Here is a 288,358-nt window from a genome sequence, read left to right as displayed (position 1 = left end):
AAGAATGTTAGAACTGAACTTCCATCTGGCAGGGGACTGGGATGGATGCACTTTATAAAAACGTGAAACCCAAAAATTACTTATTCTCCTCTCAATAGCTGTCAAAAACAAATAAAAGTATAACCATTAAAAGTAGTTACACCAGAATCCGAATTATAACATTAATCTTGCATACTAACAAAGGGCTCCTAAATTCAACTACTTTGAAAAAAAAGTCTGCTTTTTTTTTCAAATATGATACCAATATAATGACCACTTTTTTCTCATAATTCAGATACCTATGTTTCTAAACAGTTCTCAAATTTATGTTTTCATTTTTAAAAATCCAAATATGGAAGTTAATTTACAAGATTGTCAACCCCAATAATACAGAAATAACCATATGCTGAAAAGTGTAGGTGTTTCTTTGGCTCTGTGCAACAAAACAAAGGCATGAAAAGAAAAGATGCACCATTTCAAAGTAATCAACTTTCCTCAGTACATAGATCAGGGGTCTCCATCCTTGGCAATTTTAAGCCTTTAAGCCTGGCGGACTTCAACTCAATGGAGTTGAAATCCGCCAGGCTTAAAGTTGCCAATGTTGGAGACCCCTGACATAGATGATACAACCAAATGCAACAGAGAGTCTCCCTGCAATTCACCATGAAGATTTTGGCATATTTTGTGTCCCCGAAAATGTACCTTTTCCCCCAGCTGTGAGATTTTTTGGCCAGTTCTCCCTCACCAATTTATGCACTCATTAAACCATCATCCTGTCTGGCATAATCTTCCAACTCTGCTGCAGGTCTTGCCATAAGACAGAAGTGAACAGGATCTTAAAGTTCTTTATTTCTTACCTGGCTCTGTGCAGTTCTTTTTGTGTGACTCATTATGGGATGCCATCAATTTTCTATTCCTCCATAATTCTGACAGAACACTTTGGTTGACAACAGCTGACTCTTGTCCTGCACAAAGACAGACACTGTATTTGTAAGGGCAAAAAGGACTTTGGGTTATCCATATATATACATAATTCTTTTCGTTAGAAAACGAAAATAATTTGAGACTAAAATGGAAATTGCCTCCTACTGAATCAAACCATTAACATATCTATCACCATGAATTTTCCACCATATTAGCTGGAAAGGAGTCTCTGATAATTTTTTTGACGCATATAAATTATATCTGGACTGATACATAATAGAGAAAAATCCCAGACAAGAGGAGGGAATGGGAGGGTGATAAGGAAGAAAGACAAAAAGTGTTACAGTGGTTACAGTATTAGCTACAGAAATCAGGATGTGCAATGGAGGGTTTTTTTGTGACCTTGTACTAATAGAATGTAGAATATTCTTTATTGGCCAAGTGTGATCAGACACACAAGGAATTGTCTCCGGTGCATAAACTCTCTTTATACATACATAAGATACAAAGCCCTCTTATAGAGTTGTGAAAAAGTAAGATATGGCCATTAATACTAATAATATGCAGAAAGTTCCATCCTGATCATGTGAGTGCTCAACATGTGAGTAATCATGTAGCTATGATGAGCAATAATGCAACATGGTAGGCAAACATGGAACTATCTACGGCAAGACATGCAGGCATAGAATCATAGAATCTCAGGATTAGATTCTATTCTAACCTCCTGCTCGGAGCAGGAATCCAACTGACAAATGGCTGTTCAACTTTTGATTGAAAACCTCAGTGATGAAACACCCACAACAGCAGTGGCTGTTCCACTGCTCAACAGCTTTCACAGACAGGAGATTCCTCCTTATTTAGAGTTTGTATCTTTGTGTAACACTTCCACACCTATTGGTTTTTGTCCTACTTTGTCAGGCATTAAGAAGAATAATTTCACACCCTTCTTCTGGGAACACAGTCCTCCATGTTTTGGAAGGTCACTCCAGTGCACCCCTTAGGCTTCTTTTCTTTAGGCTAAATACAGCCGCTTTCTTTAACTGTTGTTTACAGATACAGCTTCCAAAGACCGTACCATCTTTGTTGCTACTCTTTGTATTCTTTCTGGTTCTTCGGCTTTCTTTTTCTATTATAGCAACCAGTAGTGGGTTTCACTTACCTTTGCTACCGGTTCAAAACTGTGAGCGTGCGTGCCTGTGTGCTTGCTTTGCTTGTGCACGGCACTTCTGTGCATGCGCAGAACCTTCTGTGCATGCGCAGAGCATCCGTGATGATGTCTGGGAGGGTGGGTGGAGCCTCCCACCGTCACCGCTTCCAGTTCACCTGAACCGGGGTGAACCGGTAGAAACACCACTAATAGCAACCAAACCTGGATACAACATAGGCAGTCCTCATTTATTGACAGTAATTGAGACTAGGAACTTCATCACTACACGATGTGATCATAAGGCATGATGTCATTTGGTCATGCTGACTTACAATGCCAGTTGTGTGATTGCCATTTGTGATCCCCTGCCACTTTCCCCATTGATTTTGCTTGTCAGAAGGCAGCAACGATGGTTGCAAAGGGCAATCACATGACCATGGGGCGCTTCAATGCCACCATTGCAAGCTGGTCATTCAGCGGCCAAATCATGATCATATGACAATGGAGATCCTGCAACAGCCACAAATATAAGGAGTCATCATAAATAAACCTCATCTGGGCCACAATTTTAAACAGTCGCTGAATGAGTGACCATTAAGCAAGGACCAGATTACCTGTATTGCAGGTATAGTCTGATTAGTACAGGGTAAAACTGTTTTATGCTTAATCTGTGGTCTAAAGTCCCAGCTCCCTCTTCGAATACTATTGCTAAAACAGGTACATAGTACCTGTGCACCTGATTTTTCCTACCTAAATGCAGAACCTCACATTTCTCAACCTCACAGTTTTTGGGATGATGTTCAAGACTATTGAGATCCTTTTGAACCTTGAGCCTTCTTCTGAGGTAACAGCAATCCCACCTTTCTTTGTGTCATCTGCAAATTTGTTGAGCATCCTTTTATTCCCTCATCTACAACATTTACTGTATACAAATGTTGAAGAGCCTTTAATAGCATTCCAAAAAAATCAGATATATAGTCCTCAATGATAGTGCCCAGGGCAAACAAATTGGCAGAAAATAAGAACAATAACAACAAAAATAAAAGAATTTAAGAAATGGGAGGAAAATGAACATTTGCTTCACTATTCTCCTTCAGTTCAACAGCCGGGCCATACAGAAGTAGCAATAGCACTTAGTCTTATAAAAAGCCTTGATAGTGCTTTTACAGCCCTCTCTAAGCGGTTTACAGAGTCAGCATATTGCCCCCAACAATCTGGGTCCTCATTTTACCCACCTCGGAAGGATGGAAGGCTGAGTTAACCTTGAGCCTGATGAGATTTGAATTGCTGAACTGCAACTAGCAGTCAGCTGAAGTAGCCTGCAGTACTGCACTCTAACCACTGTGCCACCTTGGCTCTTGGCAATAAAACAATCTATACAAAACTTGTATTGTTTTCAGTTAATAGGTGGTTACTTCAAGAATCTCTTTCAAGTGTACTATGCAGAGACAATTTCAAATAAGCCTTTATTCTAAAGATGCCCAGTAGGAGCCTGCCATTTAAATTCGCATTGAAATGCTAGCTTTAGAAACAGAGTAATATAGGCCCTCTGGGCTCATTCATACAGGTCAGGCTTAGAAAATAAAATGGGAAAAGTTCATGAGGTGGGCTTAATATCTTGTAACTTAGAAAGCCTACAGTTATATAACTGAAAAAGCAAAAGATAAAAAAAAAATACCTGTAATACAATGCATTTATCATGGAATCAGATACAGTATTAGAATCCATGTCATTAGAGATTTTGTAGGGGTTAACGAGAAGTGAGTTTCAGCAGGTTCTAACCAGTTCTGGAGAACCAGTAGTGGAAATTTTGAGTAGTTTGGAGAACCAGTAGTAAAAATTCTGACTGGCCCCACCCCCATCTATTCTCTGCCTCCCAAGTCCCAGCTGATCAGGAAGAAATGGGGATTTTGCAGTAACCTTCCCATGGAGTGGGGAGGGAATGGAGATTTTAAGGTATCCTTCCCCTGCCACACCCACCAAGCCACGCCCACAAGCTATGCCATGCCCACCAACCCATACCCACCAGTAGTAAAAAAATTTGAAACCCACCACTGGGGTTAACTATATTTTTATTTCCATGACCTAAAACATTGCATAGAAATGCAAGCATTGCAAGGATTCTGTTAAGATATATGAGTGGAGGATTAGATTTTTCCCTACACACTGGTATCCAGTAACCTCTAAAACAATTTTTAAAGCTTGCTTCTCTACAGGTATTTCCCCATGGCCTGTAAAGAGTTGGTTGGAATGAGCCCCTAGGAAACATTGGCTTATGAATAGGGAGATCTATCCATATGTATCCACATTAAATAAGACCAACAGGACATTAAATAAGACCAACAGGGTTGATTACAAGAACAAAAATACTCACTTTTTTTTTAAAAGGTGGGGATGGAATATCTGTATGCCGTTTCTAACACACTAATTTAGAATCAGTGGCTGAATTTAAAAAATTCTCTCATAAAAAGGATTTTATGCTTTAAAATTTGAGGCATGCTGGATGCTTATAATACCGTAGTTTTGATCAGCTTTCTCCAGGATCCTCTACTAGGAACAATTCATATCTTTATACCTTGAATTACTACACTAGGTAGTCCTCAACTTACAACAGTTCATTTAGTAACCGTTCGAAGTTACAACGGCGCTGAAACAAGATGACTTAGGTCCATTTTTCACAGTTACGACCTCTGCAGCATCCCCATCATCAGAATTCAGATGCTCGGTAGTCGGTTCATATTTGCGACCATTGCTGCGTCCCAAAGTCATGCGATTCCCTTCTCACCAGCAAAGTCAATGGGGAAACCAGATTGACTTAACCACCCAGTTACAAACTTATCAATGGCAGTGCACTTAACAACTGCATCAAGGAAAGTCGTAAAATGGGGCAAAATTCGCTTAACAAATATTTCACTTAACAACAGAAATTTTGGGCTTAATTGTGGTCGTAAGTTGAGGACTATCTATACGGGTCTCCAATGTTGGCAACTTTACGCCTGGAGGACTTCAACTCCCAGAAGTTGATTTCTGGGAATTCTGGGAGTTGAAGTCCACCAGCCTTAAAGTTGCCAAGGTTGGGGACCCCTGATCTATATTATTCCCTGCTCACTGGGGATAGTAAATTTTACAGTCTAACACATCACATTGGAAAAAGCAAATAAGTTGCCAATGTTTACATGACACTGCTGGCCAAGTGAGCGACCTCAACAACTGACAGCCTCATCTTGTGTGCTGGTAAAGCACAATCTCTGGTGACTTAGTCAGTTGGGAGCATCCATTTTCTAAATTCTCCCAGGATCTAACCAAGGGGGGTTGAGTGACTGCCATTTCTTTTGTTGTTGTTTTAATCAGAGCAATTTTTAAAAATCTACAGTGGTCTGGTGCATAGAGAGCCAGAGAGATGACCTTGAAGAAAGACGGTTGAGAAGCACCAGATGCAAATAAAACAGGTGTTAAGTCCATAAAGGTAGGAGAGCATTACAAAATGACTCAAGCTAGCTCCCCCTTCTTGCTTTCCAGGCTCCTTGGTATAAGAGGGAAAGGAGGGAAGATACAAGCAACTTGCAAGATTCTTTACTACATAGTAGCTTATCTCAGTAGCTTAGTTCTAGTCTTCTGGTAGAGTCTATTTATTTTGATGTGGACCATCTTCAAGGACTGACAAGTTTTTGTTTTGTTTTGTTTTGTTCAAAATTGGTGAGACATTTATTTTATTCCATTTTTTTACCCCATGCATGCTGTGGAAAAGTAAAAAAAATAAGACAATGACAGACATCTAATTCCTAGAAAAGTCTCCTTTTCATAGATCTATCTAGGATTTGGACTCAGATGGGACAGATGATCCCTTGAGCTAAAATCATGGGTTGTGGGAACAAGGCCAGTATGGCTTTTTAAAAACATTCTTCTTTACTCTTAACATCTTTTTCATACAGTATGTGAGAGGGTAGAAATATGTCCCTAAGACTGAAATTAAAAATTGATTATTAAAACATCAGGAAACAATTATAGAATCCCAGCATCTATCAAACAAAAAAGAAAAAGGAAGGAAGGAAGGAAGGAAGGAAGGAAGGAAGGAAGGAAGGTCTTCACAAATATTAATAAAATTCACAATAGGTGAATCTAAATTCTGTAAGGCAGTCATATTTGTATTTAAGTCCTCCGCTTTCCTTTATATGGAAAGGAAAGTTTCAGCATCAATATTTCTTAAATCCAGTGAAAATAACCAAGTAAACAGATAATGATGGGATGGTCAACTTCATTGAAACTCGGGACTACTCTTTGTCTTTGTGCCTTAACTAAACATATCCATTTTGTCCTTTAACACCAAATGAGGGGGGGGGAGGAAACAGCCCAGTTTGATTGGACTCAGTGTTTTAAGGTGTGAAATGTTGCCTCATGTTTTTTTGCAAGGATTAAAGCATCCATTTCATTGTAGGCCTTACTCATAATGCAAAAAAAAAAAGTTGAAAATTTAGGCCTTCCCTACCTCAGGAGGGCTACAGAGGGTACAAATCAAACAATGGCATACGGCCTGGTTTTACTTGAGGGACAGTCGATCTCCCAATTCAGTCTGACAGGGTTGGTGTATTCCAGGTTCCTTCAATTAAACCAGGGGTCTGCAAACTTGGCTCTTTTAAGACTTGTGGACTTCAACTCCCAGAGTTCCTCAGCCAGCTTTGCTTGCTGAGGGAGTCTGGGAATTGAAGTCCACAAGTCTTAAAAGAGCCAAGTTTGCAGACCCCTGAATTAAACAATGTCATCTATCGGGATTCCAAAAGCACATCCTCTTTAGAACAGCACCTACCCTCTGGAATGTGATTCTTCTGAGATCTATACAGCTCCCACTCTGCTGTTGTTTAGACGAGCATGACGACTTGACTCTTCAGCCAGATTTTACAGATTAATAGAGTTGGAAGGGACCTTGTAGGTCATCTAGTCCAACCCCCCTCCAAGTAGGAGACATACACCATTTCTGACAAATGGCAGTCCAAACTCTTCTTGAAAGTCTCAAGTGATGAAGCTCCCACAACTTCCAAAGGCAAGCTGTTCCATTGGTTGATTGTTCTCACTGTCAGAAAGTTCCTCCTTATTTCTAGGCTGAATCTCTCCTTGGTCAGTTTCCACCCATTATTCCTTGTCTGGCCTTTAGGTGCTTTGGAAAATAGCTTGACTCCCTCCTTTCTGTGGCAGCCCCTCAAATATTGGAAGACTGCTATCATGTCATCTTAGTCCTTCTCTTCACTAGCCTAGACATGCCCAGTTCCTGTAACCGTTCTTCATGTTTTAGTCTGCAGTCCCCTAATCATCCTGGTTGCTCTCCTCTGCACTTTTTCTAGAGTCTCAACAAACCAAAACCTTATGCAGTACTCTAAGTGAAGCTTTACTAAGGTCTTACAGAGTGGTATTACTATCTCACTTGATCTTGATTGTATCCCTCTGTTAATGCAATTTAGGATTACATTGACTTTTTTGGCTGCCATTGCACACTGCTGGCTCATATTTAGCTGGTTGTCCACTAAGACCCCAAGATCCCTCTCACAGTCACAGTCTTTGGCAAGGGACAGGGAGACCACCTTTATCTTTTACTTTTAGCCTTTTATTGATTGCTGTGAGCCACCCAGAGCTGCTGGGATTTGGGCAGCATATACATTTAATAAATTATTATTTACACAACAATGTGAAGTCACAGCTTTCAGTTCTTTAGCTGGTGTTGAACTAGTATTGGAACTGCCAAAAAAAATCCAACACAATCCTAGGCTCCATTAACAAAGGAATAGAATCAAGATCATGTGAAGTGTTAATACTGCTTTATAATGCCTAGATAAAACCACAGTTGGAATACTGCCTCTAGTTTTGGTTGCCACGATGTAAAAAAGATGTTGAAACTGTGGAAAGAGTGCAAAGAGCAACGAAGATGATTAAAGGACTGGAGGCTAAAACATATGCAGAACGGTTGCAGGAACTGGGTATGTCTAGTTTAATGAAAAGAAAGACTAGGGGTGACATGATAGCAGTGTTCCAATATCTCAGGGGCTGCCAAAAAGAAGAGGGAGTCAAGCTATTCTCCAAAGCACCTGAAGGCAGGACAAGAAGCAATGGGTGGAAACTAATCAAGGAGAGAAGCAACTTAGAACTAAGGAGACATTTCCTGACAGAACAATTAAACAGTGGAACGCTTTGCCTCCAGAAGTCGTGGATGCTCCAACACTGTTAAGAAGAGATTGGACAACCATTTGTCTGAAATGGTATAGGGTTTCCTGCCTGAACAGGGGTTGGGCTAGAAGACCTCCAAGGTCCCTTCCAACTCTGTTATTCTAGTTTGTTCTGTTAATCTGTCATATACAGAGTATATATGTGTGGCTTTTGTAATTGACAGATGGAAATTTGGCTAATGTAGATTTTCTAAATGCCATCCAAGAGCTTTTGGAATAGCACCCAGTGTGCTGATAATAACTATTAATAATATTATTATTTATGTGAGGCCATACTCCAGTGCAATATAGCATATAGAAGATCTTTTCCTGATAACCTGGAAAAATGTCTAGACACTACCAATAAGCTGTTCATTTTCCTCAGTCTTAAAACCTTTTCTTCTCTAGCAAAGGTCTGATATGAAGAGAAGCGGTGTGGCATTTAAGTTATACCACTGAGAACTGAGTAGTGAGTAACAGTAACAGTAACAGAATTGGAAGGGACCTTGGAGGTCATCTAGTCCAACCCCCTGCTCACGCAGGAGACCTGTACTAGAGATTCAAACCGCCAAACTGCCGACCTTTCTGATCGACAAGCTCAGTGTCTTAGCCACTGAGTCAGCTAGTCAGGCTGAGCCTTGAATGATGCTTTCCAAAGAGAACTGGATCCATAGAATTGGTTGATCCACTTAATTTCCTTGTGAAAGGGCTTTGGGGTTCTTGTTCGATCATGTGCCTAAGAGATGAGAATGTTGCATTATTTCTAGTTCAACCTTGTGTAATATAAGCCAACACATCTTTACTGGGAAGCCAGTTTTACTAGGTTTGACCAAGCATATTCCCTGGGATTGCAACCTCAGCCTGCTCTGAATGAGAGAAACCACAAAAAGTAGTTTATATTATTCAGTGACTACATATACCACATTTTTTTCCCCAAGGCAGCTTTTGATGCTGTATTTTTCCCCCCTCAGTTATTATTAGTGAAATGATAATGGGAGCCCTGGCTAGCCCAAGATAAGAAAAACTGTTAGTCTCAGCTGTACAGGTCATTCCTTTAATAGCCACCTGGCAGCATAACAGTTGAGCAAAATAGTATTTACTACTTCTTATTAGAGTGAAACCACTGTACCTGCCAATTCTCTTTAAAAAAAAAAGTCATTCCATTTGGTGTGTCCTCTTAACAGCCTCTTTTAATTTTGAGGGTTGGCCACAGTGCAGGGATATAACATATCCTTTAGAACAGAGGTCTCCAACCTTGGCAACTTTAAGCCTGGCGGACTTCAACTCCCAGAATTCCCCAGTCCGCCAGGCTTAAAGTTGCCAAGGTTGGAGACCCCTGCTTTAGAACATGACAGTTCATCCTAGCTTCTGATCTCGTAAACTCTCATCAAACTCCATAGATGAGACATCAAAAGCTGGTCATTTCTAAACACTGAATGGCAACCTTACTTCCAACTTGCCCATTGTGGAAGGTGTCCTAAGTGAGCAGCATAAAAAAAAACAGAAAACACTGTTTGGAGTGGTGCAATTTCTGTTCACCAGCTTTATGTAACTCAGTTGGCAAGGGACTCTCCTAAAGGGGGGGATGGAGTGTGTTAATACAATCATCGTTTTCCAGAAAACATCTCCCCCGTTGAGAGCACACTTAAAGGGACTGTAGGCTTTCCTGTACAATGTATCAAGACATGGGACAGTCACCAAATAGCTACCTGCCATAGCATACAACATTATACCACAGATACGTCTTTTCCTCTGCTCTTCCTCTAATTCCTTAATCATTATTAATTCAATTCATTATTATGCAATCATGAAAATCACTCCACAGTGACATCCTAACCCATACCACTTGGGAAAATGTGGTTCCATTACTAAGTATCTCCAGTTTTGATTCACCTTGGTTTAGACATTGCATGCGTAAGTCACACGAATACATGTTAATATGGGGTTTTTTTCCTAGGAAAAAAAATACACAAAATCTTGGTATTACAGACTGCTACTTGTTAAAACAAGTTCTGCAGTATCTGCTTAACAATAAGGAATCCCTTATTTATTGGTTCTCCTTGAGATCAAATGACCCTCCCCCTCCCCAGTTCTTGCCTAAAATATAATACACAGCTCTACACTGTAGATCAAGAAGTAGGACACATCCTTTCAATAAGTGATACTGTAACCCTGAAAATACTTATTTATGAAAATATCAGAAACTTCAAAATCAATGGAAGGATCTTAAGGACTGGCTAGAACACTGCTACCGTATTGACAATAGCTCAAGCACCAAAACCAAACCATAAGGAAGCACTTATTGTGCATAGATAATTTATAAAATTGTTGTGGGTCACTTGCACATTATTCAAATAGATTGCACAAACGTATCGGGCATGGCTACTATTATGACGGCTGCACTGAACTTTCACGGGCCACAACAGGTGAAACCTTTTGCTTGTATGTTTCCCAGAGAGTCCCCCACTGAACAGGAACAGGGAAACAGGCCATTGGATGCGGTTCTCACATCCTCATGCACTGAAATTCAGGCCCCAAGAACCATTCCCTGCTGAATTAAATGACAAAAATCACTGTTACCTGGGCAGATTGGCAAGGATGACATACAAGAGGCAGAGATGCCCTATTTATACCACGTTAGCCGTTTCTCCCAGCTTCCCTCTTCCACAGCCATGGGAATATGTGTGCAACCCACCTGGATATCCTATAGGTCACTGCACGCAAACACACACACACAGAGGACCACCCGCCCACCTACCTAGCTTGGCCATGCACCAAACAAAAAAGAGGATCGCGCAGACGAAGCCCAGCTGTTGCAGCAGCATCTCCCGCCTCTTGCGAACTTTTCTCAGTTTGGCGAGCGGAGGCTTCGAAGGGACGCTCGACGGCGGGACCTCCAGCCCCATGGCGAGCCGGGGCGGCTGAGGACGCTCTCGGTGGGGGGAAGACAGTGCGGTGCTGCGGGGAGGCGGGAAGGAGGCGAGGCGGGTCCTCGCGGCTTGGCCGGAGGGGCTCACTCGGAGGGGATCCCCGCGGCGGGTTTCATAACCAAGACCAAGGACGACGCGCACCTCCGAGAAAGGGAGGGAATCCCGCGAGAGGGGACCGGCAGCCGCAGCCAAAGCCTCCTTGGCGGCGGGGGCGACTTTCTCCGGCCGCGATCTCCGCTCGGGCCGAGCCCTCTCAACCTCGCCGCCACCGGGCAGCGCGAGTGAACGGCCGCGCCCCTGCAGGCGGAGGGCAAAGCCGAGCCAACACTCCCCGCCGGCGGCAGAGAGGTAGCTGGAAAGGCGGCATCCGAAGGCGCCGAGCTCCGGTAGCGGAACAGGCTCCAGGCGCGCCCGGGGCGACTGAGGAAGAAAGCGAGCGATGCAGGAGGTTAAGGCGGCGGCGGGGGGAGCATCCCACTGGAAAGTTTCAGATCCCCTTCCCGTTCTTCCCTCCGCCGTTGCCGCGGGCAGCCAAAGCGGCGGAACCCGCGATCCTGGTCGCTGGAAGCGGCGGCGGAGGCAGCATCTCCCCTTCCACGAATCGGACGCTCAAGTGCACCGTCCGCCCACGCCGCGTCTGCCTTCGATCGGCGTTCCCGGGAAGGCTGCGGAGCGAATTCCTGTGCGGCGCTTTCCTGCGTGGAAATTGCCCCGGCGCAACCTTCGTCCGCCGTTCGATTCCCGGGCAACTTTCCCAACCGAGCACCTGAGTCCTCCTCCCCCCCCCACCCCGCCGCCAATACGCATGCGCGCCTTCCTCCACCCCCCTCTCTCTGCCACCCCACATACACACACACACACACACACACACACACACACACACACACACACACACACACACACACACACACACACACACACAAACCCCCGGGGGCCGTTATCTCCTTGATTACTACACTCTATGATCTGTGTGGTTTTCCCGCGGTGGCCAGGCGGCGGCATAGAGATTAACTGGCTAAATTAATCTTTTCCCCTAAATAGCGCAGGCATTATCCCTTCTTCGTTTAGCGCCAGGCAGGGCTCTGCATGCGCTGATGAAGCGTGCAAAGAGCATGTGCTGGTGAGACAGCGCCGGAGTTATATTCAGAATCACGCGCAGACTACTTGACTCCATCCAAGCCAAAGAACGGGAGTCAGGATTGTACAGTGCTCGGAAACGGTCAGAGACATTGCTTTACCTCGGGAATGGTTACAGATTTTCCAGACGAATCTGCAAATAATAAGACATAATAAAAGTAAAGCCAGGAAGGGGTGAGAATTGTGTGAAGTTGCTGGAGAAAAGGACATGTAATTGAAACATAATTGGAATCTAATTGTTGTGTTCATTAATAATTAGGAGCACTAATGGTGCTATTCCTATGATCCATTTCCTGATTTGTTTTATATATATATATGGCCCGGACTGAACATAATGTTGGCTGAAAGAATGCAAAGGAAATCATAGCAAATTTAATTTTAATATTTCAGGAATGCGGTAAACCTTCACAAAGGATATACTGTAATCATTAGAAAGCATGCTATGAAAATATTAAAAACCTGACTGCCTTGATACTAAAGTTATGTTTATCATTTACAAGTGTATGTTAAATCCGATATAGAATTTTAAAGAAGGTTTCTGCTGTCACCAAGTTTAAAAAAAAACAAACCCTGCCAAAAGGAAGACTAACATTATTATCCTTGCTTGGATGAAAACTCTAAATGGCTAATCAAAGTTTTGTTGTTCAATGCTAGATATAACAAATTCTTTAATAAAAATATCAAAACTGAAATAATTTGTTATCACTAACTGCAAGATAAGAGGCGACCCAGGAGCAACCTTCCCCAGTCCTGCAGATTTATAAAGCTGAGATGCTTTAGAGTTCAAGTTTGAATCCAGACCCAGGTTGTGGAACTGATTCTAGCAATTAGTTAAAGACATTTTGCATATGCTGACTGCCACTTCATTTTTCCTGAGCTGAGTTCTGGCATTGAAAACTGATTCTGAAACTGACCTTTGGCTCTTAATCAGCATTGCTTTTTATGGAGAGAATAGCCCCAGTGTTAGTGCCATTTAGCAGCTTAAGATGATGCCAGTGTGGTGACATATTTTTGCTGTACCCTTTTGAATGCCTTTGAAGAAGCATTACCCAGATGCAAGCTTTTAAGCGCATGGGCACATTTAAGTAGGGCATCTCAGAGTGCCTGTGCCAGGGAATGATACCTACCATCAGCCTATCCTTGGGTGGAAGTCTGACCTTATTTGGTCTGAGTGGGTTAATAAACCCATATGTGAAAGTTTAATAAAGAATTAAGTGTTTTAAGAATTTTGAGGAGTGTTTTCTAGTCACTTGTAAATAACTTTAGCAAGTTATTGTACCCCTAATTGTTTCAGATGCCCACTTTTAATGAGCTTCTATGAGCAAGGGATTAGGAGAAAGAACAAAAATGCCTCCAATTGAAAGATGCCCTAGTATTTGCTGACATAGAGAAGAGAGTCATATTAGTCTACGATAGCCCCAAATCATCCCCTTTTCATACTAACATATGAAAAGGCATAAACATCTGAGGAGCAGCTATAGCTCACAAAAGCTTATCTCTTTTCATACTGTGTATTAGTCTGAAAAGATGCTTTTAAACCCATTTTGCTTTCCAGTAGTTATTGAAGAACCTGGAGCGCTGTAGAAATGATCACCATCTAAAACTACAGGAGACAATATAAATCAACAATAGGGATGCTTAGTTTGACCAAACAGGTCAGGAGTTTGAAGAACCTTGAAAATGCCACAGATGCATTTTGTTCAGCCCCAGCACTTTAAGCAGAATACATTCTCAGAAAGATGGCTTTGACACCTGATTGTGTGCCAAATGAACTCTAAGGCCTGATTGAATCATGTTGATATCCATTTTGCTTAATGTAAAAATATCTGCAATAAGCTGCTTTGCAGTATCCAAATAATGCGGTGCTCAAACATCCTGGTTGACATCAGTTATTCCCTGCACCAACAAGAGAAAGCAAAATGATGGACCACAGTGCACTCTTGAATAAGAAAAACAGTCAGATGTCCTGGGGCTGAGGAGAAGTAGGTTCCCTGCCCTGTTGGCTGGCTCTCTTTCTTGTTGGTTGTGTCATTTAAATACTGAAAGCCCTAAATATTGAGGAACAGATGGCTTTATATTTCACCTTTCTCAGAAATGTTTGAGCCATGTCACCATGGAAACTCGAATGAGGCAGAAGAGCATGAAAGCACCATATTCCATGTGAAACTACCTAGAGGTGCTCTGGACTAACATCAACTGGGAAATAAATTATTATGTAATTGTGCTGTCAATTATTTTATTTTTGTCACATAAAACTTCTCTATGAATCAGTTGCTCAGTATAGAAAAAAATGTATTCAACAGAAGAGACTGTACTGCTCCTGAGGAATAAAGTACAGTAACAAAAATCTACTATTTTGGAAAGATGTGGTTATATTAAAAATACATTTCCATCCTTCTGTTTGTCAATCTGCAGGAATTTGAAGGCAAGTTTTCCATAACAGCTGGAGAATGAGAAAGCATGGTTCCATGAGAAATTATCTTGATTCTGGTTTGATATTTTAGAGCAGGGGTTTCCAACCTTGGCAGCTTTAAGACTTGTGGACTTTAACTCCCAGAGTTCCTCAGCCAGCTTTGCTGGTTGAAGAACTCTGGGAGTTGAAGTCCACAAGTCTTAAAGTTGACAAGGTTGGAGACCCCTGTTTTAGAGCATAATTGGAAATTCAGAAAGCAAGACTACAAAAAGATAGTAATACACTGGATGTATTCACACATCATACAAAGTGGTTTTTTTAAAAATATTTTTTATTAAACAGATTTTTTTAAAAAAACCAAAAAAGAAATATTAACACTTCCTTCTTTTCAACAGTTTCACGTCGGTGATCAATACTTACACATTTTCTCTCTCTTATCCTAATATATATTTTATACATATATTTCTAATATATCATATGTATATAACTATAATATATTATTCTATTATTCTATATATATTCTATATATATTCTTACATATATACTTAGATATACAGGTGTACCCAATTTCCTTTCCACAATTTCTGTTTCTTCCTATTTGTTCTTCTATTTCTACTCCTAGTTTATCCATTATTTAATACATCATCATACAAAGTTAATGATGGCTTTTACTTTTTTTTTTAACATTTTATTTTTTATTTTCAAATTAAATAACAATAAACATTTTTCAACAGTACTGTGTCATGTTTATACCACTTATCAAACACCTCATAAAATTCTGCTTCTTCCTTGCCTTTCATTTCTAATGTGAGCCTATCCATCTCAGCACATTCTAGTATCTTGAATATAATCATCTCATTGACTGGTATATTTTCTAATTTCCAACATTGCGCATAGACAATTCTCGCTGCTGTTACTATGTGTAGAATAATGTATTGGAGTTGCTTCTTGACCTTTCGGTTAATCATTCCTAATAAAAATAATTCAGCTTTGAATTCAATTTGTTATCCTGTTATTTCCTGCAGCCATCCCCTTATCTGTTCCCAATATTTTTTTCCTTTGGGACATTGTCACCACATGTGATAAAGTGTTCTATCTTTGTACTTACACTTCCAGCACTCCGGTTTCATATTTGCATACATTTTAGCCAATCTCACTGGTATTAAATGCCACCTGTAAAACATTTTGTACTGATTTTCTTTGTATGCAGTTGACAATGTTAATTTATAATTTTTGCTCCATAATTTTTCCCATTCCTCTAATTTTATATTACGGCCTCTATTTTGTGCTCATGCTATCATTGGACCTTTCACTATTTCTTCTCCCATTTCTACCTCTAACAAGTAGTTATATGCTTTTGTTATAAATTTTTCTTCTTTGACTGTCAAAATTCGATCCAATTGTTGTGGTGCCCCTTGAATTCCATATTCTTCCATATCCTTTTTGTATCTCAACTATGACTGCAGGTATGGCCACCAATCTATAATTATACCCTGTTCTTTTAATTCTTCATTTGGTTTAAGATTCCCCTGGCTGTCTAATAATTCTTTATATCTTATCATAATTTTTTTATCCAAAGTGTTTGGGTAAATCATTGCCTCCATGGGCAAAACCCATCTTGGCAGTTTCATATATTTTAGTCTTTTCTCTATTGATTTTTAGTCCTGCCACTGTCCCATATTTTTCTATTTCATTCATTAGGTTGTTTTCTGTCTCTAGCGGTTCTTCTATGAAGAACACTAGGTCGTCGGCGAATGCCTGTGTCTTATATTCTTCTTTTTTAATCTTTAATCCTTTTATCTCTCCATTGCGTCTAATCTGGGTTAGCAGCACTTCTAATGTCAAGATAAAAAGCAGAGGTGACATTGGACATCCCTGTCTTATCTCTTTGTTTATCTTGAATTTCTCTGGGTTATCTCCATTAATTATCATTAATAATGGCTTTTACAATGGTCTGTCAAATAACTCCTGATGATTGGGTTCATACATTGTATTTAGCTGTAAATCTTAGTTAACAAATTGCAAGTACCCTGTTTTCCCCAAAATAAGACAACCCCTGATAATAAGCCCAATCGGGCTTTTGAGCACATGGCAATAAGGCCAAGCACTTATTTCAGGGTTCAAAAAAATATAAGACAGGGTCTTATTTTCAGGGAAACATGGTAGCTAGGCATATACAGTCAAAAAACCCCAAAATAAAACAGAACCAATAAAGCAAACCCACTGCATAATTTGATTTAGGAATTTAATCATTAAGTTCCAGAGGGGGGAAAGCAGTGGTGGATTTCAAAATTTTTTACTACCGGTTCTGTGGGTGTGGCTTGGGCGTGGCAGGGGAAGGATACTGTAAAATCTCCATTCCCTTCCCAATCCATGGGAAGGATATTGTAAAATCTCCATTTCCTCTCCAATCCAGGGAAGGTTACTGCAAAATCCCCATTTTCTTCCAATCAGCTGGGACTTGGGAGGCAGAGAATAGATGGGGGTGGGGCCAGTCAGAATTTTTACTACCGGTTCTCTGAACTACTCAAAATTTCCACTACCGGTTCTCCAGAACTGGTCAGAACCTGCTGAAACCCACCTCTGGGGGAAAGAGGGTATATTTTCTTTGTGTATGGATTTTGATAGTTTCTGTTAATATAGTAGAAGCCAGAGGCCTCTTACAAGCTAGGAGGCTCGAGAGGAAAGTAGAGAAAGAGGCCTGAGAGGAAAGCAGAGAAAGAGACCTGACAGGTCGCAGCCGTAGACAAGCAATGAAGCCAGGGAGAGTAGGGAGTGAGCCGGGAGTCCCCACAACGCGAAAATAAGCTGCAAGATTAACCAAGAGCTGCAGCGAAGCTGGGGAGAGCAGGGAGCGAGTCGGGCTAGCTACCATGAAGGGAGGTCAATCTCCCGAAGAGCAACAAGGTGAACTAGCAGAGAGCGAAGCTCCCACCAGCTGCACACACACATGAGCCCACGAGACAAACTGGGAGGAAGGGAAATTGACCATCTGACCACCCAGTGAAGCAAGCAAGAAGTGCTCCTTTGCAAAGTTAAACATGCAAGAAACACTGTGCAAACCCACCATGCCAGGCAAACACTCTAATGCCAAACCTCCACCCAGAAAGAAGGAGATCGTTACCAATAAGCCATGTGACTCCTGCATGTGCTTCATCTGTACAGAAGCATTAGAGAAGGATGAGAGTACCATGAAGTGCTCCCTATGTGATATGTGTACTCACCACAAGTGCTTGGGGTTCCTGCAATCGGCTTCACTTAAAACCTCCCAGTTTACATTTCCACTAGTCTGCCCATCATGTAAGCCCAGACTGAACAAATTTAGTGTTCTACTTGAACAGTTGGACACCATAGAAGCGCGATTAGCATCCTTTGAAGAAAAAGAAAAAACACAGAAAAGCGAAGCACCAATATCCCATAATCTTATCCCAACCCAACTACCACAGGTAACTAGTAATCCTGCGAGTAACATCTCCATCCTTGTTAAAGACGTGAATGAATGTGAACAGAAGCGTCCCAACACAATCTTATTTGGACTGGATGATACCAATGAATCTGATTGTCAGGGTTCCAAGTAACACCCCCAATGAAAGAAGACTCCGAGGCTTGAAGTTCCTCAAAGTTCCATTTTATTAGAGATGTCATATTGGTATATCTGGGAAAACCTGAATCTAAAAGTTTCCAGATTTTCCCCACCCAAAGGAAAGTCCAAGTCCCTGCCCAGCACCCACATGTCCATCACATGGTCCAATCAAAGCACTGGAGATGCCTCGCAGTCATACCCCTCCAGATGCAGGGGCAAGATGTCCTTGACTCTCTAAGAAAGGAATGTTATGACTATATATCACCCCTGCTCCATACAATCCCCCCTCCCAGTTTCTCACAGTAGTAAATGTGGCAGGCCTGAAGGTACAATGCAAAAAAGGGCTTTCAGGCCTGACATCAACGACATCACAAAGATTTGTGAAATCATCAACAATTTCCAGGCATCAATCATCACACCCGATGAAATCATTGATATTTCCCACAATGGCCCTGAGTTCAAAAACACCAATGGTTTGGTGGCCCCACGTTTCTGCAGAATCGTTTGCAAGAGTGAAACTAGCAAACACAAATTCATCTCCACAATAAATTAACTTGCTAAAAGCTGCACAAATCATAAGAAACTTCGTTCACAGCCCGACCTGTCCATACTACAATGTGCCTGCACCTGTGAGCTATGCTCAGAGCTCAAGAGACACCAGGATCAAGGGGAAACTGACCCAGGGGTGAAATGCTCCCGGATCGGACAAGATTGCGTGATCTGGTAGCGATCGTGGCCGGTAGTTCGGCGATCCAGTAGTGATGGCAGAACAAAGCTCCACCCGCCCGGATGTCATTACTTCCTGGTTTTAACTAGGAAGTAATGTGTTTTTTACCTTCTGCGCATGCACAGAAGGTTTTGCACATACGCAGAAGATCTATTTTCATTTATTTCATTCATTTCATTTATTAAATTTTTATACCGCCCTTCTCCCGAAGGACTCAGGGCGGTGTACAGGCAAATAAAAACAAACAAGACACTATATATAAAATATAAAATTAAAAAACTTATTATAATTTGCCTAAAAATTTAAAAATCTATAAAAACTAAAACCCCGTTTAAAATTAATAAAAACTATAAAATCCATAAAATTAAGCCAGCCCGCGAATAAAAGATGTGTCTTCAGTTCGGCGAAAGGTCGAAGGTCAGGTATTTGGCGTAAACCCGGGGGAAGCTCGTTCCAGAGTGTGGGAGCCCCCACAGAGAAGGACCTTCCCCTGGGGGCCGCCAGCCGACATTGCTTGGCGGACGGCACCCTGAGAAGTCCCTCTCTGTGAGAGCGTACGGGTCGGTGGGAGGCATATGGTAACAGTAGGCGGTCCCGTAAGTACCCAGGCCCTAAGCCATGGAGCGCTTTAAAGGTCATAACCAAAACCTTAAAGTGCACCCGAAAAGCCACAGGAAGCCAGTGCAGTCTGCGCAGGAGAGGTGTTACATGGGAGGTGCGACACTCCCTCTATCACCAGCGCAGCTGCATTCTGGACTAGCTGAAGCCTTGAGTGCACCTCAAGGGAGCCCCATGTAGAGAGCATTACAATAATCCAAGCGAGAGGTAACGAGTGCGTGAGTGACTGTGCACAAGGCATCCCGATCAAGGAAGGCGCAACTGCCGAACCAGGCGAACCTGGTGGAAGGCCCCCTGGAGACGGACGTCAGATGATCTTCAAACGACAGCTGCTCATCCAGGAGGACACCTAAGTTGCGCACCCTATCCTTAGGGGCCAATAACTCGCCTCCAACAGTCAGCTGCAGCTGCAGGTGACTGAATCGAGATGCCGGCACCCACAGCCACTCCGTCTTGGAGGGATTGAGCTTGAGCCTGTTTCTCCCCATCCAGACCCGTCCGGCTTCCAAACACCGGGACAGCACATCAACAACTTCATTGGGGTGACCTGGGGTGGAGAAGTACAGCTGAGTGTCATCAGCGTACTGATGGTACTTCACCCCAAAGCCACTGATGATCTCACCCAGCGGCTTCATGTAGATGTTGAACAGAAGGCGAGAGAATCGACCCCTGCGGCACCCCACAAGTGAGGGCCCTCGCGGTCGACCTCTGCCCCCCTGTCAACACCGTCTGCGACCGGTCGGAGAGATAGGAGGAGAACCACCGATAAACGGTGCCTCCCACTCCCAATCCCCCCAGCCGGCGCAGCAAGATACCATGGTCGATGGTATCAAAAGCCGCTGAGAGGTCTAATAGGACCAGGGCAGAGGAATAACCCCTGTCCCTGGCCCTCCAGAGATCATCCACCAATGCGACCAAAGCTGTCTCCGTGCTGTAACCGGGTCGGAAGCCGGACTGGAACGGGTCTAGATAGACGGATTCTTCCAGGTATTGGGGTAGCTGACGCGCCACAGCACTCTCTACAACCTTCGCAACGAAGCGAAGGTTGGAGACTAACGATAATTTCCCAAAATAGCCGGGTCCAAAGAGGGCTTCTTAAGGAGGGGTCTCACCACCGCCTCTTTCAAGGCGGCAGGGAAAACCCCTTCCAACAAAGAAGCATTTATAATCCTCTGGAGCCAGCCTCGTGTCACCTCCTGAGTGGCCAGCACCAGCCAGGAAGGACACGGATCCAATAAACATGTAGTGGCGCGGAGCCTCCCCAACAACCTGTCCACGTCCTCGGGAGCCACAGGGTCAAATTCATCCCAAACAGACTCAACAAGACGTGCCTCCTCTCCCTCGCTTGGATCATCCCAATTTCGGTCCAGACCATCCCGGAGCTGAGCGATTTTGTCATATAGATAACCACTAAACTCCTCGGCACGTCCCTGTAACGGGTCATCCCGCACCTCCTGATGAAGGAGGGAACGGGTCACCCGAAACAGGGCGGCCGGGCGGTTATCTGCCGACGCAATGAGGGTGGAGGCGTAGGAACGCCTCGCCTCCCTCATTGCCACTAGGTAGGTCCTAGAATAGGACCTAACTAGTGTCCGATCAACCGGAATGACTGGACCTCCAAGTGCTCTCTAGGCGTCTTCTCCGGCGTTTCATCTCTCTCAGCCCCTCGGAGAACCAAGGGGCCAGACGAGATCTGCGCCGGGTCAGAGGCCGCAAAGGCACGACACGGTCCAAGGCCCCAGCCGCGGCCTGTTCCCAGGCCGCAACTAGTTCCTCAGTCGTGCCGTGGGCCAGATCCTCAGGGAATGGCCCAAGCTCCGTCAGGAACCTCTCAGGGTCCATCAGGCGCCTGGGACGGAACCAGCGTGTAGGTTCCGTCTCCCTGCGATGGTGGGTGGCGGTTCGGAAGTCCAGACGAAGGAGAAAATGATCTGTCCATGACATTGGTTCTGTTACTAAATCGTCTAGTATCAGATCATTTAACCACTGACCAGAGATATAAATCAGATCCAGCGTGCCTCCCCCCATGTGCGTAGGGCCATCATTTACTCGAATCAGGTCCAAGGCCGTCATGGAAGCCTGGAACTCCCGAGCTGCAGTCGATGATAAGCCAGCTGATGGCAAGTTGAAATCCCCACAAGTGCTTGGGGTTCCTGCAATCGGCTTCACTTAAAACCTCCCAGTTTGCGTTTCCACTATTCTGCCCATCATATAAGCCCACACTGGACAAATTTATTGCTCTACTTGAAAGGATGGACACCTTAGAAGTGTGATTAGCATCCCTTGAAAAAAAAGAAAAAACACAGAAAAGCAAATCACTAATATCCCGAAATCCTATCCCAACCCGACTACCCCAGCCGCAGGTAACTACTAATCCTGCGAGTAACATCTCCATCCTTGTCAAAGAGGCGATTGAATGCAAACAGAAGCATCCCAACACAATCTTACTTGGACTGGATGATACCAATGAATCTGATTGTCAGGGTTCCAAGTAACACCCCCAATGAAAGAAGACTCCGAGGCTTGAAGTTCCTCAAAGTTCCATTTTATTAGAGATGTCATATTGGTATATCTGGGAAAACCTGAATCTAGAAGTTTCCAGATTTGCCCCACCCAAAGGAAAGTCCAAGTCCCTGCCCAGCACCCACATGTCCATCACATGGTCCAATCAAAGCACTGGAGATGCCTCACAGTCATACCCCTCCAGGTGCAGGGGCAAGATGTCCTTGACTCTCTAAGAAAGGAATGTTATGACTATATATCACCCCTGCTCCATACAATCCCCCCTCCCAGTTTCTCACAGTAGTAAATGTGGCAGGCCTGAAGGTCCAATGCAAAAAAGGGCTTCCAGGCCTGACATCAATGACTTCACAAAGATTTGTGAAATCATCAACAATTTCCAGGCATCAATCATCACACCCGATGAAATCATTGATATTTCCCACAATGGCCCTGAGTTCAAGAACACTGATGGTTTGGCGGCCCCACGTTTCTGCAGAATTGTTTGCAAGTGTGAAACTAGCAAACACAAATTCATCTCCGCAATAAACTCACTCGCTAAAAACTGCACAAATCATAAGAAACTTAATTCACAACCCAACCTGTCCATAGTACAACGTGTCTGCGCCCGTGAGCTTCACTCAGAGCTCCAGAGACACCAGGATCAAGGGGAAACTGACCCAGGGGTGAAATGCTCCCGGATCGGACCAGATTGCGTGATCTGGTAGTGATCGTGGCCGGTAGTTCGGCGATCCAGTAGTGATGGCGGAACAAAGCTCCACCCGCCCGGATGTCATTACTTCCTGGTTTTAACTAGGAAGTAATATGTTTTTTACCTTCTGCGCATGCACAGAAGGTTTTGCACATACGCGGAAGATCTATGCATGCATGTGATGCGCATGCACAAGTGAGCGAAGCGCATGTACTTCCAGACCTGTAAGGAAGTAAGTAGATTTCACCCCTGGACTGACCTGTACATATACTACTGCACTGACTGTATTAAATGCAGAACCAGTGGCCTGCGTCTCAACAACTGCCCTGCCCCCAATAATTTAAATTAGGTAAGCATGCCTCCAACTTCTTCCAGGTCCACCCGTACGGGTCTAAAATGCAAGTTACTTAACGCAAGAAGCCTCATAAACAAGATGCCCGAATTCCTTCTGCTCTTAAATGCAGCCCTATTTGACCTTATTTTTGTCTGCAAGACGTGGCTGAAGGTATCCTTTCCAGATTCCCTTATTACAGTAAGTGACTATCACATTTTCCGGTCTGACTGTGAAAACCGTAGAGGGGGTGGTGTTGCTATCTTCTATAAAAAGTCCCTTGGTCTGAAAAAGATTTATGTTACACAGGAGTTTGCGCTTCCTGAGACCGCTGTCTGTGAACTATCTTTAAAACACTACAGATAATTTCTTGCTATGTTATAGAGCCCCTTGGTCATACAAACAAGTTATTTGCACAATTAATGTGGGCAGTTTCCTGACCACATCCCTTTATCTTTCTTGGTGACCTCAATTTGCCTCTTATTAATTGGACCTTAAATCAGTGGTGAAATGTAAAATTTGTTACTACTGGTTCAGTGGGCGTGGCTTGGTAGGGAGTTAATGTGATTGGGTGGGCATTGCCAACTTTTTTTTTTACTTTTAAAATCATTTTTTCTACAACCTCTTTGGCCAAAGAGGTTGTAAGAAATGCTTTTAAAAGGCTCTGACAATCAAGCAACTCAGCTGGGATCATCAGAGCCTTTTAAAAACATTTTTTCTACCAAAGGTTCTGACGATCAGTCAACTCAGCTGGCATCATCAGAGCCTTTTAAAAGCATTTTCTTCGGCATTTTAAATTAATTTTTTTTAAAAAAAACTCCTCTGATGATCGCGCAACTCAGCTGGGCATTGGGGGGAGCAGGGATTTTTGCTACTGGTTCTCCGAACCACCCACCACCATCGCTACTGGATCGGGCAATCCGGTCCGAACTGGGAGCATTTCACCCCTGCCTTAAACAAATGTACAACTGAACATATACATGCAACCCTGTACAATGCCGTTACGCCCCTGCAGCTGGAGTAGTTGGTAACAAACAACACTAGGGTCAACAATTGCTTAGATCTCATCTTCTGCAATAGCTTTATGGCCTACAAGTCAAGAACCTTTTTCCAACAGTGATCACAGTATGATTGATTTTTGTCTCAACTTGTGTCCTTGCAAATAGGGTCATAATGGTAATTATCCAAATTATAATTTTAAAAAAGCAAATTATGATTTCATAGATGCCAACCTCTCATCTCTTGATTGGCACCTCTTGTTCACAGGTTGTAATACTGCAGAAGACCATTATAACATTTTTTTGCTTGGAGTCTATAGAGTCATTAACCTATATGTACCAAAAATAACCCCAAAAGTAAAAAAAAAATTACCCATAACAATAAGAAAGCTACAATCATTAAAAAAAATCGCGAGAAAGCAAAACAGGTTATGTAGCTAACTTTAAAAACTGCTACAAAGCCTTATGATGCCAGAAAAAGGCAGAATGTACCAATTACCATTGCAAATAGGAGGAAGAATTGTTAATCTCTAAATCCACCTGACTTGTCTATAATTTCGTAAATGCCAAACTTAAAGACTAAAAAACTAGCCAACCCCTAAAAGGGCCTAAAGGGGAAGACTGTAATGATGACACTGTTAAGTCCAATATTTTTAATACGTTCTTCAGCTCAGTCTTTGTTGACAGCAACAGCTGCTGTCCCCCATTTCCTATTCGTATAATAACAAATTGTAATGATTTACTACATATTGATTTTACAGTAGATATTATTGAAAAGGCACTACATACCCTAAAGCCATCTCTATCAATTGGCCCTGATGGATTATGTACCTACTTATTGAAAAAGTTCGCCACTCCCCTAGCCGAACCTCTATATACAATCTATGAGGTATCTTTCAGAATCATCTACTTGTCCGATTTATGGTCATTAGCCATGGTCATACCTATTTTTAAAACGGGAGACCCTAGTCTAGTAGAAAATTACAGACCAATCTCACTGTCTTACATCACCTGTAAAGTCATGGAACCAATTATAAACCAATCCATTACCCTCCACTTAGAAATAAACAACCTGCTTTCCAATAAGCAGTTTGGTTTCAGGAAAACTTTGTCCTGCAATCTGCAACTTCTTCACTGCAGAAACATTTGACCACACATCTTGACCAGGGTAAAGGAATTGATGCAATTTACATAGATTTTTGTAAAGCCTTTGATTCAGTGGTGCATGACAAACTACTGTTGAAATAAAGTTCTTATGGCACCTCCGGATCCCTGCACAAGTGGATAGCTGCGTTCCTGTCAAACAGGCAACAGATAGTCAAAATAGGGAGGGCTCTATCAAATCCAGCACCAGTTAAAGCGGAGTCCCCAAAGGCAGCGTTTTAGGACCCACACTCTTTCTGCTTTACAACAACGACCTATGCAATCATATTATAAGCAGCTGCGTCCTTTTCGCAGCTGACATGAAATTATTTAACACCACTGACAATACTGTTGTCCTACAAAGCGACCTTGACTATATATCTACATGGTTGCATAATTGGCAACTCCAAATTTCAACTAATAAATGTTCTGTCCTGTACATTGGCAATAAAAATCAGAACACCAAATACACGTTGGGCGGAAATTATCTTGTAGATGACCCTCACTCTTTCAAGGATTTAGGAGTACTCATCTCAAATGATCTAAGCCCCAGTGCTCATTTTAACAGCATTGCCAAAAAGGCACTAAGAGTTGTTAACCTAATTTTGCAAAGTTTCTTCTCCGGTAATATTGTATTGCTAACTAAGATATACAAAAACTTTTTGAATACAGCTTGCTTGTCCACCTGGAACCCACACTGTATTTCGGACATTTACATGATTGAGCTGGTTCAGAGGTATTTCACAAGAAGAGTACTCCAGTCCTCTACTCACAATAGAATTCCCTATGCCACCAGGCTTAAAATTTTGGGCTTGGACAATCTGGAATTGCACTACCTGTGGTCTGATTTAAACATAGTACACAAAATTGTCTGCTACAACATCTTGCCCATCAATTACTTCTTCAGTTTTAACCACAATAGTACACGGGCAAACAATCGATACAAACTCAATACAAACAGGTAAACTGCTTCAAACTCGATTGCAGGAAATACGATTTCAACAACAGAGTGGTCAATACCTGGAATGCTATACCCGACTCCATTGTTACAGCCTCAAACCCTCACAGTTTCAACTTCAAACTGTTTATTGTGAACCTCACTCCTTTCTTAAGAGGTCTGTAAAGGGGGTGTGCAATATGTACAAGCATACCAGCGTGCCTACCGTGCCTGTCTTACTGTCCCCATTTATTTGTATTTACTTCCTTTGTTTATGTTTATACTTGTTATCTTGTACAAGTTTGACAAACAAATAAATAAATAGATATAAATAAATAAATAGTAGATTTAAATAAGCTAAATTCAGGGTCATATTTGAGAGAATGATCAGCTCTCTAAATTGCTTAAAATGTTTGTTTGTTTACGCCATATGTGTGGATGCATAGCTTTGCTCATCAACAAAATATTGTATGATTTCAACATATTATGAAATGCCAAAATAGAAATAGGTGTTAACGTGCTTAAAGGTATTTTAACTGAGTAAACATAAAAAAAAATCACATTTCTGGATTTATATCATTCTCCTTAAAGAAGTTGCTTTCTACTTATCTCCCATATTACAGTGCATACATTATTATATTATATAAAATTTAGGAAGAAAAGAAAGCCTGTTTAGCTAACATCTAAGCAGTGTGCAATTCCCTGTGAGAATTTGAACATGTGCTGAAATTCAAGCTCTATATTGATTTCCTATAGAAAATTGGGTAATTTTTGCCCTTGCTTTTCTTCCATGTATTCCCCATTTCCCAACATCCTTTCTTTTTATACTTACAGGATTGTGTGAATAAAGGTATTTCTCATTAAAACTTCTCTTTCATTGTTACACAATTTCTCTGAATTTGTTTGTTTGTTTGTTGTTGTTGTTACTTCTGGGTTTTGAATAACAAGATCCAAGGTATCCATCTTTCCATTTTTTTTCTCGGTCCTGGGCTGAAGGGAGAAGTCTTTGGGAGAAGGATCCCTTAGTTAGATAGACAAGTTGAAACTCCTAAGATGTGTCCAGGGATTCAACCTGACCGATGGCAGCCTATCATAATTGCATTTTACTTGAGCATCCTTGGATAAAAGGAATGCTTTTCACCCCACAGCAACAAGATAAGTACAAGCAATATCATACTGTAACTTCTTCATGAAAATCACAACACACGTTCAAATATGAAAGAAACCCAGTTTTTAGAGAGGAAAACCCATATTGCAAATAAATAGGAAGATCAGGTAGGAACTTGACAACGAAGATGGAAGAATAGGTAAAGAATCTTCTGAGGCTCTCATCAGCTGGCACCCATATTTATGTAAGCCAGGGGTGTAAAACTCAAGATCCGAGAGCTGGATCTGGCCCATGAGGTACTTAGATCTGGCCTGTGGGGCTGCCCTAGAAACAGCAAAGAACCGGTCCACAGTGTCTCTGCCAGTAAAAACAGAGCTAGGTAGGTTCTGTTTTTGGCTGCAATGGCCTCCTGCTGCCTCTGCCACTGAAAACGGAGCTCCATTTTCACTGGCACTGGGCAGCAAGAGGCTGTTGTGGCTGAAAACAGAGCTCGGGAGCCCATTTTCACTGGCAGAGCACTCGGGCCACCACAGATGTCCCTGACACAAGTGATGTCAAGCTGGCCATACCCACCCTGGCCACGCTCCTGGGTGTGGCCAGCTTGACATCACTTGTGTTGGGGATATCTGTGGTGGCTCGAGCGCTCTGCCAGTGAAAATGGGCTCCTGAGCACGGCCCCTGAAGTCAAACACAACCCTGATGTGGCCTCAATGAAATCAAGTTTGACACCCCAATTTAAACATTTTAATTGTATCTGTATAATATTCTCAGCAACAGTTTTCTTGCCTTCTTCCTTGAAATGGGTTTGCTTCAGAAGTGGGTTTCTGCAGGTTCTGACCAGTTCCAGAGAACTGGTAGTGGAAATTTTGAGTAATTTGAAGAACCGGTAGTAAAATTCTGACTGGCCCCACCCCAATCTATTCTTTGCCTCCCAAGTCCCAGCTGATTGGGAGGAAATGGGGATTTTTGCAGCAAGCTTCCCCTGGAGTGGGGTGGGAATGGAGATTTTACAGTATCCTTCCCCTGCCACGCCCACCAAGCCACACCCACAGAACCGGTAGTAAAAAAATTTGAAACCCACCACTGGTTTCCTTCCCTTGCGCTTGTAGAGTTCCTCTTATCATTATTCCTATTTGAATGACTCAAAGGTTCACCCTTTATCTTTTGATGTTAACAACAAACATAGCTCTCCCAAGGGCTCACATTCCCACTGGAATCATTCTCAAAGACACTGAAGCTGCTATGTAAAGTTTGCAGTCACTTGCATTTTTAAAATTGTTGCTCCTGTGGTGTCTTAACACCACCTGTAGATCTCATCAAAATACTGCCAGATTCTAAAGAAATGTAAACACTAACCTGGAAATGCTTAAATGTTGCTTTTTATTTATTAGAATTCTAAGGTCCACTGGCTCTGTCCAGTTGCTGGGTGATTTACATAAAGCACTGAATAATTGCTACTATGGCATTTCTTTAAACTCTAAGAACTAATGAAGCTCTTATTTTACAGCTTTCTGACTGATTGATTCCTTTTTCTTAATATTCCAAGCATGGCAACTCTACTTGCTCAAACTAGGTCAACCTGGGGAACTATATTACAGATAGTTTCGTTGTAGGAGCTCCTACATCCTGGACAACATTCATTCTTATTTTGCCTAATGATATACCTGAATGTGTGTGTGTGTGTGTGTGTGTGTTTTCTGAGGTTTTCGCGGGTGTTTGTATGTAGGTCTTTGGTTTTTCGGGTTTTGTCCAGCGTAAAATTGGAAGTGTCTTGCCGACGTTTCGACGAAGTCTCATTCGTCATTTTCAGGCTGGTGTTTACAGTTTCATGCTTCTAGGAGCAATGTGTGATCACAGCTGTTTCTTCCTTTTAACTGCTAGTGGGGGTTTGAACTGATTGGTTGGGAGCTTGGCTGTGTTCTGATTGGGTGGAGGTGTGCTAATGATACTTTAACAACTTTAACAACAGAATAATCAGAGAAGCCATCGAGATAGAAAAACGCCCACACAGCATGAATAAACGAGATGATACCTCCCGCCTACCAGCCATCTGGAAACCCACCCTTATCGACAAACGAGTCCCCAACATGAGGAATGACGCCAGACCCACACTCACGAGGGCCACACAGGATATCACCACATCCACGTGGTAAGCAGACTCAAACCCACACCGATGATGAAGCACGGACCAGAAGCCAGACCGCTGCTGCATCATTAGCCATTTCAAACCCCTCCAATCCATAAATGCAGCAGACTGACACCCACCATGAAGATGTGGCATGACTACGAACGCGAAGCCAAACAACAGCAACGCAAATCCCCCTGCAACTCAGACTAACCTGTACACAAGCAAACCCCCACCCAAACAGAACACCCCCCCATCCAATCAGAGCACAGCCAACCTCACCATCCAATCAGAGCACAGCCAAGCCCCCAACCAATCAGAACACACCTCCACCCAATCAGAACACAGCCAAACTCCCAACCAATCAGTTCAAACCCCCACTAGCAGTTAAAAGGAAGAAACAGCTGTGATCACACATTGCTCCTAGAAGCACGAAGCTGAAAAAACACCAGCCTGAAGATGACGAATGAGACTTCATTGAAATGCCGCCAAGACACTTTCAATTTTATGCAGGAGAAAACGCGAATAACCAAAGACCTACATGTTTGTATGTATGTATGTATGTATGTATGTATGTATGTATGTATGTATGTATAGTGATATACTTGAAAATCAAGACAGGAACTATAAAACATGCCTACATAGGACAAACACATATATTTACCCAAATCAAAAAACTGGTTTATGTAACTAGCATTATCAGATCTTTAATATAGTTTTAATTAATGGAGCATAAATGGATTCATTTATCACAAATGAATATTATTTGCCCTGCACACTATCCATAATGCACTTCAAAAATGGCTTGCACAAAAATGAACAAGCAGTTTCCCCTTGCTGAAGGAAATACCTCATAACACAAAGAGTATTGTTACTGATTATCGCACAGTGAACCAGATATTCAGACTGGATTTGGTATTTTTGTCTATCTATTGAGTCCTTACCAAGGACTTGAGTTAGGCAGATCTGGATGTTTGATGGTGTACAGATATCGTTGCAGGATGGTGCCTGTCTGTTTGAATTCTAAAGTCCCAGAGCAATTTAACTTCTTCATTTTCTATGACTTTTTCTATTTTATGGTCCTACCAGTTCTTGCTTGCAAATGATATCTCTTGCAGATCTTCCAATGCACTAATGTTGCTACTTTGTCATGCCGTTGTTTGTAGTCAGTTTGGGCAGTCTTCTTGCGGCAGCTTACCAGGTGGTCCACTGTTTCTTCAGTTTCTTTGTATAGGCAGTACTTACTGTCTGTTCCTATCTTCTCAATTCTGGCTTTGTATGCATTTGTCCTTAAGGCTTGATCTTGTGCTGCCAGAATTAGTCCCTTGGTCCCTTTCTTCAAATTTCCTGCTCTTAGCCATTGCCAGGTCTTGTTATTTTCTGCTGTCCCTGTTATTTTTTTAATGTACAGGTCATGTAGTGCTTTCTCTTCCCTTGCCTCCATTCTGGTCTGCATTTGGTCTTTCTTGTAGACCAGTTTGGTCCCTCCAGTAGTCAGTAACACTTCTTGACATACTAACTTCAGTGCATTTTCTTCATTGTCCTTCAGATATTCTTCGAAAGCCCTTTTTTCTTCTTCAACCATCTGATGTACTTGCAACATTCCACGCCTACCTGTTTGCCTTGGTTGATAGAGTCTGTCAATGTCACCGCGAGGATGAAGAGCATGATTCATCGTCATTATTTTTCTGGTCTTCCTATCCATTGCTTTTAGTTCTGTTTGAGTCCAGTCCACTATTCCAGCTGTGTATCTTATGACTGGAATTGTCTAAGTGTTGATTGCCTTGATGGTATTTCCTCCATTGAGTTTGGACTTTAAGATCTTCTTTACTCTCTTGATGTATTCACCTCTAATCTTTTCAGCTTGAAGATATTTGTAGTAATCATCTTCATCAAGACTCTTAATGTTATTTTCATGGGGCATCTTGATTCCTTCAGTTTTCACAATTTTTCCTTGTTTGATGTGGTGGTATTATTATTATTATTTACTTTATTCATTAAAGATGAAACTCAGTCAACTGAACATTCAAAAAGGTATCCGAAACACCATTGACTGGTACTAATAGTTGATATGGATTGCTGCCAGTGTCCTAGGTATCAACCAAGTACCTTCTTAGGATGTACAATGTTCCAAGTAGCGCAGTTTTTTGTAGTTCTGCTGGTGTTATTGCAGGAAGCTGTAATTTGTTGATGTATCTTATAAAATTCTTGGACATGGTACCAGTGCCATGATGACAGTGGGTATCACTGTTACATATTTCATCCATAGCCGTGTAATTTCGATGGCCAGGTGGTGATATTTCATGATTTTTTCCAGTTCTTTTTCTTTGACTCTGGCATCTCCTGGTACCGCGATGTCAATAAATTGTACATTTTGGTTTTTTGACAACTGTGATTTATTATTATTATTATTATTATTATTATTATTATTATTATTATTATTATTATTATTATTATTATTATAATAATAATACTTTTGTTGCTATTATTATAGTTGATTGTCAACCAAGTGTTTAGACTGGATTCAGCATTTTTATCCACCTATCATGTCCTTCTCAAGGACCTGAAATAGACAGATGTTGTTGTTTGATTGGTGGTACAGATATCATAAAAATAATAATATTTTTTTAAAAATTTTTTAAATGTCTCTGATACACTGTGCAAATCTTCTGAATTGTGAAACATAGTTTATTGTTCTTGGTTTGGATGGTTGCCACTACATTAAAGAATGAGCTGGTCCCCAGGCAGAAGACTTAACACCTGCATCCCTATCAGTTACTCTACTATTACCTAAGTGGTTGCATAGCAAAATGCCCAATGGGAGTTGAAATTCTTGTCTAAAGAAGGCAGGGAAAGAAAGGATCTGAGTTTTTTTCCTCTCTCTTAGGTTCCAATTAATGCGATTCATTAACATGGTAGACATTTTCCATAGATCTATTCTTGTTCTGTCATTATTCTGTGGTATCCGCCATCTATCTTGCCCAATTATAGTGTGTGCTTTGTAGCTACAGTATAGTTTAGGGCATCAAACTCAGTTTCATTGAGGGCTGCATCAGGGTTTGAGCTTGGAGGGGGGCATGTGGGCATGGTCAGGGTGGGTGTGGTCATATTGACGTCGTTTGTGTCGGGGGCACTCCTTCCAGACTCGGTTTTCGGCTGTGATGGCCTCCTGCAGTGCTTTACCAGTGAAAACTGGCCCTCCCAAGGTCCACTTTCGCTGGCAAAGGCACCGTAGGCCAATCCTTCACTGTTTCCAGACTGGACCCATGGGACAGAGCTAAACACCCGTGGGCCACATCTGGCCCATGGGCCTTGAGTTTGACACTCCCAATATAGTTAGTCATCACTTAACAACAGTAATTGGAATAGGCAACTTTGTTGCTAAGAAATTCTGTTGTAAAACACATCATGTGACTGCCCCAATGGCAATTCAGGCAGTTCCAGTTGTAGTCATTAAGTAAATCACACATGGTGGCTAAGTGTAATATTACACGACCACAACTTGCAACTTTCCTGCTGACTTCCTCACTGACTTTCCTTGTTGGAAGCTGGCAAGGAAGATCACAAATGGTGATGTAATGACAGTAGGATTTTGCAGCCTTCATAATTGTGTGCTGGTTGCCAAATACCCAAATCACATCACCATAAGGATATTGCAATGGCTTCAACTCTGAATAAATTTCCTCATTCAGCATCATCCTAACTTTGAAAGCTCACTGAGTGAGTGGTTCCTAAGCAAGGATTACCTGTAATATCTACATGGAATTCCAGTTCATCACCTCTTCAAAGGACCACTGGATTTACTAAGATAACATGCCTAGCTGAAGCATTATAAAGCTGACAAAAAAGGACATGAATGACAAGAACTGAACAAGTTCAAGAGGAATGGAGTAAAAGAGACATTATAACTGTTAAGCACACATAGCTAAAAATCTCATTCTACATTTTTTTAAAAAGGTGACCATTTAAGGGATCTTGTTAATTGGATAAACCAGTTGTTGTTGTTGTTAGTTGTGAAGTCGTGTCCGACTCATCGCGACCCCATGGACAACATTCCTCCAGGCCTTCCTGTCCTCTACCATCCTCCGGAAGGACATTTAAACTCATGCCTACTGCTTCAGTGACTCCATCTAGCCATCTCGTTCTCTGTCATCCCCTTCTTCTTTTGCCCTCAATCTTTCCCAGCATTAGGCTCTTCTCCAGTGAATCCTTCCTTCTCATTAGGTGGCCACAGTATTTGCCATAGCATGATGGCAAGGGAGAAGGGCGGTATAAAAATTGAAATAAATAAATAAATAAAATAAATAAATAGCTTTCCTCCCCAGGAGCAAGGGTCTTTTAATTTCTTGGCTGCAGTCCCCATCTGCGGTGATCTTGGAGCCCAGGAAAGATCTATTAATGTGGGAAGTAGGCACACTAGAATAGGAGCAAATGGAAAGTGGTCAGTTCAATCAAGCAGGGATGTCTTTATGAAAATAAGTTGCTCTCAGCTTGCTCCATCTGGAATAGGTACTGTCAGCTCAAAGCGGTGATGTTACTCTTGCCTTTCTAATTTCCATACTTCATTTACAGGGTTTTCTTTGGACTGTGGATCCTCAATCACGGAAGAGGTTTTGTGACAGGTAGGGCAATCCTTATTGCGCTCTAAACTGCCTGTCCTCCCATGCTTCTCCTAACCATTTCTAAGCCAATCCAGAAAATCCAGTCTGGATTTCAATGGGTGACAACAGGGCTGGATGATACAATGACCATCACAAGAACTGAATGATTTGTCCTCTGGTTTTTTTATCTTTCCATTCCCTGAAGGAAAGGAAGACTGATCTCCTAATGACTGCCTTTTTCTTTCATGGATTCTTTCCTGTTCCTTCGTCTATGTCCCTTTCTTTTTCTTTCCCACGTGTTGGCAGATGTAATGTCTTCAGAGAGCTCTTTCCACATCATCTCCTTTGACTTGACACAGATCCTTCCCTTTTTTATCTTTTCCCCTTACGGTATAGTCATAGCTCCAATGTTCTAATAATCAGAGAAATAGGGAACAGCTGTTACTTCATGCATAAAGTTCAGTGGTGGGTTTCAAATAATTTCAACACCGGCTTGCCAAAAATATGAGTGCGTGCCAATCGGTGGTGCGATTTGCCGGTTGTCTGAAGTACTCAAAATTTCCGCTACCAGTTCGAACTGGCTGAATACCACTTCTGCTAAAGTCCATGAAAACTTTAAGGAAAAACTGATAGTTCAGCTTCACTGAAATTATGTTCTCAAGGTCTTAATAGGACTTGAGTCAGAAAACAACAGCTTTTAAGGAAGCTGGAAAACAACCCTAGCTTTTAACTTTAAAAGACAATTAGTCATATCTAAAAGGATCCGTTCTTTAATTTCAAATTAATTTCCTTCTACTGGATTTAAAGGAGGAGGGTAGAAAATAGCCAAATACGTAACTTCTGGAGGTTGGGCCATAATAAAATTTACGAATGAATAAATGAATTGATAAATAAATAATTTGATGCAATCAATTATGTCCTACCTCCACCTAGGTCTTATGCGTAGATTCTCACACTTTATGCTAAAATTCATGACTAATCAGATGGAAAGTAGCAGTTCTTCTTCTGCAATATATAGACTTCTGCCTTGCAAAACTGGAAGAGCAACTAAGGTTTCATTGAGGTTCATGACTAGGGAGTCATTTGAATCCAGGCCTATCAACCCCAATTAATCATTCTAATTCTGCCTTCCTCTGTTTGGGTACACTTTTGAGGTGTGGATTTCAACCAGGGGTGGAATCGACTTATCTTCCTTACCGGTTTGGAAGTGACCCCCCCACCACGTGTGCTCACTTTGCTTGCGCAGATCTTCTGCGCATGCGCCCAGGCAGGTGAGTGGAGCTTCATTCTACCATTGCTACCGGATCGCCAAACCACCGGCCATGATCGCTACCAGATCGCGAGATCTGGTCAGAACTGGGAGCATTTCACCCCTGATTTCGACTCATAGAATGCTCTAACCCCTACCATATTGAGAGTTTTGAAAACTGAAATCCAGATGTGTATGTGTGCTTGTGTACATCTATGTGTACAAAACGGAGTGCCTCCAACACAACATAACGCACTAAGAGATCAGATGGCGTACAAAACTAGGGTGTCTACGTTTATAGGCAATTAATTTGAATAAGCAATGCATTATATTCATTTTAATTTAATAAAAATAAAAATTTAATGTTATGACTTGGTCCTAACCAGAGTCAGACCTATCTTGCTTTGCAGGACTCTCTAGAATTAGTTTCAGTATGACTTGGTGTTCCTAGCCAAAAAAGTAGAGAAACTGGGTGTACAGGATTTTTATGTCGGCTCATTTCCTTTTTCTGGTTAATCTTTATTTGTGGGGAAGGGAATCTCATCATAAATGCAGGGCCTTTGAGATAAAATGCAGTGCCTATAGTTCTAGCAAACTTCTATCCACACTGAAAATAATTGTCATAATATATCAATTATGGCGGTGGCGCAGTGGTTAGAGTGCAGTACTGCAGGTTACTTCTGCTGCCTGCCAGCTGCCTGCAATTTGGCAGTTCAAATCTCACCAGGCCAGGGGTGAAATGCTCCCGGATCGGACCAGATCGCTCAATCCAGTAGCGATGGTGGTGGGTGGTTCAGAGAACCGGTAGCAAAAATCCCTGCCCACCCCCCCACCCCGGCTGAGCCATGCGATCATCAGGTTGTTGTTTTTTTTTACTTTTAAAAGCATTTTTTCTTCGGCCGAAAAAAAGCTTTTAAAATGTTAAAAAAAAACTCTGATGATCACGCGGCTCAGCCGGGTGCTAGGCAAAAAATGTGGGGGGGAGAGTCCATTTTTCCTCCCAGCAGGCTTCCCTGAAGCCTGAAGCCTGCTGGGAGGAAAAACAGACTCCCCCTCCTGCTTTTTGGAGTAGCTAGCAGGCTTCAGGTAGGCTGGGAGGAAAAATGGGGTGTGGGGGGGTCATTTTTGAGAGAGAGAGAGAGAGAGAGAGAGAGAGAGAGAGAGAGGGAAAGGAGGGAGGGAGGCAGGGAGGCAAGGAAGGAAGGAAGGAAGGAGTACAAACCTGGCACTAGATGCAGCTTCAGAGGATAATCCATGGCTGGAAGGGACCTGGAGGTCATCTAGTCCAGGGGTCTCCAACCTTGGTCACTTTAAGAGTTGAAGTCCACAAGTCTTAAAGTGGGCAAGGTTGGAGACCTCTGATCTATCCAACCCTGCTCCAGCAGGACATTGTTAGTGAGTTTCTGTCTTTTGATCCCCCAGTCACACAGCCACGCCCACCTAGTCACATGACCCCGCCACAAGCTACACCCACCAAGTCACGCCCACAGAACCGGTAGCAAAAAAATTTAGATTTCACCTCTGCACCAGGCTCAAGGTTGACTCAGCCTTCCATCCTTCCGAGATGGGTAAAATGAGGATCCAGATAGTTGGGGGCAATAGGCTGACTCTTTAAACCGCTTAGAGAGGGCTGTAAAGCACTGTGAAGCAGTATATGAGTCTAAGTGCTATTGCTATTAACCCAATTGAATTCATAGGTTTTTTTAGATGATGAATCCTTCCCACTCTGTAGAATAAAACAATATAAGCAATAAATAACGAAAGCAATGTCAATGTGGTCAGTAAATGAACATATAGTACTTGCGCAGGTTGGTAAATTTAATTTTCCCCATTTTTCAGCTTCCTTTTGAAAAGGCACTCAAAACTGAAATGGAGAAAGAAAGACACAGCTGAGACATTTCCAACATGAACTTCAGCCTCAGAGGGAGCAATGCGGATACCCAGGTAAACTGCTTCTCCTTTATATAGCAGTTGGCTAATTAGCACAGAGCCTGCAGTTTCACCAAAGGAGCTTTAGGCACATCCATTGATGTGCACAGACAAACAAGCACCTAGAGAGGAAGAGAGCTGTTTTACGTGGGGTTTTTTCCTCCAGCTCAACAACCGTTCCAAATGGTAAAGAATTTTAGGAAAATAAAAATAGGAAGGTAAACCAAAACATTTCTAGGCCTTTCTTTAACTGTAATGTGTGATGCAAAAATTCAGTCCTGCCTTGACTGTTTTTTTTTTAAATCATTGATGTTATAAGGGCTTATACCTGTTGAATTTCTTTGTGTCATTGTATACTTGAGGAACCATCTCACCTCACTGGGATTGGCCTGTACCACTCATGCTGGCAGAGGAGGTATGCTGCAGGTCCCACCAGCCTGATTATTCTGGAGAGGCTCCCACCAGAAGTTGGCAAACAGGCTGTTTCTGGCATCCGGAGGACCTCTGGGGGGGATGGGGAAGGCCATTTTCGCCCTTCCCAGACTCCTAGAGAGGCCCTGGAGGCTGGAGACCGTTTTTGGCCTCTGGAGAACCTCCGGGGGGAAGGGGGGAAGGGCATTTTCACCACCACCCCCAGACTCCTAGAAAGGCTCTTGAGCCAGGTAAGAGAGAAAAACTGGCCTTCTGGGCCATCGCATGCCAGGAGTGGGGGAAGCAGGGGGGGTCCCACATATATGTGCAGGGGCAGGGCACATAGAATTATGGGTGTGGGCACACGTGTACAAACCCCCACCCCTTCTGGCACGTGATGGCAAAAAGGTTAGCCATCACTGCCCTAAACTCTCTTAGGATAGATCTATTAGGGTTTTTCTCCCTCATTTATATAAAATTATTTTCTGTGCCAAGCTCAAGAAGTAGACTGTATTGTTAGGGGTCTTCAGAGACTTCACTTAAATGCATATTTTTTCACAAAATGTATTCAATCCAAAATGTCTGTCAATAATGAATTGACAATAAAAAATATATACTGCGGACTACAGGAACCATTAGCACTACTCAGGTGACCCTGAGGACACGGAAAAAACCTCCAAGTGCTTCAACAACCCTCTAAAAGGATGCAAATGACAGCTGTCCGCAAGGAAAGTAAATCCTTCCAGTCCCCATCATCCAGTCAGAGCTGAAGAAGCTTCTTGGATGAGAAGTGAAACATCTTCAAAAGAAAAAATAAGAAAGTCCAGTTGCCTTCTGAAAAAACACCATGCTGCATGCGGTCCTCCCGAGTTCCATTTTCACTAGCAGAAGGTTGCAGGAGGTTGTGACAGCTGATATTGGAACTTGGGAGCCTGTTTTCGCTGGCAGAAGCACCGCAGGCCAGTCCTTCGCTATTTCCAGGGCAGCCCCATGGGCCAGATCTAAGCACCCCGTGGGCCAAATCTGGCCCCCGGGCCTTGAGTTTGACACCCCTGTTGTAGAATAACATGTGCTTTATGCCTATTGTTGCGATGTTTAATAAATTCAACCACTTAGTCAGGAAGCTGCCAGTTTGTTTTTTCTTCCTCTGTACCTTTAGACCTCCTTTGACTATTTTTTTTTTTAATACAGATCATTCAAGTGGGAGAAGATGCCATTTTTCACACTATATTTTGTGTCCGAATATTTTAAGTCATTGTTTAAATGGCCTAACAGTGCTTTGGTTGGTCTTGCAGTGGCAACAGAAACTCTTGTCAAACAATATGCCTAGGAAAGTTTCTGACTGTATTCCCATACTGACCTGATCATGTTGAAACCTCACGGTCATAAAAGACTGCGGATGGTTAGCGCTGACCAAACAGGAATGGGCACTTGATAAAGGAAATAATTTTGCAGATAAGATTTCGAGGAAATGGGGATGTTGTTCTAGCGTCGATTATGTCTATATTGCTGTAGGCACTGCTTGCTTGGATATCACCTCTAGTAAAATGTCTCTCCAGCTCATTAAAGGTTGTTTCAGAAATCAATTAGTGGGATTATCAGCAAGCTTAGAAAACCAAGAGAAGGTATTTGAATGTGGCAGCAAGCAAGGTAACAGGCTGAGATTATAGAGTCAATTGGCAATTGAGAATAAAATATTTCAGTGAATTTTTTTGCTTATTAACACATTTAAGAAAAGCAATTGAATGGGGAAAGGGAATAATGTGCAGTAATAAGAAACTGTGCTGGGCTTCATTTGCCTAGGGCTTGGGTACTCTTCTAAAACTAGTGAGACTTTTTTCCCCTTATCTCTGCCAATGCGTTAAATCTATAGCTGTGGGCTGTTCTCTGAGTGCCCCTTTCTCTGAAGTTAGGTTACTGCTGACTGGGGAACTGCAGTTTCATTAGAAGCACAAAACAGTGGGAAAGTCACAGAAGGTTTAATTAGCACTTAAAAAGTTCTTTTACATTGCTTGCAATTTACTGGTGTTCCTCTCTTCCCTGTTAAGGACATCTTTGTTTGCAATACTCCAGCTTGAGTGTCCCCTCCTCATCAAATGCAAATATTTCATAACCTTCTTTGTATGCCCAATCGAAGTTGGCCAGTAAAGAATTCTGTTAGATTCGGGCAATAACGAGGCAGGAGACTAGGATAGTGACAACAGCTCTTTACTTTATGGTGAACACAGCAGCCAGTGCTGGGAAAAACCTCTCCTTATATACAGTTTAACCGGGAGCTTCAACCAATCAGCAACGTGCTATTTTCCCGCCAAAACTTTTAAAGATACATTACACTCCTTCCCTCCCAGAAAACACTTTACCACTATTTACATAAAAATTTACATATTATTTTTCAACGTAATCACGCAAGTAGACTGGGCGTCTCCTGACTCTTTCGGACCTGCGCAATTCATTCTCTGGGAGTGAGTCGAGCTGACCGGAGGGACTGTCTGTTCCTCTCAGCTCCTCCTCTAGGCCATCCGGCCCTGGATTATTTGCAGAGTCGTCCCTGCTGTTTTCTGACGGGACCTGTTGGCGTCGCTGGACCTCCTGGAAGTCAGATAAGTCCCGCGTTTGCCCCGGGTTTGAGTCAGCTGTGGATTCAAACATTGTATAGTCAGGGCCTGTTTCGTCTAATTCGGGTTGTTCGGTTATGCGTTTTCTTATTTGGTCTATGTGGCGCTTCCATACCCGGCCATCCTTTATCTCCACTAAGTATGATTTGGGACCTGTTATTTCTAGGATTTTTCCTGCTAACCAGGTCGGGCCTTCGCTATAGTTGTGTGCCCACACTCGGTCGCCTATTTCCATCCCCCTTGTTTTATCGAGTGCCCCCTTGTAACCATCTGGTGTGTAGTTCGGGTTTAAACGGTCTAGGGGGCACCTGAGCTTCCGACCCATTAATAACTCTGCTGGGCTTCTGCCAGTTGTGACACAGGGGGTTCTGTGTTGGACGGCCAGGAAGGTATCGATTTTTGTTTGCCAGTCACCTGGCTTGATTCTGGACAATGCCTCTTTTGCGCTCCGGACGGAACGTTCTGCAAGGCCATTCGTCGCAGGGTGGAAAGGCGCCGAGAGGACATGCCGGATGCCCTCTTCTGCCAAGTACCCCTCAAACTGGGTTGCCGTGAATTGCGGGCCGTTATCGGATACTAGCGTGTCGGGCAACCCATGGGTTACAAATAGGTGCCGTAGGACTGAGATCACTGCCTCGGCTGTCATGGATCTCATGAGAATGATTTCCAGCCATTTGGAGTAGGCATCGACTACCAGAAAGGTTTGGCCGTGGAAGGGGCCGGCAAAATCGATGTGGATCCTAGACCAGGGCCCTTGGGGTCTCTCCCATTCCCGAACCGGGGCCGTTGGGGGTAGCGGTCTGGACTCCTGGCAGGCCTGGCATTTCCCTACCCTCTCAGCAATTTCTGAGTCCATTAAGGGCCACCACACATAGCTTCTCGCTAGACCCTTCATCCTTACGATCCCTGGGTGCCCTTCGTGAAGGAGATCCAACACCCTTTTCCTTAATTTCTCTGGGATCACCACTCGATCCCCCCATAGCAGGCACCCCCCTTGAGCCGAAAGTTCCCCTCGTTTCTTTACAAACTCTTTAAAACGCTCGCCCGGCGCAGCGGCCCCCCCTCTCTGTACCCACCCAAGTACAGTTCTTATTGTAATGTCCTTATCTGAGCCGAGCCACCTCTTTGGATGTGACTGGGCCAGAGTCCAAAGAGTCAATAAGTAGAACTGGTATTCCTGGAGTGGGGTCTTCAATAGTCTCTGGTAACGGGCATCTGCTCAGTGCGTCTGCGTGCCCTAAATCCTTTCCTGGCCGGTGTAGCAATTTGTAAGAGTACGCTGCCAGGAAGATAGTCCATCGGGTCAGTCTTGGCGAAAGTGCCACGGGTGTTGGGCGGTCGCCTGCTAGCAGACCTAGCAAGGGTCTATGGTCCGTGATGATTTCAAAATCACGACCAAATATATACTCATGGAATTTCTTTACCCCTGCGACTATAGCCAAGGCTTCCTTATCAAGCTGGCTATAATTCCTTTCCATTGACGACATGGTTCGGGAGTAGTATGCAATAGGGGCTTCTGTGCCATTTGGTAACCTGTGGCTGAGCACAGCCCCACCCCATAGGGAGATGCATCGCAGCTTAACACTAATGGCAGCGTGCCATTGTATTGGATAAGGAGGCTATCACTCGTTAGGAGATTTTTACCCCTTGAATGCCCTAGCTTCTGCCTTTCCCCAAGACCATGCAGCTGTCTTAGCTAATAATTTATGCAGCGGCTCTGCTACTGTTGCCTTATTCCTTAGGAATACTGCGTAGAAGTTGACCAGACCCAAAAATGCCTGTAACTCCGTTTTGTTCTTGGGCACCGGGGCCTTCCTGATGGCCCGTACCTTGCTCTCAGTGGGGTGAATCCTTCCTGTCTATCCGTAGCCCAGGAATTCCACAGACTCAACCCCGATCTGGCATTTGTTTAGTTTAACCGTGAGACCGGCAGACCGGAAAATGCCCAAAACTTTTCGCAGCCTCGCCCCTAATTCCTCTAGGTTTTCAGCGGATACCAGTACATCGTCAAAGTATGGTACCACCCCTGGTAGGCCCTGCAATAGCCGCTCCATCAGGTTCTGAAATAACCCTGGAGCCACACTAACCCCAAACTGTAATCGGGTACACTTAAAAGCCCCTCTGTGAGTCACAATTGTCTGCGCTTCGGCTGTGCTGCTGTCTACGGGCAGCTGTTGATAGGCTTGGGCCAGGTCTAGCTTGGCAAAAACTTGCCCTTGCCCCATTGAGTGCAGTAAGTGCTGTACCACCGGAACGGGGTAAGCACTCTTTTGCAACGCTTTGTTAAGCGTTGCCTTGTAGTCAGCGCAAATCCGGACCGATCCGTCCGGTTTGACTGGGGTGACTATAGGGGTCTCCCACTTAGCATGGTCAACTGGCACTAGAATTCCCTGGTTTACTAGCTTGTCCAGTTCCCGGTCAATCCTGGGCTTTAGGGCGAACGGGACCCTCCTAGCCTTTAGGCGGATAGGGGCAACTTGGGGGTCTAAGTTAAAGGATATAGGGGTCCCCTTGTACTTGCCCAGGCAGTCTTTGAAAACGTCCCCAAACTCCTTCGTGAGTGCGTCTTTGAGGTCGACTTCGTTTCTGAAGATTCCGGTCACTCCCATGCCCAATGCTCGGAACCAGTCCAGTCCCAACAAGCTTGGCAGGGTCCCATCGACGATGGTGATGGGCAGAGTTTTCTTGTAGTGTCCATATTCGACGTGGACGGACGTTACCCCTCGAACAGGGATGCGATTCCCCTGGTAGTCCTGTACTTTTAGTCTTTGTGGTTGCAGTTTGCGCTTTGCGATGGCGGGTAAGGCTCTCACGAGATTGTCCCAGGACATGATCGTGATCGATGAGCCGGTGTCCACCTCCAGTCGGCACGGCACCCCCTCAATTTTTGCTTTTGTGAAGATTTTCTTTTCTAGGCGTGTTGATGCGTGGCCCACTCTCACGACAGTTTGGTTTAATTTCGCGCCTTTTTTAAACTGACCACTCGCGGGCCGCTTCGTCGTTCCCGCGCTCTGATTGGCTGGTTTGAATTTTTGGCGGGAAGGTTGGGGAGCTCGACAGACCTGTGCTAGGTGCCCCTTCCTTTCGCATCGCCGACATGTTGCATCTTTAAATCTGCATTGTTGTCGTTGGTGTTGCCCTCCGCAACTCGCGCAGTCGCCCCGGTCGTCTTTCTCCGGCCTCCCGGTGTGGAAAACTCCTTCCTCGTCCTCCCCCTCCGATTCGGCCTGGACCTCTTCACTGTGGACCGGGGTTGATTTCGCACCAGCCGTTGGTGTGACCTGCTTTTGTAAGGTCTCTGCCGCTTGGTTGGACATCTCGTGAGCCCTGGCTTCGTCCAGGGCGTTTGCCAGCGTTAGGTTGCTTTTAGCCAGCAGCCGCCTCCGCAAACGGATGTCCCTCACCCCGCGGATGAGTTGCTCCAGCAATGCCTCGTCCAAGTCTCGATACTCGCAATGTTTTGAGGCTTTTCTTAGGGCGGCCATGTATGCACTAATGGACTCGCCTTCTTGCTGTCTGCGCTCCCCGAATTCAAACCGTTGCACATACTTGGATGGCATCGGTGCGAAATGCGCTTTCAGCAGAGTTTGTAGAGTTTGCCACGGTACCGACTGTACCGGCGTTGGCTCAGCCAGGGATTCTGCGGTGTCGAAAACTTCTGGACCGCAGTGGCTCAGAAAATAGGCTCGTTTCCTGTTGTTGGAAACCCCTTGAAGTTCGTTTGCTTCGAGGAAACACTCGAAGCGAGCCATGTATGACCCCCATTTCTCCTTGGCTGGGTCGAATGGCGCTGGCGGTGTGTAGCCGGACATCGCTGCTTTCCGCCCTTGTTTTGCTGGGTTCGTGTCTTCCTGGTGAGTTCAGCTCTTTTCCTGGCGCTCTTAGCCTCGAGATCCCACCTTCGTCGCCAGTGTTAGATTCGGGCAATAACAAGGCAGGAGACCAGGATAGTGACAACAGCTCTTTACTATATGGTGAACCCAGCAGCCAGTGCTGGGAAAAACCTCTCCTTATATACAGTTTAACCGGGAGCTTCAACCAATCAGCAACGTGCTATTTTCCCGCCAAAACTTTTAAAGATACATAACAAATTCTATTCTATTCTGGTGCAGATCAAAAAGCCATTTTCGAGCATTGAAGAAAGGTGAGCAGGTTTGGCTTTATGATTTTGCCAAATTTGAGAGAATCTCAAAAGCCACTTAGCCCAGTTCATTGCCATCAATGAAAATCATTATTGAAGTATCCTTGGGAAGGAGTCGTCCAGCTCTGTTAAATCCCCTTTACAATCTATAACTTTTCAAGACAATCCCTTCTAATTTCAGATTGCTTGTTTTATCAAGAAGTTCTTACTAATATTTAGTCAAAGAGCTTCTCCACACAGTAGTTAAAGCTGAATCTACTTTTTCCTGCTACTGGCTTCTCAGGAGAAAACTGACAATTCTGTGATAAATCAAATCAGATGACTATAAATGAAATAGCCTATGTTGCCAAAGGAATTTGGGAAAATCAGGAAAACATTGTGCACAAGATTTAGGCAAATAACATGTTTCCACTCAGAAAGCTGTTGCCTTAATACTTTCTTAAACCACAAAAGATTCACAAATATTTTTTACCTTATGTATACCTTAGAGATGCTAGAAGGATCTAAAATGTTCCAGAACCTAATTCCTGGATCATATTGGTGAGTAGTAAAACCTATTGCAATATGCACAAGGTGACAAGATAATCAAGAAATGACAGCATTTTTTTTTGTTATTAAAAGTGTCTGTTGTCTCTAATTATAATTTTGATGGGATTTTCGCCATCCCCATCAAGAAACAGAACGCACGTGCCACAACCAAAACTGGGAAGCCAATCAATTCCCTTCTTCATTTGAGAAAAATAATCCTAAAGATGAACAGCTAAAGACAATATTGACCTTTGATTCCTGGGATAAGAATTTCTATTTAGAGCCCGTTGATTAAAACTTAGATCTTAGCTGCTGCATTCTAATAAATGTGTTCTAACTTACACCATGTTTCTCAACCTTGGCTTCTTGAAGAGGTGTGGACTTCAACTCCCATGCTGGCTGAGGAATTCTGGGAGTTGAAGTCCAAACCACTTCTAGCTGCAAAGGTTGAGAAACATTGGCTTACACCTTAAAATAGCTATCTTTTTAGTCTTTCAGAAAACTGTAAAATCTTGCCTTTTCCCACAACTGGTGGGCTAGGCTGGGGTGTGAGCTGGAGGCTGTACGGTCTAGTGCCCAAGAAGAAAGGTGCTCTTGGTTTTTTGCCCCTATTTTTAATTAATTCTTATCATTATATAAGAAGAATGGCCTTATGAGTTCATCAGTTATATGTACATACAAATATAAAACACGACCATGCACCTGCCAATAGAATTACATTTTATTCCATGATCCTTTCTCATATTTCCAATAATATATTTTTTTCTGGCTCTTTCAGCCTGGACTTTTTTGTTGCCTAATAATAAAGTTCACATTTAAAACCAGGAAAAACAATTTAGATCAGAAAAAAAATCCAAATAATTATATTTCAAGCAATACCACATAACTTGTCTCTCCAGATAGCAATGTATCTCTATATTTAGGTCAGAATACCTAATCCCTTTTTGTTAACAAATAGGCAAGTTTCAGAAAAGGGAGAGAGACATGAGATCAGATAACTGGTATAGGGCAGATAATAGAGAAAGCAAGAGAAAACAAGAGATTATCTTTCTTCCCTTGACTTTGTGTAGAACACACCATAATGTGAAACATATAAAGACTTATGGGCTATTGTACTGAGGAATCTTTGCCAGGAATAGAAGCTACTGGAAGAATTTAACTTGAAGGAGCAGAATGGTTTGGAGTGAAAAAGAGGGTGAGATAAGATTGCATATTGCCTCATCGCTGTTCAACCTATATAAGAAGTAAATTATAAAAATGGCAAGATTGAAAAACCCGATACAGTACCTCAGAAGTAAAATAGCAGTCAAAATGGTATCAGTCTGAGATATACGATATATGAGCAGGATCATTTTGTTAGCTAAAAGTAAAGATGTGGAAAAGCGTATTATGAAAGTAAAAATACAAACTGAAAAATACAGGCATGATGTTAAATACTAAGAAGACAGAGTAAGGTCATCTTGCATGCTTAGTGTATCTATAGTGAAGCTCATTGGTAGAAATGAAGATGGCAGATAAATCACTGGAAAGACTTTTGAAATGCCATGAAAAGTGTAAGTTAGGATGGTGTTTGTTTATATAGTCACCATGAGGTTTTAAAATGTACCTGTCTATTTCTAGATTTATATTCCATCTTTTGTTCAGAAGCTCAAGGCGTTGTATGTACTATTTCCCTCCTCACATTTTCCCCATAATAATGGTGTGTAGTAGATTGGGCCGAGAGAGACCGAAAGGCTCAAACTTTAATCACTATGCCTTTCGCTAACCGTGTTTCCTAAGCCACATTGACTTCTGTCAATCTTAGCTTTATGAAATACCCAAAATAATTGTAGCCTTAAAGCTGTTTAATAACTTCAAATTGCCATTTGTTTCTAGAATAGATTAGTACACTGGACTTCCATAATTTATAGAAATCTAATAGATGTCTGCAATACTATATACATATTTTTGTTTCCCCAGAAATTGCTAGACTCATAAATGTTCAGCGATGTCTTCTGAGAATGTAGGCAAGTGAACTAAGTAAAACACTGATGCATAGCATTCAATTTTCTTTTCTTTTAAATGTACAGAGAAAATACAAAATATTGTGGTGACCACAACATTTTTGATATTATTTGTGTCTCTCCAGACTACTGTCTGTTCTCAACATTGCCTAGTAAGAGGAAAGGAAACAATTGGATAAAGGGAACTAACAGATTTCATTTTTTAGCCTTCTGAATACAGCTTTTATTCTGGGGGAGGGGGTGAGGAGGACAGGACAGAATTTTTACAAAACAATCAAAAGCTTTGGGTAAAAGGCAATGGTGGGTTTCTACTGGTTTACTCTGGTTCGGGCGAACTAGTAGTGGCGACGGTTGGGGGTTCCGCCCACCCACCTGGACGTCATCATGGACGCTCGCTTTGCTCATGCACGCAAACACACACTCACAGTTCCGAATGGGTAGCAAAGGTAAGTGGAACCCACTATTAGAATCAGGTACTGAAAAATATCTTCTTTTCCAGAACCTCCTCAGATTTAGTAATTTCACAAGGCATTTTGTTATCAGGATGGTGAATAAAAGATATTGAGCTGTTCGGTAACACACCTGAGGAAAAATTATTTGTTTAACATGTCTGTATAATTTCCTTTACAGTCACATGCGGAAACACATTACAATAAAGTATAGCAATAGCAATAGCACTTAGACTTATATACTGCTTTACAGCTCTCTCTAAGTGTTTTTACAGAGTCAGCACATTGCCCCCAAACAATCTGGGTCCTCATTTTACCCACTTCGGAAGGATGGAAAGCTGAGTCAACCTTGAGCCTGGTGAGATTTGAACTGCCAAATTGCAGGCAACCGGCAATCAGCAGAAGTAGCCTGCAGTACTGCATTCTAACCACTGCGCCACCACGGCTCAAAGTATATAAGAATATATGGTGGAAACACTTGTTTATGTACATGCAGGGAGAGGGTGCTCAGGGTCCTGTTCCAATAAGGACTAACTGTATAATTATGCCCAATGTTGCAATAATTCTTATTGGGCTTCTAGGTGCAATTCAAGGTGATGGTTATCATCTTCAAAGCCCCTTCTGACACAGGACCAGGTTATTTGTAGGGCTGCCTGTCTCCAGTTATTTCTATCCTTCCTCCATGCCCTCTAAGGATGGGTATGATCCACGACTCTCTTTGAGGCAACATCATCTGATGGGATCTAGGAATGATGCTTCTTCTGTTAGGAATGGTTAGCCTTGCATACAGTTTTAAAAACTTATTTATTTATTTATTTATTATTCAAATTTATATACCGCCCTATCTCCCGAAGGACTCAGGGCGGTTCACAGGCAGATAAAAAACATATATATACAAATTAAGAAAACCATTAAGAAACATATTCAGAAAGCCTAATTATTAAAAATAATATAAATATTAAAACCAATTAAAACCCCTATAAAATTTAAAAAATTTAAAATTTAAAAAATTTAAAAACTAGTCCAGTCCCGCGCAGATAAATAGGTGTGTTTTAAGCTCGCGACGGAAGGTTCGGAGGTCTGGAAGTTGACGGAGTCCTGGGGGGAGTTCGTTCCAGAGGTGGAGCCCCACAGAGAAGGCCCTTCCCCTGGGCGTCGCCAGACGACACTGTCTAGCTGACGGCACCCTGAGGAGTCCCTCTCTGTGAGAGCGCACGGGCCGGTGAGAGGTATCCGGTAGCAGTAGACGGTCCCGTAAGAACGAGAAACTTGACTTTCTCCGAAGCATTGGGCTAAGCAAGTGGTTGCTTACAATTTTACAACCTTTTTCCCCACAGTTGTTAGGCGAATCATTAGAGTTGTTAAGAGACTTGTGACCATTAAGCCGATCCAGCTTCCCCTGCTGACTTTGCTTGTCAAAAGCCTCCTGGGAAGGTCAGAAATGGTGATCACGTGACTAGGGATGGTGAACTTCACAAATACATGCCAGTTGCCAGGCAACTGAATGTTCATCATGTGATCATGGGGATGCTGCAATGGTTGCTAAGTGTGAAGATTTATTGTAAGTCACTTTTTTCAGTGACTTTGAATGGTCACTAAATGAATGCTTTTAAGTGGAGGACTACCTATAGATGTTCCTGAACTATTGTTAAGCTCCAGATTTATGTTGTTGATATATTGGCCTATGGATCATATTATATGGTTTTATTGCCATATTATTTTGGAGGGAGGGAGAAAGAGGTTATTTGATGTATGTGGCTGAATTGCAGTTATATGCTATGGGTGTACTATAAATCTTTAATCAAACAACTCATCAAGCCTTGTGTGAATGGTCATTTGGGTGCTGATGTTATGGAATTGCTTGATAATTGTGCTGCCAGACATATTCTGTGTACTTTTTCTTGCTAGTTGGTTTTAATCTATTTGTAATCTGTTTTTATTTTAACCCTTGAAAAGTTTCAGAAATAATTTTTAGTTGGACAGTATAAAGCTACATAAATAAATAAAACAAAGTCTGCTACAATATAAAACCAGATTCTTTCAAAATCTGGGGAAAGGGGAAGGAAAGCAAAACCAAAGCAGAACCATTCATCCTGCAGACATGCAGGGGAGAACACACTTCAAGTGGCAACTGAAAGATACCATAGTACTATATATACACCTCATTAATTTCTGGGAGAAGAGGAATTCAAAAAGCAGATGGAGATACAAAAAAAAAACAACCTCATCCTGCAACAATGATAAAGGTAGTGCAGTCCACTTCTTGGAATATATAGCAATATTTTGTCTTCTTTTTACCAGAAGACTTTGTCAGCTTTGCCTTTCAAACAAAGAGTTATGCATCAGTGATAATACAGTAAGAAACTACATATAGTGATTAAAATAAAATAAACATAAGGGAGGAGGGGGAAGAAAAGAGATTTAGGGAAAATTTAAAAAGAAGGTTGATATTAAATTCTGTAATACAGGCTGCAAGAGGAGGCTGTCAGACCGAAGCCCAAACATCCAACTGAGTCTTCTCCTTTATTGCTTAAACCTAATAGACAGAATCTCACCTGACTATAGGTATAATCTTCTAACCTAATTAATATAACCTGGGAGATTCTAGGATGAAACTTATTCTTTCTCTCCGATCCAATTGAAGACTACACAATCTACTTTGAAATATGCTGTCTCCTCTCCAAGAAGCCTATCCTAACACTTTCCCGAAGTGCTGGGATGGTAGTTCTCAGTTCTCCCAGCTGACATAGTTAGTGAAGATTATGTTAGGGCTTGGATTATCAACTGATAATGGTGTGCTGTGAGTCTAGCACTGTTACTGAATGTGTGACCTATTTATTTAACAACCCTCCCCCAAATACACACACCTGTCAGTGTTCTCTTATGGGGCTTCTGTCTCGTATCCCTTTGAGTATATGGGAGCACGTTATAATTTTATTTTATAATCTATCTTTGGTTGGCAGGGCCACATATTCTGTGGTAAATGCTCATTAGGTGTGCTCCAAACACTGTGTTATTTACTTGAGAGACTGTGTCTTGGGTCAATGTGTAATCAGGCATGCTGCTTGCCCAGGAGACCAAGTGGTTCCGGCTTCTTCATTAAAGCTGTAATGAGGCTGTTTCTGAAGACTGTGTATCCTGTGTGTTATCTTCAGTAGAAGGAAGAGGCATTTTTATGCACATCCCATTATCTCTTCATTGGGCAACCGGAAGCTCTGAAAATTATCCCCACCAAATAATGTCAGGGAATTAGGCAATCTTTCCAAATACGTAACATTGATATTCCAGATTGGAAAATGCATCCTCTGGGGTAGGTATAAATCCATGGGTTAGAAACTGAATATTAATTAATACACAATATTTCAGATTTCACACTCTTTTAAGTTAAAATTTAGGAATTGATCTGTCAGGGACAGCTGCTATACAACACCCATATGTTGTATAGCAGCTGTCATCATATCATATATGATTCATGTATTTAAAAGAGAGTATCTTTGTGCACATAGAGAACAATTTTGCCATATTATGGGGTAACTCCACAAACCTTACCATGGTAGATGTTCCAGCTGGGAAATATTTATTGGGCAACATGGTCCCTCAGCCCTCTTAATTCACATATTTATTTAATCAATTTTATATGGCTGCCCATATCATCAGGAGCAACTGGGTGGCGTACAACAGTCAAATAACATACAGTATAAACCCCCTCATGATAAAAAATACAAAACAAAGTTTTAAAATACTATTAAAAATTAAAATTAAAATGTCTATTAGGTTTAAGCAATAAAGGAGAAGACTCAGTTGGACGTTTGGGCTTCGGCCTGACAGCCTCCTCTTGCAGCCTGTATTACAGAATTTAATATCAACCTTCTTTTTAAATTTTCCCTAAGTCTCTTTTCTTCCCCCTCTCACCTTATGTTTATTTTATTTTAATCACTATATGTAGTTTCTTAAATTTGTTATCCTGTGTGCCTTGCACTCTAGCAAAGAGAGAAGAGATTCATGTATGCGCATCTCTTTAGATAGATACATATCTTCCCTTTATCATTTTTGTCTCATAGTTAAATTTACTAATTCAGTTTCCAAACTGCTGATAATCCTTGTTGTGTTTTATTTATTTGCAATTTTGTTGAATGATTTGTATGGCTGCCCATCTCCCCACAGTGTTATCACTGAATTCTAAAGTCCAGAGCACTTCAGCTTCTTCATTTTCTATTACCGTACTTTGCTTTGTGGTCCCACCAGTTCTTGCTTTCAGGAAAGTGGTATTTCTTGCAGATATTCCAAGGCACTATTGTTGCTACTTTGTCATGCCATTGTTTGTAATCAATCTGTGCAATCTTCTTGCAGCAGATAACTATATGGTCCACTGTTTTTTTAGCTTCTTCACAGAGGGAGCATTTGCTGTCTGTTGCTGTCTTCTCAAGTCTGGCTTTATATGCATTTATTCTTAAGGCTTGGTCTTGTGCAGCCAGAATTATCCTCTGTCTCTTTATTCAACTTCCCTGCTCTTAGAATGGAATAGAATCATACGAATAGAAGGAACCTTGGAGATCTTTTAGTCCAACCTCCTGCCCATGACAGGAGACCTTATATTATTATAATAATATAATTTTTATAGATAGGTATAGATAAAATATTTATTAATATTATATATGTGAATATATACACACACACACACACGTGTGTGTGTGTATATATATTTTCAATTTTCAATTTTCAAAAATTTTCAAAAATTTTCAAAAAATATATATTTTCAACTTTCAATTCCTGGCAGATAGATGGTGAAGAAATGGAGGTAGTGACAGATTTTATTTTCCTGGGCTCCAAGATCACCGCAGATGGGGACTGCAGCCAAGAAATTAAAAGACGCTTGCTCCTGGGGAGGAAAGCTATGGCAAATCTAGACAGCGTACTAAAAAGCAGAGACATCACCCTGCCAACCAAAGTGCGTATAGTCAAAGCTATGGTTTTCCCAGTTGCAATGTATGGCTGTGAAGGTTGGACCATAAGAAAGGCTGAGCGCCAAAGAATTGAGGCCTTTGAACTCTGGTGCTGGAGAAGACTCCTGCGAGTCCCTTGGACTGCAAGGCGAACAAACAAGTCAGTTCTAGAGGAGATCAACCCTGACTGCTCTTTAGAAGGCCAGATCATGAAGATGAAACTGAAATACTTTGGCTACCTAATGAGAAAGAAGGACTCACCGGAGAAGAGCCTAATGCTGGGAAAGATTGAGGGCAAAAGAAGAAGGGGACGACAGAGAATGAGATGGCTGGATGGAGTCACTGAAGCAGTAGGCATGAGTTTAAATGGACTCCAGAGGATGGTAGAGGACAGGAGGGCCTGGAGGAATGTTGTCCATGGGGTTGCGATGGGTCGGACACGACTTTGCAACTAACAACAACAAAATAACGATATAATCTTAGCCATTGCCAGGTCGTTGCTTCAATTGCCCATATAGGCCTTACCAGCCACCTGAGAACACACCAGGGACAGCCCACAACCTGTTAGATGTCAAGGTCCTCTTCGAACACGATGGACGAACATCATCATCATCACTTGCAACATTCCATGCCCACTTATGCTCCTTGGTAAGTAAAGCCTCTCAACATTGCTGTGTAGCAACATTAGTTAGTATGATAGTTAGAAGATAGATACCATGTTTTCCCGAAAATAAGACCCAAACTTATTTTATTTATTTTTTTGCTCCAAAACATGCATTATGGCTTATTTTCAGGGAAACACACTATCAGGGTAATGGCAAGGGACTGGCCCCTGCTGCCCTGGCCCTGGCTCAGACCAGCCTGGCGCTCCACCCCACCTCCCCAGCATACAAGAGGCGACGAGCGCACAGGGGCTGATGGCGTCCGGCAGCAGCTGCAGCCTGCCAGCTCCTTGGACAGCACACTCTGGGGCTGAGCAGCCTATGCAGCACAGGTGAGTCCAAGCACTGCGACTGGCAAACTGGCCCTCCATGTAGTAGGCAGAGGTAGATGCACAGGGGATGCATGCAATCCAGCCTGTTGGACGTGCCGCACAACCTCCCACCGACTCCATCCCACCATCTGTCTTTGCTTGCCCATGGCTGTGATGGGGTAGGTGGCTGCTATGTATGTCCGTCGGGCGAGATTGCATGCTTCCCCCTGCATGTCTACCTCTGCCTGCTACTTGGAGGGCCAGGCCAGCAGTCGCAGCGCTTGGACTCACCTGTGCTGCGTTGGCTGCACAGCCCCAGAGTGTGCTGGCCAAGCAGTTGGTGGTCTGCAGCTGCTGCTGAAGACCATTGGCTCCCTCGTGCTCGCCATCTCCTGTGCTGGCCACATCGCTCCTCTCCCCTCCAAGGGCTGACATGTTAACTGGGACTTATTTTTGGGGTAGGGCTTATATTACAAGCATCCTGAAAAATCATGCTAGGGCTTATTTTCTGCTTGGGTCTTATTTTGGGGAAAACATGGTAGATAGACAGACTGACAGATGGACGGACGGACAGACAATTTGATCAACTCAAGGTGGTTGCACATAAATTCCATTTTTCAGAATTCTTCTTAAAACTTAATGCTAAGAACTGGGCACAATACTAGTGTAGGGACCAATCCATCCTTTATAAGGTAGGTAAAATGAGGACCCAGATTGTTGTGGGGGGCAATACAAGTTGACTTTGTATATAATATACAAATGGATGAGACTATTGCCTTACACAATGTAAGCCGCCCTGAGTCTTCGGAGAAAGGCGGGATATAAATTCAAAAAAAAAAATCAATACAGAATAATATGGGGCAGCTCTTTTTTCTGATCCTGTTCATTTTGTTTATAATAAGATTTTAGTGGTAAGAGAATATACTTTTCTATCTCTGTTATGCCTGTAGTCCAGTTTTTCCACTCTTACACCTTTAAATTTTTTTAATTACAGCTCCACTCAGAATGGTCATTAGATGATTAAAGTGGTCAAAATCTGGTTGGCATCAGGTTAGGAAGAAGCCAGCCATGACTCTCAGGGATATTAAAACTAGATGTTCTACATGTTTAAAACACAACATCGATCAAACTTTAGCCAGATAAAAAATCTAGCTTTATCACTTAAGCAAGGCATTCATCCACTCATTAAGGCATCTATGAGAAAGAGAATCAATCAACACAGAACCCCATCTTAATGTACCAACTAATAAATTAAGAATAGGATATGCTTCCCTACATTCTAAAATACAATAACCTCACCATTGTTTTCTCCCAGACATGAAACTTAATTAATGAAACTTTGTGATTCTACGTTCCTTGGTCATGCTTACAAGTTGCCATTACATACAGTTGGCAGTCTCAATAGTAATTTATAACATCTCCAGAGCATCCACCCAGTATTAGTGAAGTGATATAAAATCTGTCTCATTATTTTTATTTTGTGAAAACAACAGTTGAATGACTCTAGAAGACACTATAAATTACTTGCGGGAAAATTACTTCTGACCATGAAAAGTTATTCCCAAATAAATCTTCCTCAAATTCAAACCTTGCTATGGTAAGGAGGTAAGGTTTTTTTCCAATAACTGAATCATTCCAATCTCTTTGCCTATGAGGATGAAAAGTTTTGAGAAACATCTTGCACACAGTTTTAGACCAAGCATATCCCAAGCCAAGGGGGGTAATATGTCATCTTCCACTGTTGTTGTACTGTAACTTCCTTTATTTCTCACCACTGACTAGGCATGCCAGGGGTTTTGCCAAAGTTCAAAAACATCTAAAAGATCATCCATTGCTCATCTCTCACGTAGGGCATATTTGGACATTTGTCCAGCTAAAGTATTCAGATGGTTTCTGAATGACATGTCAGATGAACCTTGTTTACATTTTTAATAGACTGTTTTGCCTCTCAAATTAAAATTTTGAATTGGCCACAGATTATGACAACTGCAGTCTGCATTGCAGTTAGAAATGTAGCACGGTGATTAAGAGACTTAGATCCTTAGTCCATTTTCGACTTCCTTCTTTCCATTATGCAAAGACCAACTCCATGGAGAATGCTGAAAAAAATAGCAGAAAAGAGAAGAGGCATGATCAACAGCCAGGATAATGGATTTATGTATCCCAGTGGCAATATCTGGGACCACTGGAAGACCTGAAAAAAACAGGTTAGGGATACATTATCATGGGGAAAATCTATATAGCTGCTATGAGGTGAAAATCATTTGATGGCATATAATCAATCAATCAACCAATCCTTCAATGAGATTTTTCTCCCTGTGTGAAAACTTCCTGTGTGATTGTTTTCCCAGACTTATCACCCCAAACTACAGTTTATATATCTGGAAGGTCATGTGACAGAATGCCAGGTGGCAGGATTTTAATAATCCTGACTTAGCATTATAAATAAACAGAACCAATAACAGTGATCTCAGCTGCTGTTTTGAATTTATGCTTGATTAATAATTCTCATGCTGAAGTTCATCTGGTAGGCACAGTACTGGGGTATGCTGGTTTAAAGGAACAGATGGACGTAAACGTCCAGTAGCATTTACAAGAATAGTAAGGATTGAAATGAAAACATCATACATATAATCTCATGTAGAATGTGACAAAGAATGTATACATGGGACTATAGGTCATAAAAACCCAAAGGAAATTCCCTTGATACCTGCTGAGCTCATTGCCCCACCTGAATTTACGCTTCTGAGATTAATTTATGAAAAATTAGATGGGAAGCTAGCATGCCAGAAAGCAAAGCATTCTTGATAAACCAGTGCTGACACCTGTCAGGTACTGCATTATTTTCTAAATATTGAAATCCCATGCCTAAGCTTCAGTACTACACCTGGATAGATTTATATAAAATTAGATTCACTTATCTGAGAAAATGGCACATGTTCAGAATGCACATAGAGGCAGAAGCTGTTGAATAGAGGGCATTGCCTTGATAAATTAATCTGGTACAGGGGTGAAATCCAGTAGGTTCTGACAGGTTCTGGAGAACCGGTAGCGGAAATTTTGAGTAGTTTGGAGAACCGGCAAATACCACCTCTGGCTGGCCCCAGAGTGGGGTGGGAATGGAGATTTTGAAGTATCCTTCCCTGGAGTGGGGAGGGAATGGGGATTTTGCAGTATCCTTCCCCTGCCATGCCCTCCAAGCCACGCCCACAGAACTGGTAGTAAAAAAATTTGGATTTCACCATCACTGATCTGGTATCTAGGTAGGGTGTAGTTGTAAATTTAGAATAGGTATGATGATAAGCCTGCAATGACTACATTCCAAAGGAAACCAACTACATAAACATCTTGGATGCTCAGGACATTTTGCTTAACAAAAGATGTGACTGGGCCCATCTTCAAAACATGTGAATGTATATTCATATGCTTAGCAAATGATTTGAAACATTTGCCAACTGAAATATAGTTCTGTCGCAAAGTCTGAAGATAGATTTGAATTTATGAGTTATTGCTCTATATTCAAAAAGCTTCTAACATGACTCTGTTTTAGCTGTCAATTTATCAGTTATCAGATATGATTAGAGAAGGAGAGGTAGACCAAGAAAATCACGGTTGGATGGAGCTGATGACAGCTTTAAAAACAGAGAGATGAGAAATTTAAAAAACAAATGGATTTGATGGAAGCCAAGATAAACAACAGAAAGATATAGTGGGTTATATTGGAGAAAATTAGACATATTTCTTTTCTTTTTTCTTATCACCTACCTTTCAATTATTCTGTTTACTACTTCTGCCCCTTTGTCTGTGTTTTGGATAATATTGCTTTAATGAAATGGCTCCATGTGTCTCCTGAGATCTTAGATGCACAGTATTTTTCTTTAAATAATTCTCTGAAGCAAAATACCTTTCTTTTATTAAAAAAAGAAATTATAAATCTATTTTAAGTTAAAACAGGCTAAAATAGCACTTGAACATCACTAAAGCAGATTAGCGTAGAATACCATTCACATAACCCAATCACTAATTAATTTCTACATCACAGCATATAAAAATAGCTGCTTAGCACATTAAGACATAAACAAGAGGAAATGTGCTTTCTTTTTCAGATAGTTGAAATGGCTCATGCATTAATTCCTTGTTACACTTGTTAATTTAATTCCTTATTTCATATTAATGTCTCAGGATTGACAGATAGTGTTTTTTAGTTAGTTGTCCATGAGTCTGTTTCTCCAAATGCTAAAATATTCCTAAAATAATCAAACATCTAACAATGCATGTTTTATTGAGATAGCATATTCATTATACTTGGGATCTATTCATTACTTTCTGTCACCTTCTTTTACATTTCTGTCACTTCTGGAAGTCTGATAAGAACCACATATTTCATTAAAGATTTTGACATTTTACATTTTCAGAGATCTTATAATCCTTAGATTTTTAAGTGATATGGCATCACTAGATGTTAGCTAAAGGAACATAGGATATGGTTTATCATATTCGTAGTTATTCTTTTGCTATTTCTTTGAAGATATTCACACACACACACACACACGACCCTGGGTGCAGACTAGGCAGAGAGGCCTCAGAGAAAGTTTGACACATAATGGCAGAATACAAGATGCAGACAGGAACAGCAGTCGCTGAACGGTACAACCAAGGAGCTGACATTATGAAAAGGAACAACTGCAAAGTGTATAGGATAGATCCTGCCATGTCCAGATAGAAGATTCCATAGAAGGTTGCGGAGAATAATAGGACTAAGATTCTGAGGAACTTTCAGATTCAGATAGACAGGTAGATACTAGTAGTCAACTACACATCATGATAATAGACAAGAAGCAGAAAACTATGGTGATCATAAACGTAAAGGTACAAAGTGATAGCAACAGCATGAGAAGCTGGAGAAATACCAGGAGCTGAAGGAGGAACTGGAGAGGAAGCGGAAAATAAAAGCTAAAGTAATCCCACTAGTGGCAGGAATACTCGGGGTTCCTAAACTGGGAGAGTGGCTCCAATAGATCCCAGGAACAACATCCTAGCTCTCACTGAAGAACAATGTTAGGAACAACTAAGATACTGTGTCAGCACCTTCAAGCTCCCAGGCCAAAGTTAAGGAAGACATATACTACTCATGGGGGTGAGAAGAGAATTATAAAGTGTGTGTGTGTGTATTTGATTCACTAAACTCATTACAAAACCAGATGGTGTTTTTTTCCCCAAATTAATTCAATATTTTTATCTTCCTACTATCTGTGTATCTCAGCGACTGTCCCCTTGGTTACTGAAAAATTGGGGGAAATGGTTTCTTACCCCTAATGTAACCGTGTCGTGACTTTTGGAATCCCTCAAGATATGTATGTACTGGAGAATACACTAGCAATGCATCTTCATATATTTAAAGATCCAAAATGTATAAATTTGGACCTTATAAAATATTGTGAACGTTTATTATATCTCTATGGCAGGAGAAGGGACACAGGTGTGTGGCCTTTGTATGCCATTCTTTGAAGCTTAGAGCTCTCCATTAGAGCTGGTAAGATCAGCAGCTCATTTTCTCACCAGTTTAAGTAGAAAACACACAGAAACTATAGGGTAAGTTATCACACCTATCACATTGCTCCCAGAAGCACGAAGCTGAAGCCTGAAGATGACGAATGAGACTTCGTCGAAACGTCGCCAAGACATTTCCAATTTTACACGGGAGAAAACCCGAACAACCAAAGACCTATATATATATATCGCATATTTCCAAGTCAAATTTTGCAGTCTTTGGCTTAAAGAAGTCACCTCTACCTTCATAGGTTTTGTGTGCTTTTAATAATACACAATCATTTCAAGGGGGCTTATAAATGTGAGCTCCCATTCTCTTCTCAATATATCCAAACGTTTTCTTGAAATTGAAGTCATATGGAAGGTAACATAGTAGCTACTACTGTTACCTTCCATATCATGGAATATGACCATATGATTCCAGGATATTGTTATACTGGAGAGTTTAAGATTATATTACTTAGATTTTTCTCTCTTTTTTTAGGTTTTTTAAATCTTCTGAAGATGAAGGACCTTTGCATTTTGAAACATTATAGAAAAAGCTTCCTAAAAAAAATAGAGCATGTGATTATTAAGTTTTTCCCATGATTTGGAAAGCAGCTATAGGTATTCTCCTTGCTAGCTATAGGTATTCTCCTTGCTAGTATAGTAAATCAGGCCTGTAGTGTTGAAAAAAGGGGAAAATTCTAAGTGCTAAATTTGGCTTTCAAGGTAAAGTGTGAATCTTTGTTGTTTTGAGCATTTGATGAGGGGCAGAACATTCAGTTCCTCACATACCTCCTGATAATTCAGATCTTCCCACAGTCAATTTGAAACAAAGAATAATTACCAGCTGGCTTTATCATGTTTAGTGCTTGGTAGAGAGTAAATTACATAACTGTTCTTTTATTAATGTTTTATAGCAGCATAATATCAAGTACCATGCAACATTTATTTCAAAAGTGTCTGAATTCTTTAATGGCAACCGTGGAGTTTTCTAGTAATTAATATTCTGTCATTATTTGGATACTTGAAAAAAGTATGAGCTGTTTCTTGGATCAATTATTTGATAATATCAACCACTGAAGATTGATCACAGTTAAAAGATGAATCAGAACTAAAAGATGGCTGAAAGAAACATTATACAATTAGAAAATTCCAATTCAATTGTTTTGCTTCTCCCTCCCCCACAAAGTTATAGTTTGGCTCTGGCTTACTTGCAGAGCTAGTATAGATATGATATCAGCCAAGACCACCACATCTCACCAACCAACCAACAACCTGTCCGGAAATACTTTATTCAAGTCCTCCTCAAATTTAGGAGCTAGCCTTGGTCATTGCAAATTAAATTTGCAGAAAGAAATTACTTACTTGAAGTATGTATTTACAATGTAACACAGCACAGGATGCCCTGAAACATAATTACTATGTTTTGGTTTGGTAAGCTACCTCATTAGAGGAACCAAGAGATTCAACTGTAAGGTACCAATTCCTTGGGTGGCCTCATAAAAGCATATATTTCTTATCTGAAAAGATCCTGAGAAGTCCAGGTCTAAAAGAAATATGTAGCAATTGCCAAATTTTCAGTGATTCTAGTACTTATTTCAAATAAAGGATGCCCCAATATTGCTCACCTCAAACATAAATGCTAAGAACTCAAGAGAAAGATCAAGGAAATAAGGCCAATTGGCACAAAAGTGCCTTTATGATGCCTCCTAGTGCAACAAGTTAGACTTTCTTCTTAGCAAACTTTCAGTTTTAATATTTCATTCTATGTTTTTAGTGATACAAATCATATATTTACATTCCATTTATACATCTGAATGTCTAACAGCCCCATGATACCACGAAGGCCCTACTCATATTTAACTGAAATCCCCTTTCTCAGATAGGAGTCACACATATTTATCATGCCCTTCTGGCCTCCAAATGGATACAGCTGACAATTATGGAAAGACGCTACTAGATTACCCATCCCTTGAGGTGGTAGTGGAAATGCAAGACCCAAACAAGATGGCAGAATAGACTTTTTTTTTATTGGCCAAGTGTGATTGGACACAAAAGGAATTTGTCTTGGTGCATATGCTCTCAGTGTACATAAAAGAAAAGATACCTTCATCAAGGTAGAACACTTACAACACTTAGTGATGGTCATAGGGTACAAATTTAACACTTAATGATACAACACTTAATGATAATCATAGGGTACAAATAAGCAATCAGGAAACAATCAATATCGATATAAATCATAAGGATTACAAGCAACAAAGTTACAGTCATACAGTCATAGTGGAAGGAGATGGGTGATGGGAACAATGAGAAGATTAATAGTGCAGATTTAGTAAATAGTTTGTCAGTGTTGAGGGAATTATTTGTTTAGCAGAGTGATGGCGTTCAGGAAAAAACTGTTCTTGTGTCTAGTTGTTCTGGTGTGCAGTGCTCTATAGCGTCGTTTTGAGGGTAGGAGTTGAAACAGTTTATGTCCAGGATGTGAGGGATCTGTAAATATTTTCATGGCCCTCTTCTTGATTCGTGCAGTATACAGGTCCTCAATGGAAGGCAGGTTGGTAGCAATTATTTTTTCTGCAGTTCTAATTATCCTCTGAAGTCTGTGTCTGTCTTGTTGGGTTGCAGAACCAAACCAGACAGTTATAGAGGTGCAAATGACAGACTCAATAATTCCTCTGTAGAACTGGATCAGCAACTCCTTGCGCAGTTTGAGCTTTCTGAGTTGGCGCAGAAAGAACATTCTTTGTTGTCCTTTTTTAATGATGTTTTTGATGTTAGCTGTCCATTTTAGATCTTGTGATATGGTAGAACCTAGAAATTTAAAGATTTCTACTGTTGATACTGTGTTGTCTAGTATTGTGACAGGTGGAAGTATGGAAGGGTTTCTCCTAAAGTCTACCACCATTTCTATGGTTTTGAGTGTTCAGTTCCAGATTGTTTCGGTCACACCATGAGGCTAGTCGTTTGACCTCCCGTCTGTATGCAGATTCATCATTGTCTCGAATGAGACCGATCACTGTTGTGTCATCTGCGAACTTCAGTAGTTTAACAGATGGATCGTTGGAGATGCAGTCATTAGTATACAGAGAGAAGTGGGGAGAGCACACAGCCTTGGGGGGCCCCTGTGCTAATTGTACAGGTATTTGATGTGATCTTGCTTAGCTTCACCTGCTGCTTCCTGTTTGTTAGGAAGCTTGTGATGCACTTACAAGTCTGTTCCGGTACCTGTAGCTGGTTTAGCTTAGTTAGAAGAGTGTCTGGAATGATGGTATTGAATGCTGAACTAAAGTCTACAAAGAGGACCCTTGCATAGGTCTTTAGAAATTCAAGATGTTGTAGGATGTAGTGCAGAGCCATATTAACAGCATCATCTGTTGATCTATTTGCTCGGTATGCAAATTGCAAGGGGTCTAACAGCGGATCTGTGATGGTTTTCAAGTGAGACAGCACTAGCCTTTCAAAGGTTTTCATGACTACAGATGTTAAAGCAACTGGTCTATAGTCATTCAGTTCCTTGATGGTGGGCTTCTTCAGCACTGGGATGATGGTAGAGCGTTTGAAGCAAGAAGGAACATAGCACATCTCTAGTGATTTATTGAAGATATGGGTGAAGATGGGGGCCAATTAGTCAGCACAGACTTTTAAGCAAGAAGGAGTTATCTTGTCTGGCCCTGGAGCTTTTCCTGGCTTTTGTCTGTGAAATAGGTCCTGCACTTCCTTTTCAATGATCACTAGGGGTTGTGAACCCAATGGGATGGTGTCAGTTGTAGGAGGCTTGGCTGTTGTTGGTGTGTCTGAGATGGGGGTTGTGGAGATAGGTGGCTGTAGTTTCCTTTCAAATCTGCAGTAACTCATTCAGGTCATCTGCCAGTTGTTGATTTCCTTCAGCCTGGGAAGGAGGTTTGCCATAGCCGGTGATATTTTTAAGACTTTTCCACGTTTGCTGGTTCATTTGTTGAGAACTGATTCTTTAGCTTTTCAGAGTAGCTTCTTTTTGCTGCTCTGATCTCCCTTGTTAGTACATTTCTGTTAGTACATTTCAGCATTTTATCACCTTTTCTGTAGGCTTCCTCTTTGAAATGATGTAGCTGCTTAAATTTAGGTGTGAACCAAGGTTTGTTGTTATTGTATATTCGCAAGTTCCTTGTTGGTACACATAGGTCTTCACAGAAGCTGACATATGATGTTACAGTATCTGTAAGTTCATCCAGGTCTGCAGAGGTATCTTCAAAAATATTCCAATCAGTGCAGTCAAAGCAAGCCTGTAGCTTTAATTTTGCCTCCTCAGTCCAGGTCTTCACTGATTTAATTGTTGGTTTTGTGGTTTTAAGTCTTTGCCTGTAAGCAGGTACAAGGTGAATCATGCAATGATCAGAGTGTCCATCCTACAGCTGCTCGTGGTAAAGACCGATAAGCATCTTTTAGTGTTGTGTAGCAATGGTCTAAAGTATTTTTTTTATTTTTGTCACAACATTATATACAAGCACATACAGTGAAAGGAAACAATAGGACAGGAACGGTAGGCACTTTTGTGCACTTATGCACGCTCCTTATAGTCCTCTTAGGAATGGGGTGAGGTCAATGGTAGACAGATTTTGGTTAAAGCTTTTGGGAGTTTGAGAAGAGACCACAGAGTCAGGTAGTGTATTCCAAGCATTAACAACTGTTACAAAAGTCATATTTTCTGCATTCAAGATTGAAGCGGTTAACATTAAGTTTGAATCTATTGTTTGCTCTTGTATTATTGTGATTGAAGCTGAAGCAGTCTTTAACAGGAAGGACATTGCAATAGATGATTCTGTGTGTTAAACAGACAGACGGCGGAGTTCTAAGTTTTCTAATCTCAGGATTTCAAGTCTGGTGGTATAAGGTATTTTGTTGTTTACAGAGGAGCGGAGAACTCTTCTTGTAAAATATTTCTGGACTCGTTCAATTGTATTAATGTCAGAGATGTGGTATGGGTTCCAGACAGGTGAGCTGTATTCAAGAATAGGTCTAGCAAATGTTTTGTATGCTCTGGTTAGTAGTGTAGTTTTTGGAAAAGAAGCTACGCAAAATTAGGTTTACAACTCTTAGAGCCTTTTTTGCGATGTAGTTGCAGTGGGCTTTGGCACTTAGATCATTTGATATGAAAACTCCAAGGTCTTTAACAGGGTGGGGGTCATCTGTAAGGTAATGTCCATTAAGCCTGTACTTAATGTTTGGGTTCTTTTTTCCAATATGTAAGACTGAACATTTGCTGGTTGAGATTTGGAGTTGCCAAGTTTTGGACCAATCGGCTACAAAGTCAAGGTCTTTTTGAAGGGTAGTAGTATTGTTGGTGGTGTTAAATAGTTTGACATTGTCAGCAAAGAGAACACAATAACTTGAGATATGGTCACAGAGATCATTTATGTATAGTATGAAGAGCGTTGGTCCAAGTATTCTTGCCTCTAGTGGGACAATTGACATGCTGAAAGTATTTTGGTAGCTCTTCCTTTAAGTTTGCCTTGTTTAGATCTCCCAGAATAAGGGCCAGTGAATTGGGGTATTTGGCTTCAGCCTGCATGATTTGGTCAGCTAGAGTTCATAATGCCTTGTTTACACAGGTTTGTGGTGGGACATAAACAGCAATTAGAAGAAATGAGAATACACGATGCAAATAGTATGGTTTGCAATTGATAATTAAAGTCTCTAAATTGTCATCACAGAATTTGTATATTACAGTTAAATCCTGACACCAGCTGCTATTAATATATAGGCATAAGCCTCCTCCCTTCTTTTTACCAGATGTTTCTGTAATTCTGTCTGATCGTTCAATCTGAAACCCTGGGATATGCAGGCTACTATCTTAAATTGATTCATTTAACCAGGTTTCAGAGAAACATAGGACTGCTGAATTGTGAAAATCAGAATTGTATTTGTTTAAGAGGAGTATTTCATCCATCTTATTAGCAAGTGAATGTACATTGGTTAGGAAAATTGAAGGCAGAGGAGTTTTATTTCTCTTATTTCTTAGCTTGATTAGAATCCTCGCCCGTTTACCTCTCCTTTGCCGCTTCCGCTGTTTGGTTTTTTTGGTAATCCATGACTCCACGGAAATTGCCTCTTTCTGCGTTAGAATCTCCTCCACGTTTGTAAAGGGGTGTGTGTGTGAGATCACAGAAAGCTGCTCCTTAAAGAAATGTTGCTTCATTTTTAGCAGATGGTCTCATGAGTAGGAAATCCGTAGTGAGTCGCAGAGAATAATTAGAAATAAAGAAACCATTAGAGAGCATTTCACCGAGGCAGCCTTCATTGGCACCATCTTGGAAGGAAGTATGTGTATGAATTGTATGAAGCTGTGAAATGCTAATCTAATTACATCCAAGATTAAATTTACCTGGCAAAGGATTTTATTTATTTATCATATTTAAGAACCACCAATCTCTCTCACAGAGGGAGTCCGGGCAGTGTACATTAAAATATTAAAAGCATAAAAACAACATATGGTTTGCCTCAACACAGTACAGTATCTACAATCAATGAAACATATAACATAAAAACAGAAAATGTTGATACTAGTGTGCATGTTTGACTGCAGTCTGACCCTATTTCTTCTGTATCATCACAAGTTGTTTTGTTTTTTAAGCAGCTGATATGGAGAAGAAATTGCTAACCAAGGTGAAGCTAATTATAAGCTGTTCTGGATGATGACTGTTTCATGCTTGCTTAATCATGCATTAGTATGATTAAAACAAAGATGAACATATGCCAAGAAATTTCACACTCCATATACATTACCAGTCCAATGGAGAAAATCATATTCTATAACTTTTCCAACAAAGTTTACATAATCATTATTGACTGTCACCAGGATACTAGCTAATTAGTTAATTAATTTGCTAATTGCTGATTACACATTCTGAGATTGCAGTCTGAGGTAGGAAGAACCATTTTCAAATACAGATGTGTTTTCTAGAGATTCTGTATTTAGTTTATATCTTATTATCAAATTTCTGTAACCTCATATATTCATTGCCTTTTTGATCTGTGCCCCTGGACATTTAAACCTGGTTACTCTACAAGAAAATCAGTGGCAAAAGAACTCCAAAATGAAGTTTGATAACAGATGTTACAGTGCCTTCAGAAACCTAAATTAAACCTAGCCCTGTTCTCCCCAAATTGTTGGTAAGCAGATAATTGCTGCCTAGTGCTGCCCCTTTTTTGTTGGATCCTTATCAGATATGTTTTGCCCAAGATTAACCAATCTTTAATTTCACCTCCTTGTAGTATGCTTGGCAATGCAGTGTAGATCAGTCAGATGTTTCAGCCAAAACCATGCAGTTCATCTTTAACTGGTGATGACCAATTCTGGGTCTGTGCCATTTTCTCCACATTTCTGCCGTTATTGCCAGTTCTTTTTTTCTTCTCCACCTTTGTATTCGTTATATTTCTATGCCCAGAACTGCAGTTTCTCTCTTCATTGACAAATTGTAGTAACATTTCTGACTGAACTGAACTTGCTTGTAGTGTGCAATTCACCTTTGTATCTGTTAATTTTCTTGGATATGGCTGTCATTTTCTGCTTTATTATTTCCAGTGCTTCCTTTATCTTAGGTGATATTTTTTAATCAAGTATTTTTGGTCTTGTTCTTTAGCTTCTTTTCCTTCATCTGTTCTAGCTTTCTTGCTCCGATCTTAGCATGCTGATCTTATTTTCCAACCTGATCTTCCATTCTGGTGATGCACTGTTTGGTTTTTTGTTTATTTTCTTATTTGTTGATTTTGCATCCAAGATCTTCAGTGGTAACTACAGCTGTGGTGCACATCAGTTGGTTGGTTTTTTGCAGTGAACTAGTTCTTATTTTTGCTATTATTGTATTAGAATCTTTTAAGACTTGTGCTGTTTTTTTTGTAACCGAGTTCAATATCGACCATCTTATTCTATCATTTGTGTGCCCTTCTAAATGCTCAGTTATTCTTTGTTTCAATTCCTCTTATTTTTCAGTTAGAGGACTTTGTTCTTTCTGAGTAGGTAGAAGAGAGGGTGCCTGGTTTGGGAAGGAGATTGGTTCAGCAGCTATGCTGGCTTCCTCCATTGCTGATTCTCCTGGTTTGCCACTACTCTGAGCTACTTCTGGCAAGGCTTTGAATTCTTTGCCTTGGGTAGCAATTTGTTTGAAACAATGAACATTGAAACAATGTTCATTACTAACATTGCTGGGATATAGAGGAAGAACCATCTCTTTGAGGTTAATAAATTTCTGTTTTAAAAATATAAAGTATCTGTAGCTCTATACAAGCTGGTCAAAATAATTTATATATTCAGGATTCTGCAATTTACCTCTAAAGTTGCAAAACAAAAGAATCTGACTCCACAAGATGGAACTCATTGGAAAATGTTTGCTTGATGCAAGAAGATTTGGTGAATTAGGTACATTTTTTTCCTAAATGTATTTTATCTAAATAAATTTTATCTTTATTTAGATAAAATACATTTAGGAAAAAAATGTACCATGCACCTAAATGTCAGGTGCAACATAATGGAAATTATTTAATTCTAAAGACTGGTTGGTACTGGTAACATTTGTCTTACTGGACTGTTTTCACTTTTAAACTGAAAAAGGAACTTATACAAATACCCTTAAAATCTTAGAAAAACCAATCTCCTAGGCCAGAGGTGTCAAACTCATGTTGTCACGGCAGCGTCACATGACGTATCGGGACTTTTTCCCCTTCACCAAACTGGGCGTGGGCAGCGCATGACGCATCCAGCCCGTGGGCCAGGAGTTTGACAGCCCTGTCCTAGGCCATTAACCCTGTTAAAACTGCAATGTTTAATTTAGATTTGCATTCTCAGCCATTTCATCAAAGTAATAGGGAATCTCATGCGAAGGGGCTCCAATGGTGGTGAATTCTTCTTTAAGTGAAAGGGTTTCTCCTTTATCTCTTAAGGAGACCTTAGTTTCCTTCCTCCTAAAGAAGTTGTTGATTGATCCCAAAGTATTGAACAACGATTGGGTAAAGCAGATTATCTGGACACTTTTTAGTCTCCTACGTATATTTCTAATGTGAAAATAAATTATACAGGCAATAACACAAAGAAGCCTTTAATATGATATTGCTTCACAATAGAAATACAATATTCAGATGTTCTTCTTTTAGAAGCCAGGCACCTAGGAAATTAAGAGGATTAACAGACAGACAGAAGTGCTTTAAGAAAAAATATCCCTTCAAGTATTTAGTAAGGATGAATGTAGCCTTGTATTGTTATCCTTAAAAAGTGGGCATCATTATAATATATGGTCTCTATTGAGAATGTTACATGAACAAGAGGACTTAAGTATTTCAATGTATTATAACTCAAATCTGAATTGCCAGTACAGGGCAGTTGCTAAAGAGGTTAATGGTACGTTAGGCTATATTAGTGCTTCAATTATAAGAAGCAATACTTCCACTTTTTTCTGTTAGTCAAACCATATCCCAGGAGACATATTTTAAAGTCACTGAGAAATGAGACTTCATAATCATAAGGCTAAGAATGTAAAGGATCTGAAATGGCAAAAAGCTAAATAAGATTTTGATGTTAGAAAATTATAAATGGACTAAGCATCCAGATAAATTTGAAATACTGAAACTTCTGAAATACGATTTTGGAAATAGTTATAAACAACTTCTCATGGGAAATAGATTTTGTTTGTTTGTTTGTTTTTTAACACAAAACAAAGATATGCAAATTCAAAAACTGGACACTAGAGGGGACCAAAGATTTTAGATAGAGGAAAAATTTACAAGCTTGTAAAGTATTGCAAAACATAACTATGAAAATTCTGGAGACTTTTGAAAAAGGGAATAAGAAAATAGCAGCCACAATATCAACAGTGATAGATATCAAAATCATCTGCAGAATTGAATGATTTTCACATTCTGACATTAATTCTAAACTATTCTCAGTAATAGGCAGTGCTAAATGCAGAGGAAAGGTAACGGCAGGTATAAATTAATTTATTAAATTTATATGCCACATATTTTACTTTGCAAAGCAACTCTGGTTGGGAAGAAGATAGGAAGAAGAAATCTTTTTACACAAGTCTAGTGAGAAGCTGGAATAAAAGATTTTAAATATTTTGGTGGATTTTCAAGAATTAAGCTTAAATTAGTATGTTTTTCTGAAATTCAGCTTTTCATCTCTTGCAAGTGTAAGAGCTCTATGCTATTTAAAATCCTCACAGTTCACAAAAAGCTGCAGTTAAACTTAGTTGTATGAATTTAATTTCTATACATTGCCCCAAAGAAAACTAGTTGACTTTGTCAACAGAATATAGAAAAAAACCTTTCTCCATAAAATATCAAAGATTAAATGAACTAGAAATAGCTGTCATAGAACAGCTTCCTATACTATACTTACTTAAGCTGATGGAATCTCTCTGTCCAAGTTTTTTTGCTCAAGCCAAACTAGGACAGTCTACAATAATTAACTTTTTCTATAAAACAGATGGCATCCTGTATCTCCAGTGTTAATTATATTTTGTTTAAATTAGAGTTCTGATAAATTCTAAATCTGAATATTATAAATCTAATCTGAAATAATCATATTCATTACTTCTCTAGTTTCTCCTCACACAAATTTGTAGCATTATGAGGAAACAACAGCATAATCAATCACAGGCCTAAAACAAGATGTCTTACACCAGAAGTCCTGAACTCCCAGTCTGTGAACCGGCACCGGTCTGCAGCATGCTAGAAACTGGCCGCACAAACAAGCAAAACCCCATTGGCAGGATGCAGGCAGCATGTGAAACCACACCCCCTCTGGTCCGCAGGAAAATCAATCTCCATGGAACCAGTCCCTGGTGCCCAAAAGCTTGGGGGCTACTGCCTTACAATATATAGGCATTGTACAAGTACCTATGAAGTAAAATGTACTGGTAGTCTTGGGGAGAATTTTAGTAATTCCTTGGCTCTTTATAGCAGTATGAGCAATAATTTATGTAAAGATTGGTAACTTTTTCCAGACCGAGGCGACTTTTAACTATTGAGTGGATTCCAGGGACAATGTCATCGTTCCAGAAAATCCCCTCCCCAAGTAAAAACTCTGAAGCAGGCATCTTTCAAAGTTCTTTTACTAGGATAGGTAAACTGGCACATCTGGGAAAATCTGAATCTGAGAGATCTGGGTTTTCCCTCACTAAATCAAAACTCCAAAACCAACCCCTAATTCCTCTGCCAATCACATGCTCCAATCGCCAACCGTCCCACCTCGATACATCACTCCAACCACTCCTTCTCCAGCTGCAGGACCGGCCTGACCTTGACCGGCAGGAAGGTTATTGTGTCTAATGGGCCCCTCTACTAAATCCCCCCTCCTACTTTCCCACATATGAGAAAGTGGCAGCACGGAAGCTTCCGGCCTAGTATGGCTTCCAAAACTGACAGACTATAGTCCAAAAAATGATTGAAATTAAAAAGTAAATTGATTTACATTTATATTTAATTAAAATTTAAATTTTGCTGGTAAGATGACTCTCATCTCACATATTTAATTTTCCCCTTCTATCGTTTTAAAAATTATAATTTGTATAAATTTTGGAGAGAATCATTCCAAAGCTTTTAGAGGCATATATCATACTGGAGTCTCAGGCTTATACTCTTTGTATAAGGGATATAGAAAGAATTTCATGTGTTCATGTTCTGTCTATTACTTGCATTAAGCTACTTCCAACATCAATGTTAAAATTACATGAAAAATCTGTGTACTGGAAATTGATTGCAGGATATCTTCCTTTCAGTCAAAAAAGATTTCTTCCTTCTGCAACCGCAACTGTGAAAGTAGCTCAAGCTAATAACATTTCTTAACCTGCATAAGTAGCTGATTAAACCTGGGATCAGGATATCTACTTAGTACTCACAGAGATTAAAGCAAGAGTCACCCTAGCAAGAAGCACAGAATTCTGTCTTGAACTGTGACACCAAGCACAGCTTTACCAATACCAGAAGAGATGGTCTGAAGAACTAAATTTTGTTTCACAATTATTCAAAGGAGCAACATTGTATCAGTTTATTTGTGGACTTTTATACAAATAACTGAAGGTGGGATTGCAGCATTATTACATATTTTGCTGTCTAGAGTCACTTTTCAATTGTCAGAAAATCCTTGAAGCAAACTTCCAAATTTAATTGAAATTCAGTACTAAATGTAATCATTTCCCAATCTATATTTAACAACTTATCATATATTTAAAAACTTCTTTACAACTGAAAATAAAGCAACATGTAGTATCTCTGGAGAACATATTTTATCAGTGTGTGCCTGTGAATGTATGCATGCTTCAATTTAGCTGTCAGAAACTATGTTCCTATAATGTTCAGATTATATTAATTCAGCATTTAATTTTATTCAGGATTTAATTCTAATTTTAAAGAACAAAGTATTTTAAGGGATGCGATAGAAACAGTGAGAAAGACTGCAGGGGTATCCAATACTACAATATAACTGAACTTGAATTATTTTCAGATGGATCCTGATAAAGATACTATACCAGATTTGACAGCCGAGTTAAATACTACCCAAAAAAAGGGAAATAAATTTAAGAGCCAAGCATGTGCTATAAAGGTATAATTTTTATTGATGTATATTCTATTAATATAACTAAATAAGCCATTATACTCTTGAAGCATTTTGAAATGCAATCTGATCAGAATCAAGAAATTTGACAAATAGCATTATAAAAAGACTGTCAGTCCTGGAAGCCATGTTTTACTTTGGATCTTCAGGGATGCCACATTTAGTGCTGTGAGAAATTGGGAGGGGGGATTGTATGGAGTTGGGAGGATATGTAACCATAATAACATTCTTTTTTCTGAGAGTCAAGGACATCTTGCCCTGCACCTGGAGTGGTATGACTGGGAAGAATCTCCAGTTGGGACGGTGCATTGATTGGACCATGTGATTGAAATGTGGGTGCTGGAGTAGGACTTTCTTTTGGGTAGGGGGTGTTACTTGGAATCATGACAAAGAATTTTGCATGAAATGTTTAAACATTCAGCATTTTTAAATCTGGCAATTTTATGTCACAAATGGCTAAAATGATATGAATACCTTTGAAAAATTGAATTCTATGACATGGATTCCAAAAACTACAAGAAGACAAAGCTACATTAGTTGTTCAGTGAAGTCTCATTCTAAGATTAGAAAAGGGTTTCTCACAAACTTCCAAGCAAATATAAAAACCTTGTTGGATTTGTAATTATTCCCCCCTATATTGGAAGCTGTTCTTCTGCTAATTGAAGCAGCTATCTGTTAACATAGGTACCTTCTAAAAATATGTCATTTTACCAAGTTCCAGTATATATTTTGGAAACAGTAATAGCTGTATTTTAAAGTCATTGTACTAGCTTTTTTACTGTAGTAATAAGACCGCTTTAGAGACCATTCATTATATAGCTGTAGGAATTTTGCTCCATTAGGAACTTTTTGCCTTTTTTTCTGCTTCCTTTATATTGTTCTAAATAGACAAATTATTAAGAAAAATCAGTTAAAAGAGTAGAGCTTTAGAGGATGGTGAGAGAGGAACTACTCTGAAGAAACAGATTGATTCTCAATGAATATTCACTTTGCTTTTATCAAAACAAAAATGTACAATTTGCTACAAAAATCAAAGGATGGACATAAACAATTTAGTTGCAAATCAGACATTTTTAACATATAATTATTTTATATTTTTTAAACATAACCTTAATAGGTTACATTCATGCTAACTTAATTACCTTTACTTCCCACTGAAATTAATGGAAATGTTAATCATGCCAAATCCCATTGCTTTCAAGAGACTAAATGCAAATTTGTCAAGATCAGATCTCAAAAAGTTCTGTAAAACGATCTATATGCAAGTTGAAAAGCTACACCGTGAAAAGTTGTATTATTATGAAAAATATAACCAGCAAAATATACAGGATATTTATATAAAGTAAACTTTCTTGGACTGTATCAACACTGGGTCATTAACTAGAAAGGTTTAGTAATGGCGAATTATTCTTATGCATTCTGTAAAAGAATCTGATAAAAATAAAACAAGTCCATATATATATTTACACTTCTCCTTAGACAATAGCATACTGTTCGTATAAAAGGTCTCTAATTTTATAGAAATCTTCACAGAGACAACCTTCCAATCCAATACGTCCAGTTTCAGTCTGTAACAAAAACATATCCAGTTATTTACTTTTTTGAAGATTTCCTACAATTGATACATTAAATGTACACACACATACATTCCCTATATACTTACCCTGCGAACAGCGACCAGGTTATTACACACTAGAACTCCTCCCACAAATTCAGCTTGAACTCCTTCTCGCAACAGAACTTGCTTAAAATCAGACAATCTTGGCTCATTCATGAAGACTGACTGATGTCCAGGAACCTTTTGTCAAGAGGATACAAGCCAAAATAAAATTTCAATATATTTCAAATACCTGAAGCATCCCATCAGTAAAGTTATTCTGGTTTTATATTACAAAATTTATACACATTTTCATAGGAAAAAAATTATATATATTGTACATCATGGTAGAATTTATTAAAAGCCTCAATTCTGGTCAGGGCTATATAGCATAAGCAATTTCAAAATCTTTAACAAACATGCTCCTAGAAGTGGCATTGATAAAGTCATTATTTATTTATTTGCTGCCCTTCTCGTATCAAAATAACTCATTTCATTTGATTCAGAGATCTGACACATTTGAGGCTTAGTGATTTTTTTTTAAAAAAGCTCAGCTTTCATTTAGAAAAGAAAAAAAATCCTGACACAGGAAAAATGCTACTTTTTAGTATTTTATAGTATGTACATGACCGACAGTAGCGCTTCATTTTTTATTACACAAGAAGCTGCTTTTATTTTAACGGTAACAGGTATACAACTAAAAAAAGCAACTAAAAATTTGGGTTCCTGTCATGAAATGTATTTTAATAATTTCTTTATATACAAGACCATGTTCCCAAAGCAATAAAAGCTCACTTTTAAATCTTACCTCATTGGGTGGTAAGGGTTCCAAAGTAGGAATAATTTCACTCTCTTCACAGATTTCTTTGTCATCATCACCGAAGAGACTTTTAATGGCCTTTTGCTGTGCCACAGCACTGGAATCTGAAGAGGGTGCATCTACTTGCATTTCAGTGTCCTCACCATCATCTCTCAGTTCCCCTTCTTCCAAAATTACCCCTGTGTCTACTTTTGATACTCGCATGTCCAGAACTCCATCTATCCATGCAAGTTCTGCATCTTTAGCTTTACAAAACTGAAGGGAACTTACTAGGGAGTCTTTTAACCTAACCTAAAACAGAATTTAAAAAAAAACCTGAAATAAACAAATGAGAAAAATGTACATTCTCAGTAGCACTGCTTGCAATACATCAATAGCCAAAGAAGACAGTGTGAAAGACAATGAAATCACACTATCAAGACATTGTTTTTATTTTTGCCATTTATTGTTAAGGAGTACAGTGGTTTAGCAAATAACCATTCAGTGACTGGAACCAGAGAGCCATTTATGTCCCATAGCAGGCCAAGCTTACTAACTACATACAGCACTAAGCAATGATTTGGCAAATAATATAATTTATTGAAAGAGCACAATTGCCTGAGTCTTTATAGTTCAGAAAGCCAGAAATCACTCTATCAATCACAATTAATTCCTATAATACTCCAAGTTAAAATCAAAGAAATGATGCAATGACTCAGTGCAAGGCTAAACAATAGGAAGACCTTGTAGGGAATTATCTTATTGGAGTTTCAAACAGGAAAGTACCAGCCTTGGGGAAAGAGCACACTTAACAAAAGCAATCAAAAAGGAAATATTGGCTAATTATAAAATTAACCTTGCTATGGATGGACAAATGTTTATCACCTTATAAACCAACTTAAAAGTATTTATAAACCTTTCTTTTATAATAAAAATATATCCAAAAGATGTTCTGTAAATTATATTAGACGACTGAAGTACATGATATAAATAACAATTGCTAATAAGTACAAAAAAAATTCTATAATATTAATATAATGACAAATACATGCAGCAAAAATCATAGCTTACTATTGGAATATAAAAGCTCTACCAACCCATCACAGTCATTTTTAAGGAAACACCTAAACAAGCCTTTCAAGGATCTTTTTAAAAGGAGCCAGTGAGGAGGTCTGACATTTCCTATCAGGCCAAAATATAGATATGGTACCATTCTCTGCTCTGCCCCCCTCCCCAAATATCTTCCTGTGGTTTGTCACACAAATTCTTTTCATGGATGACCATGTAACGAGACTTCAAATGCAAATCTCAAAGTAGGGCAGGCTGACAGAATGACTGCAGTCTCTCAAGAAATGAGCCCACAGATCCTTCAAAACTTAATACCAGAACTTTAAAATGCCCTAGAAATGCATCTTGAGGCAGCTCAACAATAAAATTTCATGATCAGGCTACTGGGCTTACTTTACTTTCTCTTGCATACAAATCCTTTGAAATAGGTTCTTTGTAACATGCAGGAGCATGTCCAAATCACCTTTTTAATCATTAAAAACAGTGGCATATTGTTCCAGGCTTATATATAGTATAGTAGTTCTGGAAGGTGTTGCTAGGTGCCTCCACATGCATATCCACCAGAGCCACTGGATACAGCTGGGAGTAACTATGTGCCTCCATGCACATGGAAAGAGTCAGGAGCAAGCTCTAAAGCAGATCTACAAGCCTGGAAAAAGATGTGGCTGCTTTAACAATTCAAAAAAGTGGTTTGTATATACTGTTGCATGTTCTAAAGTACATCTTGCAAGTGTTAGTCCTTTTATAAATACTTGGAAGTGGCTGAATTGCGCTAAGTATACCTTGTCATACAAACATGCAAGTCTTACTTGATATATGTGAGTCTCACTAGTTGCATCTACGGTTTCATGCAGTTTGGGCATGTAAACTTTAATGTCTTTCCCCCCAAAAGCTCTACAAGATTCAGTGAGATCTTGACTGGCCTCAGGAGGTCCATGGACAATAATCAATTGCCGTGGCTTCATTTGATTAATAATTTTTTTAATGGAGTCTCCATCAGAGCGGCCTTCATAATCTATGTATGTAACTCGAGCTCTAAAAATAAGATAAAGGAGAAAAAAAAAATAGAGATGAAGAAAAACAAAATCTAATCTTTACTGGCTGAGCTGAATATATACATGTCACGATGTAGCTGTCATTCAAGCGTACTAAACTGTAATCTTACATTTTGTAACTATAATGTCATTATGATTTGCAAATGTTTTAATAATAATGCAACCTTTAACTATTAAACCAGATGGTGTAATTTAAGAACTTTGCAAAATGCTGAACGTTTATATTTAATAACAAAAGACAGCAGTTCCAGTTTTTAAAATGTGCATATTCTGCATTAACAATGTTTTTTGCGATGTAAAAACTTGAATCGTTAACTAATTAGAAATTAAAGGGTTGCAATCAAGATGAAGTGATGGAAGTGATCTACATATTTAAAAATATATACTTAGGCCTGTGAAAATTAGTCATCAAGAAATAAAAGGTCAACTACTTTTATAGAGCAACACTACCTTAGAAACAGTGTGGAAACAGAAAGTAGAGTTTTTACACTGTAAGAAATTGAATTCTTCTGTATCAAATATTTTTATCAATTATTTAGTTATGAAGATCAGCAATTTAAGTATTGTGTATACTCATTAACTGTCATACAGAAGAGCTTCAAAAGGATATTTTCAAACTAGCAATGGAGGTTCAAGGTAGATATGTCATAAAAGGGAATGTGACTCCCAATAACTGCATAGATGCATCCATTAAGTTTCCTTGGCAACAGCACAGAAGAGGTTTATCACTGCCACCTTCTGGAATTTTTGTTTTGTTTTTATCCAATTTATGGCCATAGAATTCCCTGATACTTACACTCATTATGTGATCGTGTGTCTGCAATGTTCTCATGTTAATACAGCTTATTGGTTAGCATTAAAGCGAAGACATATTATTCTCCTGTACATTTTTATACACACCGCAGTAGAAAATTATCAGCAAAACAAAACAGTAATTCTGTAGAAAAATTATTCTCAGCTGTTTGTCTCCCAACAGATTTCTGATGCCAACAGATTTCACGTGTCTCTCATTACTACAATTTCATGCTTCTTTGAAAGTTTTGCAATATACTTTTATTATCTGTACATCATTCTCCTTGGTTACACAAGTTATAGACACACAAATATTGTTTTGGTGTATTCTTACTATAAACCAGCATACTCTTTACAATACTGGCAAATTTATTCATTTGTATTTGGGTGCAGGGATACTTTTAACGTATTGTGAACTCTTCTCTACATACAAATTGGCCCATTCTCATCTACTCTTTTAAAAATTTAATATCATGTTCCATTGTATCTTTATCTTAGCTGAAGGGGGAAACGGGGTTGCAAGTTTGAAAACCTGTTTTTAACTCCAGCAACACAGATCACGTTTTACAACCCCCATTTTTGGTCGTTACTTTTATCCACTGGGCTTGTTCCTGTGATATTTTAAATTTACTGTACTCAGCATTAATTTACTTGCAATTAAGCAAACTTATAAATCAAATGAAATAAATGAACTTTTCCCCTATTATCTAATCAATCTAATGCAATACTCATTGCAATTCATTTGCTCAGTGTACATGTTGGTGTCTTTATTTTCCAATATTCTCCTCCAAGAAGCTTACTTCTAATGTTTTGTGTTCTGCTTTGTATTCTATACATTGTCAGTTAGAATTTTATTTTTTACAATATCACACAATCCATCTCACAGTATTTAGTTAGAAGAAAAAACTATTTTGAATCTGCTGAACAACTTTTTTCTTCACAAATTGTGAAGAATGTTTCATTTAACAACTGCATCGTTCAACAATTAATTTTCCAGTCTCTATTGTGATCATAACCTCAGAATACGCTAGATATAGGTTATAAAAAAATGAACAGTAAATGCAGAAGTGAAAAATTTCACAATATTAAAAACTAAGGATCATTTTAATACACCCATAAGAGATATGAGGCAGGCTCAAATAGGGTGAAAGAGATTGCAATAGATTAATACACATCACACACTATGCTAATACCACCTTCAACAAATCTATATGCACTCACTTAATTTCCATTGATTCCATTGCTGAAATGCATTTAGTAGGAACATCTGATAAATCTTGATCCATAGGTTCTTCTCCATTTGTAAGGCCAGATTCTAATTTGTTCTTTTCTTCTTCTGTGGCCTGAAGTTCTGGAACGAGGAAATCCTCAGGTCTAAATACAGGAACATTATTAATTTTATATTCAGACAGATTGCCAAGAAAACCTGTGGCACTTTTGGAAATGAAAGTATTATATATACTCTTCATTTACTATATATAACATAGATTAATAATACATTACTAGCATAAATAACTGAAAAGGTATTCATCCAAATGTGGGCATCTCAATACATCCAGATTTCAACGTGCAAAATGGCATTTCCCCTCAGAGCTGCTTGCTTCCTCTCCTCCAAATCTGCTTTAGACAGCTTCCCTGTCCTCTGGCAGCATAAAGAATTGTAAAAGAGCCGAACAATGTGTTCCATCGAAAGTTTTTCATTATTTGGTGAATTATCAAGGTTCGATACATTTAAATATAGCATTTTTTTTAGAGAACTATTAATTTCATTTGAGATAAAACTGTATTTGGAAAAATGTGCATTCTACATGAAGATAGTAAGTCAGTATATACTAAAATGTAAGAATATTAGAATAATAACCATTCCCTCATCTCCCACTTACTTGATAATTTCTCCATATTCATCCCATTTAATTCTTTCCTCTGGAGCAGGAAACATAGGATAAGATTTTTTGGCTTGTTTGAAGAAGCTTCCTTTTCGATTCCCTTCACCTTTCATCATGAGATCATGTTTGGTCTTATGAACAGATGGTTGATCAATATCTTCTTCAGCATCACTCTCATCACTGGAATCTATATCTGCTCTAAAGCAAGAGTCCAGAATAATTATACTTATGAAGCAAATCAAAAAATATTTATATTCTGATTAATTCATTGGCACCTCAATTCTTTGCTATAAAGGTAAAATAAAATTGCAAAATATATTCTACATAGCTATTAATTTTGAAGTTAACAAAACACAAATTACTATATTTCTAAGGGGGGGTATTTACTTTTAAATTGCAGATCATAAACCATATTTAAAGGTAAATTTCATTAAAGTCAAAGTAAAGTAAAGCTGAAATCAGTTCCTGATGACTTTCATGGAAGTATCTGTCCAGTTTCCTTGGCAATGTTATGGAAATTACCTTCATGCAGAAACTTTTTTTCAGCTTCCCAATCAAGTTCACAAACATGGAATTCCTAAGTGGTTCCCCTGTGAATTCTAACCAAGGCTAATCTGGTTTAGCTGTCTAAACCATCCAAGACTGTCTACATGATGCTCTCTTCTGGGGCAGTCAATAAAGCCATTTCAAATATGTTTCCAACTGGGCTATTTACATTGTAATTCAAATTGCTTTATTGGAATACTGGGAGTTCTAGTCCTACCTTATGCAAAGGCCAACTGTGTGATCTTGGGTCAATCATTCTAGCTCAGAACTAGGAAGGCAATTGCAAACCACTTCTGAAAATCTTCCAAGAAAGTTGCAAGGACTAGTCCAGGCAATCGCCAGGAGTTAACATTGACTTGAAGTCAGAAAAACACAAGAAAACCTTAAGTAATCTTGAGACAAGTATTCTAAACTGGATGTATTAGAGGATCCATTAAGAATGTGCATTAATGAACAAGGGTCTATGTTAATGTATAGGAATATTGAAGGCAGATAGATACTCACTCTTTTGACTGCTCTAACTTTTTTGCTGCCTCTTTTTTAATTTTTTCTTTTTCCAGGTATTCCTCAAGTTCTTTTCCTTCAAGTTTTACACGTTTCCTGAGCTAAAGGAAAATTATACATTAGTAACTCTTACATTCACCTACCTTACACGTTCACATTTTACAATGAATCCTTAAATAACGACAGTGATAAGCAATGGCAATATTCAATAGTACCTATTGGATAAAAGTTCGATCTGCAATAAAGTATGCAATGACTTCTAAAATTATTTTGGTATTATTTTGCTTTGCGCGAAACAGACCACTTAACATCAATGGAAAATTCTTCAAGAAACTCAGGTATTTTTATGTGTATATGTGACTATTGTTCTACATTTTAAATTTCAAGCAAATACATATACATTATATAGCTACAGTTAGTATGGAACGCTTATGCCTCTTCACAGCTAACTGATCAGCAATTTTATCATTTTTGTTTTCTTCAAAGTGTGAGCATAATTTATATAGTTCACCAAAAAACCCTGCACAAAGGTTTGCATTGTATATGCATTGGCCCAAATGTGCATATTTTTTGAAATTAATTTTTCACTAACGAAGTTCAAAATACTGTAATGCATGCATGGATTTAGGGGTGACTATCTAGCAGATTTTATTGCTTTGCTCTGCTCTACTTTGAGTCGAGGCAAACCCTTGCGCAAGATCGTTGTGTTGTTATTCTTACACTAGCTTAAAGGTGTAATATTTTTATTAAAAAGTACTGCATTTACTTACCTCTATGTCTATAACTTTTTCAGAAGCATTATCTATTAAAAACCGTGCTAGTGTTCCAGGAGTTGTTCTGTATGTCAAAATAATAGAGTTTTTGGGATCCTGACACCATTGTATAAAGAGATCTCTTGAAAATCCGCAGTCCAGATCTGGCTGGCTAGCAAGAACAACTTTGGGACTAGGAACACGAGCCAAATCTGAAAGTCCATGACAAAGAGACAGATGACGAAACTGGAAAGGATTGTTTCTCTTATCTTCAAAGCACCTCATTAGCTTGTCACTCATCCATTCCACCTGTATATTGAGAGAGAAGTACAGATCAGTTATCCTTTTTAATACTAAGTGACAACAAATTTCCACCAACATTTTAGACAGTGATTTGGAAGGACAACTGGGTCATTTTGCAAAGCATGCTTTGTATGGTCCATACCTTATAATATCTAATATCTTATTAGATGTTATGTTACTTGATACATAAGGTTAAAATAACTGCTTTACAACAGTGAGTTTCATTATAAATAACCTGACAAAACAAACCTGAGATTTTGAAAACTCCACAACGTTGTAGCTGACATTGTTTAAAAGTGCCAAGGAATAAACTCCTAAACCAGCGTCTTTTGTTCTCCATATTTGATCAAGCAATTGGGCAAGTTCCAAAACTCTCCCTGCAGTGTCCACAGCTATTAGGACATTTCCATCACCCCTCAACGTTTCCAAAATATTTGCTAGAGATAAAAAGATAACAAGTAAATTACAATACTGAAATCCTTATATATACAGAACTTTCATGTTAATAATTAGAGGAAAAACCAAACAGCATCAAGGGTAACTTCTAAGCAACATGTGATAAGTAGCAAATTGATAACTTAATGTAAATGACCCATCTACAAAACCTTTTAAAATAATGTATGGGAAAAAATCATGCAGCAGAGAGTGTCTAAGTAAAAATCACTAACCATACAACCCATGTTAATGAAATGATAACTGAGGTTACCATTTAGTACTTTACCTCAAGCCAAATTACTAAAAAAACTCTCTTTTTTTGGTTCTGGAGAAAGAGTCTTAAGAATTTTTTTTTAATGCCAAGAAAAGAATGGCTTTTCATAGCTAAAGTAATATTCATGTGAGAAGAGGCAACTTTTCAAGTAACAACATCCCAAAAAACAAAAATATATTCTGAGTATCCATCAGAAATATTTCCATTAAAATTAATTTATGAAATAAAATCAGTCATGTTTCACTTAAAATATGCATAGAGTCCCTTTTTAAATTAAAACTGAAATTATTTTCTAGGTCATTACTGATCTTATCCAAAGATCGTCCTGTACATTCATGAACATTATATAAGTGAGAGGATGAAATCCTTGTCAAGAACAAAAACCATTCCATCCTGAATCCCATACTAAATTGTTATTTCATTTGTGTCACAAAATACATACTTAGCAGTTGCTCATCTCTTTGTTTCCGCCTTGGCTGTACATAAGTAGCATTGAACGAATCAGTGATGAGCAAAGACGGTCTACTTAACATTTCCAAGGAACATCCATTTAAATGACTGAAAAAGAAGTTATATCAATTTCAGTGTATAATTACACAAATAAGACAATTAAAACTTGCTGAAAATAAGAGATTCTCTTATTTTCAAAAACATCAGTTTTTATTAGAACACACAATTTAATTGCAATCATGAATTTAAATGTATTTATAAATGTAAATACATTTATATACAAAAGTACACGGTGCTATAAAAATTAGATATAGAAAACTCAAATTTCTCTGCTGCAATTTACTAATAAATAGTGGAAGAAAATGGAAAAAACAGGTAAGGTAGATTGGTAAAAGGAAATACAGTTACTAAAAAGTCACTAGTAGGCTAAAGTTCTTGTCACTTTAGTTTGGTTGGTGTATTATTTACCATATCCTGTGCTGCAAATAAAACTAATGGTATTCTATATGCTGCAAATATCTGAGCTCCTGGGTATTTCCTTAACAATGAGAATATAATGTAAAAAACAAAGCAAAGAAGGAAAAGCCTATAGAACAGGGGTGTCCAAACTAGGCCAGCGGGCCAACTGCGGCCCGCGGGTCAGTTTTTATTGGCCCGCAGCAAATTCTGAAAGTATAATTGAATATGGCCCTTTTCGGCCGCCTCCCGGTGCTTGCCCGGTGGTTCGCTGCGAGGCTCGCGGCTCCTCCCCATGGGCGGGGAATAATGAAGGGAGGGGGCGGAGGAGGCGGCGAGCGGGAAAGAGGCTGCTGGCCATGCCTGACCCCAGCAGTTCTACCCTCGCCTTCCTCGGGCCGCCTGGCGAGGCTCCTCGCGCCTCCCCATGTCGGACACGCGTGGCGGCAGTGACAGCCATCGAGAAACAGGTGAGGAGGCGGCGAGCGGGAAAGAGGCTGCTGGCCGTGCCCGACCCCAGCAGTTCTACCCTCGCCTTCCTCGGGCCGCCTGGCGAGGCTCCTCGCGCCTCCACCCCTTGGGCAGGGAATAACGAAGGGAGGGGGCGGAGGAGGCGGCGGCGAGCGGGAAAGAGGCTGCTGGCCGTGCCCGACCCCAGCAGTTCTACCCTCGCCTTCCTCGGGCCGCCTGGCGAGGCTCCTCGCGCCTCCACCCCTTGGGCAGGGAATAATGAAGGGAGTTTCAAGTTCATACCAAATACAAAACAAAAGCCAAGATCAGGGGTGTCCAAACTTGGTCTCTTTAAGACTTGTGGACTTCAATTCCCAGAGTTCCTCAGCCACACCCCAAAATAAGCCACGCCCACAGAACTGGTACGAAAAAAAATTTGCCCCCCCCCCTTTCAATGGTGTGGCCCGGGCCTTTGCTTATTTTACTGTATTTGGCCCTCACCAAAAAAACTTTGGACACCCCTGCTATAGAAGAACCAATTTATCTGGAAAAATGTTTTAAAGTTCATTCTTAAAAAAGGAACAAATGTTATAAACAGATTTCAACAGATTCTTCATAATTAAGAAGAATTTATATTTAGCATTTTTTCCATGTTAGATTTCAAATTAGTTTCACTTTTGTAATATTTGTCAATTCTCAAAATAAAGGTGTAATGACATCCTAAAGAAATGAATATAAAACAATGCATTATCCTATAAATAAAATCTGATCTACCACTGTTGACATTATAGACAGCTCCGTAGGTAAAATATGGAATCTACTTCTATAATTAAAGCAGAGACAGCACTTCTATAATTAGAACATGGATGACGCTATAACACATTTCTAAATTTATTGCCTTTTTAAAAATTAAAATTAAACATTAGGACACTTATTTTCCCTCTGCCAATTAGATAGCAAATTGTAAAAGGAGAGTTAAAGAACCATCTTTAATTACTTAGTAGAGCTGTGTAGCACTTCTGTTTCAGAAGGAAAAACCACATATAAAACTTGATAAACCACGTTTCTTTTCATGGAATCATACTGGAAGTAAGGGTTCACTGCACAATGCTAGGAAAAGACTTTGGTGATTTATGAATTTGTTGACAGGTCCTGCGGGAGAATCCTCATGTGAAGCATCTTTTTTCCTTCAGATCACGATTTATTTTGAAACTGACAACTGAACAATGGCATTGCAGAATGTAGGAGGATATCTTTGATTGAGGAATATTATGCATTTCTTAATGCATTTTAAACATTGTCTAGTAATTTTAAAAACAGGAATTATTAGAGATTTCCTCACCCTCAAATTTAATTTCTGCATGTGCAAACCCCTGTCACATATACAGGATTCTTAAGATTATGAAGTATGGAAGAATAAGTAAATAAGGTTCCTCTGTAGTACTGATTTCAACTCATTGATTTTTCCACTTGCAACAAAGTTCCAAAAATATCAGAGCCACAACTAACATGGGAAGTTCTCCCCAAGTTATGCCAACTATTTTCATACTCCTGCCAAGACAATTTTATTTGCATGTTCACTAAATCACCAGAAATACAATCTTGATTTTAAAAGACTACTTTCACTCACAAAACCATCCATGACCGAGTGTCTTTAAACATCAGAAATGTTAAGAAGCTGTAGTAGGAAAGTAGCAACATCTGTGTACATACATCTCCCTCTTGTGGTTGAAATCAACTGCATAAACTATTTCCTCTTCTCCATCTTTAACTATTTTCCATATTGTACCTCCTATCATGTGGCCTGCTGGTAGTGGAGTGATGGACAAACCATGCCCTTTACCTAAAGAAAAAACGTAATTTTATACACACCCTAATTACATAATAGATAATGCAACATTCACTCCCATCACCACATAACTTGGCTTCAATTCTTCCTACTAATACAATGTATTAAAGTATTATTTTTTCTATTATTTTTTTTGCTAATGCAATTAATAACAGAACCTACTTCTAAAGAAAAATGGAAAGGGAAACCTTTCAAACAAGTATTATGAAACTAATGAACAAGCTCATGGAACAATCTGTCTCCTGATATTAAGAAAAAAAATCTGCAATAAAATGTTGCCATATTGGGTACTTCTGATCAGGATTCTAGCAATTCTTCAATCCTTACTCCCGTATGTTTTCTCTTACCCATCACTGATTCACCTCATGGTGTCCACTGACCAATGATTCTAAGGCCTCACACAGCCTTATATCAAGAGTTGTTATAGCTACTCCTTCTTCCATCTTGTTATTAATTGATCTTCCATGCATTCACGGAACATGATTTTGGACTGCACCTCTTATGGCCTTTCCCCTTGATTTTTTTAATATATCTAAACATTTCAGGGTTTTAGCATTTTTAGATTAAGTAGTGGTTTGGACTATGTAGTCACAAATCAATATTACATCTGGGATCAGAGACAAGGAAAGGATAAATTAAAAAAAAATAGAATATTATGTACTTCACTTAGCTTGACAACATGCAATTGTATAAACATTTGCTAAGTTTAAAACTGGAAGATTTAGATTTCAGAAAAAAGAAACAGAAATCCCAAACAACAGGACATAACACTGACTTTAAGAGTGTTTTTTTTTCACCTTTCAAATTGACAATCTGAGAAAATTTTAGTTGTTGTATTTTATCAAAAGCTGCATCCACATCATCCAAAGTGAACAAGGTGAAGTCTTCGGTATTATGGCGTGACTAGTCAAAAGGAAAGAAAAAGAAAATATTCTCGTTAAAATTAGCCGCATTGGGGAAAAGTTTAAAATCATACCTCTCAAAAAACTGAGACATGAGCTTTACCTGGTAAAGGTCATACATGAACATCTGACCCATTTTGTATACAGGAATAGTTGCATAAATAGCACAGTTCAACCCCATCTTTCCTACTGCATATGGGAGAGCACCTAAGTGCAGAGGATCAGGATGTGAAAGAAGTACTGCATCAACCTGGTGAACATGTCTACAAAACAACAACAAGGGGATAAAAGATTCAATTTCACTATTTAAAAAACAACTATATCAATGATAGTATAGTGTACATCATTTGAGAACTTTTACTTTTAGTCTAAAATAAAATTTGGGTCTAGAGTTCTATTTTTAAGGAGGAATTTCCAATGAAAAAAGCTCTTCTCAGATGGGAAAATGTTTCTTTCAATAAAAAGATTTTATCTTGGTAGTTATTAATGTCCTGCTCTCCCAATATATTATAGAGAACAATATATTCAAACAAAAGGGAATATCAGCAAAATTGCACTAGCTGTCTATAAACAGGATATTCAACTGCACTAAAAGCATTCATGAATTGAAGAAATTGGCCAACATAGAAAAACACTTAGAAATCAAGCTTTTGCTTCCATGTTTCACTTAAAAGGACTACTGCAAAAAACTTCAAGTAGTAGTTCTAATGATGAAATTGAATTTGGAGAATAATGTTCAAAACACTATCTTTTAATAAATGTTGCTCATTCTGTCATCCAAGACTAAAGATTATGCAAAGAAATGCAAAGTCTACATGTATTAGATTATTACAGTGTACATTAAGAAACCAAAGCTAATGAAAATCTTACTCTGTAGATCTACTCTTATCAATTGGCATTGTTTCTGTATTTGAGTACAATAAACTGTTCCATCATCACAAGACTTTTCTTGCAATTTTAAGAAAATAAATTGTAATTCCAACCTAAAAAGTAGCGCAAACTATTCTTTGTAGTTTGATTCTGCAATCGTTGTCCCTGTCTTCATGAACATTTTAAATGTTATTAAGTAAAGCAATTCAAAAGTCAATATAAAGTAGAACTGTTCTACCTGTGCTTAGCAAATATATAGTAAGAAAAAAAATCTTGATACAAATAATTTTGTACCAAAACTTTAATAATTTAAACAAAAGTGCTTTATGTTATATAAATATGCTATAACAAAAAAGCATTTTTCAAGGGTTCAGCACTTTAACTGAGTCAGATTCTACTTACTTCCTCAGGGAATCAATGATGTCCATAGAAAAATTCTCATCCCAGCCACAATCCAACAAAAAGCGAAACTCATCTACCTGGAGTAAGTAGCAGAGAGCAGATTCTTCCTGAACCCCTGAGAGGGTTGTTAGCTTGATAATTGATGTCATTTTTTCTTCCCAAAATGTTATCACCAAAAATAGTTACTATAAGGAATAAATTTTGTTTTAAAATCCTTTTTGTTACAGTTTTCATATACAATTGTGAATATTTAGAGATACTTAATATTATATTATTTTAGCATGTTTCATAGATACAGACTAGAATAGAATTTTTTAATTGACCAAGTGTGATTGGACACACCAGAAATTTGTCTTGGTGCATATGCTCTCAATGTACATAAAAGAAAAGATACGTTCATCAAGAATCATAAGGTAGAATACTTAATGATAGTCATATGATCAACCCAAGCAAACTGAAAATTTCCCCAAATCAATGCATCAATCTATGATAATCAAGACTTCAATGTAATTGGTTTAAATTGTGAGGTTAGAGATAAAACCAAAGGCTTTCTTTCTTAGAACAACTGTATCACTTTTCTTCAACATGACAGTTACCAGAATGGCAAGGCACCCCGCCCCCCATACATACATATTTTCAGTGTTTTAACATAACCCTACCTCAGGGGTGTCAAGTTTGTGTGGTATGGTGACTTTTTCCCCCTTTGCTAAACTGGGTGTGGGCATGGCCAGTCGTGACACATCCAGGCTACAAGTTTGACAGCCCTGCCCTACCTATTACTATATGTGTTTCTCTATTCTTATATAATTTTGTTAAACATATTTTTACTTAATTCTGACATTTATGGTAGCTATCTACATTTTTATTTATTAATGGCTAACTGCTAACCTTATTAGATTTTTTAATCTCATCTTTATTTTTTTTAAGTACAGTAACTCAAGGCAGCAAATATACACAGTACTCCTTCCTCCTATTCCCCCTCCTCCCAACAACCATCCTACAAGGTGGGTTAGGTTGGACTGAGTGTATGTGACTGGCCCAAAATCATCCATTCTATTTTTGTATCAGAAGATAAAGTTCATCCAAAGCATGTAGCTGATACTTTGGAGCTATGTCTAATTTTACAAAATCAAGTTGGCTTTCATCCATTAGAGAAGTCAGCCAAAGATACGCAAAATAACCAACCAAAAGTTAAAAATGAAATTATATTGAAGCCATTCCATCCCAAGGAGTAAAAAAAGAAACTAACAAACTCATTCATTGAAACCCGGGTGATTCGAGGAAAATTACATTAAACTGAGCTTGTACACAAAGCAGAAACTACTCCATTTATTCAGGATAGGTTCTCGTTTGACAAATACAGCCTTTTATTAAAAGACACTCTTGTTCAGTCTTTGGAGCGGAGGCCTAAAGCTAAATCTAAAGATTTAGATTTCTAAATCCTGATTCACCGATCCTGCCTAACAGCCCGAAATTCTCGATGTCTTAAATTACAGGGAAGTCTTCCTTTCACAAGCTCGAGTCCAGCTGTTGTACCCTTAATTCTCCTTAATTCTTCTTCGGAGGGAAAGCGGGGTGTCATGAGCCGTGTTCCTTGAGGACAGAGCCGCACTAGGGGAAAGCCAAGTATTTCTTAAGCTGCTGCCCTCCGATACACTTACCTGTTTAGCACCCCTGGTTACCTCCGGGCACCCACATTTATTGGGAAAGGGAAATGAGAAACGAAAAACTCGCACGTGCCCATTCAGTCACCCCCAGCCCTGCCTCCGACTGCCGCCGCCGCCGCCATTTTGGGGGTAAGAAACCGGCAAATTCGTTGGAAGAGGTGGAGCCGCCGGGAGGAAAGAGAAATCTGGATTGTACTACCTACGCAGTTAAGAGGGGGGGGAGCACTGTCAATGGTATCGTGATACATACCTATATCATCCACCAGAATTGGGTTTCTAACCATGCTTTAAGGAAACAAAAAAAAATACATTGACTCGCGAGGGGATGCGTGAAATAAAATAGCTTTATACGCCCTTCCTTTCCCGCTCGTCTTAATGGTTCGTCCCGGATAGCTAGCTTTCCGAAGCCTCATCGGTAAACTGAGAGGTCGTTTTGGGTTTAGTTGACCCTGGATGAGGCCTAGGTCGTTTGGACCGGTAAGAGTAGTGTTGTGGTGAATGCAGGGAGAGAGTCAGAGGGGGACTGATGAGGGTGCGTCTGATGTCTTCAGGAGACTGGAGGCGACATTGGTTTGCCTATAGTGGATACACACTATGCACACTGTGGAAGATCTCGGGCTTCCATCATATTAATTTTTCAACTACTAATTCAGACTGAATGCATGTGTAGCTTAGTATCACCTATGCCCAAAATAAGGTGTATTCCTGGGTTAGTTGCTCAGGGCGTACAATCATATTTTGGGCAAAATGCATTGGGGAAGAGGACTTCTTCCTATTATAAGCTTCTCCCGTTAGAAAGGAGCTAGACATTTTGCTTGCATCTGGAGCAGACTGGGAATTAAATACCCATTACAGAATGCTACAGCTCTGCAATAGAAAAGGAATTCCCATAATAAATCAGATGTATTGGCCTGTCCTGGCCAATGTCACACTTTCAAGCAAAGCATTAGGCTGGCAAGCCATCCTTTAAAAAAAAACTTTCTAAGAATACATGTGGAGCCTGTAGATTCTTAGAAATAAAGCTGATTGATTCGATTTATATACCCACCCATCACAAACCCCACCCCCAATATAACTACAATTCTGGGTGAATTAGTTAAAACATAATACCAAAACACGGGATAAAACTGATGGAAAGTGGCCTTTTGTTTTTGTAGCGCCCAGATTTTTTAAAAGTTTTTTTAAATTGGACGAGGCAAGTTGTTAAGAGAAATGTTTGCAGTTCTGTTTGAAGGGCAGGTTGGCAATTCTTTTTAATGACACAACAAAGTGCGAGTCATAAGTGCCAGGATTTAACAGTTATCATTATCATCATCATCCGTTTTGGGCTTTTCATTAACCTATATTATATTATAGTAAATGACAGTAAATTTACAAAATTGAATATAGTAAATAACATCAAAATACATATGTATTTGGGATTACAAAGTTTTGGGATTTGTGTACAGGATTTGCACATTTCAGTTACATTGATTTTTATCAAGTGCAATTCCTTTGATTTGTTCCACGATTACAAGTCTGTCTCTATGGGGTAAGCCTGGCAAATGATTTGATACAAATTTGGCTCCTTGTGTATTTGTATCATAAGTAAGGGAAAAGCTTTCATTGTGACATCCCCATACATGTTTCATAATTTTACAAATGCCAGCATTTGTGGATACTTCTATACCACAATCTATGCTACACGCAAAATTTAAGTTACAATAAAATATTGTCCACATAAAATGTTTGTTTTCTCCATAATTCACATCAAACCAATGGGATTTGTTTTACAATAACAATGAACTTGCGGCCAAATAGGTATCATCCAGGAGTGAAATGCCCCGGTTCAGACCAGATCGCCCAATCTGGTAGCGATGGGTGGTTTGGAGAACCGGTAGCAAAAATCGCTGCCTCTAATGATCGCGCGGCTCAGCTGGGATTGTCAGAACCTTTTCAAAGCATTTTTTCTACAACCTCTTTGGCCGAAGAGGCTGTAAAAAAAAAGCTTTTAAAGGCTTCTGGCAATCAGGCAACTCATCTGGGATCATCAAAACCATTTAAAAACATTTTTGCAACCTCTTCAGCCGAAGAGGTTGAAGAAAAAATGCTTTTAAAAGTAAAAAAAAAAAAAAAGAAGTTGGCCATGCCCACCCAGTCACATTATACCCCCCCCCAACCAAGCCACACTCACAGAAACGGTAGTAACAAATTTTACATTTCACCCCGGTATCATCTTTTATTATAAGCAATGATGCTCATGTGGAAATATGCTATTACTTGTAATCCTTCCTTTGTCCTTTTTCTTCATAGTAACTACCATGCCTATTATTCAATTGGTGCGAGATCTCTGGCCTCTTACATTGTGTCCCCTAGGATTCTTGGTGGGATGGTACTTTGACAAGAAGAATGATGAGAAACTGGCAATATTCAGAAACAAGAGCAAATTATATCAAAGGTTAATTATTTTAATTGATTTCTTACAAGCACCTTATTCTTTCTGGATGGTGAAATTGCTTCTGAAAAGTATACTTGAGAAAAGTATTGGTAAATATAGCTGCTACTGCATTTTTACTGAAGTGTGTAAAATATCACAATTATTAAATTCTTCCTTTAAATGATTTATATTGTAATATGTTATGTATAGTATTGCTCCAAATATGGTTTGAAGCTCTACATACCGGTAATGGCGAATATGGTTATTGTGTTCCTAGACATACTTGACTGATACTTATCCTTACTTATTTATACCAAGGCAGATAAAAAAGTTCATAATAGAAACAGCAGTTACATGCATAATATATAATTAAAAGAATAAAAAATAGTACTAAATTAAAATACATGTAGAAAGATGGGAAAAACTTATTTCCAACCTTTACAAAGAAGTTTGTTATCAATAGGTTGCAGTAAGACACCCTTGGAATTTGGAAGAGTAGTATTTCTGAGCATGGATACCATGATTATGAAAATGAATCTCTGCCTCATGACTTTATTTCTAAGCCTAATAATATTTACCTTCATACTATTAATCTTCTCATTGATCCCATCACCCATCTCCTTCCATTTATGACTGTATGACTGTAACTTTTTTGCTTGTATCCTTACGATTTATATTTATATTGTTTCCTGATTGCTTATTTGTATGACTATCATCAATCATTACCTTATGATTCTTGATGAAAGTATCTTTTATGTACAGACAGCACATGCACCAAGACAAATTCCTTGTGTGTCCAATCACATGTGGCCAATAAAAAATTCTATATCCTATCCTATCCTATCCTATCCTATCCTAGCCTATTTCTATTCATCCTAAAACATTTAGAACCAAATACAAGATTCTGAAAATGTCATGTTCCTATATAGTATTTTTTCTTTGTTATATTTTGTTATTTTATGCTACTTTAGCTCCAAAAGAATGCCTCTCTCATTCCTTTTGTTTTACTCATGGCTACCTTGGGCTTTAGAAAATGACAAATTTATTGTACTTGACTTTCCTTCCTTTCTTTTCCACTGTTACTAGCTTTTGTTGAGTACCCATATTTCAATAAGTATTGTGGATATCTGTGTTTAGTAGACTTAATTATTTCACCTCTTGATTACTGTGCTAAAGCTTATTAGGATGTTCCCTTTGCCATTGCTTCTGTAACTTCCTTTGCTTGTATTATCCTGTTGACTTTAAGTTTATCTGTAAAGAAAGATTTGCCTGCTATTTTTTCACCAACTCTAGAATTTAAGATAAAGTATCATTGCCTCTTGCCCTATTTGTAAATGTTGCAGATTTCCTTAATAGTTTCAATTTTTATATCAGATTGTTTAGTGCTTTAAACATTTTTCTCCCTCTTAACCTTCAAATCTTGCTTAGCCTTGGAATATGTTTACAGAACACCCTTCAGTTAATAAAAATAATAAGTGACTTAACTTGCACTCTCTGTTACACAGTTGAGAGAATCAGCTGCTCAATTATATCAGCAGTAGCATCTTGGACAACATTGCAGTCCATCTTTTTGGTGGCTATCTAAATGCTATTCCTATTGCTATATAATTTGGGGGGAAATGTGAGCCAGCTGAAAGCAAAGCACTATACGACATAGCTTTCCCTATCCATTTATATCTTCATTTTGTTTCACATATGTGCAGCTGTGGATAGAAGGGGTGAAATAAGTTTTGCAGCTGGAAAATTCAAAAATCATTTTTTGGATGTATACATCCATTTTTCTGGATGTATACAACATGGGGAACTCAGGCTAGAAACTGAGAGACTGAGTTCTAGTCCTGTCTTTAGGCATGAAAACTGGCTAGATGACTTTGGGCCAATCAGTGTCTCAGCTCAACCCACCTCAAAGGTTTTTGTTATGGAAAATAGGAGGAAGAGGGTGTGTTGAGTATGTTTGCTGCCTTACAAAAATAATTAAAAGAATAAATACCAAACGGGAGAAACTATTCACAAATATTTGCAAGAACAAGCTAATTTTATTATTTATTTATTTATTTATTTAATCGCATTTTTATACCGCCCTATCTCCCAAGGGACTCAGGGCGGTTTACAGCCTAATAAAACATACATATAAATACAAAATAAAACACCAATTTAAAAAACTTATTAAATAAGGCCGAATATTAAAACTACAATAAGATAATAAAACCCCGTTAACACCAAATTTAAAATTTAAAATTCTAGTCCAGTCCTGCGCAGATAAATAGATGTGTCTTAAGCTCGCGGCGAAAGGTTCGAAGGTCAGGAAGTTGATGAAGTCCTGGGGGAAGTTCGTTCCAGAGGGTGGGAGCCCCCACAAAAAAGGCCCTTTCCCTGGGTGTCGCCAGCCGGCACTGCCTGGCTGACGGCACCCTGAGGAGTCCCTCCCTGTGAGAGCGCACAGGTCGGTGGGAGGCAATCGGTGGCAGCAGACAGTCCCGTAAGTAACCCGGCCCTATGCTATGGAGCGCTTTGAAGATAGTTACCAAAACCTTGAAGCGCACCCGAAAGGCCACAGGTAGCCAGTGCAGTCTGCGCAGGAGAGGTGTCACATGGGAGCCACGAGGGGCTCCCTCTATCACCCGCGCAGCCGCATTCTGGACCAACTGGAGCCTCGGGGTGCTCTCCCCTTGAATTATGCATATAATTGTATATAATTATAGAGAATACCTGTACATTCTAGCTTTGCTTTCCATTTTTAAAGCTAATTATTTAAGCCTACTTTAAAATGTATAATGTACCAATCTGTCATAATTTATTTTTAAAATTGTAATATTTTCTTCTCTTTTTATAGGGAATTAAAACCTGGTGAAGATGCTATATGGAAATAATGCGTCAAATGAGAGTTGATTCTCCTACAGTTTGAATAAGTGATTGTTCCATAATGAAAATAGAATCTAGTATTACCTTTGTTCAAAAAGTATGTAGCCCCAACTATATAATGTCATTCAAACATATAATTTGAAAGGTTATTAAGAAGGTTGTTACAGTGTGTTCCTGAGAAACTGTCTCTCTGAACTTGAACCTTTCAGTCAGCTTCAGAGGATATAGTTACATTCTGTAAACTATAGGATTGTAGTTGGTAGGGATCAGATACAATTATGTATATATTCTTCATAAATTTTTCTGGAATGTCTTCCTTGACAATTGATCTTTTTGTGCATTTAAATAAAAGTACCCTGAAATAGAATTAAAACATGTATTATTATTTTTTTACAAAATATTATTGATACTACCTTTGGGGGGGGGTTATATTTTATGGTGACTGTAATATTTAGTTCTTTAAAATATTTGGTTTCTGTTACTTACATACTATATTGAATATGTGTTTATAGAAAACTTAATTTGCTAGGTTTTGGCACATTATAAATCCAACCAATTGTAATTACTGAAAAAGCCTCAGCTAAACAAATCACAGCTTAAGTGTGTTTTGGATGTCAGACAAACTGACATATTACTCCATTCATTGTCACAGTTGATTTGGCTGACTAGGCAGATGTCCTTTTCTTCCAAAAGTAACCTGTTCGTTTGCCTCTAAACTGTTCTTTTAAAGTCTTCCAAAGGTGCACACATCACACTCTGAGCACCATCTTACAAAATGATTATTTTAATCTTTAAATTTAGGGCTACTATATCTTAGCTGCCAAAGTTCTGGTGACCGGTAAACTGAAAGAGAATGATAGCAACCATTTGGCAATCCAGATTTGGTAGGCCTGCACATCAAAACGAAAAAGCGATAATACAAAATCGCAGTGATAGCAAACCATTGCCACCGGTTGTTGACGGTTCCAACAATGGAACAGCTTGCCTTCAGAAGCTGTGGGTGCTTCATCACTGGAGACTTTCAAGAAGAGACCGGACAGCCACTTGTCAGAAATGGTATAGGATCTCCTGCTTGAGCAGGGGGTTGGACTGGATGACCTCCAAAGTCCCTTCCAACTCTTATTACATTCAGTTATTATTCCGACCCAAATGCAGTAGGCAAATAAGAGTTGCGTTCTTTTCCTATTGTTGCCCTTCCTGCCCTTCCTGTCCTTGAAAATGCCCCGCTGTTGGTACGACGCGAGCCCGCCCCAGCCAGGTCTCCCAGCCCCGGCGCTGTCCTCTGTCCGTCTCCCACCCAGGCAACGCCGGAGCACGACAGCAAGAGGCGCGCATAGCGTCGCGACGGACTCCTACGGAGCGTTTGTTGCGCTCATCGAGGCGGGTCAAGGGGAGCTCGGCGGAACGCAGAGGTAGCCTCGGCGATTGGCTGCAGCGGGTCACGGAGCAGAGCGTGGCTTGATTGGCTGGGTCGGATCATGTGGTGTGGAAGCCGATGGTGGCGGTGGGAGACACATAAACATGGAGGCCATCTTTCACGAGAGGGTGAGTGAGCCTCTTGGCTTCCCTTACGGAAGGTGGGGTGTGAGGTTAAAAAAGACGGCGAAGCGAGCGGAGAGAAAAGCGGCTCGCGAGGAGCTTGGCCGGCAAGCGAAACTTTGCCTTTTCGGTTCCTTGGGTCGTTCAAAGGCTACTAAAATCTCTTTTTAGTCTTTTATACTTTTATATTCAAGCTGCCGAGGGGAAGAATAGGAAGAAAGCCCAGTTTCTTGTGATTCGGAGGTACTGAGAAAGGCAAGGCGGGTGAAGGGTTTCCAATAGGTAGGAGAGGATGGTGGTGGTTGCGGTAGAGCTTTGAAACATTGTTTCCTTTCCCGTAGCCTGTCTCGGGAGGCGAAGCGGTCACGTTTCTTGAAAAGGGTCGCCTACTCTTTAAGGTGATGCTTTTAAAGTATATTCCTGTAGCTGGGTGGTGCAAGGAAGCGTTTTCTCTCCCGTGCTTACTAGTGAATCTTTTCGGAGCATCATCGCCCCTAACCATGCTGGCAGGTTCATTGAGCAGAAAACAAGGAAGTGGGAGCTGAACATGGAGGACAAGAATAGAATAGAATAGAATAGAATAGAATAGAATAGAATAGAATAGAATAGAATAGAATAGAATAGAATAGAATTTTTTATTGGCCAAGTGTGATTGGACACACAAGGAATTTGTCTTGGTGCATATGCTCTCAGTGTACATAAAAGAAAAGATACGTTCATCAAGGTACAACATTTACAACACAATTGATGATCAATATATCAATATAAATCATAAGGATTGCCAGCAACAAGTTATAGTCATACAGTCATAAGTGGAAAGAGATTGGTGATGGGAACTATGAAACGATTAATAGTAGTGCAGATTCAGTAAATAGTCTGACAGTGTTGAGGGAATTATTTGTTTAGCAGAGTGATGGCCTTCGGGGAAAAACTGTTCTTGTGTCTAGTTGTTCTGGTGTGCAGTGCTCTATAGCGTCGTTTTGAGGGTAGGAGTTGAAACAGTTTATGTCCAGGATGCGAGGGATCTGCAAATATTTTCACGGCCCTCTTCTTGATTCATGCAGTATACAGGTCCTCAATGGAAGGCAGGTTGGTAGCAATTATTTTTTCTGCAGTTCTAATTATCCTCTGAAGTCTGTGTTTTTCTTGTTGGGTTGCAGAACCGAACCAGACAGTTATAGAGGTGCAAATGACAGACTCAATAATTCCTCTGTAGAACTGGATCAGCAGCTCCTTGGGCAGTTTGAGCTTACTGAGTTGGCGCAGAAAGAACATTCTTTGTTGTCCTTTTTTAATGATGTTTTTGATGTTAGCTGTCCATTTGAGATCTTGCGATATGATAGAACCCAGAAATTTGAAGGTTTCTACTGTTGATACTGTGTTGTCAAGTATTGTGAGAGGTGGAAGTATGGAAGGGTTTTTCCTAAAGTCTACCACCATTTCTACGGTTTTGAGTGTGTTCAGTTCCAGATTGTTTTGGTTGCACCACAAGGCTAGTCGTTTGACCTCTCGTCTATATGCGGATTCGTCATTGTCTCGAATGAGACCAATCACTGTTGTGTCATCTGCGAACTTCAGTAGCTTAACTGATGGATCATTGGAGATGCAGTCATTGGTACATATGAACATATGTACCATGGAACATATGAATTGGTGTTTCCAAACACTAACGTTTTATATGAGGTGCTGCATATATATATATATATATATATATATATATATATATGTATGTATGTATGTATGTATGTATGTATGTATGTATGTATGTATACACTCCATTTTCCTTTCAGCTATTTGTGTTTATACATGTATGTTATACGTCCTGCATGTGTTTATACCTTACTGACGGAACTGGTTGTTTTGAAACTCTGTGCCCCATGCATCCCTGCCATTAATATGATCCCTTTTACCTTGACATCAACATTATGTATAACCTGAATAATTGTTGCTGGGAGAAGAGAATGGTTTGGGTTTCTTTTCAATCTTTGTTTTGTTTAGTATTGAAATCTAGATGTAAATTTTTTGGGAAGATAAAATGTTACATTTCAGATTGATTCTGAAGCCAATGATATGTTGTCATTTTCCTATCAAATAGCTTTTCTCTGAGGTTTTGGAAAGAGGGCAGAGATTTAATAGCATTAAGTAATTGTATCCAACTAATCTAGCTATTAAGGAAGAACATTTTTAAGCATAACACAAATTTGCTAATTGCCTCCCCCTCCCAAGAGTTGCATGTCCCTAAAAACATCCCAGAGGGTTTTTCTGGCGAGAAGAAAAAAAGTTAGCTACCCTGGAATGTATAGAAATGCTTTTCTTCAGGCATGTTTACGTCAGAGAAGAGAGAAAGAGCTGTATTAAGAAGCTAGTCCCATTTCTTCAATGGTCTACCAAATGCCTTCAAGCAGGATGTGAGTGTAATAGCACTTTGCCATCTATGTTGTTTAGCAACTGATACTGAGAGGTATTTAATGCTGGAGAAATTTGATCTAAGTCGTATTGATTTAAACCAGTTAGGAAGACTCTAATAATTTAAATCATAGTCAATAATATTCTGTTGTTGATCATGATTTCTACTAAAGTTCTGCTTTGTTACAACCTTCATACCTATACTTCAGTCCTCATGGAGAGATGCAACTTTTATGTTTAGAAACAGATATATGTTATATATTGGAAATTCATAGTTCTGATTTTCTTCTGATTAATTTTACATTAAAATTGGTATTTAGTACTAAACCAGATATATATCAGACAGCTGACTGATGTGCATATTTTCTCTTGACAATAGGTAATAAAAATAGGTTATAGTCAGTATTATGTATGACTAATGTGCTGGAACAATAAAAAAGCTATGTTGGAAAACTAAAGATGTGATTTAGGAAACTTAAATGATAAAGATTATGAATGCGTTTCTGCAATTGCATGCTGAACTAGTTGGACTTGTTTGGGTACATACTTATATATAAATACTGTACATGCATATAAGTACAAATGCATGCATAGGCATAATTTTAGCTGAATAGTTTAATGGAAACAATGAACTTTATTTAAAACACTTTCATGTTCAGTGTATTCATTTAATAGTTCAAATTGATATAAATGCATTAAAATGTAGTGCAAAATATAAGGTAATCACAAACGAAGCTATCACAATGTGTTTGTTTTACTTTGTTTCTGGCTAAACACAGAAGCAGGGTAACTTCAAGGATTAGATTCACCTGATAGCAAGATGTATAACTATTAAGGAAGTTAATTACTATAAACTGATGCAACAGTTTAAAAAAGATCTGGAGAAATGGAAAAATCTGCAATTATCATTAATAGGAAGAATAGCTACAATAAAAATGAATATATTACCGAGATTACTATATCTATTTCAAACAATTCTAATAAAAGTGGGGAAAAATACTTTGAGGAACTCAATAAAGTAATAAGATATATCTGGCAATAGAAAAAAGCAAGAATAAGTTTAAAAATGCTGCAAGATGCAAGGAATAGAGGAGGCTTTGGGCTACTGAATTGGGAATCGTATTAACAGGCTGCAGTACTTATATGGGTGAAAGAATAGATTGTATTGAGGAATACAAGACAAGACTATTGACTCTGGAGGGGCACGATTTGCAATTGGGCTGGCATGCCTTGGCTGGCGTGTATGGGAAAAATAAAATACATGGTTACTTCCAAAGACATTACATTAGGAATGCATTATTGTTAGTGTGGCAAAAAATTAGAGAACAACATTATTTGAGGATACCAGTTTGGCTTTCAACAATGGAAGAACTGATTCACCCAAATGTTATTAACATGGAAAATATTGTTAGGTACAATGATACGTTGAATGAAAAGGGGGAACTCAAAACTAAACAAGAACTGAGCGATCAAGGGATTGATATGGCATGGTACTCACAAGTGTAGTTACATTCTAGATATGAGAAAGATGTTAAACTACATGGATTTTATAAAGAACTAACAGAATTAGATAAGATATTAACAGGGCAGAGGAAAAATTGATAAAGAAAACATACCGCTAATTATTGGACATTAAATTGGAAAGTGAACAAGTGAAGGAGACAATGATAATATGGGCAAAAAATTTTGGTTATACAATAGAGTTAGATAAATGGCAGAAACTGTGGGACAGGAACTATAAATTAACTGTCAACTGCATATAAAGAAAATTTGTATAATAAGATGTTTTATAGATGGCATTTTGCGCCATCGAGGTTGGCAAACATGTTTAAAGATAAGTCGGCTAAATGCTGGAAGTGCCACCAGATACCTGGGTCATATTATCATATGCGGTGGACATGCTCAAAGGCAAAAAAGTATTGAACAAAAATACATATGTGGTTGGAAAAAATGATAAAGCAGCACATTGACTTAAAGACAGAAATATTCTTTTTGGGAATTTTACCCGAAAAATATAATAAGTGGAATGCATATCTAATCATTCATATATTAACTGCAGCTAGAATCGTATTTACACAAAATTGGAAAAGTGAAGAGATCACAACAGATGAGAATGTGATCAGGAAAATATTAGGATGTGCAGAAATGAATAGACTAACGCTAGCAATCAAGGAAAAAGAACAAACTGAATATTACATGACATCAGACTTATTTTATCAGTGGTTAGATAATAAAAAATAAAAATTCAAAAGAAAAAGATTAGTGAAAGAAGATATGTTAAGAGAGAGAAACAAATATTATGAATATTATGTTTAATATCATTTTAATATTATAGAATTAATGTTAAAGTAATGAATATTGCTGTAAATTTTGATTATTACTTTACAAAGATATCTGTACCCGGACAACACACTGTTTAATTGAAGATGGAATCATTATATTGAAAAAATAAAAAATTAAATTAAAAAAAGGATTATATTTGCTCTGGTTTTTGAACAATAAACATGAAAAGATCATACAATGTTGTATTTCCTTTTTTCCCCATAATTTAGCAAGAAGCTTCTCTGTGTGCCCAGCATTGTTTGAATAACTTACTGCAAGGGGAGTATTTCAGTCCTGTGGAACTGTCTTCTATTGCACAGCAGTTAGATGAAGAAGAGAGAATAAGAATGGCAGAGGGTGGAGTTTCTAGTGAAGAATATAGAACATTTTTACAGGTAATAGCTCTTCAGGTGGTTTTACATTTATTTGACAGTTTTTGTTCTGCATATTTTCTTACTGAAAGAGCTTATATTGAAGCTGAATTTCAGAATGATGAAATGTAAAGTTATCTATTCTCCTTCCTTAGAATAGCATCTCCACATATACAGGTAGCCCTTGACTTATGACCACAATGAAGTTCAAAATTTCTGTTGCTAAATAAAACATTTGTTAAGTAAGTTTTGTCCCATTTTATGACCTTTCTTGCCACTATTGCTAAGTGAATCATTACAGTTGTTAAATTAGTAACATCTGGCTTCCCCATTGACTTTGTCAGAAGATCGCAAAAGTGGATCAAATGACTCCAGGATACTGCAACAATCAAGCATCTGAATTTTGATCACGTGACTATTGAGATGGTGCAATGGTTATAAGTGTGAAAAACTGTCAAAAGTCACTTTTTTCAGTGTCTTTGTAACTTTGATCACTAAATGAACTGTTGTAAAATGAGAATTACCTGTATTACAATTACAGTCAACTTCTTAATGAAGTTTCTGTTTAACATTTTTAAAGACTTCTTTTTAGAAACTGGAGAACTTCAGGTACAGAATTTATTTTGTCCCAAGCTGCTTTTATATTGATGTCCACAAATGAGTATACAAAGAGCAAAATGAAAAAGGCTACTGTACTAATCACTAGGTTCTTGTATTTGCTTGGTGTTTATCTGCATAGTTTATCTGCTGTTTCTCATTGACGTAACCTATAAATCCCAGAAAGTTACGTTTGTTCTCATGCCTTCAGAATGGTTCATTAAAAGTATTTTTAGAGCGAATGAAGTTTAAGATTTACTGAGATTAAGTGAATTTATTCTCTACATATGATTTTTCAAAAGCTTTTGTAGCACATAAATTAATCTTCTTTCCTTTGCATTTTTTGTTGAACAGCAACCTTCAGGAAACATGGATGATAGTGGTTTCTTCTCAATTCAAGTAAGCAGTTTCTAAGCAGTTGCTCTATAATTTGTGAAAACTTTGTTAGAATACAGCATTTAAAAATGCTTATTGAAATACCCTGGGCTCCTATTTTAGAGCTGTTTAGGAAACAGCTGTGCTCAGTGAATACATTTCTTAAAGTAAATGCTTGCCTCCCAAAATGTACAAAGAGCAAATCCATGGTTACAGAGAGTTATTTATGTTTCAAACCTCCATTGTGATTGGAATTCTGTAAATAGCTTCCATGCTTTTGCATCCCACTGATTTTCAGTAGAATATTAGCATTCTAATAATTTATATAATTTTTCTATATAAGTTAGGATGGGACAGATTTCCCCAGGGCAAACTGATAAGGTAATACATTTGGGATTTAAAAAAAGTTTGCATTAAGTTTTTTTCTGGACAAACAGATTAGCTTATTTATGATGTAATTACTAAAAATCTTCCTTTGTATTGTACATCAATGATGGTGGAAATGTACTTTTTATAAGATATATGTGTATAGTATTTCTATTTTCCAAATAAATCATTACAAAGTGAAAAGTTTGCATGCATAAGCATGTGGGAATGACTTCAGGAGATGGAGAGAAAAGATGCAGCCTAGGGAATGATCAAATAAGAGAGGGCATGGCTTGCAGCTGCATAATAGGCAGAGAGAGAGAGAAAGGAACTCACCAATTTCTCAAGCTGTAAAAGAGACAGTGGGAGATTGATATTGAATTTTTTTATCCTGCCTTTATGACTTTTATTAAAAAAACTCAAAGCAACAAACATACTTAATACTCCTCCCTTCTCCTAGTTTCCTCATAACAACCTTATAAAGTGAGTTTAGCTGAGAGAGAATGATTGGCCCAAAGTCACTCAGCCAGCTTTCAAGCCTACGGTGGGATCAGAACTTAGTCTTCTGGTTTCTAACCTGGTGGCTTAATAACTACAGCAAACTTGCTTCCTAGGTAAAAGTGGCTCCCTCTGTGTGCAAATATGTGCTCTCTCACACACTCGCACAGTTTCTACTCAAAATTGATGTCAGCATTTCCAGATAAACAGGACAGGAAACATGACCAGATGAGCTAATTCTACTTGATTGTAAGGTTACATTAACAGAATCTTGTAAGTCTAATAGTACAAACCTTCCACTTTCTCTTTGGTAGCATCTCTTCCCCTCCCATAACTAAGCTTATCCTCACATACTGTTACAACATCCCTGTATAATTAATTACAGGTTGTCCTTAACGTACAGTCACAATTGGGACAATTGCTAAGCAAGGCAGTTGTTAAGTGAGTCATGCCCAATTTTACCTTGTTAAAGAAATCTCTGCAGTTGTTAAGTGACTCATTAAGCAAATCTGGCTTCCCCCATTGAGTTTGCTTGTCAGAAATTGACTGGAAAGGTTACATATGATGATCACATAACCTCAGGGCACTGCAACCATTCTATATGCCAGTTGCCAGCTATCCAAATTTTGATCATGTGACATGAGGATACTACATCAGTTGTAAGTGTGAGCACTAATTATAAGACACTTTTTTCACTGCCATTATAATTTTGAATGGTCACTAAACAAATAGTTATAATTTAAGGAGTATCTGTATTTATCTTGTCCTTATAGTAGGCTGCTTTGGGATAATTGTTGTATGTAATAACTAGGCTAAGTAAATAATAAGTAAACTAGGAACAAAGACTTCAGAGCCATGCAAGCTACAAAGTATATATGCTCTGAAAAGTATAGTAGTTTGTAACAACAAAGTAAACTTTATCCAGCCTTGACTATATTTGTATCAAGTTTGAAATCACTGAAGGTGGCAGACTTAATCTGCAATTTATCATTATACTTTTCTATATATTGCTTTTATTTTCTCCTCTTCTACAAAATGTGAAGCAAGGTGAATTTCTTTCTTTAATATCCCAATAATTGGCAAACAATTTTTATACTAATAATGTATTTCAAACAAGAAATTTAAGAACAAATGGATTACTTTGTCCAAAATATGCAGAATATACTGAGTTTTTGTAGGACTCAGTGATGTCTAGAAATATACCTCTCGTGAAAATAGTCACTCAATATGTCTCTGGAGATTCTCAGTCATCTGGGTCATGGTTATCCTAAAGGTGCTTTTTAAAAAGGCAGCTGGATTTTTTTGTTTTTCCTTGAAAACATTTCACTTATCATCCAAGAAGCTTCTTCAGTGCTAAGTGAATGGTGGAGAATGGAAGGATTTATATTCGTTGCAGTCATCTGGTTGTTAGCACTTTCTTTAGGAGTTGTTGAGACTACCTGGAGGTTTATCTGTGTCTTTAGGATCACCTTAATAGTGCAAATGGATGTGGAACCTTCTTGGAATTGCTGATAGAACTATCTTGTAAACAGGAACTCAGTGGTGTCATACAAGAATATTTATAGGAATATAAATCCATTCTCCACCATTCAGTCAGAACTTGAAGAGGCTTCTTGGATGAGAAGTGAAATGTCTTTAAGAAAGAACAAAGAAAGTTCAGTTGCCTTTTGAAAAAACACCCTTGGGATAGTTACTCAACATTTAATTATTTTATTGGCATTTTAAAATGGTGGTTAACATCTTGTCCTTGAAAAAAATGAATGTATTTTAGAATATAAAGTAAAACTATAGTTTATAGATCTCATTACAGCAGACTCATTCACAAAGAACGAAATTTCTGCAGTGATTTACAGCATTTGCATCATGTAATTTGGGTAAAGATATAAATCATGCATTCACACAAATGGCACCTATCAGTATAATAATGTATTATGTGTTTAACAGATATTCCTGAATTAGGGACACTTCGTCCCTAAAATAGTCAGCTGAAATGGGACTTCACTATATAACGAATTAGATCAATAGATCAATAGATTTTAAATATCATATCAGAATAAAATTGATGCTTCCAGAGCAAATTGTATATAGCTGCTGATAATAACAACTCAAGTGTATAATGTGACTTTTGTGGGGGGGAAATGAAATTGTTTCTTTTTTCTTCCTATCATTTCCCCTGCAAATGCAATTGGTCTTCTGAAAGACCAAATTAGTTTTCAAATTGTATATTTGTTATCCTCCCTTAAATGTATTTTATATGTGGCCTGCTCAATGTAGATTCATGAAGGTTAATTCTTAATTAACTTAGCCCAGTGATTTTCTTTTAATGAAATATGGTTGTTCCCCCACTCTCAAGTTTAGTGGAAACAATAGGATGGGTCCAGATTTAATCAGAGCAAACCGATTAAAATCAATGTGATTTTAGTCCTGACTACTGGAGTTCCATTGATTTCAGTGGTCTGTTCTGAATACAACTGTGTCTGAATTTAGTTAATATATTTGTCTTTATAGTTCTAAAATGGTTGCATTGCTTAAATTTTATAACTGACTGATTTATCTCATGAAAAGTGCTGTTTTTTGACAGGTTATAAGCAATGCCTTGAAAGTTTGGGGTTTAGAACTAATCCTCTTCAACAGCCCAGAGTATCAGAGGCTCGGGATCGAACCTATGTAAGATTTTATTTTTTAGCACCCTGCTTCCATTTAAATATAGTAACAGTTATGCAAGAAAAAGAAAACTCTTATCCTTTCCTTCAGTTCTTCAAGTTCTGGTTTTATCCACACAGCATTTTCTGTTTCATATTATTGAGGCTTTACATATTCATTTGTCCCCTGAGCCTTCATGACATCTCAGTATCTGTAGCATTATAGAATGCTGCTTTTGAATGATATCTGCTTAATGACATCATCAGTATGTCTGTATTTATCAAGCATATATAATGATAAATATATCTCTAAAACAATATTATTAAATATTCTGAACTATCTGTGGATGAAAAGTTCACATAATCTGAATCGTAGCTTTAATACTAAAGTATGGTGTTTCTAAATGCAAAAATGGTTACACTGATTAATATTTCTGTGCTCAAATATTTAATTCTCTGAATACTTTGTGTTTTATTTTCAGAAATGAAAGATCTTTTATTTGTAACTATAAAGAGCACTGGTTTACAGTTCGAAAATTAGGGAAACAGGTAAAGTTCTTTGTTTTCCTTCTTTAAAATTGATGTCAGGTTTGCCATTGGAATCAGCTATAAATTCAGCCAAATGTAGTGCATGTGTAATGACAAACACTGCATTCATACATAGGTAGGTAGGTAGTAAATGATAGATAGATAGATGGATGGATAGATAGATAGATAGATTGATTGATTGATTCAATTGATGAAATATTTTGGTTCTATTCAAAATGTTATTTCCCAGAGTTGCTTTGTTCCTACTATTCAGTATTGTAGGTGATTTTTCATGTTAATGTGTATTAGACAACCTACAACCTTTGGATTATCCTTTATGAATATTTACTTACCTAAATATAAAACAACCATGGGTTGGCAGAACAGCAGTGGGAACAAGAGTGTCTTCCAATTCACTGACTTTGTGGGAAGCTGGCAGAGAGCATTGGAAATCACAATCACGTGACTGCAGCTGACTGTGGTGTTGCTGTAATAGCTGCATCTTAAGATATTTGAAATTTGAAATTTCAATTCCATAGGAATAATGTGTCTTGGATTTTGTACACATTTTTTAAATTTAAAAACATATTTCAGATATCTTGATTCAAAAATTGTTGCCCCATCATTTTGCTAATCAAAGGTTAGAAGAGACAAACAGGAACGTTTAACAATATGTCGATTAGATAGGAAGGGATGCAGTGGCTAAGTGGTCAGCTGTTCAGCGGTTTGAATCCCTAGTGCCACATAATGGGGTGAGCTCCCATTACCTGTCCCAGCTTCTGCCAACCTAGCAGTTCGAAAACATGTAAAAAAATGCAAGTAGAAAAATACTACTTGGTGGAAATGTAATAGCATTACATGCGCCTTTGGCATTTAGTCATGCTGGCCACATGACCACGGAGATGTCTTTGGACAGCGCTGGCTTTTTGGCTTTGAGATGAAAATCAGCACCACCCCCTAGAGTTGGGAACGACTAGCATATATGTGCAAGGGGAACCTTTACCTTTTACCTTTTAGACAAGATAGGAGCAGCCAGATTTTTTTCCCTTGATGTTTCTGATTCATCAGTTTTTCTAATTTAAAACCAGGCATTTGCATTGCAATAAATGCTTCTAAAGCAGCAATTGCAATGTATTAAGTTTCCTGCTATGTATTCAAGGCATTCCTTTGACTACAGTCTTGTTTTTTCCCCCTATAACTAAATGCTAATGCATCCATTAACTTGCATATATTATCTGAGAATGACTAGAAGAAACTAAGAGTTTTGTATTTGACCTCGTGGCTGCGGCACCACAAGCAAACAGCTGGAATGGGCAGCTGGCTAGCTGCGCAGGCTCTTAAGTAGGGCTTATTTTGGGGTAGGGCCTAAATTAGGTGGACACGGAAAAACATGCTAAGGCTTATTTTCGGTATAGGTCTTATTTTCAGGGAAACAGAGTAGTAATCCAAAATAGTTACTTTATTTATCTTTGACGCATATACCATATATTTACTTAACTATTTTAATCCCGGTAGTAGGTATATATTTTGCTATGTATTAAAATATATTATTAATAATCACACTGCATGTTAATTTTCTTTCTTTGAACAGTGGTTCAATTTGAACTCTCTTTTGACCGGTCCAGAACTAATATCTGATACTTACCTTGCACTTTTTCTGGCTCAGCTACAACAGGAAGGTAATGCTAATTTTCAGATGTTGAATGCTGTAATATTGCTGTAATATTCATCTAAGGAAACACTTTTCCTGTGTTGTTTGACTGAGTTATGCAGAATGCATAACCAAATTGCCTACTATTGATAAAGAACATTTTTCTATCCATTACTGCCTTGCCCACTAACTCCTGTATTTTATATTAATTTTTAGATTATCTTCCTAATCTGTTCATATCCTTATATCTTTTATAGGTTATTCAATATTTGTTGTAAAAGGTGACTTACCTGATTGTGAAGCTGATCAATTACTGCAAATGATTCGGGTGCAGCAAATGCAAAGGCCAAAATTAATTGGGGAAGAGACACTGCAATCAAAAGATCAGAGGTAAGGTAAATAAATACTTGTATTTAATGGATTCAGTGTAAGTATTTTTGAGGCCTGATTATGAACAAAGAAATAGGAGCTAAAAAGTAGAAGATACTATTGTGTTTATACATGGAATAAACCAAAATATGTGTTTGCCTATAATAAAGATATTACCTATGTCTAATAGGAGATCTACCAAACACAAAATAAGTTTTGCATCATTTTTGTATATTTTCTTAACAATTGGAAATTTTTTTAAAGTAAGTCTTTTAAAAAGAGGCTTGGACTACCTTCATAGCTATCTGTGCAAATGCAGCTATTAGCAGAATCTTAAAGATAGTGTCAACGGTGCTATATATAAATTCACTGCTTTCATTAATAGACTGTGCATGGGTACAAGATCCAGAGACTTCTGACTTCTATTCTTTGTGATTCTGGTGACCTGGAGACAACGACACATACAGTATGTAAAGCTGCCGTTTATGTCCTGATCAGTGTACACTTAAGCACCTCATGGCAGCAGCATGACAGAACACAATGTTGCTAGTTTTTGGACAAGATCTGTTTAATTTGGAGATACATTAATCTTGTATTTAATATTTTAAATTTTATGTCATATGGTATGCCTTATTTTAATTGTGATGCTTCTGAAATGAACAAACAAACAAACAAACATGAAGAAACTGATAGCCATCTTTTTTCTGCTCACTGTATCTTTTAAAAACTAAATCCTTCTCTCTACCACTCATCCAGACATAGTGCAGCATTTGGCTTTAGAGTAAGGATGTTTTTTTCTGTTTAACTTTTCCAGGGTGCAAAAAACAGACTTAGAACAAGCACTAGATGTTAACCAGTCCTTTGATAATACCAATATGTTAGATGAAGATGAAGAAAATTTCCAAAAAGCACTTGCACTCAGCAGACAGGAAATTGATATGGAGGATGAAGAAGCAGATCTCCGGAGGGCTATTCAACTTAGTATGCAAGGTGAAAGATTATATTTTGATTTTAAAAATGAATTGATATTTTGTATGCTTAATCTTATTCAAATATAATACAACAAAGCAATAAAACTGCACTGAAGCTTTTTGTGTGTATGTCTTTTGAGTCAGTGTTGACTCCTGGTGACTGCAAGGACTAGTACCAGCAGTTTTGTCTGTCAGACATTGGACATGTTTGCCATGACTTACTTTCTATTGCTGAGAGACAGCAATTGGCCCAAAGTGAGCCAAGGTCACCCTTACACCAAATTTTCTGCTTACAGAAGCATTATATACCTTTAAAATGTCTTTATAGATAAGATTTGCACACTTTAAAAATGAGTTAGAATTTATTTAGACTTAGCACAAACTCTAAATCAAAAGCATTTATTCCAAATCATTTTCAAATGCTGCACAACTCTAGTAAATAACAGTGTTTCATCTAGTGAGATGCTTTGGAATCATTTAAGCTTTTCAGAGAAATTTATTCTCTGGAGCAGAGTGGTGTTTTTTCTGAAGTGACCAAATGCAAGGATTTATTCTCAAGTTTGAATGATTTAATACTAAGTTGAAGAAAGCAAATGGAGTATTTGGCAAGAAATTATTTCTTTTTTACTTTCAAACATATGGAAAAGTGTGAGGAAAGTTGAATGAGAACGAACAATTCAGAGCTCTGCAGTTAGAGTGCTTTGGTAGCAGAAGGGTGGTTAAGTATCAAAATTAGCATCTTGCTTTTTCCATCCCATCAGAGCAAAAACAAAAAGAGTAATGTTACTTTTTTCTCTTAATTCAGTAACCCAATTCTGAAGTCTAAGGTAGGAATAATAATTTCAAAATATTGTGTCTCCTATTAATACTATTACAAGGTGACAGCATTTCAGGACTGTTTTAGGCAGTTATTAAAAGATTTAACTATCTCTGCCTTTCTATCTGCTTCATGGCAGGCTGAAATTCCTGGCTCTAGCAAAGTTCTTCCTAAGGGCATAATAAGCCATAGTTGCACTTGTCTTTCAGAACTACAGTGTCACTTCAACTCATCCCTCCCTCCCTCCCTCCCTCCCTCCCTCCCTCCCTCCCTTCAAAACATCAGACACTTTTGTTTATTGCATAAAGGCAGTTTAAAGTACTATAGTCCAAGAGAATTGAGTGACTAAAGTGTTGATATACAAATGGGGAAAGCTAGTTTCTAATCCCGTTTCAATTATGGAAGCACACTGGATAAATTTGGACCAGATAAACACACTCAGCACAGCCAACTTCCCAGGATTGTTATTGCTCAGATAGCAGGCCTTGTACTGTGCTTAGATATAATTGCATATCAAATAAAATACTAAATGCTAAGACAGAGGTGCAAATATTTAACTTTTTTTTAGTTTTAATTGCCTAGAATTCCCAAAATTGCTGGCCTAGACTTGCCTTCTCATAAATTCCAATTATAAGGTATTTACAGTGAAATATAATCATTGTATAAGTAGTCCCCTTTTAGTAACTGCTTTGTTTACTAAGCTGTCTTGTTTAGCAACTGTTCAAAGTAACAGTGATGATGCTTATGACCATTAGCTACATTTATAATCTTCACAAGCCTGCAAAACAAACAAAACTTAAGCAATTTCATAACCACAGTCACAGTTAACTTAGCAACTGCTGCTTAACAACTAAGTTGCTGGTCTTTATTGTGGTCACTAAAGGAGGGCTACTGTAATGTTTTTTGTAATCCTAACTACCTTGACGCACTGCAGGATTCATGTTGTCTAACTTCAACAAAGGTTTTTTCTCAATCTCACTTTCCACCAGCTTCCCAAGTCAGGCCTCTACCGGTTTCACTGCTGTACCTTACCTGGATAGTTTTTGTTCTGACAGCTTATTTTTCTGCAGAACCCAACCTGGAGAAAAATACACAATATATTGGCATTGTGTGTCATTGTCCTGCCTGCTGGATCCATTGCATATTGAACTGGTCTGGCTGAAATGGAACTAGCAGCTAGATACATTTAGAAGACAGAATATATATGAACTCACTGAGACTAGATTTGTAAGAGTTGGCTTTATTGCTCATCCGAAGGAAATCGGTCTTATCTTTTGAGTTAGAAAATGTGTTTGTGCAAATACAAATCTGCTATTATTGATTTTAATTTTGAGCAGCTCTCCTTTATTTCATATTAATCATAGTCATGTAAAATATATTGATAATCTCAAGATTTAAAATATGTATTGGTATTTATTACCCATGCTGTTATAATGTCCAAATCCAACAGCTATTTACAATGTAATAGGACTTAAGAGGATATGAAACATTCAGTTGGTAGCCCAGGTACTATGTAGGATTATACCAGTGTTTTTTTAAATTTATTTTTATAAATAAGTGAGTTGAATTGAAAGTGACAGCCTTAAACCACAAAATTGGCTTTCATTACTAAGGCAGGACTAGACCTCTCAGTCTCCTGGTTTTAAAATCCAGTGATATTAAAAAAACTTACTATTAGTACATGCATTATTAGATCACAGGTGAAAGTGTTCGTTTTGAGCTTCCATTTATTCTATAGTCAGGATGAAAGCCAGGATCTTGTCCTGGTTTGTGTAATGTCCTCCCTGAACATGTCTAACTGGCACCAGCCTTTTTATTGCCAGCTGTGAAGGAAACCAGTCTGGGGATGTTTTTGGTTTGATTTGGTTTGTTCTAGGTTTTAAAGTATGATTGATGGCAGTTGCTTTTGTTGCTTTTTTTAAAAAAAGATTTTTATATTTTTTCTTGTTATTACTGTTTAATTCTTCTGTTATATGATGGTGATTATTATTACACAAATGTGCATTGTAGATTGCTTTTGTTTTTTTATGCGAAACATAGTTAATATCCCGGTTAACTTAACCTTCCCAATAAGTGGGTGTGTGTGACTTTTAGGAGAACATCGAAGTGGCTTCTCAGATTGTTGCACACAGAACATTCCACACTCATCTGCAACAGGCCAAACTGAATCTCTCCCATCAGAAGAGTTGCGGCGTCGAAGACAGGCCTATTTTGAAAAGTAATGTAAACTGTGTAAAGCATAATTTGTGGGTGGCAAGCCCCAGAAGCCTTTGTTAAGTGATATTACTTTATTACTTGATGTTTTTCAGGTATTTTGGATTACAGTTCCTATCTTTTCTAATACCAACTATGCTGGTTAGAACATAGGATTGTAGTCCAAAGTACTAGGAGAGTGCTGAGAGGTGTTTTTTTTCCTGAATTAACTCATACCAGTGTTTAACTGGTTCTTAAACTCCTGAACCACTCACTCAGTTTTGCAAATATCTTGATTCTTTTGGCTTGATATTATAGTACAAGACTGAGGCACCATGCTGGCTGCAGATAGCAGGATTCCGTACTTGGGCAAATCACGCTACCTACGTAACTAATTCATTGGTCAGTTATATAGATGATTGTTCCAGTTTGAAATGCAAATGAATGTATGATGCTTTATCATTTAAGTATTTTTTATTTAGGGCAGTATAAACTATAAACCAGTAGCAAATTGATAATTGATCTCTATTGCCATATTTATGTGTTCATTGATTACGGTAATGCTTGGCAAACTTCATGTTGTCTTACTCAAAAGTGGCAGCAGTGTTACTATTTTTAATTGAAAATGCTATACTGCATGTCTCTTGATATCATTCTTTTTAGTGCTTCTTTCACAAGCATATTACTGTACCCAATTTCTCTTTAGGCTTGTTCTAGACTATAAATTAATTTGGATATGGTACCAAAATAAATCTCCTATTCTTATTATGTAATGATAAAATACATTCATTAGCAATTGGTACTCTTATAATCCTTATCTATTTTATGTACATGCATCTGTGATTATCATTTTTATTTTGAAGAAAGTTTTATGTTGAATTAATTCAAAGAAAGGTAATAAGTGAAAGTGCATCAACAGGAAAACTTAATTTCCTCTAATAATCATCACTATAATTATTGTACGGAAGCACATTCTACCCTAGTAATGTGCCAAACTCCATATCCTGATCAGAGAACTTCCAGGTGCTCCTGGGAACATTTTTTTTGTTTCTTTTTTTCTCCGAGAATACACTGGTTTAACCTTTTCAACCATGGTTTCTCATCTCCTGGCTTTGGAATTAGATGTAATTCCCAATAGTCTGATCCCAAAATATTTTTGTGCTGTGTATTCTGAGTTAGGAGAAAAGTGGAGTCTAGGAGAAAAGACCAAAATGTGGAGTTTTGTCAACAATTGTTAGTAAACTTATTGGCTAATTCTTTAAGTATTACACCCATCTGATCAGTTTTTAGAATTGAATATTTTAAATATACACACATACATACATGTATATGTGTGAGTTAATGTGTGTAGTGCAAAAATTGAAATATATCGATCTAGCTCCCTGTACTATGAACTTTTCAAATATTCATTATTTAATAGAAAAAAATAAATTGGATGAAGAAAGGCAAGGAATCATAAAGTTATAGGCTTTTCTACATATAATAAAAATTAATGCTGCATATTTCTCTCTTTGATTGTTGTAGACAGCAGCAGCAGATGCAAAAGCAAGTTCAGATTCCACAATTCCATGGTGAAGCAGCTACAAATTCACACGCACTAGTTAATGACACAGGTATTGCTTTTATTTGCCAGATTTCAACACATTTTTCCAGTTGTTCTTTCAAATGATGAGCCACGTATATATTTTATTTTGTTTAATACATTTTACCAAGTATCTTATTAGCTTTCTGTATCATTGGTCAGCATATCCTTTGGGAAATGCTCTCTGAAATTTAGACAACTTGTTTCAGAAAGCACTGCTGCTCTGCCCTATGGCAGTTCCGGGGGGGGATGTCTTCCAAAATACTATTTTGTGATTATTTTGAATATCTACTTTATAGAGGTTATGTAGAGAATAACAATGAAGTACCAGTGTGTGAATGATGCCCAGTTCTGTCCTTTTTCATCAAGTAGAAGCATGGTAGTACCTGTTCTGAATTGATGCTTAAACTCGGTAATAGATGGGGACTAACAAACTGGGAAAATAAACTGTTCAATCTACTCTAAATTGGATCACTCCTCTTGATTACATTTGTAACTTGGGAATGCTCATAGAATCAGTTCTAAGTCTAATGGTGTCAATGGCACAGGGTAAAATTCACCCTTAATAGCCAACCTATTTGGATGCCATAGATACTTATCTGCCGTTAGCCATATGTTGAAAATCTGTGGCTGGAGTTCATAATGCATTATATATGAGACTAACTTTAGAAAACTTAACTTAGTGCAGAATGCACATTGGAACTAGCCAGTGAATATCATCACTGCAATGTTGTGTTAAATTCAGAAGTGGCTAACGTTTTTCAGCATCACTTCTTACTCAGCTTTAAAGGTGTAAAAGGCTTGGGAACAAATTACCAGAAGCAGCAAATACATTTTGTGTGGACAATGCTTTCTGGTACTTAATGAAATAGAATAAATTTCATAAATTAGGCCAGTGAGCCATTGTGGTGTAGTGCTTAAAATGAACAAGATAGGCTAAAAAGCCTCACATTCAGTTCCTCACTGATTGTAATATGGTTGGTTTCTTTTAGCCCAACAGGAAAGGTAAACTATAAATGTAATAGAATAAATAAAATATTTGCTGATTTTTCTTCTATAATTTATATCAGCTTTATTATTTTTTTGTTGTTTGGTTTAGTTTTTCTGAAAACTTATGGTAGTTCTGCAGTAAATGTATAAGCTAAATGTTTAAGGGTTTTATATTTTTCTAACTTGGAACCTTTTCTCATAACTCTGTAGAATAGAAATAGAAACAGAATAGTTTATTTGGCCAAGTGTGATTAGACACACATGGAATTTGTCTCCATGTTTGTCTCCTTATCTGTAGTATTGGTTATAATAGTTGAAACAGTAATGTGAAACATTCCTTCTTTTTCCCTTGTATTTGTAAAATCATCTACATGAGGTATACCTAGTTCTACTTGTTAGATCATCCTTCATCAATTTTGCCACTGTCCTTCAGGTCTACTGAACCACAGCTGTCGTCATTTCCAGCCAGTGTGTCCATTGGAAATTGTATCTAGAAATAACAGAATTGCATCCAATACATTTATAAGCCATCAAGTTGGTGCAATGTTTATATATATATACTTCAATGTATGGTAATCAGATAAATTCAGTATCAGTCTCTATGATGATTGAAATATTATAGGTTGTCCTTGACTTACAACCATTCATTCAATGTTAGTGAATGTAAGTGTTATGATGGTGCGGAAATAGTGAATTATGACTGGTCCTTTCACTTATGGCTGTCACAGTATCCCTATGATCACATGATCAAAATTCAGGCTTGGCAACTAGCATCCAGGGTCACATAGTTACCATTTGTGACCTCTCAAGTTTGCTTCTGACAAGCAAAGTCAATGGGGACTCCAGAGTCACATAACCGCCTCAGTGATTCACTTAACAATCCTGGCAAAGTCAATGGGAAAGCCAAATTCATAATGTCTACAGTGATTCAGTGTCTTAACTTTTTTAAAAAAAAAAAACATAGGTAAAGTGGATCTGACTGCCCATACTGCATAATTGGTAGCAGAAAGTAGGAAATGGTTAATAGGTCTTTTGGGAATTCCTGGATAGCCTGTCTGACAGCAAGAAGTTCCCCACTCCTGTCTTGGACTAGTAAACTATGAGCAACAGAACTAGATCTTTTTCTGTCTTTTTAAATTGTTGATCTTCTAGAATTAATATATCTTATTTTCTTGTTTCTTCTCAGGTGGTGATATGAGTGAAAATGATATGCTTCAAGCCGCCATGAATATGTCCTTGGAAACTGTTACAAACAGCTTGAATACAGAGGAGAAGAAATGACAAATACTTATATTTATTCTAATCTGAACGCTACATTCTGTATTAATTCTGTGTGGGTGGCATAAAGGTAGGGTTCATTTCATTGATGTACCAAAGCAAGATACAGTTGTGAGATTTCAGACTGAGGGTCAGAATTTTAAAAAAAACAATTTGGTTATTATACAATAAAATCTCATTAGTTTATGGTTATACTGTTGACCTTCTGGGTGATTTCTATTCAGTCAGAAGAACAGTGAGAAAAGGGGTATTAATATACAATACAATCTCATGCAATATGTTTCTGATCCATAGATGTTCAGGTTGAGTTTACGGGATCTGCCGATCTTTGTAAGGGGAGCAGCTCTTTCAGTTGTGATGGCTTATTCTTGCAGGATGTATTCTTAACAGGAAGATCAAGCATCACCTGATTGTAGAGCAAGGCCTTGGAATTTTGCTAAACAAGATTATGTGAAATCTAAAAATTTGTAGTTTCACATATCTGCTCAAAGGCATTCTAAGTATCATGTTTACAGTGCACTTCTAAGATTCCAGATTAACGGACTGAATATAAAAAAATCATTTTTCATTTTGAGAAATATTTGAATTACATGCATTAATTACTGTAAATCAGCTTATTTCCAGAGTTTAATCAGTTAACATTTTGACTAAGAATAGCAAGAGATTTGCAGACCATCAAGCCTATTTTGGAAGACTGTGCAAGAGTATTACAATCATCATCATAAAATGGAACATCCTACTTTTATTCTCCTGCTCCTCCAGATCTGCCTCCACGCATTCCAATCTTCCAAAGCTGATTTGATGGGCACACAGGAGGAACCCGCTCCAATAGCAGAGTCAAGACTTACTTCTTCCTTGTTTTACTCTAAAAATGCCTTTAGTATTTTTTTACTAAATCTTGGGTCAATACTGGCTATGATGCACTGATCTAGTATATATATTCAGCCAACACCTAGAATCCGATTAACTGAAGTCAGAAGTGTTGGATATAGTTGATAAATGTTATTATAATTCTTATTTCAGTTGGTATTAATATTTTATCTTCTGTTAGATATTTCTGTAAGTATTAATACTATCAAGTTGGACTTAAGTTACCTTGTACTGAATCAGCTTATTGGTCCACTTAAGTTAGAATTATCTACTCTGGCAGTGATTCTCCAGTCTCAAGCAAGAATCTGCTACCTGAATTGCTTTTAATGGAGGATAATTAGAATTAAACCGGGATTTCCTACATGTGTATCATGTACTCTGCCATTGAGCTATAGTCTTTCCAAGATTCCATATTAATTTTGAAGTGAGGAAGTTAAAAAAGATTTTGATGCCATGATTTCCGTGCCACATTATTAATATGCATTAGTAAAATCTGAAATGAACCCTGCACAGTTACTTATGTGTTAAAAATGGATATACATAAATGAATGTGTATGAGTATGTATTTTATCAGATGTTAATGAATGTCTTCTTGCAACATATTTGCGGCTTTTCATGAATGGTCTTCATTCATGCACCTTACTGTTTATTCAAGGGAAACTGGGCAGCAAATTCTGTCAGCTACTTTTATTCTGAAAGTCAAATGTTACATAACAAATATTGCAGGATGACTGAATTTCGCATTTTGTATTAAAATAGTTTTTTTTTTTTAAAAATGCTTTAAGCACACTTTCTGTTTACATATACATATTAAGACTATAGTTTTGGATACAAATGATATACTCATTAAACCTATGGATACTTGCCAGATATACAAAAAAATATTGTGAAATTGATTAGGTTTTGCAAATTATTTTAAAATTATTATATTGCACCATGTTGATGTGTCATTCTTTGCTACTGAATGATTAATAAATGTACACAGATTATGATACTATAAAAATAACACAATATTAAAATTGGTTTTGATAATATCTGTTTACAAAAGTTATTTAAGTAGAGAGTTAAATATGAAAGCCAAATGCCTCCTATTTTCCTGTTTCATATGCTGTTGATTTCTGTGAAACTATTACAGAAGTACAAGCACTGCGATTTGGTCCAAGGATAAATACTGTAAGAGTGTATCTAGCTTTGTCAGTCAGTAAACTGAAGGTAGCTATTTTAGATCTGCCTAATTTATTTATTAACAAAAAATTACCATATTTACTGCACATTCTTTTGGGGAAAAACCAGCATTAGTTAATAAAGCTACATGCATTCATTTTAATTGTGTTTAAGCTACTACTTGAAAAGAAATATATGAAAAGATGTATAGAAGCCATGAAATGAAATCATACTAGTTTGTAAAAAACATAGTTTTATTTTTTCTTACTTTTCCAATAAATTGTGTCCTTGTGGACAAGTTGAATCTGGATGAATTTAGGTCCACTTCTTTCAAATATATCTCTTCATCAAAGCAAAGTATCTTTTCAAAACATATACAGTATATATACCATATCAGTTATGAAGCAAAGATTTTTAAAATATTTTTTTCCATTTAACATGTGCACTTAAAAAAGATGGAACCTTTTTTAAATGTCAACTTGTGGTAAAACACTTCGTGGTTTACATGAAGTTAATGCAGTAGATTTTTGGAGAGATTTTTACTAATTTGAACGTTTCTTTACTTGGGGATTACATTAATGGACAACCTTGAAAATTGTCCATTTGTAATGGTGAATATTCCTAAACCAGAAAAGTTATAGAATCTACTTTTGGTGGAAAACCTGAAAGAAATCTGGATTTCCTTCATAGCCAAGGCCTTTTTTAATAATGTTTTTTATTCCATTGCCATTATAACCAGATCAATGCTCTAGAATTTATTTATTTATTTATTTATTTATTTATTTATTTATTTATTATTTATTTATTTATTTATTTATTTATTTATTGTACTTATATGCCCCCCCATCTCCCAAACATGATCCTGAACAATGTACAATAAAAAAACAAAGTCACAATATTGAAAATTAATATTAAAATATATTTTAATTTCATAATTATAACATATTTAATTGCTAGAAAAAATAATTAGATCTTACAAACAATGTAGCTACCTCATTAAATCACCATTTCCTTGAAATGCCCAAGCCTATCAACATAGCCAGGTTTTGGCGGACTTCTGCAAGGACATCAGAGATGGAGCCAATCTCATTCCTCTGGAGGGACAGGCATAATATTCCATAGGGCAAAAATCATTTGGTTCATTGTCCTCCATCAAACATAGGTGCTTAAGAAAATACATACTTCAGATATAGTCCCAACCCCTTAATAATCTGTAGCTGCCCAGAGTTGCCTTATAGGGGAGATGGGCAGCATAAAAATTTAATAATAAAATTGAATATACGTTGTGGTATGTAAGATACAACAATTACCTTTGTATAAATATAAATAAGAACAAGCTATAATTTGAGGTTAAAGCAAAGCCTATCTTACCTTCAGCTCTTTTTGAATTTTTTGAAAATAGTGCATCACACAAAAAGGACTATGGCCACTGGGCCCAGGAATATGATGTACTATATTATTATGGTCTAAATTAGCTTATATAAATTAACCCTGCTGGCTTCAGAAAGGGTTTTGAAACCTGGTTATCCCGCTGGGCTTTGGCCCAGGAAGAGCACAGCTCCATGGGGAGGGAAGTATAAGTATGAGCCAGGTCATTTATTATGAGTATCAATTGCTTGGTGTTTTTTTTTTAATTGGATTGCTTTTTATTCTAAGCCACCTAGAGTTGAGAGAAAAACTATCAGGTTTCTGACTATATTTGGTTTGAATCATCAAATAGTAGTGTTTCCCTTGCACTATTATGCTTATTCAAGTCCAAACTTGAACTTTTTAAACCTTGGCTGGATTATGCATTTTCATAATGGAAAAAAAATTGGAAATGGGGACTTCTAAGAAAGAAATGGCAAACTGAAGTCAGAGCTGACAACCATGGCAGAATGAAGAACTAACAAATAGACTGTCTCTTCATAATTCCTCTTTGGACAAAGACAAGACCCAGAAGTGCCCCTTGTGAGGAGAACGTAAGTCTTTAGTAGGTTTTGAGCTCTGGAAATGATGGAATAGCCATTTCTCTCAAACCAAGTTGGAAATTGGTTGTTACCTAAGCTATTAGGAACCATTTTACAGCACCAGGTTTCTTACCAAAAGACATTTTAAATCCAAGTTGAAGGACTTAATTGTTTTTTTAAAGAAAATTCTTTTGAAATAAACAGCAAAAGTTGATTAGCACTATGTTTTTGGATTTGAAATAAGTTTTGTCAATTAATTATAAGACTCCTTCCTGTGAGAAAATTATTTTGTTTTGAAGTTTCTTGAAAAGAAACATGATACAATTTGAATATTGGACACTAGAGGGAACCTGAAAAAAAGATTACAATTAAAAACACTTAAATTTGACTTACTAATAAAGAATGGAGCAAACTATTTTAACACTGGACATACTGAAGGATATTTTTGAACAAGGGACCCATAAGTTAATATTAACGGTGTCTGCCTCTATAAATAGGAAGAGGAACAAATTTTATTGGACAAGACTGAAACTACAAAGTTCAAGGCTACAAAAACAATATAAAAAAGGTGCTACATTGGACATACATACGAAACTGATTGATACCTTAATAATTATCAGGGATATACAAATAACAAACCAGTGACGTGGATAACTTTCCAATTGTTTTTAGCAACCATTCAAAGTTACAACGGCACTGAAACAAGTGACTTACAACCGGTCTTCGCACTTCTGACCGTCTAAAGCAGGGGCCTCCAACCTTGGCAACTTTAAGACTTGTGGACTTCAACTCCCAGAGTTCCTCAGCCAGCTTTGCTGGCTGAGGAACTCTGGGAGTTGAAGTCCACAACTCTTAAAGTTGCCAAGGTTGGAGGCCCCTTGGTCTAAAGAGTTGGGAAACAGACTAAAAGGGAAGACGGCATCTATCGCGAAGTATCTTTTTTTTTATCGTACTGGAACAGAATAAAAAGTACTCTTACTGTTCATAAATACTGATGAAATCATAAAGGAGGGGCAGCCACAAATATTTCTGGACACCCCGTCATCCTGTGAAATATTTCATCTCTGTCTACGGGGGAGGTCTAAGATCTATTCTCAAAGAACAGGAATTCAGTTGCATGTCGAGTTGGGGATTAGCCGCGGGTAAAATGGATTTCCAAAAAGCGTCCTGCGCCACCCAAATTTTTGGAAGGACTGCGGGGGTGGGTGGGGTAAAGCCAGGTGAAACTAGAGCTACCTTTTCCGGTCCTCCTGAGGCTGAGAGCGCGCAACCTTTCCGCCCTCCAACGTCCCGTCGACCTTTGTTTCTTGAGACGCACTCCCGGAGCGCCAACAGGGCGCTCTACCCCTGTCGTACTCTATGATGAGCCGGAGGTGTCATGGCGGCCGTTGAGGTGGCAGCTCGATCCGGAGGCCTTACAGCTGATTGAGAAACCCCGGTCGGGACCGCAGGCCGGTAGAAATCCTACGATACGAGCTTTTTTAGACCCTCCCCCCACAAAAAGTCACCCGGCAGCTTGCTGCTCTGCTTGAAGCGAGGGACGCACCCGACTTGGGTTTGGGAAAGCGGCGTCGGAGATCCCAGCTCATTGTTATTGTCGTGCGTTCTCTCTTTGCCCGAGGACTGTGTTGAGCCTTGACTGGGATGTCGTCGTGGCTGGGGGGCCTCGGTGCGGGTTTCGGCCAGTCCCTGGTGGGACAGGTCGGAGGCAGTTTGTCGACACTGACCGGGCATATCTCCAGCTTCACCAAGGATATGCTCTTAGAAGGGACAGAAGAGGTGGGAGGTAAGAAAAGGCGGCGATGGAGATGGGTGTGTGTTTGTGTTTGTATGTGTGTGTGTGTGTTAGGGTTAAGGTTAGGATCAACCTGACCAGAAGGCCAGGATATGACAGGTTAGAGGTTTCTGGACTGGGGACGGGGATTCTTCCCCCAAAAATTCTCCAATTAGGTTGTGGAGATATTCTCGGTAATATTAACCTGTGTCCTCCAGGTGGAGAATGGCGGCATATGTTTCCCCTCCTGTGGGAAAAACAAGGAAGAACCAGGTACTTCTGAAAGAGAGGAAGGCAGTTTTTTTTTAACCTAGGAAGTTTTCTCTTTAATTCACCCTTTCTGCTTTCTGTCCCTTAAACAATAACTCCGAATGTTTGCGATCAAACAAGCAAAAGAATAGCTCCCACCCGGTATACTAGAAAGAACTTGGAACTGCAACTTCCATTATTTAATTAAAATATTTATATACTGTAGCCACTCGACTTATATCAAACCCTGGTTGTTTGCTGATCAACAATTAAAACAACATAATACATATATGAATTAAACCCATAAATCCTCTCATTCCCTTCATCATATCCCAGCAGTCAGTCTTAGGTAGTTTAGGGAAGGCTAGGAGAGTAAGGAAAAGGAATACAAGGTATATAAGATGGCAATATTCAAGGGAAGGAACTAGGAACATGCCCACCCTATCTGGTCTGGCAGGGAGTGACAGTCCTGCGTATAACCTGACCTTGTGCCATATAAGCTTTTAAATCCGGAAGGAAACTGGGAATCATTGCAGCTCACACAACAGAGGACTCATATGGGTAAACCTATGGACACCGATCACTCCGTGCACCACCATTTTCTAGATTAGGTGTAGCTTCTGGGTAGTTTTCAAGTGCAGCCACATGTACAGCGTGTTGTAGTAATCCCTATGGGAAGTGGCCAAGGCCTCACAGTCCAGGAAAGGATGCAATTGGCATACCAGATGAATCTGTACAAAGACAACCTCCCCATATGGTTGCACATGGTTGCCACCTGCTCCTTGAGCAGAAGTGATGGGTTTAGAAGGGCCCCAAACTGCGTACCCATTCAATGCCACCCCATCCAGAGTCAGAAATGAAATTTCATCTGGGCCTGGGGGACCAAAAACCCAGAGCCATTTTGTCTTCCCAGGGTTGAGCTAACACCAGTTCCTTCCCATCCAGACCCATATAGCCTGCAGGCACTCGACCAGCACCTACATGCCAACTGGAAATTCTGAGAATTACTGCCCTAATATATCTGAAAATGTCAGATTAGGAAAAGCTACCTTTAAAAAAACAGATGGACACAGAGCTCAAGGATCATAGAATCTTGAGAAGCTTGTTTTAAGAAAAGCCTTAGGTGCTTGCACTATAAATTGATGACTTTCTTTTTGTAAGATAATTTATTCTCTATCTTAGGATCCAAAGAAGAGGCTATAGGTGTATGAGATGGTAAATTATCCCAAAGTAGTTTCTTGAAACTAAATTTTTTAAAATAACATTTGTATTAAAGGTTTTTATAGCTTCATGTACTAAAACATTCATTTGATCAGAACTAAGAAATAAGTATTTAGTGCAGCTGATCAAAATATTTAAGATGTCTTCAGGCTCATCCTTTAAATCCTTATTGTGAATAATTCTGTTACAATAAGCATGTCTTATGAAAAGAAGGATAGCAACATTGTAATATAGAGGAAGAAGATAGTACTGGACAAAACATGAGAAATGTATCAAAAGGCTCTTTAGATTGTAATTTTCCATAAATTATGTTACAAAGCAGTTTTAGAGAACTACTAACTGTGTGTAATAATTTTGATTCAAATATACAGAGAATTGCTTGAATAAAGAGATGTACCGATTTAAATTAAACCTGTAGTGGGTGAGCTTCCAGGAGATAATTTAATTGCTAATGATGCAAAGAACAAAGCAATGCACTGTCTTCATTTAGAAGTGATAGCAAGCTGTATAATAGAAGAGAGAGAAAGTGCCAAAGTCCAAGACGTGTATTATAAGTATTATTACAGTATTACATTCATACAAAACAGCAGCATTCCACAATTCCTGTACAGATTAGTTCTTCCATATGGATTACTTTGTTTTAAGAAAAGCTGCTAATTAATATACACAGTATACAGGTTATAGAATAGATTCTATTCTCCATTTTAGGATCCAAAGAAAAGGCCATAGGTATACAAGGTAGTAAATTATTGCAAAGTAATTTCTTGAAACTAAAAAAATAATAGGTTCTTTCTGTACCTCATTATTTGTATAGTATTCATTCTTTTCTTGCATGGAAGTGGCCTTCCCAACAGTCATTTATTAATAAAGTCACCTCTAAGGTATCATAATTTGATGTAGAAGTTCTTTATTTTATTCTGAAGAAATAGGTTGGGAGGGCTTATATAGCCTTCTGTTTTACCTGCTTTGGGCTTATTTTAATAGTTGTCTCTGTAGGCAGATGTTGTTTTTCTACACTGAGTGTCACAAGTATGATGTCGAACAAGAAAAACAGTCTGGATGGATTTGTAAGCCAAAGAAGCAGATCAGATGAATGGCATTATAGTTCCAGATTTGAAATTAATCTGACAGCTCTGTTAGAAAGGTCCTCAGTAGCTAAATTGATGATTAATTGATGGATTATATAGCCTTAAGTTTGTTTCCACTCTTTGCAAACATAGACAGACTTTCTTTAGGATGGTCTTGTCTTCAGTCTGGCCTTTTTAAGTATTTCAGTGGTGTATTCATTGCTATTGTAATCAACTCCATCCTTCTTATTGCTGGTTACTCTTAGCCTCTTTCTTTCTTCTTTTTCCAATGTTAATGGACTTATCGGAATGTTGGTCTTTGCATAATGCATCCAAATTCTTAAAGCTTGGTCATTTAAACCTGAATTCTGATTTTATTCCCTGATTCATTTGTTTGTTTTCATTGCTATTTCTTGTTTTTTCCAACACCAAAGTTCAGTGTTCTTTCTATTTTGCTTCTTCAAAAATCCATCTTTTCACATCCATGGAATGTCACAGGGAAAGCCATTGTTTGCATGATTCTAATCTTTATAGATAATGACATGTTATAGCATCTAATTATCTTTTTCAAAGTTTATTTGGAAAATATAATCAGATGCTATACATTTCATTTATGCTAAGTGCTAGCTTGTAGTGTATTCCTTGACTGATGGTTCTTTTACTGTAGAGAGCTGATCCTAAAACATATTTTCTAATATCCACTATTTCTGTGTCTTTATTGTCAGTCCTAAGGCTGTTTACTGAACCTATTGACATTACTTTGGTCTTGTTAATAAATCACAGTCCTGTTTTTTCACTATTTTATTACTGGATCTTGCAAATAATTTGCATGTTAATAATAATAATTAAACTTGTATGCCACCCAACTTTCCATGATGGGTGGCTTTGCAATTATCTAAATGTTAACCTCATGGAGCAGCTTATTCTTGAGTTTTAAAACTATGCTCATCTTTTCCAATTCATCTCCCTTCAATATATAGTATACAGGTAGTCCTCGCCATATGACCAATATTGGGGCCAGAACATTGAGTCAGGCATCACATGATTGCATCTGATTTTATAAACATTTTTGCCATGGTCGCTAAGCAAGACATCACATGACTGTGACTTATAACCTCCTGGCAACTTCCTTGTTGACTTTTCTTGTAAAAAACCAGCTGGGAAGCTTGCAAATGGTGATTGTGTGACCCTGGGACACTGCAAGCATCATAAATACCTGCTGGTTGTTTAGCATCCAAATGAGGTTCAGGTGACCACAACAATGCTGTGATGGTCTTAAGTGGTCTTAAGGATTGGTCGTAAATCACTTTTTTTAGTGCTGTTGTAACAAATTGAATGGTCCTAAGACAAGGACTACCTGTATTCAGAATATAGCTTGCATAAATAAGGAGAGAGCATGCAGTCTTTCTTATTACTTTACCAAAGTAGAGCCAGTCTGTTTTGCCATGTTCTAATTGACTTGTGGCTATCTATCCTGCACATAGATTTGGCATGAGGACAGTATAATATTCTAGGATTTCCTTTTTCTTAAGGACATTCCCAGAGCTGATGCAACTCAAAGCCTTTGTGTAGTAAGTGAAGTATATTTTGACTACTTTGGAGGATTTTTGGCTTTCTCACTTATCCAGCATGCCTTGGCAATAATGTATCTTCTTGCTCAGTCTTTTCTAAAGCCAGTTTGAATGTCTAATATTTCCCTTTACATAAAGGATTCAAATCTACATTGGATGAGCCTAAGTATTATATTTCTCTGGCATGTGAAATTATGGATATTATGCAATAGTTTGTACAGATCTCAGTTAGATCTCAGTTCTTTGCTATTGTATGTAACCTGGTCTCTTCCAATTTTTGGCCACTGTGGTTTTGCCAGCTGAAAGCCCAATTTGCATTAGTCCAGATAAACACTGTCCAGATGCATCTGAAGTTGTGAAGCCACTAAATTCTTGGTTGCTTTTGTTAAATGGGATGCTTGAAACTGACTTATACAATAATTGCTCAATCTTCTGATGCAAGGAAATGTTTCTTCAAGAGTAGAGTAGACTTATAACCTGCTTTTTTAAAATAGGATGGAATATACTTCACGTCATCTAAAGGAGATATTAATTAATTTTGGGTTGAGTCTTCCCTGACTGATTTTGTCATTCAATCGTATCGTTAGAAGAAACCATTTAGGCTATTGAGTCTAACATCTGTTCAATACCAGATGGATTGCAGTCTAGCCTTCTGCTGAACAAAAGGAGCAAAAGGAAGAGGAATTTGTGAAAGAGGAGCCTGGCACTTTGTTGAGTATTTGGTTCCACTGTCACACTGTTCTTACTGTTAGGCTGTTTTTTTTGTAATATCTAGTAAAGTTTCTGTGTTGGAACTTTGGAATGAGAAAGAACAATTCTTGACTTTATGAATGACAACCTTGGGATTTGAACAGTGCTATATATTGGATATATTTTTCTAGATTAAATTTGCTCATCTCTTTTAATGTCTTTTCATAGGACTTAGTTTCTAGTCCCTTAATCATTCTTATTGATTTGTCTGAACCTATTATCATTTTTTTCTGATTTCTGTTCAAAGAGTGCAGGACTCAAGGGTGGGAATCTGATTAAAGAAAGATACGGTTGAATAACTACTTATTGTGAATTCCACAGTTATATTTGTTTTGGTGCATTTGCATTTTTGGAACCACATCACACTGTTGGCTTAATGTTGAAATGCAAAGGCAAATCTGATCAATGTTATCTGCAAAAGATATTAAAAACCATTCAGAGTGAGACACTTTCATCTCCCTAGAATTAAACAGAAATCCCATGTTTGGTACTTGTGGTGGTGTAATGTGTGTGTGTGTGTGTGTGTGTGTGTGTGTGTGTGTATGTACGTATGTACATGTGTCTGTGTGTGCGTGTGAGAGAGAATATAATATCTTCATCTTCTTTCCCTTCCTGCTCTTTTCAGGTGCTGCAGATGATTTGCCTGTATTGGACAATAGTTTGAGAGATGTAGAAAGCCTTCATTCCACACTGAGATCAGAGGTAGGATGCTATTTCTGAAAAACAAATAGAAGCAAATAGAAAAAAAATACATTTTTGTTCTTGTCTTTGGGAGTCAGACCTAATATGTACTTTAGGTTAAATTAATTTTAGGCTCTTGTTTATTAATATTTCAATGCGTTTTTTTCTAGAACGACAGGTTGAAAAAGTTTTGTAATGACCTTGAAGAAAAGAACGAAGTAGCAGAGCTTCAGATAAAGCAAAAATCTATAGATTATCGTAATCAGCTACAGCAGAAAGAGGTAAATAATAGCCCAAATTAGTTGAACAACATTTAATTTGTGACTTTATGTACTTAATAGGATGGCAGCCTATTTTGTAAAGACAGATGGGCATCATGGTTGTTTGTTGTAAATGTGTGTTATGTGGCATCAAACCTTTCTACAAGTCATACTTTATTTTGAATCATTAAGAATTGGCATAACAAGATATTCTTTATATTACTCTACTTATGTTTAAGGAAGCTTATGGTTCATTTGTAATAGATTTTTTTTTGAAACAGGAATAGCTACTGTTCTTTATGAAGTCTGGAATTAGTTCAGGGAGATTGCTGAAATTTCTCTGTAGTGTTGAACCCTAGAAATATGGTATATAGATAGGTAGAAATTAGTACAGCCTAGAATATATTCAACAACATAAAGATGCAATTAAGATCAGTCTGTGCCGCTTCGCTATGCATAAGAATATGAGTCTGTTTTATTCTGTGAAATGTGGTATTGGAGAGATTTTTGCAGAGTTCCTTGGACCACAGGAAGTACAAATCATTCACTAGCTGGTAAAGTAAAACCAGACTGCTTTATAATGCTAGAGCTTAAATATTGTGAATATATAATGTGAAGGAAGAATATAATGTGGAATATATAATGTGGAGAAGACTGTGATGATTGGAAAAATAGAAAACAATAAAAAAGAGGCCAGTAGAAGATAAGTTGCTGCTACATAGCCTTGATCAATGATATCCATTCTGTCACGAAAAGTTCAAAACGATTGAGTGATTAACAGCTATTTTGTCCATGTTTGTTTTAAATACCAAAAATTTGGATTTGCTATTATTTATTTATTTATTTATTTATTTATTTTGTCACAACATCATACAAAAAGATTATATAGTATATACACATATAAACATATATAGGAAGAAGAAAAGAAAAACAATAGGACAGGAACGGTAGGCACGTTTGTGCGCTTATGCACGCCCCTTATGGTCCTCTTAGGAATGGGGTGAGGTCAATAGTAGAAAGTTTTTGGTTAAAGCTGTTAGGATTATGGGAAGAGACCACAGAGTCAGGTAAAGTATTCCAAGCACTGATGATTCTGTTGCAGAAGTCGTATTTTCTGCAATCTAGATTAAAGCGGTTTACATTAAGTTTAAATCTATTGGTTGCCCTTGTATTATTGCAATTAAAGCTGAAGTAGTCTTTGACAGGAAGGACATTACAATAGATGATTCTGTGAGTTAAACTTAGGTCTTGTCGGCGGAGTTCCAAGTTTTCTAAGCCTAGGATTTCAAGTCTGGTGGGATAAGGTATTTTGTTGTTTTCAGAGGAATGGAGAACTCTTCTTGTAAAATATTTCTGGACACGCTCAATTGTATTGATGTCAGAGATGTGGTGAGGGTTCCAAACAGGTGAGCTGTATTCTAGAATTGGTCTAGCAAATGTTTTATATGCTCTGCTTAGTAGTGTGGTGTTTTGGAAAAGAAGCTACGCAAAATTAGGTTTACAACTCTTAGAGCTTTTTGCTATGTAGTTGCAGTGGGCTTTGGCACTTAGATCATTTGACATGAAAACTCCAAGGTCTTTAACGGGATGGGGGTCGTCTGTAAGGTAATGTCCATCTAGTATGTACTTAGTTTTAGAGTTCTTTTTTCCTATATGTAAGACTGAGCATTTGCTGGTTGAAATTTGAGCTGCCAATTTTAGACCAAGCGGTTAGATGGTCAAGGTCGTTTTGAATGATAGAAGTGTTGTCTGTGGTGTTAAATAGTTTGACATCAGCAAAGAGAACACAATTACTTGAGATATGGTCACAAAGATCATTAATGTATAGAATAAAGAGTGTTGGTCCAAGGACGCTGCCTTGAGGAACGCCACTCTTGACAGGAACAGGATTTGATAAAGCATTGCCAATTTTGACCACTTGTTGTCTGTTAGACAGAAAAGCAGATATCCATTTGTGGAGGGGTCCTGAGATGCCATAGGATGTTAGTTTAAGGAGAAGTTTATCGTGTACTACTGAGTCAAAAGCTTTGCAGAAGTCTATGTAGATTGCATCTATTGATTTGCCTTGATCTAGATTTGAAGTCCATATGTTTTTGCAGTGGAGAAGTTGTAAGTTACATGATAACTTTTTCCTGAAACCAAATTGTTTGTTGGAGAGTAGGTTGTTAGTTTCTAAGTGTGAGGTAATGGATTGATTGATGATAGATTCCATGACTTTGCAGGTGACGAGCAAAGGGAGATCGGTCTGTAGTTTTCGACTAAGCTGGGGTCTCCTTTTTTGAAGATGGGGATGACTGTGGCTAGTGACCAAAGTTTGGGAAGAGAACTGGTAGTGAAAGCTTTATCAAAGATAATACTTAGGGGTTCAGCTATATTAATGGAAAGTTTTTAAGAAATATGCACATAGACCATCAGGTCCAATAGAAAGCGATGGTTTTAAGTTGTGAAGAGCTTTACCAACGTTGTCTTCTGTGAAATCTATATGAGTTAAATCATCATAGTCATTGCTGGTTCGTTTGTGGAATGTTGGATATGTGTTATCGGAGTTAACAAAAACTGAGCCAAAGAAAATGTTGAAGAGGTTTGCTTTGACTGTTTCGTCATTGCATTCTTTGTTGTTAGAATCTTTTAGTGGTGGGATGGATCTTGAATCTTTAAGTTTACTGTTGACAAAATTATAAAAGGCACGATTGGAATTTGTGCGTAGAAGGTTTTCTTCTTGCTTGGTGTGGTAATTTGTGCATTCAGTTTTAATTTGGTTGCATATGTTTCTGTAACGGTTTCTGAAGTTTGTAACATAGCCTTTTTTGTTTCTATTCCAGAGGATTTTTTTGATTGAAGCTTTTTATTGATATGGGTAGTTTGTTTTCTTGGACATGGTAGTCATTCGTGGTACATATAATTTAATGACTCTATTGATTTCAAGTAGGAAGATTCTATAGAGGTCATCAGCGGTTATGCAGGTTGCAAACAGATTTTGCCAGTTCAGAAGTGAAAGATCGTTGTTTATAAGGTCGTAATTGGCTTTCTTGAAGTTGTAGTTGGGAGTTCTGGTGTTATGGCGAATTAAGTATGGACGTATATTGAGACGAAAATCAATCATGCAGTGGTCACTGTTTGAAAAAGGTTCTTTAATTTGTATTCCGTAAATTGAGTTTGGATTGTTGCAGAAGATGAGGTCAAGGCAGTTGTTGAGTCTTGTTACACTAAATTCCCATAAGTATGCATTTTACACTCAGCACTTGAGTTAGTAAAAATTTTAAAACATACATTTATTACATTAATAAGTAATTTTCCTTCTCTGACAAATCATTGCATGTAATTTATGTTTCCTTATGTCAAAGGAACATAAATGCCTTTCCCATTGTTGGAAAGGTATGAATGGAAACACGTACTTCGATGCATCTTCTCCCCCATAATGTATTATGTTGCGAAGATACTCTCTCTTTATACATCTCATAACGCATTATATTGTTTTCTGAGGGCAAATATGCTCTTCCTCATAACCATAGAAGGGAAGTCTTCAGAGCATATAAATATCAGACTGAGATACTGCACAAAGGTTGTTTTACATTATGTTAACACCAGAACCAAATTATATACCTGTGATGGCAAATCTATGGCACGCATGCCACAGCTGGCACACAGAGCCCTCTCTCGGGCACGTGAGCTGTCGCCCAGCTCAGCTCCATTGCACATGTGCACGCATGCCTCCCGCTGGCCACCTGATTTTTTTGAGGGGTGGGGCATATGCGAGAGACGTGGGCGCATGTGCAGGGGGGTTGCATGGGGGAGGAGCACAGGGGGTGCTGTGTCTCTCCCCCAAAGCCCATTTTTGGGCCCAGGTCAGTGTAGAATGTATTGTGGTAACCCAAATGGGAGGCCTAGGCCCAAAATGGGGTGTGGGGGGATGTGCCCCCCACGGCCCATTTTTTGACCCAGGAGGCTGCAAGGAGGCCTGCTAGGCCAAAAACGGGTGGGGGGTCACATGTGCATGTGAAACAGGTGGGAGGGGTCATACGGTTCGTGCGTGCATGCTCAGGGGGCACACATTGCATTATGGGTGCTGGCATGCACGCTTTTGGCACATGACGAGAAAAAGGCTAGCCATCGCTGTTATATACCATATTTTTCACTGTATAAGATGCACTCCCTCCCTGCAAAAGTGGGTGGAAATGTGCGTCTTATAGAGCAAATGTTGCAGAATGACAAAGACATGTCCATGCAATTGAAAGAAGTTGGCCTTAATTTAAGGGATTCTTCTTAGTATAATGAAACAAGAGAAAAAGGTATAATTAATGAAATATCTTAATGAAATACGCATAATTTTAGTAGCTGTTAGCTAAATTAAACAATATTTAAAAGAGAAATTAAAATTAAACGTTGCAGTTAATGTTGGATTGAACATTTTCTTTACTGAAATGTACATGTCTTGATCTAGGTGGAGATCAGCCATCTTAAAGCCAGGCAGAATGCTTTACAGGACCAACTACAGAAAATGCAATCAGCTGCTCAGTCATCACAGTTAAAACCAGTTGTTTCTCAATCAGCCACTACATCAGCTTCTTTTGTTCCTGTTGTTAGACATCATTCTTTTGATTTTCATAGAGATGATATGGATTTTGGAGATGTGATCTGGTCTCAACAAGAAATAAACAGACTGTCCAGTGAAATTTCTAGGCTCGAATCTGAAGTTGAGCACTGGAAGCAGATTGCACAGGTGCGTCTCTTTTCTGAATAATGTAATGTAGATTACATATATCAGGTGTAAAACTCAAGGCTCTGGGGCCAGATCCAGCCCGCAATGAGGCCGGATCCGGCCCACATGGCCATCCTGGAAACTATAAGAGTCCAGCCCACATCACTTCGGCCTGGCCCACTCCATCCCAGCCCATGCGCACGCAGGCCCAGTTCTCCATCGCCATGTGCAGGGCAGCAAAAGTAGTCTATGGGACTATGGTCAAAAAGATAGTTCAGACCTTCTAACCTTGCGAGATCTTTTTTTTTCCCCGTGAGACGTTGGAAGGTCTGAACTATTTTTTTTACCATAGTCCAACAGACTACTTCAGTTGCCCTGCATATGGCAACAGAGAACGGAACTGGAAAACAGGTTAGTGAAGAGATGTGGCTGCCATGGGGGGTGTGTGTGTGAGGGTTTGGTATTGGTGGCCTGGCTGAAGGGCCCTCAGATAAGCCGGGATGGGGCAGCTCTGCACCCCCTGCCTTGCTTCGCCCTCCACACACACACTCTGCCTCCCTTCATTCTTCATTCTTCGTCACTTCTCCTTGCTCGCCGCCATAACCTAGCAGGAGGCTGAGCAATGCAGTGGTGCGGTGGCCACAAAGCGAGGCAGTGGAGGGTGGAGGACTAAGCAAGGTAGGGGGCGCAGAACTGCCACCCCATGCCCTGCACCAGCTTACCTGAGCACCCCGTCATTCAGGCACTCAAGCCCTGCAACTGCCACCTCAGGGTGACAGAGAGAGAGAGAGAGGGAGGACGGGGGCTCTCCAAACTCTCAGTGTGGATGAGAAAGGGAAAGAGAGAGAGAGAGGGCAATCCCTATTTCAGCTAGGGCACTTAGGCTGCTGGCAGTGGCTGGGGCGGTGGCAGCCACCTAAGCAGCCATGATTCCCCACTTCCTAGCCAGCCAGCCCTGCCTGACCTGCTCCCTGCCTTTTCCCTTTAAATGATAGTATGACTCAGTAAGAGATGTATTATTAATTATCTTATTTCTAAATTCAGTATTAATGGAACTTGCCTGAGTGGCACAAGAGTTGTTTATTTCCAGTGACACTATTCTGTTTAACATTTGATACAGAGTCAATCTCTGCAGGTTTGTAGTGTAATTGTACATCATTACATATTTTTTATTTGTGTCAGTGAATAAAAAATACATAGGTAGTCCTCGACTTACAACAGTTGATTTAGTGACCGAAGTTACAACGGCACTGAAAAAAATGACATGACCATTTTTCACACTTATGATCATTGCAGCATCCCCATGGTCACATGATTTACATTCATGTGACAACTGACTCACATTTATAACGGTTGCAGTGTCCCAGAATCATACGATCTCCTTCTGGAAGACCAGATTCACTTAACAATGGTATTACTAATTTAAGAACTGCAGTGATTAACTGCACATTAACAAATGTGGTGAGAAAAGTCATAATATGGGGCAAAACATTCTTAGCAACATAAATTTTGGACTCAATTGTGGTCGTAAACTGAGGTAAACTACCTGTACCAACGTTGTTTCATTTTTTTGTATAAACATGAATCATAAGTTTACATTGGGAATACATTGCTTCAGTATGTTTAATGGGGCAGGGTGGGAAGAAAAGGCAAATTGTAAACTGCTGCACATAGAGCTGAGCTTTAGCTTATGAAGCTCCTAAATTATTGAAGCTAACATAGATGCAATTTGTATAACACAAAACACATGTTTAATCCTTATGGTGGATCCTGGTATTCTGTTCAGTAGGCCACACATGATTGAACTTTTGATTTATTAAGCACTGTTCAAGAAAAAGTTCCTGCCATGTTCCTGCTGCACACCATTTTTTAAATGTATTAAGCCTAAACTGATTTCAGCGTTTTAAATGTTTTTTCTCCACCATCTCATTTAGTTTTCTAAGCCTCAAGGAGACAATAGTACAGATCAAAATGAAATCTGCAAGCTGCAAAATATTATCAAGGTAAAACAAAACAAAACACCACCTCTTTTCCTAGGTGAGATTACTCCTTATAGTTATTATAGATTTTGGATAATCCTCTAATGCACAGACATTATTTATGAATGCTTTTTGAAGTTATTTTGAATAAAACACTTGAATATGAATATAAATATACATCTTGAAATACTTAGAAATAATGGTTAAAGCAACGATTTGCATTGTATCTTTTGAGTGCTCCTTAATCAAAAAACAAGGTATAACCTCAGAATCATTCATGGACATTTTTTACTAAAAGTTCCAGATTTTCCTTTAAACTGAGTCAGTCTTCAGATATGTTGCATTGTTAATGAATAAAGTACCTCAGAATGAAATTTAAACTTTAAATTTAAAATTAAAAACCATAATGAACTTTAAACTTTCAAAGTTTAATGAACTTTCAATTTTTTAATGAAACTTTCAAATTAATGAAGTTTGCTTTTTATTAATTACACATTTTAGGAACTGAAACAGAAGTTGAGCCAAGAAATAGATGAGCACCAGCATGAACTTTCAGTATTGCAAGATGCACACCATCAGAAATTAACAGAGATAAGCCGACGTCATAGAGAAGAACTAAGTGAATATGAGGAACGAATAGAAGAATTGGAGGATCAATTACAGAAAGGTTTTGTTTGTTCTTAAGAGTTCCAAAAGGATTTTTAAAAAGTTGTTACCATATTAAGCACGTAAAAAGAGTACCAGATTTCAAGTATAATTTTCTTCCAAGCGGTGTTTTATATAATTTACAAATTCTGGACTGCTGAGCACTCATAACCTATAATATAATACTTTGTAGGTATAACCCTTCTAGTTTACCAGTACAGTACTTTTAAGAAAAACTGTTACTATAAAATTTGTGAAACAAGAAACATTAGCTATAATTAGTGAAATGGTATGGCCAGTTAAAATCCTTGGATATATAAATATGCCTAGTCCTGAAGCTGGAAACACTGTACTTCCAATGCTAGAAATATTTTTGCTGGTGGGATTATTTCAGAGACTTGATGCTACCATACAAACATTTTACAGCAAACAAAAATTTTGTCAGGATGGTGAAATGTCCGTTACAATGTTATGATACAAGATTTGCCTATTAAGAACCAAAGTGCAACATTGTGACACAAATACTAAAAATAGCGTCAATAAGAAAGTTCCTTAAACGTTAATGTTTAATGTTAAACCGTGATTCTTTGATTCTGTTTGGCTGACTGCAGCCACTAATTTCTCCCTATTTTTTGCCGTCTTTGTTTTTTGGGGGGGAAACAGTAACCTGCAAGAAATAATTTTTAAAAAACCATTTATTTGTTCTCTATTATCCACAACTGTAAATGAGTTTAAAAGGGAGCTTTATAAATGTGGGAATGATTGGACGCTATGACCACATTGATGGTTGAGTTTCTCAGGCTTATGGTCTTGGGAGACTTAATTTGAAGTGAATTGGACATCTGTATAAATATGATAAATATATAAATGAATAAACAAACAGACAAACAAATCTATCTTTCTTGAGTATAAAGTTGGAAATACTTTAGGAATTCATGGCTACTATAACAACTACAGGCCTGACTTGAGCCATTGAGTGTGTAAAGTACATTGGGGTGGTGGAAGTAGAGGAGGATCTCAGAGTAATGGCGGCATGATCTGGATGTAGGGAACATTGATTCATTCTCATGAATCACCTCCTGTTAGCCTTGGAGTTTCATCCACCAGGGTTCAGGTAGCCCCAAACCTTTTGTAGAGTAGTGAAAGCCTGCCTTTTCTCTTGTATGTTGGACAGAATGGATGGTAATTGAGCCTGTTTTCCCAAAGAATGATTACCTGTCTCATCCAGCCTTCACTATGTTTATGATTATTGTTGATATTTTGGTTTTCTATTATTTTTCATTTTTTGTTTAATTTTGTCTACTTTTTTGTGTATATATTTCACCTGAAGTCATAACTCTGAGTTGGGCAACTTTACAAATTTCATTCATAAATAAGACTTTTACATAAAGTGAAACATTGATAACATTATTGGATGACCCTTCAGTTGACTTCCTTAAACCTTAGGGTGTAGTTGTTTTCTTATGGCATTAATGATGTTAGTACTTCCTAGTTCTTCATATTCATGTATTCCCAGTTTTATACTATTAAAGATATTTTTCTGTATAGTTTCTCTGTACAGTGCAAAAGATGAAAAGTAATGAAGATAAGCATACAGGGCATATAGTTACATTATGTCTGTTTCAAGTATTAGCAATATTTGCAAATCCAACAGAAAGGCCTTGCAACACATCTCTTTTCATGTTATATAAACACAGAATGTGTGCTGTGTTTATAATGACTACTATCCATTATAACTTCTAATGGAAAAGTATCCATTAAATCAGTATGTCACAAGAAATACAGTCAGCTTACGCCATTGCTGACTGTGGGGGGGGGGAAATACTGACCCCCAGGGGAAGGGTGCGCAACTTAGGTATTCTCCTGGACGATCGGCTGTCCTTAGAAGAACACTTGACGGCCGTCACCAGGGGAGCATTTTATCAGGTTCACCTGATTCGCCAGTTGCACCCCTTCCTTGATTGGGACTCCTTACGCACGGTCACTCATGCCCTCGTCACTTCCCGCCTGAACTATTGCAATGCTCTCTACATGGGGCTCCCCTTGAAGAGCACCAGGAGGCTCCAGCTAGTCCAGAATGCGGCCGCGCGGGTGATAGAGGGGGCACCACGTTGCTCCCATATAACACCCATCCTGCGTGGCCTGCACTGGCTGCCGGTAGCTTTCTGGGTGCAATTCAAGGTGCTGGTTATCACCTTTAAAGCGCTCCATGGCTTAGGACCGGGGTATTTGCGAGACCGCCTTCTGCCACCAATTGCCTCCCAACGACCTGTGCGCTCCCACAGAGCGGGCCTCCTCAGGGTGCCGTCGACCAAACAATGTAGGTTGGCGGCCCCCAGGGGGAGGGCCTTCTCTGTGGCGGCACCAGCCCTATGGAACGAGTTACCTCCGGGGTTACGCCAACTCCCCGACCTCCGGGCCTTCAAACGTGAACTAAAGACTTTATTATTTCGCCGAGTGGGACTAGCCTAAGAATGTATTTTAGCGAAATTTTAATGGGTTTTTAATTGGTCTTTGACCGTTTTAGTGATTCGGCCACTAAATATTTGTTTTTTAAATTGTTTTAAATAGTGTTTATTTATTATATTTATATTGTTATGTGTATTTTAATATTGGCTGTACACCGCCCTGAGTCCTTCGGGAGATGGTGCGGTATAGAAATGTAATTATAAATAAATAAATAAAAAAAACTTAATTTAAAACTATGAGAATATATACAATCCAGACATTTTTGCAGTGCAGTAAGCAATCACGTACTTGCCTTTCTTATCATTGGCAGTGAAAATTCTAATTCAGCCAAACTATGGCTGTGAGCTTCTATAAATATAACTTGACAGTACCAGTAGAAATGCTGCAAAAACACTTTGCAAAATACTTATTTTTAATATTTATGCAGAAGAAATTAAGAAATATTTAATTTTACAAAATATTATTTTTATTTATATTTTAACTTAACAAAGTTATGTTTTTATTTATGTACTAATATAATAATTATAACATTATACAGTGCTTCTGGGTTCTAATATAAATGTATGTTTCCTTGCTTAGTTGGTGGAAATACTGAAGCATCTTCTGAAATAGATCTACAAAATGGATCAAAATCACCAAACTTGAGTAACTTACAAAATAAAGTGGAAAGTTTAAGTCAACAATTGTCTTCAGCAGAAGGAGAGAAAGACATTCTCTTGAAAGAACTTGAATTTGTAAAAAAAGAGAAAAATCAAGTAAGAGAAGAATACGAAAGTCTAAAATCTGAACGCAGTAAAGTCCAAATATCTATTTCTGAAAAACAGGCTGGTGCAAAAGTAGAGGAAGTCCCTAATTTTGTAGAAGAATCATTGAAGGCTGAAGTGGAACGATTGCAAAAAGCACTACTTGGTATGAAAACACTGCGATTTCACCATGTGATATATTGTATTTTAGCATCTGAACACAGTTCCGTGAAACAAAGATTGGAGATTTATGCACAAAATGCTTCTTCATTTAGCGGTACTTTGCTTTCGTGGTTTCCTCTGCCTCTTTCAGCTTTAGAAGCTGCTGCTCAAAGAAGAAAGCTGAAAAATGGTTGATTCATATACTGCTCTTTGATTCCTAGCCCAAATATTGTATGTGAGGAAAAACATTCATACCTAAAAAGAGATGATCAAGCCTTTCTAGAAAAAGAAGTTTAAGGGGGGGGGGAACCAAACCCATTGCATTACTGTACTTTATAATATTGAAAAACAGTTCTTTTGGCTGTCTTTCTTCCTAACCCAAATTGTTTTGAAATGATACAAAAGATGATAATAAATGGACTTGTCATATTTAATTGTTGCTGTACTTTTACTCAGTATATTTCAAGAAACCATCACTTGACTCCACCTATCTGGACAATTTTTTGTCTAGTTTCTCACCTTCCCTTCTTAGGGAAGGTGGTAGAAAAGGTGGTCACACTGCAGCTCCAGAGGATCCTGGATGAAATGGATTATCTAGAACCCTTCCAGTCAGGTTTCAGGCCAGTTTGGTTAGTTTGAGACAGAAACAACATTGGTTGCATTATAGATTATCTCTAGCAAGAGTGGGAAACGGGTAATATATCCATCCTGGACCTCCTTGATATTTGAGTGGCTTTCAGTATCATTGGCCGTAGTATCCTTTGCAGTCAGCTGTGGCATTTGGAGTTGATGGGCACAGTTTTGTGCTGATCCAGCGCCTTCCTCCAAGGCTGGTCCCAGTCAGTGTTGATAGGGAGTAAGAGCTTTAGTCCATGGATAGTCCTTTGTGGGGTGCTGCAGAATGGGCACTTGCTCTGCTTCTTTTTAGTATCTACATGAAACCACTGGGTGAGATCATCCGACACCATGGGACGAGGTATCTTCAATACACTGATGATGTTCAACTCTATATCTCCACCAAATGATGTGTAGTTGTCCTCATGGTGCTGGAATTTGTAGGGATCTGGATGGGAGACAATGGGGCTTCAGCTGAATCCTGGTAAGAGAGAGTGGCTGTAGAGATTCTTGGGATCTGGGAGTTCATCATCTATAGTTCTAGATAAAGTTGCACAACTTGGAGTCCTTCTGGAATTATGACTCTTGCTTGCACTTTTCCTGGATCATGAGAACATGCCCTCAGTCATTCATGCCTTAATCATTTGTCTTTTGGATTATTGCAAGGCGCTCCAAATGGGGCTATCCATGAAGAGTATTTGGAAGATACAGCTCGTGTAGAATTCCCCAGCCTGACCATTTTTAGCTGCTCCTAGGGTGGTGTACATAACATCCACTTTATGAAATATGTCTTTATATTTGAGGTCTGCCTGGGTTGAAGTCTGCTCCCATACTTTTGGTTTTCTGGAAAGGAGATAAAACCTGACTCTGACTGTTAATGGAAATGCTCCAAGTTGGGATCTTAATGGAAGTGCTCCAAGTTGGAAGTGGCTAGTGGATTAACTCAGAAGATGCTACTGCCTTTTTTTTTTGGTGTCTTCTTTTTGTAGTTAACTTTATAATGTCTGTTATATTTATAATTTTAATTGTAAGCTACTCAGAGTCACTTTTCAGAGTCAGATGAGCGGTATAAATAAATAAAATCTGAAGAAATCTTCTATTAACAACTTGAATTCTCTGTGTATCAACGAACTTTCTGCTTACATTTTTACAGATGCAGACAGTGAAATAACAAAATTGAAAACATTAAATCAGGTAACTATGTAAAAGATAATATAAAAATAACAAATAATCTTCCTGAAATTGTATTATTATTGTTTAGAAATATTTGTTATATGAGATTAAGCTTTTGAAATCAAGAAACCCGGTTCTGTTTTGGTTAGAATAAAGACAGTTGTTTTCTATCTTACACTAGATATTTTTAAAATTGACCCTGTTATTGTTCTTATGAATAACTATACATACGCACAGACCTATATACATACATACTTTAGTTATCTATAGTTTTGGTCTGTAGTTCTTGCATTACCCCTTTGACCACACTATAAGTCCTACTCCCATGCAAACATGTTGTTATTTATGTTTAATTAATTCAATTGTTTTAACAGATTTTATGTTTCAATTGTTAGTTTTATTGTACACTGCCCAATGTCACCTTATGTGAGATGAGTGGCTATATACATTTGATAAATAAAAATAAGCACTATATGTTTATTTTGTTTGCCAATAAGTATAACATTTCAGCATCAAATGGACTATAGTAGAATATAGCATGCAAAAGCTATGCTGTAAATATAATTAGATTTTTGTTACATTTTAAGATGTTAGAAAAGCTAAAAGAGTGTTCTTATATATATTTTTAGAGCAACAGTAGCCTTCCAAAACTAATAATATAACTATATAAGCAATAACTAATCATTTCAGTCTGAAATAAACAAAATCATATTCATTTTGAGATAAAATGAGATAAAAAGAACATTATTAATATAAAATTACAGAGTACAGGAATTAAAAAACATCAAAGTCCTATAAAATTACAAATAATTTTATAATTAATAATGTAAATGCTATGAGAAGTTAGATAACTATCAAACAAGGGTTTCAAACTCACGTCATCACGGCTGTGTCATGTGATGTATCTGGACTTTTTTCCCCCTTTACTAAACCAGTTGTGGGTGTGACCAGCACAGGACACATCTGGCCTGTGGGCCAGAGTTTGACAGCCCTGATATAAAAGGGCATAAATAATACTAAAATTTATAAAACACTACAAGAACATAAGCTTTTTTAAGGATTTATTAAATTAAGACAATTACGGTTCAACCAATTATAACAAAAATATCAAAAGTAAATGTAGCCCAATTCTATGTCAGAGCTAGTTCTATGATTAAACATAAACAACTTCAAGTGATGTGCCTTGCCTTGGTTTCTTTAACTCAATATGTTTCCTCTTCCCTCCCCGTTTTCCCCCTTTAAGTATACACATATCATTTAAGAAGTCATTGGCTTACATTTTCCACAAAGGTACACTCTTTTATTTCCAATCTAACATCAGGAAAATAATTGAATGTAACTTTTTTTGGGAATAAGATAAGCAATTCAGATGATCAGTTATAGAACACACAAAAGTTCTTTTTTAAATAGTAATTTTATTAAAAATTACTATAATGATAACCAAAAAATGAAGGTGCAGAAGAGAAAAAGAAAATAGAAAAGAAAGAAAAAAGAAGTAGAATGGAAGAAAAAAGAAAGTAAAGAAAGACTTTCTCCATCAGAACAAATATAAACAATTTTAGTAACTTATCACCTTTTTTAAAAATGCAACCTATTCACTCATTCCATAAATTACCATTCCATAAATAAATAAATCCTTAAAAACCTCACCATTTCAGTCTTGATCAACAAGTCATTAAGGGTTACAAAAAATAATAACATACTATTTTAACCAAATAAACCAACTTTATATTCCTTCCATTTATTTTTAGCAATCTGGATCTTTAGTCTTTTCAAATAATGGTCTAAAATTTGAAATCTTTTCATTTTCTCTTTGTCTCTAAATTCTTCAAACTTTAACATCCCCTTTTTGTAAATCCAATGTAGGAAAATTAATCAGCTCACTCTCTTGGTTTGTTATTTGAATATCCCTTTTAATTGTTAAGACATCAACCAGTTTCTTTTGTGTGTCCAGTGAAATATCTTTTTTCATATCATTCTTGTGGCTTGTTATCTTTAAATCTACTTTCAGATCAGTCTCAGGCTTGTCCAATAGAACTTTTTCCTCTTCTGTAACATCTTTTAAACTCATCGTATCTCTACAGACACCCTTAGAATTCATTTCTGGATCTATCGTTCAAAAATAACCATCAATATGTCCAACATTAAAGGTCCATTTTTCATATCCTTCAGTATATTGAATGTTTTTCTCCTTTAATTATAATCTTTTATTCCTTGCACTTCCCTCTAGCGTCTAACCTTCAAAGTTACTTGCTACCATGTTTTTCCAACAGAAAGGATTCTTATAATTAATTCCAAAAGCTTATTTCAAATTTACCTGTCCCCGAGTCCATTTGTAACTTTCTAAAATTAAAAATGTAATCACCCTTTTGCTGTTTATTTCAGAAAAAAATTAAGTCTTTAAACAATTATGTTCAAATTGATTTTATCCTATTAAATTTAAGATCTTTTTTGTGTCTAAATTAAGGGAGAAGTTAACAAAGACATGGGAAGTTTACAACCTGACAGTACTATGAAAGGACAGAACTTGGAAAATCAGCTACAACACATGCATGAGTTGAATGAAAGCAGTGCTGAAAAAGAAACTCTAATAGCAGAATTGGAAGAACTGGACAAGCAGAACCAAGAAGCTACCCAGGTGAGAAATATAAGGGAGAGGCAGGAATACTATGTAATTTACAAAAGATGTGCTTTGTGTTTAAATATCTGTGCAACAAAACTATAAGAATTTCTAGGCTTTCCCAGTCAACTATTTTTTTTAAAAACTATTTCAAAAGCCCTCTCTAATTCAGACCTCTTAACTTCCCTGGAAAGAGAAGAATTAGCATTTTTGAAAAAAAGGAAAAGGCGAAAAGGTATATTTGAAAAGGGAAAAGCAAAAAGGGAACTCCAGTGATTTTTGGCTGTGACTTTGTCTCCTCTGCCATATAACCCCTAACAGATTTTCTTGAAATAATGCTTCCTCCCCTTGCTCTGATTGAACTAGATGGATACCCAGCAAAATGTCAGTATCACGAACTGGGAATTAATGGAATCCTGAAGGTCAGTCTTCTGTTAGTGAGGAGGCAATTTTTCCTGGTTTAAAAAAATGGTAAAATGCGGTGTTGCTAGAGAGTTTATTTTATTAAACATATTTCTTTGAGGATTGGTATTGGTACTTTACAGTAACATAAATGCAATGATTTGAAAACATTGTGAAATAAGAGTATTTTGATTCAAAGCTTTACTTGTATGTCTTAAATAAAAATATTTTTTTTTATTTTAGCATATGATTACGTTGAAGGAGCAACTAGCCAAACAAAATGCAGAAGCTGCTGAAGTTATCAGCCAGCTAAAACTGGATGTAAAATCTGGGGAAAAAACAATATCAATGTTGGAGGCAGAGAAAATGGAAATGAGCAAAGAGGTGCAAAACCAGAAAGAAGCATTGAATCAATGCTCACTTGCCCTTAATGATTTGCACGTGACTAACCAACACCAGGAAAATAAAATAAAAGAGTTAAAAGAACAACTTAAAACATCCCAACATTATAGCTCCAAAAATGAACAAGAAGTTATAGAATTAAAGAAAAATCTAACTGAAAGAGAAGAAGAATGTTCTCTTCTCAAAAATGAACTAACCAAGATACGTCAGAAATCTGATAGTTGTCAAGATCATTCAGTCACTGAAAGAGAAGAAATATCAGACCTGAAGCATCAAATTTCTAAAAATAAACTAATAAATACAGATTTAGAGAAATCCATCATGAATCTTCAAACAGAAAAGGGAAGACTTCATTTAGCATGTGAGGAACTTAAACAGCAGCTGCAAATAGCTAATAGTGAGAAGAGTAAAATTGGTTTTGAAAAAGATACTATGCTGGAAGCTTTGAAACTTGAGAAGGGACAGTTAGAAAAAGAATTAAACCAGTCTGAAAAACGATTGTTGGAGCAGGCTCATAAATATGAACAGACCATTGAGGAGTTATCAAATGCACGTAACATGGATACCACTGCATTACAATATGAACATGAACGGTTAGTAAAACTTTCTCAAGGCAAAGACTTTGAGATAGCAAATCTCAAAAGGAACATTGAACAGATGGAAATGGATCATGAAGAAACTAAAGAGCTGTTAACCACTAGCTTAGCTGGGCAAAAACAACTGACAGAGCTCATAAAAGAGAAAGAAGTATTTGTTGAAAATTTTAAAATCAGAGTTTTTGAGTTAGAGCAGCAACATGAAGAGTATATTGAGAATATGAAAAGAATTGAGGCACTGAAGCAGAATTTAGAGGAAAGGGAGAAAAGTCTTTCAGCTATGAAAGAAGAGATCAGTCATTTGAAAGAAGAGAATGAGCGATTAAAAGAACAACAAAGTAGGCCCCCTCCTTTGGCTGAGCCCAAAACCTTGGATATCATCACAGAACTTGAAGCAGAAATAACACAAGTAACTATACTTAAAAATAGTCTGGAAGAACAGGTGAAATTAAATAAAAAGACATTTGAGGATCAGAACTTGAAAATGGCTCAACTCCAGCAATCCCTACAAGAATACAAAAAAGAAACTGAGGAATCCAAATTTCAGCATGAACAAATGAACATAGTACATAGGCAGGTGTGCATGGAGAAGGATGAAGAAATCAAAAGCCTACAGAGAACAGTAGAACAAATTAAGGCACAATTAAACAACCAAAGAAAGGTAATTCAGCAAGACCCTCCTGATCTTTTTCAGGAATCTAAAGTTCAGACACTCAATGGTGAAAATGGGAATGAGAAGCATGACCTATCTAAGGTTGAAATTGAAAGGCTGATAAAAGGCATTAAGGAGAGAGAAAGGGAAATCAAGCTTCTGAATGAAAAGAATGTTTCACTAAGTAGACAGATTGACCAGTTATCTAAAGATGAAGTTGGCAAACTTACACAGATCATTCAAGAAAAAAACTTAGAAATACAAGCACTGCATGCAACCGTTTCTTCCCCATCTTACAAGCAAGATGTTCTTTTCCTTCAACAGCAATTACAGACCTATGCCATGGAAAGGGAACAAGTGCTAGCAGTTCTTAGTGAAAAAACTAGAGAAAACAGTCAGTTAAAAACAGACTATCACAAATTAGTGGATATTGTTGCAGCTAAGGAATCAACCATGAAAAAGTTACAAGAAGAAAACCAAAAACTATCCAGCGAATTTGAAAGTAGCAGTCATGATATGTCTCGAGAAACTATAAAGAACTTATCCCGTATCATCCGAGAGAAAGATATTGAGATTGATGCTTTAAGTCAGAAATGCCAAACTTTATTAACTGTCCTCCAATCTTCCAATATAAACTCAGGCAGTGAGCTACAAGGAATTAATAGTAATCAGTTTGAGGAACTTTTACAGGAACGTGACAAGCTGAAACAACAAGTAAAGAAAATGGAAGAATGGAAGAAACAAGTAATGACCACTGTTCAAAATATGCAACATGAGTCTGGTCATCTCCAAGAAGAACTACAAAAACTTCAGATACAAATTTCAGTTGATTGTGAAAACAATTCCCAGCTGCAGGTAGAGTACAGTGGCTTAATACAGGGCTATGAACAAAATGAGAAAAAGTTAAAAACCTTTACTCAAGAATTAGCCCAAGTTCAGCAGAGCATAGGAAACCTTAATAATACCCGGGATATAATTCTTGGAAAGCTTGACATGGTAACACCACCACCATTGGTAACTTCTGTTGAGGGAAAACCACTAGAAGTTCCCAGTAATACTTCTTCTCAGATGTTTGACAGTGAGTGTAAATCAGTAAATGAGGGACTAGAATTCATGAAGAAAACATTGCAGGAAAAGGATTTGCTTATCCAGACTTTACAAGAAAATAATCAGAGATTGTCTGATTCTATGGCTGTATCATCAGAGGTTGAAAGGAAGTGTCAACAGGAATTTGGCTTGGAAATAAAGCAATTAAAAGAGAAATCTGACATTTTACAGATGTCCCTCAAAGAAAAAGATCTGCTGATAAAATCGAAAGGTGACCAGTTGCTTTCTCTGAGAGAAAATCTTAGTAATAAAGAGAGTGAAAACGAGTTGCTGAAGCAAAGCGTCACTAATCTGAAAGAGAGAACACTGATCTTGGAAATGGATGTTTGTAAATTGAAGGAAGAAAATGACAGAATAGCAGCAAAAAGCCAGGAAAAAGAAACAGAATTCCGAGCACTACAAGAGACTAACATGCAGTTTTCAATAATGTTAAGGGAGAAGGAATTTGAACATAATTCCATGAAGGAGAAAGCACTTACGTTTGAAAAGATGTTGAAAGAAAGAGAACAGGTATGTGATGAGTTTGAATTCTTCTGCATCAAAATCATATGGAAATGTGACTGCCATTATCTCATGTTATTTAAACTCCGATGTAGGATTCCCATTTCCTATGCTGAATTGGGACAGTGAAATCAGCTTTTTTCCCCCCACTAGAGCAGGGATCGGCAACCTTAAAACACTCAAAGAGCCACTTGGACCAGTTTCCTACAGGAAAAAAAGACACACAGGGAGCCACAAAACCTGGGTGGGTGTGGCCAACTTGATGTCACTCCCTCCTTCCCACTCACATGACCACCTAGCCACACCTATCCAGCCACCAAACTATTCTCTATGTTTCTCTCCCACTCTTTCCCCCCCTGTGTCTCTTCCTCTCTTCCCCTCTTTCAGTATCACTCTGTATGTGTCTGTCTATGTCTCTGTCTCACCCCCTCTCTGTGTATAACTCTGTGTGTCTCTTTCTATGTCTCTCTCTTCCCCAAAGCCCTCCCTGGCCAGCTGTGGCTGAGCTGGGAGCATTCACACGTGCTGGGAGACTCCAGCCTGAAGTGGCAGGAAGCAAAGGCTGCCCTATGTGCAAATGTGGCGTGAAGACAAGTACAGGGCAGCTTCGCTCCTGCACTCTCCAGCGACCCTCTTCCCCCTCCTCTCAGGATGCCCGAGATAGCTGTAGCTGAGCCAGGAGCGTGCGCACGCTTGGGAGACCCTCCTCAAGTGAGTGCCAAAGCTCAGGAAAGGTGAGCAGTAACTCGCATAAGGAGGGCTTCTTCGCATGTGCCCACACTTCCAGCTCAGCCACAGCCGGCCAGGGGGTTATGAGAGGAGAAGGGGGAGAGGAGAATGCAGGAATAAAGCTGCCGTGTACCTGTCTTCACACCACATTTGCGCGTAAGACAGTCTTTTCTTACTGCCGTTTTGAGCTGGAGTCCAAAAAAGAAATAAGAGGGGCGGGGTGAACCAGTGATGGGACACGGAGCTGCGGCAGAGGGCCTAAAGAGCCACTTGTGTCTCCAGAGCTGCAGGTTGCTGACCCCTACACTAAAGCATAGGTAAGGAAAATGAGTCCTATGAACTCTAGCAGGAATGGCCACTTGACTTCAGTTACTTTCCGGTTGGCCATAAGAAACAAAATAACAAATTTAGATGGGCCTTAATTGGATCTGATGGTCAGGCAACATATAAATTTAATACAGATAGTCCTCAACTTATGACCACAATTGAGCCCAGCATTTGTGCTGTTAAGTGATAAATTTGTTCAGTGAGTTTTACCCCATTTTGCGACTCTTCTTGCCACATTTGTTAAGTGAATCACTGAAGTTGTTAAATTAGTAACATGGTTGCTAAGTGAATCTAGCTTCTCCCTTGTCTTTGCTTGTCAGAAGGTTGCAAAAAGTGATCACATGACCCGGGGGCCCTGCAACCATCATATGAATAATATGAAGTACCTGTCAAGCTTCCAAATGTAAATCACGTGACCATGGGGATGCTGCAATGGTCATAAGTGTGAAAAATGGTCATAGGTTGCTGTTTTCAGTGCTTTTGTAACTTTGAACAGTCACTAAATGACGTCTTGTAAGTCGAGGACTATCTCTATATTATTTATTATCATCACAATCATCAACTCCTCACAGGGCTATGCTTATATTCTTAAGATCTCTTAATTAACACGTACGGGAAGCTGGCAAAATGCAAAACATCAGCCTCTCAAATCAATTTTACTTAAAAGAATGTTTTGGGAATCCATATAAGCCTCATAGGCAACAGCAGAAAATAAAATTGGTGGGTGGCCACATTTTTTGGAACTATATTTTCTGCATGTTCAAACAAACAAAGTCTGCTTGTCTTGACGTGACATCCCAGAGCTTTAATCCGCTTGTTATTTTTATTTGTTAAAGGGAAAGACAGGAGAACTAAACCAGCTGTTAAATGAAGCCAAGTCAATGCATGAAAAAGCTGTTGCCTTTCAGCAAGAACGAGACCAAGTTATGTTGGCCCTCAAACAGAAACAAATGGAGACTAGCGCGCTACAGAATGAGGTAAACAAAGGATGCAAGAAAGTAGTGAGTGATGAATAGATGGTAGTAACATAAGGAACCGAAACAATATTTCTTCAATCCCATACAGGTGCAGTATTTACGTGAGAAGGAGCAGCGACTAAATCAAGAACTAGACAGGTTACGCAATCATCTTTTGGAAAGGGAAGATACCTCCACACGTGAAGCTTTAGCCGCTGAGGATCGGGAATCAAAGCTAAAAAAGAAAGTCCGCGATTTGGAGGAAAAGCTTCAGTCTTCATCAACTGTAGTGGAAAATGTCAGGTAATAGTTTGTCTCCTCAGTAACTGCTGTTTGCCTGGATACGTATTCAAAAAACGGATACAAGAAACATTACTCAGTCCAGTCATAATCGACTCTGGGCAGAGTATATGGCCCCTCCCCAAAAGTTTTAACAAACAATGCATGTGTGTAATAAAAGATAATAGAAATCGGAAATAAAAATTAGTATTTCTAAATATTTATGTTTTATTTGAAGCCATCAGGCAAGCATGCAGGTGGAATCTCTGCAAGAACAATTGAACCTTGTTACGGCACAAAGAGATGAGACTATGCTTCAGCTAACACTTTCACAAGACCAAGTTAAACAGTATGCCATCTCCCTCACAAACCTGCAGATGGTGCTAGAGCAATTTCAACGGGGTAAGTTGAATGTATACATTGCCATGGTTGTCTTTCCTTGTAATCTAAAAATGTAATCCTATTTTGTTGCTATTTTTTTCTGAAGTGGGGCATTTTAAAATGGAAGTCTCTGTCCCATTCACTCTGGAGACAGGACTAGAAAAGCTTCCTTCCTGTAGCAGGAGATGCCTATCTTCTCTAGTTACAACCCTTCCTTTTTTGGGGATGATTAGACACATTGTGAACTCTGCAAAACCTCCATCTGGACAGTTCACCTTCGTTACAGATTTTGCTTGTTTTTTTTCCCCATTTCCTTTATTCTGGGCTTCCTTTTGAGTAACTTCAAGTCAATGACTAACAAAATAAAGGCAGAAATACACTGTCCAGGAATTCCTTAAAGTTTTGCAGCCTCCCTTATCTCCCTCTTCTGATTCCTTCAGAACTGTGCAATCAAACCAAAGCTCCCAAGTCAAATGTTACAGATTACTTTAACTCTTTCTGATTTGGCAACCATATAAGTCAAAAAAATAAAAAACCATGTGCCTCTTATCAGTACTGGAATGTTTTATGGCTTGGGCATTAGAGGAAATGTAAGCCAAAGGCACCAATTTTTCACCACCACTTTCTGGCTTTTTGCCATCAAACTGGCAGTACAATTAATCTTTGACTTATTACCATAACTGAGACCAGAATTACGGTTTTAAGTCATGCCAGTTGTTAAGCAAGGCGTCATGTGAACATGACCTATTTTGCTATCTTCTTTGCAGCAGGCATTAAATGAACCACTGTGGTGGTTAAGTGGTTGATAAGTGAATCCATTGTGTATCCCGGACTTTTTTGCTGGAAAAAGGAAGTAAATGCTGGCAAAAATGTGGGCAGGTTTTCCTGTAAATGAGGACTAGTTGCCCAAAATGAGATCACATGACCTCAGGGGGTGTGGCAGCTAAAGGAACTTCAAATCTGGATTGTAAATAGCCATGGGGAGGTCCATCATAACCTTGAATGGTCACTAAGCTACCAATTATAAGTCGAGGACTGCCTGTAGTCCCTTGTGAAGCATCAATGACTTTCTCTTCTCCAAAGAAGAGAAGGCAAAGAAGCGAAGGCAGTAGGTTCCTAATTTCAGAGGAGGTCCAGTCCCACACACTTTTGACAGAAACTGGAAAAGCAGGATGTCTAGCCTTGGCACTGTAGTCAGCAAAGAGGAAGTAAGGTAAAAAATCATATCAATCCCTCCTGTGTATCCTTTACCTTTTAGGACCTTTCTCATGACTCCTGCTGTAGAGGGTGAAGATTTTAGTAAAGAAAAAAGTCACTTGGTATTGGCAAGGACACCTAAGCCCCTCCCCCCACACACACACGCACCCCTCATTCCACTCAGAGAAATCTGAGAACTTAGGCCTGAAACACCAACCTTATTTTCCCACTCTTGAACATGCTGGCTACAAAGTTCTTCCTTGGTTTAGGAAGGCTAAAAAATTAATACGTGTGAATGGTGAAAAATTTTAAGGATGCTAAGATTATCTGTTTGATTTAATCATATCCCTGACTGGCAAGATAGTTACACTGCTGACAGGATGGCACAGCCAGCTTGGCTCCCCTTGCCATTATTGGCTCCCTGGAAACATTTTTAGGATTGCTATCTGGTATTTGTGCCATTCCTTATATAGCTCTATAAGATTAATTCTTGGCCAAAAGATCTTTTGCTAGGAATGTACTTCAGAAAATACTCCAGCAGAAAGCCAGCCTCCTCAGAGTTCTTTCTTTCTTTCTTTCTTTCTTTCTCTTTCTTTCTTTCTTTCTCTTTCTTTCTTTCTTTCTTTCTTTCTTTCTTTTTTTCTTTCTTTCTTGACATAAACTGTTTCAACACGTACCCTCAAAACGATGCTATAGAGCAGTGCACACCAGAACAACTAGACACAAGAACAGGTTTTTCCTGAACGCCATCACTCTGATAAACAAATAATTCCCTCAACACTGTCAAACTATTTACTAAATCTGCACTACTATTTATTTTCTTATCCTTCCCATCACCCATCTCCTTCCACTTATGACTGTAACTTTGTTGCGTATATCTTTACGATTTATACTGATATTGATTCTTTCCTGATTGCTTACTTGTAGCCTATGACTATCATTAAGTGTTGTATCATTAAGTGTTAAATTTGTACCCTATGACTATCATTAAGTGCTGTAAGTGTTGTACCTTGATGAAGGTATCTTTTCTTTTATATACACTGAGAGCATATGCACCAAGACAAATTCCTTGTGTGTCCAATCACCCTTGGCCAATAAAAAAATTGTATTCTATTATTTTCTAAATCTGTTGAACAAGCTGTTCTCTCAATATCTGATTTTAATAATGAATGTGTTTTAAAAAGCTAAATAAGCATATTTTAACTTTAGAAGAGAAAGCCATGTATTCAGCTGAGCTACAAAAAGCCCAAAAGCAGACTGCAGAATGGAAGAAGAAAGCAGAGCAGCTACAAGACAAAGTGGTTTTGTTGCAAGTAAGTTGAGATTATTCTCTAGCTCAGTTTATTTATTCAAACTGATTCAGGAAAGAAAAAGAATTAGAAAAATTTTAAGGAGTAGTAACAGTTGTTGTACAATGGTGCTTAAAATGGGTGAGCCCTTTTGAGTTTTCAATATTTCTGCATAAATACAACCTAAAACATGTTCCGTTCTCTACACAAGTCCTAACACTATATAAAGACAGCCTAATTAAACAATAAACCAAAAGCATTATACTTGTTCATTTATTTATGGAGGAAAATGATCTAAATGTACCTATTTGTGTGTGGCAAAAGTATGAGTTTGCTTTCAGTAACTGGTGTGGCCCCCTTGGGCAGCAATAACTGCAGCTAAATGTTTCCAATAGCTGTTGATCAGTCCAGCACAGCAGTTTGAAGGAATTTGAGCTCATTTCTCCTTACAGAGCAGTTTAACTCAGGGATGTTGGTGGGCTTCCTTGCATAAATTGCCTGCTTTGAGCCCTTCCCTAACTTTTCTATAGGATTAAGGTTAGAGCTTTAACTTGGCCATTCCAAAATATTAACTTTTTTCTGCTTTAGCCATTCTTGAATCATACAGCTTGCGTGTTTTGAGTTGTTGCTTTGCTGCATGAGCCACTTTTTCTTGAGCTTCAGTTCACAGATAGATACTCTGACATTTCCCTGTAGAATTTGCTGGTACAATTCAGAATTCATAGTTTCATTAAATGGCAAGCTGTCCTGGTCCACAGACAGCAAATTAGGCCCAAAATATAATATGCTTCACAAATGAGCATAATAACTTTACTACGCTGGAAAGTGGTGTTGCCTTTTGTTAACATAATAGTTTTCATTCAATCCAAAAAGTTCTGTTTTAATCTATGTATTTATACAGAAATATTGAAAATTCAAAAGGGCTCAAACTTTTAAGCACCACTGTAGGAAGCAAGATGCTAGATGACAGATTTAGAAAGAAAGAGTAAAAAGAGCCTGAAAGAATTTGTGAGAAGGATAGAAATGTCTCACTCCTCTCTTGCACTCACTGTCTATAAACAGTTTTACTTTAATAAAATTAATATATTTTTTTATGTGTGACCCACACAAGTGAAATATAAGATAATATTTTGTTTGCTCTCATAACCGTGGTAAACTTACTTTAACAATCCATCTCATACAGGAAAGGTTGGATGAAGCAAATGAAGCTCTAGGTTCTGCATCAAGATTAACAGAACAACTAGATCTGAAAGAAGAGCAAATTGAAGAATTAAAAAGACAAGGTAACAAGATTATTTACAAAATTTTGCAAGTAAAGTGCTAGTATGTAAATTAACTTCTATTTTACTAAGATTAAATATCAGGGCTGTGACTAAATCTTTCTCTTTAAAAGTCATTTTACTTTCTACAATTAATGTAAAAAAAAGAAAAAAAATAAGTAGCTCCTTTGTATTTGTACAATTATTTCTTCCTTCATTAGTATTGTAGTGGATTCACTGATCACAACCACAGTATGCCCCTTGTTGTTCTTACTCCATTGAGGCAATTCTAGAATCAGAATAAGACATACTTTTAGCAGCTTAATTTAACAGAATAACTGAGTTGGAAGAGACTTTGGAGGTCTTCTAATAGAAACCCCTGCTCAAGCAGGAAACCCTAGACCATTTCAGATAAATGATTGTCCAATCTCTTCTTAGAAACCTCCAGTGTTGGAGCATCCACAACTTCTAAAGACAAGCTGTTCCACTGGTTAATTGTTCTCACTGTTAGGAAAATTCTCCTTAGTTCTCTCCTTGATTAGTTTTCCCTCCTTTGCTTCTTGTTCTGCTTTCAAGTACTGTGGAGAATAGGTTGACCCCCTCTTCTCTGTGGCAGCCCCTTAGATATTGGAATACTGCTATTATGTCACCCCAGCCCTTCTTTTCATTAAACTAGACATACCCAATTCCTGCAACCGTTCTTCATATGTTTTAGCCTTCATTTCCAAATCATCTTTGTTGCTCTTTTCTGTACTTTTTCTAGAGGCTCAACATCTTTTTTTTTTTTTTTTATTCAAAAAGTTTTACAAAATTTTTTTCCCCCTTTCCCCCCCTCCTCTCCCTCCTTCACAACCCCTCCCCCGACTTCCCGGAACGGCACAAGGTATAGTTAAAAATAAAACAAACATATGCTAAAAATTTTCATCCCAACTTAATTATACCCTACAATCATCATTTCCTAACTTCCCCCAAAAACAATCAAGAATAATACATCATAATCATTCAAAAACAGTCTGATAACTCTTAGTCTGATATCTACGTTGAATATAGTCAATCCATTTTTTCCATTCCTTTAAGTATCTTTCTTGCGTATTGTCTTTCAAAAAGGCTGATATCTTCGCCATCTCAGCCAAATTGGCAACCTTCAATATCCATTCTTCTATTGTAGGTACTTCTTTTTTCTTCCAGTATTGTCCTATTAGTAATCTTGCTGCTGTTATTAGGTTTAAAATCAATTTAGTCTCAATTACTGTACAATCCGTAATAATTCCCAACAAGAAAAATTGCGGCAGGAACTTTATCTTCTTTTTCAAAACATTTTGTAAAATCCACCAAATTTTTATCCAAAAGGCCTTTATGTCCTTACAAGTCCACCAAATGTGCTCAACATCTTTTTTATATCATGGCAACCAAAACTCGATATAGTATTCCACATGTAGTCTTACCAGGGCATTATAAAGTGGTATTAACACTTAATGTGATCTTGATTCTATCCCTCTGTTAATATAGCCTAAGGCTGTGTTGGCATTTTTGACAAATGCAGCACACTCCTGGCTCATATTTAAGTGATTGTCACTAGGAGTCCAAGATCCCTCTTGCAGTTACTATTATTGAGCCAAGTACCACCTATTCTGCGTATTTGGTTTTTCTTGTCTAAATGTACAATCTTACTTTTCTCACCACTGAATTTCATTTTGTTAGATAGGGTCCAGTGTTCAAGTCTGTCAAGATCTTTATGTATCTTGAGGAAGTACCACTGCATTATTTCCATATACTTTGATGAATACATTGGCAGTAAATAAAAAGACTCCTTTTGATTGCTAACTTTTTTCTGAACAGCATTAGAAAATTACACATATTTTGTGAACGTTGTTTATTTTTATTAGAAAACTTCCAAAACAACAAGTAAGGTAAAATAGTTTCCTTAATTCTGTACCGCATAGAAATTCTATTGATCATTAAAATTAAGACATTTTGTCCTTGTAAGAAAATGGGAATGGGAAACTTGCTTTGTGAGGAATATAATCTGATCAAACTCCAACAATTTCTCATAAATAATATTTCATCAAAAAGGAAATTCTCTGTTTTCAACTTTTTTTTATCTACTCCAAATACAAATATTTCGGCAGATGAGAGCCAGGAATATTGGTACAGGTATGTGTTCATTTGGTCTGTTGAGATTCATTGAACTTGTGCCACAGTGCTGTTTAATCCCTGCTCCCATTACATTCCTCTGTCAGGAAATATATTCTACATACATAAAAGGTATACATACCTTTTTCAGAAGTTGAAAAGACCCTATTAATATTGATTCCTGCTACATGAAGTGCTTTCATTAATTTAAAATTGGGTAGGCAGCATGTTGCCTTCCATGTGTTTCTGAATTCTATTTTCCAGCATCTGTTATCATTGGCCATTCTGGTTAAACAACTGGATTTGAAGCTGAGAGTAGGGCCAAATGTGGTCCATAGTTGCTAAAATGTAGTAACAATTACAAGTATTATATTGATACAATGAAATATGTATCAATATCTCCTTTCCACAAGAAGAAACCTGTACTAGGTAGCTTTTCTATTCAAAAAATATGAACTCCTAGACGAAAATACAACCATTTCAAGCAGACCCTTGGCTGTACAAATATAGTGAATCCACTTGTGCATTTGCCTTTAACTTTGCCTCCTTATTTTTGGACTAAATATGCTGAAGTGTTGATAAATGCTGTCATAATATATTTTATTTACATCTTGGCCAGACAGTAGAAAGATTTGCCAAGAGAAACATTTTTTTTTCAAAAATGAAGCCAGTTCTGCTTATCTTAGTATTGCAAATATATATGTAAGAATAGCAATGCAGACTAACTTATTTTGCATAAGTCAAATGGAGATGGTTTCTTAATAGTCCAATTTAAATGTACTCATATGGACTTCTATTTTAATAAAGTATAACCAAAATTCTCTTTATGGCTTAAATATAATAAGCATTAAAGGCACAATAATCTGCCTTAAAAGCTCTCTTCTCATGGCTAATTCATTATTATGCTAATTTCCTGAATGACGATTCTTTCAATCCAAAATGAGAATATTTTCAGGAGAAAGAACAGCTTGCAAAAAGCCAGATTGCATTTTCATCATTACTTACTCTCAAAAACATTAATTGTTTTGTTTATTGTCCTTTAAAGAAGGCAGTTACCTCTACTAAAAAAAAGTAAATAAAATCAAAGTGCTTTACAGTAATTCAAATCAGTTCAAAGCGTACAAACCATGTCTGGATTATACTGAGCAAGATACTATTTCACCTTACCTTCATGTAATGCACAGCTGCTTTGATCATTAGATATGAGAATAGTGTTTGTGGTCTGTAAAGCAGTTGGGGATGTTGGGCAATTTGGGATTTGGCCACATGAGATCAACAGCCACTGCACGAGAAACTGTGATGTTTATTGCTTAATTGCATAAACATTGCCCTAAATTCCAGCTGTGTGTTTTCAGTTTGTACTTTAATGGGATATTAGCACGTAAAGCACATAGTACATCCTGCAGCCAAGTTTCACTGTGTTTCATACCCATTGTTTTACCTTTGAATTGCCCTCTTGTAATTGGCACGCACAACATATTTTAAGTTATGGGATATTCTTTGCTGTATCAAATCTTATTCTGAGATTTGTAGATCAGTATGTCAATATTTTCAGCAAATAAAATGGCTGGGATTTCCTTCTCAAAGCGATATCACAGAACAGATATATGGCCCAGCAGTTGGACAGGGGGGAATGTTCTATAGCAGACCTACCAAGCTAGTTGGAGATGAACAGCTCACTGACATGGATTTGATGAGGCTCCCCTTTCATATACCTTATATTGCCTTTTGTTGGATTAAGAAGGAACATTTAAAGTACCTTTGACCTGCCTCAGTAGTAGTATTACATTGAAATGGCGGTAACGTTATGATGTTATGTCTTCTGCAAATGGTCAGTGAAGCAACTTTGTGCAGCAGCAAGCAGAACGTGTGCCTGAACTCAGAGGCTGGCAGTTCTCAGTGCAGTTGAGCTATTCTATTCTGTAAGGAAGTCATTGGCCTTAAGCCTAAGGAAAAGGGCAAGTGCTCCTTTTGAATACACAAATATTCAGGGCACAGGACAAGCTTATCCCACAGAGATATGCCATAACTTTGCACTGTATAGGAGGAGAAAATTTACAAAAATACTTCAGTAAATTACTGTGAAATAGACAAAGGAAGAACAATACTCCATCTAGCCTGTTTGTTGGTAGTTTCAGAGCTATTAAAATATACTAGAGAACCCATGCCCTAGTGGGCATTGTTTCAGAGATATTATCTTACCTAAACAGAGATACAATCAGCCACGACAGGCAAAACAGTGGGAGCAGAAACTGGTAGTTCCTGCCAACTTCTCCATTGAGTTTCCTTGTGGGAATCTGGAAGGGATGATCAAAAATCTTCTCCCTTCCCTTCCCTAAGCCTAACATAAACAGTTGCCAGCAGGCAGGTAAGTGGCTGTTCCTGGATGGCCACCTGAGATCAGCAGCTACTGCACAAGAAACTGTGCAGAGAGGGAGCAAGGGATTGGGTGATTGACTGGGAAACTGTTAAGGAACGTTGAAATGAAGGATCCAGTCTCCATTGGTCACCAGGACCAAAGATTTATTATTCCAAGCTTTCCAACTCATGCTGGAGCCCATCATCTGGGAACTTCTCTCTCTCCAGAATATGTGCACAGGGCAGCTCTATTTCCACGTATTCTGGAGAGAGAGAAGTTCCCTGATGATCATCTCAAGCACAAATTAATATTTGGTCCCACTGACCAATTCATATTGGATCCTGTAACATTATCCTGGGACATGTATATGTACTGTCATTCATTAAAAATGAAAATCACATGACCACAGCAACAGCCAATAGCACTAAAGCAGTCACAACTTTCCCAAATTTCATTCCTTTGGGAATTGTGGGTCCCGGATTTTGGACATAATCTGTAACCCTTTTAAGGTAAATTGGTTCAGAAATTGTTACCCAATGACACACCGTTTCGCCCAGTTAAACATCATGGCAATGATTGGGAGTTAATATCTTTCAAATTTTACCTTTAACTAGTCTACTTTTTTTCTTTTTTCAAGTAATGGAGACTTTATTCAAAGACTATTATTTGCACAAGAAAACATATAATATCGTGTTGAATAGTAGCCAGATACATTCCTAGACAAGGTTTTCTTGGCCTGAACTGCTGAAGGATTTTTAAATTGATTGTTTTGGCACCAGATATTACAATTGTGGAAAAACAAAAGACATACTAGATTTAGATTTTTGAATTTCCATAAATGGTTAACAAATTGAAAGACAATATTTTAAGTGTCTGGGTCAACAGAATTTTTGAAATTTAGTCCTGTCTAACTTATTGTCATTGATAAAGTATTATATCAATTTCTGAATTTCATCATGTGATAGAATAAATTGAGGGAGGCAGATACTTATTAATTAAATTAATTCACTTGGTAAGCACAGGGCACATATAGAATTGTATTGTCTAAAATTTATAGGAGTCAACTACAAATCTAAGTATTTTACTACTCTTTGTTGTTGTTAGTTGTGATGTCATGTCCGACCCATTCTGACCCCATGGTTCATCCAAGCCTTCCTGTTCTCTACCATTCTCCAGAGTCCATTTAAGCTCACGCCGACTGCTTCAGTGACTCCATCCAGTCATCTCATTCTCTGTTCTTCTTTTGCCCTCAATCATTCCCAGCATTAGGCTCTTCTCTAGTGAGTTCTTCTTTCTCATTAGGTGTCCAAAGTATTTGAGTTTCATCTTCAGAATCTGGCCTTCTAAAGAGCAGGCAGGATTGATCTCCTCTAGGACTGACCTGTTTGATCGCCTTGCAGTTCAAGGGGCTCGCAGAAGTCTTCTCAAGCACCATAGTTCAAAGGCCTTAATTCTTTGGCATTCAGCCTTACTAATAGTCCAACTTTCACAGCCATACATTGCAACTGGGAAAACCATAGCCTTGACTATACGTACTTTTGTTGGCAGGGTGATTACTATTCTAGAGATGCATTATTTATACTGCTGCACTAGTGGTATTGTCAACTAGACTCGTTTGGAGCTCAGTTGGGACTCTACAGCTCCTTTATCTGTTTGATCATGTGTCACTTGGCTTTTAGCAATGGCGTGGATAGATTTTTCGCCACAACAGCCTGTCCTTAACCTGGTCTTCCAATGACCACTCTTGCCACTATTTTAATACATTGTTTGTGAAATACAGTATGTCACCCTTGAACACATCAGCTTTATAGTTATGAATTTTACAGTGGTCCTTTTTTAACGATTTTGTTAGATCTGTGAACTTTTTATTCTATAATTTATGAGATTGTTAAAAAGCCTTGCTCTTGCTTCATGCAGTTTTATTTAATGCTTGCAACATTTGCCAGTGTTTTGAATCTATCTTCTCAAATGACAATTCTCCACTAGATAGGGAATGGGTTATATCTAGTTTTGACATTGGGTAACATTTGGAAGAGAATTGGAAATGCACATGGAATGAGAAAGAAGACAATTTCAACATCACTAATGTATTTAATCAGAAACACTTTTTTTTTTTATGGAGTGAACTTAATTTTCTTAATTTTAGTTAATTTAACCAAAACTGAATGAGTTTTATAATCTCACACCTTGAATGTATACTCTGCTGTTGGACAGAATCTGACAGATTCTAAATAGTGAAAAACACAGCACAAAAACAAATCTATGATAATAAAAACAATTAATAGAAATTGTAAAATGTGCTTGTATAAGATAGCTTTTCGAAATTTTCTGACCGTTAGAACAATTAATCAGTGGAACAACTTGCCTGCAGAAGTTGTGAATGCTCCAACACTGGAAATTTTTGGAAAACGTTGGATAACCATTTGTCTGAAATGGCGTAGGGTTTCCTGCAGTGGTGGGATTCAGCCAGTTCGCACCACTTCGGGAGAACCGGTTGTTAACTTTCTGAGCAGTTTGGCAAACTGGTTTTTGGAAAAATCACTACAGCAGAGAACCGGTTGTTAAATTACTTGAATCCCACCACTGGTTTCCTGCCTGGGCAGGGAGTTGGACTAGAAGACCTCCAAGGTCCCTTCCAACTCTGTTATTCTGTTCTGTTCTGTTCTGTTCCGTTCCGTTCCGTTCCATTCCATTCCATTCCATTTCTATTAGCACATATCACATTTTTAAAAAAAAATTTCCTGCTGGAAACTCAGCTAATGCATCTCTTTTTCTTTATGTCTTACTTAATACAATTAATGTGACTTATTTCTCTAGGTGCAATCAAACAAGAAATGTTGGAAGATGCGCAAAATAAATTAATGAACCTCATAAATAGTACTGAAGGAAAAGTAGATAAGTGAGTATTTGTTTTTCCACATTGTATTTTACTTATAAATACAAATTCTTTATTTTGAGAGGCAGCACAAGTTTGTAAAAATAAAACATAACTAATTTTTAAATGGTCTTTAAATATTGTACACTATTAAATACATTATTCAATATGTCCAATTCATTAAAGTGGTCTTAATGGGAGGGATGACAATAATTTAAACAGAAAGAGAGAGAATATTTTCCGTCAATGTAATGTTTTATTAACAGGGAATACCGTATTTTTCGGAGTATAAGACGCACTGGAGTATAAGACGCACCTTAGTTTTTGGGGAGGAAAATAAGAAAAAAGCTGATTGGCAGGTGGATTGGCCTTCTGGAATACCCCCAATCAGCTGTTCCCAGAGGTGAAAAAAAGCCTCTGAAGCTCTGTTTGGGGCTTTTTTTCTGAAGCTCCATACGGAGTATAAGATGCACCCAGATTTTTACCCTCTTTTTTGGGGGAAAAAGGTGTGTCTTATACTCTGAAAAATATGGTAATTTAAGAAAGTTAACTATAAATAGTTTAATTAGTTGACAAGAAATAAAATACTGCACTTCTAGGATGTTGTGTTCCTATGTAATTTTCATATCAAATGTGATATTTGTTAGCAGTAAATATTTGCAAAGCTCTGCGTGGAAGTTCTTCATATTTTTCATGATAGCCATTAATTTTAGTGCAAGTGGGATAAACTTGCATTTTTCTTCATGTATTTTCCCTCAGGCTAATATATTATCAGTGGCCCAGAAAAGATGAATTAGGGTTAGAGTATAATCTTATGACATGAAGCAGGCTTTTCTATCACCAAGTCAATTGCACATGAGCAATTACCTCTTGAAATAACGTGCATTCTTGACGAATGTATCTTTTCTTTTATGTACACTAAGAGTGTATGCATCAAGACAAATTCCTTGTGTGTCCAATCACACTTGGCCAATAAAGAATTCTATTCATCACATAGGCGACAGTATACAAGACTAGTATATCCAGTTCTGTGCTTGACACAGAATAGGATAACACATAATCTTCATCCTTCGTTTCCCTGTCAAAATTGCTTTCAAATACATCCATGTTCTAATCTCTAATTTAGAAATCCTTTCCATTCCTCTTAAGCTGCCTCCGCATTATAATTTATATTCCTCGTTATTTAAAAATAGCATTAGGAGAGATACACAAGCATGGTAAAATACATATTGTATACTTCCCCAACTTCTTTTCTCAGATTTAAGCCACTTTAAGTTATATTTGTTTTATCTTCATTTTAATAGAGTCTTGATGAGAAATCTTTTTATTGGGCATTTCCATACTCCAAAGAATAAGCGTCATGAGGTACTAAAGCTAATGGGAAATATCCTAGGAATACAAAAGGATGAACTGGAGCAGGTAATTTTTATCGCTCTTTGTGTTTTGTATATTGAGACAAAAGTTCTTCCATTTTCTAGCTGTAGATCCTGATAAAGAATGGGAGAACAACAGCTAAGTATTCCATATGGGAGAGTAGATTTTGCAATCTGAAGCAATGTGGTATTTCCATTTTTTAAGCATAGACTGTGGTTGTTGTTGTTTTTTTGTCAATAATGAAAAAGAAAAGTCTAATACTCTGCTTGAAAAATAGCAAATTTCAACTTTTCCTTTTGATTTAAATTGCTTTTTAGTTATTGACTGAAGATCACAAAGGTGTTACACAATGGGTGACTGGTTGGTTTGGCGGAAGAGCTGCTGAATCCAAAAGTGTCCCCAACACACCTCTCAGACCAAGCCAACAATCGATTTTCAACAGTGTAAGTTTGTTAAGTAATTCCTTTATAGAAAATGTAGAACATTTTATGTCGTAAAAGCTGATGTTTGAGCCATTACTCTTAGACTTTAAGGGTTGAAGCTCTACTTTGACATTTTTATTTTATATTTACATTGTTGATAATTTTTGTTATATACAATTCATTCAGGATTTTGCTCAAGATCTAACTTCTTCATGTCTGTTGATTTTTACTTAAAAAGCACAAAGTAACAAAGATATTATAATTAATGAGAATCTCAGCTGATTTTGATTTTCTATTCATAGGCTCTGGAATCATGCTGAACTAAATTGAAATATTATTCCCATAATAATATACTTTTAGAGGGTTAACTGAAGTTATAGGTTAACGGAAAATCTGGTAACAGAATCAAGTATTGAATAGAGGAGGAATATCATAAACTCGGGTTACCTTCTTTCAAGTAAATATATTGGTAGACAATTTGATAAATTAAGAATATTCTTTTGGGCATTGGCCTTCATATGATCCAGGAACTTGATTGATTCCTTAAAATTAGCTACCAAGTTGTCAAAATTTTAAAGAAGGTGTCAAATTCTTAATCAACTCATTTTGAAGTGATAAGTGAAACACATCATGTCTTTTCTGAACTGTTTGCAGTACTTTAATTGGGATCATCTTTTCAGTCTTTCTCAGAACTGTTTGTGAAGTTTCTTGAAACAGAATCACGTCCAACTCTCCCCCCACCAAAACTTTCTCTTGATAACATGAAGCCTTTAAGAATGACAGGAAGTACTAGTCCTTCCAGCAATGTGGCGGGTAATGTCTCCCATTTTCATAAATGCTATATTATATTACATTGAATTTTATAATATTATATTGGATTTTCAAGACTATTTATTTAAATGGTTGCAGAGCATAAAGGGAAAGGTGAGTAGATTTAATGCCACTAATATGGCAATTTTTAATACTGTATTACCTAAATTTAGTATGTTACCAGCTCATAGAACCAGTGATCACCTCATAATAACAAATTAATGATTACAAATGAATTTTCTGATTTTTATTTTTGTTACAGGATCATGAATTATGATCTGCATTTCAAAGGCAGCAAAATAATACACAGGGTATTGAATATGGTTTTTAATGTGACATTAAAAGCTTGTCCCTGTAAAAAGAACATTGCTTGCTGCAGAGTTGCTAAAGTTTAGCACTTGTGAATGTTGGCTTTAAATTACTGTAGTAAACGTGAAAGATTTCCAGTCTGAAACCTTATCTTGAAAGTTTGTATTTTCAGTCATTTATGTTTTATATTCCTTTTGTTCTCTTGTTGCTGTTAGTATAATAGTGAAAGTACCCTATTTTGCTTGGCGATCACCCAGTTTTCTTGTCTGGCTAAATCTTTGAAAAGACAAGTTCTATTCCAGGAATTGGATTGTTGCCTTATAGAACCAGACATATACTCTCTATCCCTTAATTGTTTAGGTAATGGATTGCTTTTTATATTATCAGTAGATTGACAGCCACAAATACATTCCTCATATCAATTTCTATGAATGAAAGATTTGTGACAGTTTGTGAATCCTGTTTGTTTTAAGGAAAACAAAGTTTATGTTCAGATTTTTTAGAGAAAGCAAAGCTAAAGGCCTCAGTAGTAAACCTGGGTACATACTAATATATGAAGCTCTGAATAAGCTTCTTGGATGAGAAGTGAAACAGCTTCAAAGAAAAACCAGAAAATATAGTTGCCTCTTCAAAAAGGACCTTTGGGACAATAAATAAATTGCTGCATTTTTAGACTGGAAAACTGACTTGGTTTCAGGGCATTTGGTCCAGAAAATGGACAGGGAGAACGCAACACAAAAATTGTCTTAGATTTTTTAATGGCATTGTGTAATAAATAACTTTGACATGAAAATATGCCGATTCCAGAAACATAAATGACTAGTTTCAAAAAGTCTAGACAAACGAGGATTCAGACAGAAGTCCAAAATTAGATTGTTGGCCAATGTAAGTCTCGTATTAACTATCAGCATCATTATACATTCAATTTTTCATCAATTTCACAGTGATAAAATAACCAGAAGCATTTAACATTAACTACATTTTTCACCAGGTCTCAGCATTACAAAATTACAATTCATTTTCATAGTGAATTTTTTATAGGATTATATTTTTAATGATACCTTTGTTGTTAATTCACTTTTTCATGATTCATTATTTTCTGCATTTCATTTAGTTATATGCTTCAAATAGCTGTAAAATAAAAGGATTTTTTTTTTACTTTGTTACGATTTGCTTGTATGTGTATATGAAATGTATATTATTTTTGTCCCTCATATTTTTTAGTGCTTGGAAAATCTTTAAGAGTGTTTCTTCTTTCTTTCTCCCAGGCTTTCAATCAATTTACTGTAAAATTTATAATTTATGTCTTTTCATTGTGGAGTTATTTCTTTATATTTTGCATACCATTCTCAATATTCAAATGGAAATGTGAGATATAAACTAAATAAATAATAATGTGTTATTAATGTCTGCATGTTAAAGCTTTAGAAAGAATTAAATGGATCTTGTTGTGGATATAAGAACAGCATATGGAGTTTTAAACTGAAAACAAAACAATTGTAAAGAATGTCTTGTATGCTGTTGTAATAATTAACTGTCTTACTGTGTTTTGTATTAAATGCAACAGGCTCAGGAACCAGTCGAAGACCAGATATAAGTCCATTCCTTGCGCCTCGATCAGCAGCAGTTCCATTCATCTCTCCAGCTAATCTTGGAACTAGCGGATCTGGGCATCTGCTTATGAAACCCATTTCAGATGCCTTGCCCACCTTCACCCCAATGCCAGTAGCACCTGATGCTAGTGCAGGTGCAGTCTTAAAAGACCTATTAAAGCAATAGACTTGGATGGATTGAAGAGGAAAGCACTTTAAACATACTATACTGTATTGATCACAAAGAGGCCTTTTGTAAAAAGTTGTTAATTTTCAATAACTCTAAAAGTAAACTATTGTACAGATTTTAAAAAAAGTATTGGCGATCTAAACCTTTTATTCATAATTCTTCAACTATGCAACACCAGTTTCTACATACTGCTGTCAGTCTAATCACACTTTTCCCCCCTTTCCTTTTCCTCAATAGGCATTTGCTGCTCGTGTTATTTTAATGTGTCTTTATGTATAAATCCAGCTCAATGGTGATAGAAATAGATGGTTTGCAAAACCCATCTGATTTAGTAAAATACCACTGTAGCTCTTCCCTCTCACACCTTAGAGGGCCTGGAATGATCAGGCAGGAACTATCTTCTGTTACATGTGATATCCCAATTCAGTCAGATTCTGATCTAATCTGGAGCAGAATTCTGTTAAAGGAAGAACTGCATATTATCCAATTACAGTATCAGTCTGGAATATTTTTGTGATTGGAATTGGATCAAAAGAAATGATAAAGGGACATGAATCAACTGATCAAGTGTATTTGGGGAGCATAAAATATTAAAAATAAGATCACATAGCATCATCTCTGGATAGTTAAGATTAATACTTGGCTGAGATGGAACATATACATTAGGAGGAATTAGCTTTGTCTTCATTCTCTCTCTTTCTGCCTGTCTCTCTCTCTGTGTGTCTTTGTTTCTCTCTCTCTCTCTTTCTCTCTCACACATACACCATTCTTGAACTCTGACATAATTGGTTGTAGAAAAAAAAGTTTTCTTAAAGTTCTGCAAGAACTATAAATGCCATTATTTTTTTGTGCAAAATGCTTCTGAATTCTTATTTATGAGTTACCCTTTCCAAACTATGACCATTAAGGAGTTTGTGGACATTTTTCCATTTTCTGCAGACCATATTTAGTGGTTGACCACTATTTAGAAACCTGATATGTAAATTCATGATGTAAGAATGTTTAACATAAAGTACTGTAATGAGTTAAAATGTATATTTAAGAGATAATCATTTATATTCATAAGTTTAAGTGAGAATTTAAGTATGAATATATGTATAAAGCTGCAATGAAGGATGATGCTTAATCCAAATATGTAAATAAGCCCAAATAAGAACAAATAGATTTCTGCAAAACTATCTGTACAGACTTGTTCTTTTCCTTTTGGAGTAATTATTTGAGACCCATCACATTTTTACAAAGTGTCTTTTTCCCATAAAACTATAGCATTATTCTTATGATTAGGATTAAATGAAAATTTTACATCAAATCCAATTAGTTATTTTTGTTGTCAAATGGTTTATATCAACGGAAGAGGGGTGTATCCCTCCCCTTCCCCAAACAACCCCCTTATGTTTCACAATATATAATGGTGAAGTAAATGGAAGCGGTGAGTGGTGAAACAAGGGGAAGGAAGTAAAAAATAATATTATGTTGAATGAACAAAAGTTATTTAATAAAACCTTGGATTTGGGATAGGTGGGTTTTTTGAATTTAGAGCCTTGTTTTCTGCAATGCTTATTTTCTTCTCTGTTGTTTGACCTGATATTTAAGTATAAAGTGAATCATGAAAATGTAGTTAGATGCTTCCAAATGCATTAGATGCTCACAAATGCATGAGGAAAGTCTTTTGTTTCTATTCAGAATTCCACATCCTTACTAATTTGCCAATCTTTCAAAAGTGACCATTAATAATTGTTATTTTTTTTTACTTTCATTTTCTTAACAGAAGTTTTCATTGGTTCTGTTTTTTATACATTGGAAGGGGAAGTTTTATTCCAAACAGAAACTCAAGAATGGATTGTAGTTTAGGAACTTTATATCAATTTCTGAACAGTTAATTCTCAATTCATAAGTAATTTTTACTATCGCTATACATTTTTCTGATAGATTTCAAAGTTATTTTATATATCTATATTCTTGTGCATACATTTTTATATCAAAGTTTTTAGCATAATGTCCAGATTGTTTATTGCTTATGAATATAACAGATGATACCTAAGAACAAGTAGAAGCTGCATTTATATACTAGTTCTTTTATTAAGAATTCTGTACATTTCATATTTACACATTGCAGATACATAAATATGGGTACAAATTCAGGTTGTTGGGATATCAGCATTCCTACTTAATCTTTAAACAAAACTCAGCATTGTCAAGAGGAAGATGAAAGCTTCTCTACAATAGTCCAAAAACTAATTTGCAGAATTTCTAAGATAACAAGTTGAATGATTTATGAGATTGAAACATTTATTTTTTTGCATGCAATTTAGTGCATACAGTCCTTTATTACATATAGTCCAACCTGTTGCCCAATAGCTTGGAAGAAAACATTATTTAGAAGCATTAAATGAAAATACTAAAATAAGATCATGGTTATATTAAAGATAAATGTTCATGTCCTTTCCTGAAATAATGCTTTTTTATCATAAAAACATAGGACTTGGTATCATTAGATCAGATCTTTGCAATTCTAATTCTAGTATTTTCATTTTGCTTTGAAGAAATTCTAGATATGCAAACTTATGTCTGATTGTGGCTCAACACTGTTACAAAATAATGTTCATTCCAATTGAAAATGATACAGATGGATGACTTTCTGGATTCATATCTGTGAGTGTTCAAATACCTATACAGAAATATTTGAATTTAAATTTAGGTGCATATCCATAGGGAATGTATGTGTGGTAATACATAAATATATCTCTAGTTATAAACTCATGAGTGGTACTTTATAATTATGGTAATATATGCAGATATACACATGATTACATAAAGGACATGCTTTCACAGTAGTTTCAATGAATTTTGTTTTGTTCTTTTGTTAACAACATTAAACATTAAAAACAGTTTAGGAACTTAATCTAAAGGGCAGACAGATGATTTTAGGAAATTAATACTATGGGGCTGTAGTGTACATCCATATTTGATATTTGACAGTGATAAATTGTTTTTAATTAATGATTAATTTACAGACATTTGTTTATAAAATCACCTTGCAGTTACTGTAAATTAAGAGTGTTTTAAATAAAACAGTGTTTAAAAATAACTGTTTTAAATAAAAAAACATAGGGCAAATTTTCCTTTTCATTATACTTAACTCAGTTTTACTTACTTTGTATTAGTTGGGAAGTTTGTCACTCGATTGGTTTTCCTAATACTCCATCCTTCATATGGAACAAATATCTTGTTTAAAAGTGTCCCGAGTCATGCAACTAGAAGGGCTGAAGATGGGTCCAAAATGCTAAACTTTTATAAAAATATGAAATTGCTTGAAAGCAAAATAACTAAAATTCACATTGGAGGAAGTTTGAGGTTAATATTTCTTGATAACAGAATAAAATAAAGATTTGCTCATGTGCTTTCAACGTTCTTAAACTTCCATCAAAAATATCTTGTTGACTTCTCTATTATTTAGTGTTAATTTTTGTTGTTTAACTGCTACAAGTTACATTAATTGTACTTATCTGCATTTAAAGAAAGAGGCCATGTTTTGCCTAGGTAAATGTCATTTTATAACTTCAAAATCAATTTTATGAATACAGCATAAGACATTGGTAGTAAATGGTACCTTGGGATATTTCTATTCATACATAACAAAGACACAATATTAGGAATGAAGATGTGATAACTGAAGGATAGCCTTTTAGCAATGTCACTATTATTTTAATCCTCATACTTAAATAACAATGAATCTACAAAACAATTGGTACATTCATTTAATATGCTATCCAATAGTCCATGATTTACAGATTACTCTGGCTGGATTAATGCATTACACTAAGCAGTTTGGTTTTGTATTTTGTGTGAACCTAGTCAAACTCAAAAGTGGGGAGATGAAGAAGAAATTAGTTATCCACCAAGGATAGAAAACCTCTAACCTTATGATTCTATAGTAATGATCGAAAATCAGGAGAGCTTGGAATTATAGTCACTTTCCTTCAGATAATAAACAGTGGTCTGCACTTATTCCAAGAATCAAGACAAATTTATTGAATTTATCTTGCCGCCTATTCACCCATGGCAACTCAAGGTGGCTTACAGAATATATACAGAATTTATATTTACAGAAATTATACTGTGTATGTGGCATATAAGGGTGCTTTTAAAGGTGAGATTGTTTGAATGTGTTACAAAAAAGTTGCACTAAGCAGCTGAAGTCCAACTAGTGTCAAATGATAGGTTAATCCTATCATTTGATCTCATTCCATTGTTTTCTTTATTGTTTGGAATTATTTGTATGGCAATGTTAGCATTATCTAACATTGCCTATTTATATTTGGCATCTTCCTTTTTTTTGTTAACTTTACTGAAAGATTATTCACATAAAAAGATACTATCTGAAGATGGTAGTTAGAACTCTAGCAGTAAAAGAACAAAGAATAAAAATATATCTAAATGTAGTCCATATAAAGTAGAGTAGAGTATAGAAATGGAGTATTTGACTGCTTTTTCAGGTAAAATGTGAATATTTTAAAATTTCAAAACAAAAGATTTCTCAAAATGCATTTTAAGGTAGAATTATAGTAAAATTCAATTAAAGAATAAATTTATGTCTTCAATTATAGTATAATACTGACTTGATTTTCTTCATCAATAGTTAGTGGTTGTTAATCCACAATTTATCAGCATGGGTCGGAGGAAAATATTAATTTAAGTTTGATGTTAGCAATAATGTTCTTTGCTACAGAAATCACAACCAAAGTACTCATTACATCATATTACTCATAGAATTTAGTTAAAGTGCATAATGATTTAAAATTTCTATTGATTATTGTTAATAGGAGTCCATAAATGAAGCTTTTAAACAGTTGTTTCAGCATTTTCATTAACATACTAAATTGTTTTGTAATTTCAGTTTTAACTCTCATAAAAAGCGAGTATGTCACACAACCCACAAATGTTAACAAAATTAAATTAAAACCAAAATCTGGCTTTAAACTTCAAATATTTTGACTCATGGAGGACGTAATTCTTAATTTCAAAGTTCTTTCAAAATGTTTCTTTCAGATAGCCATCACACCTCCCAGTGTAAAAAGAAATCATCATGACATCATAATACTTTGCCCAAAGCAATACCTATTATCGAACGTAAAAGATGAGATTTTTATACAATTCATAAAACACATATTTTTGAAGAGTGGTATTCAAAAGAGGGTACAGTTATCAGTGTTTCTCTGTGAATACTAGAGTACAATCATACATAGCCTAGGACTCTGCTGTTGCTTCAGTCCAAACATTGTTCAGTCCAATACTTATTTTCCAAGTTATTATTGTTTACAATAATAAATTCATCAATTAGCCTAAAATGGTTTCAGCTGTTCTTGTTAGAAGTAGTTTACTAAAAGCAAGATCTTCTTGAATGGAATTTTTACAATCATATACAATGAAACACTTCAGAATTGCCAGTGTTTACTGTATTAATGTTCTCATCTACTTGCGGTGCAAGTTGTCCTTACAGTTGGAACCTTGCAAAACACACAGCAGGTTTAGTGACTTAAACAGAAATGCTTCAGTCACACTCTTATCTGTACCTTATCATTGTTTGCATAGATTTAGCATGCAATTTGTGTCATGCTAAATGTTGGTTACCTCAGAAGTATGGTCACTGATGATATGATGATGATGGGAATACAATATTTGCTTAACTTTGCCTTTGTGCAGTGTGAGCACAGTCAATATTATACATTTTTCATATATCTCCCTCTGTGCCATCTAGTAACCCAGCCAACAGACTTTCATACTGTATGCTGCAATTATGTTGGGATCTTTCTGGAAAGGAAGAACGAGTTTGGTGTTAGAAGAAGATAAATCAAGTGATGTAGGACTACCATATCAGGTTTTCAAAAATCCAGGGAACATCAAGGTGGCAGCAAAGAGTCGCAGAACACATACCCCCCTCTACCACCACCATATAGTGGACAGATTTTAGCAATACGTATATGGCAATTTAGCCATACATATACATATACATATGTAGCACGTAGCTAATGGACAGATTTTAGCAATACATATGTGATGTTAATCCTGTAAGGAAATGCTCACATACCTCCACTTTGGCAAAGTGAAGTCTTCATCTCAGTGTACGCTGACAGAGGGGGCATAAATGGAAATGTCAACATTTAGGGTATAAAGGTTCTTCAACATTTTCATTTTGTTTATATTTTGCAATATTTTGTTGCATATTTTGAATAACATACAATACAATAGTTATTTCTGACCCTTGAAGAGGCAATTGACGTTAACCTTCTAACATATCAGTTGGATGAAGTATTTCCCATATATTCTATTGGCAACCAATGGCTGATACCGGAGAAGAGAATGAGCCTCAGGTAAGTCATTGTCAAGCAGACTTTCACAACCTGATGCCCTCTAAATATGCTGGGGCTACAATTCTAGAATTCCCAGGCAGTCAAGACTCCAAAGCATGGATGTCAAACTCGTGGCGTCATGTTGCTGTCATGTGACATATTGCAATGTTTTTCCCCTTCGCGGAGCTGGGGCAGCCGTGACCTGTGTATGACACATCCAGCCCTCGGGCCACCAGTTTGACACCCCTGCTCTAGAGGAACAACTCAATATTTGCAGATCTCTCCAGAAGATCTTGGTAGAAGTTGATTGCTCATGCCAGTGTTGCCAGGCCTGCAGTACACTGCTTAGGAAGTGTTCCCCTTGCTTTTATTTATTTCATTTTATTTTTCATCTGACAGGCTTCTTAGGAGTGTTGTAAGGAGTCTAGCCAGTTGGTAAGCGCTCTAATCTAAACCAGCTGTTCCTAGATTGAGGCCTCCCATTTGCATTGTTTTAACATACTTAGAAAATGAAGTATTCATTTTTAACATTCCTCCTCCAATTGGTTTAATGCTGAATTACAGAAGAGAACTAAGCAAAACCAGGTGCTTTTGCTGTATTCACTCCAGTGTCTGAGGAGGAGCAGACCTCTCTGATTCCCTTCCCTCTCCTCCCCTCCCTCCTCCTTCCTTCCCCTTCTTCCCCTCATTCTTTCTGTCTCTCTTTCTCTCTCCCCGTTTCTCTATGATTTGGCCTTTCATTCTCTGGAAATTAAATGATGGTAGGTCTGAAGTTCTAGCAAAAGATTTAATGTACAAAAGTATTTTTAGATATTCAGCTGTACGGGCATTATTGTTTTACCTCCTTGGCTTTATTCATCAGTTTTGGACATGACAGCGTTTAAAAGGTATGTTCTCTGCATTACGTTACTATTTTGTTTCTTTTTTGATAGTTTGCTGAATGCAGTTCTGAGTCAGCTACTTAAGTTATACATCCCATTATATTTGCAAGGGATTGTGCGGGAGAGGGGAGGAATAATTTTATTCCTTTAGTATTATGTAGATCTAACATCTGACAATATGCCCCTTTGTACTGAATTCAGCTGTTTATCACTGGAGCCATTTACAGAGTCTATGAAGTTTTTGTGCAGAAGTGCATCAATATTTATTGTAGACCAAAATCAGTTTACAGTGGCGGACTGTGTTTAAAAAAAAATATTTTCCACTAATATGCTGCTGACTAACTCAATTTCTCCTGAGGGAACTGTACACACATATCATATGCTGAGGCTATTATTTCTTCCTGTGAAGATAACTATCTTGAAGAAGTAGTTCCAGATTGAACTCTTATAGGAGGACATTTCTCTTATTTTTCAAAACAGGAAAAAACAAATTGCTTGAAAAAAGAAGAAGTAACTGAAATTATAAAGAAATATTGAATTGGTTTTTACACTGTTATTTACTGTTTCTATAGCTGTACTCACTGTTCTTTATGGGGTTTCATAAAGGAAATATCATTGCACTAAAGAATATACAGTTTAGATTTTTAATAGAAGATATGATCAAGAAAGGGATACAAAATAAAAGGGAAAAAATCTGGCACCTTCAGTTACATACTATTAGATTTACTTTCCTTCAGGTGTGGCCTCTTTTTTCTTTTAATGCATATGAAAATGACTCCCTGTCAAGCAGTGGACACAACTAAGACAATGTGAAAGAAACATTTTTAACGTAGAGATTTCTATCTCAGGAGGGAAAAATATTTAATGACTGGCTATTATAGGAAAGATTCAGGATTCAGCAGATTTTTTCCTGCTCTGGCAGAGTAATTATTTATCTTTATATGTTCCAGTCATGCAAAGTCCTTATGAGATATGACTCTAATCTGTATATGTTTGCAGTCATTGGGAAATGTGAATTTGCTTGTCAGGATCCCTAGATTGGTTACAATATCTGATTGAATTGGACACTGGCTGTTGCTTATGGCCAGTGTTTTGTTTTTCTTTCTTTTTGTCCTGTGAAGTGACTCTTCCACGAATAGAACGGAATAATAAAGTTGGAAGGTCTTCTAGTCCAACCCCCTACAGGAGACACTATACCATTTCAGACAAGTGGTTATCTCTTCTTAAAAGCTTCCAGTGATGGAGCACCCACAAGCCATTCCACTGGTTAATTGTTCTCACTGTTAGAAAATTTCTCCTTAGTTCTAGGCTGCTTCTCTCCTTGGTTAGTTTCCATCCATTGCTTGCCTTCTAGTGGTTTGGAAAATAGATTGACCTCCTCTTTTTGGTGGCAGCCTCCTATCTATATCTTTTTAAGAAGAGGGTGACCAAAACTGGATGCAGTATTCTAACAGTGGTCTTACTAAGACCACAATCTTACAATCTTCCTTGGAATACAATCTTCCTTTGGGATATGCAGTCTGCCTTTGGACTTGCACCATCTCTTGGAAAAATTTTCAGAGAAACAAAGTACAGCAGGAAATGATGGATGATGCAGAAAGTTCTTTGAGGTGGGTACCTCTGGTCAGTGGTGGGTTGCTACCGATTCACCCCAGATCGGGAGAACCGGTAACGGCGGCAGCAGGAGGCTCCGCCATCTGCCCAGACGTCTCTGCGTATGCGCAGAAGCTTCTGCGCATGGGCAGAAGTGTCTCGTGTGTGCCTTCATGAGCAAACTGGTAGCAATGAGATTTGAAATCTACTACTGCCTCTGGTTATGTTGGGACTATAACTCCCAACATCCTCACCCATTTTCCCTGCTCAGATTCTGCTGTCCTCAGTCCTCATCCATATCAATGGCTGTCTTCCTGTTGAGTGATAAACCATGGGTTTTTCCTTGGTGAAAAAAATGCAACAAGAGGATCATTCAGAATTGGGGTGGGGGAGAAACAGTTGTAAAGGAAAGGATGAAAACTCATCTGAATTGCAGCCACTTTTCTCCAGCAATCTTCCTCAATGTGGCATCTTCTAGAATACTCAGATTGTAACTCCAAGAATTCCTGACCAACAGGATACCTGGGATTTATAGTCCTAATCTCTCTAGGGGGAACTGCTACTGGAAGGTGTTCTGTTGGAGATCCCAGTTCCTCAGATATGGGAGCATACTATGTACATTTTGCCTCTGAGCTGTTAATTTCCTGGCTATTTGAGACCTGATTTCAGGCTCTGTGATATATAACATTTATGTATAATTTGAAACTACCATAAATAAATAAAATGGCAAAATAACAGAGACCTATATAGAGTCAGTATTCTTGGCAATTTCAGTCTCTGTTATTCTGCCGTTTGTTTGTTTGTTTGTTTGTTTGTTTGTTTGTTTGCTTATGATGTCTTTAAATCTGTGCTGATTCTTGGCATCTGCCTGGACTATCCCTGCAGTTCACTTGGCAAGACTTTTTCAGAATTGGTTTGCCATTGTCTTCTTCCTAAGGCTGAGTGCAAGGCTTGTGCCAGCTTGGGAATTTAGGCAAAAAAGACCTTCGACTCCATTTGTAGTTAAAGGTATGTTTTTAATAAAGCCAAATGGTTACAACATAAGCAAAGCTGGATCTCAATATTCCCATTTAAAACCTGCCTTTTCCTTATTTCCTGGCCCCTCCCCCCTTGAACAGTTGATGAATGTCCAATAATATTCGAATTTCATGTTTTGGTAATAGCTTTAAGGTTTTACATTCTCTTTCTCCCCACTCCCACATTTTATGGCAGGATGCCAGCAAAACGAAGCAGGCTGAAGTGTTTAGGATGGCAGACCTGATACTGAGAGAAATAGAGTGACCCAAGAAATTGAGTGACCCAAGCAGCTGATTTTGTTCCTAAGCCAGAATTCAAATTCTCCCAATTTCTAGTCTGATGTCTTAATTACTACATCAAACTGATTCAGTTCTGCCATGTCAGCTATAAATTATTGCAGGTATTGCTATATATTATCAGAATGCAGTATTGAGGTGTTTTTACATTTAGCTCTTGGTTGGGAATCTGTGGCCCTCCAAGTTTTTGTTTTGTGTTTTAGGGTTTTTTTACAGTCTTGATTGTTTTTGTAAATAACTCAAGGCAGAGAACACACTCCTTCCTCCTCTAATTTCCCCCAAAACAATTCCATGAGGTAAATTGGGCTGATAGAGAGTGGCTGGCACAAAGTCACCTATCACAGTCTCCTGTTTTCTAGCCTGGTGCCTTAATCATCAGATCAAACTGACTCTCTCTCTCTCTTTTTTTGTTTCAAGTTTGTTGCATTGTATATGCATTATTTGTTGTATTAACAGTGTTTATTGTGCTGTCTGGGAACTTTGGTTCAGCCACATAATGGATTCCCACTCTTGCTTTAGGTACACTTTTTTCTCATGTAATTTCGGAAGCTGGGCTATTGTGTTTAAAAACAGCTGCCTTCCATTTACTTCAAATTGCCTTGGCAAATATACATAAAATAACTTTGTTATACCTCTTGCAGGTTAATGCCCATTTTCATGGCTGTTGGCTGCCTCATTGGTCATGGAATGACACAGGTGAGATACGGACTGTGTGTGAAAGAAGGGAAAGGATTACATGGACTGACATAGGGGAAAGAGAAAAATAGCACAATATTAAATTTATTATAAACTTTACCAAATATAAAAAATGCATGTGGCTGTGTCATCTCATCTTGCTAGCTTTTGTTCAGTTAACGATCAGGTTTTTCCATGTCTATTGCTACCAAGAGAAAAAGAAAACACAATAGTCCCTCTGATTTATAATTTTGCATTCCTCCAGTTGTTCATTGTCTGATCCTTTTTTCTTTTCTGTTTAGCAACAATGCTCAAATGGGTTTGAGATGGATCGTGTGTCAGGCCAATGTTTAGGTAAGATTTTGATTATACCAGTTTCTCTCAGCTAATAGTGTACCACATGTTATAAGCAGTGTGTGCTGGAAACTTTGGGTTATGCTTATATACTTCAGTATGAAAAAGTATGATTTATTAATTACATCTTCAAATGAATAAGACTAGATTCAACTAATTTAATTGGAACTGATCATAAAAGGGAAGAATCAATGTCTTGATTGCTGAATTTGAAATATAACATCCAGTACGTATAGCTACAAAAAGACTAATTCTGAAGTCCTGCTTTATAACCAAGAAAATAAAACAAGAGCAAAAAGTAAATAGAACTACTGCTATTGAAAGCCTGCAGTGAAAATATTAAATAGAGATATAGAATTAAGATATTATGGAGCTTATGGAGGAAAAAAATATTTATTTGTTTATTAAACAGATTTATATACAATAGCTGCCCAACTCACACACAGTTATCTGGGTGACATACAACATTAGTTAAAAATTTATAGTTCAACTCACACACACACATCCCAACTCTCACCACACCCGCATTGGCAATGACACAATCAGGCAAACTATTTATTAAACAGGTTTATAGAGCAATGTATTTAGATAGTACATTGATTCTGATGCAAATTAATAATCAACAAAATGACAGCTTCCTTTCTTCATCGTATCAGTTCATTTGTCAATAGTGGAATAATTCAAATAATGCCAATATGACATAAGTGTCTCTAAATACTATCTAGCATGCTTTGCTAACTTAATATCCTCCAGATGTAAGGCCTGCATATCTCATTATCATTTCCAGCCATGCACAACAAATGTCCATCCTGTTTAAAGTGATGGCAGTTGTCATCCATGACGCTGGGCAGGAATTAAGTTAGGAAAGTTTGTCATAGCAGTTTAGAAAAGTTAATTCTCTGAAACAAGAATGAAAAGCCTGAAATACAAGAACCATGGGACCTTTGGGTACAGCCATGAGAAGACCTCTAAACAGTATGGCCAAATCATACTCATTTTACAACAGAAAAGGAAAACTAGGAAATAATTGTTTTAAAATATTTAATTAATTAAAAGCATTGGTGATATAATTAAAATGTCAATTTTATTAAATCCAATTCAATTTTTTTCCCCTGGCTCCATCCACTTCTTTGATCTGTCTCTCACTGATTTTTGGAGTACGATCTTTCAGAGGTAACATTTGGCTTCTGGGTCACTTTGGCCCTGCCTGAACAATGCAAGAGATACGATGGTCTCCTCTCCTAACCATCCAACCATTTCAGTGTGCGAGTGGGCTCTACGTGCACCAGATGCTACAAGAGAGTCCTGAGAAATTGCAGCTTCCTCTTCCTCCTTGTTTTTTTATTTATTTACATTTATATCCCGCCCTTCTCCGAAGACTCAGGGCGGCTTACATTGTGTAAGGCAATAGTCTCATTCTATTTGTATATTTATATACAAAGTCAACTTATTGCCCCCCCAACAATCTGGGTCCTCATTTTACCTACCTTGTAAAGGATGGAAGGCTGAGTCAACCTTGGGCCTGGTGGGACTTGAACCTGCAGTAATTGCAGGCAGCTGTGTTTAATAACAGGCTTCTTACAGCCTGAGCCACACCACGGCTGTTATTGTTGTTATTCCTATAGGCATCTTTATTTGCCATCAAAGATAAGCAAACATAAAAACAAATTTATAAAGCATTATTCAACTCAAGTAGAAGCTAATCTCATCCAAGGATCATGCTGAATAAGCTGTTTTCTACGTTTTTGCAGCAGTTGCCCAGAATCTGCTATTCTAAGAGTTATGTGATAAATCATATCCTAAAGGGTCAGAATGCACATCCCCTGCTGTGGAAAAGAGGTCATGATTTTCAAATGCTAATGATGCTGCATGTATATATCTCAGCCTTTGGATTCTTTCTCTCAGAAGGGACACCCAGATGCATGCATGTTCAAATAACAACATTGGTTTATTATTCTAAATGGGAATAGCTTTTGTTCTCCAAAATGGCTGTTGCTCTCTGAACTTATTCTTCAGTTTGTTCATGCCTTTCTGAAGTCAGTTTACAGTTTAATTCTCCACGAAAGTGCCTAAAATGTTGCTGAGAGCTAACAGAAGATCTTAAATGAATCCTCACAATTTTGCACTGTTTACAGAAAAAAGAATATAAGATGCGTGAACTTCTAGATCAAGAGCCAGATTTTACAACCGCCAAATCAAATCTTTGCTGCCTTCAGGGGAAAAAAAGCCAACCTAAAATGTGTGTGCCAATGCTATGACTTGAACAGGAAAAGGCTGTCATTTTTGTAATTAGAAATAAAACTCTACGTTAGAGGAAGAATAGGAAATCAGACCATTTCTACTTTTACTGGAAAGAAAGAACAAGATCGATTTTTACTCAGCTGATACAAAAATAGGGTCAAATTAGTGTATGCCTTAATATATGGGGTGATCACAGCCGACTATGGGTATTCACCAAACCATGGTTTTGCAAACATCTTAATTCACAAATCACATGTGCCAAAATGAAACAATCCACTTTATGAAAGATAAATCTTAACACTTTGTTAAGATAAGTCATCTATCCATAGCATACTAAATACATCAAAACTAGGTTTGGACAATATGATAAGATATGTGGGGTCCTTAGTGGGGTCCTTAGTGGGGTCCTTAGTGCTCTCTGATCTTGAATGTTTTCTTGCAGACTTCCCTTTACCAAACTAAGTAGCATCATCAGCGCTAGTAGATAGCACTCATTGGGTAGCAACATCTGCAAGAAAACAACCAAGACCAAGGACCCCACAGTTCAACCACAAGCTACAAATATTCTCTTCTATGATAAGACATAATTTTGATTAAAACAGTAGCATCTGGACTCATACAATATATTAAGCCAAAGATATGAATGTCATCATAACTTAGCATGATGAGTGAAATCAATTGTAATGCGAGGGCTTCTGTTGGAGGAAAAGGTTTGAGAAGGTTTTCCCTAAATGCTCCTCCCACTGTATTATCTTACCACTGTCCCACAACTACATGAGGATTGGAAGATTCCCCCCAACCAGCCCCATGCAACAGCTTTTAAGGGACACAGGAAATTGCAATAAAGGGCCTTAATGGCTTTGCCTATGGAGCACTCTGTAAATTGAGATTAATAGCCTGGATCAGTACCACTGTATTTGAATTTTGCTTGGAAAATATCAAGAGCTTTTAGAACATAATAATTAGGAATCAATCAATCAATCAATTAATCAGAATAGAGCTGAAAGGGACCTTGGAATCTTCTAGTCCAACCCCTTGCTCAAGCAAGTGACCTTATATCATTTCAAACAGGTGATTGTTCAGTCTTTTCCTAAAAAGCTCTAGTGATCAAACACCTACAACTTCTGAAGGCAAGCTGTTCCACTGGTTAATTGTCCTTACTGTTAGGAAGTTTCTCCTTAATTCCCGGTTGCTTCTCTCCTTAATTAGTTTCCATCCATTGTATTTTGACTTCTCTTCTGATGCTTTGGAAAATAACCTGATCCCCTCTTTGCAGCAGCCCCTCAAACACTGGAATACTGCTATCATGTCACTCCTAGTCTTTCTTGTCTCTAGACTAGTCAGACCCAAATCCTCCAACATTCTTCATTGTTTTAGTCTTCGGGCCTTTAATCATCTTAGTTGCTCTTCTCTGCAATTTTTGCCAAAGTCTCAACATCTTTTTTGTAATGTGATGACCAAAACTGCATGCAGTATTTCAGGTGTGGTCTTACTAAGGATTTATAAAGTGGTACTAATATTTCATATGATTTTGATTCTATGCCTCTGATATATACAACCAAAGATTGTATTAGCTTTTCTGGCTGCGGTTGCACACTGCTGGCTTATGCTTAAGTGATTGTCCACTAGGACTCCAAGGTCCCTCACAGTTACTGTTTTGAACCAGGTTTTGCCTAATCTGTACTTGTATCTTTGGATTTTTCTGCTTAGGTGTAAAACCTTGCTTTTCTCCATATTAAATTTCCTCTTGTTGGATAGGGCCCATTGTTCAAGCCCGTCAAGAACCTTTTGAATGCTGAGCTTGTCTTCTGGGGTGTTGGGTATTCCTGCCAGCTTAGTCTGATCTACAATTTTGATGAGTTTCCCTTCTATTCCCTTATCTAAGCAATATTGGGAGTAAGACCCATCAAACATGCATAGCATTGTTCTGAAGAGCAATTTAATGGATATATTACTAAACTTTAGAATCAACAACTGACTGAGCTTTCATATATTTGTTTATTATTTGTGCCCATTCTATTTATTTGATCTGATTTATTTGTTTGAAATTAGTGGGTTTCGGTCCTTACTGCTTTACATGTATTACATTGGTGGTGGGGAGATGGATATTATTAAAAATCAGTCCATGTCTGTAAACTTCTCCCTTTTTTAATTTATCTCAAAAAGAAATTTACAATGAAGTAAATCAAAAATGAAAACCAGGATAAGTAATTTGTGATGTGATTATTTAATTAATTAGCTGACTGTAACCACAAGCGATTAATCAGACACAAACTATCAATCAGCAGAGACCCAAATTAATATTTCCATTTCTATATTATTTCAGATGTTGATGAATGCCGCACTATTGCTGAGGCCTGTAGAGGAGATATGGTGTGTGTCAACCAAAACGGGGGCTATTTATGCATTCCACGAACAAATCCCAACCAGCGATCCCCATATTCAAATCCTTACGCACCCAGTTTGTATCCACCACCTCCAGTCCCAGCTCCTGTTCCAAACTATCCTACTGTTGGAAGAGCACCTCCCATTTGTCGGTTTGGGTATCGAATGAATGAAAACAACCAGTGTGTAGGTAAATAGCAAGATGTTTCATTTATGCCTGTCTTGTGTAGTTTTTTTAGCCTATCACAATTTGCTGTCTGAACTGTGAGAGAGAGAGGAGGGAGACAGACAGAGAGACAAAGAGAGAGTACAGGTAGTCCTCAACTTACAACCATTCATTTAGTGACCATTTGGAGTTACAACAGCACTGAAAAAAATGACTGATGACCATTTTTCACATGTACGACCATTGCAGAGTCATGCAATCAAAATTCAAATGCTTGGCATCTGACTCACATTTATGACAGTTGAAGTGTCCCAGGGTCATGTGATCACCTTTTTCAAGCAAATTCAATGGGGAAGCCAGATTCATTGAACAACCATGTTACTAACTTAACCACTGCAGTGATTCACTTAAGAACTGTGGCAAGAAAGGTCGTAAAATGGGATGAAACTCACTTAACAAATGTCTCACTTAGCAATATAAAATTTGGGCTCAATTGTGGTCATTGAAAATATTTACAGATCCCTCACATCCTGGACATAAACTGTTTCAACCCCTACCCTCAAAATGACGCTATAGAGCACTGCACACCAGAACAACTAGACACAAGAACAGTTTTTCCCGAAGGCCATCACTCTGCTAAACAAATAATTCCCTCAACACTGTCAGACTATTTACTGAATCTGCACTACTATTAATCTTCCCATAGTTCCCATCACCAATCTCTTTCCACTTATGACTGTATGACTATAACTTGTTGCTGGCAATCCTTATGATTTATATTGATATATTGGCCATCAATTGTGTTGTAAATGTTGTACCTTGATGAACGTATCTTTTCTTTTATGTACACTGAGAGCATATGCACCAAGACAAATTCCTTGTGTGTCCAATCACACTTGGCCAATAAAATTCTATTCTATTCTATTCTATTCTATTAGTCAAGGGAAGCCTCTATGCATTGGTCCAGGCTTTCATGGCTGAGGAGCAAAACACTGGCAAAAGGCCTGCACAACATTTTCCTGCTTTATCGTGCCTTGTTTATCTTTCAATAGGTCAATGGCTTTGGTACCACATTTGAATTGCTTATTCTGCCAAAGCAAGATATTTATCAGGGGGAAATTTTTGTTTTGTTATCTTGTCTTTTGGACTATTAACTTACACATGAGACACATAGCTGATGGTTCTGAGTGCCAGCTTTTTGAACCGTCTAATGGGGGATAAATAGTGATTATATCTCATTCATGTGCCAACTGCCTTCATCAGGAAATACAAGATTCTGACTAAAGCCGTGCTGTTTTCTTTCAAACGTCTTTGTGATTTGTTGCTTTAACAGCTATTTATCTGGGTAATTGCCGCTTCCTTGCATTTTTTTAGTTATACAGGTAGCCCTCATTTAGCAACCAAAAATGGTCACTGACAACTTGGCCATTAAGCAATATGGTCACTAACTGAAACCACAAATGTACTTATGGTTTCAATTTAACATTTCTTTTTGGTTTATAGACCTGCAAAGGTTATAAATGCAAAAGATTGGTCATGAAATTGCATTTTCATCTCCTCTATAATTGCAAACAGACACTAAACGAGGCATTCACTAAATGAAGACTACCTGTAATATGCTTCATAGTTGTGGTACAATCTATTTTGTTTGGGGGACGTTGCTCAGGGAAGATGCACATTCCTTATTCAGGCAATTTCAACTTAAAGAGTGTTCCATCCATTTTGTAAAACTGACTAAAAGAAATAAAGATTAGGTATGTTGACATATTTAGATTATGAAAGTAGGCAACTCCAAGAAAAAGATGGATAGGAGAGAGCACTTCGTTCTGTTCCTCAAAGGATGAGTGGTCAGGAAAGAATTCTTTTTTCTTTAACACATGAAAGAATGAACATGTATATACTGTTCATTGGATTTGATTTAAATAATACCCCCTTCCCCACCCCCACAAATATCCATAGTAGATCCTGAAAACTGCAAAGTGGCTACTGATCATTCTGAGGGAGGACTCTGCTTTTGGTCCTATGAATTTTCATGATTATTGAACAGATACAGTAGCAGCTGCTGAGGATTATCATGAATGGTGGTTCCCTACTGGGATTATCATGGGTTATCTTAAAATGCACGTTTATCCAATTAGTAAATGGAAGTCTTTCAGCTAAAAGTAATTCATGATAAAATTAAGTTTTTGAATGTTATTTGGAACAAACTATTTGCTGTAAGAAAGGATTGAGGAGGAGGAGGAGGAGGAAGACTAATGGAATATGCTGAGAGTGAAAGCTTGGCTGGATAACTTTTTGGAGGCAGTTATTCTGTCCCATGCCAGATGACATCAATTACGCTGGTTGCATTTCTTGTTCTTTCTTTTAATTAGACTAATATAGATTGGTTTCAGTGGTGGGTTTCAAATTTTTTTACTACCGGTTCTGTGGGTGTGGCTTGGTGGGCGTGGCTTGGTGGGTGTGGCAGGGGAAGGATACTGCAAAATCCCCATTTCCTCCAAATCATCTGGGACTCGGGATGCAGAGAATAGATGTGGGCGGGGCCAGTCAGAAGTGGTATTTACAGGTTCTCCGAACTACTCAAAATTTCCACTACCGGTTCTCCAGAACTGGTTAGAACCTGCTGAAACCCACCTCTGATTGGTTTGCTCTGAATGTTCAAATTGACATTCAGTCAATTCAGTATATCAAGTTAATGCTTATTTGCTCTTTACATTGATTAGCATTTGACTTGGTAATACGTACATCAAACATCAGTGAAACCTTAATTGCATCTGCATTGGATAAACTTGCTATGGTTTACTTATTATGAGTGAGCCTCTGTGAAACTAAATTTTAATTGTGTGATTTTGATTTATTGTTCAGTGTTAATTCATTATCAGTTACTTAAAGCTGTATCTAGGAAAGAGATATGCTTACATCATAGTAGCATGAAATATATCCTTTCCAGAGTTGTTGTACAGCAGTATACCTGTGACCTCCCCAAACTTTATTGTTTGAAGCTTATTGTGGTCAAAATATTAGCTAAATATCATATTTGGCTAATCCAAAAAAGTAGCTCTTTTTTCATAAATATATAAATATAATGTATATATTTATAATAACAACTGTAAACAGTTTCTGTGCTAGGAATTCAGCATGGACATTATGCCTAGCTAAAAAGAAATTAATTAATCATTATAACTACTTGGTTTTGGAGATGTTAGTTTGCAGAATAGTGGTTTCTCCATATATACAGAGAAAAGTAGAAGGGTGATGCAAAATTAGTCCCAGAACAGACTCAGTATCAAAGAATCACTGAAGTGAAAGGAAAAAAGTACAACCCACTAATCTAAGAGATGAGAGAAAGATCAAAGGTCACGTCCCCTTTTTAACGGAGATAAGATTTGATTGCTGGCAGTTCCCAGACATGAACTGATTGGACAACAGTAAACTGGAAAGACAACAGCTGCATTGAAAAATTTCAGCTGTATGAAGAAAATCCAAATTGCATACTAGTAACTAAAAAAAAAAAAAAAGTTTACACATCCTATGCAACCTAATACAGCAACCCTCAATGAAGGCCGTTTGGCTAGATTCCTTCCCTTTTATGCCATTGTGGGCAGTGGTGGGTTTCAATTTTTTTTACTACCGGTTCTGTGGGTGTGGCTTGGTGGATGTGGCAGGGAAAGGATACTGTAAAATCTCCATTCCCACCCACTCCAAGGGAAGGTTACTGCAAAATCCCCATTTCTTCCTGATCAGCTGGGACTTGGGAGGCAGAGAATAGATGGGGGCGGGGCCAGTCAGAATTTTTACTACTGGTTCTCCAAACTACTCAAAATTTCCACTACCGGTTCTCCACAACTGGTCAGAACCTGCTGAAACCCACCTCTGATTGCAGGTGACTGTCTTTCCCTGTAAAATAAGTTTGGTGCATTAAATCAGGGATCTCCAACCCCCAGTCCGTAAACTAGACTGGCACTGGTCCGCAGCATGCCAGCAACTGCAAACAGTTGCCCCATCTGTGGTATGCAGGCAGCATGCAAAACCATGCCCCCTCTGGGCTGTGGAAAAAACTTTCTCCACTGAATTGGTCCCTGGTGCCCAAAAGGTTGGGAGCCTCTGCATTAAATGCTATGCATGTCATGATAGGTACCATGTCTTCTTTTATAAAGATTGATGGAAAATAACCTAGCTGACCAAGTACCTGGTAATCCTTCCCTAATTATTGTCCTTGCTTCTTTGGAACAGCCCTAACCTTTTAAAATTTAGCGTGGCTAAGTTAAAAAGTGCACACATAAAGGATTCCCCTCACCTTTAGTTTTAAGTCCACACTCCACACATCTGTCCCTAGGTCCCCTTGGAAATGTTTCTAAATTTACTTTGGGATGGTGATTCCCTGCCCAAAATTAGCCTTCCCAATTTTTTAATCCCTCTACATCAGTATTCTTAGCACTTTATGCTTCTTGGTTTCTTTTCTTATTCTTTTTACAATCAGCCTTTGGATTCAGCCATCCTATTTTTACAGATGTAGAATTGAAGCTGAGGCATAATGTTTTTTCCCACCCAATGAGTCCATTTTTATGAGCTGGAATTTGAACTACTATTTCAGGTTCCAAATGTAACACCCTGTCCTTTGGCTCTTCTCTTTCTCCATTTGTTTTTCATTTCTGATTGTTCATCTGGGACTAGAGGCACTAAATTTTAAGATGTGTTGTCCCTATTCTTAATCATTTTTAGGATGTTTTTCAGGGTTGAAAGCACTCAAAAAGCACCATCTAGTTTCAAATTACCGATCTATTAATTTTTTTAAACAGTTTCTTGGCTTTTCCTTTGCTTGCAGATCTCCTTTAGTTTTATTCGCTTTTGAGTTGGTTTCTCATGACATTAAATTCCAAAATGAAAAGCCAGTTTTCCTTTCATTGGACAACATAATCCACACAATGCAATGAGACTTCCTGTCATTTAAGCAGGTTTATCACAATAAGAGTTCCAAGAAAGCCTCTGGAGCCTGGGGAGGGCGAAAAACGGGCCTACAAGGCTCACTGTGCCATCACGTGTCAAAAGTGTGGGAAGCGTGGGGGGCTTATGGACACATGCGCGCGGGGGGTGGGGCACAGCAAATTATGGGTGTGGGCACGCATGCACATGACTCCCTCACACTTCCCTCGCTTTTGGCACAAGGTTAGCCATCACTGATTTAGAGTGATGTGAATGAACCTCATAGTAATTTACTTCCTTCTCTTTCTTCACCAGCCCAGGTTTCCAATTTAGCATGATTAAAAATATGAAAAACAAAATCAATGGATTTTTCTTTCTTCTGACTTCACCCAAGTGCAAAAAAGTACAGGGAGCTATTATAATGTAACATTATGTCTAAATGAACCAAGTAGCTCTTTCATTTGTTGCTTATTCTTTTTTTAAAATCTGTTTTCTGGCTTTCTTTTCATTGCAGTATTTATTTCTCTCCGTCTTTTAGCACTGGCAAAATATGAAGTTAATACAGCTTCTAATATTTCCAGTCTATTTTAATATAATTTAGGATAGGAACCATTTCACATACTGAATTATAAAAAAAATCAGGAACAATTAAATTACATTGACCATTAGTAACTTTTGGTCATGTCATGTGCCATGAAATAATTGGGACAATATCATCTGTACAGTGCACCAAAAGCTTTTGCATATATATTTACGGCCTTGGATTAAGTTGGAGAAGTGACAGGTAGTTCTCAATTTACAACTGTTCATTTAACAATGGTTTGAAGTTATAATGACCTCGGAAAAAGTTGCCACCATTGCACCATCCCTCACGGTCATGTGATGGCAATATGTTTTCTCTGGGGTACATCTGCTGTCAAACTCTGAGAGAAAAGAGCTTGCAATGATGGCAGCTCCAAGCTGCTAGTTTGGGTATTTTCCATGTTACTCTCCACTATGGAAACTTTCCTGGAGTCTCCACATGCCTTCTGTCATGTTGAAATAGTCTTCAGTCTTCTGGAAAATCGTGCTGTCTTAGCTTTGATACAGCATCAAGAGATGGCAGCGCTCATATTGACACATCAAACTGATTGCTATTCTTGGCTCCTGTGTTTCTCGGTTCAGATTTATTTGTCCTCTTCATTTGGATTCCAGATCTACATCTGGCTGCATTCCTATGCCACAATCAAGATGTTAGGCCAAAATATATAGAAATATTAATTCGTTTATCGACATTTGCAGCTTTGTCAGACAGCATTTTCAAATCTAAAAGGCACAGAGTTGGCCAAGGCTGCTATAAGGAAAGGCAAACGTTGCTTTATTATCTTGTCTTAAGAATAAATGTATTTTGCCTTTTAGAAACATAAATGCTGCATTTCGCACTTTGAATATATAGAATCTAAGTTATGTTTTTTTGCTGATTCTTTCAGTTATATTCCTTCACTGAGCCTCTTTTCACACTATATGTGAAATGCATATGTGCATTGATTGTACACTCAGTGGTCAACAAAAGATGTAACATGATATGGTATTTAAATTTTACAGGAAGCAATCTTCTTTTCCTTTAAGTGTCCTCACAGTCTGGGTAAGCTATAAGTATGCTATTTGTGATTTTATTACATATGACAATTGGTGGAGTGTTTAAGTATTTAGATGTTAGGGCATGCATCTCATTTCAATTTTAAGTTTAGTAAGAATCAATATAGGCATATGGAATTATTTTTAAATGTCCCTATTTTTCCTGTGTCCGCAATGAGCTGTCCTTAATTTAGGAATTTTTTTTTCTAATAGTCAATCATAATCTGTCCTCTTGTCATTTAAACCATTATTCCATGTATTCTACTCTAGAAAAAGAGAGAACAGGTCTTGTTGTTCTTCTATGTGACAACCTTTTAGATATTTGAAGACCATGTCACAGTTCCACTCATTTGTCATTTCTCAAAAAAAATATCATACTTGGGTCCCTCAGCCTTTTTTGGGTGGGAAGGCAGGGCTTACTTTCTCACCCTCTGATCATTGCCCTTCTTTGAACCTGTTCTGATTTATGTAAATCCTTCTTTAAGTGTGGTCCTCAAACTGGTCATTGTACTTGTTTTGGGATCTGACCAAGCAACACGTACTACAAATGACTGGGAAATAGTATTCTATTAATGCTGTTCATATTGCAATATTGTTAGATTGCAATTGAGTCATATTCCAAGATCATTTTTCTACTATTACTATTATCAAGCCCAATATTCCTATACTATATTTGTGCATTTGAGTTTTGTTTCCTAAGTGAACTTTGCACCTCGTGTTAAATTTTATTGTTGTTTTCAGCCCATTTCTCCAACCATTTTAAATTTTAATTCAGTATTCTAGGATATAAATTTTCCCATAAAATTTTGTGACATTGCAGATTGAATAAGAATTCCATCTACCTCTTCTTCCAAATCTTGCTACTTCCAATTTGATGAGCATTTTTAATTTTCAAGAGAACTATGTAACCACTTTATTGCCATGGCATCCAGCTCATAAACTAGTTTCCCTAATCAGCATTTAATGGGGTAGTTCATCAAATGCTTTACTACAATTGAGATGTAATGTTTATACATGCCTGCCCTCTAATAAAATGAGTTAAGATATAAAGATTATACACACATTTGCACACAGACGCATGTGCTCAACATAGGAGCCAAATAGGATATGGGTCTGGCCCACAAATAGAAGATTTCTTACTACAGAACATTCTGTCTATTTCCTCGGCTTGCACAAATTCAGAAGGACCTCAGATTACACTGCAAGATATCACTCTATTCATATCGCATGGCTCTGCCCAAATGTTGTTTATCTCTGAGTGAACATGACCAATTTTATCAACAAAGAAATGGACAAAACCATCGCAGTGGCTTGCAAGCTTCTTGCCCCCCAAATCCCTGTTCCTCCCCAACTAATTTGTATCATCCTGAACAGAGCTGCTGGGCAGGAATCTCTGGACACAACTTCACTGCAGCCTTACAATAACGTAGAATTAGCCATCTAGTTATGTTTCCTGACTGATTTACCTGGGAGGGTGGACTTAATGCTTTGTTGCTCTGAAGTGCTTGTCAATGGAATAATGATTCTGAGAATATTTCTGCAAAAATGATTGTCTCTGACTCACGCAAAGACTATTTTGCATTTCCCTTTAGCTATCTTTTTGAGCATTATATGGATTAGTTATGGCCCAATTCTACTTCTATTGTCATTCTACCCAATAGAATTATGCCTTTCACAGTTATTTAAATGTGCCTTGTGACATTTCTTTTTATAACATCACAGTGTTGTTAACATTTCATGCCAAAGCAGATAGTTTCTATGTGAATAGTCCCTACAGAACTATACATTACATTATGTGTTATCTGCAGCCACATTCTATGAAGTACCAAGTCCATTTTCTTGACTTTGACAATATAGCAAATATGATGTATTGCAAAAAATAATGATCTGCAAGTTCCAATTCTGAGACCAAAGACACAATAATAAAGCAACTGACATGGAGTTTATAGAAAAAATCCAAGAGAGCAAGGATTAAGCCTATTCTTCCCCTCAAACTCCAGATGTGGATCCTTGTAATGGCTAAGGGACTCTTGAGCCAATATTACTATGTGCAAATATAGTTAATATCTAGCTTGACCCATGGTGTGCAGTGATATATTATTGCTTCAGTTGATGTGTTCTCTTCATCTAAAATGACCAAAGCATTCCTGCATGAGATGCTTATAATCTGAACCTTTGCATAAGAGGCAACATGGAGTGGTGCAGAGATTAACAGCAAATAGAACATGTATTCAGATCATAGATACATACCATCACAAAGAGATTAGCTCTGTTGCAAATTCACCATTTAGTGTACAGCCCTAAGAATAATCATGATATTTCATTTTGTTCCAATTCAGCTCTTTTCAGAGACTAGGATCTGGGCATGCGTACCTACAGAAACTATCAACTGATCATCTCTAGTTTCTTTTGGCCAGTATCACAGAGAGCTATCACCCATTCAGTATCTGTCCCCCTGTCATTAACTGACTGTCATGAAATCTGAATCCCATCACTGACCCCCAGTTCATGCTTACACTCCCTCTCCTTTTTCACCTGATTATATGCCTCCAATCTCTTCAAATTCTGATTCTTCAGTTCGTAGACTTTATTATTTGGGGGGTACAATCATAATAATTCTCCCTTAGATGCATAAACAAATAACAACATATGCATTTGTGGGCCTAATGAAGCCCTAGGTTGTTATTTTTTTTAAAATTAAAACTCATGTAGAAGTGAACAATTTTTCTGCCAACTGCTAACATAGCTTTGTTACTTTCTCCTGGTAAATGCCTTCTTTAAAAGTTTCAATACTGTAAAGCAGTTTGGCAAATAAATTACTAAGGATAAATTACACTCAACCAAGTATTACATCAGATTCTGATTTCTTTAATTTATTCATGTTTTAAAGGAGAATACCTTTTTATAATAAGTACTACCAGTAAATTGTACCATAAATGAGTTATTCTTTGAACCGATATTAAAGGCATTTCTAAATACCTTTAGTATTTGAAAGAAGTAAAAGGGGATAAGGACTTTGTAAAGTGTACATTTGTAAAAACATTACATAGACTCTGTCCATTTAATGGCAATGAGGACACAGCTGTTATATTTTTCAAGCCAAAACCACTCAAGGATGTTTCTCCAGTGCTGGCATTTGTCCAATACATCTTCTTTGCTTAGAAAGAATCCCCAAAGCCACATTACTTAGAGAAGAATTAGTCTAGCTTTATGAGGGTTGCACTTGGAGCACAGCTGGCTAAGGAACAGACCCAAAATTTAATAACATTTGAAAAGCAATTTACTTTCCCCTGCATAAGCTGTCTGGTTTCAGCAAAGCCAAAGATCACACATAAAGAATGGACCATCTTTTGTTTTCCAGAACTTATCAAGATTTTTTCCATTGCAACTAAAATGGCGGGTCAGAGACACCAGTGAGAAATCCACCTTTTCCACCAACTCTCTTAAAAGATTCTTGTTATCTTTGAGTTAAGAGAAAATTCTTAAATATCATAATGCTTATGAAAGCTTGTGCTTATAATTAAAACTGGTTAGTTTTAAACAGTTTCTACTAAACACTTTCTATAAAATCATGTGTTGCCATAATAGTGGCTATCGGTTGCCAAGGCCAAAACACCTGTTCTCCTGATATTTGGAACTAAGTCCATTAGTCGGCTACAGAATACAAATGAGGTGTGCTGTGATTCAAGAGCTTCTATCTGAGTTTGTTCCTGAGCTGGGTGTTATAATATAAAGTAGGGGTCTCCAACCTTGGCAATTTTAAGACTTGTGGACTTCAAGTCCCAGAGCCAGGAAAGCTGGCTGAGGAATTTTGGCAGTTGAAGTCCACAGATCTTAAAATTGCCAAGGTTAGAAACCCCTGATATAAAGAATGCAGTTGCACAGGCAGTCAGTAGTGGGTAGTCTCAGAATAACTTCATTGGTGCCCCACCAGTTATTCCTAATGAGGAGCCTAGCCAAAAACAACATTCTGGAATATACCATTTGGTCACCTCAGCTCGAAACGGATATCCTAAAACTAGAAAGTGTGCAGAAAGGGTCAAAGAAAACAGAGCTTAATGTCATTTTAATATTCATCTTGGTGAAAAGCCAACAAGCATTTCCATGCATTCAGTTGGGAAAAATCTTCTGTGGGAGATGAGGATGATTCTGAAATGTTCACATGAGGTGGGGAAGAAACTGACCATGAATCCTGGTCTAAAAAGGCAAATACAGAGAGAGAATAAGTATGCATGCGCAGAAGCGATCCCATTGCGAACCGGTAACAAAGGTAAGTAGAACTCGCCCTAGAATAGAATAGAATAGAATAGAATAGAATAGAATAGAATAGAATAGAATAGAATAGAATATTTTTCTTAGCCAAGTGTGATTGGACACAGAAGGAATTTGTCTTGGTGCATATGCTCTCAGTGTACATAAAAGAAAAGATACATTTTGGTATAAATGAAAGCCAGAAGTTTGCTTTTATTTGTTTTAAGAAATGCTTTTAATGGGGGTGGGGGTGGGCAATTGAACAGCTAAACTGAGGAAAAAATAAATAGAAGATTGAATACATAAAGAGCCATACTTTTCACATATGGAGATGGCTAAAAGAAATGTGGATTGATAAATCTGGATTGATGAATCTGAACTTGATGTATAGGAATAGTTTGCTGATGTGTGCTGTGTGTTTGTCAATGTTTTAAATAGTCTTATGTTTTTCAGCCTTCCACGTTCAAATGCTGATTAAGGTGCTGTCATTTGCCTTACTTCTTCTGTACAGTAATATTTTAAAAAATGCAAAATACTCTTAGCAGTCTCCTAATTCCCTTCTATTCTCTTGGTATTCCAGCTGCTATCATGGTTGATTTCTTGCTTCTGATATATTATAATAAATGTTTTGGTATCATTGCATGATGGAACAGAAGAACTAGAAAGGGTGTGGAAAGTAAAGACTAAAGTAGTTTCAATGGTGGCAGGATTTTAGATTTTTTTTATACATATACAGCCATTTTTCATGCGTATCCTGCTGATTGTTTGCATTATCAACAGTAATGGCAAAGGATTAATTGTATTTGGATTTCTTCGTATAACTAATTCCAAAATGTCAGGAATCTAAGCATTTCAACGCAAAGTATACGTAGAAACACAGCCTTAAAAATCTACAGGCAGACTTTGACTTATGTGGGATGGTCATTAAGTGAGTCATCACATAACCAATCTGATTTTACAACGTTTTTTTAATGGTGATTGTTAAACAAATGTGGAAGTCATAAAACAAAAGCCAAAGTTGTAAAGTGAATGCTGTGATCGTTAAGTGGGCCATTATTTGCAATGGGCATTTTTTGGCTGGAAATTGGACGTAAATGGTGATTTCTGGCAAAACAATTATAAATTGCATTATAATAATCATCTGACTACAGAATGCTATAAACGGTCTGGTTGCTGAGTGCCCAAAATGTGATCATGTCATTGGGGGGTGGGGGTGGAGGTGGGGTGGGCAATTGAACAGCTAAACTGAGGAAAAAATAAATAGAAGATTGAATACATAAAGAGCCATACTTTTCACATATGGAGATGGCTAAAAGAAATGTGGATTGATAAATCTGGATTGATGAATCTGAACTTGATGTATAGGAATAGTTTGCTGATGTGTGCTGTGTGTTTGTCAATGTTTTAAATAGTCTTATGTTTTTCAGCCTTCCACGTTCAAATGCTGATTAAGGTGCTGTCATTTGCCTTACTTCTTCTGTACAGTAATATTTTAAAAAATGCAAAATACTCTTAGCAGTCTCCTAATTCCCTTCTATTCTCTTGCTATTCCAGCTGCTATCATGGTTGATTTCTTGCTTCTGATATATTATAATAAATGTTTTGGTATCATTGCATGATGGAACAGAAGAACTAGAAAGGGTGTGGAAAGTAAAGACTAAAGTAGTTTCAATGGTGGCAGGATTTTAGATTTTTTTTATACATATACAGCCATTTTTCATGCCTATCCTGCTGATTGTTTGCATTATCAACAGTAATGGCAAAGGATTAATTGTATTTGGATTTCTTCGTATAACTAATTCCAAAATGTCAGGAATCTAAGCATTTCAACGCAAAGTATACGTAGAAACACAGCCTTAAAAATCTACAGGCAGACTTTGACTTATGTGGGATGGTCATTAAGTGAGTCATCACATAACCAATCTGATTTTACAACGTTTTTTTAATGGTGATTGTTAAACAAATGTGGAAGTCATAAAACAAAAGCCAAAGTTGTAAAGTGAATGCTGTGATCGTTAAATGGGCCATTATTTGCAATGGGCATTTTTTGGCTGGAAATTGGACGTAAATGGTGATTTCTGGCAAAACAATTATAAATTGCATTATAATAATCATCTGACTACAGAATGCTATAAACGGTCTGGTTGCTGAGTGCCCAAAATGTGATCATGTCATTGGGGGGTGGGGGGTGGAGGTGGGGGTGGGGCAAACATCACAACTTTGAACCCAGGTCATAAGTAACTTTTTTTGAGTTGGTCATTAAGTGACGACTACCTATTCTGAATGCTATACTATAAGATAGGCAAATCATTTCAGGAGCAGTAGGAATAATTTGTGAAGATTCTCAACTACATCCAATATATTATTGACTGTTTAAAAGGCTTGCACCAAATGTTTTCATGACTTAGAGTAGCAGTCTCCAACCTTTCTGGCTTTGCTGACTGGCAGGGGTAGAAGGGATGGTTTAGTGTAAGAGGTGAGCGAGTACACGTGTGTGGCTCCATTTGTGCGTTCTGTCTTGCACAAACAGAACTTTGTATGTGCATGCTCACAGGGTGCAAGTGGAGCTGCATATGTGCCCACTTGCTTACCTGCTGCTTCCGCAGTCCGGTTCTGAATGGGCTATGGGCCAGTACTGAGCCGTGGTCCAGGGTTTGGGGACTCCAGATTTAGAGCAATTGTAGTACCATTAGTAATTGTACCATTAGTAATTCACAAATTAATGGAATGGATCACAATTTGGAAAATCTATCAACTGTTTTTTGGTTTGAGCGCCAAGCCTGGCAATTTTGTCCCCGTTCGAGAAGACATCTTCAGTACACTTGTCTTGGGTTGTGCTTGTCTGAGGGAGCACTGGCCTTTAAATACCTTTCTGGGTTCTGGTCTGATTTCGGGTTATGTGATTGGCTGGCTATCTGAGTCATGAACTGGCATTTCCCTTCATTTCTATTAATGATTAATCCAAGTATCTTCAGGAAAGATAGCAACACAAATGGAATAAGTCCTGCTGGATGTTATCAAAGGCTTGTATTTATATATAATGTCTTTAGTACCCTATTCTGAAACTTTAGAGTAACTTGCCATTAATTTTGTAATTATGTAATTTCCAAGTGTTTAATTACGTTTTTTCCTCATATGAGCAAAACTTTTCAAATAGATCATTGGATGCAAACATAAGATCATTCAATGTGTTTCTGTAGCTCAGAGAAAATTATACAATGTATAGACACACATAATTATATGAAGCTGATGGTATAGAAGAGCAGTGTTTAAAAAGAAGGGATTTAATCTATTTTAAATATTTTTCATATTCTGCCAAATTTTCTTCATGACCAGCGTTCTCAGAGAGTTCCATGTGCAAAACTAAGTCAGATTCTAATAAGGACTTAAAATAAAGGGGATTAAAGTAAATAAAGGGATGCTTAGTGAGTACAAAAAAACCATTTTGGGTGAAGGTTACATATAATTGACGTTGAAATCGTGCTGTTCTTTCATATTTCTGCAGTATTAGCATTGCAGACGATCTGCTTCTGGGTCACACACAGTCATTACTTTCTAATTTGGCCGATCAGACAATTTTTTTATAAAAGACAAAGTGAAAAAGTTTATAAACCGTATTTGGTTACATATTTCAGGGATGTTCCCAGTTCAAGACCCTGGCAGCAGATTGGTGGGTTGCATTAAACTAAGCAATTGAATGGGGAAGTTGTGTTTGCATAATACTCTCTGGTCCATTTACTTTGCTAATAGTTTTCCAAAGAACAAAAAGATGCCAAAGAATGTCCTTGGAGCACTTGTATGTGTGATTTCTCTCTTTTTCTCTCTCAGTTTTGTTTGACTTGATATTGTTTGGGTTTTGTATATCCTTCCTATAGTCAATAAGTGTACACATTACTGTCTTTTCTAGAACAGTTGTGTTTGCTTTTTTCCTATTATATTTTTATTTCATCTCAACCTCCTCTTCTAATTTGACCTCAAGTTAAATATGGCCTACAGAAGACAGAGATGAGCTCAGTTTCTGGTTCTGAATGGTGACTCTCACTAATAGAGATAGTCTTCGACTTATGACCACAATTGAGCCCAAATTTTTTGTTACTATGTGAAACATTTGGCACATGGGGTGAGTGGGTCACTTCTTTCTGCCTCGAAAGAAGTGGCCCGGTGGCCAGGCCAGGCACATGGGTCACTCCTTTCAGACGTGAAAGAAGCAGCCCAGTGGCCAGGCCAGATGCATGGGGCACGTGGGTCACTCCTTTCGGCCGCGAAAGAAGCAGCCTGGCGGCCTGGCAGACAGGCGAGGCGGGTGGGGCGAGTGGGGCAAGTTCCCCCCTCCACCCTTTCCCCCCCTCACCTTCTCATCTCATGTTGTCCGCACTGCAAGCGGTGTGAGAAAATGGTGGGGACCAGTCACACATGTGCTTAAATAAGGCCAAATTTTGGGGGTAGGTCTTAATTTTAACGCATGTGCACAAAACAGTGTTGGGTCTTCTTTTCAGGGTGGGTCGTGTTTTAGAAGAAACATGGTATTTCTATTTGCAGGTCTTTGTAGTTGGTCCATTTTTTCTTCTGGTCTGCTGTCTCCAGGTACTGCACTATCCAGATTTCTTTGCCTTCATTATCGGCAATTTTTATTTTATTTTAATTTAAATCCCGCCCTTCTCCGAAGACTCAGGGCGGCTTACATTGTGTTAAGCAATAGTCTTCATCCATTTGTATATTATATACAAAGTCAACTTTATTGCCCCCAACAATCTGGGTCCTCATTTTACCTACCTTATAAAGGATGGAAGGCTGAGTCAACCTTGGGCCTGGTGGGACTTGAACTTGCAGTAATTGCAAGCAATTGTGTTAATAACAGATAGACTTAGTCTGCTGAGCCACCAGAGGCAATTATTAATATTATTATTTTATCCTGCATTTTTAATATAAAATTCAAGGCATACTTAATTTTCTTGCCTCCTATTTTGCCCATAACAATCTTCTGAGGTGGGTTGGACTGGTCCAAAATTTTTAATGGCATTTATATCCTGTGTTTTACTGTTCAGCCATTGATCACATGGCTGAAATTAACGGTAATAATAATCATAATTTCCCAGGGTAGTAATAAGCCAGTCAAGTCTTACCATAAAATTGTCACTGCAGCAGAAGCAGCACCAAAAAATTGGATAAATAGAGCTGTGTAAGATTGGCACCAAGTCAGGGAAGGAGTTCCTAGTGCAGGGGTCTCCAACCTTGGTCCCTTTAAGACTTGTGGACTTCAACTCCCAGAGTCCCTCAGCCAGCAAAGCTGGGTGTTGAAGTCCACAAGTCTTAAAGGGACCAAGGTTGGAGACCCCTGGATTAGACAACCATTTGTCTGAAATAGTATAGGGTATCTGCCTGAGCAGGGGGTTGGACTAGAAAACTTCCAAGGACCCTTCCAACTCTATTTTTCTGTTAGCCTAATTTTAAGAAGAATCCCTAAATTGTTTTAATAAGGAACTTTTTTCCAGAAAAAAATGTGCACATCTTCATATTATTAACACATGGAATAGAATAGAATAGAATTTTTTATTGGCTAAGTGTGATTGGACACACAAGGAATTTGTCTTGGTGCATATGCTCTCAGTGTACATAAAAGAAAAGATACGTTCATCAAGGTACAACATTTACAACACAATTGATGATCAATATATCAATATAAATCATAAGGATTGCCAGCAACAAGTTATAGTCATACAGTCATAAGTGGAAAGAGATTGGCGATGGGAACTATGAAACGATTAGTAGTAGTGCAGATCCAGTAAATAGTCTGACAGTGTTGAGGGAATTATTTGTTTAGCAGAGTGATGGCCTTCGGGAAAAAACTGTTCTTGTGTCTAGTTGTTCTGGTGTGCAGTGCTCTATAGCGTCGTTTTGAGGGTAGGAGTTGAAACAGTTTATGTCCAGGATGCGAGGGATCTGCAAATATTTTCACGGCCCTCTTCTTGATTCGTGCAATATACAGGTCCTCAATGGAAGGCAAGTTGGTAGCAATTATTTTTCCTGCAGTTCTAATTATCCTCTGAAGTCTGTGTTTTTCTTGTTGGGTTGCAGAACCGAACCAGACAGTTATAGAGGTGCAAATGACAGACTCAATAATTCCTCTGTAGAACTGGATCAGCAGCTCCTTGGGCAGTTTGAGCTTGGGCAGTTTGAGTTGGCGCAGAAAGAACATTCTTTGTTGTCCTTTTTGCTGATGACCCACTCACTATTCCCCTCACTAGTGGCTGCACGAGTTTGTAGCTGGGGAACTTTTGGAGGGCTGCAAATTTTAAGGCAATATTCAAAGTGAATTTGGAGGCTCCTTCACAATGAAAATAATTTAAAGAATTTCAAGTGTTTGTTGGTGTTTTTTCCCCCCTAATTTGTTTCATTAAAATGTACCGTTTAAAGTGCAAACTACATTTCATCATCAATCCACCGGTAATATGCTTGAAGTTGATCAGAACACTGTTGAGCTTTAAGATCTTCTCAGTTTAGATTTGTTAATGTATATGTTCTTTGTGGATTCTGCATTACGGCAAAAGCACTACCCTGACAGTAATGATTAGATTTATTCAGAAGTCTTCACTTTGGGGTTAATTATTCCCACCAATTACATGTTTACCCTAGACACAATTACTCTGGGAATAAAAGCTCTTGTCCCTTGTAATCAAAAGCCATGCTTTAGTGGAGATATATATTGGTTTCACAGCTGTACCTCAATTAGAAATTGAGGTCCATAAAGAAAGTGCTATAGCTAATTATGCAAATCAGAGAATTAACTATCATCTACATGTACTACTGAGTGAAGAACATGCCTGTACATGGCACCCTTACCATATTGTGATATAAAAGCCATAGTTTATGTACTTGATTACACAAATAGAGTTGAAGTCCACAAGTCTTAAAGGGACCAAGGTTGGAGACCCCTGTCCTAGTGGAACTTTGTTTAATTATGTGGGAACTTTGTCCCATCATCAGTTATGATACTTATGAGACCGTTTCCTCCCAGTGCTGTCTTGCCATATCCATCCTGTGAGATATGGCAAGAGAGGCATGCTTTGTGTCCTTTCTGTGAAAAGATGTTACCTGTCAGCATCCAGGAGGGCAGTAGTTTTGTGCTATGACTCACACCCTCTGGAACAACACCTCTCTCCTAATTAGACTTGCCCCAACCATGCTGCCCTTTTGCAGGGCATAAAAACCTGGCTTTGTCATTAAGCCTGACACTATGCATGATCCTGTATCATCGGTTGTGAGTTTTCTCAGCTGCTATTTTTATGTTGTTTTTCCTTTGGCTATTCTGGTTGTGTTTCATTGTGTATATTCTGTTTTAATTGTGTTTTAAGTGTGAGCCACCAAGAGTCATGTATATAAGATGGGCAGTCTATAAATGTTTATCATCATCACCAATTTTTCCCCGCAAATGAGGATTCTTCCTAAACTCTATCTTATTAACTTTCTTTTCTTTGCAACTGCTAAACCACAGTACTACTACTACACTCAGTTTCCTAAATAATGCTGAAGAATGATTTTGCAGCAGCTCTTACCATCCCTTGGGCTTTCTTCCCTGTAAAAACAAATGTAATGAAACAAGGACAGAAACAGGATGCTGGATGCTGAGTTGGTATGAATTCAGAAATGTTGTTTTCCAGGAATTGGACCAGTCAATGTAACACGAGAAATTACGAACACCCCCTGACATTGAATCAACTTGATAAGAGACAGAGTATCTGGTGGGTGGAGTACTGTCAATGATTTTGATCCATTCAGATCTTGGCTCAGAGTGAATTATCTCCAGTGCCTCAGAGGCATTCTGAAAGCAACTCCAACTTTATTTTGGCATTCCTTTTGATTTATTTAGTTACATGAATCTTTTTATGCTGTATCACAGGGATGGGACCCAGAACTTAAAATAAATGTGGCTTTCCTTCTGAATAATCAAGTAATCCCAAATTATTCCCTGCATTGCAGATGTTGATGAATGCGCAACTGAATCACATCAGTGCAACCCTACCCAAATCTGCATCAACACTGAAGGAGGATACACTTGTTCCTGCACTGAAGGATACTGGCTTTTAGAAGGCCAATGCTTAGGTAGGTTACAATGGGATCAGCTTCTCTTAGAAACTGCTGTCCGGAATTCCTACAGGATTCCCAGAAGAAATACCGGTGACCCTCCCCCTCCAAACCTCTACTAAAGGGTAAGGATCATTTGGGAAAAGAAGGGGGAGGTTAACATTACAAATGGAGTAGGGAAAATTAGTTTAGTTTATGATTTCTTTTCAATGCAGGTAGTCCTCATTTAGTAACCAAAGTTGGGACTGGCAACTTGGTCATTAAATGATATGGTGACTAAGTGAAATCGTGGCTGTGCTTACCTTATTTCAGCTTTTTGTTTTCATTACAAGCCTGCAAAATCATTTTTGCATCACTGTAATAACCATGAATGGTTGCGAAATGAGGCAGTTGCGCAATGAGGACTACCTGTAATGACCTGAGAATTTCTTGAGAGTGTTTCTTCTTGCTATTACTATTGAATGTCCCTCTCCAGATTCTGTCCATATTCCAAGGGACATAAACGGCATCAAGAGATTAACATATTTTCCTGTCTTGATTAGAGTGGAAAACATTCCCTTTAGTTACACAATACCAGCACATAGCCAAATTATGGTGTTACATTAGCAAACAGTACTGCTACATACATGACATGTTTATCAATTGATGAGATCGTGAATTCCAACTATAAAGAGGAATTTTTAAACATGTTATATGAAAGGGCATGAAATTTTGGTGATCTTTTAAGAGCCCCCAAAAACATGTGAGCTAGGTCAATCATTATCAAAGGAATAAAATTAGCTGAAACACTAGGAAAGTTCTATAATGGATTCTTTGCTTTGAATGCATTGCTTTTGTTGGCTGTGATTGGTTTTTCCAGCCTTTTAGGTCTGCTTTGAACTTTTGCAGTGGTCTAAGTTCCAGCTGATTTCATCAGATGGTGAAATACATTAGTACAGTCTAACAACCTTACTGGGAACAGCAGATATCTGGCTTCTCTCCCTTCAGAACAATTTCCTGCCATTTCCTTCTGTTCATCATATAGTTATGATGACCAGACTGTGTATCTGTCTGTCCGTCTGTCTATTATCTCCCATCTCCCTAACTATCTCTCACCTATGGATGAGCAAGGAGTTTCTTTTCATTCCTTTCTCTGCTGCATCGTGCTTTTAAATTGTAAACCATTGTGATTATTCTATTATTTCTACAGAATGAAACAAAATCTTTAGAATACTCCACTTATTATTTTCCTTTATATTGGTGCCAAATCTAGGTGCTTTTAAGTAAGCACTTAACTGAAATTTATATTGGTCAATTGTCCTGCTACACAGATTGCTGGATATGGATTCCTATATGCACCAAGTAAAAATATGATATATCTCCCTTTTTGCCATCCTGAAACCTTCCTATCCAGAGTATTCAACCTCATCTTATGTATTTTGGATTTTACTCTGTCTAGGGGATGAGTTCAGGATTTGCTTGGATTTTCAGTTTCATGATAACTATGAGTTTATTCCAAATCATTATGGGCTCAGCATATATATAGAGTCACTCTTGGGCTCCAGCTTTGGAACAGTGAGAATGTGTTCTGGATATGAAGAACAACAATATTTTTGTCATGCTGACTATTCTGTGGTTACTGTGGCAATCAATTTCTACAAAGAGAAGGTAACAAGCTATCAATTTCTACAAAGAGAAGGTAACAAAGCTATCAATTTCTACAAAGAGAAGGTAACAAGCAAGAGGACCTGCCCCAACTTCCTTATGGATCCTTTCCCAATAATCATACTGGGATATGAAGAATGCAGAAGTACATTTATTTATTATTTATTAGGTGTTTCGTAAGGGACGCAGTGGCTTAGAGGCTAAGACACTGAGCTTGTTGATCGAAAGGTCAGCAATTCAGCAGTTTGAATCCCTAGTAACGCGTAACGGGGTGAGCTCTTGTTACTTGTCCCAGCTTCTGCCAACCTAGCTGTTCGAAAGCACATAAAAAATGCAAGTAGAAAAATAGGGACCACCTTTGGTGGGAAGGTAACAGCGTTCCGTACGCCTTTGGCGTTTAGTCATGCTGGCCACATGACCACAGAGACATCTTTGGACAGCGCTGGCTCTTCGGCTTTGAAACGGAGATGAGCACCACCGCCTAGGGTCAGGAACAACTAGCACATATGCGCGAGGGGAAACTTTATCTTTACCTTTTTAGGTATTTACTTCATCCTTACTGTCTATCAAAGTAAGATATTAAATTTCCTTTTTAGAGGGGATTAAGATGGTGTAGTAGAGCAACATTTATAGAGGACTTTGGCTAAACTGGATTATTCAGACTTTTTCATGGCCCTTTCCTGTCTTTTTTTTTAACATTAGGTGAAATCATTCATTGATTTGGGCTACCAATATACTGCTGATACTCAATTTTATATCTCCACCGCAGACCAAGCAGGAGACGTACTGGAGTCACTAAGCTGTGCCTGAACTTTATGGGAGGCTAGATAGGATGGTACAGGCCTAAATAAATCCCAGCAAGTTACTGTTTGTTTAGAAAACCTTGGGCTCCAGAATTCTTCCCTCTTTAGTTCTAGAGACGGATTTACTATCTTATAGGATCAAGTCTGCAACATGGGACCCCCTCTTGACTTGTGGCTACTGCTGCAACAGCAGTTAGAAGCCATGACCAGGAAGGATTTGACTAGTACACCACTTGAAGCCTCTTTTGGATACAAAACTCTAGCACAGTGGTTCTCAACCTTTATAGTGCTGCGACCCCTTTAATACAATTCCCCAAGATGGGCGACCCCAACCGAAGGGGGAAAAAGTGTCAAACTGTTTTTTTGAATTTATCGCGCCTGAAGCCGTATTGGCTAGCGATCTGAACTGCTTGCGATTGCCTTGAGGACGGAGGCATTAAAGCGGAGACTCCTCCCCTATTAAGTTTATCGCGCCTGAAGCCAGATTAGGCTAGCGATTGGGAGTGATTGCAGCTGGCTTGAGAGGGAGACATCAGAGCAAAGATTTCTTTTTTTTTTAATTCATTGCGCCTGAAGCCGAATTCGGCTAGCGATTTGAAGAGCCTGCAACTGGCTTGTGGAGTCAACCATTGGAGCGCGATTCTTCGACTCGCAAGTATACTTCCCATATTTCCGATAGTCTTAGGTGACCCCTGGCAAATCGTCATTCGACCCCCAACGGGGTCGCGACCCACAGGTTGAGAACCGCTGCTCTAGCAGCTCATGACCTTATCATTTCATACTGACATGTGACTGTGATATTTTATGGTAGAAACTTGAACTCGTAGTCCCAGGTTGATAAATAATGAACTTCCAGCCTTATACTTGATCCAAGTATAGCAATACATTCCATTTTTAGGGGGGGGGGGAAATACCTCTATTTGAAAGAAAAATTTGTCATGACTTGTTTACAGGAAATGGAGAGAAATGTTCTCTAGTACTCTCTTCTGTCGACTGCCAAAATAACTGAGGTGCTGGGAAAGGTAGACCATGAATATAATCAGAGAATTTCCCATGAAAAACTGTTGGAATCATCCAAAAGGCACTCTTGGAATAGAGTAATTGACGTAAAGGTCGGCAGTTCAGTGGTTCAAATCCGTAGTGCCGCATAGGAGTGAGTTCCTGTTACTTGTCCCAGCTTCTGCCAACCTAGCAGTTCGAAAGCATGTAAAAATGCAAGTAGAAAAATATGGACCACCTTTGGTGGGAAGGTAACAACGTTCCCTGTGCCTTTGGCATTTAGTTATGCTGGCCACATGACCACAGAGACATCTTTGGACAGCGCTGGCTCTTCGGCTTTGAAACGGAGATGAGCACCGCCCCCTAGAGTCAGGAACGACTAGCACATATATGTGAGGGAAGGATCCTTTTTAGGATGCAAACAATTGTACAACTAGAGAAATGGCAGAGTCAGAACCAAATTAAGGGAGTGGGTAGGGAAATGATCAGGAAACAGAATTATTTTTCTTCTTCTTTTCTGTGATGACAAAGAAAAAAATATCTGCAATCATACATCAGAACTGTTGACTTCAACTCTATCAAATAATGCATTTATCTTTTGGGCATACTTGTGTCTCTAGCATGTACAAAGAAGAAATAAAGTAATATTTTCTGGTTGCAGTTCCTATAAATACATCTGCTTTTTTAAAATTCTGAAATTGTCTTATAATGCAGGTGAAAATATTACAGTCTTGCTTGTTGAATTTTGAATTTTAACTGAAATTAAATATAAGTGTGAAAAAAGAATGTTCAGCACTAACATAGATGCCCATATATTTAGATATTTGTACAAGTTCAAACATAAAGTAAAACAGGTAATGAAAGAGAACATTAACAAAATACGGGAGTCTATCTTTGAAACATTCTTCAAAAGAGATAGGAAGTAGGGTATACTTTAAAAGATGTCTAAAGTATTTGGGTACGGTGCCTTGGGCTATAAAATAAAATATTTTAACTGAATATATAACATATGTTATCAACTGCTATGGATTTGTGTTTCTCCAGCTTTTTAAAACTGACATTATTTATAAAAAGAAGGACTAGGGGAGACATGATAGCTGTGTTCCAATATCTCAGGGGTTGCCACAAAGAAGAAGGAGTCGGGCTGTTCTCCAAAGCACCTGAGGGTAGAACAAGAAGCAATGGGTGGAAACTGATCAAAGAAAGAAGCAACTTAGAACTAAGGAGAAATTTCCTGACAGTTAGAACAATTAATAAGTGGAACGACTTGCCTTCAGAAGTTGTGAATGCTCCAACACTGGAAATTTTTAAGAAAATGTTGGATAACCATCTGACTGAGATGGTGTAGGGTTCCTGCCTAGGCAGGGGGTTGGACTAGAAGGCCTCCAAGGTCCCTTCCAACTCTGTTGTTATGTTATGTTATGTTATGTTATGTTATGTTATGTTATGTTATGTTATGTTATGTTATGTTATGTTATGTTATGTTATGTTATGTTATGTTATGTTATGTTATGTTATGTTATATATATTTCTTACAACTGGAGTAGGCATAGTGCTACAATTGCCTTCCTCTTTCCAATTTCATTTTCAGGTGTTTGGATCCAGACTTTCAATATTCTATGTACTGCATTTCCTTGTTCTTTGCTCATTGGTGACCCCTTGAGCTATCTGGATAACTAAGTACATCCTTTAACAGTTGGGAGAACAAAAGCTGACCAAGCATTAGGTGTTACTAATATTATTAGTCACCAATGTAGGAGAAGAAATAGCAGAGCCTGGGGGAGGGGAGGGTCAAAAGAGAAGCCTAGAGTTTCTAGGTTGCCACAAGTAGACTAAGTCCAACACTTTTTGAATTCCATTAACCCTTATCTAGTGCCAAAATAGTGGTAATCATTAGTTGGCTAGATTCTTGTGCATAGGCATGAGCACTAAATCAATTTAATTGGAACTTCACAGGTGGCCCTGGTCATATGCGTAATACTTCTGCATTTCTGCTCTACATGTCAATTCATTTTTTTTATTATCGATCAGCTCAGATAACAAAGTTATTAACTATGTTTAAAAAACATAAGTGCACCAAGAGGACAACAATCAACCTGCTAGCTGTTATGCCAAATAATCTATTGGTTATTTATTTTTTATTCAGTATTAAATTTTTTGGCCACTCATCTTACTATAACTTCTCTGTTAATTCCATCCATCTGTTATTCCTTTCTTTCTGATTTTGAATATTTGCCAACAGCATTTAACAGTGTGACCACTAAAAATGTGTTGAATTAAATGTGTGCTAAATAACCCACAATTGCTTGAATTTGCATATTGAACTAAGCCATGCTTTACCAACCACAGATGTTCAATTAGCAAAACCACCTAATGAACTGGGTTATATGAACTTCACCAGAGTAGATTGAATTATCTAAAGCAGCTATCCTCTAACAAGTACATTAGAGTACAACTCCCAGAATGTCCTATCTACAATCTGGCAGTTCATGGAGATGATCAAAAATGGCTTCCTCTACATGCCTTTAAGTCTATTTAGGCATTTCAGTGATCCTTTCCTCAGAAAAACTTAACAGAATGAAAATAACTGTCTACCATTTGGTTCCTTCATTGTGTCATCTGGCGTGAAATAAGATTCAACTGCCAACCAATTGACCTCTGTACATAGAAATAGAAGGATAGCACCATTTTCATTGCCTTGGGAAGCAAAAAGTCTTGGTCTTCATCACCAGTTCATGCAATCAGGCCTTTCATACCTCAGACCAGATGTGTTATGTTTTTCAGAAGCTGAAACAGGTATTTTGCTTATTGCCAGTCAAAGTTCCTGACAGAGGATTTGCAGTACAGCTAAAAATGATCTGTAACAGTAACAGAGTTGGAAGAGACCTTGGAGGTCATCTAATCCAACCCCCTGCTCATGCAGGAGACCTGTACTAGGGATTTGAACCACCAAACTGCCGACCTTTCTGATCGACAAGCTCAGTGTCTTAGCCACTGAGCCACTAGTCTGTACTTCAAATGAACATATCAAACAGTTTGATCTCTGCTTGCACAGTTTGAATTAGGCAAATAGAGTGCAGTTATAAAGAAGATGTTGACGCCACTTGCCCTTAGTAAGATGCTGAACAAGACTTTACATGAAAGGAGATTGCAATATGTGATGAAATAAAATTGTGCATGGAATCTGATAGCTGGAACAACATAACTATTGATTACACCATAATTATTTAAGGTCTGTTAATAAATATTATTAAGAGATGTTGGCTTCTAATTTTTTCCCAATGTGGCAAATAGTTTCACTTCTAATTCAACTCTTTTACTAGACATAGATGAATGTCGCTATGGATACTGTCAGCAACTATGTGCCAATGTACCTGGCTCCTATTCCTGTACCTGCAACCCAGGATTTGTACTGAATGAAGATGGAAGATCGTGTCAAGGTATTGTGTAGAGGAGGGAAGAGGGAGAAAAAGCAGGAATTCATGTCAACATTCATATAATATACTACCATACTATCAGAAAGCACCAAGGAACCCTCATTTCAACCCTGAGCTACAAATATTCTCCTCTATCGGTATTCACATAACATTATGAATATATTTATCCCAGCAACTTTCTACCTTTTCACTTTTTAAAAATATGTCATCAGAGTAATGTAACTATTTTATAATTAGCTATATTAATACAGAATCCTTCACAACAAACAAACAATTAAATGCATTAAACTCCATTTTTATGTATGTATTCACACTTACAGGCTGAAAAGGCCTAGACATGATAAGACCAGGAATGAAATGCTCCTGGATCGGACCAGATCACACGGTCCGGTAGCGATCGTGGCTGGTAGTTCGGCGATCTGGTAGCGATGGCCCACCTGCCCGGGGGTGTCATTACTTCCTGGTTTTAACCAGAAAGTGATGTGTTTTTTCCCTTCTGCACATGCACAGAAGGCTTTACGCATGCGCAGGTCTGCACACGCACTTGACACAGACACGCGTGTGAGCGAAGCAAGCACGCGCAGGGCGCATGCACTTTGGAACCGATAAGGAAGGTAAATAGATTTCACCCCTAGATAAGACTAATGTTTAATGGGCACTGAAAGCCACTACAACACATATATTTATTGCTACCTTTTTAATTATATACTGAGATTACATGTTCCACATTTATTCTTTATCCCTGTTTTTCCTTTCGGAAAAAAGAAACTCTCTACGCCAGTAAAAATAGGATTTTGTATATAAAATGGTTATTAAGCAAGTTCAAAAATGGGTCATTGGTCATGAGCACTAAGGGAATATTTATTGGTAGAATTCCATTTTATATCTTGAGCCATAGAATAGTTTTTCAGGGGAATGAATTTGGCTTAAAGATAGAAAAATTCATATTTCAAACTGGCTATGTAATAAATGTTATGAACCATGGCAACTAATAAATATATGAAATCAGAAGGAATTATATGTGAGACTTCTTGCCCACCTATGATCACAGGATTTCTGCTCATAAATGGAAGGACTCTCTGATTGGCCTGCATTCCCCCTGGGTCCAGTACTACATATTTAGTAGTAACTTCTAATAGGATGTATAATACTTAAAACCACATTAATGGATGATTTATTGTACTTGGGGCAATACAATGCAATCCTATTCATTCATGTTTCAATGCTTATAGTAGTTTCCAATGTTGTTTAGGCATTCACATTGTTAATGTTGAGAAAATTGGAACATTTTTATTTTACCCCAATCTATGTTTATTCTAAACTGGCTTTTTGAAATATCTGTCCCTAAATGAAAGAAAGAAAAGGAGCACGATCTCTTAAGGCAGGGGTCCTCAAACTTGGTAGCTTTAGAATAGAATAGAATATAATTTTTTATTGGCCAAGTGTGATTGGACACACAAGGAATTTGTCTTGGTGCATATGCTCTCAGTGTACTAGTTTAAGCTATGTACATAGTTTAAGCTATGCTGGTTGGAGAATTCTGGGAGTTGACGTCCACAAATCTTAAAGCTGCCAAGTTTGAAGACCTCTTGTCTTAAGAAGAGAGAGTAAACAACTGATACATATGTGCCAGATTGTAATCATGATTCACACACACACCAATCTTTTTCAAAAGTTGGTTACTTTTGATAATAATAATAATAATAATAATAATAATAATAATAATAATAATAATAATAATAATAATAATAATAATAATAATATTTTAATTTGTATACCGCCCTTCTCCCGAAGGACTCAGGGAGGTTTACAGCCAGAATAAAAATACAGCAATACATACAATATTAAAAACAAACATTAAAAAACTTATTAAATTTGGCCTAATATTAAAATACAAGTAACACTAAAAATTAATACAAAATTAAAACCCCATAAAATCAGCTAAAAATTGAAATTAAAATTCAAGCCAGTCCAGCAAGACGAAACAAATAAGTCTTAAGTTCGCGGCGAAAGGTCCGAAGGTCAGGTATTTGTCGAAGTCCAGGGGGAAGCTCTTCCCCTGGGGGCCGCCAGTCGACATTGCTTGGCTGACGGCACCCTAAGGAGTCCCTCTCTGTGAGAACGCACAGGTCGCTGGGAGATACAAGATGGCAGTAGGCGGTCCCGTAAATATCCCAGTCCTAAGACAAAGTTCAAAGTTGGTTACATTTGGCTAACCAACAGGCGATCGAAAAGGCCAACCAATGGAGTCAAAGTTTGCTTCATTGCCGAAGATACTCATCTGTGGACTAATAGCAGATAAGAAACACAAATTCAGATCTTTTGTATGAAGATTGGAATACTGTACGTGATTACTTTGGAACAGAACAAAACAGAAATAAATAAAATAAAGATCCTAGTTTTAGGATCCCATGATTTTGAGGGTGGGAAGTATTATTATTTTAAACATCTAAAAGTAAGCTTGGATTGCAGTATTTATTGTAGATATTTTTTCAAAGCTGTAAATATTAATTAAAGCTTGAGAAAGATTATTAATTTTCTAAGAACTGGCTATCCACAGATGTGAATGAATGTACAGGTAGCAACCCTTGTGTACAAAACTGTATCAACACATATGGATCATTCCTCTGTCGTTGTGATCCTGGCTATGAGTTGGAGACAGATGGTATCAGCTGTACTGGTAAGTAGAAATTATTGTGGAGTATCTTGACTTTGGGAGGAAATAAACCTTTTTTTGGAGGGGGGGAATAAACATGTTTTCTCCCTCAACATTGAATATAGGAATTCTGAAACTGTAACATAAATAAGAAAATTAATTCTTATAATACTGAGAATATTGTTGCAATAATTAGGAAACAGTTAGTAACTTGATCACGGGCATATATTCGCTGTTCAATCATTTCAAATAATTTCACAGTACAGTACAATCTAATGTTAGAAAAAAGAAACCAAACTTTGGAAAAGAATGCATTCTGAAAGAAATTCTCAATTGAGAATTGAATCAAATGGAAAATATATCTATATCTACTAATAGTGGGGCAAATTGATGTAGTGGTTAAAGGCACTGGGCTTGAAATTGGAAAGCCGTGAATTCTTATCCAGCTGAATGAACTTGATGTAGTGGTTAAAAGGCACTGGGCTTAAAATTGGAAAGCTATGAATTCTTATCCAGCTGAGTGACCTTGGGCCAGTGGTAGGTTTTACTTATCTTTGCTACCGGTTCTGCGCATGCGCAGAGCGTATTTAATGATATCCGGGCGGATGGGTGGAGCCTCCCAGTGCTGCTGCTACTACCGGTTCGCTCGAACAGGGGCGAACCGGTAGCAACTCACCACTGCCTTGGGTCAGTCACTTTCTCTTAGCCCTAGGAAGAAGGGTGGGGTGGTGGGGTTTAGGGAGGAATGAGAAAAATTTATAGGCACAAAGAGAGATGCACTCCAATAACCTCCTTCCCTGGTTGGTATAACCCAATATATTTTTTAGAATTTTCATACTTATTATTATTTGTATTTCATATTTCTGACTTCATGTTCATCCCCAGTTTGGGGAATCAGATAACATTTTGCATAACTGATGAAGTGTATTCCAATTCATGAAACTCTATGCCATAGTAAATACATTAATCTTATGCTCAGGATTAGAGCCGTGTGTATTTTGTTGCACAAACATTCTCAGTTACAGATTGCTTGGTTTTCAGCAGTGAAACTGAAATGTATCAGCGTGTGTTCCTGCTACAAAAACTTCTAAAAATGACCACTTGAGTCAATTATGGTAATTCGAGCCTACAATAGCAGCAAAAATTATATAACTATATTTGGGAAATTATGTTTTTTTTGTTTTGTTTTCAATGAAGCATTTGGTTTAGTATGGAAATGATTTTTCTTTATCTTCCCATATTAGCATTTTTTCCATGTTGGAATCAAGAATTAGCACAACTCATTCTAAACACTTATTTTTGACACATCACTCCAGGATAGAGCTCCTTATTTTCTTATTGGGTCAAATAATGACTATAAATATTCATTTACATTTCTTTTTCCAGAATCTGGTTTTATTAGTTATACAGTCCAAGAATTACTATATCTATGTGCCAAACCTCAATGCTCGTATTACTTTTTATTTAAAAGAATAATGCAAAACTTGCTCAAAGGTTTAAAACAATGTTCTTTTATTTAACACTCTTAAATGTCTTTGCCTTCGCCCCATTTTCATTCATAAATTTAGGCATTGGAACATATAAATGCCATTCTTTCTCAAACTTAGAGTGGCAAGTAAATCGAAATCTATATCAGTGTGGTTGATTATGGTCCACAAGAGAATTGAATTAGGCTGTCAACAATGGTTTTAGGTATGGCATCTTCAGGCTGGAGAGCTTCTTTTTCTTTATTACCAGAAAATAAATTTATGCTAATCAGATTTAATTCCAGGAGCCCAAAAATGAAAGAAAATGCAACTGACTGTTTTAATTTCCTCTCCCCTATTATTGTCAAAATATTAGTGACTTAAACTGCTATTGTCTTTTTTTCACTTGAATTATGCATTAAAATGTTTTTAGCCTCTTTTCCCTAAATATATCAAATAACACAAATTTGCATCTGGATTCCATCAAACTTTGTGAAGATTGCATAATCATTGCAACATTGCGAAATTCTTTTCTTGAGTGGCCCTTTGCAGAAACTAAATTGAATTATTTATGTTCACAAGATGTTTGTGTCTTTTCCAATGTGCTATACTCCAGATTGAGGGATGCGGTGGCTTAGTGGGTAAGACGCTGAGCTTGTCGATCAAAAGGTCGGCAGTTCAGCTGTTCAAATCCCTTGTGCCGCATAACGGGGTGAGCTCCCGTTACTTGTCCCAGCTTCTGCCAACCTAGCAGTTCGAAAACACGTAAAAAATGCAAGTAGAAAAATAGGGACCACCTTTGGTGGGAAGGTAACAGCGTTCCCTGTGCCTGTGGTACTTAGTCATGCTGGCCACATGACCACAGAGATGTCTTTGGATGGTGCTAGCTCTTTGGCTTTGAAACGGAGATGAGCACCACCCCCTAGAGTCAGGAACGACTAGCACATTTGTGCGAGGGGAACCTTTACCTTTATACTGCAGATTTGCTGAAAATTAAGTTCCAAGAATTGCCAGCCAGCATGGGCACATTAGGAGGGTACCAAGTTATGGAAGCCTGTTTTACAGAATAATTTATACAAAATAGAAACCCTCTTCCAGGAGAGAGAGTTTTAGAAAACTTGTGAATCACGAATACAAGATATTAATAGACAAAATTTGAATGGATTGTGAATTTATTTCTGAATGAATTCTGTAAGCAGACCAGAAGATTCTGTAGGAAGATTAAAACTACTATTTTAGGAAATTATACTATATAAGGAATATGATGTGTACAGTCATGGGTTTCAAATTTTTTTACTACCGGTTCTGTAGGGATGGACGTGGCATGGCTTGTTGGGCATGACTTGGTGGGCGTGGCAGAGGAAGGATACTGTAAAATCTCCATTCCCACCCCACTCCAGGGGAAGGATACTGCAAAATCCCCATTTCCTCCCGATTAGCTGGGACTTGGGAAGCAGAGAATAGATGGGGGCAGGGCCAGTCAGAATTTTTACTACCAGTTCCCCAAACTATTCAAAATTTCCACTACCGGTTCAGAACCTGCTGAAACCCACTTCTGGTTGTGTACAAATGCACCATCAAGACTGACAGAATATGGAAAGTTATTTCTCCATGCAGGCTTATCTAAGACTACACAGATTTCTATGAATCTGATCCCAACTGCAATCTAAGCGGTTATGAAGCATTCTTATACAATTTTTCAGGGGCTTTAATTTATATTAGCTAATAGCAATTTTAGATAACAAGTAATAGCATTTCTATCAAGAATGAGCAAACTTTTTTTCCTATTCTTATATTTATAGATATGGATGAATGCAGCTTCTCAGAATTTCTCTGCCAGCATGAATGTATTAATCAGCCAGGTAGTTACTACTGTTTCTGCCCATCTGGCTACGTTCTTGTTGAGGATACTCGGTGTCAGGGTAAGAATATTCCATACATTTTATCTTTTAAATATAATTAGAAGGCAAATAAGTCAGTAGTTATTCTTCTGGAAATAATAGAAATAGTAGTAATGCATAAGGGAATCAGATTTTGCAAACTTCATTACAAAAAGATAGTATTGAAAGCTATTACACAATATCACTGAAGCATAACTAATGAGAAATGTTAATGGCTTTTCTGGCTAACCAACTATTTTCCAGAGCAGCTAAAGGTCACCTAATGCTGTTATATTTTTCTACACATTTTGTATTTTGTACATTGCATCATATTTTGCAGTAGGGAAGGCTTTTATGGAGAAAACTGATTCTGTACTAATTGCATTCTTATTTACTAGCTATGAATAGCAGATGATTTTTTTAAACATTCTGAAAGTATTTTGTAGCTGCAAAATTTTTCACATTTTCAAAAGCACATTTCAAAAGAACTGTTGATTGACTTACTTGGCAGAACTAAGCTTTTATAACACAATTTCCTTTTCAGTAGTCTCCTTACCCTTTTTTGTTTGTTTGCTGAATTTAAGCTGGGTATAAATATAAGATTATTCGGTACATAGCCCTCGTGTGGGTAAACCATACCAGTAGTTCATAAATTTTCTATTTCTTATTTAGGAAGAGGCCAAGATCAGGAAGCTTGTTGCCTCTCTTCCTCCAAAAAGCAATGCAATTGGTGTAGCTAATGAAATACAAATAAGTAGATTTACAGACAACCAATTGTTCATACATTTATATCCAAACTGAAAAAGGATAGTATAAGACTTTTAGTGAAAACTCAGTTTCTATCCGCAGGCTATGGTATAATCAAAGTTCCATCTGTTTTTGTTGTTTTTATTTTTTTATGTGCAGGCTTTGATTGAATCATTGTGACCATCATCTTGATTATTTTTTTTAACCATAGCATGTGGACTCTCCTGACCTTTGGTAATGTCAAATGAGAGTCAGTCTTGTATAGTAATTAAAGTGCTGGGCTAGGAATGTTTTAGTTTTAGTTTTAGTGTAGCTTGAAAAATGTAGTGTACCTATCAAGACAGTGGGGGGCAGTCACCCTCTCTCAGCCAAACCTTCCTCACAGGATTTATTATTACAAGAGATGGTGTAGAAATTTGATCAATAAAATAAAAAATAAATTATTATGGGAAACATAGGGGAAGTGCTATGCATGCTGCCTTGGGATATAAATAACATTTTTTAATGAAAGCTGTGTGTACTAAATGCTCATTTTTAATATAATTATTTGCTGTATTTCTATACCAGTTTTCATTTAAAAAGTTGAAGAAATTACCAAAAAATTATGCTAAAAAGAGGTGAAAACAACCGAAACACAAAAACTCTAAAATGATTAAAACACCAAAAACAAATTAATAAAAATAATAACAGTAATTAGGGCATGTAAAAAAAATACAGAAACTAAGAGAAGGCTTGAGTAAACAGGTTTTAATTTATGATGAAACCCATCTAGAAAGGGGAACGATCAATTGAGCAGGTAATTGCCCACATCTATCCACATTCCCTATTTACCCCTACACATTGGGAAAATAAAAAAAAAATATAAACATACGTATCTGCCAAAGTTATATCCATATGATTTTCCCTAAGATATCCAGATAGGCAGATCTAGTTAACTAGCCTAAAACCTAGCCTATCTTAGTACTATATTATGAACTCATATTCATAATACGCAATAACATGGAATGAACTTGAGTAAACTCACCTCACAAGGATCAGCCAGCCATGAGAGTTTAACTACTGCAAGTCTCCATAAACTCAACTGGTTATATTTAAAGACTGGTTGAAAGAGGCTGCAAACATATGAGGAGGCATAATAAATTATACAATTTACTCATTAGTTGTCAAATTACAAAAGTAGGGATCCTTTAGTGATGTCTGACAGTCTTCTCTCCTAAGTGCTTCACTGTATAGTAAAATCATGTCCAAGTGATGCTTTCAAACCTTCTTTTAAAGTATCTTCCTAGAAACTGTGACAAAAAGCCCATAGAGTTAAAAACTTAGTACAGTTTGTGAGATTTCCAAGTGGGTTGTTGAGTTTGTATTTCTACATATAAGATTGGCCGTGTCAGTTTCTATCTTATCTGCAGTACATGTAACTATTATGAATATATCCCTCTCGTCTGGTGCATTCCAACATATAATAATCAGCCAAATGTTATTTCTTTTTGCCAAAAATATACTGGCTTACAAACTGGAAAATACATTTCAAGACTGTGTAGTAGATGAGATTACTCAGATATTTCAAAAATTATGCTATAGTTTTTCCCAAGAGCAAGCAAGTTCCACTTGGGTCTTTTAAGGTTTCATACTTCCAGTCATTTGTGACATGTTCTCTTTTCTTTGAAGCATATTTCATTTATACAAAGTGTTTGTTCTGCACAGATGAACATTGTGGAGAAGGCTGATCCTAGATCTACTTTGGCTATAAAATCTACTAAACATATTTCAATTATTAGTTCCCAATGCTTGTCAGTGACAATTAGCAAGAAAACAAGTATTTTTGTTTTAGTTGGCTAAAGACAAGAGATACAGTGATGATTTTAAATATATATATATATTTAGTATATATATATATATATATATATATATATATATATATATATATATATATATATATATATATATATATATATATATATATATATATATATATATATATATTTAGTATATATATATAGGTCTTTGGTTGTTCGGGTTTTCTCCGTGTAAGATTGGAAGTGTCTTGGCGGCGTTTGACGAAGTCTCATTCGTCATCTTCAGGCTTCAGCCGTGCTTCTGGGAGCAATGTGATCGCAGCTGTTTCTTCCTTTTAACTTGCTTGCTCCCAGAAGCACGAAGCTGAAGCCTGAAGATGACGAATGAGACTTCGTCGAAACGTCGCCAAGACACTTCCAATCTTACACGGGAGAAAACCCGAACAACCAAAGACCTATATACAAACACCCGTGAAAACCTCAGAAAACAAATATATATATATGTTTTATATAAGTTTCATTCGTCATCTTCAGGCTTCAGCTTCTTGCTCCCAGAAGCACGAAGCTGAAGCCTGAAGATGACGAATGAAACTTCGTCGAAACGCCGCCAAGACACTTCCAATTTTACACGGAGAAAACCCGAACAACCAAAGATATATATATATATATATATATATATATAGGTCTTTGGTTGTTCGGGTTTTCTCCGTGTAAGATTGGAAGTGTCTTGGCGACGTTTGACGAAGTCTCATTCGTCATCTTCAGGCTTCAACCGTGCTTCTGGGAGCAATGTGTGATGCAGCTGTTTCTTCCTTTTAACTGCTAGTGGGGTTTGAACTGATTGGGTGGGAGCTTGGCTGTGCTCTGATTGGATGGGGTTTTCTGTGCTCTGATTGGCTGGGGTGTGTCCTGTGTTGGTGGGGGCTTGGTTGTGCTCAGTCTAATCTGTGCTGCAGGGGGATTTGAGCTGGTGAGCTGCACTGCTGCTGTTTGGCTTCGTGTTCGTGGTCGTGCTACATCTTCGTAGTGGGTGTCAGTCTGCTGCATGTATGGATTGGAGGGGTTTGAAGTGGCTAATGTTGCAGCTGCGGTCTGGCTTCTGGTCCTTGGTCGTGCTTCCTGATCAGTGTGGGTTTGGGTGTGCTTTCTGGGTGGATGTGTGGTGGTGACATCCTGTGTGGACCTCGTGAGTGTGGGTCTGGTGTCATTCCTCGTGTTAGGGACACGTTTGTCAATAAGGGCAGGTTTCCAAATGGCTGGTAGGCGGAGGTATCATCTCGTTTGTTCATGCTGTGTGGGCGTTTTTCTATCTCGATGGCTTCTCTGATTATTCTGTTGTTAAAGTGTTCAGTTTTGGCGATAGTTCTGGTCTTTTTAAAGTCAATATCGTGTCCTGTGACTTTAAAGTGTTGGACCAGGGAAGAAGTTAGTTCCTCTTTTTGAATGAGTTCTTGTGTTCTTCAATCGTGCACTTATTCTTCTGTTGGTTTGTCCAATGTATGTGGTGGGGCAGGCGGTGCATGGGATTTCATATACTCCTTGATTTTCTAACTCAATTTTGTCTTTGGGGTTTCTTAGGATGGTGGATATTTTTGGTTTGTGCAGAATGCTGTCTTGATGTTATGTTTGTGGAGGATCTTGCTGATTCTGTCTGTGGTGCCTTTTATATATGGGAGGAGGGCTGTGCCATTTTCTTGCTCCCTGTCTTGGGTTTTAGTGGGGGTTCTTTTGGATTAGTTTGGTAATCTTATTTCTCTGGAATCCATTGGATGTTAGTACGTTTGTGAGTGTGTAGTTCGGTTTTAGGTGTTGTTCGTCAGCTAAGCATTTTGTTCTAGAGATGAGTGTCTTGGCTACGGAGTTGATCTGTGCTGGGTGGTGGTGTGAGAGTGCATGCAGATAGCGGTTTGTGTGTGTTTTCTTCTGGTAGATGGTGTGTCCTAGGGAGCCATTGGGTTTCTTGTAGACTAAGACATCTAGGAAGGGAAGTTGGTTGTTAACTTCTGTTTCCATGGTGAACTGTATTTTGGGGTGTAGGCTATTGAGGTGTGTGAGGAAGTTTTCAAGTTTTTCTTTCCCGTGTGGCCAGATTATGAAGGTGTCGTCTACGTATCTGAGCCAGAGTTTGGGTTTGTGATCAGATTTTTCTAGTGCTTGGGTTTCAAAGTGTTCCATGTAGAGGTTGGCAATGACAGGTGAGAGGGGTGATCCCATGGGTGCGCCTTCTATTTGTTTGTATTTTTGTCCGTTATAGATGAAGTATGTACTTCATCTATAACGTATAACATACTTCATCTATAACGTATAACATACTTCATCTATAACGGACAAAAATACAAACAAATAGAAGGCGCACCCATGGGATCACCCCTCTCACCTGTCATTGCCAACCTCTACATGGAACACTTTGAAACCCAAGCACTAGAAAAATCTGATCACAAACCCAAACTCTGGCTCAGATCGTGAGCGACACCTCCATAATCTGGCCACACGGGAAAGAAATACTTGAAAGCTTCCTCACACACCACAATAGCCTACACCCCAAAATACAGTTCACCATGGAAACAGAAGTTAACAACCAACTTCCCTTCCTAGATGTCTTAGTCTACAAGAAACCCAATGGCTCCCTAGGACACACCATCTACCAGAAGAAAACACACACAAACCGCTATCTGCATGCACTCACACCACCACCCAGCACAGATCAACTCCGTAGCCAAGACACTCATCTCTAGAACAAAATGCTTAGCTGACGAACAACACCTAAAACCGAACTACACACTCTCACAAACGTACTAACATCCAATGGATTCCAGAGAAATAAGATTACCAAACTAATCCAAAAGAACCCCCACTAAAACCCAAGACAGAGAGCAAGAAAATGGCACAGCCCTCCTCCCATATATAAAAGGCACCACAGACAGAATCAGCAAGATCCTCCACAAACATAACATCAAGACAGCATTCTGCACAAACCAAAAATATCCACCATCCTAAGAAACCCCAAAGACAAAATTGAGTTAGAAAATCAAGGAGTATATGAAATCCCATGCACCGCCTGCCCCACCACATACATTGGACAAACCAACAGAAGAATAAGTGCACGATTGAAGAACACAAGAACTCATTCAAAAAGAGGAACTAACTTCTTCCTGGTCCAACACTTTAAAGTCACAGGACACGATATTGACTTTAAAAGACCAGAACTATCGCCAAAACTGAACACTTTAACAACAGAATAATCAGAGAAGCCATCGAGATAGAAAACGCCCACACAGCATGAACAAACGAGATGATACCTCCGCCTACCAGCCATTTGAAACCTGCCCTTATTGACAAACGTGTCCCTAACACGAGGAATGACACCAGACCCACACTCACGAGGTCCACACAGGATGTCACCACCACATCCACCCAGAAAGCACACCCAAACCCACACTGATCAGGAAGCACGACCAAGGACCAGAAGCCAGACCGCAGCTGCAACATTAGCCACTTCAAACCCCTCCAATCCATACATGCAGCAGACTGACACCCACTACGAAGATGTAGCACGACCACGAACACGAAGCCAAACAGCAGCAGTGCAGCTCACCAGCTCAAATGCCCCTGCAGCACAGATTAGACTGAGCACAACCAAGCCCCCACCAACACAGGACACACCCCAGCCAATCAGAGCACAGAAAACCCCATCCAATCAGAGCACAGCCAAGCTCCCACCCAATCAGTTCAAACCCCACTAGCAGTTAAAAGGAAGAAACAGCTGCGATCACACATTGCTCCCAGAAGCACGAAGCTGAAGCCTGAAGATGACGAATGAGACTTCGTCGAAACGTCGCCAAGACACTTCCAATTTTACACGGGAGAAAACCCGAACAACCAAAGACCTATATACAAACACCCGTGAAAACCTCAGAAAATATATATATATATATATATATATATATATATATATATATATATATATATATATATATATATATATATATATATATATATATGCTACTGTACAGTATGTGAAAAATTAACAGAAATGGAGAAGTGAAAGAAGTTATGTGGTTTTTGTAACCAATGTTAAGTAACACCTTTAGAAATCCAATCATTCTCAAAATCTGAAGTAAAGCTGTGATCATTCAGTGCCTTTTGTATTGAAGGTTCAAATCCAGTGGCACATGTCCTACTGACCACAAGTGGGCAACAGGCAGTAGATAAAAAGTTAAGGTCTATCTTCTGTCTTTATCCCTCTGCTTGCTCCTTATTTAAAAGATTGCTTTATTTATTTAGCGTGAAGTCTATACACATGAAGTCTATACACACTAGACACAATGCAGTCCTGACAGCCTAGATTGCTAGTTCATTCCATTCGGCACTTGTGCACCTATCCTTGGTGCACCACAAGGACGAACAATAGTCACATCAGATGGATGAAGTTGTGAATGCATAAACTTCCTAAGGATGCCCAGTAAGCTTCGTAGTGATGAGATTCAAATCCAAATTTTCATGGTCCATTTCCAACATCCCTATCTGTTACTCTCCACAGTTGTGTTAGATTTATATTAGATGATTTTTTTTAAAATTTACATTTATATCCCGCCCTTCTCCGAAGACTCAGGGCGGCTTACAGTGTGTAAGGCGATAGTCTCATTCTATTTGTATATTTACAAAGTCAACTTATTGCCCCCCCCAACAATCTGGGTACTCATTTTACCTATCTTATAAAGGATGGAAGGCTGAGTCAACTTTGGGCCTGGTGGGATTCGAGCCTGCAGTAATTGCAGGCTGCTGTGTTTTAATAACAGGCTATCTTACAGCCTGAGCCACCACGGCCAATATTGCTATCATTGTTAACTGAAAGCAGGAATTAAAATCCAATATACCCCAAGACCACCGAACATTGGGCAATGGTTTGGAAAAGACTCTCTTAAACATACTAAAGAGCCACGGTGGCACAGTGGTTAGAATGCAGTAATGCAGTACTGCAATTTGGCAGTTTGAGTATCATTGTCTCAAGGTTGACTCGGCCTTTCATCCTTCCGAGGTTGGTAAAATGAGGACCCAGATTGTTTGAGAGCAATATGCTGACCCTGTAAACTGCTTAGAGAGGGCTATAAAAGCACTGTGAAGCAGTATATAAGTCTAAGTGCTATTGCTAAGTGTCATATTATGGAAAGTGACTATCAGATAGGATTGTTGCAAATTGCAGTCTTAAACTTTAGTCACTTAAAATATCCCAGTCTTTATGGCAGACATTCAGACTACAAACTGTAAGATTCAGCCAGACTTTGTATCATATACAAAGAAATTACATTAGTTGCTTCCTCTTTGCTGGATTCATGAAATTTGAGGCTTTTTGGAAATTTGGGACATTGTGGAAGGAAACATATTCAAGAGAAATTGGTAGACCAAGCCAGAAATCAGTGGGATTCTACAGTTTCCCATGGAATTAACTTATTGGTTTCCAAGAAAAGGGATAATCCATGTGAAATAGGAAAAGACTTATTTCAAGACTCTTGTTTTATTTCATAGATATGTTTTAACCAGGAATCTTACAAACTTTCTACTGCAATTTATAATCTTGCTCAGTGCAAAGAATAAGCAAATAAATCATTGTGATCTGAATGTTGCATTACAATTGTTTATTTCCAAAACTGATTTGGTGCAGGCTTAAAGAATGAAGGTTTTAAAGGGAGACTGCCAAGTAAAGCACTGCAGGTATGAACTGGCAGTCCAAACCACCAGGCTATTCAAAGCCAGGAAGGCAGGGCGAGAGTATGTAGACCCAGAAGTGGGAGACCCCAGTCTTTCATCCTAGGGGTTCAACCCTACAAGGTTTTTTTTTTAAAAAATTATTATGAATGAACAATGTGTACTGACACATTTATTACAATGCCATATTTTCTGGGTTTTTTCTCCATTTTAGATGTTAATGAATGTGAGCTTGGGAATCACACTTGTAACATCCAACAAACATGTTTTAATGTCCAAGGAGGATTCAAATGCCTAGATCCAGTAAGATGCGAGGATCCTTATATCCGGATCAATGAAAAGTGAGTAATTTATTAACAGAAAAAATTAAGGCAATCTAATTCTCCAGAAGCACTTTGGTTACTTTTCAAATTATACTTGCTATTTTCGGTTGCTAGCCCTATTCAATCTTGATTTTAGAATTATTATTATTATTATTTAAATTTTTATACCGCCCTTCTCCCGAAGGACTCAGGGCGGTTCACAGCCAGATAAAATAAACAATAATATTACAATATAAATACTATTAAAATACAATTAAAAGACTTATTGTCAGCCTCCACTCCAATCTTCATATGCTTTGGAATGATTATACCAGTAGATAGAATGTAAAATGTTTATTTCTGTATTATAAAACTCTTTAGGAAATGAGATGTATCATACCACCGTACAGGGTGGGGGAAAGGAGCCTATTAAGAGTGTCGGCTGACATAACAGGGGGGAGGGATGATTAACGACTGAGTGTTATCAGCGCGCGTTTTTCTAACAGACACTGCATTCCTAAGATGACTGACATCTAGAGACCTGTGGAAGAAGATTACCACGAGGGGCTGAGAAGAAGCTGGCATTGGACCAAACCAGCCTGACCTCCTGGAGGAGGAGGGACAAATGGGGGGATATGATATGTTAACCATATTTTGTCTCAGTTCCAACTTAGCTTGGCTGCTATCATGACTGTAAAAAGTAAAAGTACTTGTCTTTGTTCCAAATGAAGTCAAGGTGTATTCTTTCCTGATTATAGTCAGAGGTAGCCCGACACTTATTCAATTGGCCGAGATTAAAAATTTAGAATAAATGATAAAAACCCATTAAAAAACCCACAAATTTAAAAACTAATCCAGTCCTGCGCAGATGAATAAGTGTGTTTTAAGCTCGCGACGGAAGGTTCGGAGGTCCGGAAGTTGACGAAGTCCTGGGGAGAGTTCGTTCCAGAGGGCGGGAGCCCCCACAGAGAAGGCCCTTCCCCTGGGTGTCGCCAGACGACACTGTCTTGCTGACGGCACCCTGAGGAGTCCCTCTCTGTGAGAGCGCACGGGTCGGTGAGAGGTATTCGGTAGCAGTAGGCGGTCCCGTAAATAGCCCGGCCCTATGCCATGGAGCGCTTTGAAGACGTTCACCAAAACCTTGAAGCGCACCCGGAAGGCCACAGGTAGCCAGTGCAGTCTGCGCATTCTCCCATTATTTTTGAGAGATGAATGTAATATGAAATTGACCAATGCCTGAAAATATTTATTTCCTAAAGGTATCAAGGGTTCGATTGCCACTTGTTGAGTGCATAGTCATTTTCAAATCCAGTTTTTTGCATGTAACATATGAAATAGCCAATAGCTAAAAATGTAGTTTTTATCATATGCATGTCTTTCTAAACTAGGATTTTCAAATATACAAAATACTTGTCAGCATGGTTTGCAATTTTCCATAGTTTCATTCTAAACTCATTCCTTCAAGTTTTCTCTTCTCAGAATGAAAATGTTCAATGATAAAAAACTTACAAAATAGTTCTTTATCAGGTCACCAGATGGCAGAATACTCAGCTATTTACACTTCTTGAAGTAGAAGAAGTGCTTATGAAATAATAACAGCATTTATCATAGTCATGTTCTCCTGTAATATATACAGTTGTCTTTAAAATTGAGTTTTTAATTAATTCATACATATGTTATTAATACATTGCTTATCACCCATCCTTTGTTAAAGGCCCTTCTGTCATCTCTGATCTCTTTTCAATGTTAAAAGTGCAATGTCATATACATAATTAATCACCTAGAGAAACAAAAAATAACATTTTAAAACTGTTTCTTCAGGCATTGATTTATGCCATACCTGAATTTAGATTTATGAATTCAAACCATAAATGTTTTTACAATAATTTATGCTCGAATAATTTGTGCGTACCAAATTAAATAAATTATGGAATAAACCAGATATATTTTTTACTTTCATTTTTTTCTATCATATATATTACATTATAACAAGGATCGTCATCTTATTTTTGAAATGAAAACTGTCATTTTACATTCTGCAATATTTTACTCTTTATATTTTCACATCATTCACTGACCAAACTTTTGAGAGGCACAGTATCTTAGTAGCTTAATGACGCTTTGCTTCAGTGGTTCAAGTATTAGCACTTTGTGGTGGGATGAATTTCCATCACTTACCTCAGCTTTTGTCCACCTAGCAGTTTGAAAGTATGTTATACGTGAGTAGATAAATAGGTACCACTTCGGTGGGGAGATGCATTGGTGCTTTGTGCAGTCAGTCAGATTCCTGCCAGTTCTGAATCTTCCTGGTTGTGATCCGTTTGCAAAGCAGCTCCAGGGAAGGAAGGGAGCCTTGGGTGATGCTCAGAACCTCTTTTGTCTTTCTTTCTGGTATGAAGCCAGCTCGCCTTCTTGTGGCGCATCATGGGAAGTGCACAAGCATGTCTCACAACAGAGCTGGTAAATTAGTAGTCAAATTACTACTCTGCAATAGCATTGTGGTCTCCTGGATAATGTAACACAATATTCTAATAACAACCAACAACAACAACAAATCTATGGGCAGTTTTCAAAATGTGTAGGTCAATAAAATACAAAATAAAATATTAAAACATCCAAACATCCAAAACATTAAGATTTAACTATTTCAGCATAAAAATAGCACTCATGTCTTTCCTGTTCAGCAACAAAGAAAGTAGCATTATTTGCTTATAATAATTTGATCATAACAGCAAAAATAATAACAGATATGAAATTATAGCTAACATAACAGTTCACCATTCTGCACCATGATAAATTTGTTCAGCTTTATTAAAATCACATTAAAACATCTGTCAACTTTGTAACTGCCTCGGAGTCTTTTCTGCAGGAAGGGCTTTTCTGGAACGCTGACAACATCCTTGTAAATCAGCTGGTTGATAGATGGACAAAAATGTCAAGTGCAGTCTAAACATTTGGCTAACTATGCAACCATAGTCAATAATAATAGTATTCTTCTTTTTGTTCTACCAGTCACTGTATATGTCCAACTGAAAACCCTAGCTGTAGAGATCAGCCATTCACCATCTTGTACAGAGACATGGATGTGTCAGGACGTACTGTGCCCGCCGATGTGTTTCAGATGCAAGCAACCTCTCGCTACCCTGGTGCTTATTACATCTTTCAGATTAAATCAGGAAATGAAGGCAGAGAATTCTATATGCGGGTGAGTAAGATTTACGAATAGACCCTTTCATTGTCTTCCTTTTCAAAATAATCTGCATTATTTTAAGGTTAGTGTTTAAACAATAAAATCACAAAAATATTCATATTATAAAGAACACTAGGTGAGTGCCATTACCTGAGATAAAGGAAAAGCCAGTTTCAGACATTCACAGGAAGTGTTGTCTTTACTTAGCAAGTACTGGAGATCACACGGATGTTACCTCCACAACAACCTGTTTGTGACTTTTTCTGGGGGCTATAGGCTAACTGGGAAAATGGGGTTAATTAGATGGAATTTCCACCTTACTCAATATAATCATTTTATTTTTGAGCACTATGGAATAGGCAGTGAGGCAGAAAAGAGAGCCTTAATTCACTCCAGAACTTGACACGGTGAATTAAAGTCTTCTCCCCAAGAAGATTATGAAGGCTAGATGGGGATGCAATTTTAAGTGGCAAAGCAATTACTACCCTCTCAAACGCTTTCATCAGTGGAAAGAAGGAAGAAGCAGGGGAACAATTCATACACCTATTTCTTTGAAACTAAATTTGTACAATCTCTGGAAACCAAGACTGGCTGTATTGTTTCAAGTGGTGTTTGCAGCTACTGGGAACCAAATCAGGTGAAAAATCAGTTGTTTAAATAATCAGTTATTAAATAAATATGACCCTCCCTTCCTATGTATTTTTACCTCGACCTCTTTTCTTTTGAGATATTTCCCCAATCTGTTCCTTCCCCACAATATCCATACTATTTACTACTCCGATTCTTGCAGAACATTAGTGGCAGTCAACAAATAAAGTCAATCAAAAAAAGGAACCAGAAAAAGCAGCAGTCAATGTGGGCAACAGCTCTTTGCATTCACACAGTATTTATCCAACACTAGAGCTATAGAAGTGAAATGGCAACTTGGTTTCAGTGCAAACTGCTGGTGCAGGACTCAGTTCAGATGCAGACCTCTCTCCCCCAACCAATACATTCTAGCTCAGCACCAATACCACACACTGCTTTGGCACAGATCTACTATAAATGTTCTTCATAGTGATTCTGGTCACAGCCTTGAGACACCACAAAAATAAATCTTCCATAACAGAGCCATGATTTTGTTACATATATTTAAGAAGATAGCTTTTGGCCACATCCTATGCTTGAAGTACTTCAACATTTTTCCTTGGCTTTCTCCATGCAGCAAACTGGACCTATCAGTGCTACTCTTGTGATGACCCGTCCTCTGAAGGGACCACGTGACATGGTGTTGGACCTGGAGATGGTCACTGTTAACACTGTCATCAATTTCAGAGGAAGTTCTGTCATTCGACTGAGGATTTATGTATCACAATATCCCTTTTAAACCTAGACTGGCATTGCTTTCTTTAAAACTACAACAGCAGCAGCTGAAAATGGACCCTTTTCTGCCTAAACTTTTTTTTTCTCAGGAGTCAATTCTTCTAACAATCCAACCTGAAATGAGTATTAAAACATGTTACAATGGTTCATATTACAATAACCGGACAATACTTCTTGTGGTTTAAAGAGACCTGAGCTTTGAATTATCAGTGGATTCCATAGAGTTATTTTATTTTATTTTGCTCATGAGTGTTTAGATACTTTGATCTTCTTTTCCAAACTTTTTCTAAAGTGTGATTAAAAGCTTTAAAAACTGTGAAGATTTTCACTGTAATGGCAACGCTGTTTAGCCAAGACACTAGAGAAACTGGGAAAAGTTAGCTTCTACTGTTCTGTTTTCTAAAAACAAAAGAAAAACAAGTAAAAATGCTTGTGGGACCAGGAAAGCATCAGTTACTCTCTCAAAAAAAAAAATTATGGAATAATCTTACATTCCGAACCCTGGGTTTGATTCAGGGGGAATAATTCCTTATTGGCTTTCCTTTATACTATCCCACTTTCTTACTTCCAGGCTAGGGAATTGATTGCCTGGAGATCTTAATTAGAATCTAAACCAATCACAGCTATTACGCCTGCTTAAGAGAACTTTGTGCTTGTACTTCTTGAATATACCCACTTACATTCCAGGCAGCCTGTTCTTAAAATAGAGATAATGTTCAAAAACCACTTTTTGAAACAACATAGATGGCATGTCAAGCTTAATGGTCAACTTTAACAGATTTTTTTTAAAAAGTGATTTCAGGCACAAGAAGTCAGGCACACATAAAATAATTCTTTGGATATTGGCTGTTATGGATAGAGTGCATGTAACTTAATGACATACTTCAAAATATTTACTCAAAAAGAGGCCATTATCTTTTCATTATCTATTCCAGGCTCATTTCCTTAATAGTCTTGAAGCAGCCCACAGCTGCGTAATGATAGCTCAATGTGAAGTCAGCAGAAAAAAATCCACACTTACAGGTCATTTTAGCAACTCCTTTTATTATGCTTATTTTATATTACTCTTTTTTTTTCTGCATAGGAAAAGACATGCGTCTGAAATTCAAGAAAAAATATACCCAGGCTAGTAATAAGGATGGCTTAATCAGCGGGTATATAAGTTCCTAGCTTAGTCCCTAGTCTTTCCAGTTAGAAACCTCAGGAAGCAGAATGGCAAAACCTCTATCTAATGCCTCAAGTAGCAGCCACAGCCATTAAATTGACTAGTGGTTTGATCTTGAAAAAGGTGGCATACTAAAAAAACTAGTTGAGCTGTATTCAGTGACATATGTTCTACATACAGATAGTCCTTGATTAACAGCCACTCGTTCAGCAACAGTTTTAAGTTATAACAGTTCTGAATGAGGCAACTTACAGTGGGTCCTCAAAGCTGCACCTGTCGTGGCATCTCTGGGGGTCACGTGATCACAGTTTGGGTGTTTGGCCTGGGAATGCAGTGGTTAGAATGCAGGCTAACTCTGCCCAGAGTCTGGAGTTTGATCCTGACAGGCTCAAGTTGACTCAGTCTTCTATCATTCACTAAAATGAGGAGCCAGATTGTTGGAGGCAATAGGCTGACTCTGTAAACTACTTAGAGAGGGCTGTAAAGCACTGTGAAGCAGTATATAAGTTTAAGTGCTATTGCTTGGCAACTACCTTGCAATTATGACACTACATGCAATCACATGACTGCATGACATGTCCTGCAGTCATGTGATTGCCATTTACAACCTTATTGCTGGTTTCTGGCAAGCAAAGTCAATGGGAAAACCAGCAGGAGGTCACAAATGGTGATCATGTGATGTCATAACAAACACAGGATTTACCTAATGACCTTAAATGGAAATGCCAGGTGACATGCTTTATAACCGTGTTGGTTAGTCAGGGACTTCTCATCCCAATTATTGTTGTTACCCGTTATCTACCTGCAGGCATTATATTAAAACATACAGGTAGTCCTGGACTTAAGACCACAATTGGACTAGTCATTCTAAATTGGTGCAGTTATAAAGCAGTCACCACATGACTGGACCCAATTTTATGATCATTTTTATCGTGGTCATTAAGTGAATCACTGTGGTTATTAATCAAGTGGTCAATAATGTCTCTGGAGATTGTCAATCAACCAGGTCATGTTTGTCCCAAAGATTCTTTTCAAAAGGCAACTGGACTTTCCTTGAAAACATTTCGCTTCTCATCCAACAAGCTTCTTAGGTTCTGACTGAAAGGTGGGGAATGGAAGGATTTATATTCTTATATTTATATTCTTTTCACCATTAGCCTTTTGAAAAGCAGCTTTGGGACTATGTGACCAATAAGTGAAGCCAACTCACCCAGTTGGCTCTGTTCCTAAGGTGTGGCTAGACTTCACTTTTTGGAGCTTTACCAGTAAACCAAACTAGCTCTTTTACAGCTCTTTTATATATAGGAATAGATTATCTCTTAGGTATTCCAATACATGAATTACTTCATACTTTACTATATTATGAACATTTTTAAGATTGCCACTATGAATAAGATCACATAAGATTAAGGAACACTAACTAGCTATGCTAAATCTGATTTCTCAATGCATATTCAAAATAATGTATGTGGTCCAAATTTCAACAGAAGCTCAGTAAGGTTTAGTTTTTTAAAAAGCTGATTGCACCTGTCCTGGGATTTGAGATCATAGTTGTGATTGCACTTGCACACATATTTCGGGAACATTTATTTATAGGATAAAAATCAAAACAAATCATAGTAGCAACGGATGTAATTCTGTCATTTGCTGAACATGTATTTTTAAGAGTTGCTTTCCTGCACATATGCTTTGTAATAATTTCAATAGCGCAAATAATACACTGATTTTTTTTAAACTGTATTTTTATTTTTAATTGTTTTAATTTTTCACTGGTTTCACCAGGTTTCCTGGAAGAAAAATATATTGTTCAGAACCAAATCGTGAACATACAAGTTCACTAAGGGACTATATTTTTCTGAATGTTCTGATCACGTAAGAGGCTCTATTCCTAGTACAGCTGTGCTTAATTTATAAGTTGTTTAAACTTTTATTCAAAGTAAAAAAAAGATGTGCAGATTTTTTAAAAAAGGGAAATTATATTTGGCAACGTATCTAAGTTTGGACTCTAAAACAGCAGCAAACCTTGGATGACTTCTTCCAAATAATTATAATTACTTCAGACTATGTGAAAATCATTGCCAGTTCAAGGAAAGGCTTGAGAACATTTTTTTCTCTTATCAAAGTACCAAAAACTTGTTCCAAAATTTTACTGTTGCTCATGCATATAATGCTGAACTATCTTTTTGCTTATGTCCAAAACAGGTATTTTACATGTGCATGTGGAAAAATATGTAATAGTTATTTGGTTGTCCATTTTCTGGAGGAGTACTTTTGTACTATTAGCTAATAATGTGGCTTTTCTCCCTAACATTCAAATGACCATCTAGTGCTTTACTGAAATGATTTTGTTTCCTGCTCCAGCTCACCCACACCCTCCCCTTTCAGTGCATTATATGATGAAGCAATGCAACTGCGTCAGTGTTGCTTGAACACGAAGGGTCAAAAATACTTTTTCTTTGCTGTATAAAAAGCCAATATTAATGGCGAAATACTTCTATGAAAAATGTGCTGAGGAAATTATTAACCGGAGAAAACCCTGCTGAAATATATGGAAATTATTAAGTAAATAAACTATGCCTGAAGAGATAATTTTGCTTCTGGGTGCTTCTCACGCATTGCTGGAGGTTTCCAGCAGAATTTATCAGTAGCTTGTGCTGCTTGGCTAGTATTGTAGGGATAAAAAGTAAATTATTCCTTCTTTCCTACCATAAATCATAATTTGTTACTTTTCCATACGCTGCTGAGGTTAAATACATTATGCAAACCAGCAAACTGAGTCAGATTTGGATTTTTAAAAATGAGTTATTGTTTTATACTGCCTTATTTTTTTTTATAAATAATAAAGACGGGATAAATAATTTAAGACAGCAAACACAGCTAATACTCCTGCCTCCTCCTTTTTGGGGGGGGGGCAGGGGCTCAGATAACCCTCTGAGGTGGGTTGGGCTAAGAGAGATTGACTGGCCCAAAACCACCCATTTGAATCACACAGAGAGAGGAACATGTTGGTTTTGTCTTTAAGTACGAATGATTAATTATAACTTTGCCATAATAAAGGCAGAATTAATTAAATAAATAAATAAACAAACATAGTATAATCAGACAGTTAAACCAGTATTTTCCCTCATCTACCCTTCTGTTTCAGCCATAAAGGAATAGGAATCCAGGAGTGATTTATTGCTATCTGTACCAGTATTGCAAATTTAATCCTTTTCCTCCCAAGTCACCATTATGACTATAGCAGACAACTATTTCTAACTCTCCTTTCTATCACCTGTAGAGTTAAAACATTAATTAAACTTGGTTGGCAATATCTCAGACTGGCAGACCATTATCCTCAATGGTGAAATCCAATTTTTTTTTACTATCGGTTCTGTGGACGTGGCTTAGTGGGCATGGCAGGCGAAGGATACTGCAAAATCTCCATTCCCATCCCACTCCAGGGGAAGAATACTGCAAAATCCCCATTCCCTCTCCACTCCTGGGGGAAGGATATTGCAAAATCTCCATTCCCACCCCATTCTGGGGCCACCCAGAGGTGGCATTTGCTGGGTCCTCCAACTGCTCAAAATTTCCACTACCGGAAATAGGTCCAGGTCCAGAACCTGGCAGATTTCACCCGATTATCCTCAATCTTCTTCCAGAATATGGACTTTTGGTGCAGATTACCCTTTCCTTTCTCTACTACTTTATGGTATTCAAGCAGCTCTGCTACTCTTCGGCTGGAATAGGAACAAACAAGCCTTCAGCAGTTTCAGATCCTAGTCCAGCATGATTCTCAGTCATCCTTTATTCTCCCTCGTGTCCTTTTGCTAACCAGTTTAGTCACATTTATTTTCTTGCCTGCCTTTTATGACAACTGCTGTCATAAAACTCTTATCTCATTAGTTTATTAGACTATCATAATAAAGTGTAGGTCTGATGAAAGAATGGCAGATAGTCCAGCTGCAGTCATCACATACTGAATGCAATGCAATCCATACACATTAACATAGCAGGTAATGACATGGTTTGCCGGTCTGATAAACAAACTTTAATTGGCTAGATGCCAACATGCTAAATCACAAATTTCAGATTACAAAGTGCAAATCAAATTATAGCATTGCTTGCCATGTTGAACAAACTAGGTTTTAATTTGACTCATATTGTTTCATCTTTGTTTATTCATGCTGGAATACATCTGCTCTTCCCCCATATATTCTTCATAAGAAAAGGGAATCTATTTATTAGTGTTAAGTGTTCCTAAGCGCCAAATGGATAGTGTAATTAACTGGGGAATTAAGACCAGATAAAGTACTCCAAATACGTACAAAAGCAATGTTATACTAAATCAATTATGACAATTATATGTCTAGTTGAATGTATTTTTACTGTAGCGTAGATTAGCTTGCTTGAGCTTCAGATGTACATTTCCTTTTCTGAAGCTGTGTCTCCAGTTAACTCTGTAATTTGTCTTTTATGTATGAATTGAAAAATTTTACAGCTGCTTCTGCATTCCATGTAGCCCTTCCCCCAGACCCTGGGACCCTCTTCCCTATTTCCCCATTCTTGTTCACTTATATTGTAACCTTATTGCTACCTTCACAATTAGTGAAGGTATCCATTTTGTTTCCTTTACTTAGAGCTGTGGCTTGTTTAGCTTTAACTTTTTATATTTTCCAATTAGTCCCATTTAAAATCCATATCCAAATTTACTTAGTTCCAATTCAGAGGAAAAAGAGAATCAGAGATATTCCACCACGTTTTCTATAACCAGTTTTAAAAGTTTCCAAATTGTCCAAATATCCAGCTTTAATTAGGGGTTCTGTTTTTTTCTTTTTTTGTTTGAGGGGGTCTCTACTTCAATTTTAAAAGTTGAATTTCTCTCGGATCTTTGGGTACTGCTTCCATTTCTTTGTTTTGCTATGATTACAGTGCTTCTTAATTTAGCCACTATTCCACCGCCAGAGTGCTTTTTTGTGAGTTGGTATTCACTCACCTGGCTTCGATATTTCATTCAATTCACCACTCCTGCTCAATAACTTGGCCCTGTTGCCCCAGCTTAGTGATGGCTTTCATAGCCATCTCCTCCGCCGTTGAGTCAAAGGTATTTCCTCTGACCTCCGAGGAACTTGCCGGTTCCTCTTGGTCGTCCGAGGAGCCCCTTCTTCTTCACCATCCCTACAGGACAGTTCTGGTCTGAAGATCCCTCAAATGGGGGTTCATCGACCCAAGGATTTGCAGAGCTCGGCAGAGCTCACTTTTCCCCGTCCGTCTCGCCGCAACGTTTCCGGTGTTCTCCATAGATTTGGTATCTTGATGTATTAATTTAGTCACAATCAACCTGAATTAATACTGTTTATCTGGGAGTAAGCTCTATTTACTATAGTAGGATTTACATCAGAATAAGTACAAAATTTATTAACAGTAATTGCAGAAACAATTTACTACTTTCAAAAAGTCCACTAAATACATGAGACTTGCTTTTCAGGAACTTCAGGATTAATTTTCTTGATCAATAGTCATTCAACTTGAATTATGTCCTCTGGTCATTCAAGCTTCAAGTAATGTTAAAAAACTTTATGCAGTCTATAGGTTAAGAAATTCAAAGTTTATAAAACTTTGAAGTCTGAAGTTTATAAATTCCAAGTACATTTTCTGAAATTTTAGTTACTTCATATTTTTCCCCCAAATTGTATTGTATTGTACTTACACAGGAAAATATTTCAAGTTGATCTACATGACAGATTTTTCTCTGAGTATTTTTTTCCACTGGAATGTTCTATAAAGTTTTATAGGGTATATTTGCAATGTAGTTTAGTGTTTAACCTACCCAGCCTTAATCTTCCAGACAGAGTTGTTATGAGGAAAATATCTATGGAGAGTCTCAGTCACCCAGGTCATGGCTGTTCCAAAGATGCCTTTTTTTAAAGAGGCAACTGGACTTTCTGGTTTTTCTTTGAAGACATTTCGCTTCTCATTCAAGAAGCTTCTTCAGCTCTGACAGGATAGTGAGGAATGGAAGGATTTATATTCCTTGCAGACAGCTGATCATTTGCATCCTTTTAGAGGGCCATTGGAGCACTTGAAGGGAAAATAGGAAGTGGAAGATATATTGGATAAGTTCCCCGCCTTGAGTATTTCTAAAAACAATAAAATAAAGTAAAATAATAATAAAAGATGGGATACAAATAAATATATTATTAAAATGTTAAAAAATGTTGGATAACCATCTGTCTGATATAGTGTAGGGTTTCCTGCCTGGGCAGGGGGTTGGACTAGAAGGCCTCTAAGGTCTCTTCCAACTCTGTTATTATTATATAAATAATAATGTATTGGATAATAATGATTTCTAGCCTAAATAATTCTGGGAGTTGCATATCTGAAGTGGTTCTGGTTGAGGAAGGTTAATCTAACCACCCGCCTTGAGTATTTCTAAAAACAATAAAATAAAGTAAAATAATAATAAAAGATGGGATACAAATAAATATATTATTAAAATGTTAAAAAATGTTGGATAACCATCTGTCTGATATAGTGTAGGGTTTCCTGCCTGGGCAGGGGGTTGGACTAGAAGGCCTCTAAGGTCTCTTCCAACTCTGTTATTATTATATAAATAATAATGTATTGGATAATAATGATTTCTAGCCTAAATAATTCTGGGAGTTGCATATCTGAAGTGGTTCTGGTTGAGGAAGGTTAATCTAACCACACTCATGGTCTCTGGGCCATTACTTTATGGATTAAATAAGCCAAATTGGCTCTCAATGTATTAACATGGTCTTTACAAAATAATAACTGTTTATAAACAGTTGTCACAATATGATAAATACTCAAAAATATAAAAAGACATGGATTATGCAACTGGAACATCTAATTAATAAATACCAATGAAAGACCACTACCACTTATCCTTCATATTTCTATTGATTTAACATTACAATTAATTCAATAAGTATTATTGCATTACATGTATTTTTCTCTTATCTGTTAATTGATCCAACATGGTTTTATACGATATGGTGATGTTCTACAGTGGCTTCTTTTGGGGAAGTTATTTCACATATTAATTTTATTCTGGAGCTTACACAGTAATTTGTGTAGATGTTTATAGTTTTTGATTATGAGAACTTCTATGCTACTTCACTCAAATGACACTAGGTAACATACAAAGATCAACAATAAATGGCAATATAACAATGCATCAAAAATTAACTTGCAAGTCCCTGTCATTAAAATCATATCATAGACAATACTTCCTTCTTTTATAAACCGGAAAAACAATGACATTTCCAGAAAATTCCTATGGCTACTGTTAATATTGGAAATAATTCCAGAAGCTATACTATTCATACATTATCTACCTTATCTACCTTATCTATCTCTAGTTAAATAACTAGATAGATAGATAGATAGATAGATAGATAGATAGATAGATAGATAGATAGATAGATAGATAGATAGATAGATATACTGAATTTAGATTCTTTGCTATATAAAATACAGTGGTACCTTGGTACTCAATTGCTTTGAAACTCATTGAATTTGGTACTCAACTCATTTTGACATGAAAATTTTGTCTTGGTACTCATTATGTGTTTAGTACTCAATGCACAAGCTAGAACTTGTAGGTATTGTCTGCCTTGACTGACCACATTATTCCTTAACAGAAATATTTGTTTGGTACTCATTGCACCTCCCAGAACCAATTAATGATGAGTACCAAGGCACTACTGTACATGCTCTACATTGAATGTAATCCTTCCTAGTACAGATGATAATGTTACAAAGCCCTTCACAGGTAATTATCTAGTTCCTTCCCAGTTCATATGAAAATATCAGTTGAAACACATCATCTGAATACATTAGTTTGTTGGAACAGGGACAGGTACTGGTAAATAAATAACTAGAACCTATGAAGGGGTGAAAATCAGGCAATGAGAAGTCAATTAAGTGCTTAAAGATGCATGCCACAGAATTGCTTTCTGAATCTGGTGGAAGGAATATTTCAACTTCCCCTGTCATTTTGCATATGGCAGGCATGCACTGAAAGTCAAGTTGGTCTCTAAGCTGCTGTGAAATGAATGCCTTCTCATGCCTGAGAATAAAAATAAGGCATTGGTATGCCTGGCTACCAATGGAGGATTTAAAAAGGTATTATTTGTTAATGATCAAAAGATAAGTTAATACCTTTGAAATTGCATTTGTCATGTTTGAACCATCATGTTGTAAATGAGTATTTTAAGAACCTAATCAACTGGTGAACAAATCCTTTTTAAAAATGCTATTCTATTTTATTACATTTCAGAAACATTTCAATTAAGGAATATAACAATTAAGAAATATTTTTAAAAGGAAACAGGGAAATGAAAATAGAAAATAATCCTATAGGTTAAATTATAAAGTTTTTTAAAAAGCAACACATCTATGAGCCTAAATTATAGATTTATTTCTCTCTATATTTAGCATGATAGATAGATAACATGCTATTAATATGCAAAGCTTCATATATTTCAGTGTTGCAATTCAATTTTAAACAATGAACTGAAAGAAGTTGGTGAGAGTTAGGGCAGTTTAGATACTGAAAAACCATTTAAACACCATTGGCTTTGACAAAATCACCATTAGTCAATTGCAAAAGGCAGCTTTGCAATTACATCAACATCTGCTTATCCCAGGTTTTTTGGATAAAAATGCCAAATCCAATATAAATACTTGGATGATTATGTGATGAATTATGATAATTAAACTAATCAATCGGAATTGTATTGTCCGGTCTTGTACTCCATAGTACAAAACTAATTGCTGACAAATTTTTAAAATCAACATTCAGAGTCAAGATACAAACATTCTTCAAAGTGTACATGAACAGCTTTTTGTCATGGTCCAAATGTGATATATTAAATGTCCTTCAGAGATTAAAAATGAGATAACGCTATCATTATATAGAACAGTATAAAATACCTTGGCTTTCAAATCTGAAAGTAGTCACTAATTATATTTCTTTCCAGTTTTTTACTGTGGCTCGATGATGCCCTAACCAAGTGTTACATGAAGCCAATTTTGTAACTGCTCAAAACTAGAACCAAATGTCTCTCTCTCATTTTTGTGATATGATTGGCCACACCTCCTGAATTCCTCAGAGGTCAGGAATATTTTTTATGTATAACGCACCGCTGATTTATGTCTTTAGGCCTGTCTATACACAAAGCTGTCTACAAACATCATACATTTCATATAATCTTTCCCATACAGAAACAATACTTGGTCTTAATTTACATCAAACCACTGTTCGGCAATAAACAAATCTACATACGGTATTAAAAATTAATTTCGGAAACACTTGAATTGCTTTATGAATTTTATTTTTATTATGTGCAATATGTGCAATATCATAGCCACACAGCTTACCATGCTTTACAGATGTTTCCTTTGCATTGTGGGATCACTGTTCTGTGAAAATATATCAAACAATATCCTCTGATATGACAGGTGAAAACAACTGCAGCAAATCCCTATTGTATAACAAGCTGTTAAATTATATCTTACTGACAGAGCAGATATTCTGTTCCTAGTATCATAGGCAGGTCAAAAACATAGTTTACTTCAATGCTACCAAACACTGAAAGCAATAGAAGCAAAATGAATCCCAAATATAACTGTTTATGTAAGACACCAAAAAAACAAATTAACCAAGCACATTAGTGTGTTTTGAGAATCCAAACTGTTTTGTTCATTGCCTAATGTCAATCAGAAAAAGGAGATAAATAAATGTGTAATTTGCATGTCTGTAGCTCTGCTGGAAATCTTACAGAACCATCAAGCGAAGGATATTGTCCAGTTTTATAATAAAATATAAACGGTTTTTAATTCAGTTGCATGAATCAAAATTATTTTAATTATCCCGTTGTATAAAACTTGGAGAACTGTTCAGACAGATAAGATTCCCTTAATAGTTTTGTTGCTCATATAAACACTATTTGACACATACACCAAAAAAACAAAACAGAATTTGAAATAGTAGTTAATCTGTTTTACCATAAATGGCAGTTAATACAATTCTACAAATGAAGCATCTCTCTTGTAATAAACATGATTTACAGTTGTATCATCTTTCTAAATTAAAATCAAAATAATTGTTCAGTCTTCCAATAAGTAAGATGGCTTGGAACTAATGTTATTCTATCCACCTAATCTTTTTCTACTTGAAATAATCAATACATTAATGAAATAGAAGTACTTTAACAAAATCACTTCCACAGCGTCACCATTTTCACTTTCCAAATCCTAAGAAATATTCGTCAATATTTTGACTGAACTCAAAATTTCAAGAACAAAAACAACAAATAATTTGATGATCCAACCACTCGTTCTAATCATTAGGAGAATATAAAAAACAGGATCTAGGAAGTGTCCTCCTCCCCACTCCGGATGCATAATTCATATTGTATTCATTACTTTCTTGCTTTTTGGAAAAACTGAAGTGGTCACTATGAAAAGGACGTTTAAATTCTGTTTGGTTAGAAAGAGGTAAATAAAGAGCAGGATGGTGCTGAGGTGGCTTAATTTAGGGAGGGACAGCTCAGGAACTGGGAAACAAGCAAAAACAATAGTTCCCATCAATGGGAAACTGTCCACACCTTAAACTCTGCAAAGTTCCAACTGTCAGGCTTCAAGCCAGATGCAGCAATAAATCTCATCTCTCCACACATTCAATTTTATGTTCAAGAACTTGCTTATGGCAGTAGTTCACAAATGCGACACTAGATTGTAATCAATGAAAGCAAGTATTCACAAACGATTTGCACTACACAAATCAAAGTACAGTATCTTGAACCCTTTGGTAACCCCTTAATTTTTCCTCAGATGGCACTATTGCTATGATAGCCTACTAAAAGATACAACTTATGACAGTGTTGATAGGTGAAGTGTATTACTCAACTCCATCTGTCTTCCAATCTGAAACACTGCACATCACAATTCAAAGCTTTAAATTCTGAACCTTTTCAAATTAACAAAAATTTGGTAATTCTCTTCACAACTTTAGGAAACACCTGTATAAGATTGGCATAGCATTTGTTTTGCCTCACAATACTACTTCCAGCTCATCCAGCATCATCTCCCTTACCCCAACAAATATTAAATAATATTGAAATAGCATCAATTTTTTTTAAAATTTGAATTTATATCCCGCCCTTCTCCGAAGACTCAGGGCGGCTTACAATGTGTTAAGCAATAGTCTTCATCCATTTGTATATGGTTTAGATGCACTTTAGAGAAAAACTCAATTATTTTCAGCAATGAAAATTTCAATCATGAAAGGTCTTGAAGCCACGTAGAAAACACGTGGCATTTTTTCATATAAACAATGATATAAACAATCCATACTGTATTGATGAAATCGATGAAACAAGGAAGGGATTAGTTCCAAGTACCTTGTTAACAACCCATCTCTATTTTACAATACTATTTTTGTCACTTGTCTTCCTTATTGTGGGTCATATTATTTGTCAAGGATAGAGTTCATTGCCACATAATGAGGCCTGAGGCTGAAACTCATCTGAAAGATAAGAAATATGATAAGGTCTTTAAAAAATAGGAGACAACAAAGTTATCATTTCAGGATGCAGCATGATGATGTAACAGAATCACAAAAGTTCAAAAGCCTACTTTTGATACTCTGAAAGTTATTTTAGAAAAACTCAATTATTTTCAGCAATGAAAATTTCAATCATGAAAGGTCTTGAAGCCACGTAGAAAACACGTGGCATTTTTTCATATAAACAATGATATAAACAATCCATACTGTATTGATGAAATCGATGAAACAAGGAAGGGATTAGTTCCAAGTACCTTGTTAACAACCCATCTCTATTTTACAATACTATTTTTGTCACTTGTCTTCCTTATTGTGGGTCATATTATTTGTCAAGGATAGAGTTCATTGCCACATAATGAGGCCTGAGGCTGAAACTCATCTGAAAGATAAGAAATATGATAAGGTCTTTAAAAAATAGGAGACAACAAAGTTATCATTTCAGGATGCAGCATGATGATGTAACAGAATCACAAAAGTTCAAAAGCCTACTTTTGATACTCTGAAAGTTACTTTAGAAAAAACAAACAAAATTTTTCACTTTCTGATTTATATAATTGCCCATTTCATATGACTCCGGAGAGCTTATAAACACCAAATTGTTCCTTAATTTTCACACAAAAAATAGGAAAAAGACTTGTGATTATGGAATGGTAATTGCCATTTAATTACACTTATTATAATTATATTGTGTGCCCCAATATACTTTGAGCAGTAAGATATCCTAATGCATGGTGCTTATCCCTGTTTGGGTTGCAATCTTATTGCAAATGGGGTTAAATTTAATCATTTTATCTTAAGTTTATTAGATACCTATTTATTGATTCATCAAATTTATACAGCCACCCATGTCACGAACAAGTGACTTTGGGTGATATACAAGACTAAAAATGATTAATAACTAATACCAAACTGTTATTATTAAAAACTTAAAAACTATAAAATACAGAAAATTAAAAAACAAATATTAGGCAAAGGGTTGATGTTAACAATAGTGAGACCACCTCAAGCTCTAAATCCCATGACAAAGCCTACTCTGGAGGAACTTTTGGAAAGTAAATAGGGATGGAGCTGACCTCACCACAGGGAGGAAAATATTCCATAAGGCGAGCTCTACAGCAGGGAAGGGATGTCTCCTCAGTCCACCAAAGTCTAATTCCCTAACAGATGGGACCTAAAACATGCCTCTTTTGTTGGATCTGATGGGATCTGATGTAATTGGCAAGAAGCAGTCAGTTAGAAAACCCAGTCGCAAGTCATGTAGGGTTTTAAAGGTCAAAAACAGCACCTTGAATTGGACCCAAAAACAAAGACCAGGAGTGTAACATGTGTTGTTTGAGAAACATACATAACTGCCCTCATCGTTGTCTGTTGAAGTGTCCAGATGCTTTTTAAGGGCAGCCCAATATAGCATGAATTGCAGTAATCTAATAGTGAGGTGATGCAGGCATAAGTGAACATGAATAAGAGCCTCTCAAATAGGAGTGGCACACAACACAAAGTTGTGCCATGGCTCTCCTAGTCATGACTTTCACGTTCCTAGCCATGCTCTTCAAACAGTTGTGAATCTAAGAGGACACCCAAATTGTGTATGGTGTTAGTGCGGAGCAGTGGCATAATCCTAGAACCAGTGGCCCTTCAAACCCAAAGGCGCTCAGTCTTTCCAAAGGTCAGTTGGTTCCCCAGTGAAGCCCTCACAACCTCCAGTCACCAGGATAAAATGTCACTTAATTGGCCAGGGGCCGAGAAGTGAGCTGCTTTATATGGATGCACAATTCCCATCCTCCCCATACCAGAGATTATCCAAAAGTATGACGAATGCTATCTCCATCCCACAGCCAGGTTTGAACCCTGACTGAAAGGAATTTAAATAATCTGCTTTGTCCTAGGCCCTCTGAAGCTGCTACACAACCACTTTCTTAACCACCTTCTCCAAAAGGTGGAGGTGAGATACTGGAGGAAAATTGTCTATATAGTGGGGTCCAGTGACGGTTTCTTGAGGAGAAAGCAAACCAAAGCCTCCTTAAGAGCTAAATGCCGCCTTACTCAAAGAATTGAGTAGTAGAACCAGTAGAACCCACTTGCATGACACAGAATGTGAGAGGTGTTTGTAAACAAATTGGTATATATTGTCATCTTTGATACCCAACTAGTCATTCTTCATGGTCAAGACAAGTTTAAAATAAAATAGGAAAATTATTCAAGAATCTCTGATAACTAATCTTGTTTATAATTTACTATATCTCCTAAGCATATAAACCAGTGCAAGAATTTATTTATTAGATTTCAGATTATTATTGTAAAATGAAAAACTAAACAACACATTTCTCCAGGAAGTGATATTTAAAAGTGTTAGAAATTGTTTTTGCTTAAGAGTTAATCAAATGAAAGTCTCTCTTGCAACAAAATCAACTCCTGATAACTACATGGACACAGACTTGCAGTTTTCTTAGCAATACAGAAATGTTTTTTCATTGTCACCTTTTGCAATTTTTACTTCCCGTCTAGTCTGCATCTCTAGGATTTCTAAAGAATTTGCACTAAACTTACAGTTAAAGATAGGTGTACTCAGATGGTCACCATTATTTAGCTATTTTAACTGTTTTTCAGAAATAATTGTCTTTATCTATTATTCAAAACAGAAATGGTGAATATGCTCAATTTCCTTTCTTATGTTTTTATTTTCCTTCCCACTCTTTGCCTTTGGGTGGTTTTTTTTTAATGCAATAATTAAGGAAAATAAATTCATGGGACTTTGAAATGTTGTTAAGATTACTTTGTCCTTGTTTTGAATTCTGAAGTGAAACTTAAACCCATCAATATAATCTGCATAATCAACCTGTCTTGACCACTTCTTCCCTCCCAGTTTAAATTTTACTTTATGTAGTGAGTTAGTCTGAGGAAGTGAAATGTAGCTTTGTAATAAAATGTATTGGTTAAGAAAAGACTTTTAGCTACCAAAGGTTTAATATTCTCCCAACAACTGCTCAAGTGCAGGAGTTCGCATTAAGCTAAACAAAGAAAGTTCTATTACGGCTTAGACACTGAACAGAGCCATTATACTTGTTCTCCAGATCACAAGGTGGCAACTCTTTGTTCCCGATTTAGATAATAACTAACCGACCACGATTTGCTGCCTTCACCTAAATCCTGCAAACGAGGGAATTCTGATATTTGCAGATCAAAACCTGAGACCTTTAGGGCCTTTGCAAAGGGTCACGTCCCGTTTAAGGAGAAGAAAAAGTCCGAAGCGCTTAAGGAAGTTAAAAGCTTCATGCCTCAGGAATCAATTTGGGAGCGTAAGGGCAGTTACACCTGCTTGCAACCTTCGGGAGAGGAAACCAGACTCGTTTTTGCGAAAGAGCAATAATAATTTACCAAGAAGGCCGGGGGGGGGGATGGAGGGAAGCACACCACACTCACAGCCTGAAAACCTGTTCTATTACTTAGATGAAGAGCAAATGTTGCACGGAGCAGGTGAGAGATTCCAGAGAATCCAGACCAAGGAGGTCGAGGCCTGAGTCCGAATAACCCGGGCGGGAGGAGCGAGGGGGAAAAAAAGGTCCTGTCAACCCGGGAAAGGTCAGCAAAGGCGCCACTTCGCCAGCTAAAATCTGGCAAACGACTCCGGGGCAAACCAAGCGCAAAACCTGAGGGAAACGATTTGCATTTCCAAAGCACTTTTGGAGGCGGCCAGCTCCCCGCCGTTGAAAAGGGCAGCACGAAGTGTCCCGGGGGGGGGGCGGTTAATTCTTTACACTTCGTGCAAAACAGACCAGAGGAGGGAAGAAGGTGAGGCGGGGGTGTGTGTGAAGAGAGAGACATTACACGTTAGCGGAAGAAGAGCACATTCTTTACTCTGCAACCCCAAGGAAAATAAGTTTTCTCCTGCGGGCGCGGAAGCCCTCCTCCTCCTCGGCCACCTGGGCTCCGGCGTCGCTTTTCCTCCTCGGGCGAAGGGAAAGCGGAGGCTGCGGCCGAGGCTTGTGCGCGCTCCCGGGGAGGAGCCAGGCATTTGTGGCCCGAGGGCTGAAGCGCGCTCTCTCCCCGGCTGCCGGTTTGCCTGGGGCTGGACTGCGCTGGAGAAGAGAGCGGAGAGACGACGATGAAGAGAAGCGGCCGCCGGAGTTTATTGTTGGCCGGCTGTCCCGAGTAGCCGGTAGCTTCCTGGGACGCGCGGTGAGTTTTTTTCTGAAGGAAAGAAGGTTGCCGAAAGGGAATCGGGACTTGGGTCAACCAGGTCAGATTAAATAATACCCTTTTTCTTAGTGCATTTGAAACACGAAAGAAGCCGGCGTGGCAGTCTTCGCGTGCCCTGATATTAGAAAGGGAATGTTGCATCTGATTTATTCAAGAGCTTAGGGCGCGATTCGGGAAAATGTGCCAGAAAAAAAGGGGTCTCCAACTAAGCAGGATACTATTTTCTTGATCTGGGTGCGGGGGAGGGAAATAAGTCTTTCTTGCTTTGGAAGCGTTTCAAAAAGCAAGTTCATTTCTTGCTGATAACTTTAAACGCTTCTCTGAAATTAATTACTTTAGTGCTGTACCTCCGTTATTCATTCGTTTGTGCTTCTTTTGTGCTGTCAACTTGGGGCTGTGTTGGCATCACATAGAGCCTCACACTAGCCAACAACACTTTTTCTGGGGTGGATGAACCCAGCCTGTTTGATTAACGTTTCCGGAATATATTACTTTCTCCTAAAAGTGTCTACACTTTATATTCTACACTTCTTTGTACAAAACCTTTGACTAATATTTTAAAAGCAATGGAATGCTAAGAAATCCCATCTTTGCTACAGTAAAACTAGCAGCTACTCACTGTAATTTTCTGGTATTACCCCCCTCTGCCGCTTTAAATGCTAACCCTACTGCCAACAAATGAAATAAAATTATTGAATTTTACCAACAGTGCTTAGGTAACTCCTGATTTAACATCTTCATTTATTTTAATTGGGCAAGAGGCCTTAGATTATAATCTTTTATAATTTTCAAGCTAATCAGTTCAAACTTTTAATTATAGATTTCCCCCCCAGTCTGTGTGATAAGAAATGCTAATTATTTTTGAACAGCAAATAATATATAGGTTTGATACCCAAATCTCATAGTTATTTTACATTTCAGAATAAGCTGTTATAGGGTAACCAAAATCCAGACCTCAGCTAGGCGGCAGCAGAAAGATAGGGTTGTTCATTGTTGACATTAACTGGTTGTCCAGATTTTTCCAATTTGGATGTGGCTATTCTGCTGTTTGTTGTAACTAACCCTTTTCAATCTTAAAATGTGCTGAAAATAGGAGAAATTTAAAAAGATTTAAGATATAATTAACTATAAAAGGTATGTTTTCCTTCTAATGGCTGTATGTACACAATATGGTAGCCATTAACAGTTTTGTACAAACCACCAGAATGATGTTCACAAAACACAAACAAACTTTGTTGCTTAATATTATTTGAATAAACCTATATAGCAGTGAGTGGGAATGTAGTCTATCATATAGATTAGGGCCATCTTCAGAATCATCAAAAATCTCTTTTCGCAGAGGTTTGGCAAAACTGTATACATTTCTGTATAAATCCAGATATACCTTGTTTTCCTGAAAATAAGACCCAGCCAGAAAATAAGCCCAACCATGATTTTTCAGGATGCTTGTAATTATAAGCCATACCCCCAAAATAAGCCCCAGTTAAGATAATCAGTCTCAGGGGAAGCATGGCCAGCACAGGAGGTGGCGAGGGTGCGGGGGCCAACAGTGTCTTTGGACGGCACACTCTGGGGCTGTGCAGCCTGTACAGCACAGGTGAGTCTGAGTGCTGCAATCCCCAGGGTGGCCTTCCAAGCATCAGGTGTAGGCAGAGGGAGGGAGGCACGCGATTAGGTCCCTGGATTTGCCACACAACCACCAGCCCCATGGCAGCTGTGGGCAAGCAAAGACAGATGGTGAGATGGAGTGGTTGTGTGGGTGGTTGTGCTGTGCATTATGTGGGCCAAATCATATGCCTCCCCGTGCCTCTGCCTCCGCCTGCTGCTTGGTCGGCAGTCGCAGCACTCAGACTCATCTGCGCTGCACGGGCTGTGCAGCCCCAGAGTGCGCTGGCCAAGGGGCTGGTGGACTGTGGCTGCTGTGAGATACTGTTGTTCCTGCACTATTGTCGCCTCTTATGCACATAACCAGGGGGGTGGGGTGCCCAGCCGGACTGGGCTGGGGCTGGGGCAGGGGGCAGCCCCTCGCCATTATCCTGATAATGTGTTTCCCAAAAATAAGCCCTAATGCATCTTTATATGCATTATATATTATGAAAATTTGCACTATATATAGTTGAGTCTTATTTGCAGGGAAACAAATGAAATATTTAAATCAGTAGTCAGTCCTACTAAGTAGATTGTTTTTCTATGAAATTGAATTTTGCATGTGTAATGGATTTTAAAGAAAAAGAGTCACGCAGACCTGGAAGATCAGTCTTCATATCCTGTCCTAGTGAGTGAAGCTTAGGCAGATATTGAAAGAATGGTATGGCTCATAAACACTCTCAATTTTTTACACCGTATTTGTCTACTTTACTCTATTTATGTAGTCTTTGGCTCGAGGTTTCTTATCCATAAGAGAATCTTAGTTTATATTGCTTTTATCCCATTACTAATATTTATTCAGAATTGATAAATTATGGATAGCCTATGCCTACGAATTGTTTTATAATTACTTTATTACATTTACTTTTAATGTGACTACATATATGTATAGTTGAAACTCTTGAATTAAATTCAATTAAATGCTTCCTTTTTGAAGCTCATTGCAGTTAAAAGTCAAAATGGTATTTCTTCCTCGCTATGTGTTATAGCAAGGAATTACAGGCCTTGTATGTGCATTTTTTTTAATAGGTGAATTTTTTTCCTTCTCCTTGAATGGCTACACATGGGAGTGCCCTGTAACTACTAAAAATAAATAAAATAAAAAAATAACCTCAAACCCACTTGCTTTAAAGTTTTTTCCTTACCTGCCTACACCACTTTTTATCTAAATTCTGTTGCTAAAGATTTGTACTATCAGGACATTCTGTTCTGATGCATAGCTTTGATCACCTAGCTGGCTGGGTGTGCTTAGAGTATCTAGCCATGTCACATAGCTGTCTAAAAATAAACATGTATGATACAATTAGTTTTTAAAACTTACGTTCAAAGGAAATCTTGGCAAATCCTCATTTGGGTGCATTTTTTCTAGTTAAATCCTAGCTATGTTGTGTCTAGGAGAAGTCCTAGCGTTGTCATTCAGTTTACTTTTTAAGGTAAAGAGTAGAATCAGCTTTAGGGGTATTTGAAGGGACCACAATAATAACATTGATTCAATTACTACTGTTGCATAAATAGGCAGAAGTGGGTGTGGTTTTTTGCAATATTATTCTCATATGAACTATTTTATTTTATATTTTAATTAATGCATTTATTTTATTGAATATGTGTGATTTCCATATATTGTATTGTACTGTAAACCATTTTGGGAAAATCTGATTTTGAAAACTAATTTACAAAATATATAAATAAATAAATATTTCTCTCTTCCCTTTCCACAGCCACTTTTTTTTTCATTTTAAATTGTTCAGTGGTTAAATCTGTAAATATTCTTACAAGGATGGGTGAAACTAAGTTTGCTTTTTTGCAATTCCAACTTGAAATCCAGAGAGAGGTTAAGTCTGAATATTATTTGAATTCTTTACCTTTTAATGAAACACGCTAGGTTAACTTTTGTTTATTAGAAATGTGTATTTATTGGAAGTAAAATCCAATGTGTGCAAATAATTTACAGCATTAAAAACATGCCTTATGGCTGAAAGTACAGTAAATAAATAAAACGTGTCCACTGACTGTGTTTAATTCTATTTAGATTCCACAGTGCATTTTCTCATTTCTGCCCTATTGTTTGCTATTACTTTTGTTCCAATATGCTACTTGTATTTTCTCAGAATTGATTTATTAAGAGACTATTTTGTTCCTGAGTTTATGGATGTAGATAATGTGTATTTTACTTTTAAATTTTTGATTATAGTTATGTACCACACTATAGAAAAAATACGATCACGTTCTTCCCATTCTCACAGGGTGAGACCAGTTCTCTGTCTTCAAAGTATGAACTGTTAGCAATTTAAATGGTGATTCTTTCATCTGCCTTATATTCCACACCCACACTTTCAAGTGAGTCATCATTTGAACCTATTCTCTTCATCCTTAACCTATGCTGCTTTAAAAAAATTTAAAAGTTGCAAAACTGCTTCTGGGTTGATGGTGGGTTTGTAATGTTAGAAATCTTAGAAATTGCGGTCATAAACGGATGCTTTCTGCCAAGTGGCAGAACCAATTTCTCTTAAGATTGATCTTAGTCAGGAAAGGATGTGCAATGTATAGGTAGTCCTCAATTTGCGACAGCTCATTTAGTGACCGTTCAAAGTTACAACAGCACTGACAAAAGTGACTTATGATCATTTTTCACGTTTGCGACCCCTGCAGCATCGCCATGGTCATGTGATCAAAATTCAGATGCTTGGCAAGTGGCTCATATGTATGACAGCTGCAGTGTCCTGGAGTCATGTGATAATCTTTTGTGAACGCCTGACAAGTAAAGTCAATAGGGAAACCAGATTCACTTAACAACTGTGTTACTAACTTAACAACTACAGTGCTCACTTAACAACTGTGGCAAGACAGGTCATAAAAAGAGGCAAAACTCACTTAACAAATAACTAACATTAATTTCACACATGAGGATATGCAAAACATTTCAAATTCAAATTGTTTGGAGTTTTAAATACTTAATTCGAATGCAAAACTATTGCATTTCATGGTGTTGTATAGATGAAATAGATTTATCTTATAATCATGGAAGTGTCTTATAATCATGGAAGTGTCTTTACTGAATCTGCACTACTATTAATCGTTTCATAGTTCCCATCACCAATCTCTTTCCACTTATGACTGTATGACTATAACTTGTTGCTGGCAATCCTTATGATTTATATTGATATATTGATCATCAATTGTGTTGTAAATGTTGTACCTTGATGAACGTATCTTTTCTTTTATGTACACTGAGAGCATATGCACCAAGACAAATTCCTTGTGTGTCCAATCACACTTGGCCAATAAAAATTCTATTCTATTCTATTCTATTAAGCTTGAAACGATGCATCCCTAATGCAAGTTATCAACTTGAAATACTTCCAAAATGATCAAAACAGTTTTGCAGTTAAAACAGGACTTAAAATAGTTAAAATCCAAGATGTTATGAATTGAAAATATTTTGAATGCCCTAACCCTACAGTTATAGTCTAACTAAAAAATGCTGCCATAAAATAAAAAATATAGTCTTTTCTTTCCCTTCTGTTGAATTGTGTCTGATTCTTGAAGACCGCCTGGACAAGTCCCACAATTTTCTTGGGAAAAAATTTTCAGAAGAGATTTGCCATTGCATCCTTCCTAGGGCTAAGGCTAGAGCTAGGAGACAGCTGGCTTTGTGCCTAATGTGGAACTAGAGCTCACAATCACTTGGTTTCTAGCCTGAGGTCACCAAACTAGCTCTCATAAGCATGACAGTTTGCAAATAAATATTGCAAACTGCTATAACAAAATACTAGAATTTCAAATTATAAGGCAAGAAATGGAAAATGTTTTTTTCTGAGATTGCATTACTATATATATGGTGCATAAATTACTTAGTATCTTTTGAAGAATTAATCTTCCCTCGTAAACCATCTGTTTATTAGAAGGGTAGAGACTGCAAATTATTTATTTATTTACCGTATATACTCGAGTATAAGCCGAGTTTTTCAGCACGTTTTTTGTGCTGAAAAACGTCCCCTCGGCTTATACTCGGGTCTATACGGCTTATACTCGAGTTTTGTTTTTTTTTAAGCCCCTCGGCTTATACTCGAGTATATACGGCTTATACTCGAGTTTTTTTTTTTTTTTTTTTTCACATTTTACGGACGGAAGCCCTGCGGTGCAGTGAGAGGCGGGCGGGAGCCGCCAGCCTTCTCAGCTGAGGGAGGGAGGCTTTCCCCAACCGGTAGGTGCCTCATTTCCCACCCTCGGCTTATACTCGAGTCCCCAGTTTACCCCAGTTTTTGGGGTAAAATTGGGGACCTCGGCTTATACTCGGATCGGCTTATATTCGAGTATATACGGTATTTATTTCATAGATTGCCTCACTGTAGAAAAATCTGTGGGGCTGGCACCAGAATCATTTTTGCTCTTCCATGCATAGCATTAGATAAATTGCTGTTCTATACTACAACAGAATACAAGTAGTCCTTGACTTATGTCCATTTGTTTAATGAGAGTTCCAAGTTATGACAGCCTTGGAAAAAGTGACCTCTCCTTGACATTGCAACTCTTGCATGACTCTTGATCACATGATTGCCATTTGGGTGTTTACATCAAAGGCCTGGAGAGTAAAACATATGAAGAACGGCTGCAGGATTTCGGTTTGGCTACTCTAAAGAAAAGAAGAATTAGGAATGACATGATAGCAGTATTCCAGTATTTGAGGGGCTGCCACAAAGAAGAGGGGGTCAAATTATTCTCCAAAGCCAGAGGGCAGGACAGGAAACAATGGTTGGAAACTAATCAAAGACAGAAGCAACCTAGAATTAGGGAGAAACTTCCTAACAGTGAGGACAATTAACCAGTAGAACAGCTTGCCTCCAGAAATTGGGCGTGCCATCATTGGATGTTCTTAAGAACAGTCTAGACCAGGGGTGAAATGCTCCCAGTTCTAACTGGAACTTGCAATCCGGTAGTGAGTATGGCTGCTGGTTCGGCAATCCGGTAGCGATCGCTGAACCACCGGCGAAACCCGCCACCCGGGTGTCATTACTTCCTGGTTTTAATCAGGAAATAATGTTTTTTTTACCTTCTGCGCATGCACAGAAAGTTTTGCACATACGCAGAAGGTTTTGCACATGCGCAGAAAGTCTGTGTGTGCGCGTGGCGTGTGGACTTTCAAGCCAGCAAGGAAGGTAAGTAGATTTCATCCCTGGTCTAGATAGTCACTTATCTAAATTGATATAGGTTCTTCTGGTTGAGCAGGGGGCTGGACTAGAAGACCAAAGTCCCTTCCAGCTTATTCTATTCTATTTATGACAATAACAGCATTTTGTGATCATGTAATTGCGATTTGTTAGCCAGTTTCTGTCAAGCAAAGTTAATTAGGGAAGCCAGAATTGCTTAATGGCCATGTGTTATGCTTAACAACCATCTTAATGACCACAGTAAAAATGGTCATAGTCAGGTCTGCTCATGTGATGGTTCACTTAATAATCACATCCCTTAATGATTAAAATTCTGGTCCAATTGTGGTTATAAATCAATACACAGGAATATCTGTGTGTTTTACTAGTTGGCTTAAATATAGTTTACTGAATAATTAAGGTTGACATTATTCATATAAGACATTAAACTATAAAACTGTATTAAAGGATCATAACAATTGAGTTTGCATAGTATAATGAACTAAAATTAGCATGTATGAAAATATATGCAAGATACAAAGTTTCATTGGAACTTTGTAAATCAACCCAAGAGAATAATAGTATAATATTAATACTTTGAAAAGTAATTAGATTGTATTCAGTATAAATTTAAGTTTCTTAATCCTGAGACAGTCATCTGTGCCAGTACTCTTCTGCACACAAATGAAATTACCAAAAACTGATTTTTTTAAATAAGAAAAATAATTTGTAATATTTTGTTTTTAGCTTCAGATATGAATTGCAGCCAGTATTCTGTCATCAAAGATTCTTTATTCATTACTGATTAGGAATCTACAAATTCATTCATTAGCTCATGGTGAATCAAGCTCCATTTCTTCTCCCTCAGCTGAGGGATAGGAATAGTTTCTGATCTTTTCCAGTGTTCATAGCTGCCCTTAGTTTATGCAGAGCTTTGTCTAATAAAGCCCTGATCCTGAGCGATTTAGTCTTATGATCTTGCATTAATTTTTACAATCTTAAATTTTCTCAATATTTTTTTATGAAAAATGCTTCCAAATGCCTTTTTTTTAGTCCCCTCCTTTGGGGTCTTAATTTGCATGAAACTATGCTGCATCTGAGGAACGCGGTGGCTCAGGGGCTAGGACGTTGAGCTTGTTGATCGAAAGGTTGGCAGCTCAGCGGTTCGAATCCCTACTGCTGCCTGTAACGGGGTGAGCTCCCGTTACTTGTCCCAGCTTCTGCCAACCTAGCAGTTTCGAAAGCACGTAAAAATGCAAGTAGAAAAAATAGGGACCACCTTGGTGGGAAGGTAACAAAGATTCGTGCGCCTTTGGCATTGAGTCATGCCGGCCACATGACCACGGAGACATTTTCGGACAGCGCTGGCTCTTTGGCTTTGAAACGGAGATGAGCACCGCCCCCTAGAGTCGGCAACGACTAGCACGTATGTGTGAGGGGAACCTTTACCTTTACCTTATGCTGCATCTGCATATATTTTAATTTGCAAAATAGAATAAAAGTGGTTTAACTCTCCCTACACTTGCCAGTTTTAAAGTTCCATTCATGAAGCTTGAGTTCATCCAGCTTTTGTTGAGCTCTTAGTCAAATGTCAAGTCATTTAGACCTACACTATGATATAAAGAATCATGTCAAAATATGATTAATGAGTTGTCAGCAAATGGAAATAAGAATATCATCAACTGCCTACAACTGAAGAAAAACAATATTTACAGAAGTTGTGGCAGTAACTGAAGAGCTGTTTTTTGTTCTTAGAAAAGACCATTTTGAGAAATAGGAAAAGAATGGGATATGGTACCAAAACACATAATTATGCAATAAGCAACCAAAAGAGGAACTTATCCAGTTAAAAGTAATTAGTGGTTTCCGTGATGAACAAAGGGATAACGTGAGTTTTAATCCGGGCCAGTCATAGAAATGGGTTTCTTCATACATGTTTATGTAATGTCTCATAAAAGATTGTCATTGCCCAGGTGATTTCCATAGCAATTTGAGTTATCAGTCGTTTATTAAAAGATTAAATTTACTGTATATGTTGTTGCTTAGTTTTCTTGTATTTCATTTTCTTTCATATGTTGTGCAGCAGTTCCAGATGGGCCACAGCTTCCCTTTGTGTTTTACTGTCAGTGTGTAGTGTTTGGAGAGACCAAAAATAATGCAGGATAACTTAGAGATAAAAATGATGCATCAAAGTATTTTTCTGTTAGAGAAGAGACAAAGTCCATAACCCAAGATCAACAGCTCTGAATATTTGTTGGCTTCTGCCTTGCTTTGATTCAGCTGAAGCAAGATATGATTGAAAGGAAGGCTACAGAGCAAATGTAAGCTGGCAGCTGTTGTGATCATCTCAACCAGTGGTGGGTTGCTACTGGTTCTCCCTGGTTCGAGAGAGCGGTAGTGGAAATCTTGATGTGTGAGCGAACTGGTTCGCTCCGTCCATCAATTGGGCCCCCCCGTCTGCCCTCGTGCTATACATACCTTTATTCCTTTGTTTTTAGCCCACCTGTAAGGCGCGACAGAGTGGATTGCCATGCCTCAGCTGTATTTTTATTCAATGGGCTTGCGCAAAGCACAAGTTTGGCGCATGTGCGAGCATAGCAAGCACACTGCAATCACGCGCAAAGCATGTGCACGAAGCGAACCAGTGGTGAAACCGGTTAGAACCCACCACTGAATTCTCAACCATACCATTTATCATACAATTATGATAAATGGTGCATTGTCTGAAATTTGTAAGTGAAATTAAACTGATGTCTGGCCAAAAAATGAATTGAAAAATGTAATTTTTTTAAAGAACCCAAGATTCAGGTACAAGCTTAGAGGCTAATAGTTAATTAAAAGCCATTTCCTTCCAGTGAGCTTGCTGCTTTTTTTTTGCTGATGACTTTTCAATTTCCAATGGAAATTAGTGGTAGGGTAGAAGCTTGCATCATGCAGACTTACTACATACCATTTTTAATGTTATTAAGACATGACCAAGCTAGGCACATGGTCATCCAAAGGATGAATGATATGGATCTTCAGGCTGAGGTAAACAGATTGTCCCAGAATAATAGAATTTGGGTTACTAAGATTGTATTGGAACCGGAATGATATTTACCCAAGAATGTATGTATAGTTTGTTGGTCTCCATAAAATTTTATCAATCTATATCATATCTGTCTGTCCATCCATCTATTCCTCCCTCCCTCCCTCCCAGGGTGAGAAAACCACTCTTTAAAACTAGCATCCTTCTTTATGCATTGTTGCAAGGCAAATGCACTAAAATTCCATTGACAGAGCACCTGCCCAAGTTGTGCTAAGAAATAATCAGCCACATGTTGTAAATTTTACAAGGTTGTTCAGATCCATTTTATTTTACCTCTATTATATAAACCTGTTGAAGACAATCAGACCTTTTGGATGATTCACCCGGTAGCTAGATTCAGGGTTGCCACAATGGAAATAAGGCAGAGACTAGGACAAAGATAATGTTGATTTTTTTTCCCAGTTTCATTGAGCTCTAATAGTATAATTTTGTTGAAATGCTATAATAATATATTTTGTTGAATTATTTTGTTGAAATAATTCGTAAGAAAATAATTCTTAGGAATTATTTTGCAATGGCTTTAGTTCTGTTATGATCAAGGTTATAATATAACTTTAATGGTAAAAATATTAAGTTTTTGAGAAATGTGTTGGTCATTAGGTAAATAAAGATGATTTAACTCTTATACTAAAATATTACCACCATGTACCACCATAAACAATAGAAGACAAATAGGATATGAAAGTAGGGATAAATAATAATTACCGTATATACTCGAATATAAGCCGATCCGAGTATAAGCCGAGGTCCCCAATTTTACCCCAAAAACTGGGGTAAACTGGGGACTCGAGTATAAGCCGAGGGTGGGAAATGAGGCACCTACCGGTTGGGGAAAGCCTCCCTCCCTCAGCTGAGAAGGCTGGCGGCTCCCCGCCCGCCCTCTCACTGCACCGCAGGGCTTCCGTCGGTAAAATGTGAAAAAGAAAAAAAAAAACTCGGTATAAGCCGTATACTCGAGTATAAGCCGAGGGCTAAAAAAAAACCTCGAGTATAAGCCGTATAGACCCGAGTATAAGCCGAGGGGACGTTTTTCAGCACAAAAAACGTGCTGAAAAACTCGGCTTATACTCGAGTATATACGGTAAATGTACCCATTGTTTGGGTTTGAATAGCTGATATATTTCTATTACCTTATGTTCTGTGTACGGTCTTGTGGTCTGCCATTTTTAATGCCCAATTTAATGCGTGATTCACTACAGTATTTATGGAACATTATCTATTTCAGAGGGGTTTAGTTTATTTGCTTCTAGAAGCACAATTTAGTTGAAGATATTTCCTTATTGGAGAGAAAATAATAACAAGCCACAGGTTTTTACTCTGAGTCTTGTGCTCACTCAAGAGCAAAATGATTATGTTGAAGATGCCATGTATCAAGCTGCTTCTAAAACTTCATTTGTATAAATTAACTATTGTATCCTCATTGCTTTGAATTAGACAAAGAGTAGCTGGTTAAACATTTTAACATTCACAGAATATACACGTAATCAAATCAAGAGTCAGGCTGTATTTCCACTTTATTTTTATTTACTTTTTAACCATGCCTGCTGATCCTGTTCTGTAACTGAAATAGGAATACTTCGGTACCGTGTAATAACTTCACTTACAAACTGCTGGGTACTCTGCTGACTGGCACTCCATTGGCAGTGCAGATAGTTGGGAACCCATACAGCTGAAGACAGACTGCATATAAGAAAGTTTTGTATAGTGGTTTTACATTAATCTCAGGAAAGTGGCCCCCAACCTTGTGGGCAGTAGGGACTGGGGCATGATTTCACACATTACCTAGATCCATTGGGGATCCTTGTTTTAGAGCCTTTGGGACAATGAGTATACTGTAATATTCTGTATAGTAGCCACAGAAGACAATATTTGTAGCTCAGGTTTGAGGTGCTCCCTGGTGCTCTCTGAGCTTGATTGTTTCCAGATGGTTCACTATCAAACTAGGTTATATCACCAATGATAGTAGGGATTGAGATTTGCTTTCATTTTATATACTAGTAATTTGCCCTGTCAATGTTGGTGGGCGTGGTCTTGGTGGCTCCTTAATTGGGCTGTTGTTACTGTTAGCTTGTTTATCTGATTTGGTAGTTCCTTGATTGGGTATTGTTTGCTTCTTGATTGTTGGTCTAATGTTGATCTTGCTGTTCATCTCTGCTCATCTGGGTGTTGATTGCTGGTGAGGAGGTGTTTTGATCTCTTTGTTTCCTTTTTGCCTCTTTGATTGTCTCTCTTGAATGGTATATAGATCCTGTTTATCTCTATGTACTTGTTGATGGCCAATTTGTCTGAGAGTCAGGCCTCTAGAAATGTTCTAGTTTTTTTTGGATTTAGCTTGTTCTAGAATGCTCACAGTTTCCCAGTTTAAGTTATGGTTAAGTCTGTCCATGTGTTGTGAAATTAGGGAGTTAATTGTTGAGTTGTGTAGTATCCAATTAAATACTGTTGCAGTGTTGTGAGGTATCTGTCATTAAAGAACATGATCTATTTCATAGGGGTTTTCTCCTTATGAGTAGTAAGTTATTTCCTTCCAGGAAATACAATTATGTAAGGGTATTTCCTTATTGGAAAGAAATTAAAATAGTAACAAATCAGAGGTTTTCAGTGTGACTGTTGTGCTCACTTAGGAGCAAAATGATTAAGTAGGTTAAGATGCCACGTTTTGTTCGGTAGATACCCATGCATTAAAGTAAATTCCTACCTTGCAGTATAGCAATACTTGCTTTTTGCCATTCTGTTTGCAAAGGTGAAATCAATTCATCCTCAACTTTAATAATGATTAAAACTGAGCACAATAACCTATTATCCATAACAGAATATTTAATCTACATATGCATAACTTAGCCATGAATATTTACCTAAGTTCATTTAGTACTGAAAGAAATTATGATTGTCTGCTAACTTAGGACATGCCTCAGGATGGTATTTATAGAAAGACATTGCTTCATACTTGCATTTATCACTCTGCAAGCAGAGAAAGAATTCATTTAACTCCCATATAGTTGCCCAATGCCCTTAAAAAGCCTAGCTTTAGGTCTTTAGAGGGCTTAGACTCTCCACGCCCCAAACTGTGCTTACCTTTTTCTGCCAGCACTAACAAAGAGAACACACATACACACAAACACACCATTGCCCTAAAAGGCAAAAGGAGAACCTCTGGGACCATTAATAATTTGGAGTTCATTCGAGAGGTGCTGGAGTACTTTTCCATAATCCAGGTATAATATGTGATTTATTTTCTCCACTGATAGATATCCCTCTCCCAATTAAGAAACAGGATATTTCTTCCAGGACCCTGTATCAGTAACGGTCTCTGGTGAAAATCTTTGTAGAGAGCAGCTTATTATAGTTTTCAGTTCCAGAGAGCAATAGTAAGGGTGAGTCATCTGTTTCAGAAATCCATTTCATGTTCCTCTGGAAGTAAGTCAGTAGACTCTCTACTTAGCTCACTACTGTCTACATTAGTAACTAAATTTGTGTATCTTACGCTAATCCATAATTTATTTTAAGTTCAGTATTGTTTATTGAAGCCATAATGACCTGATTCACACAGAGCTGGAGTTTACAAATAAAAATGGTTGAATTCATGCATGACACTAACCCAACACCAAATGAACTAATTAAAGGAAGCATGACCCTTTTGCTGTTACACGTTGTATTTAGAATCTGAAGAAAATATTGTAAACGTTTCCAGTGCGCTACTTGGATAATCAATGGATAGGCTTCTATAGATGACATTTGTAGGGCGGCCACTTGGTCATCTTTGTCGCCATTTATATGCCATTACAAATTGGACAAATATGCCTTGGCTGAGGCTGCAACGGGTGTTGCAGAGTGTACACTCCACCCGGGGCCCAGAGGTCAGTCAGTCTCCCTCCCATCATAAGTAAGCTTGGGTATATCCCATCCATGGATTATCCAAGCAGCTCATTGGAAAAGGGACATTGTCTTATCTGAACGTCCATTTTCTGGGCGCTATGGGGATAATCCAGCCCACCCACTGACTTCCTGTTTGGGGCCCCAGGGTCCGTTCTTACACAGTTAGTTACCTACGCCTTCGTGAAACAAATGACAGGCACACACGAGCAGAGAAGGCGGGGTCAAGAAAGAATTTAAAGAAACAGCACTCAGTATCTAGCAGAAGCTAACTGAATAACTGAGGCATATTTGTCTAATTTGTAATGGCGTATAAATGGCGACAAAGATGACCAAGTGGCCGCCCTACAAATGTCATCTACAGAAGCCTATCCATGGATTACCCCCTCAGCACCCAGAAAATGGACATTCAGATAAGACAACGTCCCATTCAGGGACAGGATGGAGAAGATCCCAGGAGTTATTAGAGTGCCATGATGGGAAGGATAGAAAGTATTTTTATGTTGTTGTTTAATTCATTTTATTATGAGCTGCCTAGGATGATTATTTAAGGTAGGCAGCCTTGTAAGTTGCATAGATAGATAAGTTAAAAGTATTTGTTTATAAGATGGTATATTTCCAAAATCAAACAAAAAATTCTGTAAGGTTGTAACCCTCTCCCATCCCAAAATATTTTTCTTTCCCTAAGAATGCCCCAGGTGTTTCTGAGCCCAGACATATTCTTGGAAATAAAATTGTACTTGAGTTTGATACTTAGTCTTGCCTAAATTTCAAGCATAATCTTTTTAAAAAAAATTTACTATCTTTTGGGGGTGAGAAGAACTGGATTCAATATAATCCCAATGAAATGATGAGAAAGTGCATAGTGATTTACTTCAGCAGAGAGACAGGATACAGAGGAATTATACCTTATAAGTTTCTTCAGATGTCTTTGGGGATCCCCTATAAGTGCCACATTGACTTTGAGGTTTCATAGGAGCTTCTATTACACAAAATTTTGCCCTGGAAAATAGCCCAGTCCCTAGATTAAAATTTGTCAATGTTGGCAACTTTAAGATGGGTAGGGTATAATTCCCAGAATTCCCCAATTAAAGTTGTGAAGGTTGAGAAACACTGCCCTAGGCAATAGTAGGCCCAGGTTTCAGTCTTAACATTTAAATAGCTTTAATTTTCCAGTTCTCCAGAGTTTATGTACTGAAGAAAGCTCTCCAGTAGATTTTTAAATTTTCTACGTATTTTACATTTTGAAGTTCTAAATTTTTTTTAAAAAATGTAACGTAGTGCAGTGTAGGATATTGATATATTTATATACTTATGAAAGTAAAAAGTTGGACTTAACATTTTTCTCATTATTTTATTTTAAAATAGCAAAAGGAGGAAAAGGAGGGTTTTTCTGTATTTCTGATCTAATTTTCTAATAATTTCCAGGCCTGACTTCTTCACTGCGTCCAGCTTCCTTAGAAGCAGTAATGGCAACAGAATGCATTAAGAATTGTTGTAGAGGATGTTTATATGCTAATAAAGAAAAACATGATGGTAAGTTTAACTAATTTAAATATCTTAATTTTTCAGTGGTGACATGACAAAACTACTGTAGTAGCCATTGCTTGGGAGGAGCAATTATTTTTTTCAACAGTGTCATGGGTAAAATTTGTGAATATTTAATTGTGATGTCACAATATCTGATCCTAAAAGAACGAATTATAGGTACATTTAGTACTGCAGGTTGGTAATCTTCAAGTGAACTACAACTCTCAGCCAGTGTGGCAAAAAGGAAAATATTGTGGGAGACATAATCAAAAATATCTAAAGAGCAGCAAATTGCATAAAATAACACACATCGGACCATATAATTGGAAGGGGCCTTTTAGGCTACCTAGTCAAACCTCTATTCCAAAGTAAAGCTTCCCTAATAGATGTCAGTCTCGCATTTGCTTGAACTCATGCACTAAGTACTGTACAAGTAGTCCTTGACTTATGACCACAATTGAGCCCAAAATTTCTGTTGCTACGCGAGAAAGTTGATAAGTGAATTTTGCCCCATTTTACATCCTTTCTTGGTACAGCTGTTACGTGAATCACTGCAGCAGTTGTTAAGTTAATAACATGGTTGTTAAGTAAATCTGGCTTCCCCATTGACTTTGCTTGCCAGAAGGTGACAAAATGACCCCGGGATATTGCAGCCGTCATAAATGTGAGGCAGTTGTCAAGCATCTGAGTTTTGATCATTAAGTGTGAAAAATAGTCATAAGTTACTTTTTTCAATGCAGTTGTAACTTCAAATGATCACTAAAAGAATTGTTGTTAAGTCGTGGACTACTTGTACCTCTTTCCAATTTGATGAACAGAGTTTCAACTCCATTTTTGAATCAGCTATTCATCTCCTAGGTTGCCATGCTATATCTAGCCCACACTTGCCAGCTAGTTTGCTAATCAGAATGTCATGTCGTACTTTATGAAATAGAACTGTATGTCTAGTCTGATGAAAAGAAGGACTAGGGGAGACATGATAGCAGGGTTCCAATATCTCAGAGGTTGCCACAAAGAAGAGGGAGTCAAGCTATTCTCCAAAGCCCCTGAGGGCAGGATAAGAAGCAATGGGTGGAAACTAATCAAGGAGAGAAGCAACTTAGAACTAAGGAGAAATTTCCTGACAGTTAGAACAATTAATCAGTGGAGCAACTTGCCTCCAGAAGTTGTGAATGCTCCAATACTGGAAGGTTTTATGAAGAGACTGGATAACCATTTGTCTGAAGTGGTGTAGGGTTTCCTGCCTAAGCAGGGGGTTGGACTTCAAGGTCCCTTCCAACTCTGTTATTCTATTCTAAATGGTTTGCCAAAATCAAAATATTTTACAGATGCTTAAAGAGGCATAAAATTGGTTGTACTCCAGTCAACTGGCACGTTACCCTTTTTCCAGGATACATATATAGTTTAATGAGTAGAATTAAGATTTGTCTGTATTTATAATTTTACGTAAATTGGTAGTTTAATGATTCTGAGACTTTCTCTTAATTAGCACTGACAAATAACTGAAATCATCAGTTATAATATCTTAGAATCATCGCAAACCCTCTCAAAATTGATATATTTACCATTAACTGCTCCATATCCCAATCAATATGTTGGAAAAATTTATTTGTCTGTGATCCTATTAACATACAAAAGATCATGAATTAAGTACTGGATGCATTTGCTTCTTTTTGTGTTATACAACAGCATCTCTGGAGAAACAGTCTACAGTTACTGACAAGTATACATCAAAAGTAGTGGAGAAACCCCCTTTGTCTTCTGTATCCATGAAAAGGCAGGTTGGCTGTTCAGAAGATTATCTTCTCTCTAAGTTCCCACCCGGTGGCAAAGAAATACCCTTTGTAGTTCCTCAGTTCAAACTTGCTTACATCCAGCCTCGGAATCTTAGTAATCCACACCTTGGGGGACTTCAAGGTAAAAAGATGAAAGAGTGTAAAATTAATGTGCCTTTTTGAGGGACTGCCTTTAGATGCATTGGAAACTTGCTTATGCAATTGATTACTTGTTCAAATTGTTAATTTAGACTTAAGATCAAACTATATAGAGACATGCAGCAAAAAGTGATCTTTTTATTTATTTTATTTATTTATTTATTTTGTCATAACAATATATGTAGGTATCATACAAAAAGATTATATAGTATATAAACACATATATGAGTAAATATAAGGAGGTATAAGCATATATATATATAGGAAGAAGAAAAGAAAAACAATAGGACAGAAACGGTAGGCACGTTTGTGCGCTTATGCACGCCCCTTATGGTCCTCTTAGGAATGGGGTGAGGTCAATAGTAGAAAGTTTTTGGATAAAGCTTTTAGGATTATGGGAAGAGACCACAGAGTCAGGTAAAGTATTCCAAGCACTGATGATTCTGTTACAGAAGTCATATTTTCTGCAATCTAGATTAAAGCGGTTGACATTAAGTTTAAATCTATTGGTTGCTCTAGTATTATTGCAATTGAAGCTGAAGTAGTCTTTAACAGGAAGGACATTACAATAGATGATTCTGTGAGTTAAACTTAGGTCTTGTCGAAGGCGACGGAGTTCCAAGTTTTCTAAGCCTAGGATTTCAAGTCTGGTGGGATAAGGTATTTTGTTGTTTTCAGAGGAATGGAGAACTCTTCTTGTAAAATATTTCTGGACACGTTCAATTGTATTGATGTCAGAGATGTGGTGAGGGTTCCAAACAGGCGAGCTGTATTCTAGAATTGGTCTAGCAAATGTTTTATATGCTCTGGTTAGTAGTGTGGTGTTTTTGGAAAAGAAACTACGCAAGATTAGGTTTACAACTCTTCGAGCCTTTTTTGCTATGTAGTTGCAGTGGGCTTTGGCACTTAGATCATTTGACATGAAAACTCCAAGGTCTTTAACGGGATGGGGGTCATCTGTAAGGTAATGTCCATCTAGTATGTACTTAGTGTTTGGGTTCTTTTTTCCTATATGTAAAACTGAGCATTTGCTGGTTGAGATTTGGAGTTGCCAAGTTTTAGACCAAGCGGTTAGATGATCAAGGTCTTTTTGAATGATAGATGTATTGTCTGTGGTGTTAAATAGTTTGACATCGTCAGCAAAGAGAACATAATTACTTGAGATATGGTCACAAAAATCATTAATGTATAGTATGAAGAGTGTTGGTCCAAGGACGCTGCCTTGAGGAACGCCACTCTTGACAGGAACAGGATTTGATAGAGCATTGCCAATTTTGACCACTTGTTGTCTGTTAGACAGAAAAGCAGATATCCATTTGTGAAGGATCTTACCTAATCTTCTGTAATATTAGGTAAAAGTCTTCCTTGGGTTCTTAATGGTCTCCCCTACACATACAGCACTAATATTTTAAACTTTAATGAATAAAGTAAAAACACAGCTTTTCCCCATAGGCTTTGTTTTATTTGATGTTTTTATTTGTGTCTGATCCTTTTGGATTGTTACCTGTTTTTTTACTGTGGCTTAAAAGCAAGACCAAAAATTATATATGGTGTATTGGTTGATTTGCTTCTAAATTCTGTAATGAATTGTAGGTTGTTAAAGTATGTATTTTTTCTTACTGTTTCGGATTATTCTGTGATTTCATGGAAATCTCTCCTATCCACCACTTGTTAACTTAAAATGCATTTCATTGACCATGTCCAAGAAGAAAAACTCCTGTCTTCTACTGAGATTGGTTTTAGTTTTTTTATTCTTTAAACGTGCAGATCAAACTTTTTTTAAAAAAACAACAACTGCTGTTTCTTTCAGATGATAATTTTTATTCCAGCAACATGACTTAATTTGGATTGGACAATAGAGCAAAGGTCTTGTTTCAGCCAGATATAGTTCCCTTCTCATGACAATATGCTCTTTTGTTCGTACTTCTGAACTTGCTAGCCTTACTTGTCCCTAGAGTCTGTTGAATGAAAAAACAGTATCTTATTGTGAAAGGCATGCACCTCAAGGACTCTCAGAGCAGAGAATTGTGGAAGCCAGAAATTTAGAGCACAATGTATTCCTGGCATTACAATCTAAAAAAAAAAAAAGTCAAATGTTTTGTGTTACTGGAAATTTTAGCTCTTAAATATTTAAACTATTCTTAAACATAGTTTTAACCACATAACAATGCTAGAATTATAGGCTTGCACATTAAATCTGCCCTTGTGGTTTTATGATATAGAGCAGTGTTTCTCAAACTTGGCGGTTTTAAGATCCAACTCCCAGAATTGCCCAGCTAGCCATATATAGGATACTTGCAATTCCTTCTTTTTCTGAAATGCTCAATTCCAAGCATTGTTATCATCATAATAAATTTGATCATAAAAGTGAATTGGGATGACTCTTGTAATCCCTTTGCCTCTTTAATGATGAGAAGAGAAATGAGAACAATGTTAAACGATTTCTCACCATCTAAAATAAGCTATGTTCAAAAGTTAACTTCCGTATATTAACTTGTTTAAGTGATTAAGTATAATTTCCACTAGGTATAAAACAAGAAACCAAAGGTGCATCAAACTGCCTGCAAACTGAAGAGCAAAGCAACTTATAAGTGTGCTTATTTATTTGTGTTATTTAGGAGCTGCCTAATACCACAAATCGCTTACGGAGGTGCCCTTCAGATGTATTGCCAGGTTTAAAAATCTAACTGCATGGTTTGATGCCTTTCTGATGAAAGTAGTGAGGCTTTCAGGATTGATGTCAATCCTTTGAGATAGGCCAAGTCAAGAGTCAGGCACTGTAGGGATTCTAGATATGCTGCTTTATTGTAGGGGGGTACAATCTTGAAAATGTATCTCTCTGCCCTCTCTCTCATAGCAGAAAAAATCCTGATGGAATTGTTTCAAATTTCTTCCTCGTGCTTTCCATATTTCTCATTGTCGGGGGAAACGGCGGTCAGATTGGGGAAAATCCTCTGGCTTGCCGTAGGACCGAGTCTGCAAAAACTTTTAGTAGCTCCGCCTCCTGTAGCCTTCCAGCTTTTCGACTCGGTCCTTGCCAGGACCAACAGTGTCGTTGCTGTCCCCTTCTACCTATGACTAGTTTTTGCCTAAATTTAAAGCGAAAGAGTGCCTGCTTATTTTTCCCAGCGTGTCGAGCGGTTTAACAAGCTCCGCTGAGGATCGGCTTGCAAGCCCTTTTCAGAGGCAAGCCGGCTATCCCTGGGCTAGCGGAGGCAGGCTTACCCCGCCACGCTCCCAGAGGGCTCGCCATCGCTCAATCTAAGCGAGCAGGCAGCAGTTCTTGCCCAGGCAGCTGTTCTTGATCTTTCAAGCACAGGATTATCGCGTTAGCAGCCTTCGGGCGAGCGATTAAGAGATCGTTATCTCTGGCGCTTTCAGCACTTCACAGGGAGTATCGGAGCGGTTCTTAAAAGCAGCCGATTGCGCCTCTGCTGTATTTGCGCGCCAAAATAGATCGCGTTTTTGCAGCCGCTGAGGCGAGCGATCTGACTGAGACATACCTTTTTTTACTGCGGCTGTCGGCTCAACGAAGCAGAATCATTTGAAGCGGAATCAGCTGAGATTGCAGAGGCAATTGGAGGTCGTGAGTAAAGCATTTTTAATAAAAATTGTTACCTTATCCATAGAAGTTTAATTTTGGCGGGAAAGCACCAAAATGGCGGAAGAAATTTCTCTTAGGGGCCCTAATGACAAGGATCGCAGCCGCCATCTTAGCGATCCAGGAGAGGGCACATCAGAGGCTTCCCTCACAATACTATCATCCAGTAAGAATAAGCCTCCCAAATCTAATTCCCGGGCAGAAGAACGCCGACACAAGGCCTTGGAAAAAGTTATTTCCAAATCTTTGAAGAAGGCTGACAAAACTAAGAGGCCCAGTTCTGAGGCAATTACTCCTTCGGATAATTCCAATACAATCTCTACACCCGCAAACCTTCCAGTTGCAGGAGCCTGGTCACCTGACCGCTCTAGATCCACGGCCTTTACCCCTCCATTTGAAGTGGGCACCCTATTTCATAACCAGTTGGAGGTGTCATCTTTATTTCCTGTGCCCTCCAATTCTGATCAACAGCCACTCAGGCAGTTGACTCCAGCTGCTCCCATGCCTCAAAATTTTGCAGAACAAGCAGGACCAGCAACCCTCTGTCAGATGATAACATCTTCATCTCTGCCATGTACTGGTTTTTCTGCTCCCACTAACGCGTTACCAATTCTGCCACAACCTGCACTACCCAATAACAATCAATTACCACAACAACCTATTATTCAATTGCCAGATTCTTTCGGCATGTATATATCAGAGGCTATTAAACAGGGTATGGCTCAATGCCTTCATCAGAGTTCTGGATTTAATCAACCAGAAAGTCAGCCACGTAAACGTGCGTCTCCCATATCAGATCTGCCTGGACAATCGCATAATCGAGATCAGGCACAAGAACACTCCCCGGATTCCGTCAGCCAGGGTTCCTTTTCGGATGAAGAGGAAGGTGAATTGGCCCTCTCAGACGATGAGGGCTTGGCCCCAGACCAGCCCTCCTTCGTGGGATTGTTTAAACCGCATCTGTTTCGATCCTTGCTGTACAAAGCACAAACTTCCACAGGTTTAGGAATCTCACCACCAGCCCAATCGTCCCAGGACCCTTCGGGACATTTGTTTGCTCAACCAGCTGTAGTGTCGGAGGTCATCCCAGCCCCAAAACTTTTTCTGGATGTAGTCGAACACCAATTACAGTCTCCTGGTTCCGGTTCCAATCCGAGTTCGGCGGACAAGAGGTTCTACAATGTAGCTCCGGAGCTAGATAAGCTATTGCAAGTCCCATCAGTAGACGCTCCCGTGGTGGCTCTTATAACCACTGCTCACTTAGCAGGACAGGCGGATGAATCCCTTCGCCCAGAAGAGAAGCGCGCGGCCCGTACGATTGTGAATTGTCATCAATCTTCTGCCTGGGCTATCAGAGCTTCCACGTCAGCCTCTTTCTTTAGCAGATCTGCTCTCCTATGGATCAAGCAGCTGCAGAGCAGAATCCCTTCATCAGATCTCAGATCACACCAGGATATAAACAAAATAGTAGCCGCCTTGGAGTTTTCGGCAGATGCCTCACTTAACGCCGTTAAATTTTCAGCCAAAGCCATGGGTTCTGCTATCTCTTCTCGACGACTTCTCTGGCTCAGGCACTGGCAGGCTGACAACAAGAGCAAATGGCGACTTGCATCTTCTCCCTTCTCAGGGACCAATCTCTTTGGGTCCTCTCTGGATCCTATAGTAATAGAAACTAAGGATAAACGGAAGATACTGCCTTCATTATCAAGAAGAGGAGAGGTCCGTCAGCAGCCGTATTTTCGTTCCCAGTCATTTCGTCCATCCGACTCGGGAAGTTTTCTCCCCCGGTCTCAACGTTTCACTCCACCCAGAGGACCCCAACCTCGAGACGGGCAGGTTAGGCAGGGGTCTAGATATGCCAACAAGAAGCCCTTTCGAGGTGGGAGGGGGAGGGGATTCAGACGTTCAAAATGAGATCCATTTGGACTTCCCCATTGGAGCCAGGCTTAAATATTTCTCGGCTCAATGGGAGGCCTCTACTTCTGACAAGTGGGTCAGAAACTCGATAAGATATGGTCTGTCCCTGGAATTTCTATCCCACCCCCCAAACACCTTTTTAAGTTGCCCCGTGTCTCGCAATCCGGTTACCAGGTCTCTAGTGTCTGAGGCCATCAATCACTTGATTTCCATACGAGCCATCCAACCTGTACCATCTGAGCAAAGGGGTCAAGGTTTTTATTCTCGCCTATTTGTGGTCAGTAAGTCTTCGGGGGGATGGAGGGCAATTCTTGACTTGAAGTCCCTCAACCGTCACATAGTTTACCACAAATTCAAGATGCATTCACTTCGGACCATATTGGAATGTATCCGTCCGAGTGACCTGTTATCTTCCATTGACTTAACTGAGGCCTACCTACACATCCCTATCCTTCCTTCCACGGAAATTCCTCCGGTTTTGTTTCAAGGGACATCACTATCAATACAGGGCTTTACCCTTTGGTTTATCATCAGCCCCTCGGGCATTTACAAAGATCTTATCAGCCCTCTTAGCCCACATTCGTTCCACACCCATTAGACTTCAAGCCTATCTTGATGACATCTTAATCATGTCATCTTCTTTATCATCTGCGGGAGTTGATGTATCTTCTACTATCCAGATCTTACAGGATCATGGGTTTTCCATCAATTGGAATAAAAGTCACCTTTCTCCATCCACCCGCATTGTTCATTTGGGGGCAATTATTGACACGGAGGCGTCCATGGTTTTTCTCTCAGAGGACAGGCGTAACAGCTTGTCCAACCTGGCTTCTCATTGCCAGTGGGCAGGCCCTATTCCCTTATCCAATTGTCCCAATTGCTAGGAAAATGGTCTCTACATCGACATCATACCATGGTCTCGTCTCCATAGCAGGCCCCTTCAATGGATGCTCCTTCCACATCAGCGTCACCACACCAGTTCTTCATGCAGGACGGTAACTCTTTCCAAGGAAGTTCGAGAGTCCTTGGAGTGGTGGACATCTCCAGCCATTCTCCGGGGGTCCTATTTCAGGGAACCTTCACGAATAACCATCACCACGGATGCCAGCCTCTCGGGCTGGGGAGCCCACCTGGACTCGCATCTGGCGCAGGGTCAATGGTCGGCATCCGAAGCTCGTCACAGCATCAATTTCCTGGAACTTCGAGCCATTTTCTTAGCACTCCAAGCATTCTCGACGCTCATCACCGGCCATCACGTCCTGATCTTAACGGACAATACTACAGCGAAGGCCCATATAAACCGCATGGGCGGAACACATTCTCTCTCTCCTCCAGGAGTCCTTCCCAATTGGTCTTTGGGCGGAGGCTCTCCTCTGCTCTTTGGAGGCCGAACATATTTCGGGAGTAACAACATCACGGCCGACTCCCTGAGTCGGAATACCATAGATCAATCGGAATGGGCCCTCACAGCTTCGCTGTTCAACGACCTGTCATTTCGCTTCGGCCTCCCATTGGTGGATCTGTTCTCTTCAGTCTCCAACCATCAACTCCCACCTTTCTTTACAAGGTTCCCGTCTCGGGGAGCGGAGGCAGTGGATGCCCTCGCAGCCCTTGGCCTCAAGGTCTCCTGTATGCCTTCCTCCCTTCCTCTAATTCCCAGGGTAATCCATAGCTTCTGGAACAGAAGGCCGAGTTAGTTCTTGTCGCCCCGTTTTGGCCCAGGAGACCATGGTTCGCCGATCTCCGGGCACTTTCGGTGCAAGCCCCATGGAGGATTCCAGAACACAAAGTGGCTCTTTGTCAAGGCCCCGTTTTTCACCCGGACCCTCAGTGGCTTTGCCTAACCGTCTGGAGGTTGAGCGGAGCCTGCTAACAGAGGCTCGGGTACCTTCCCAGATTATTCCAGTCATTCAAGCTGCCCGGCGGGACTCCACATCACGTATTTATCAGGCCACTTGGCGGGCGTTTGCTTCATGGTGTGAAACACGGTCCATATCGGCTATTTCAGCATCTGTTATCCAAGTACTAGAATTTCTCCACGAGGGTTTCGATGCTGGGCTATCACCAAATACTTTGAGGCGGCAACTAGCGGCTATATCTTCGGTTCTTACTTGCGGATCAACTCACTCTTTATCCAGGGAACCCCTCATCAGGGATTTCCTTCGGGGAGCCACTAATTTGAGACCTCCGGTGGTTCACAGGTTCCCTTCGTGGAATTTACACAAGGTTCTTTCCATTTTGACCAAGAGTCCTTTTGAGCCATTACGACAAGCATCCCTTCGCTTCTTATCTTTCAAAGTTGCGTTCCTGGTGGCCATTACTTCAGCCCGCAGGGTATCCGAACTCTCAGCACTCTCGATTAGAAAGGATCTATGTGTTTTTCACAAAGACAGAGTAGTTTTACGTTTGGATCCAACGTTCCTCACCAAGGTTAATACGGTTTTCCATCGATCTCAAGAACTGGTCCTACCTAACTTCTGCCCGAGTCCTCAACGGCCTCAAGAATTCATCTGGCATACCCTAGGCGTCTGCGCGCCTTGAAGATTTACATCAGCCGTCGGAATTAATTCGAGAACTGAATCACTTTTCGTGTCATTCCAACCATCTTCCTTGGGGTTGAAGGTCACCAAATCCGTTTTATCCAGATGGATAAGAGCAACAATTATCAAGGCTTATGAAGGACATCCGGCTCAGATGCCTCGTGGCATATCAGCTCACTCAACCAGGAGCGCTGCTACCTCTGCGGCTTGGGCCACCCAAGCCTCAATCGATGAGATCTGTCGGGCGGCGGCCTGGTCCAGCCCAACTGCCTTCATACGACATTACCGACTTGATGCATACGCAGCTTCTGATGCGGCCTTTGGGCGACGAGTGCTTCAGGCAATTCACGACGTTTCGGCATGACTCATTCGGCCTCCTCCCACCCGTGTGGACTTCAAGCTTGGGTATGTCCCCAATCTGACCGCCGTTTCCCCCGACAATGAGAATGGGCGTTGGCTTACCTGAACGCCCCTTCTAGGAGAGGGGGAAACGGCGGTCAGTCCCTCCCTTATGCAGTCGGCCGACTGAGGATTGGGACCGTCGGGGTGGGGGACCACTAATTCTTTCTCATTTCAGCACGACACTCCAGTCTGCAGTCAACTCCTCGCCGAAAAGCTGGAAGGCTACAGGAGGCGGAGCTACTAAAAGTTTTTGCAGACTCGGTCCTACGGCAAGCCAGAGGATTTTCCCCAATCTGACCGCCGTTTCCCCCTCTCCTAGAAGGGGCGTTCAGGTAAGCCAACGCCCATTTTAGGACTGAGTTGCCGTTTCATTTCATTTAACAATTCATGCCTTCCTTGCCCCAAGTCATCCCTGCATTTTTATACAGGGAGAGATTGCCTCTTGCAAGCTTTTCACAAGGGTTCCCTGTGCACCTAAACAGAAACCTTTTGAAGACTTCACTTGGAAACAATCCCTGCATATCAAATTGAGGGTTTTCTTGGTGCTCTCTGAGCTGCGTTGTTTTTTTGCAGACATTTCATTACACAAATTAGGTAACATCATCAGTATTAGCAAAGAGTAGCATGTTGATGTTACCTAGTTTGGATATGAACCGTCTGCAAGAAAATTAACCCAGATCAGAGAGCACCAAGGACCTCTCATTTCAATCCTGAGCTACGAATACTCTCCTTTATTGGTATTATCAAGTCTATCATTTTCTGATACTTGATGCATGACTCTTACTCCTCTCTTCAGTAATAGCATTCTTTCCTTGTTTGTTTTTCCCAAATGTTTTTCTTTAACCCAGAGAAGCATTTTATGAAAAACTTAACTATATGTCTGTCTTAAAACATCCATGCTACTTTTAGACTGAGGGATCCCTCTTGTTCTTTCTGTACCATCCCAAGTTATTTCATCTTTGATAGTCTTTTTGGTAGCCATGGCCTTGGCCTGTCAACCTGGTAAACTGTTTTCCTTATAAAAAGATCCTATTCCCCCTTCACCCAGATATTACTTTCTTTCCAAAGTCAGTATTGGCCTTCTGCTTGAATCAAGTTTTCCTCACCATCTCAGCCATCTTTGGAAACATTACTTTTTTTGGGGGGGGGCATATCTCTAACACTGACTTGTTATTTGGACTATTTAGTATCATTTCAGTGGGACCAATGCTTATTCCTAGCCTTCCAAGGCCAATCTTAAAGGGCGTGATCTTCCCTTCGACATTTCTCCAAATGGATAATGGCTGCCATCAAGCTTTGCTGTAGATTGGCCAAACAGCCATATTTAGTCTATGCTTATACCACAAGAACAATAGCAGCATAGACATCCATCCTCTGGGTTATTTCCCTAGTTGGAGCCAACTCTTCCTCCTTCCATACAACTCCTGCTGGGACAACCAATTACTGTAGCTAGTAAAGCTTTACAAAGGTCAATAATACACAAAATAAGGAACATGCTCTTAATTTCCCCCAACTTTTAAAATGTCTAATATCAATATGAAAGTACTTGACTCTAGTAGCAGCTTTTATTTTTGAGATATTATATATTAAAATACTGACTTCTATATAGCCATGAAACATAGGAAAAAGAAACATGTATTTTAAAATCTGTTTTAGGCTCACCTCCTGCTCATATTTTACAGATAATTTCAGTTCAGTGATGATTTGCTTAATAATATACCATACTTTTCAGGTTCGGTCGTAACATCTTTCAGTGATCGGAAAGCAGAACTTTCCAATATATACCATCAAAGACCTCCTGCTGATGTGGTGTATAACCCCTTCTATATGCAACTGCCACCTCTTTCTCCAGATTTCAGTCAAGGCTACACAGAAAAAATGGTGAACAAGAGATTATATGGGTCAGGTAAAAGAGTTCATCAGTTTTAACACCATTTTAAAGAATAGTATTAAAAGACAGCTTAGTTGTGAATAGTTATATTAGTTGTGAATAAAATAGGCCTACATTAAACTATAAAAACATAAATGAGACTAATATTTTTTCTACAGGTTTATGTGTCTATTTCTGATTGATTTCCCAAATTGCCTTCCATTCAGGCTGCCCCTATTAGTACAGTACTGTATTTTGTTCTTTCAGGTTATTCTTGTATTTGTATTCAGTTCTTGGGCAAGACATTCAAGCTCTTTTTTGCACTAAAGCTGCATACTCTAGATGCAAAACTCTGAAAGGAAGAAGAACAAGTTCATTTAAACAGCAGCTTTATCTGAGGGGATAAATCTGTGTGGTATTTATATGGACTGCATTTCTTTGAAGCAAAAGCAGAAGCTGCAGACATTGCCTAAGGAAGAAAATAGTTTAAGAATGATCACTATTTGATATAAACCGACCAGGTGAAGTACGGAAAAGTCCAAGCCCAATTGAATGGTGGTGTTTTAGGGCAGAAGTCTCTAACCTTAGCAACTTTAAGACTTGTGGACTTCAACTCCCAGAATTCCTCAGCCAGCAAAGCTGGCTGAGGAATTCTGGGAGTTGAAGTCCACAAGTCTTAAAGTTGCCAAGGTTGGAGACCCCTGTTTTAGGGAATTAATCCATCAATAGTTTTTCACAAGCATACTGTAATACTTGAGAGCCAGTTTGGTGTAGTTGTGGTATTTTAAGAATTTTGTACTGAAATAGAAATAAATTTGCTGTGCTTTTGCTATTGGAACAAAGTTTAGATATTATGTGTGGCATTATCTTTGATTTTTTTTTAACTGCTATTCATACTACTCTCTGGCCTTTAGATGGGTTGTTTTCCTTTCAAATGTTTTCCAGCTTAGCTAGTATAGCAGCAGTCAGAGGTACCTGCCATTGTTAGTTTAGATTGGTTGGAGTGATGTGTGAGTGGAATATTGAGAGGGGAACAGCTATTAAACACAAAGTTAGACCAAAGAAGCTGGTTGTATCTGCATGACTGCCAGTCTTCCTGCTAAATATAGTACATGTACGCATGTACATATTAGACTGGCTTAAACTCAGATGTTGCTAATGTCATTTGGGCTGTATAAAGTTATTTAAATATCCATAGAACATGAATTGGTTGAATTTTAATTTACTGTCTGTTGTGTCTTTCTGATGCTGAGTGTCTGAATGCAGGTAAAAATGCAGAGCCTCTATGTTGATCTGAACTGTTTTGTTGCAATTTTGAGCACATGTCAACTTTTTACATGCTCTTGTGCCCTGTTAAATTTTTTTAAAGTATATTTAAAAATCCTAAACTGAAGACTCTTTTGTTTTCATTCCGTGCTCTTTTTGTCACTTGATTCTGCTGTTTAACTTTTGCTGACTTAGTTCTTGTTGGGTGTATGTGTGTGTGTGTGAAGGTTTTTCAGACTTGCTTACTGCTCCTAGAGCTACGACAAGACTTCTTGTTAGCTTGTTGACTTTTTTGCTTCTTGCCATTGCAGTCTTGTGCCATAGAGTTAGGTCCATTCATACAGGAGTTAAAGGGTGGCTCTCTTTGTCTTGTGTTACCTTCTTGGCAGGGAAAATTATAAGGGAATGCAAGGGATGTAAAGGAAAACTCTCTCTGTCATAAAGCTGGGGAGAATCCTTTTCTAATAAAAGATTCAACCTCTGCTTGTTTTTGTTTTGTTGGCAATTACTGTATGTTTCTAGTTTTGTCTGTACTAGCAGTCAGCATAGACAGGCACCTGGCCTACTCTTGCAACATGAAATAAAAATGAAATAAAAATTAGGGGAGCGAAGCTCTGTCCTAATGTTCCCTTTAATTGTACTCATTTTATGTATTCAATTCATGCTTATTCATGCTTATACTTATATTATCTTCTGTTGCCATTGTTTGCTATGGTTAGAACATTAGAAACCAGGAAGAATCTGTCTATGGAGATTCTCAGTCATCCAGGTCACCCAAAGGTGCTTTTTCAGAAAATCTAGTTGCCTCTTGAAAGAGCATCTTTGAGACAGGAAGAATCTGGTAGCACCTTTTCTGACTAGCAAGTTATATATTAGGAGGCATAAGCTTTTGTGAGCTATAGCTCATTTTAACAAAAACTTTGCTGTAAAAGCCTGTAGACATTTTCAGTCATTCCCGTCATAATTTTTCAGGAGGCAACTGGACTTTCTTGTTTTTTCTTTGAAGATGTTTTGCTTCTCATCCAAGAAGCTTCTTCAGCTCTGATAGGACAGTGGGGAATGGAAGGATTTATATTCCTTGCAGACAGCTGGTCATTTGCATCCTTTTTGAGGGTCATTGAAGCACTTGGAGGTTTATCTGTCCTCAGGGTCATCTAAGTAGTGCTCCTGGTTCCTGTAGTCTGCAATTTTTCTCTGGAAAATTGTGCTGTAGCTCATAAAAGTTCATGCAGTTTAATGATATTTGTTAATAGGAAAAGTTGCCACCAGACTCTTCCTAATTTTTTCCAAAATTAGACTTGTCTGTTTTTAGGAAGTGATAGCAATTTGTCACTTGATTATGAATCAAAATAATTTATGAACTTTTATAAGTTTATAGCAACCTCATATCAACCCTATTCTAGTATAGAATTTTTTCAAGTTTAACATTTTTATTGAGTTTTAAATTTTGTATATTTTAAAAAACTAAATTACTCTTGAAATTTCTGTTTCTTTTTTCAGTTTGTGACTTAAGAAGCAGCACGTTGCCCTGCTCTTCTTCTTTAAGTCATTCTATGTTTGATCTTACAAGCCCACCCCACCGATTTCTTCAGGTAAATAAGTGCTATTAAGTGTAAATGTGATACCAAGCTTTATTAATAATTGTAAATGACTGATTACAGGTACTCTTTGATCTATGACCACCAGTGAAACTGGAATTTCAGTTTGCTAAATGATGTAGCCGTTAAGTGAATCATCATTTGACTGGATCCAATTTTGTGACCACTTTTACTGTACTCGTTAAGCAATTCATGTGGTTGTTAGGTGAATCACGTAGTTGTTAAACGTGTCTTCCCCAATTGACTTTGCTTCTCAGAAGACGGCTGGAAGGGTCACAAATCATGAGTGCATAACAAGATGCTGCAACTGTCAGAAATGCAAGCCAGTTGTCAAGTGCCTAAATTTCAATCAAATGACTGCAGGGGTAGTGCAATGGTTGTAACTTTGAGGACAAGTTGTAAGTCACTTTTTCTGAGTCTGTCATAACTGAATTGTTGTTAAACAATTGGTCATAAGTTGAGGACTACCTGTAATTCCTTAATATAGTTTGATCTCACACCTAGTTCTGTATTTCCTTGTTCCTGTTTTGTTTTTTGTTAACTAATCAGACTTTCTTTTTTTCCTGGAAGAGGTATGATTCTGCCTCCAGTACACCAAGCAGCATCTCCTCCAGAAAGAATTCACAAGGTAGTAACAGGAGTTTAGGTAATGAGCGCTGTTGTCTTGTCTTACTTCTGGTAGAGATCTGGTAAACTGGGCCTCATATGATGAGAGGGGTCTATGAACTCCAGAAATACCTGGTACCGGCATGATATAGATGTAGGCCAGAATAGGTCCTACATTATGTTTTTATAAAATCAAAATATATTTTGACTTAAAAGTTCCAGAATTTCTGTTATACTTCTCTTTCTAGCTTTATTAGAAGTGGAGGTTATGCTGGTATCTTAATAACAGTTAAAAATAGACTTCATCAGAAGAAAAATATGGGTTGGAATAAGTTATAGCCTTAAGCCTTATCTTAAGTTGATTGAACCCAACAAATGTAAGACCTAGTTAAAATATGTTGCATGACTTCCTAGACTACAATATTTGATAAAATAAATAAATAAGGTACACATTTTTTAATCCTCTGTATTAAAAAAAGAAAGAAAACTCTCTCCCTTTAATGAAAAGCTAATATATCTAGAGTAGAGGAATTTCATAAAAGTGGTTTGCTGACTGCCTTATTCTCCACATGGAAACTTCTTTACCTATGCATATTCAAATATGTAAGTACAATATGAATTGGTACAAATGTGGAATGGCTGAACCATATACTCTCTTCAAAAGTCAATCCTTTTTTTAGGGGGGAAAATCTTTGGAAATTCTGAGTGGTTAGGGCACGGATGTCAAATTCGCGATGTCACATTGCCATCACGTGACGTTTTATGACATTTTTTCCATTCATGGAACTGGGGTGGGCTTGGCCTGCACATGACTCATCCAGCCCACAGGCCGCCAGTTTGACACCCCTGGGTTAGGGAAAATGGGGGCCAAGGACTGGGAAAATCCACTGAAGCAAACAACAACAACAACTCTGTAGCAAATAGGCAAATATTGAATAGTAAGTGAGGGTATCACATAGAAAATAATCTGATTAAGAGAATGAAATGACATTTCAAGTTGAAGCCCATGAAATCACTGCTCCAAAGCGGACAGCAAGGAAGCAAACATTTTATTAGTATAAAGAAATATTCCTCACACCACACTGGAGTGAACTTTATTAAATGTGTTTTTGACACAGTGCATCCTGTGTTAAATCATCGTTGCTCAGAATTCTGGGAATTGCAGTTCCACTGCATCTGAAAAGTGGCAGGTTGGTGAAGATTGCTGTTAATTAAAAAAAAGTACTTTCAGAAGCCTAGCATACTACGTTGTTTTAGACTAATTTGCCTGTTCCTGTTCCTTTTAGCATAAACTTTGCTTGGCAGAGTGATAACAACACTTGTGAAAAGGTTAATCTCTTTGGTTCTGCCAGTGCAGGTGTATGCTGAAGAATGTTGGCAACCCACTATCTTGTTAATGTAGTTTTGAAAACACCTTTTATGATGCATTAAGGCAGGATTAATCATAAACAGCTGAAACATTGACTAATTTGATTTCTATCAAACACACTTATTTCCTTATACATAACAGCTGACATATTCTGGCAGTAGGGAGAAATATTTAAGCAATGAGAACAGATTTTTAAAAAGTAGTCTGAGTTCATTGGATAAACTAATGTTTTTTCAGCCTTTGAGAACAAGTTCCAAAAGTGTTTTTGGATTTATCCCCAGATACAATTACATTATCAGGTGACGAAAGAGAATTTGGCAGGCTGAATGTGAAGGTGTGCTACATTTTTTCTGTAGAACAGATATGGATCACCGTCTTGAAAGTAAGTAATCCTAAAAAGCATTCAGTTACTTGTTCTTGAATGGTTCCATTAGGGGCACTCGTGAAAAAAAAAATCTAGTTTATACCCTAAACTCAGCTGTTAGGCAAGAACGATTAGGTTGACAAAGAAGCCTCCTTCTAAAAACCACAGTGGCTCCATTTACTATTGAATAAACACTATAGAGTAACCTGTTCAGAGATATACTTACTGGACAGATTCAAATTAAACCAGTGTTGAAATCCATCCGGCTCTATCTGGCTTGCACGAACCGGTAGTGCTAGCAGCTGGAGGCTCCGCCCACCCGGGACATTATTAGGTCCCATTTTTGACCCTCTGTGCATGTGCAGAAGGCTCTGCGCATGTGCAGAAGAGGCGTTTGCGTAGCACGCATGCTCCCATTCCCGAACCGATAGTGAAGGTAAGTGGATTTCACTGCTGAATTAAACAGACAAATAATATGTGCAGCTTTTTTTTTTTACTTTGTCTCACCCTACTTTAATTTCATATTATCCAGGTTTCATTCAAGACTGGTGCATCTGGCTCTTGTATGAAAAAATAGAAACATCCACTGGAAAGCTTAATAAAGTGTTTTAAATGATAACCGTTCTAAATAAAACAATAAACATATGTGTGAGATTTTCATTAATCATTATACAGAACTTCCCAATACCCCATTCAGTTCCTCTTTTTGCTGATATAGAAACACACATACACATACACACTCCCAGGCAATCCCACCTAGTGTATCTTTCTCTGTGTAATCCCATACACATCCTGAGTACATCTGGGAATAACAAGACATTTTTATTTTATTTATTTATTGAATTTGTACAATCACCTGTCTCAACAACAGTGACACTGGGCAATGCACAATCATAAAGCACCAAATGTAAAAATAAGAGATAAAAATGTAAAAAAAATCATTAAACACACACACACACACACACACACCTTGTGTGAAGGAAAGATAAAAATGCCCCACTCAACAATGGATCTATCTAACAAGTCTTAATGGACAATGGCACTTTTTATTATATATATGAACATCATTATTGATCTAGTTAGATTTTACTAGCAATAGAGGAAACGCCATACAAACTGCCTTATACTAAGTTGGAACATCTTCCATTCATCTACTCTGGATACAGATGTAAAACTAGAATTTTGCTGTATGAAATCCTTTTATTTGAAAATGAGAAGAATTTAATTGTGACCATGTATGTACAGAGTATATTCTATTTCATAAACCAGTGCATCTTCAGAGATAACATTTGGAAAGAGAGTACTTTGTGCTTTAATCTACTTCATTTCGTTATCATTTTTATTGTATTAATTCATAATTATTAACTATTCTCTACTCATGAAAGTATGAGAAAGACATTATTGTCTTTAGGGCCCGGGTACTTACGGGACCGCCTGCTGTTACCACATGCCTCCCACCGACCCGTGCGCTCTCACAGAGAGGGTCTTCTCAGGGTGCCGTCCGCCAGGCAGTGTCGGCTGGCGGCCCCCAGGGGAAGGGCCTTCTCTGTAGGAGCACCTACTTTCTGGAACGAACTTCCCCCCGGTTTACGCCAATTACCTGACCTTCGGACCTTTCGCCGGGAACTGAAAACTTATTTATTCATTCAAGCGGGACTGGCCTGATTTTTTAATTGCTACATTTTTAAATTCTTAAATTTTTAATTTTTAATTGTATTTTACTAGGTATTTTATATGGTCAATTTGGACGGTTTTAATTTCGGCCTTTATGGAATAAGTTTTTTAATTGTTATTTTAGTGTGTATATAAATTGTTTTAATGCAGGCTGTACACCGCCCTGAGTCCTTCGGGAGAAGGGCGGTATAAAAGTTTAATTAAATAAATAAATAAAATAAATAAATAATTATTGTAAGTTTTATCTTAGACAGAGTATTAAACCACTTTTCAAGCAATAATTATCTAAGGCAATAATTTGAATTGGCAAGAGTTGTTTGTTTAGTTGTTTTGAGATTTGAACTTGAAGAACCATATTTTATAGTAGGATGAATGGTAATGTTAATCATAAATAAAGCATACTGACATAAGAAGACTAAGCATGTAGTTGTGTTTTCTTACTTTGCATTGTTTAATTTTCAATTTTGTAGTGCAAAGATTTGAACTGGTCATCTACTTGTGAAGAACACCCTCAAATTTCCATCAAAGGAATCCTCACCCTACACAAACCAGTGCAGTTCAGATGTTTAGCAAAAGAAGCTTCCAATGTAAGTGGCATTTTTTAAAAAAAACACAAAATCTATTTCAAAATTCTTCTGTATGTAATGTGAATTGATAAAAGGAGAGACACAAGTGATTATTGATAAGGATTTTTTTTCCCAAATCTCACATTTGACTGTTGCCTCTAGGACATTGAGTTCATGGAAACCTTTGTGTTTGCTATTAAACTGCAACTCCTCCAGACTGCAAGACTTGTGTTCAAAGTACAATCCCTGATTCCCAGGAGAAAAACTATAGGAGAATGTATTTTGCCCCTGCGAGACCTCAGTTCACAGGAAGTGGATTATTGGCTGATGATAACACCTCCTTCCAAAGCTTTAGTAAGTTAAAATATCCCAAGGATTCTTGAAGAAAATACATGGCACTTTATGCAGGAACAGAAATCTAGAATTGGTTTTTGTTGTGTCGTTTTGTTTACATTCATTGATTCTTCCCTGCTTCTGTCAGGAGCCCCCAGTGCTGAGAGGGGGGAGGTGCAGGGAGAAAAGAGGCCCTTCACTTGTAGCCCCTATCAGCTAAGTCTTCCACAATCGCTTCTCCCATTGCCAAATTGCAACATGTTCATTTTCATCTACAGAAGTAATGTCTGAAAAATTATAAACAGGGTGCAAAGCCTATAATTCTTTAGATGTTGCAACCCCTTCTTGCTCTTCACCTGTTCTAAATTCACCTCCAGCCTAGCTATAAATTCACAATAGCTTTATACCTCTAAGGTAATAGGAGTTTTTATTCTGAGGCTGGATTGTGTAACAGGTTTTGACCTATTTCGAAAAGGATAGCCTTAATAAGTCTGTTGATTTTCACTGGTCTGGACTACCTTGAACAGCTGATATCTCCACAAGAAAATTAAAACTATAATTTCTTGAGATAGCCTACAATAAGAGACCCTTACAAGGCAGTATCTTACCATCCTTCGTTTACTCCATGAATCAAGTATTTGGCTGCTTCTGAATATTATCTTGCTTCCTACAACTTGTAAGTCCTTTTTGTGTGGCAAAGGTTCTTGAAAATATATTTCAAGGCCATCTTCTTTACTCTCCTTATGTAAAACAGATTGGGATTCCTCTGAAATAGAGTTACATTGTAATGATAGTATTCTAGTTATAAAACTTCATCACTATAGAATTCCCCACAAGGAAGTTAAATTGTAGCTTCACTATTAACATCTGCCAGAACCAGCTCTAAAGAACCAGGAAATGAATTCCATGAACCAAAGGTCATCCCAGCCTCATGAAAAAGTCTTCATAAATGTAAGGCAGTTTTTTTAAAAACAGTTTATAATCTGGAAAAAAGATATCCTGCCATTTTAAAAAATGGAGAGATTCCACAGAAATCCTAACAGCGCTTTCCCAAAAAGTATACAATAGGTTTGTTTTTTAAAAAATAATAATAATCCCAATCTTGATTCTGGCAAATTTGGAAGGATTAGCACTTACAATTCTATAGCATACAAAAGTAGCATTATCGGGTATTAAAAAAAGATAGAGTTACTGTTTGATTAAACTGATGTTTCTTTGTCAAAATGGAAAGTCTGATCTTTTCACTTCGCACCTGTGTAACAAAATATTTTATTTGTGAAAGTTGGCTAAGATGAAGATGGAACATTTCTTTGCTCTTTGACTCTCTTTGCAGGTGTGTTCTGCAGAATTGAAAATAGGCACCTGTTTTCAAGCAGTAAACAGCCGGATCCAGTTGCAAATCCTAGAAGCTCAGAACCTTCCAAGTTCATCCACACCATTGTCTTCAAGTAAATACTATAGCCTTATTGCTCAAATTCCATAAAAGGAGAGCATGTTTAAATACAAAACTTAGACATCTCTGTGTGGCTGCTATTGTTCTTTTATGATTGTATAATGACTTTTATATCAAGGCATGTCATATCTTGATCTACTATCTAGGCTTCTCAGATACATTAAAAGTAAAACTAAAAAGAAGCCATTTCTTCTGAATCCTCTCAATTGATCCTGTTTATTTTAAAATATGCTTTCTTAAAGCCCGTTGTTTAATATTCAAATACGTTTAGAGGTTTGAATAGAGTTATACAGGTGTAGGGATGTTGCAGTCAAGATAGCAATAGGCTACATTTTCTGTTACACTGATTGACTGGCATGGACAAACTTAAGAGGGAAAATTGTATCATCTGGAAAGCTTTCATTAGGAAATGGACTCACTTCAGAATGTATATATCAGTGGGTCAGTAAGCAAAAACCTGCACTTTAAGTAGAGAGATGAATTCCATTGGTCTTTATAAGAGCCTAATACTGGGAACTGAAGTGGCTTTCCAGTGAGCAGAGCCTGGTTTCCAAATGGTGAGCAATGAATGTCTATGCTTTAAAATGCATCTACCCTGGGGGGTCCCTCTCTCCCCATTTGCCCAGCATATTATAATTAACAATAACATATTCTTTCACTTTGGGGTTTCAAACTTCACACAGTGAAAACATTTAAAAAATTGTCGTTAATTCTACCATAGATTTTTTTGTAAAGATTGTGATGCTCAGCACTGAAGGATTGGTTGATAAGAAAAAAACTCGCCTGCTGAAATCTACTAATGGTCAAGTAAAATGGGGAGAAACCCTGATGTTCCCTGTGAGCCAGAATGAACATGGAATAAACTTTCTAATCAAACTCTATAGTAGGAGCTCAGTGAGAAGAAAACATTTCCTGGGACAGGTTGGTTTTTATTTCCCCTACGACACCCAATGCAAAAGTTTCTGAATTCTAAACTTAAAGTTTATGTGGATCATAAACTTCACTTTTTACCAAAGAATGTATTATTAATTATTAATATAATCCTTGTTGAAATAAAACAGGAATAGGAAGCCTGGAACCCTCTAGAATATTTGCTGAATATTGTCTAGTCAGTTGATACTCAGAAATTTCTTTAAATCTGGATTTAATTTCATTGCTAGATCTTTTAAATTTTTTATCTTATTATGAATAATTGTGTACCATAAGCAATTTCCTCTTATGCAACTTTATATCAAAAATCTCAGATTTACAACTTAAAGAATTGTCAGGAGATACAAATTTCCATTCCATTCCATTGTATAAATTGTCAGGAAGTATAAATTTGTGAATAGTTCAAAAGCCACATCCATCCATCCATCACAAAACTATAGATATCATAAACTGAATTCAATAAAGCTAAGTTTTGAAGGTAAATTATTTGTAGATTATACAGATGGCACAACATGAAATAGGATACCTAATAGCCTGGTAAATAGAAATGAAATTCAAAACAATAGGCTAGAAGAATAATATAATAATATAAGGGGCGTGCATAAGAGCACAAAAGTGCCTACCGTTCCTGTCCTATTGTTCCCTTCATTATATCAAATTAATATAATTGATGCATATTTTTTTACTTATATATATATATATTTTCTTCAAGATATGTTGTTTTATTTATGACAATGTTTGTGTATACTGTTGTGACAAAAAGAAATTTAAAAAAAGAATCACTATAAGAAAGAGAATGATAAAGAGAACTTTACACAGGTAAAGTATTATTAGGAGACAAAGATTAAATGCTACAAAGGTATTGTAGCAGATATCTCCAGATCATGGAATGTAAAAATTACAAAAATTCAAAATCCTAAAAACAAAATAAAAGATAACACAAACTTTTTAGAATCCATTTTTAATGAAATGCATATTTTTATCAGCACATGCTGTCACTCATCTTAGCATACATGTTCTTGATTCATCTTCTATATTATATAAACTTGAGTTTTATGCACTGATCAAGATAAATGTCAAAACAGCTTTTGGCGTCTTCTTTATAATGATCCTTTGTTTTTCTTATCATGCAGGTTTGGTTAAGCAGTGACAGCAACAGTGCAGAAGCTGCTGATCAATGGAGGGACACAATTGCTAATCCAGAGAAGGTTGTGGTTAAATGGCATAACATCATTCCAGCGTGATACTGCTTTGAACAGTCCTTTTGGTACTGATTTGGACTTGACCCCAGAGACTTTTGCACTTATTTAAAATGACCAGCCATCAGATAACAAAGAGGCAGAAAAGAGATATCTATATGGATGCATACAATATCATCTCTGCACAAGAAAATCACAGAAGAAGCAATAGAGTTGAAAAAGGAAGCATCAGTTGAAAATCCTAGCAAAGTACATGAAAATTCAAAAGCCATGTTGAAAAATTAGTGGCTTGTTTATTAATTGACTGTTGATCTATAAGGCTTACATGTAAAACATTTTAATATTTATATTTTAAAACATTAATTTTTAAATTAATTTTAAAACTTTGTATAGATTTTAGTGAAAAATACTATAGACGGACTGTCCTTCAAGAAGATTTTGCTCCATGTATTAGTTGACAACCATGTCCCAACTATTGTTTTGCTTCTACAAGTATTCTGTGGATACTTTATTATTTCTACCAACAAGCTGAACAAGTGAGTAAGGTAGGGAGGGAGGTAGAAAGAATACTTTACCATTTAAATTGAAATAAACATTTTAAGGTAATTTTTAAGAATAAATATTGTGTTGGATAGTAAATTTGGACATGGGCAGGGAAGTAACAATTCTTTTATTAATGAATTCGATTTTACAGTTCTTCAGCATAAAATTTGCTTTACTGTTTTGAACAGAGAGAGATTAATAAGAAGTATTCCAATGATGAAATTCAGTAGAATCTGATCTCATACTTAGAACTAAGTATGAGTTAGTGCTAAGTATGAATACCCAGTATTCTGTGTTTTAGGAAAACTGAATTCACCAGTCCTTGTAAAATGAAAGAAACAAAAAAAAATATACAATCATGATTCTAACCAATTATTTTGAAAAATAAGCACCTTCCCACCCTTCAGTATTTTAAGATAACTTATAAACTGATAATGGCTAATAGAGTTTGTATGCCAAACAAGTCCATGGATAACTAAACTGGCACCACTTATATAGTTTTTTAGAGTCCCAGATGCCCAAATCTGAACCATGTGAGACCAATGGCCATAATCAATCAGGTACCCTGACTATTTTAATAGAGATAAAGCATTTTTAAGGCACAAGGATCTGCATTTACTGCATACAATACAGTGTCTTGACAACTGAGATGTTTGGCAAAAAGTTTGGTAGTTGAAACAGGCACTGTGCAGCCATTGGGAAAAAGGGATCAGTAACATCTGAAAAACCTTCATGGGGATTTGAAATGCAGCATGATTTAACATGAATGCCTTTGTTGCCTCTTTCATTAGATTATCAGTTCACACTGAGATTTCAATAAATAGGATTCAATTTGCCTCAAAGCTGTTGCCATATGAGCCTGGAAGGGCACATTTAACATCAGCCCTCATGCTGATGTAATCTCAGGAGTATTTGTCAGATGATGCCCAAGAAGGACATGGAATCATTCAGCCAGAGTTTAATTCTTTATTTGCTTTCACATAGCAGACAGATTCTTGCCAGAGTAAACCCTTACTAGTCCCAGGCTTACAGATGCACCCTGTGAGATTCTAAGGAGTGGCTATCCTTACTTTCTTCCTCTGTCTTCTTTCCAGCACTGAGATGTGCTGCATCTGGTCTCCCTTCTCTTTCTGGAATATGCTCCCTCCTTCATGGGAGGCTGCCACTTCATTGTAGTCCATTGCACCAACTCCCTCTCTGTGGGAACCATCTCCCACAATACCATTCCTATTTCTTATAACATCAAAAATACACAGGATGCATATATGCAATGATCAGAAATGAAAACAAACATAATTCCAGCAAATGAATATTTTTATAGATCATTAAACTTCAGAAATTCTACTCTCTGCAGCCTCTGCTGAAAACATTAGGAATTGCTACAGGCAGTGTTACCCTATTTTAAAATGGCCTGGTTTCAAAAACGTCAAGGCTGGTATCTGAATTCTATTTCAGTCAGACTTGGCTGGTGGTGGTGATGCATGAAACATTATGCCTTAAGTGCATAATGAACTATGAATCAGAAAGTATAGTTTTAGAGTGTTTAGCTGGAAGAATCCAGATTTTTATGAGGAAGGAGGAGGAAAAAAGGCATGTGTAGAAAAGGTGGCATTAACTGCAGAAAAGCATAGAAAACCAAAGTTCAGGAGAGATGAAGAATGATTTAAGTGAAAAAATGATCAAATTAAAAGCCACACTAAGAAAATCAAATGAAAAGAATAACAGGAACATAAAACTGGAAAAGACATAGACCCCAGACAATGAAATCTGGAACAATTCAGAAAACAAATGTCTCTTTGAATGCTCAAAGATTATAATTAGGTAGCAAAAACTTTGCTATGCAAGCAGTCCTTGCTTAACCAGTCACTGAGCAACCTTTTGAAGTTACATCAGACCCCCCTCCCCCCAAAAAAGATACTTATGATCCAATTTCACCCCTATAATGGTCATGTGATCTCATTTTGAACACTTGGCAACCGGCTTGCATTTACAGCCATTTGCAGGTCACGGGATTGCAATTTTTGCCATTTTTGAGTATTTGTTTCTGGCCAAAAATATATATTGGATGAACAGGTTCACTTAATGACCATCACATTCACTTAATGATCAGGTTTGCTTAATTATTGCTGTAAAAATCAGGCATGATCATGTGGTGACCCACTTAACCACAATGGTTTATGATTTTACTACCTTTTTTGTGGCAGCCGTTAAGCAGACATGACGGTAATTCTGGGCTCAATTATGGTCATACGTTGTTGACTACCTGTATGGATTAAATGCTAATTTAGTTGGATTGAAATCTGGGGGAGCAAATGAAATAGTGGTAAAGTATAGCAGCTAGTCTTTCTGAAGAGCATTGGTCTCTGTAAATAAAAAGCAAATAAAAAATTGTGGCTTGCAATGCGTTCAATATAGTCACTGTAGAGTTGAAAAAAATTGATTGTTTAGAGGTTGCATTAGAAATTTAAATCCAAATTCAAATATCCTGCAATTCTTTGGTTAAGATTTTTATTAACAACATACTTCATGTGCATCCAGTTCATGGTAAAGGTGATGTTAGTCTGTCACTGTAAAAATTATTTCTCTACTGTATTGCAAAGTAAGTGGTAAAAAGAATAAGTGTCTTTTTAAAGCAAAATAATCACTGAACTTAGAACAATGAAATTATGAGCAAAGCTGCTTTAACAGTCTTGGTACAGTATTTTATTTCCTCTCTTTTTTTAAATAAACATTGTACATGTTGTCTAATAGGATAAATGGAGATCGTATGAGGGCTTCATGCAATAACAACATTCCTAGGGAGCTCACATTCAAATATCAGAATATATAGAATTTCTATTGAATTTATAGTACTGTAATACACAAATGACCAGATATTTTATTATATGTGTGTGTGTGTGTGTGTATGTTAATGCATATTTTATGAATATATACAGTATAAGAGTGTGTGTGTGTGTGTGTTGATGCCCTCCAGAGTCACCCTGTGTTAGTTGGGCAGCCATATAAATTTGTTTAATAAATAAATGCAATAAATATAATGATTGAAGTATTTGTATATATAGATTCTAGCCTGACTTTGCCTTCTATCTGTAGTCTGATCTGTTTAGCAAAAGTCTCTAGCCAAAGATATTTAGCTTGCTTTTCAAATGATAAAAATATGCCTGAGGAGTTTCACATGTGCACATACACGTGCACACACGAATGAACACACACACACACACACACACACACAGAGAGAGAGAGAGAGATGATTTTATTGAGCAAAACTCAAGCAAAGAGGAAAAAATATCTTTCTCGGAGCTTCCTGATGACGGTGTGAAGCTGAGTACCCAGAATTTCACATTATGCAACAAGCCAGGCCTCATGCCAGGACTTTGTTTAAGAAGGGTGTGAAATGAATTGACCAACAAGCTAGTGATGCCAAATGTTAACAATGACGTCACCGTTAATCTACCTCATGAATAATCCCGGATCTTGGCACAGCTGTACAGTACACTTTCAAGTCTTATTATTAACCTACATGCTGTTTTTATTGATAATTAACTACATTGCTGGGGCATATTTTCAGTTAATTATTAGAAAACTAACAGAGTATATACCTTCTTGTATGAATACTTACAGCAATTCTGTAGGCACCTGCAATTCTTTTAAAATATCCTGCTTTCTACAGCCTAATTTTGTAGAACTGTTACATGTGGCTTCAAAGTAGCACCTGGCCTTAGAAATGGTCTGTCTTTTACAGTATGCCAAACCAAGAGAACTGATACATTTCGGACCTCTTTCTAAACTTCCTTTTATGTTGGCCTTTCCCTATTACTTGTTTTTAATTTCAGTTTTTAAAATGATAAAATGCTTTAAAATAAAAAAGTTGATCAATTCAGTATTTAGTGTTGCTAAAATTAGGACCATTCTGAAAATTAAATAGTTGAGAATTACTCCAGACATTTTTACATTCTAACTTGTCATTTGCTGACTGGTCACTCATTACTACTTTATTATGAAGACTTGTGTTTACACGTGAACTTCCCAGTTACTTTTGCAAGGTGTCACCTGAATCTTCTCTTCAGATCCCAGCTTAATGATGAGCGAATATGAGCAATTTTATGTGCAAACAGGCTCACAAATATGTGTAAGCAGTCAGTAGGAAGATCGCCTTTTCTATTTTTACCCCCGAAATAAGAATAAACTTAGGAGTACTAAAACAGGAGGTGGAGTAAAAGTATAGAAGTAGTAATATTAAAGATATAGTATATTCATTTCTTTGATCATATTCATTCTTTTATGGTATCCCTGTTCTATTATTTCTTCAACTTTCATTCCCTGGAGCTCCTTGGTTTTCCAAGGAGATCTGCAAATTAGTGTAGGCCACCTGAAGAAGCAATTTCACCCACTGCTCTCCACAGAAAAATTCCAAAGCAAAATTAGAGATGTGCTAAATCTGCCTTTCTGATATCTGTGGAAATCCTCAAGGACATTCAAAAGCCCAACATCTCTCAGGTGCTTGGGGTGGATCACAATAATCCACAGTAATCCATGCAGTTTTACTCCTGGAGGTTGAGTGCATAAATAAGGCCTGTCTTATGTGATCTTAAGCCCAACCAAAATGTAATTTCAAGGTATGGAGACTGAAGTTGTCAACATTAGAAGTTTGGAAGATTCCAATATCAGGCCAGATATGAGTTCCAAAAGCTGATGCAAGGCTGCTGCCAGCCAGCAACAATTCACTTGACTTTCAACCCAAATGGCGCATGGAAATAACTTGCACTTGGTCATTTGTGGGGCAGTGTTTCTAATTACAAAGGAAGGAAGGAAGGAAGGAAGGAAGGAAGGAAGGAAGGAAGGAAGGAAGGAAGGAAGGAAGGAAGGAAGGAAGGAAGGAAGGAAGGAAGGAAGGAAACATTGTCATGTTCCAACTCCAGACATGGAGTTGTGCTCCAGATCTAAACTACAAAATATGCAGGAAAGCATATTTTGAACAGGGTAATATGCACATTCCCAGTATTTGTTTGTTTGCAGATCAACCCACCATTCACACACATACATAGATCTCCATTGGGTGGTAGCAGCAATGTGTCCGTGAGGCCATGACAGTTTTGTAATAACAACCTTACCTACAGTGCAACAGCCTTGCAACAGTAACTCAGGACCTCATGACTATGTGCTAATCACCTCTTTATAGATCTGCCTATGAAAACTTATATATTTTGTACCTATAATTGATACAAAATACAACTGTTGACAGATGCTGATTGTCTTGAGGATATTACTCCTGTGCTCAAGGCTTGCTCTAGTTGCTGACAGGCTTCCTAGGGCCATTCAGAGGCCTGGCTTTAACTTATAAAGCCATCAGTTTGGCATTGAGGCATCTTAAGGAGCATCTTCTTTGACTAGACTTCATCTATTTGACATGGTCGTAATGGGAAAAGAATTTGGAAGCTCTACATTTTCATGAATCTAAAGTTAGAAAGCAATGTTTTTAAGGCACTTATATTATAGAATACAACTCTGTTTGGATATTATGTTAGTCTCCATGGTGATAAAATTTCAGAAGGGAATGGAAGCCAAATTTTTATGGAGGGCCTTAGTGGAATATTATCTTGTACATAATCATGAGATTGTCCTCTGTGGATTTCTACTGTATTGTTTTCTGTTCTCTAATTTAATTTAATTTATATTGTTGGTGTAAGTATTGCATGAGGATATTTATGTAATGTTTACTGATTGAAATTATGATAGATGTTTCAGTGTTGTTTTGATATTTTTATTATAGATCTTTTATTATTTCATTTTCATGTTGTACTGTTGGGTATTTTATTTGTTCCGTAAACTACCATGAATCCAATTGAATTTGGCAGCAGGCAAATTCAATAAATAAAGCAATCAATTATTTATTTTATTTATTTTATTTATTTTTCAAATTTATATACCGCCCTATCTCCCTAAGGACTCAGGGCGGTTCACAGGCAGTTAAAATACATATAAATACAGATTAAAAAACAATTAAAAAACTTATTCTATTGCCCCAAATTTAAAATAGTATAAATAATAAAAACCCCTTAAAACCCATAACTTTAAAATCTAATCCAGTCCCGCGCAGATAAATAAGTGTGTTTTAAGCTCGCGACGAAAGGTTCGGAGGTCCGGAAGTTGGCGAAGTCCTGGAGGGAGTTCGTTCCAGAGGGTGGGAGCCCCCACAGAGAAGGCTCTTCCCCTGGGTGTCGCCAGACGGCACTGCCTAGCTGACGGCACCCTGAGGAGTCCCTCTGTGAGAGCGCACGGGTATTTGGTAGCAGTAGGCGGTCCCGTAAATAGTCCGGCCCTATGCCATGGAGCGCTTTAAAGATTGTCACCAACACCTTGAAGCGCACCCGGAAGGCCACAGGTAGCCAGTGCAGTCTGCGCAGGATAGGTGTAACACGGGAGCCACGAGGGGCTCCCTCTATCACCCGCGCAGCTGCATCCTGAACTAACGGGAGCCCCCGGATGCCCCCCAAGGGGAGCCCCATGTAGAGAGCATTGCAATAATCCAGGCGAGACGTCACGAGGGCGTGAGTGACCGTGCATAAGGCATCCCGGTCTAGAAAGGGGCGCAACTGGCGCACCAGGCGAACCTGGTGGAAAGCTCTCCTGGAGACGGCCGTCAAATGATCTTCAAAAGACAGCCGTTCATCCAGGGGAACGCCCCGATTTCGCCCCCCCTCCATCGGGCCCAGTGCCTCGCCCCCAACAGTCAGCCGAGGACTCAGCTGACTGTACCGGGATGCCGGCATCCACAGCCACTCTGTCTTGGAAGGATTGAGCTTGAGCCTGTTTCTCCCCATCCAGACCCGTACGGCTTCCAAACACTGGGGCAGCACTTCGATAGGTTCATTGGGGTGGGCCCGTGTGGGAAGTACAGCTGGGTGTCATCAGCGTACAGCTGGTACCTCACACGAAGCCACTGATGATCTCACCCAGCGGCTTCATATAGATGTTGAACAGAAGGCGAGAGAATCGACCCCGCGGCACCCACAAGTGAGGCGCCTCGGGGCCGACCTCTGCCCCCCTTT

At 38.0% G+C, this 288,358-nt stretch overlaps 7 protein-coding genes and 1 long non-coding RNA gene across 29 annotated transcripts in view; 5 read left to right on the top strand and 3 right to left on the bottom strand.

Annotated features, from left to right (window-relative positions):
- Positions 1-11,993, bottom strand: part of SLC24A4 (solute carrier family 24 member 4) — a 140,275-nt gene extending 128,282 nt beyond the window's left edge. For 2 of the 3 annotated variants that reach the window (XM_058162590.1, XM_058162591.1), the window contains exons 1-2: positions 11,000-11,766; positions 837-944 (exon numbers count right to left, since the gene is read on the bottom strand). In XM_058162590.1, the coding sequence (XP_058018573.1) occupies positions 837-944; positions 11,000-11,147 (256 nt within the window). In that variant the 5' untranslated portion in view covers positions 11,148-11,766. Of the gene's footprint in view, positions 1-836; positions 945-10,999 lie in introns of all 3 variants that reach the window. The other variant, XM_058162589.1, reaches the window with a different exon arrangement.
- Positions 11,994-67,937: 55,944 nt separating this feature from the next.
- On the bottom strand, positions 67,938-88,653 carry CPSF2 (cleavage and polyadenylation specific factor 2). 2 transcript variants are annotated; one of them, XM_058162587.1, is made up of 15 exons: positions 88,520-88,653; positions 86,859-87,043; positions 85,690-85,849; positions 85,482-85,587; positions 84,549-84,678; positions 81,922-82,037; positions 81,020-81,207; positions 80,486-80,776; positions 79,716-79,816; positions 78,663-78,863; positions 78,001-78,153; positions 75,742-75,967; positions 73,874-74,176; positions 73,132-73,266; positions 67,938-73,036 (listed from the first exon to the last, which is right to left on the bottom strand). In XM_058162587.1, exons 2-15 carry the CDS (start codon positions 87,005-87,007, stop codon positions 72,944-72,946), a joined length of 2,352 nt encoding a protein of 783 aa, XP_058018570.1. In that variant the 5' UTR covers positions 87,008-87,043; positions 88,520-88,653; the 3' UTR covers positions 67,938-72,943. The 2 variants fall into 2 exon arrangements, with proteins under 2 accessions (XP_058018570.1, XP_058018571.1); XM_058162588.1 differs by having other exon boundaries at positions 86,936-87,043; positions 88,520-88,551.
- A 227-nt stretch (positions 88,654-88,880) lies between these two features.
- Positions 88,881-94,188, top strand: NDUFB1 (NADH:ubiquinone oxidoreductase subunit B1). The gene is made up of 3 exons (XM_058168622.1): positions 88,881-89,002; positions 90,818-90,962; positions 93,775-94,188. The coding sequence occupies exons 2-3, from the start codon at positions 90,826-90,828 to the stop codon at positions 93,809-93,811; spliced, it is 174 nt and encodes a 57-aa protein (XP_058024605.1). The 5' UTR covers positions 88,881-89,002; positions 90,818-90,825; the 3' UTR covers positions 93,812-94,188.
- Positions 94,189-95,226: 1,038 nt separating this feature from the next.
- On the top strand, positions 95,227-116,936 carry ATXN3 (ataxin 3). Of its 12 annotated transcripts, none has more exons than XR_009152640.1 (12): positions 95,227-95,348; positions 100,301-100,465; positions 101,393-101,437; positions 104,859-104,944; positions 105,402-105,468; positions 107,039-107,126; positions 107,356-107,488; positions 108,282-108,457; positions 111,350-111,473; positions 112,973-113,061; positions 115,207-115,368; positions 116,061-116,936. XR_009152640.1 is itself a non-coding variant. In XM_058162579.1 (11 exons), the coding sequence occupies exons 1-11, from the start codon at positions 95,325-95,327 to the stop codon at positions 115,299-115,301; spliced, it is 1,092 nt and encodes a 363-aa protein (XP_058018562.1). In that variant the 5' UTR covers positions 95,227-95,324; the 3' UTR covers positions 115,302-116,936. The 12 variants fall into 12 exon arrangements, 7 of the variants coding, with proteins under 7 accessions (XP_058018562.1, XP_058018567.1, XP_058018566.1 ...); XR_009152641.1 differs by lacking the exon at positions 116,061-116,936 and adding an exon at positions 111,767-111,850 and having other exon boundaries at positions 115,207-115,256; XR_009152643.1 differs by lacking the exons at positions 111,350-111,473; positions 116,061-116,936 and adding an exon at positions 111,767-111,850 and having other exon boundaries at positions 115,207-115,256.
- Positions 101,389-120,598, bottom strand: LOC131187859 (uncharacterized). 2 transcript variants are annotated; one of them, XR_009152646.1, is made up of 4 exons: positions 120,518-120,598; positions 107,389-107,468; positions 105,801-105,949; positions 101,389-101,461 (listed from the first exon to the last, which is right to left on the bottom strand). It is a non-coding gene; the product is annotated as an uncharacterized LOC131187859 (long non-coding RNA). The 2 variants fall into 2 exon arrangements; XR_009152645.1 differs by lacking the exons at positions 101,389-101,461; positions 120,518-120,598 and adding an exon at positions 120,261-120,506 and having other exon boundaries at positions 105,477-105,949.
- Positions 120,599-120,649: 51 nt separating this feature from the next.
- Positions 120,650-167,176, top strand: TRIP11 (thyroid hormone receptor interactor 11). 2 transcript variants are annotated; one of them, XM_058162577.1, is made up of 20 exons: positions 120,650-121,067; positions 126,539-126,615; positions 126,765-126,875; positions 131,296-131,574; positions 133,488-133,556; positions 134,034-134,199; positions 137,226-137,555; positions 139,320-139,360; positions 141,807-141,977; positions 142,605-145,628; positions 147,512-147,652; positions 147,741-147,934; positions 148,149-148,312; positions 150,698-150,801; positions 151,961-152,060; positions 159,346-159,427; positions 160,708-160,822; positions 161,095-161,220; positions 161,880-162,012; positions 163,886-167,176. In XM_058162577.1, exons 1-20 carry the CDS (start codon positions 120,926-120,928, stop codon positions 164,095-164,097), a joined length of 5,781 nt encoding a protein of 1,926 aa, XP_058018560.1. In that variant the 5' UTR covers positions 120,650-120,925; the 3' UTR covers positions 164,098-167,176. The 2 variants fall into 2 exon arrangements, with proteins under 2 accessions (XP_058018560.1, XP_058018561.1); XM_058162578.1 differs by lacking the exons at positions 120,650-121,067; positions 126,539-126,615; positions 126,765-126,875; ... (2 more) ...; positions 134,034-134,199; positions 137,226-137,555 and adding an exon at positions 137,774-138,650.
- Positions 167,177-171,043: 3,867 nt separating this feature from the next.
- Positions 171,044-228,956, top strand: FBLN5 (fibulin 5). 2 transcript variants are annotated; one of them, XM_058162575.1, is made up of 11 exons: positions 171,044-171,337; positions 174,879-174,933; positions 175,215-175,266; positions 179,834-180,082; positions 198,827-198,949; positions 205,701-205,817; positions 208,375-208,494; positions 211,739-211,858; positions 220,280-220,406; positions 223,380-223,572; positions 224,762-228,956. In XM_058162575.1, the coding sequence occupies exons 1-11, from the start codon at positions 171,321-171,323 to the stop codon at positions 224,921-224,923; spliced, it is 1,335 nt and encodes a 444-aa protein (XP_058018558.1). In that variant the 5' UTR covers positions 171,044-171,320; the 3' UTR covers positions 224,924-228,956. The 2 variants fall into 2 exon arrangements, with proteins under 2 accessions (XP_058018558.1, XP_058018559.1); XM_058162576.1 differs by lacking the exons at positions 171,044-171,337; positions 174,879-174,933; positions 175,215-175,266; positions 179,834-180,082 and adding an exon at positions 190,728-190,868.
- A 12,462-nt stretch (positions 228,957-241,418) lies between these two features.
- Positions 241,419-287,161, top strand: TC2N (tandem C2 domains, nuclear). Of its 5 annotated transcripts, none has more exons than XM_058162571.1 (13): positions 241,419-241,838; positions 245,750-245,843; positions 257,043-257,150; positions 258,834-259,061; positions 269,271-269,444; positions 272,175-272,266; positions 272,843-272,900; positions 274,529-274,629; positions 276,756-276,872; positions 277,014-277,205; positions 278,518-278,632; positions 279,359-279,558; positions 280,701-287,161. In XM_058162571.1, exons 2-13 carry the CDS (start codon positions 245,798-245,800, stop codon positions 280,809-280,811), a joined length of 1,542 nt encoding a protein of 513 aa, XP_058018554.1. In that variant the 5' UTR covers positions 241,419-241,838; positions 245,750-245,797; the 3' UTR covers positions 280,812-287,161. The 5 variants fall into 5 exon arrangements, with proteins under 5 accessions (XP_058018554.1, XP_058018553.1, XP_058018555.1 ...); XM_058162570.1 differs by having other exon boundaries at positions 272,843-272,918; XM_058162572.1 differs by lacking the exon at positions 245,750-245,843 and having other exon boundaries at positions 272,843-272,918.
- Positions 287,162-288,358: the final 1,197 nt, after the last annotated feature.

The sequence above is a fragment of the Ahaetulla prasina genome, chromosome 1, assembly GCF_028640845.1.
Source record: "Ahaetulla prasina isolate Xishuangbanna chromosome 1, ASM2864084v1, whole genome shotgun sequence".
Taxonomy (NCBI): domain Eukaryota; kingdom Metazoa; phylum Chordata; class Lepidosauria; order Squamata; family Colubridae; genus Ahaetulla; species Ahaetulla prasina.
This window is presented reverse-complemented; position numbering and strand designations above follow the sequence as displayed.

Coding starts and splice junctions, on each gene's coding strand:
- CPSF2 (XM_058162587.1), bottom strand. CDS start 87,007: ATGACATCAATTATCAAGCTAACAACCCTCTCAGGGGTTCAGGAAGAA. Junction 82,038..84,548: donor TTCAACCACAAGAGGGAGAT/GTATGTACACAG, acceptor CTTCTTTTTCAG/TCATTTAAATGGATGTTCCT. Junction 73,267..73,873: donor AACCCTTACCACCCAATGAG/GTAAGATTTAAA, acceptor TCTTGACAAAAG/GTTCCTGGACATCAGTCAGT.
- NDUFB1 (XM_058168622.1), top strand. CDS start 90,826: ATGCCTATTATTCAATTGGTGCGAGATCTCTGGCCTCTTACATTGTGT. Junction 90,963..93,774: donor AAGAGCAAATTATATCAAAG/GTTAATTATTTT, acceptor CTCTTTTTATAG/GGAATTAAAACCTGGTGAAG.
- ATXN3 (XM_058162579.1), top strand. CDS start 95,325: ATGGAGGCCATCTTTCACGAGAGG. Junction 107,127..107,355: donor GGCTCAGCTACAACAGGAAG/GTAATGCTAATT, acceptor TATCTTTTATAG/GTTATTCAATATTTGTTGTA. Junction 111,474..112,972: donor AGACAGGCCTATTTTGAAAA/GTAATGTAAACT, acceptor TGATTGTTGTAG/ACAGCAGCAGCAGATGCAAA.
- TRIP11 (XM_058162577.1), top strand. CDS start 120,926: ATGTCGTCGTGGCTGGGGGGCCTCGGTGCGGGTTTCGGCCAGTCCCTG. Junction 134,200..137,225: donor GGAGGATCAATTACAGAAAG/GTTTTGTTTGTT, acceptor TTCCTTGCTTAG/TTGGTGGAAATACTGAAGCA. Junction 137,556..139,319: donor ATTGCAAAAAGCACTACTTG/GTATGAAAACAC, acceptor ACATTTTTACAG/ATGCAGACAGTGAAATAACA.
- FBLN5 (XM_058162575.1), top strand. Junction 174,934..175,214: donor TTGGTCATGGAATGACACAG/GTGAGATACGGA, acceptor TTTTCTGTTTAG/CAACAATGCTCAAATGGGTT. Junction 205,818..208,374: donor AGATGGAAGATCGTGTCAAG/GTATTGTGTAGA, acceptor GGCTATCCACAG/ATGTGAATGAATGTACAGGT.
- TC2N (XM_058162570.1), top strand. CDS start 245,798: ATGGTGATTCTTTCATCTGCCTTATATTCCACACCCACACTTTCAA. Junction 259,062..269,270: donor ACACCTTGGGGGACTTCAAG/GTAAAAAGATGA, acceptor CATACTTTTCAG/GTTCGGTCGTAACATCTTTC. Junction 277,206..278,517: donor CACCTCCTTCCAAAGCTTTA/GTAAGTTAAAAT, acceptor CTCTCTTTGCAG/GTGTGTTCTGCAGAATTGAA.